Source organism: Leucoraja erinacea, chromosome 27, assembly GCF_028641065.1.
Source record: "Leucoraja erinacea ecotype New England chromosome 27, Leri_hhj_1, whole genome shotgun sequence".
In the NCBI taxonomy this organism is placed as follows: Eukaryota; Metazoa; Chordata; class Chondrichthyes; order Rajiformes; family Rajidae; genus Leucoraja; species Leucoraja erinaceus.
The window spans coordinates 6,138,962-6,419,984 of record NC_073403.1 but is presented as its reverse complement, the minus strand read 5'-3'; the positions used below and the strand labels follow the sequence as shown (position 1 = coordinate 6,419,984).

Genomic DNA, 281,023 nt, shown 5'->3' with positions numbered 1-281,023 from the left:
AACGCTGTGGACAGCTTGGTTGTAAGGGTCTGAAGAAGGGTCTCGACCCAAAACATCACCTATTCCTTTCTCCAGAGATGCTGCCTGACCCGCTGAGGTACTCCAGCATTTTGTGTCTGTCTTTGAATGTATACATGCACAGTCTTTCCGCTGACTGGCCATCGCGCTACATAAAGGCTTTTCGCTGTACCTCAGTACACGTGACAATAAACTAAACTAAACTAAACCTTACCTACACACTCGTGGACAGGGTCCATGGGAGACGTGTGTCTATTTGCCTCAATGAGGATTGAACTGCTAGGAACAATATGTGGGTTACACAAAAAAGCTGGAGATAACTCAGCGGATGGGTTCTCACACAGAAAAAGCTGCAGCAGAATGGAGCGAAGGAAATAGGCAACGTTTCGGGTGCCGAAACCCGAACACAACGTTGCCTATTTCCTTCGCTCCAGATTCTCCAGCTGAGTTTTCTCCCAGCTTTTTTGTGTAACCTTCGATTCTCCAGCATCTGCAGTTCCTTCTTAAACACTAGGAACAATATGTGTCTGTTTGTGAGCAAAGTCACCTAGTGGCCATACCCAAGAATGTCAATTGTAATGAAATCTTAGGGATTGCAACATCCAGTCCTCAATCTGAGATCTATATCAGCTGTTCGGCTAAAGCTATTTTTAAACAAACCAAACACACAAAATGAGGGAGGGAGGGGGGGGGAATAAAACCCGGAAATAAAATTAAAACGATTCGGTTCCAGAGCGGAGCACCCGCTGCACTGTCCCAGCTCACACCTCCTGGACAGGGCAGCGTGAGTTAGATACAGAGCAAACCTCTTGTAAAGCCCCTTCATACACTCTGCCCGACCAGACACTGGGTGGAGGAAGGAACTGCAGATACTGGTTTACACCGAAGACAGGCACAAAATGCTGGTGGTGGAAGTCAGCGGGACAGGCAGCGTCTGTGGAGAGAAGGAGGGGGCGACGTTTCGGGTCGAGACCCTTCTTCTGCCTTCTACCTGCCTGAGCTTAAGCTGGATTAATAGTGGAGCCTAAAATATGGTTTACTGTTGTCAAGATATATTAGCAAGACTTGACACAAATGTAGGCCAATGCTGTTCTATCGAGCTCTCTGAGGCTATGGACAGGTGGGTTAGATGCCGAGTTATATAATATTTTATACCCCTGTCCCACTTAGGAAACCTGAACGGAAACCTCTGGAGACTTTGCGCCCCGCCCAAGGTTTCCGTGCGGTTCATGGAGGTTGCAGGTGGTTGCCAGAGGTTGCAGGTTGCAGGTGGTTGCCGGAGGTTGCAGGTAGTGGAAGCAGGTGGGGAGACTGACAAAAACCTCCGGGAACCGCCTCGAAACCTTGGGTGGGGCGCAAAGTCTCCAGAGGTTTCCGTTCAGGTTTCCTAAGTGGGACAGGGGCATTAGCCCACTCTCCCCCCCCGGGCAAGCCCCCCCTCTCCAGTGACCGCGGCAGTAGACAGGGTCAGCGGTACGCACTGTGACACGTCGGGATCCTTTTTCCATTGTGGGCAAACCGGGTTAAGGTCATATCGAAATCCGTCACGATCTGGAACAGAGAAAGTATTCAGTCAGCACAGAACACATATACCAGTCTGTGGAATTCTCTGCCACAGAGGGCGGCGTAGGCCGGTTCTCTGGATACTTTCCAGAGAGAGCTAGATAGGGGCTCTTAAAGATAGCGCAGTCAAGAGATATGGGGAGACGGCAGGAACGGGGTACTGATTGGGGGTGATCAGCCATGATCAAATTGAATTGCGGTGCTCGCTCGAGGGGCCGAATGGCCTACTCCTGCACTTATTGTCTGATGTCTATTGTCTATTACAGTGTGTGTACAGCACGGTGACGCACCGGTATTGTTACACAGTACCAGAGACCCGGGTTCGATCGTGACTATGGGTGCTGTCTAGACAGAGTTTGCACGTTCTCTCTGTGACTGCGTGGGTTTTCTCCGGGTTCAGTAATTGGCTTTACTTCCCGAGTGTGTGTAGTATAGTGCTTTAGTGTGCGGGGTGATCGCTGGTTGGCGCAGACTCAGTGGGCCGAAGGGCCTATTTCACGCTGTATCGTCAGTCTAAAGAGTTGCCTCGGGATTTTAACTCCAGCTGCAAGGTCACAGGCATCTGATGAAAGAATGGGTCGACTGGGCTTGTATTCACTCGAATTTAGAAAGATGAGAGGGGAATCTTATAGAAACATATAAAAGTCTTAAAGGATTGAACGGGGTAGATGCAACAAAAAAATGTTCCCCATGTTGGGGGAGTCCAGTTTAAGAATAAGGGGTCGGCCATTTAGGACTGAGATGAGGGAAAACTTTTTCATCCAGAGAGTTGTGAATCTACCACAGAAGGCAGTGGAGGCCAACTCACTGGATGTTTTCAAGAGAGATTTCGCTCCTAGGGCTAAAGGACTCAAGGGATATGGGGAAAAGCAGGAACGGGGTACTGATTGGGGATGATCAGCCATGATCATATTGAATGGCGGTGCTGGCTCGAAGGGCCGAATGGCCTACTCCTGCACCTATTTTTTCTATGTTTTATGTTTCTACCTCAAGTTCTTATGACATGCGGTGGCGAGACCCATCACTTTGTGTGTGTGTGTGTGTGTGGGGGTGGGGGGGTGTGTGTGTGTGTGGGGGGGGGGGGGGGGGGGGGGGGGGTTAACAGAGGACTGGCCCCACCTCGACACACACCTGCAGTTTCGAGGCTCCCCCATCACGGAGGGAGGAGATGATTTGTTGGACGCGCTCTGGATGTCGAATGCGCACTGTGCTTTTCTCCAGCTCCGGTATCTGCAAGGAAAAGGGGACGTTTGTCTGGAGATGTTGCATCAAACCCGCTAATAAAGCGACTGACTGACGGAATTACCGTCAACCCGGGGAATGTCCCGTTCCAATGGTCTAATCGTCTCGTGGTCTCATGATCCAATGGTCCAATGGTGCTTTGACAGTCACATGTGCAAAGTGCAAACGCACAGTGTAATTATTTTCTTACAAACAGTCCAGAGTGTAGTGCCCCATCTAAGCACATCTCCAATTAGCAAATTGTACAGAAATTGTCAACTGAGCCGCATGCAAGATGTCCCATGTTTTGGCGCCATTTTCAGTGCAACACCTCATGCAGGTGAGCCCCAGGTTGCCCCGGGCCTCCAACCATCGCTCTCCTTGGATGTGCAGGGAATGGAGGGGAATGGATGAGGTGCAGGCAGATGCTCTGGGCATCATGTTCCGAACAGGTGGGTCAAAGGGCCTGCTCCTGTGCGGTGGTGTTCGATGTTCTATGTTTGATGTTCTATGTTCCATGTTGTATGTTGTATGTTCAATGTTGTATGTTGTATGTGGCATAGATCGGGTAAACACTCAGAACCTTTCCCCCAGGGTGGATATGTGAGACGAGAAGGGATCGCACCAGGTCATAGGGTATGAGTAGAATTAGGCCATTCGGCCCATCAAGTCTACTCCACCATTCAATCATGGCTGATCTATCCGTCCCTCCTAACCCCATTCCCCTGCCTTCTCCCCATCACCCCTGACACCCCGCCCGCACTAATGAAGAATCTTTAAGGTTGGAGGGGGCACCTTTGAAGCAGATGTGTGGGGAGGGGGGGGGGGGGGGGGGCATCTGCTGGGGAGGGGGGGGGTGGAGGCAGATATGACAGTGGGGTTTAAGGGGCTGTTAGTTGGGCACGTGGATATGCAGGGACATGGATCACGTGCAGGCAAATGGGGTTAGTATATTTTGGCATCATGGTCAGAACGGACTATGTGGGCCGAAGGGCCTGTTACTGTTCTGCATTGTTCCAATGATTTATGACTTGTGGAATAGAGAAGTTGCACTAAAAAGGAAAGAGCAAAAGCTAAAGATTGAAGCTGAGAGTGAGGGGGACACAGACTCTGACAACTACACGTCTCCTCCCCCCCTCCCCCACCCCTCACCTCCCTCCCCACCAATCCCTACCCCTCCCCTCCCCTCCCCACCCCTCCCCTCCCCTCGCCCTTCCCCTCCCCTCCCCTCTCCCCCCCCCTCCCCTCCCCCCCCCCCCCCCCCCTCCCCATCAAAACTCTCTCCACTTCCCTCCCCCTCCCCCCCCCCTACCCTCCCCCCCCATCCCACCCCACCCCTCCCCCTCCCTTCCCCTCCCCTCCCCCCGCCCCTCCACACCCCCCCCTCCTCCCCCTCCCCCCCCCCTCCCCCCATCCCCCCACCCCTTCCCTCCCCCCCCCCCCCCCCCCCCCCCTCCTCCTATCCTCCCCCATCCCCCCCCCCCCCTTCCTCTCCTCCCCATCCCATCCCCACCCCTTCCCCCTCCCGCTCCCCCCCCCCTCCTCCCCTTCCCCTCCCTCCCTCTTCCCCCAACACCCCCCCTCTCCTTCTCCCCTTCTCCCCCCCCCCCCCTCCCCTACCACCCTCCCACCCTCCCCTCCCCACCCCCGCCCCCTCCCCTCCCCACTGAATCCTTTACCCCTCTACCCCCCTCCCGCCCCGTCCCCATGCCCTCCCCTCCCCTCCCCTCATTGGTCCCCTCCCCTTCCCACCCTCCTCATCCTCCCTCTCCCCAGCACCCCCCTCATGGCCTCCCCACCCCATCCCCATGGAGCCGCCCCCTTTCTCGTCTCGCCCACCCTCCCCCATCCCCCCTCCCTCCCGCACTCCTCCCCTTTCCCCCTGACAGGCGATGCCCTTGCCACCCCGCACGCCCGCTTGCTCTGACTCATTGGTGAATGATAGCTGCAAGGTCCATGGCCTTGTTTATGACCACGCTTCACCCGCACCGGCGACAGTGCACGTCGCCCCATCCCCACTGCACTCCCGCCCCGCAAACTCCCCCGCACCCCCCCCCCCCCCCCCCCTCGATGCACTCACCCCCCGCACCCCACACCCCCCTCCGCCCCCCGCACCCCCCTCACGCTCCCTCCACCGGAGTTTGACAGAGGACATGACGCATTAGATCGGCTAGATGCACAGCTTGATGTTGTCAAGCTTGAGAGGGTACAGAGAAGATTGACGAGGATGTCGCCAGGACTAGAGGGTGTGAGCTACAGGGAGAGGTTGAGTAGGCTGGGTATCTATTCCTTGGAGCGCAGGAGGATGAGGGGTGATCTTATAGAGGTGTATAAAATCATGAGAGGAATAGATCTGGTAGACACTCTTGCCCAGAGTAGGGGAATCGAGGACCAGAGGACATAGGGTCAAGGTGAAGGGGAAACGATTTAATAGGAATCTGAGGAGTAACTTTTTCACATAAAGGTGGTGGGTGTATGGAACGAGCTGCTAGAGGAGGCAGTTGAGGCTGGGACTATCCCAGTGTTTATGAAACAGTTAGACAGGTACATGGACAGGACAGGTTTGGAGGGATATGGGCCAAATGCAGGCAGGTGGGACTAGTGTAGCTGGGACATTGTTGGCCGGTGTGGGCGAGTTGGGCCGAAGGGCCTGTTTCCACTCTACGACTCTGCGACCGCGGGGACAGCGCCCGGGATCTCACGAACTCATCCCAGAGATGAGAGGCTCTCCCCTGACACCACCTCCACCCCAACACCACGGCGCTCCCACTGTTGTTGGTCCCCCCCCCCCCCCCCCCCCCCCCCCCGGTCCGTGCGGCGCTCCCTGCGGTCATTTGCGGGGTTTCAGTGCGGGCTGCGGTCGGAGCGGGCAGATCCCAGTCCGCATCGCCAATGCGGCACCAGGAGCGAGCGCTGACCTTGAGAAACGGCGCCTTGACCGTGTCCGCAGGTCCCGGCGCCCGGGGACCAGAGACCGGGGATTGGAGCGGCCGGGGCGGGTGAGAGGCCGGGGCCGGGTGGTGCAGACCAGCGCTCCCCGCCGCGTCTTCGGTTCCCCGGGGCCGGGACTCGGCGCTCCCCGCCGATCACTCACCATCCTGCCGCCGCCGCCACCACCACCGACCGCTCCCGTCCCCGCTCCAAACCGACTGCGCGACGCAGAGCAAGAGGGGGAGGAGCGGAGACGTTCTGCCCTCAATCCTCTGCTGACCCCCCTCCCTCGCCCCCTCCTCACCCCTACTGTCCCCTCCCGTTCCCTCTCCCTCCCCAGCTCCCCTCTCGGTCTCTTCTCTCCCCTCTACCCTTTCCCCACCTATACCCCCCTTTCCCCCTCTCCTCCTCTCCCTCCTCTCCTCTCCTCTCCTCTCCTCTCCTCCTCTCTCCTCTCCTCTCCTCTCCCTTTCTCCCTCCCCTCTCCCCCCCCCCCCTCCTCCTCCTTGTCCCTCCCCTCTACCCCTTCCCTCTTTGGGGTTGAGAGTGAGAGATAGATGAGCCACGATTGAATGAATGAATGGACGCGATGGGTCGCTTGGTCTAATTCTGCACCTGGAACGTCTAAACTTATGACTCCATCTACACTTCACTGCCTCGGCAAGTCCAGCAGCATGAAGGACAAGTGTCCCCCCCCCCCCTCATCCCCCCCCCCCCCCCCCCCCCCCCCCCCATCATTTACCTCATTGGAGACCCTTGGACTATCTTTAAATGGACATTACTAGACTTTATCTTGAACTATACATTATTCCCATTATCCTGCATCTGTGGCTGGCTCGATTGTAATCATGTATTGTCTTTCCGCTGACTCGTCAGCAGGCAACAACAGCTTTTCACTGTGCCTCAGTACACGTGACAATAAACTAAACACTCCTCTATTGCCCACTGCTTCCTACTATTCATTTTGCCCATCCCAGCTTTGTTCCCAAAACACATCACAACCTAGAAGCGCAACGTCTTTTGCCCAGAGTTGGGGAATCGAGAACCAAAGGGCATAAGTTTAAAGGGAAGGGGAAAGATTTAAATAGGAACCTGAAAGGTAACTTTACCATGCAAAGGGTGGTGGGTGTACGGAACGAGCTGCCGGAGGAGGTAGGTTCTATCGCAATGTTTAAGAAAGATTTCGACAGGTACATGGATAGAATAGGTTTGGAGGGATATGGGCTAAATGCGGGCAGGTGGGACTAGTATAGATGGGGCATGTTGGCCGGTGTTGGAAAGTTGGGCCGAAGGGCCTGTTTCCACACTGTATCACTCTGTGGCTCTTCAGCCTTGATCTCCATCCACCAATGCCCTGGCACCATTCATCACTATCACCCTGCAGCTTCAGACTACCCTCCTCATTATCAACCACACACAGCGACATCCATGGATGCTTCCACCCACTACATCACATCTACATTGGTAATATGGACACTGGGGATTCCAACACCAATCCCCGCCATCCTCCACCGACCAGAGGCTTCACATCACAACAACCCTCCAACATCACCCTCCGCCTCCTTTACCCAACCCTGTTCCAGGGCCATGAGTCAAGAGTGCTTTATTCTCAAAGCTCCTGCAACAGAGCAAAGAAACTCTAACTTGCAGTAGCTCAGCAGATATGTAAACACAGTACTTTGTAAAACCCATAATAGACACCAAAAACATGTTCAGTGTGTATAAAAGTTGATCAAGTTGCCCTGGGTCCCAGAGTTCTAACAGTTTGTATCAATACTCCATGTGGCACTCTGCTGAAGGCCTCACTATGTCCATGTTAGTTACATCATGGATTGACACAAAATGCTGGAGCAACTCAGCGGGTCAGGCAGCATAGAAACATAGAAACATGGAAATAGGTGCAGGAGTAGGCCATTCGGCCCTTCGAGCCTGCACCGCCATTCAATATGATCATGGCTGATCATCCAACTCAGTATCCCGTACCTGCCCTTCTCTCCATACCCCCTGATCCCCTTAGCCACAAGGGCCACATCTAACTCCCTCTTAAATATAGCCAATGAACTGGCCTCAACTACCCTCTGTGGCAGAGAGTTCCAGAGATTCACCACTCTCTGTGTGAAAAAAAAGTTCTTCTCATCTCGGTTTTTAAAGGATTTCCCCCTTATCCTTAAGCTGTGACCCCTTGTCCTGGACTTCCCTAACATCGGGAACAATCTTCCTGCATCTAGCCTGTCCAACCCCTTAAGAATTTTGTAAGTTTCTATAAGAATCTCTGGAGAAAAGGAATAGGTGACGTTTCGGGTCGAGACCCTTCTTCAGACCACACTACATCCACTACACGGATGCAGTTGACACAGTTACTGCTTCAAAAAATCCAATCAAATTAGTCAGACTGATTTGGCTGCACTCTGCTCGATTAATCCCAGGGTGCGGAATAATCTTACACCTCAGAATTATTTCCAATCATTTCCCTGGCACTGGTTCAGACTCTGGCTGGTCATTGCCTGGTGCTTCCCGCCTGCTCTTTTGTATAAAGTGACCACGTTTCCTGTCCTCCAGTTTACCTGACAGCCTAAAAGATCCAAAAATGCCAGTCAGAGTCCCCTCGTCACTTCTCACAGTAGGCTGGTGAGCATCTCGTTCACTTCAAAGTCATGTAGAAATGATGCTGGTATAGACCAAAAATAGGCACAAAAGTGCTGGAGTAACTCAGCGGGTCAGGCAGCATCTCTGGAGAAAAAGAATGTGTGACTGACCCAAAACACCACCCATTATTTTTCTCCAGAGATGCTGCCTGACCCGTTGAGTTACTCCAGCACTTTGTGTCTATCTTCAAGATATGTAGTAACTTATCTTTCTCAATGGGGAACTGGCACAGAAAAAATGAGGCCTTGGGCGGATCTGCTATTGAATGGTGGGGTAGGCTAGATGGGCTGAGGGGCCACTCCTGATCCTGAATCCTCAACCACTGATTGCCCCTTTCCTGCCTAATGAGTTATCTCTTTTCCTGCTTACACTTAACTTGCTTATACATAGATACATAGACAATAGGTGCAGGAGTAGGCCATTCAGCCCTTCGAGCCAGCACCACCATTCAATATGACCATGGCTGATCATCCACAATCAGTATCCCGTTCCTGCCTTCTCCCCATATCCCTTGATCCCACTAGCCCTAAGGGCTCTATCTAACTCTCTTTTGAGTGAATCCAGTGAATTGGCCTCCACTGCCTTCTGAGGCAGTCCACAAATTCACAGCTCTCTATGTGAAAAGGTTTTTCCTCATCTCAGTTCTAAATGGCCTACCCCTTATTCTTACACTGTGGCCCCTGGGTCTGGACTCCCCCAACATCAGGAACATGTTTCTTGCATCTTGCGTGTCCAATCCCTTAATAATTTTATATGTTTCTATAAGATTCCCTCTCATCCTTCTAAATTCCAGTGTATACAAGCCCAGCCGCTCCATTCTTTCATCATATGACAGTCCCGCCACTTCTGGAAAAACCTTGTGAACGTACGCTGCACTACCTCAATAGCAAGAAAGTTCTTCCTCAAATTACGAGACCAAAACTGCACACAATGCTCCAGGTGTGGTCTCACCAGGGCCCTGTACAACTGTAGAAGGACCTCGTTGCTCTTATACTCAACTCTTTTCGTTATGAAGGCCAACATGCCATTCACTTTCTTGTTGTACCTCCCCTTTTCCTAAAATGCATTTGGATATTCCTAAGTCTCCCACCTACCTACCTACCACGTGTAGGAAGGAACTGCAGATGCTGGTTTAAACTGAAGATAGACACAAAAAGCTGGAGTAACTCAGCGAGACAGGCAGCATCTCTGGAGAAAGGAAATAGGTGATGTTTCAACCCAAAACGTCACCTACTCCTTTTCACCAGAGATGCTGCCTGATCCGCTGAGTTACTCCAGCTTTTTGTGACTATCTCCCACCTTCAATGTCCCTTTCCCTATCCCATCTCATCACCCCCTTCGTCTACCCTCCCATCCACTCACCCACTCACCTCAACCCCCTCCTCTTGTATCCAACTCATCCAGCCCTCCTTCACTCTCTCACCCATCTCGTCTGACCCTCCTGTCTCCTGCTCTACAGGAGAAACAACAACATTGATAGTTAGATCTGGAGTCAAAGAATATGCAAGGAAGGAACTGCAGATGCTGGTTTACACTGAAGATAGACACAAAATGCTGGAGTAACTCAGCGACATCTTCAAACTTTCAAAATTCTTAAGGGGTTGGACAGGTTAGATGCAGGAAGATTGTTCCCGATGTTGGGGAAGTCCAGGACAAGGGGTCACAGTTTAAGGATAAAGGGGAAATCCTTTAGGACCAAGATGAGAAAAACATTTTTCACACAGAGAGTGGTGAATCTCTGGAACTCTCTGTCACAGAATGTAGTTGAGGCCAGTCCATTGGCTATATTTAAGAGGGAGTTAGATGTGGCCCTTGTGGCTAACGGGATCAGGGGGTATGGAGAGAAGGCAGGTACGGGATACTGAGTTGGATGATCAGCCATGATCATATTGAATGGTGGTGCAGGCTCGAAGGGCCGAATGGCCTACTCCTGCACCTATTTTCTATGTTTCTATGTTTCTATGTCTGGAGAAGGGCCTCGACCCCAAACGTCGCCTATTCCTTTTCTCCAGAGATGCTGCCTGACCCGCTGAGTTACTCCAGCTTTTTGCGACTATCTTCTGCAGTCCAAAACGTTGGCAGTTTTTTTCTAGATGCATTCAATTCAAATGGATCCGGCTGTGGTGCGGAGTCTGGGTCCATTTGTGGGTAGAGTGACCAATGCTGTACATCCCTGTACTGTACAACACTGTACATGCCCGACACAAACCGCACCCACAGATACACACTGTGAACTAAACTCAATATATTACAGACTAATCTTCGCACCTGACTGTTGTGTACTTCCTCTGTGGGTTAACATTGGGTTATCAAAGGCCAAGATTTTTGAATTTTAATTGCTCTTTAAGAAGACCGTTCGCCCTGTGGACAATCATGGTCAGGGCCCCAGAAAATATCCCGATCGCTGGAATTTTTGGTGGAATGTTTCTAACGGGAGAGCTCTGTATCTCTTGTTGATACTCATAATCCAATTCCTTTTTCCTTCCTGTCTCTTTCACGGCTGAGAGTTACTGGGCGCCTTGCAAATTACACATGTGGCCTTTTGTTGTGTCATTTTAAAACGTACACGCTCATTTTTTACGTTGTGAGAAGTTTACTTGCAAGCCAAAGGAGCCATTTTTCAGCGATGTGAGTTTGACTGAGTTGGGAGTTGGGCGGCGGGGTGTCTGGTGGACGATGTGAACCGGCAACTGCGTTGACTCGGGGCCCGGTAAATGTTGAGCGGATCAGTCATTCAGCTGAGGCCGGGGCGTTTGATTGTCCATGTCACCAGATATGCTGGAGACCTTCGCCTTAGTGATGTTACAATTGCTTGTGTTCTGGAACTCTGAGCAGTGGCTCTGAAAACACCAATCGTGACAACCAACTCACGCACTGAGCTGCCACCACATCTGCCCAATCTCACCGCGGAAAGCCCTTTGGTCTCAACGCTTCACTATGGAGGAACCTTCAACCTCGACCCGACAACTAAGACAGAGCACCATGGAGAGGAAGATGAGCGCAATGGCTTGTACCATCTTTAATGAGCTTCGCCTTGAAGGGAAACTATGCGACGTGGTGATCAGGGTGAATGGCATCGACTTCAACGCCCATAAGAACATCTTATGCAGCTGTAGCTCCTACTTTCGGTCAGTAACTGCTGCAAAGAGGCTTTCTCTTCAACCCTTCTCAACCAGCGGGCTTTTGGTCCAGAACCAGACACTATTATGAGAGGTGTTGGCAGATGATTCCACTCAGAACCATCCAGTGTTCAACCATTCAAATTGTAAAGTGAACAGCAGCACTCACCCGCATTTCATCAGCTTAATATGTTGCATGCTTTAATGGTAGAGCGCTAGACTGCAACTAAACTGGTTTTAATCTGAATAAATAGTCCGATAACTCTTCCCGGAATACCATATTCTATTTAACAAATTGCAAGTGACAGATGGAGGTAGACAATCTCACGTGGTTACAACTTCTCCACGGACACACGACGTGCAATAGAAACATAGAAAAATTGGTGCCGGTGTAGGACATTCGGCCCTTCGAGCCAGCACCGCCATTCAATATGATCATGGCCGATCATCTAAAATCAGTACCCCGTTCCTGCCCCCCCCCCCCCATATCACTTCATTCCTTTAGCCCTAAGAGCTAAATCTAACTCTCTCTTGAAAACATCCAGTGAATTGGCCTCCACTGCCTTTTGTGGCAGAGAATTCCACGTATCACTTTGAATGGCGGTGCTGGCTCGAAGGGCCAAATGGCCTCCTTATGCACCTATTGTCTATTGTCTATTGTATCCATGCCCGTCCTAACTCGCACACTGCCAACCCTCTCTGTTAACCAGTTAACCTCCTCCCTGGGGCCGGACATACAGCTTGGCCAGCGTTCAGCATTGGGTCGCTAGAGTGTTGCAATGAAACTTTTTCGAAGACTGCACTCCAATCTTCACCGCAGAGCACCGAGGGCTCCCTTTCCCAGAGACTGAATCAAACGGGATCGTTATGTCCCTCAGTAGATTTTACCCCCCCCCCCCCCCCCCTTTCCATTAGCAACACCACCCGCTCACACCCCTATAATATTACCCATGCCCCAACTCTGAGCCCATTGGAATCTCGCCCATCTTCTGAATCAACCCGCCCACTTTTCTCCAAGCGATGTCCACTGCTATAAAAAGATGACCCGAAACCTTCGGCCCAAAAATAACTCGCAGCGAATCACGTGGCTGGCGATCCTGTAGTCTTGAAACTGTATCAAAATGCTCAACTTTCTTTACCTCTACAAAATTTCAGCTCATCGAACCTCCGGGGTTTTGCTGATTAAGCCACCGGCTCTGGAATTTCCTACCAGACACCCCTCTCCCCATTCAGTCCCCCTTAAAGTTTATCTCCTGGACTGCGATTCGAGACGCTGGGCCGTTCAACATTTCATTGTGGATTTCAAAGCCAAATTTAATTTGTAATAAGCGATGCTTTTGGTTGGCGGTGCAGTAATAATTAATGGGATCTTAATATAATAGTGTTGAACAATGGGCCAACCGGCCTCGGCGATACAACAGCGAACTGCTGATAGAACCGATTGGCGACACGAATAAAAAAAAGTACATAAGAATGTCGGCAAACTGTTCCCCGCGGGGATTGAAGTTGACAGGTTGTAGAAATGAGGAACGTTGAGAATTTAGACACAGTTTCAAAACTGAAGGACTGCCGGGCCCGGCGATTCACTGCCAGTTAATTTTGGGCAGTAGGTTTCGGATGATGTTTGAATGGAAAACAAACCAGTTTGAAGAACAGTGGGCTGGTTGGGGGTTGGAAATGACTAAATCAAAGGTGAGGTTTCAGCAGCAGTTGAGTTGACTCCGAGCCAGAGGTGAACAGAGGTGAACGTCAGTAGATGCAGTACACACTTCGTTATAAAGCAGTTTCACCCACACTGGAAACGCAATAGTGTCAGGGCACTCACTGTAGACCGTGAGAGGACGATGTAGCATGCTTAGAAACGTCCAGATATTTGATTACTACGGGTGCCCGGGGTTATAGAGGGAGTACAGAGAAGGTTCACCAGACCGATTCCTGGGATGTCAGGACTTTCATACGAAGAAAGATTGGATAGACTCGGTTTGTACTCGCTAGAATTTAGAAGATTGAGGGGGGATCTTATAGAAAGTTACAAAATTCTTAAGGGGTTGGGCAGGCTAGATGCAGGAAGATTGTTCCCGATGTTGGGGAAGTCCAGAACAAGGGGTCATAGTTTAAGGATAAGGGGGAAATCTTTTAGGACCGAGATTAGGAAAATCCAGAGTGGTGAATCTCTGGAATCTCTGGAATTCTCTGCCGCAGAAGGTAGTTCAGGCCAGTTCATTGGCTATATTTAAGAGGGAGTTAGATGTGGCCCTTGTGGCTAAAGGGATCAGGGGGTATGGAGAGAAGGCAGGAACAGGATACTGAGTTGGATGATCAGCCATGATCTCATATTGAATGGCGGTGCAGGCTCGAAGGGCCGAATGGCCTACTCCTGCACCTATTTTCTATGTTTCTATGTTTCTATGTTATGGGGAGAAGGCAGGAGAATGGGTTTGCGAGGGAATAAACGATAGGAAGACTGAATGACGGGATAGACTTGATGGACCGAATGGTCTAATTATGCTCCAAAGACTTATGACCTTATGATAGAAATATACTCTATCTAAGATAGACACGAAATGCTGGAGTAACTCAGCGGGTCCGGCAGCGTCTGTGGAGCAAAGAAACAGGTGACATTCGGGTCGAGACCCTTCTTCAGAACGAGATGTTGCCTGCCTGGCTGAGTTGCTCCAGCATTTTGTATCTATCCTCGGTGTAAACCAACATAAAAACATGGAGAACATGGACATGGTGCAGGAGTAGGCCATTCGGTCCTTCGAGCCAACACCGCCATTCAATTTGATCATGGCTGATCAGCTAAAATCAATACCCCGTTCCTGCTTTCACCCCCATATCCCCTGACTCCGCTATCTTTAAGAGCTCTATCTAACTCTCTCTTGAAAGTATCCAGTGAATTGGCCTCCACAGCCTTCTGTGGCAGAGAATTCCACAGATTCACAACTCTCTGGGTGGAAAAAGTTGATGGTCTCCACTTCATATTCTTAAACTGTGTGTGACCCCTGGTTCTGGACTTCCCCCAACATGGGGAACATTGTTCCTGCATCTGGCCTGTCCAATCCTTTAAGAATGTTATGTTTCTATCATTCCTTCCCTGCACAGTTTGTGCCCTCTTATCTAATGTCTCTTTCCTGTCCCTGTTCTCCACAGCGCCCTGTTTACAAGTGGCTGGAACAGTATAGAGAAGAAAGTGTACAACATTCCCGGCGTGTCCCCAGATATGATGAAGTTGATTATAGAGTACGCATACACTCGGACAGTGCCGGTGACGGTGGAGAATGTGGAGAGGCTCCTCGCCGCGGCCGACCAGTTCAACGTGCTGGGCATTGTCAGGGCGTGTTGTGAATTCCTTGAATCCCAGCTGTGCCTGGAAAACTGCATTGGGATCTGCAAATTCGCGGACTATTACTTCTGCCCAGAGTTGCGACACAAAGCCTACATGTACATCCTGCACCACTTTGAGGAGATTGTGAAGGTGAGTGAGGAATTCCTTGAGCTTTCCGCCTTTGAGCTCAGAGACATCATTGAGAAGGACGAGTTGAATGTGAAACAAGAAGATGTGGTGTTTGATGCCATTCTCAAGTGGATTGCCCAAGACCCAGACATCAGGAAAAAGTCCATTGTCATACTGCTGCCCAAGGTACATTCTCAACGCCGTGTATTTTCATTCGTATCATTAGATCAGCGTTATTGTAACGGAGGTTGTGGGGGGCCTCACCTTTCACATTGGAGCCTGCTCCAAGGATAGACACAAAGTGCTGGAGTCACCCAGCGGCTCCGGCAGCATCGCTGGAGATCAAGAATAGACCCTTCTCCTCGACCCCGAAACTTCACCCATTCCTTCGCTCCAGAGATCCTGCCGGTCCCGCTGAGTTACTCCAGCACGTTGTACATTTTCTTCGGTGTAAACCAGCATCTGCAGTTCCTCCCTGCACGTGTCGGTGCTGACAATGGGGAGGTCTCAGAGGAATAAAACTAAACTCGTGATTTGGTTGGTGCTCGGGTTTAAACTCGTCAGAGTAAAGTAAACTCACGGACGCGCACACACACACAGGACACACACACACACGCACACATTTGACACACGCACACATTTGACACACACGCACACAGACACACGACGCACACGCACACGACACACGCACACGCACACGACACACGCACACATTTGACACACGACACACGTACACACACGCACACACACACGACACACGCACACATTCGACACACGCATACATTTGACACACACGACACACGCACACGCACATACACAGGCAACACACATGTTTAGTTTAGAGATACAGCGTTGAAACAGGCCCTTCGGCCCACCGGGTCCGCGCCGTCCGCACACTAACGCTATCTCACACACACAAGGGGCAATTTACAATTCATACCAAGCCAATTAACCTACAAACCTGTACGTCTTTGGGGTGTGGGAGGAAACCGGAGATCTCGGAGAAAACCCACACAGGTCACGGGGGGAACGTACAAACTCCGTACAGACAGCACTTGTAGTCAGGATCGAACCCGGGTCTCTGGCGCTGTGTACCGCTGCGCCACCGTGCCGTATATACACACACACACACACACACGACACACGCATACACACAGGCAACAGACATTGATACAAACGCACACATGCAACATGTATGCATATGTATGCACAACGCACATGTATACACACGCACGCACACACACATGCAACAAACGTACATGCACACAAGCACGTAGGTGCACACACGCATGCATACACCCTGCACGCACGCATGTACACACTCACACACGTGTACGCGCACACAGCGCCACTCGGGGAGGCGCGCGCGCACACGCCGCTGGAAGCCTCTGGCAGTGAGAGGGTCCCGGCGTTAGTTGAGGGTCTGTGCGTCTGAGAGCGAGGGGTTGGGGGGGGGGGGGGATAGGGGGGGGCTGGCGAGGGGCTGGGAACCCCCCCCCCCCCCCCCGAGGGCGGGGCAATATCACAGCTCGACCCCTTGATAACACAATCCCACACTGTTCCTCCAGTCGCTGCAGGTCCATGCTAAACATAGACAATAGGTGCAGGAGTAGGCCATTCGGCCCTTCAAGCCAGCACCGCTATTCAATGTGATCATAGCTGACCATCCAAAATCAGTACCCCGTTCCTACTTTCTCCCCATATCTCTTGATTCCGTTAACCCTAAGAGCTAAATCTAATTCTCTCTTGAAAACATCCAGTCAACTGGCCTCCACTGCCTTCTGTGGCAGAGAATCCCACAGATTCACAACTCTATGGGTGAAAAAAACAATTCAGAGACTCTCTCCACCTCTGTTCCAGTATTTAATCTCTGGCACAATCACATTTCCTGCCCAGTGCTACCTACAGGGGCGACGCTGATGTATCTCACACCGTTAATGCCACAGGCGGCCGGGGTTGTGTTCGCAGGTTCGAGACTGCCTGGCGCTTGTTTGTTGTTGTAATTTAAATATTGTTATAGTCCCAGCCTCAACTACCTCCTCCGCCTGCTGGTTCCATGCGCCCACCACCCTCTGTGTGTAAAACAAACACTTGAACCGCACATCTCCTTTAAACGTTACCGCTTTAAGCTTTGACATTTCAACCCTGACTAATAGCCATTAGTGCCTCTCATCATGTTATAATGGCGATAAGATCCCCAGTGGTTAGATTATAGCAACGAACAGTTCACACCCGTGGCCCAGTGACCATAGAGACAGAGAACTTCACACTCCCCCCTCCGCCCCCTCCCTCCCCTTCAACCTCCCCCCCCCCCCCCCCCCACCTCTTAGTTTTAATATGGATTATTAATGTCACGTGTACCGAGGTACAGTGAAAAGCTTTCATGTGGCACGCTGACCAGTCAGTATACGAGCAAAGAGGTCCTTCTGCAGTTGACCAGAGCCCCGGTGAGACCACACCTGGAGTATTGTGTGCAGTTTTGGTCCCCTCATTTGAGGAACGGCATTCTTGCTATTGAGGGAGTGCAGCGTAGGTTTACAAGGTTAATTCCCGGGATGGCGGGACTGTCATATGCTGAGAGAATGTAGCGGCTGGGCTTGTACACTCTGGAGTTTAGAAGGATGAGAGGTTATCTTTTTGAAACATATAAGATTATTAAGGGTTTGGACACACTAGAGGCAGGAAACATGTTCCCGATGTTGGGAGAGTCCATAACCAGGGGTCATACACAGTTTAAGAATAAGGAGTATGCCATTTAGAATGGAGATGATGAAATACTTTTTCACACAGAGAGTTGTGAGTCTGTGGAATTCTCTGCCTCAGAGGGCGATGGAGACCAGTTCTCTGGATGCTTTCAAGAGAGAGTTAGATAGAGCTCTTAAAGATGGGATATGGGGAGAAGGCAGGAACGGGGTACTGATTGGGGATGATCAGCCATGATTACATTGAATGGCGGTGCTGGCTCGAAGGGCCAACTTGCCTACTCCTGCACCTATTGTCTATTGTCTACTGAAAGACAATACATGATTACAATCGAGCCGTTTACAGTGTACTGTAGATAATGGACAGCGGGTATCACATTTGGTGCAAGGTAAAGGCAGGTCAGGGCCGCTCTCTGGTCGGTGAGAGGATGTTTCAGTTGCCTGATAACAGTTGGGAAGAAACTGTCCATGAATCTGGGGGTGTGCGTTTTCACTCTCCTGTACCTCTTGCCCGACGAGAGAGGAGAGAAGAGGGAGTGGCCGGGGTGAGACTGGCCCTTGGATATGCTGCTGGCCTTACCGGCACATCCAGGTGACCCTCCCCGCTCCTGTTGACCAGTCACCTGATCTGTGCTTCTACAACCCAATTTCTTTGGTAATTGGGTAATATTGGGTTGCATTTATATGGCGCCTGGGGATGTGCTGTACCAAACAGCATCCCCCAGCATTGTCCAGAGACAATGGCCAATGTCCGCAATGGGGTAGCGGTGAATCGGTCAGTACCCTAGCTTATGGAAGGGCCGTTCAGAAGCCCGATTGCAGATGGGAAGAAGCTATTCCTGAATCTGGTGGTGCGCGCTTTCAAGCTTCTGCCGGGCGGGAGCGGGGAGAAGAAGGAATGGCCGGGGGTGGGACAAGTCTTTGATTATGTTTAAGAAGGAACTGCGGCTGCTGCTTTAAACCGATGATAGATTTTTTAAAAGATGCTAGGTTAACTCAGCGGGACAAGCAGCATCTGTGGAGAGAAGGAATGGTCGAGACCCTTGATCAGATTTTCGAGTCTCGACCTGAAACGTCACCCATTTCTTCTCTCCATAGATGCTGCCTGTCCCGCTGAGTTACTCCAGAATGTTGTGTCTATCTTCTTTGAATATGTCGACTGGTTTCCCGAGGCAGGGTAGATTGAGTCAAGGGTGGGGAGTCTGGTCTGTGTGATGGACGGGGGGGGGGGGGGGGGGGGGGGGGGGGGGGGGGGGGGGGGGGGGGGGGGGGGTGTCGGTGTGACGATTACCGTACACGGAGCAGTGTTCACTTCTTTATAAGTCTTTTTCGCTCCTGGACGTTCAAGTTACCGAACCAGGCCACGATGAAACTGAGAAGATTACGGAGAGTCGGTAAGTCAAAGAGGATTCTCTTGAACTTCTACAGAGGCACAGTAGCGAGCATACTGATCGGCTGCAGTGTGGCCTGGTTCGGCAACTGGAACGTCCGGCAAGCGGAAAAGACTGCAAAAAGCTGTGACCACTGCCCAGTCCGTCACCGGATTTGACCTCCCCACCATCGAAGGGATTTATCGCAGTCGCTGCCTCAAAAAGGCACCCAGCATCACCAGAGACCCGCACCATCCTGGCCACGCTCTCGTCTCACCACTGCCATCAGGAAGAAGGTACAGGAGCCTGAAATCTGTAACATCCAGGATCAGGAACAGCTACTTCCCCACAGCCACCAGGCTATTAAACACTACAACCTCATATAAACTCTGAACTACAATAGACTTATTATTATTATTATTGCACTGTTATTGTTTGTTTTTTTTGAGTATGTGTGTATATGTATATATAAATATGTGTGTGTGTGTGTGTGTGTGTGTGTGTACTTGTGAGTATGTGTGTATATATACACACTGAATTTGTTTTTAATCTCTCTCGTTTATCATATTGTTCACCGTGTACTATGTTTACATAGATAGACTACAAGTGCTGGAGAAACTCAGCGGGTGCAGCAGCATCTATGGAGCGAAGGAAACAGGCCACGTTGCCCATTTCCTTCGCTCCACGCAAAGAGTTGAACAATCTCCACTATAGGAAATAGGCAACGTTTCGGGCCGAAACCCGGAAGGGTTTCGGCCCGAAACGTTGCCTATTTCCTTCGCTCCATAGACGCTGCTGCACCCGCTGAGTTTCTCCAGCACTTTTGTCTACCTTCGATTTTCCAGCATCTGCAGTTCCTTCTCAAAACACTCTGTTGACATGGTGTGTTGTGCTGCAGTGCAAGTGAGAATTTCATTGTTCTCCCTGGGACATGACAATAGAACAAACCAGGATGCAAAGGACATTTGTTACAGTGAAACTTGACTTGCCAATGCAGCACACGACTAAAGAGAAAGACACAACATGAAATAATTTAACAATTCAACAGTTTTTCTTATAGAAACTTACAAAATTCTGAAGGGGTTGGACAGGCTAGATGCAGGAAGATTGTTCCCGATTGTTGGGGAAGTCCAGGACAAGGGGTCACAGCTTAAGGATAGGAGGGGGAATCCTTTAGGACCGATGAGAAAAACTTTTCTTCACACGGAGAGTGGTGAATCTCTGGAATTCTCTGCCACAGAAGGTAGTTGAGGCCACAGTTCATTGGCTCCATTTAAGAGGGAGTTAGATGTGGCCCTTGTGGCCAAAGGGATCAGGGGGTATGGAGAGAAGGCAGGTACAGGATACTGAGTTGGATGATCAGCCATGATCATATTGAATGGCGGTGCAGGCTCGAAGGGCCGAATGGCCTACTCCTGCACCTATTTTCTATGTTTCTATGTCTAACGATGAACATAAAAACACTTTTGACCTGACATTGCAGGTGCGACTGGCGCTGATGAACGCCGAGTATTTCATGAACAACGTGAAGAACAACGACTACGTGAAGGACAACGACGACTGCAAGCCGATCATCATCAACGCGCTCAAGGCCATGTACGACCTCAACATGAACGGCCCGTCCAACTCGGACTTCCGCAACCCGCTCACCAGACCGCGCCTGCCCTTCTCCATCCTGTTCGCCATCGGCGGCTGGAGCGGCGGCAGCCCCACCAACGCCATCGAGGCTTACGACGCCCGGGCCGACCGCTGGGTCAACGTGACATGCGAGGAGGAGAGTCCCCGGGCTTACCACGGCGCCGCCTACCTCAACGGCTTCGTCTACATCATCGGCGGCTTCGACAGCGTGGATTACTTCAACAGCGTCAAGCGCTTCGACCCGGTGAAGAAGTCGTGGCAGCAAGTCGCCCCCATGCACTCCCGCCGCTGCTATGTCAGCGTCACGGTGCTGGACTGCTTCATCTACGCCATGGGCGGCTTCGACGGCTACGTCCGGCTCAACACCGCCGAGCGCTACGAACCCGAGACCAACCAGTGGACGCTCATTGCCCCAATGCACGAACAGCGCAGCGATGCCAGCGCCACCACCCTGCACGGCAAGGTAGCCCCCCCCCTCCCGCCCCCCCCCACAACCCCAACCACCCACCCCCCTCCAACCACCACCACCCTGCACGGCAAGGTAGCCCCCCCCCCCCTCCCCCTCCCCCCCCCCCTCCCCCTCACAACCCCAATCCCCCCCCCCCCCTCCCAACCTTAACCCCCCCTCCCTCTCCCACCCCACAACCCCACCACCACCACCCTGCACGGCAAGGTAGGCCGCACCCCACCACCGCCCCATCCACCTACCCCCCCCCCCACACTCATCCCTCTCTAACCCCCCCCCCCTCCCAACCCCAACCACCCCCCCCCCCCCCGCCACCACCACCCTGCACGGCAAGATAGCCCCCCCTCCCTCTTCCACTCCTCACAACCCCAACCACACCCTCCCCCCACCACCACCCATCCACTCTACCCCCCTTCCCCCACACTCATCCCTCTCCACCTCACTCTACCCCCCCCCATCCCCCACCCCCCACCACGGGGGGGGGGGGGGGGGGGGCGTGGGGAGGGTCAGGGGCCGGCCGCACCCCCCCTCCCTCTTCCACCCCTCACAACCCCAACCCCCCTCCCCCTCCCACCCATCACAACCCCAACCCCCCCCCCCCCCCCCTCCCACCCCTCACAACCCCAACCACCCCCCCCCACCATCCCATTCACTCTGCCCCCCCCCTCCCCCCCACACACTCATCCCTCTCCACCTCACAACCCTCACTCTACCCCCCTCCACCCACCTCCTCCCCAGCCCTCCCTCCCTCCATCCATCCCACCCTGCCTCCAGCTCCACCCCAACACCCCACCCTGCACAATGGTACATTGACCTTCATCAATCAGGGTATATTGAGTATAGAGGTTGGGAGGTCACCCTGATAGAGACCTTGTGTGGAAACTCCGGCCAAACCCAACTGTCAGCTCCACAGAGAATTAAATGCAGGATCATAAACGTTGTGGAGATGAGGCCGGGCATGTTGGTGATCAAGGGTGACCTTGGCCGGCGTGGATAAGTTGAGTCCACAGGTAGACACACAATGCTGGAGTAGCTCAGTGGGACAAGCAGGATGTCTAAAGAGAAGAAATGGGTGTTGTTCGGGGTTGAGACTCCCATGCTCCACGACTCTATAATCCATCTAATCGCACATGCAGCTTAATGGCTGCAAGGAGTGCCACAGTCACCCAGTGTAGGTCATAAGTGATAGGAATAGATTTAGGCCATTCGGCCCATCAAGTCTACTCTGCCATTCAATCATGGCTGATCTATCTCTCCCTCCTAACCCCATTCTCCTGCCTTCTCCCCATAACCCCTGTCACCTGTATTAATCAATAATCTATCTATCTCTGCTGTAAAAATATCTACATCCTTCTGTGGCAATGAATTCCACAAATTCACCATCCTCTAACTGAAGAAATTCCTCCTCATCTCCTTCCTAAAGGAACATCCTTTAATTCTGAGGCTCTGACTTCTGGTCTTAATTCCCACTAGTGGAAACATCCTCTCCACATCCACTCTATCCAGGCCTTTTACTATTCGGTAAGTTTCAATGAGGTCCCCCCCTCATCCTTCTCAACTCCACGAGTACAGGCCCAGTGCCGTCAAACACTCATCATATGTTAAGGAATGAGGAGGAAGCTGATGGGAACGTGGGGAAAATGAAATGAGATTAATGTAGGATTGGTATTAATGGCTATTTGATGGTCAATAGACATAAAAATCTGGAGTAACTCAGCGGGACAGGCAGCATCTCTGGGTGACGTTTCGGGTCGAGACTCTTCTTCAGACTGGAAGTCTTGGGAAAGGGAAACGAGAGATATAGTCGGTGATGTAGAGATATGGAACAAATGAATGAAAGATGTGCAAAAAGTAACAATGATAAAGGAAATAGGCCATTGTTAGCCATTTGCTAGGTGAGAATGTAAAGCTGGTGTGACTAGTGGCAATTTGTGTCAATCGATATTCATGCCCCTGGGGTGTCAGCTGCCCAAGCGAAATGGGAGATGCTTTTGTTCGAATTTGCGTTTAGTCTCACGCTGACAATGGAGGAGGCCTAGGCAGAGATGCTGCCTGTCCCGCTGAGTTACTCCAGTTTTATGTGTCTATCTATGGTTTAAACCCACATCTGCAGTTCCTTCCGACATTTTTAATTGTTTCCACGCTGTATCTACTATCACCACAAGTGTAGCCACGAGGCACCGCTCCCTCAGCCAAACACATCGCGGAGGCTTGTGGCCGGTATTTGCCTGCACCACCACCCAGAATGCTGGCGTCACGGTGAGGTACTCAAGGTCTTACAGCATTGCCTTAAATCACGGCCATACTCTAAAACCTCCACCGTCTGAACCGCAAGACGATATCCAGCCATTCACCAAGGCTGTGACCACCAGGGAGGGTTTCAGCACGCTATTGATGGTCAGAAAACTAAGTGATGGAGGAACTCAGTGGGTCAGACAGCAAGGGTCCTGACCCAAAACGAGCTCTGTTTATTCCTGGCCCACCGAGTTCCTCCAGCACATTATAGTTTTACTCCATATCTGTGGAGAAACAATTTTTAATTAACTTGAAACTGAACTTCATCCTGTCTTCAGATACTATTTGATTTGCAGAGTTCCCCTTTTTCACATTTCCATTGTCTGCCGTATTTCACTTTAGGCCTTAGAATTTCTCCAGCACTTTTACAGAGTCATACAGCATGGAAACAGGCCATTCAGCCCAACTTGCCAATGCTGAGCAAGATGTCCCATCTACACTAGTCCCACGTGCCCGCCTTTGACCCATATCCTTCAGCTTTTCCTGCCTAAGTACCTGTCCAAATGGCTTTTGTTATATTATTTATCGAACGGACCAAGGCTATTTTTAGTCTTTTTTTATTTTTTAAATAATTTTAAACATTGTCAATGGAGACTTTTGGAGATTATCTTTAATCGGACTTTACCTTGCACTATGCATTATTCCCTTCATTCGGTATTAGTACACTGTGGATGGCCTGATTGTAATCATGTATAGTCTTGCAGCTGACTGGTTAGCACGCAACAACAAGCTTTTCATTGTATCTCGGTACACGTGACAATAAACTAAACTAAATATAGAAACATAAACATAGAACATAGGTGCAGGAGTAGGCCATTCGGCCCTTCGAGCCTGCACCGCCATTCAATATGATCATGGCTGAACATCCAACTCAGTATCCTGTACCTGCCTTCTCTCCATACCCCCTGATCCCTTTAGCCACAAGGGCCACATCGAACTCCCTCTTAAATATAGCCAATGAACTGGCCTCAACTACCTTCTGTGGCAGAGAGTTCCAGAGATTCACCACTCTCTGTGTAAAGATATGGAGGTCTTACAATCTTGCACACGACTCTCTTCTGCCTAGATTTATGAGGTGTTGGTAGTTCTAAAATCTCTTGATGATTACTCTTAGCAAAATTATTAACGGTGAGTCTAAATGTTATCTCTAAACTCTTTACTTAACCAGAAATGAATCACTTTTCCCATTGAGGTTTTATTTGTCAAAGGAATACACATTTGTTCAACGATTACATTTATTTTGAAATATTACTGGCATTCGTCAAATCTTTAAATACTTTCCAAATTTAGACAAGCCAATTCCTCCCTCTGTGTGAAGGGTGAAGAGAGTCTTTCGCATAGTCCTGAGTCGCCAACTACTTCTTTTACCAACTTTTAAGAAAGAACTGCAGATGCTGCAGAACTGCACCAGACTGATTCCTGGGATGTCAGGACTTTCATATGAAGAAAGACTGGATAGACTCGGCTTGTACTCGCTAGAATTTAGAAGATTGAGGGGGGATCTTATAGAAACTTACAAAATTCTTAAGTGGTTGGACAGGCTAGATGCATTGTTCCCGACGTTAGGGAAGTCCAGGACAAGGGATCACAGTTTAAGGATAAAGGGGAAATCCTTTAGGACCGAGATGAGAAAAACATTTTTCACACAGTGGTGAATCTGTGGAATTCTCTGCCACAGAAGGTAGTTGAGGCCAGTTCATTGGCTATATTTAAGAGGGAGTTAGATGTGGCACTTGTGGCTAAAGGCATCAGAGGGTATGTAGAGAAGGCAGGTACAGGATACTGAGTTGGATGATCAGCCATGATCATATTGAATGATGGTGCAGGCTCGAAGGGTCGAATGGCCTACTCCTGCACCTATTTTCTATGTTTCTATGCTGGAAGAATCAAAGGTAGATAAAAATGCTGGAGAAACTCAGCGGGTGAGGCAGCATCTATGGGGCAAAGGAATAGGTGACGGAAATAGGTAAACTTCACTCCAACTTTCTTAGACAACCTAGTTCAATTTCGAATTCCACCAAAGCTATTATTCATACCATAAAATAAGTTTAGTCTTTTTCTTAAGCAGAATTTGAAAATATTACATTTCTGTTTCTTAGTAGCACACAGCTGATAGTTAGTGCCAAGTGTAGAGTAAAAAGATGCGTTTTAAATACTAAATAGTAATTTTAAAGAACAAACAAACTGCACCTTCTTCTTCCAGTAAAAGCAGGTAATTTCTCCGGAAAGAACCAAAGTGAGTTAAGGAAATTTCAATCTTAGCGACACAGCAATCAGAATTAAATTTAGCAGAGAATTACTCAATTTTTAAAAAAAAAAGGTTTTTATTCACTTTCTGAGTCTGAAGAAGGGCCTCGACCCTAAACGTCACCCATTCCTTCTCTCCAGAGATGCTGCCTGTCCCGCGGAGTTATTCCAGCTTTTTGTGTCGATCTTCACTTTGTGCTTGTGGATCTACAGTCAGTTTGCATATAAGGAGCCAAGCTTTGCTCTTGTGTTCAAGAAGGAACTGCAGATGCTGGAAGATCGAAGGTATACAAAATTGCTGGAGAAACTCAGCGGGTGCAGCAGCATCTATGGAGCGAAGGAAATAGGTGACGTTTCGGCCCGAAACGTTGCTATTTCTTTCGCTCCATAGATGCTGCTGCACCCGCTGAGTTTCTCCAGCAATTTTGTGTACCTTCAAGCTTTGCTCTTGTCCTTTGGCGGATTGGAGTTAAGAGGATGGCAACAGTTTTGGCTCCTATTTTAAAATGACACAGGCTCAGGAGTTGTGGGCGAGGCGACTCTACTTTGATAACATTACTACTGACAATGATACTGTGCAATAATATTTCATTATAACTGCAAACAGCGGAATTAACAGGAAATGAAATGGTGAGCTATTTTTGCTGTGTTCAATGAAAGAAGTGAATGTGGATATTTCAACATCTCTTTAACCTTATAATTTTATCCCAATTTCCCAGGCTGGTTAATTTTCCCAATGATGTAAAGTTAGCCTCTTTAGAGCCATGACTATGTGCACAGGTAACTGACAATGGCAGGTAATGGACAATGAGGTCAAAGCAGTGTGTCAACAGAAAATCAAAGCATGATCTGACTGGGATATTTAAGAATGTTAGACACAAAATGCTGGAGTAACTCAGCGGGCAGGCAACATCTCTTGAGAAAAAGGACTTCTTCAGAAGGGTCTCAACCTGAAGCGTCACCCATTCCTTCTCTCCAGAGATGCTGCCTGTCCCACGGAGTTACTCCAGCATTTTGTGTCTATCTTCGGTTAAAGCCATCATCTGCAGTTCCTCCCTACATATTTAAGAATGCTAATGGGTTTGTTTGAGGCAAACTATGTCTTCAGTTGCATAATCTATAATAGAGAACCAATTTTAGAATTAGTGGCTGTGCATTCAAGGAATGTGGAAGGGAACATTTCTGCAGGTGTGCAAATCTGGAACCCTCTCCTCTACTGCGCTATCATAGAAACATAGAAACATAGACAATAGGTGCAGGAGTAGAGGCCATTCGGCCCTTCGAGCCTGCACCGCCATGCATTCAATATGATCATGGCTGATCATCCAACTCAGTATCCCGTACCTGCCTTCTCTCCATACCCCCCTGATCCCCTTAGCCACAAGGGCCACATCTAACTCCCTCTTAAATATAGCCAATGAACTGGCCTCAACTACCCTCTGTGGCAGAGAGTTCCAGAGATTCACCACTCTCTGTGTGAAAAAAGTTCTTCTCATCTCGGTTTTAAAGGATTTCCCCCTTATCCTTAAGCTGTGACCCCTATCGAGACTCACAGTGTCATACAGCATGGAAACAGGCCCTTGGAGGGTGACCAAGCATGCGTTTGTACTAATCCTATTATTCTTCCCACATTCCCATCAATCCTCCCCACATTCTATCACTCATCTACAGACCGGGACAATAAGCTACCAGCTCGCACATCTTTGGGAAACCAGAGCACCCAGTAGAAACCCAGATGATGACGTGCAGACTGCAACTATGACATTGACCCAGAATGCTGGAGCTGTGAAGCCAAAGCCCTTCCAATTCTGTCGTTGTGCTGCCAGATCCATGTGCGCGTGTGTGTAGGGCGTAGGGGTAAATGGGACTAAGGTCCACATCAACCATCATCTAAATGAACAGAAGGATGGGCTGGAGGTTCCCATTGCCCAATTCCTATGTTCCTAATATCCACCAGAGAAAGTGAGGGTCTTGGCTGCTTATTTCCTCTTCTAAGTCTAGGATGTGAATTTAGTGAACTGCTGTCCTGGAAGGAAACATAGAAAACTAGTCTGAGACCATCATCTAGAGGATTGTTCAGACTCGAACGGGTTAGCACAATAGCAGGTTACATATTTCATTTGTTAATTCACAGCTCAGCTATTAACTAAAGCATTTAAGAAGGAACTGCAGATGCTGGAAAATCAAAGGTAGACAAAAGTGCTGGAGAAACTCAGCGGGTGCAGCAGCATCTATGGAGCGAAGGAAATATTTCCTTCGCTCCATAGATGCTGTTGCACCCGCTGAGTTTCTCCAGCACTTTATTAACTAAAGCAATTTGGATTCTTCCTCTGCTATCAAACTAGAATGTCAATTGTCCATTGGCGTTCCATCCCCAATAACTAAATGCCTTATTGAGAGGACGTAAACACAGCTTGATCCATGGGTAAGAGTTCTCAGTACAATGTATGCTCTCCATATATCTGGACGACAGGCAGATCAATGCACACAGCTCCACCAAACGGGTAATTCTGCAGCCTGAGCTCACCTTGTGTCGTCAATGGAATTTAATACAGAGAAATGTTGCATTTTAGGAGCACTAACATGGGCAGGACCTGTACAGTGATGGTAGGACTCTGGGGAGTGTTGTAGAGCAGAGGGATCAGGTACATAGTTCATTGAAAGTGGCATCACATGTAGATAGGGTGGTCAAAAAGGCCTTCATCACCCCGAGCATTGAGTATAGAAGTTGGGAGGTCTTATAGCAGTTGCTCGAGACGTTGGTGAAAACGCATTTAGAATATTTTGTTCAGTTTCAGGCACCATCTTATAGGAAAGATGTTGTCAAGCTGGAAAGGGTGCAGAGATAGATGTAGGATGAGGATGTTGCCAGGACTTGAGGGTGAGGTTGAGCAGGCTGGGACTCTATTCCTTGGAGCGCAGGATGATGAAGGGTGATCATATAGAGTACAAAATCATGAGAGGAATAGATCAGGTAGACGCACAGTCTCTTGCCCAGAGTAGGGGAATCGAGGACCCGAGGACGGGTTTAAGGTGAGGGGGGAAAGGTTTAATAGGAACCTGAGGGGTAACCTTTTCAGAAAAAGAGTGCTGGGTGTATGGAACGAGGAGATAGTTGAGGCAAGTACAATCACAATGTTTTAAAAACATTTACATGTATAGGACAGGTTTAGAGGGATATGGGCCAAATGCAATTAAGTAGGTGGGACTAGTGTTAATGGGACATGTTGGCCGGCGTGGGCAAGTTGGGCCGAAGGGCCTGTTTCTACTCTGTAAGACTTTATGACAAGATAAGCTAAACATTGCTGTCTAGTAACAAACACAGGAAGGAAGGAATGAGAAATGCTGATTTTCAATCATATTTACAACTCCCTGTTGCATTTTCATTGTTACCCTGCAGTGAAACCTAAAATAATCTAAGGTCTGGTTCCTAACTGCAGAAAATATCTACGTAATTGTTTAACAGATGCTAGGGGTGAGAGGGAATCAGGATTGTTCTATTCACTATGACTGGCACATAACCATGTTTAAGTCACAGAATTACTAACGTGAAAATGAATGCATTAGTTAATGCAAATGCTCCCTTAAGCACGTTGCAACATTTCCCCACTCTTGTGTTTGGCTCCAGTTCCTCTGACTATCTATCTAACAACAAACATTGAATTCCATTTGTTCCAAAGGTTTGCACTTTGCGCTGAATCTTCAGTCGTTACTAATTGAATATTTGGGGTGCCAATATGCAACAACTTGTGTATAAACAATACCTTTACAGTCAATGAATCTCTGCCACTCATGGCCAGCTAGCTGTTCTTTCCTCTTGTCCTCAGGTCTACATCTGTGGAGGATTCAACGGTAATGAGTGCTTGTTTACAGCTGAGTTCTATACCCCAGAAACCAACCAGTGGACAACCATAGCACCGATGAGGAGCAGGCGTAGTGGTGTCGGTGTCATAGCTTATGGTGAATGTGTGTATGCAGTAAGTAACAACATCTTGCAATCATTGACACTTAATGCAACTGAACATCCCCTCTCGAGTTCGGATGAGAATGGAAAATCAAATTGAAGAGACACACAAGAGACTGCAGATGCTAGAATCTTGACACACAAAGTGCTGGAGTAACTCAGCGGGTCAGGCAGCACCTCTGGAGGGAACAGATAAGACAACGTTTTGGGTCAGGGTCCCTCTTCAGACTGATAATCGGAGAGATTTGGGGGAATGGAATGTTCTAGAATAATAATAGTTGAGGGGAGTGTCAGAGGAGTGGAATGTCCTTTAAATCAATGATCGAAAAGCACGGGGAAGCAAAGATAGGGAATGTTGAGGAGCAAGTGAGGGCAGTGGAGGCCAAGTCACTGGGTGGATTTAAGAGAGAGTTAGATGGAGCTCTAGGGGCTGGTGGAATCAAGGTGTATGGGGAGAAGGCAGGCACGGGTTATTGATAGGGGACGATCAGCCATGATCACAATGAATGGCGGTGCTGGCTCGAAGGGCCGAATGGCCTCCTCCTGCACTTATTTTCTCTGTTTCCAATGTCACGGGTTGGAGTGAGCAGGTGGAACCAAGAAAGAAATGGATCTCTCTCTGAACATTTCTCATGCGCTTTCTCAGAAGTTATTGTAATCTCAAGGGCAGAATTCTCTTATCTGGACCAGAGATGTGCGGATACAAGCACGGTTAACAGCGCTTTTAGGCTGACAACTCAGTGTAATACTGAGGGATTGTTACAGTGCACAGTTGGTGCCTTTCACATTGCACACTCCTGTATGTCCTTGATGTAGTTAAAAAAAACTCCATGGAGGGACAAATTCTCCACTGGAGTTTTCTTTGGTGTCTTTAAAAAATATATTTTCAAAGTCTGCTCTGGATCATCGTGAAAGACATCAACTCTACACTGTAACAATCTCTCAGTTCTATTCCTAAAGTAGATTATTTGATCATTTGCCTCAATGCCAGTTGTGGGAGATGGCTGTGCCTATGTCGGTTATCATGCCTCCAACATTTGAGCAGCGACTACAACGTCTTGTTGGTGATCTTGCTGAAGTCATTAAATAAACTTTAGAAATGCATTCTTGCTTTTGTTGCCCTCAACACAATCACCATTCCCAATAAGGAAACTGAGCCCTGTAGGAAAAAGGTTAGACCAGTCCCGGAAATTTTTGGAGTATTCCCATTTGTGAAAATTGTTCTCAGACTTTCTAGCTGTAAACAATCTCTGTGGGTGGGTTTTGTTAATCTTATTCATTATCTTGGAAATGACATTAGCTTATCGAAACCCCCACACTCAAGGAGAACTTGTCCTTTTCATTCCCAGAGTGAACTTCATTTTGCTGTTCTCAAAGAACTCTCCACTCTGTAATACATAATACTGCCAGTGACATATATCTGACTGACACATTGCCACAAAACCACAGGACATTAATGGTTATATTAAGACAGACATTCCACACTACTTACTTTGTTGAGGTAAAAAAATTAAGGTCATTGTCTTTGATTTAATCTAAAAGACAAAGTGATGGAAGAACTCATCGAGTCAGGAATGAAAAGATGACTTTTTGGGTTGGGACCCTTCTTCAGACTGATGGAGTGGGGGGAAGGGGTGGGGGGCTGGTAGAGAGAGGTGGGAGGAAGAGATGTCTGGCTCACCTCTACCCCATTGCGCACATTGGACTTTGTCCATGGATCGGATGCAGTACATTGCTGAGAACTATATTCTGCATTATGTATCTGTCCATTTGCTCTACCCATTGTACTTGAGTTTGACGTGATTGTATTTGTCTACAGTAAATCTGAGGTACAGTGAAAAGCTTTGTGAAAAGTGGGCAAGGCTTCTCAATGTTCCTCGGTACACATGACAATTATAAAGCTGAACGTACGAGGTGGAGATCGATAAGATCTTCATGAGCACCGATGTCAGGGGTTATGGGGAGAAGGCTGGACAATGGGGCTGAGAGGGAGAGATAGATCAGCCATGATTGAATGGCGGAGTAGACTTGATGGGCCGAATGGCCTAATTCTGCTTCTGCAACTTATGAACTCCATCAGTCTGAACGAGGATCCCAGCCCAAAACTCTGCACGTCTAGAGTTCCTCCGGCACTTTGTGTTTTTGCTGACGATTCCAGCATCTGCAGTTCCTTGTACCTCCGTTTTGACTGCGTGTGTTTTTTGACCGGCAGGTTGGAGGGTTTGACGGTGCGAACCGCCTGCGGAGCGCCGAGGCTTACAGCCCCCTCACCAATACCTGGCGCACCCTGCCCACCATGTTCAACCCCCGCAGCAACTTTGGCATCGAAGTGGTGGACGACCTCCTCTTTGTGGTGGGCGGCTTCAACGGCTTCACGACGACGTTCAACGTGGAGTGCTACGACGAGAAGACGGATGAGTGGTACGATGCCCACGACATGAGCATCTACCGCAGTGCCCTGAGCTGCTGTGTGGTGCCAGGACTCCCCAATGTGCGGGAATATGCAGCCCCCAGGGACAGTCTGCTGGGTTTACTGTCCCGCGAGGAACAAATAAAATACTCTGCCTCCACCAGTCTTTTAGCGGTATGATCTCTGCATGACAACTCAGTTACTCTTTTACTGTTACCAATAAAATATTTTCCTGAAGAATCAACAGTGTAATAACCATAAATAAAACTTATTTTTAAATAAAAATTTTAGCATGGTGTGAAGATTGGTCTGCATATATTCACTGGTAAACGTGATGAAGAAGCCCAAAGGATGCTTGCACAGAGCAAGGAGAACATCGGCAGTTTGGAAATGCAAGTCTTTTGTCTTGGAGTTAAATTTTCTTTTTAAATCGTGTTTCTCTGGGTGTCTAAATATCTAGCTAATTAAGTTATTACATCAGATGGAAGCTGCATACAAAATCTCGTTGTACCTCTGTGCAATGACAATAAAATATATTATTATTATTATTATTATATTAACAGCACATAGATTAGCTCTAATGCTGCTTGTATTTCTTCACAAATGAGAAGAGCCAAGAGAACTGATTCTTCACGTTCCAAGGAAGGACTCAAACTGCCAGGAATCTGCTACCTACAAAGATTTTACAGAAGTGAAGATAAGAAGAAATGCAATGCTGATTTGCAAAAAAAAAAAACCTACAAAATGCTGGAGTAACTTAGTAGGTTTGGAGTTTCCAGAGATGCTGCCTGTGCTGTTGAGTTACTCCAGGACTTTGTGTCTTTGCCTGTTGCAGAAGTGATGTCCTTTGAAATGTATACAATGGGTAAGGCAATATAAAAAGGTAGGTGTGGAATGTTACTTCATATCCCAGTAGGTATTATAAGCGGATTAAATCTGATACTGAAAAATGATCAAAACTTGCTATGGGGTAGGAGGATTTTATTTTTTAAATCACAGGATATCTGACAATTGCTCCCACTTTATTGTTGATGATTGTTGATAAATAAAACTGTGGTGATAAATTATGAAAACACTGCTCACCCCCTCCGTGACACACTGATCAACCTGAGGAGCACCTTCAGCAACAGACTGGTTCCACCAAGATGCAGCACAGAACGCCACAGGAGATCCTTCTTCCCTGTAGCCATCAAACTGTACAACTCCTCCCCCCCTTCTGTCGTGGGGTAGACTTGTGACTGACTCCCCTCCCCAATCTTTGCACATCCCCAATCCTTTCCACTTGTCACTTTAATTTCATGTTCCATATATTTTGTATTTTGACTGTTGGCAGATCAATTTCCCTCCTGGGATCAATAAAGTTCTGTCGTATCAAATGATAATAGTTCATTTTCCTAATACTACATATATCAGACAATAGACAATAGGTGCAGGAGGAGGCCATTCGGCCCTTCGAGCCAGCACCGCCATTCAATGTGATCATGGCTGATCATCCCCAATCAGTACCCCGTTCCTGCCTTCTCCCTATATCCCCTGACTCCGCTATCTTTAAGAGCCCTATAGAAACATGGAAAATATGTGCAGTAGGCCATTCGGCCCTTCGAGCCTGCACCACCATTCAATATGATCATGGCTGATCATCCAACTGAGTATCCTGTACCTGCCTTCTCTCCATAACCCCTGATCCCTTTAGCCACAAGGGCCACATCTAACTCTCTCTTAAATATAGCCAATAAACTGGCCTCAACTACCTTCTGTGGCAGAGAATTCCACAGATTCACCAGTGAACCAGTTAAAACATTTCTGGAGCACAAAGCAACATGGTGTAGCTGTTTGAGCTGCTGCGTCACAGCCCCAGAGACTCAGGTTCGATCCTGACTTTGGGTGTCGTCTGTCTGGAGTTTGTACGTTCTCCCTGTGACCGCGTGGGATTCCTCAAGGTGCTCAGGTTTCCTCCCTCATTCCCAAAATAATGCCGGTTTGTAGATTAAATTGACCTCTGTAAATCAAATTGCCCCATAGTATGCAGGGAGTGGATGAGACATCGAACTAGTGTGAACGAGTGTGGACTCGGTGGGCTGAAGGGCCTGTTGCCTTGTTGCATCTGTAAACTAACCTAGATTGTAAAGTGGATTTATTACAGGAGCACATTGCACAAATACCTACTTGTAAGCCTAAAATCATCTAGTCTGGTCCAGCAAAGAGATAGATATCTTTAACCATAGTTTCCTTCCATAGTTTGTTCCAGTTGAAGAATCTGGAGCCGTAAATATACCACAGGAAGAACCATGTCCGAAGAAGAGTCCTGGCCCGAAACATTGCCTATCCATTCTCTTCACAGATATTGCCTGTCCCGCTAGGTTAATCCAGAGATTCAGGAACATTTTCTTCCTGGCTGTTATCAGGCAATACAACCAGAGAGCAGTCCTGAATTATAAATCTACCTCATTGCAAACCCTCAGACTATCCTTGATCGGACTTTACTGGCTTTACTTTGCACTAACCGTCACTCCCTTATCATATATCACGTTATGGGAGTAGAATTCGGCCACTCGGCCCATCGAGTCTACTCTGCCATTCAATCATGTCTGATCTCTGTCACCTAATCCCATTAACCTGCCTTCTCCCCATAACCCTTGGCACCCGTCCTAATCAAGAATTGTCTATCTCTGCCTTACAAATATCCACTGACTTGGCCTCCACAGCCCTCTGTGGCAATGAGTTCCACAGATTAGGTTGGGCGGCCATGGTGGCGCAGCTTTACAGCGCTTACAGCGCCAGAGTCCCGGGTTCGATCCCGACTCTAGGTGCAGTCTGTACGGAGTTTGTACGTTCCCCCCGTGACCTGCGTGGGTTTTCGCCGGGATCTCTGTTTTCCCCACTCCAAAGATGTACAGGTATGTTGGTTAATTTGCTTGGTGTAAATTGTCCCTAGTATGTGTAGGATAGTGTAAATGTGCCGGGATCGCTGGTCGGCGAGGACTCCGAGGGCCTGTTTCCGTGCCGTATCTCTAAACTAAACTAAAATTAACTACCCTCTATTGAAAGAAGTTCCTCCTCACCTCCTTTCTAAAAGGGCGCCCTTTTATTCTGAGGCTGTGTCCTCTGGTCCTAGACTATCCCACCAGTGGAAACATCCTCTCCACATCCACCCTATCCATGACTTTCATTATTCTGTAAGTTTCAATGAGATCCCCCATCAACCTTCTAAACTCCAGCGAGTATCTATACACTGTAAATGGCTCGATTGTAATTGTGTAGTGACTTTCCGCTGACTGGATAGCATGCAACAAAAGCTTTTTCACTGTATCTTGGTACTAGTAAATTAAAAAACACTTTGTGTTTTGCTGGAAAGACCTGGCAAGTCAAGAAGCATCTGAGGAGGTAAAAGGATAGTCAATGTTTGAGTCGAGATCATGCATCAGGACAGAGTGTAGAGGGAGAATAGCCAGTCAACATATGTGAGAGAGGGGTAAGTGATAGGTATGAGTGGAGGGGGTAGTGAGCAGATGGGGCTAGATGGGGAAGGGGGAATTCAAGGTATCAGCCTAATTTTAATATTGCTATTCTTGCTGATTGATAACATCAACGTTGTCATTTTGGAAAGTTAAAAATGGAGAAAGTCTAGATGTTACAAAAAACAAATCTTTCTCATTCTGCTGGCTCACCACTTTTTCTTTTACAAAATTTGAAAACCTCTCTCGCTATTGAAATCCCAAAGTCTGACCCTTGGCTGATAGATTTTGAACATTCAGGCAAAGAGAGAAGTCAAAGAGCTGCAGTATCTCTGTCTACTCCGCAATAATTTAGTATTAAGGACGGCACGGTAGTTGCTCCCTCACAGCTCCAGAGACCCGGGTTCGATCCTGACTACGGGTGCTGTCTGTGCGGAGTTTGTACGTCCTCCCCGTGACTTTGTGGGTTTTCTCCGTGATCTTCTGTTTCCTGCCACACTCCAAAGATGTACAGGTCTGTAGGTTAATTGGCTTGGTATAAATGTAAATTGTTCCTAGTGTGTGTAGGATAGTGTTAGTGTGCGGGGATCGCTGGTCGGTGTGGACTCGGTGGGCCGTAGGGCCTGTTTCCGCGCTGTATCTCTAAACTAAATTAAGCATTAGTGTCGGAAGATTTGTCTTCAATCACTGACAAAATTCTGAAATGCCTCAACAAAGGAGAAGTAACTTGTTTTATGCAAATTGCACCCATATTACTCAAATTTGCATCAGGCTTATAAGAATGACATTATGATGCAGGTAGTACAGCTGTGTTGAGATACAGTGATCCAGGTACCACGTTGACCCCGTACTGTATGGCTGGATCATGCACTGTCTCCGTCACTATCATTGTTAGATGAACGATGCACAGAGTCTCTTGCCCAGAGTAGGCGAATCGAGGACCAGAGGACATAGGTTCAAGGTGAAGGGGAAAAGATTAAATAGGAATCTGAGGGGTAACTTTTTCACACAAAGGATAGTGGGTGTATGGAACAAGCTGCCAGAGGAGGTAGTTGAGGCTGGGAATATCCCAACGTTTAAGAAACAGTTAGATAGGTACATGGATAGGACATGGATTTGGAGGGATATATGGACCAAGCGCAGGCAGGTGGGACTATTGTAGCTGGGACAAGTTGGCTGGTGTGGACAAGTTGGGCCGAAGGGCCTGTTTCCATGCTGTATCACTCTTTGACTAGTGTAGCTGGGACAAGTTGGCTGGTGTGGACAAGTTGGGCCGAAGGGCCTGTTTCCATGCTGTATCACTCTATGACTAGTGTAGCTGGGACAAGTTGGCTGATGTGGGCATGTTGGGCCGAAGGGCCTGTTTCCATGCTGTATCGCTCTATGACTAGTGTAGCTGGACAAGTTGGCCGGTGTGGACAAGTTGGGCCGAAGGGCCTGTTTCCATGCTGTATCACTCTATGAACGGGCTACTTTATATTGCCCCGGGGCAGGATAATGCGTGTAAGAATAATTCTCTGGATTGGTTTTTAATATTGTGAGGAATTAGTTAAATAAACATGGAAAGGTAAACATATAGAGAATTTCCAGCTTGCAGAAAGCGCTGGGGACACTCGTAATTACAATAAAGGAGATTTGATTATTGCGGGTGTCAGGGGTTACGGGGAGAAGGCAGGAACATGGGTTAAGAAGGAAAGATAGATCAGCCATGATTGAATGGCGGAGTAGGCTTGATGGGCCGAATGGCCTAATTCTGCTCCTACAGTTTATGAACTTTAGTTCCTAAGACTATTAAAGCTATATTATACGTTTAGCATAAGCTTAAAGCTAAAAGATAATGTATACTTTTGAGGATTAAAATGTCAATAAGCACAACACCATAAGGGGTCACGGTGGCGCAGCAGTAGATTTGCTGCCTCACAACGAATGCAGCGCCGGAGACCCGGGTTCGATCCCGACTACGGTTGCTGTCTATTCGAAGTTTGTACGTTCTCCCCGAGACCTGCGTGGGTTTTCTCCGAGATCTTCGGTTTCCTCTGTAAAAATTGTCTCTAATGGGTGTAGGATAGTGTTAATGTGCAGGGATCACTGGTCGGCGCGGACCCGGTGGGCCGAAGGGCCTGTTTCCGCGTTGCATCTCTAAACTAAACATTTGAGAATAAGAGCCTCAAATGATGATTGTATCTGTTCACACGCTTCATATGCAGACCATTTTTCCAGGATGGCCATATAAAACTAAACACTTGTAGCTGAAATGTAATCAACTGCGCGTACGTCCTCAGCTGCAATACATTCAGTGTAGAAGATAGACACACGTCCACAATAAATGTAACTTTTATTGAGAAGCTATTTATTTTATAAAAATGAGTGGATGAGTAACACATTGCAGAGCATGCACATGCATTGTAGACAGGATCTGCGAAGTCCCGACAACCTGGATGTCAATGTTTCAAATGGTGGACTCAGAATGACAACACACACCATTCTGATCATCGATACTCTCTCACAATTCAACATGATCACACCGCTCTCAGCCATCTGCACATATCCATCTCAGAGTGAGCGGAAAAGCTCACTTCATTTTAAACAAAGCTTTTGACAAAAGAGACAAAATAAAATCTCCCATGATGTTGCAGATAAATTTAACGAATTATTTGTCCAAATAAATAGCTCAGGATTTACAGTGGAATTTATCTATTTTCCTCTCACTTGACTGCAAGGGAGAAAAAAGTCTCTGTTGTCTTGGCCAAAGAGAGAAAAATATAAATCAGCAGAGGTGTTCGTGTGTGCGTGCATGTACACAGATCACACACGCAGCCACCAACAACGCGTTCGTTTAGACATGTAACTCTGCTTGCTCCGAGAGATTCATTATCAATTCTCAAGGTATTTCGGAAAAAACAAACGCAAGAGCGAGAAATAACCCTGGATGATTTTGGGGATTAAAACATACATATCAGAATCATAAATCCAAAGAAACAAAACATGATGAAAATTGACACCAGTCTGAGGACAGGACCAGTGAAACAGTTGGGACCACATCCCCACCATATTGTTGGTCCTTGCAATCAGGCTCTGGGTTTAGTCTGGTAACTGTACACACTTCAGAACAACAGAATGGCAAATGGCAGAAGTACATTGACAAATAGGTTACAGCTCACCCATCAATTTAAAGGCCAGTAAAACGGTCCAAACACAAAAACTAATCCAATGACCTATGCTAAATGGAGGCACAAGGCAAGCCAAACAGAGGTACGTAATCTATCATTACTACGTGCATGTTAATAGACATATTAACCAGGACACTGAAGCTCCCCTCAATAGTCCAGGACAAGATTGGTAGATCTAACGCCCCAGAGGCAAGGAATGGAGAGGGGAGTAACATGAAAAGGGGAGGGAGAAGATGAAAAGAATGAAATTCTTTAGACATTCAAATTGATTCTTAATGTAATGATGGTTCATCATAAGAGCTGATGTAACACCCGCAGGATTCTGGCAATACAGGTGAGAGCCTGTCAAAGAAGATTGTGTAGGAAGGAACTGCAGATGCTGGTTTAAACTGAAAACAGACACTAAATGCTGAAGTAACTCAGCGGGACAGGCAGCATCTCTGGAGAGAAGGAATGGGTGATATTTTGGGTCGGGACCCTTCTTTAGACCTGTTAGCAGGCAGCAAGGAGTCATTGTGAAGGAAAGACCACCTGATTGCCACTGGAGTACCGGGGGGAGCTACAGCAGAACATTTCACACTGTGTTTAGTGATCTACATCAAACAAGCAGTGATCATAACTCATGTGAAACCATGCTGCTGCTTCACTTACCACCAATTCCAACGCTGCACGCGACAAGTCTAAAAATAAAATGTTTCATCAGCAGAGTATTACAGACGTAAAAAGACTCCATTTTAAACTGCACAAAGTGATGATCATTTCAGAAGGTGGATGGATGTAGGGGGAGGAGACACAGAACTTACAGCATGAGCTGAACAAGTCTTACAGCATGAGCTGAACAAGTAGATAACCATGTTAATGTCTCCAGTTCACAAGTACTCAATCACAGGCTACCTCAATGAACAAAACACTTTGAACACATCTTCTTGGCTTGGTGCGCTGATCCATTTGATGTCACAAGTACAAGTTTTTACATGGAGAATTCAACTTATAGCAAGGACAGATAATGAAAGCTGCAGTAGAGAGTGTCACAAGTCAAAGTATAATGAAGACATATAGTTTCAGCCATTACCCAGGAACCGATGGGACCATCATTCTAACCTGGGCTGTGTAATACCAAGTGGCTAAAGGCAAGTTAATGATGATGATGGCTATTGTGCAATCCTACTTGATACAGGGCACATACTCTAACCAGGTCCAGTGAATAAATGTACGCAAGGTTCCTGTTTGATTTTAAATGTTAACAGGAACAGGAAAGGTAGTAATATGGAACCTGGATGCTTGGTGTATTTGTGAGTCAACTGAGCCCACTAAGTGGGAGGTTGCATTATACTTAGGCTACAGACAATAAGATAACGAAAAGTCAAATACTCCAGCAAAAAAGCCGACTATTCAGTTTTGGAAAGCACGTCTGAGCAAACAATAGGGTAGTTAAAACAAAGACAAATTAATGAGAGTTTATAACTGATGCATTAGTGATAAAATGCAAGTATACAGACATTACGGCAATCTGCAGTGCATGTGTTCCTCACGAAAATAAAATAGCCTGGTGAGGCAGGGTGGTGAAGGCAGGGTGGGAACTGACCCAAATAGCAACAGCACAACCATATCCTCTTGCACATTAAACCCTCTCTACCAAGGCATCTTACAAATTATTTTAAACCTCAAATTTTATTCTAAATACAAGGCAACTTCTGATACAGAAATTAGGACGCCCTATTTAAAATGACGTCCTTACCTCCTCTGGGCATAGTTTCTTAGAGAAATCCATCTATACTTGGAAAATACATCTTAGAACTCAGTGTTCAACAAGTTAATACATACATATATATATTTCAGCTTAAAGGGACAGTATGGCAGGCATTACTACAATGCACATTGTGATGTAACTGAGTTATTTGATGCTTTTGTGCTTCACTGTTTCCTGGATTTTCAATTACAATAATAAATTAATGTGGATGCAGTATTGAAGTGGCCTGCACAAAGTGCACTTGATCCACATATAAAGGAAAAGGTACAGGTTTTCACTAGTAAAACTCATGAGCTCAGAGATGTGCACAGAATCAAGGAGATGATATGATATTCAATAAAATAACAACAAAGCTCACAAGGGCTATGCATCAAACTTAGCTCACCTTGAGGCTGGGACTGTGGGGAATGGGGAGAAGAGAAACAGAAAAGGTGGGCAACACCAGCTCCAGAGAGTAACAACCCACCCAGAAATGTTAACTTGCAACTGCACCATCACATACTATGTGTGTACGAAAGAACTGCAGATGCTGGTTTAAATCGAAGGTAGACACAAAGTGCTAGAGTAACTCAGCGGGACAGGCACCATGTCTGGAGAAAAGGCATGGGTGATGTTTCGGGTCGAGACCCTTCTTCAGACTGAAGAACGTCACCTATTCGTTCTCTCCAGAGATGTTGCCTGTCCCGCTGAGTTACTCCAGCATTTTGTGTCTACCTTCATCAAATACTCTGCTGAAACTGTTGAACCTTTCTCCACCCAGACCACATAGACCAAGTGTTGCCCATCTGATCTGCAAAGCACTGGATTTTTTTGATTGGTGATTGATACTTCAATCGATTGATATGATAGAATGGGATTTGACTTTAAACAACGCGGGAAATGCAACCAGTGCTGGAATGTTAAGTATGCGGTTGACCATGTTAGTCACCATGTGCTCTGACCCTCTTAAAGTGCTTATTATAGTAACCAAAGTGAATGGTCACAGCTGGAAAACCCAGACCAAACTGTCTCTGAGATCAGTTGTGCCACTTTAATCGGGTATAAAGCCAACAATATGACTCCTGATGTTCATCCTGTGTTCTGGATCACTGCATGCCTTGGCTCCGGGTGTGCATATACGCACCCTTGAGAATGCCGTAACAAACCTTCCACCACTTCTGTTTGAGCATTCAAGCAAAGCTGCCGCACATCCACATGAAGTAGAACAAATAGGTGCGGCCATGACCACAATATTGCACAACAGAAGGAATTTTCAAGACTCAATAGGATAGCCGCCCCCATCTTCTGTCACCTTAAAGAATGCCGCTTAAAAATTACAAAACATATTTGCATGTTTAAATAAAATGGGTATTTTGTGATGTAAAAATGTGTACAAATGCTGGTAGAAGCAGGGTTGGAGTGAGTAAATTAACATGAATGAGTTGAAGGCAAAGCTTTTTTTTTAGAAATAGCATACTGCCAAAATAGTTTGACTCTATTCTACCAACATATAGTCCCCACATTCAGCTGCATTTAACATGAGTACGGGCAGAGTTTACGCTGCGACAGGGCGGGAATTATTGGTTACCTATGATTTTCATTAAATTCCACGTCCTTTACACGTGGCAGTGGCGCCAGACTTTGTTGGGAATTTTTTAGTATCTGCACCCACCACCCAGTAACAGCTCCAGCCGCCAGATGTGATTCACATCAGCATTCGACTTGCGGCTGCAGCTGTCGCCTCAGAAACAGCGAGCGCCGATGCAGCCGCTGCATCTGCTGCAGCCTCTCCTGCTGCCTGGCCAGGTTCTGTGGCATTGGGTACCTCTGGGCGCCGTACAGGTACCTGTAAGGGATCCTGACGTGGCAGGCGGTTGCCCGGCACCGTGGCTGAGGCATGGGGGGCAGCAGCATCCAGCGTTTCCGCTCGGCGCAGTAGCGGTACGCCTCCTTGCGGTACTGCTTGTCCATGTCGTCGCTGTTCTTCCAGCCGCCGATGATGAAGACGTCGTCGCGGAAGTAACAGATGGCTGCGCCTTCGATACTCAGCACCTCCGGCGGCAAGCTCTCCAGGATCTCATCGGCCGCCATGCTGGAGATTTTATTCTTCGCCTCGTTGTCTGTCACAGCGTAGCACTTGGGGCAGCACGAAGCCGTGTGGTAAAAGTTTGTGGTAGCAACGGCCATCTGGAAGGCACAGTAATTATCAAGCAAGGGTAGAGACTCCACATCCTGCCACTGCCTCGTGTCCGTGTCATACTTTGCATTCACCGTCTCCAGCCCGTCCTCATTGTCCGTGTCCACAGGAGTGCGAGCAGTAACGTACACAAAACGGTCTTCCACACTGATGGCTTTAACGTCCCGCAGTATTTTGGGGGCCGACTCCAAGTGGTGCCATCTGTCTTGTTCAGGATCATATACATCAACGTCCTTGAATCCCGGGCTGAAGTTCCCGTGGCCCCCAATGCTGTACAGGTTTTCCTTCACTGCTGTCAAGCCAAAGGAATGCTTCCTGGTGATCAGATTGCTGACCTGCTCCCAGCTGTTTCTGTTCGGACTGTACCTCTCCACAGTCTTGGCAAACCCAGGCTCCATGGAGCCAGCCACATAGACATGTGACTCTGTGATGGCTGTGGCGTGACCATCTAGGTGGTTGTGAATGTGAGGAAGATTCACCCATCGATCTTCGTTGACGAAATATCCCACACATTCGCTCAGGTAATCTCCACCCTCTGACACGCCACCTATTACCATGATGATGTCCATGTTCTGCCCAAAGCGGGGCTGGAATGAGACGATGTGCGATGCCCAGTGGTCCAGGTTGGCAGGCTGCAGGTTCTCTGATCTCAGTGCGTGACCTTCCACCGCTTCTGAAACCAGTCGCAGACAGTTGGCGTTATCAGCCACCAGTCGCTCAGTTTTAATGATGCGGGTGAGGAAAGTGGGCTTCATCTGGGGCAGTCGCAAGAGTTGAAACAACTCCTCAAAGTGCTTCTCCCTTTCCTCTGGGTTTCGGTGCACCCACTTCAACACCGCTTCAAACAGAACTTCCTCCGAATCCACTGTGATTTCAGGGTCCGACAGCCAGTCCCTGACCAGATGGAAAGGCAGAGTGTAGAACTCATCGTCCTGCACCACATTTGAGAAGTCCCTGCGAATCATGTCAGCTGCTTTCAATGCCAGTTGGTCCAGGGAGTACATGTGCGCCAAGCTGTGAACTGCCACACAGTTGGTAAGATTCAGCTTCTTCTTCAGAAACTCCCCACAGAATTCTTTCAACTGAAGCAAGAGGAACCTGCAACAAAGAATTACCACTTTTGGGAAATCATGTAAATGTCAAGAATGGATACACACCTGAAGGCAAATGGATTATGTGCTATCTAGATTTCAATTACCAGGGTAAACTGAAAGGTTATAACTTTTCACAAGACACTTCAGACAATTTCCACTCTATGATGACATGCAAAAGGGCGGCACGGTGGAACAGCAGTAGAGCTGCTGCCTTACAGCGCTTGCAGCGCCAGAAACTCGGGTTTGATCCCGTCTATTGGTGCTGTCTGTACGGAGTTTGTACGTTCTCCCCGTGGGTTTTCTACGAGATCTTCGGTTTCTTCCCATACTCCTAAGACGTACAGGTAGGTAGGTTAATCGGCTTGGTGTATGTGTAAATTGTCCCTAGTGTGTGTAGGACAGTGTTAATGTGCGGGGATCGCTGGTCGGTGTGAATTCGGTGGGCCAAAGGGCCTGTTTCTGCGTTGTATTTCTAAACTAAACAAAAAATCAAATGTTACTGGAGGTTTCTGTGGAGTTACATATGGTGGCCCATCGGTATGCTTAATGGTTTGGCTTTGAATGGATAAGGCAGTCATGGTTTGGACTAATATTTAATTCTGACAATGAGTTTATAAGTTGGGAGTAGAATTTATTGTTATACAGATATGCAAAAATGTCACATATACTTAAATTTAAGTTTGAAAGTTTATTATTGTCATGTGTAGGGAGATACGGTGAAAAATGTCCGATCAGGTCAAATCATGCCATACGTTACCATCCAACTGTGCACAGGGGAGCGGATGATAGTTTATCTTGCTTCTATCAAGTCTCAAAACATATTGAATAGGTAAGGTCCCCCGATTAAATAACCCCCCCCCCCACATCCAATGGGGAAAGAATCCCTCCATTCCCCCTCTCCATGCACTACACTGCTGGGAGCTATATAGTGCACTCTGCATCTTCCCCATTGCTCTGTCTATTGCACTCGAGTTTGAAATACACATCTTTCAGCTTAAGACTATATGTTTAAGAACTTTTAAATTTGAAGGCTGGTGCCGGAAACGTGGCGACGTTTGTGGACTGCCTCGGTGTAATCTACCATTCTTACATTCTTGAACAGGGACATGACGTGCTGTTGTACAGTAAAATTTTACTGAATTGCAAGCAGAAAACAAATTTTACTGTGCCAATGCAAGTAAGAATAAAGTCTGAATAGGGTCCCGACCAGAAACGTCACCTATTCCTGCTCTCCAGAGATGTTGCCTGTCCCGATGAGTTACTCCAGCATGTTGTGTCTATCTTAAGAACTATTGTAGATACAAAATGCTGGAGTAACTCAGCGGGTCAGGCAGCATTTCTGGAGAGAAGGAATGGGTGACGTTTCTGGTCGAGACCCTTTTTCAGACTTAATTGTATATATGTCTTGAGTGACATATTCATTTCACTTGCACTTTATGTGCAATGTGACGAATAAACCCGTATTGTATTGTATTGTATTGTACTGTACTGTGTGTATATGCATGGTGTTGGTGTGATCTATTTGGACAGTATAAAATAACAAAGCATTAGTCTGTATCTTGGTACTTGACAATAATAAACCTAAACCATCTTAAGGGGTTGGACAGGCTAGATGCAGGAATATTATTCCCGATGTTGGGGAAGTCCAGAACAAGGGGTCACAGTTTAAGGATATGGGGAAATCTTTTAAGACCGAGATGAGAAAAACATTTTTCACACAGAGAGTGGTGAATCTGTGGAATTCTCTGCCACAGAAGGTAGTTGAAGCCACAGTTCATTGGCTATATTTAAGAGGGAGTTAGATGTGGCCCTTGTGGCTAAAGGGATCAGGGGGTATGGAGAGAAGGCAGGGATGGGATACTGAGTTGGATGATCAGCCATGATCATATTGAATGGCGGTGCAGGCTCGAAGGGCCGAATGGCCTACTCCTGCACCTAATTTCTATGTTTCTATAGTGGGGAAAATGCCTCAATTCCTCCTGTTCAAGGGGTAGAGTCGCGTCTCCACGGGAGATGGTGGAGGCCCTCACCTGTCCCACGGGCCCCCGACCCACCGCCCGGACCCACCGCTGCCTCTCGGGCCTTGACCGCCGGCCCAGGCAGGGATGGGCCTAGTCGGGCCTAGCCGCCGCCCCACGCTCACCTGTCGGCCAGCTCGAGTACCTCATGCACGGTGCCGGTGCAGACGCGGATGGCGCCGGTGTACATGTACTGCAGCACGGCCTCCACCGTGTCGGCCTCGGGCCCGGGCTCCGTGCTCCACTTGCGCATCTCCACCCGCTCCGAGCGCGACTCCTCGAAGTTGCCGCCGAGCAGCGGCTCGAAGTAGTCGGTGGCGGCGGCCAGCACCGAGCGGTGGGCGCGGAACTCGCGGCCTCCCACCGCCAGCGTCAGGTCGCAGAACAGGCCGCGCTTCCTCTGCTCGTTCTGGCGGCGGGACAGCTCCGAGCAGTGGCTCTTGCAGTCGAAGTGCTCGGACTCGCCGTCTCCCCCGTCCCCGTCGCCGGCATCGCCGCCGTCCGAGCCCGAGCCCGCCGCCGCCATGGCCGCCTCGCCCTCCCGCGTCTGTTTCCCTCCCTCCCCCCCCTAGAGCCTTCTTCACACACAACACACACAGACGGCTATGGGTGTTGGAAGGAACTGCAGATGCTGGTTTGGTTTACACCGAAGATAAGACACAAAGTGCTGGAGTAACTCAGCGGGTCGGGCAGCATCTTTCCCCAAGGGGGAAGTCTTTTAGGACCGAGATGAGGAAAACATTTTTCACACACAGAGTGGTGAATCTCTGGCATTCTTTGCCACAGAAGGTAGTTGAGGCCACAGTTCATTGGCTATATTTAAGAGGGAGTTAGATGTGGCCCTTGTGGCCAAAGGGATCAGGGGGTATGGAGAGAAGGCAGGTACAGGATACTGAGTTGGATGATCAGCCATGGTCATATTGAATGGCGGTGCAGGCTCGAAGGGCCGAATGGCCTACTCCTGCACCTATTTTCTATGCATCCCTGGAGAGAGAGAGAAGAGGGTGACCTTTCGGGTCGAGACCCTTCCTCACTGAGAAGATAGGGTGGTCAAACATCGAAGCAGGATCTTGAGCGGTTGGGCAGACGGACTGAGGAATGGTTGATGGAATTTAATACTAAAAATTGCTGGGGGTTTTTTACTGCCTCTCAGCACAGGACAGTAATAAACCAATATTGATACTCGAGGATTAATTTATCCCAACTGCTAAAAGGAATATTTTATTTCTCCATGTGATATAGACAATAGGTGCAGGAGTAGGCCATTTGGCCCTTCGAGCCAGCGCCGCCATTCAATGTGATCATGGCTGATCATCCCCAATCAGTACCCCGTTCCTGCCTTCTCCCCATATCCCCTGACTCCGCTATTTTTAAGAACCCTATCTAGCTCTCTCTTGAAAGCATCCAGAGAACCTGCCTCCACTGCCCTCTGAGGTAGAGAATTCCACAGACTCACCACTCTCTGAGAAAAAGTGTTTCCTCGTCTCCGTTCTAAATGGCTTACTCCTTATTCTTAAACTGTGGCCCCTGGTTCTGGACTCCCCCAACATCGGGAACATGTTTCCTGCCTCTACTGTGTCCAAGGCCTTAACAATCTTTCCACATATCTTGCCACATGCAAAGTGCCTGTTGCATTTTTGATATTACAACTCACTGTATCGTGTATACATCAAACTATAGCTGGGAAATTCCTTTAATATGTTCAAGGTAAATATTAGATAAGTGGGTAAGAAAGGAGGCCAAGGAGGAACATGAGAATAATGAAAATAAATTAGAACTAAGATAGACACAAAATGTTGGAGTAACTCAGAGGGGCAGGGAGCAAGTCTGAATCTGAAGAAGGGTCTCAACCCGAAAGGAAACGTCACCTATTCCTTCTCTCCAGAGATGCTGCCTGCCCCGCTGACATAGAACAATGTAACATACCAACTCAGTCCACTATCTGTGCGAACCATAATGCCAATCTAATCTGCCTGCACATGCTCGATAATCTCGTCATTCCGTGCTTGTTCACATGCATGGCTAAACGCCCACTGAATGTTAATATCATATCTGTTTATACCACCTCCCCATGCAGCTCATTGCAGGCACCAACCACTCATGGTATAAAAAACATGTCCCGCACATGTCCTTTATGCCTTACCCTCACAACATAAACATGCCTTGTATTTGATCTTTTCAACCAGGGTGGGGAAAAAGTCTCAATCTTTTCAGGCATGATATCATTAATTCTGTAATCTTCTAACAAATCACCCAAATCACCAATGACACCCGAGATAAAAATTATGTTTTCAATAACTGCACAGTAGGTCAGCTGGTAGAGCTGCTGCCTCACAGTGCCAGATATCTTGATTTGATCCTGACCTTGGGTGCTCCGTGCACAGTTTGCACCTTCTCTCTTGGTGCTTCAGTTTCCTCTTGCATCATGAAGACATGCATGTGTAAGAAGGAACTGCAGATGCTGGTTTAAACCGAAGATTTGTTAAACCGAAGACATGCAGCTTGGTAAGTTTATTGCCTTTGTGAATTGCCTGGTGTGCAAGAAATGGATGAGAAACTGGGATGACAGTGTTAATATGAATGGGCGGTTAGTCAGTGTTGACTCCGTGGGCCAATGGGCCCGTTTTTATACTGTACCTTTCAATAAATCAAATGATCAAAGTCAATTATTTTCAAAATTAGGCCAATAGGTTACTATTGCTGTAGTATAAGGAGTCAGGGACCAAGATTGACAATTTTCAAAAAGGTTTCCACGTAGTATTCAAGGAACAATTAACCTCAGCTCTTGAGCACTTGGACTCTGATAATGTTTAATTATGACACTTATATTAACAAGTTCACATGCAGATATTTTTAACATGACAAATTTCTAAAGGCCATCCATATGGTTGAGATGATGAACAATGTATTTGAAGCAACAGTCCAATAGCCCAAGACTGGCAAAGCCAGATAAATAAACCACACGCACACACAAGGGAAAACCCAATAAGTTACACAGTTTAATTTATACTAAGATACAGATACACTTTGGGGTTATATGTTGAGGCATGGTATCCTTGGGGTTGCAGAAAACAGTCAGACAGTGCTTGACAACAGTATAGGTTTACCTTTGAAGACAGACACCTTTAATTGATTAAGGACCATTCCTTCCCTGCTGTTCTTTAACAGGAATCATTTCATTCCCAATCTCCCAATTTTAAAATTACAAGTCTGGCAATTCATAAATCACAGAGCAGACAGGTTCAATACATCTGGTTCCTTAAATGATCTCACATTAGCACAGTTACTACAGTATGTGGAATTTTACGTGCAGCAAAGTTTTCGGATGAAATGACATTGAAGTTGTACAGCAGACCCCAGAGAGAAGTGGTCGTCACTCTGGCTGAACTCATTACATTGGCCCAGCGAGCACTACAACTGGTCTTTGGTGGCCACTCGAGCTACATGCAAAACCACGGGCAGCATTATCAGCAGACAAACACGCACAACATTGCACTGTCCACTACTTCAATGGAGACATTGGAGTTGCACAAAAATTAAATGTTTTCACACCAGCATCAAAACAACAAAAGGGATTATCCTGTAAACATGTCAAATATTCATTGGTTACGAGCAACCAACGTGTGTAGGTTATTCAATTTAAATTCTAGTAACATGTAAACATGAAGTTGCTGACACCAACATCTCATGAAGCAATTTAGCCAAGGTGAAGTAACATCAAGGAATGCCCTCTTAATCTATGGGTTAGCAAATAAAATACACAAAAAGGTACCAATGCCCAATTACACTCCCAGTTACAGTAGATGTCCAGGGTATGCAAGTTACATATGGCTCAAGTTACAGTTTGGTCACTCCTACTTCTGGCAACTTGTACAGTTAGCTCAGTTGGGCAATCCACACCCTGTTCATCCCCAGTTAATAGCCTGTGAAAACCATCCCATTTGGTCCGAAGAGGTTCGGCCTAGTACCGTTAAATATTGATATCAATATGACAAATCCTTCAGGATACTTTCATGAAAATAAGTTAAAGAACAATTCTATTTGGGTTCTGCTGTGGTATACAATGGCATTGTAGATGAGGACTCTTGGCGACACTGATTCTTTGCTTAGTTTATACACTACATTAGATTCCCAAATGTTGTGCACTTCGCATACACTCACACCCAGTCTGACACCAGGTCCACTTGTTTCTTAATGGATGCAACAGCAGCATGTGTACACAGTTTTTAAAAAGAGCTGCACCAACCGTTTGTGAAGCGTACCTTTTGTACAATTTATCGAGATGCAAAAGACCCCCTTCCCCTCCTTTCTGCTCCTCTCCTATTCCCCTCCCCAACTAAGAATATCAGTGCAAAGAAAAGCAATGTAAAATACACTTTTTGGGGGCGGTCTGAGTGGGACTGGGGTGATGTTTATGCATCAAGACCCCTTCCTGGATATCCCAATGTTCACATGGTCATGTGCTCCGGTAAAACATACGAGATATCATCCCATGGGTGTCGGTAGAGTCCTTGCTTCAAACGCTTCTGATCCAGATAGTGTCCTGCAAAAATGAAAGTCAGTAACTGAAAGGATTGCGAGAGGGCAGGAGGCTGTGATGAATGTTCAAAGAGGCAGGCATTCTGAGCAACCCAACCCTCAACCTGTTGACATCTCCTTTTATCTATGTCTTCAATTGCATGAATGCCATGAGCCCCAAACCACTAACTATGGCAAAGATAGACCCAAAATACTGGAGTAACTCAGTGGGTCAGGCAGTATCTCTGGATAAAAGGAATACATGTCGTTTCATGTCAGAACCCTTCTTCACCCTTCTTCAAAGGACCCTCCTTTGGGTTCTGACCCAAAACGTCACAGATCCCTTTTTTCGCTGTCTGACCCACTGAGTTACTCTAGCATTTTGTGTCTATATTTGGTATAACCCAGCATCTGCAGTTCTGTGCTACACCTACTATGGCAGCAGGTTTCGCCCCTTGCACCCCTTGGTTATTTCCCCAAACCACCAGGCAACTCGTCCTCTCTCATGTGCCCATCAATTTTCCTCTGATTCTTGCGCCATTTGTTTCTCACTCAGGAGTAATTTAGTCGCCAATTAACCCACCAGCACATCTTTGGGATGTGGGAAGAGGCTGTGGTACGTCGCAAAAACCTACATGGTTAGGGGAGAACATGCAGACATGGGGACAACAGGCAAGCGGTGAAAGGGAGAAAATAATAGTTGAAATATGATGCTTGTGGGCTAAATGAGTAGTTACAATAGTAACAGGTGGATAAAGGAAAACAAAATCTGAATAATTGTCTTAAATAGGAAGAGCATAGGTGTTGTCGAAAAGATAAGATTTACAAGTGAACAGATATAAAAAAAGTTTCTGCACGGTTCACTGCAGTCACTTTAGCCATTCAAATTAACTTACCAATAAAGCCCATACTACGTCCTAGAACAAAGATTCCATTCAGAGCACCGATCTCCACATACTCATCTGCTTCTTCCCTGCAAAGAACAGTCAGTTTAGCACTTGGTAAAAGCCAAATATCTCAATGGGGTGCAGGGGCCAGAGGAGGGCAGGGGTAGGGAGGGGTACAGGGTTGGATGAGGTTATGGAGAGAGAAGCAGAAACCCTTTAAGGGATGTCATAATTGAAGTATCATTATTTGAGGCAAAAACTTCATTTTGCATCAATGGTCCGATAAATATCTCAATCAAAACCCCTTTCACCTTACTGTTGATAATAAAGCTAGCCTGCTTCCTGGTACTGAAGTCCCATGAACAATTTTAAAATGACACTAATTCCAGGCACTAAAACTGTATTCAAGAGAGCTTTTCTTAAGTCTCCGGATGCTGAAGCTTGTGTGTATTCAGTTAGTCTCTATGAAGATCACTGTTCACTGCTGGTCACAACTGACATGGTTTGGATGGTGGGGGGGACTGCTTTTGTATGATATTCTTGTCAACCAGTCTACCAGCAGCATCCCACATGTCACATATGGGTAAGGCCTTGGGAACATTGGTTGAATGAGCAACATTGTTCAAAGATACAAATTGAACTCAAATTCAAGGGATATGAGGGAAAAGCAGGAACGGGATACTGATTTTAGATGATCTACCATGATCATATTGAATGGCGGTGCTGGATCAAAGGGCTGAATGGCCTTCTCCTGCACCTATTTTTCTATGTTTCTAAATTGAATACAGGATGTGTTTGCCAAAGGAATCTTTTGTGCCCCCAGCCCCGAAGGAGCTCACCTGCAGCACTTTACCATCTACATCAGTACTGCATCAGATTTCAGCACATTAATGCATCAAATTTCATAGTGAACAACATCAATCCACAACCATTTGGTTTTGTAGATATTGGAAACGACTGATCCAAGCAGTGGAAAAATAAAATCACAAAGTGCAGCTCCATTTACTTCAAATTTCACACTTAAGGAATGAGGCCATGAAATGGAAATGGAGGATGCATTAAAATGAGCAGGATTTGGCCATTTGGTCTCCCAAGTCTGTTCTCCAATGAATAAGATCATGGCTGATTGACTGTGACCCCAACTCTGTATTTCCTTCTCCCCAAACTAACCCATCGCCTGTCCTATATATTCTCTGAATGAATCCCAGTACATACATTGCACTTCACCAAAACAACTATAGGATGGATGCTTTCAGCAGCTTGACATATGGGGTAAGATATCTTTGTGCAATTTACAAATCACAAACCAATTTACAAGAGTACAATAAAATGACCTTTAATCTCATTAACAGCCCAGAATCGAGCAACGTCAGCCCGGAACACAATAGCTTCACCACCAGAAGCAGCAGCAATGGTCACACAGTCCCTCAAACCTGCTAAAACCATGCTAATGTGATGCCGCTAGCTTTCCCACCACCTCTATCTCAATCAATCACTCTCAAATACATAACAACTGAGCACCCACAACCTATGTGCGGTAGAGAATTCCAAACATTTAAAAGACCCAAGAAGAAATGTATTCTCACCTCAGTCCGAACTAGGCTAGCCACTTATCCTGAAACACCACCTTCCGGTCTAGATTCTTCAGTCAGAAAAAGACTCCTGCCGTTTTAGTTTAGTTTAGTTTAGAGATACAGCGCAGAAGCAGGCCCTTCAGCCCATCTAGTCCATGCCAACCAACGATCATAGAAACATAGAAAATAGGTGCAGATGTAGGCCATTTGGCCCTTCGAGCCTGCACTGCCATTTAATATGATCATGGCTGATCATCCAACTCAGTATCCTGTACCTGCCTTCTCTCTATACCCCCTGATCCCTTTAGCCACAAGGGCCACATCTAACTCCCTCTTAAATATAGCCAATGAACTGGCCTCAACTACCTTCTATGGCAGAGAGTTCCAGAGATTCACCACTCTCTGTGTGAAAAATGTTTTTCTCATCACACCCCCACGCATTAGTATTACACACACACACACACGGGGCAATTTACATTTATAACAAACCAATTAACCTACAAACCTGTACATCTTTGGAATGTGGGAGGAAACTGATGATCTTGGAGAAAGCCCATGCAGGTCATGGGGAGAACGTACAAAATCCCTTAGTCAGGATCGATCCCGGGCCTGCGTCACCGTGCCACCCATGTTAATTTCTGTCTAAACTTATACCCATCAGAAAACGGTGTTCTTGACTTTCCAGCCCAAATTAAACAGGGTTACAAAATGGAATAAAAACCCAAGCACAGTTCCAAGCCAACACTTAGCACAGAGGAAGTGCCACAATGTAAATCAATAGGCATAATAGTCCCATGATATACGGCCTCTCAATAAGGCACTTAGTTATTGGGGGTGGAGCGCCAATGGACAATTGACATTCTAGTTTGATAGCAGAGGAAGAATCCAAATTGCTTTAGTTAATAAAGTGCTGGAGAAACTCAGCGGGTGCAGCAGCATCTATGGAGCGAAGGAAATAGGCAACCTTTCGGCCCGAAACGTTGCCCATTTCCTTCGCTCCATAGATGCTGCTGCACCCGCTGAGTTTCTCCAGCACTTTTGGCTGCAATGCCTATGACATAATGGAGAGAAGTGGTATAAAAATGCAAGCCTTTTTTTACCCAGTGTCAACCCATATCTAAACTTGTACTTTACAAAATTACATAAGACCCACCTGGTAAATGCACCACAGTTCCTTAATAAATCCACCATAGCAACACCAATAAAACCATCAACGTTCAGGATAAGATTTGGTTTCTGAAACAAAAAAAGTATCATCAGTTTAATTTATTATTGCCACATGTGCCAAGGTACGGTGAACAGATTTTTGCAGTGTGCCAACAGACTGGATAGTCTGTGCCTATTCAGTCATAGACTATAACATGAAGCCATTTACAGTGTACAGACAAAGGATAATGTCTACAACGTTTAGTAAAATAAAGGTTTAAAAGAGAGGAGGGATAGTAAGAATGAAAGCAGAACCTCTTGTGGGACGAGCACGTAGAGAATCGCAACGCTCTAACATCTTACCAAGAGAGGATTCAACTTAAATTCATAATTCTAAATACACTGGATTAGCTTGTAATCATTTTTTATCCTGACTCCACTAAAGTAAAGCATGCAGATATGCAGGGAATGAATCATATGCAGGCAGACGAGATTAGTTTATTTTGGCACCATATTCACAGGCATTGTGGGCTGAAGGGCCTGTTCCTGTGCTGTACTTTTCTGCGCTCTAAATGAAAATCTTCAAACGAGAACAATCCTAAATGAGGATCCTTGACTATTCCACCTCTGCCATTCTCTGGCACGAACCCCCCCCCCCCCCCCCCCCCATCCCTTGATTCCAAAATCTGCCGAACTCTTTTATGAGTGAACTTAATGACTCAGCCTCCACAGCCTACCACAGTAGAGAACTAGCCAACCACTGTGCGAAGAAATTCCTCCTCAGCTCACTCTTAAATATCCTACCCCTTATTCTGAACTGTGTTGCCCTGCTCATCCTCCCTGGAACTTGTCTGCCTTGTGCAACATTCAACAAAACCACCTCACATTCTTTTAAACTCTGGAGAATACACGTCAAGCCTGCTGTTTTTAACACATTTTCTATTTCAGTGAAAGCATGCCAAGATTTTACATTTAACTACCTCTAGAGCCCTGTTTACACAATCCCATTTGGGATTGCAGCAGTTTCTGCAATATATCAACGTATGCAACTCAAAACCACAGAATGAATGCAAAATGAACTTCTAAACCAGAGTTAAAATTAATTCTGCAAGAGGAAACGGAATAATCACTGGAAGGAAAACTGTTCTGGAGAAGTTTAAATGAATGGCATGTTTCAAAACTGGAGCTCACATTTCACTTTTCTAAATGCAAATTGATTGAGTTTATAGTATTGAGTTTTAAATTTGTAATCCATTTAACGTAACACTAAATCATCAATAGAAGAAATTAAACAAAGGAATATGTGAAATATGAGAAGGAGTTGGGCATTTGGTGGTTTGAACATGCTTCATGAGGATCATGACTTCTCTACCTCTGCCGTTTTCTTGTACGAGTCCCCTGTCCCTTGAATCAGAAATCTATCCATCTCTTTCACGAGCGAACACGGCGACTCAAATTGTTTTTAGGACTTGTGCACCTAAAGTGGATAACATCATATGTTCCACCCTGTATTATATTTAGCATGCTCTTACCCACTCGCTATGCTCCCCTTTATCCCTTTAAAACTTTATCACATTCCTCTCCCTCACCCCACAGTTTTTCTGAAATCAACAACAAATTTGTCAAAATGACATTTGGTCCCGTTGACCAAATAGTTGCTAACAGTCTAAGCACTAATCACAACTTGCCAACTGCCAAGGATCTATTTTTCCCCCACTTTTGGGTCCCAGTTGTTACTTGCCCAGTTTCTTTGGACTGCGCAGAAGTGCAGCGGTAGAGCTACTGCCTTCCAGCACCAGAGACTCGGGTTCAATCCTGATTATGGGTGTTATCTGTACAGAGTTTGTACGTTCTTCCCGTGACCTGCATGGGTTTTCTCCGAGATCTTCAGCTTCCTCCCACACTCCAAAGATGTACAGGTTTGTAGGTTAATTGGCTTGGTACAAGTGTAATATTGTCCTTGGTGTGTATAAGATAGCGTTAGTGTGCGGGGATCGCTGGTCAGTGGGACGAAGGTCCTGTTTCCGCACGGTATCTCTAAACTACACATATAGTTCCATACCTTGGAGGTAGTAATCTTCTCCACTTCCAGTGCGTAGTCGAGGAGAGGAGTAGCTGGGAAATTCTGCTTCACAAAATCCTTCAGTATTTCCACTCTCATGTCTGGATTATTAATCTGTGACAAGGAGAGTTTAATTAATCAAATACCACAGCCCACAACAATATAAATATATAAACTTAACAGAATAAATAAGACGCAATGGACCAATCAGCTTTGGTCTATAATATGATTGATTCTTGTCTCTGTATTAGTTTCCTGTGCAAACCACATATCCCTGGATTACTTTAAATTAGATATTTGACTAGAACTCTTTCTTTTAAATTACAGAACCTCCATATCTGCCTTGACCACAGAATTCCAAAGATCCCCTGCCTTCGTTTTCACCTCAGTCCTGATTGGCAAACCACTTATTTTGCACTGAAATCTGGGTCCATAGCACATAACCAAGGGGAACATTAACCGTGCAGCAATCCAGTCAAGTCTTGAAAGAATTCGGAATGTTTATGATAAATCATCCCCTCTAGTCAGGAATGTAGATCCTGTCCAAATTATTTGGTCGCATTCAGGCAACCATGCCATTCCAGAACTCAACGTGGAAGGACTTTGCTGTACTCCTTTCTAGTGCAAGACCATCTTGCCATAAACAAGATCTCCACAGGTTATTCCAGACACCATCATATCAGGACCCCACGTAATTAGGGCATATCTATTGCACTCAAATCTTCTTGCAATAAAGAACATATACTTCTGTCTAGGAGTGTGCAGGAAGGAACTGCAGATGCTGCTTTAAACTGGAGATAGTCACAAAATGCTGGAATAACTCAGCAGGACAGGCAGCATGTCTGGAGAGAAGGAATGGGTGACGTTTCAGGTTGACCCGTCTGAAGAAGGGTCTCGACCCGAAATGTCTCCCATACCTTCTCTCCAGACATGCTGCCTGTCCTGCTGAGTTACTCCACCTCTTTGTATCTATATACTTTTGTCTTTCTTGTTGCCTGCTCCACCTGCATGTTAATTTTCAGTAATAGAAACATGGAAAAATAGGTGCAAGAGTAGGCCATTCAGCTTCTTCGAGTCAGCACCACCATTCAATATGATCCTGAGATCATCTAAAATCAGTACCCCGTTCCTGCTTTTTCCCCTATATCCCTTGATTACTTTAACCCCAAGAGCTAAATCTACCTCTCTCTCTTGAATACATCCAATGAATTGGCCTCCACTGCCTTCTGTGGCAGAGAATTCCACAGATTCACAACGCTCTGGGTAAACATGTTTTTCCTCATCTCAGTCCTAAATGGTCGACCCCTTATTCTTAAACTGTGATCCCTGGTTCTGGACTCCTCCAACATCGGGAACATTTTTCCTGCATCTAGTCTGTCCAATCCTTTAATAATTTTATGTTTCTGCTATAAGATCCCCTCTCTTCTTTCTAAATTCCAGTGAATACAAGCCCAGTCACTCCATTCTTTCATCATATATCAGTCCCGCCATCCCGTGAATTAACCTTATGAACCTATGCAATCTCAATAGCAATAATGTCCTCAAATTAGGAGAACAAAATTTTACACAATACTCCAGGTGTGGTCTCACCAGGGCCCTGTACAACTGCAGAAGGACCTCCTTGCTCCTACATTCAAATCCTCTCGCAATGAAGGCCAACATTAGCTTTCTTCACTGCCTGTTGCACTTGCATGCTTACTTTCAGTGAATGATGTATAAGCACACCTCTTTGCATCTCCCCTTTTCCTAATCTGACACCATTCAGATAATAATCTGCCTTCCTGTTCTTGCCACCAAAGTGGATAATCTCGCATTTTCCCCATATCATACTACATCTGCATGCATCTGCCCACTCGCCCAACCTACCCAAGTCACCCTGCAGCCTCATAGCGTCCTCCTCGCAGCTCACACTGCCACTCAGTTTTGTGTCATCCACAAACTTGGAGATGTTACATTTAGTTCCCTTGTCTAAATCGTTAATATATAATTGTAAATAACTGGGGTCCCAGCACCGAGCCTTGTGGCACCCCACTAGTCACTGCCTACCATGCTGAAAAGGACCCGTTAATTCCTACTCTTTGCTTCCCATCTTTCAATTGCTTTTTTTTTTTTAAAACCATCCAGTGTTGAAAGCTACTGCACGAGAACCGTTTGGGCGATGCAAATGTCACATTTGTTTGTTTCCCACATTCAAGTAGGCATCTCTGGAGCTCAAAAAAAACCGAGACGGTTATCTAGAAAAACCTTAGTTCGGGTGATAGATTTTATTTCTTCTGAATCTAATGCTTGGCTAAACTTTGAGCATGAGTTTTTTTTTCAAGCAGCACTCAACACACCAACACAGTGACCTTCTCCTATTCCATCACAACTATGCCAATTCTATTAACTACTCATGCTAGTCACTTGCACATTCTGGTGATTGTAATGAGATATTCCTGGACACCCAACCAGCCGCACAGGATTTTCCCATCATAATTCCACGGCGGAAAGGTCAATCACAGCATTCCTAACTCGTTAATTTGTCACTCAGCAGTGGTTGCTCCCCAGATAGTTTGTGCCAACTGAGCCTCACTGGGTGATACTCTTGTCAGAGCCAGAAGGCTGTGAACTGAAGTCTCATCGGAGTCCCGATCTTCCTAAAACTGCTTGTTCAGATTAAAGCGAGGCACCCCCTGCACATAAATAAGTAAGTTTATTGGCCAAGTATTCACATACAAGGGATTTGCCTTGGTGCTCCGCCCACAAGTAACAACATGGCATACAGTGACAGTTACGAATGACTCAGAAAACACTAAACATTAATAATAATAATAAAACATGAATACATAAAGGCAGACCCACCATTTGTATGAGCTATATTCAAGAGCTATATTGAAAATAAGTGGAAGGCTGAGAGCAATTTTATTGATCAACACAAATCTTTCTCTACACAATGTTTTCCAAAATGTGCTTAGTTTGGACTTGAGGTTCTGAAAGTTATGATAGTATTTGTATACAAATTAAGGACTTGGTAGCAACAAGCAGTGATAGGGTCTGAACCACAGCGACAAGTCTCTCAGAAAACTCACCGACTTCACCCGGTGCCCAATCCCCATGATCAGCTTTCCTTCTTTTTTCATCTTATTGACAAAGTCCATCGCGATGAGACTGCTGTCGAAGGCTTTGCTGAACTGCTTGGCGGCTGCATCCAGCGCTCCTCCAAACCGGTCACCCTGCAGGGATAGTCAGCTCAGGTCACAGACATCTAATCAGCAATTCACCCACTAATCATCGTGATCTGCGGGCAAAAACTACCGAAATATCCACACACACACACAGCAAAAACACAAAGCACATTGTCCACTAGGAAGCAAAACAGAATGATTTTAATCAATGAGCATGTGTGGAGAGAAGCGAAAGGTAACTTTCAGTTCAGTAATCTTGAATCAGAACAGTCAAAAAGTCTTTCATCAATTCCAAGGCAGGGTTAAGAAGGTCAGACACAAAAAGCTGGAGCAATTCAGCAGGTTAGGCGAAGCATCGCCGAAGAAAAGGAATAGCTGACATTTGGGTCGAGAGCCTTCTTCAAGGGTGAAGAATGTTAGCTTTGCCTTGTTTGCTGGAGATGCTGCCAACCTCTTGAGGATCTGCTGTATTTCCATTTTTAGTTCAGCTTCCTAATGGCAATGTTCCAAACGAAAATGAAGGAGCAACTCCATTGACCCAGTGTGTGGTTGGGCTCAGAGTGAGCAAAGGGAACCAAAGACACAACCTGCTTTCCAGTTACGCAAAAATGCTGGAGAAACTCAGCGGGTGCAGCAGCATCTATGGGGCGAAGGAAATAGGCAACGTTTCGGCCCGAAACCCTTTGGGTTTCGACCCGAAACGTTGCCTATTTCCTTTGGGTTTCAGCTCCATAGATGCTGCTGCACCCGCTGAATTTCTTCAGCATTTTTGTGTACCTTCGACTTTACAGCATCTGCAGTTCCTTCTTAAACAACCGCTTTCCAGTTAGTCCAGGTGTGAGCAGGGATAGATACAGTACTCGGCAGGCCTGAATGCTGCACTCTGCACGTGGCTCTCAATTCAAGGATGGATGGCTAGTGACTTAAGCCTCGGGTTTAATGGCTCTCTCGTGAGTAACTGTATCCTTTACAAAAAGTCACAATTTCTCTTCGCTCTCCCTGTTAATGCAAATCATTCCTTGGATTCTCTTTCCTCTTGATTGATTGAAAAGATACAGCACGGAAACAGGCCCTTTGGCTCATAGGCTCCAAGCTGACCATGGATCACCTGTTCACACGTGTTATCCCGCTTTCCCCATCCACTCCCTGCATGGTATGGGGCAATTTTCAATTAACCCACAAGTCTTAGGGATGTGAGAGGAAACCAGAGCACCCAGAGGAAACCCATACAGCAACAAGGGGAATGAGCAAACTCTATACAGATAGCACCCAAGGTCAAGAACGAACACTGGCCTCTGGTGACGTGAGGCAGCAGCTCTACCAGCTGTGCAGCTATTATTGGAGAAATGAAGAGAATAAATTAAATACTACCCGTGCAAAACAGGACTTCCACTTCCCTGCAAGAGATTTCTGGTTAACAAATGAAATACAATCCATGTTGGTAGCATCAGCACGACACTCCATGTTAATGTTTACCTTAGCATTGTCACATGTACCGAGGTACAGTTAAAAGCTTTCGCTTGCGTGCTATCCAGTCCAGATGACTATACGTTAATATAATCAAGCCATCCACAACCATAGATATAGGATAAAGGGTACAACACTTGGCACAAGATATAACATTGAAGTCCAATTAATGATAGCTCAAAAGTCTCCAATGACATAGATGGGAGGTCAAGACCACACTCCAGCTGACGAGGACTGTTCAGTTGTCTGATAAGAGCTGTGATGAAACTGTTCCTGAATCTGCAGGTGTGCGTTTTCAAAGTTCTGTACCTCTCGCCTGATGGGAAGGGGGGAAGGGAGTGACCGTGTGTGTCACTGGTCCTTACTAAGGCAGTGTGGCGTGTAGATGGAGTCAAATGACGGGAGGTTGGTTTGAGAGGTGGTCTGGGCTACATCCACAACTCTGCAATTTCTTGCTGTCCTGGATGGAGCTGTTCGTGATGCATCCTGATAAGATGCTTTCTACAGCACCTCTGTAGGAGTTGGTGAGGTTTGCTGGGGACGTGCCCAACCTCCGAAGCTTTTACGCAGGGTCTTGACCCGAAACGTCACCCATTCCTTCTCTCCAGAGATGCTGCATGTCCCGCTGAGTTACTCCAGCGTTTTGTGTCTATCTAAGGAAGTAGAGGCATTGGTGTGCTCCCTTGGCCATAGCTTTTATGTGGCTTGTCAGGACAAATTGCGAGTGATCTTTATTCCTTAGGAAGTGACACCCTACAGCAGAGTTTGCAGACACAGCCCTGTCATTTACATGCCAGGGCTGCCTATTTTGGTCGCTGAGAGATATTACTCAAGCATGACATGCCCACTGGTCGGCAGTATAACATCTCCAACTCACTGCAGTCCCAGAACAGGACTGTCAACAGTTACAGCACTGCCCACTTGTGGTCACCAGAAGGTGTGCAGAAAGGTTGTGAGGAAGGAAATGAGGGAGGGAGGTGAACACATTCCACATTCTGGGCAAGGTGAGGGGGAACAACACACAGCTATTACACAGCATTGGAGCAACATTGCTAATCCTCTCAGAGGATTAATCCTAAAACTAATCCTCTTTAGTTAGTATTTTCCAATTTATATTCATTTTAAATCGCAAAACTGTCAGCCGGGGAGACAGCTTTTGGCAGCATGAAGGCAGTGATGCTGATTGGTAATCTGATAGATACTTGCACACCGAGGGCAAATGGGTTTAGAGTTACGGGGAATCTAATGAAGAGCAGTTGGAATCATCTCTCACGCAGCTCTTCAGATCCATGCTGACACCAAGCTTAGTATATCATTTTTTTTTTTAATTTGAATCCTGTCTTAGTGCAGTACCACCTAATTTAAAATAGAAAACAGAGGCGCGCAGATTAAAATCTCTGCATTTGCTGAGAACCTACTGATTAGCACCAATGTGATTGTAAATGTGCAGTGACTCACAATAGTAAGGAGACCAGACGTGAGGCTGGAGATCAGGTCTTTCCCTGCTCGGGCACACACTATAGCATTGTGGGCTCCAGAGACGGCAGGTCCATGGTCAGCAGTCACCATCAGGCACATCTCAATGAAGTGACAGGCTGGTTTAGGCAACCTTGAAGCAAAGGCAAGATTAAAACCACACACATACAAGGAGGCAAAAATACATCAACTATTACATTGAATAAATAAATAAATAGTATCTCATGTATCTTAAACAAATGCATCTTATATTTATAACATAGAAGTGGTCCATTAACCCATTAGATCGATGCTGGCTTCCAGAATTCCAAATCCATTAGTTCCAACTCCACCCCCCCAGATTATTTCCCACGAACCCATATAATTTCTTCCCTCTCACATGCCCACCAACTGCCCTTGGTGCCATTAATCTATACCAAAGGATAATCTACAGGAGCCTAATTAACCTATCTCTGCATCTTTGGGTCATGAGATGAAACTAAAGCACCCGCTTGGAGTTCCCCAAGAAACCCTGCAAATACTCAGCGTGAGGTTAGCACGAGTTCAGAATCCAACTTCGGGTCCGTGAAGCTGTAAGGCAGCAGTAGTAACCGCTGCACTCCCCACCACCTTTCATAGTCTCTGAACTTAAACCATTTGCTCACAAAATCTTGCAATCTAGTAATATCTGGTCCTTTGCTGTTAGTTCTCCTTTAAAACCAGCTACTGTGTTATCACAGGGAGAGTTCTGTTTTTCCCAAAACATACTGCTCCAAGGACAAGATTCCATACACTGAGGCAGCTGTTTAATATTGAAATGTTCAGCAAACCATCTCAACTGTACAGTGGATTATTGCTCCTTGCAACTGTACAATACCCACGTTTCATACAACCACCAAACCCCATCCTACACAAAATTGTCCTCAGGCTGGAAGATGAGGGATAAATTGCATGTCATTTTATGGAAGATTGCTGGGGTTCCAGTATAGCTTTGTTAATTTGTACTAAAACAGCTCAATTTCTTTAGTCCAGCAAAATACAGCTGCTATAATGTTACATATGCTACATGTTCAAAGGGTGGCATTAAACATTTACCAATTTTACGCAGTCAGTGCTCATGAAGCAGTGTTCTAGACTCTACATGGTTACCAAAGATCCTATAGCAAGATAGACCACTCCTACTAAATGCAATGGGCTGACGTGTAGTACGCAACGGAACGTGGGCTTTTTTTCATCCATTTCTGTAACCCGACCCGACTCACAGTGTAATCGACGTTGCGGGGGAACAGTTTGTGTTAATAAATTAAAATTCTGAAAATGAGAAGATTTTCACCAAATAACTTTTATTTTTACGAGGGCGTTTCCGTAACCAGCTTCCGTCTCCGCGCTATTATCCTATGGGATCTTTGCTGCGGAGACGGAAGCCGGTCACGGAAATGGGGCCTTAAATTACCCATGAATTTGCCCATGACTGTACTACGTCTTTTTCGTCGAGTGGACTATCTTGCTCGCTATAGGATCTTTGATGGTTACTGCTTGGCCTCTGCCCTCCAGCTGCTAACAGTTCCTTCCCACAATACCTCTAAATGCCAATCGACAAAAAAATAGGATTTACAATAACTTGTATTTACACAGCATCTTTAAAATTCCCAAAGGATTTCTTGCAGCCAAACAACATTTGGTAGCTAGAGGTTTTGGTAGTTCTCAAAATCTTGGTCAAAGAGGCAAGTTTAAGAGATAGAATCAAGAGAACAATGGCAGATTATAACATGTACACACGTTTATAAACCCCATCACTGTTTGAGTAGAGCACCTATATAACTTGTTTCAATGAGATGCTGCATAGAGGCTGCAGAACAGGGTCAGAGTTATCCCTATCCTGCTCACATCACTAGCACAGATTACCTCATCAACACTACAGCAACAACTAAACCGTAAAACTACCCAATGTGATGTAAAACACTTGGGGACAGAGGTTCTGAGCAAATCCTAGCCTTTTAAAAAAAACTAACTGCTTCATTTCAATAGAAGGGGTGAAGGAAAGAGCGTTCACGTCGCGGCCCTGTTTCCACCACCACGCACAAGAAGCACAAGACACCATTGTGTGCAGATGCCGACAAGTGTGTTCAGCTCTGGATGACAGCTTCTAATCTTGTGTGTGGACTCGATAAAAAGATATCAATAGAAGTGTTACAAACAGAACAACTATTTAGAACGATAAGCAATCTTATCAGTGACACCAAGTAGCCTGGCCTTTCCTGTGTAGAAATGCATAGCTGCTTCTTAATTGTTACCAATTAAAATCATCTCCTCACTCAGCTTAAACTGTCTTTAGTTTTTTAATCTTCTCTGCAACCATCTTTGGATAATTAGGAATAGACAATAAAAGCAGTCTGATCAGCATCCCCAGCAAACATATTGGCTGGCCACCACGTGGGAGTTACAGGATCACAGATACAAGCGGCACATGTCGTACAGCTCACCTTCTTTGGAACCAGAGCAAACCCAGGACACCTCCGAGGCCCATGTCCTCCTTGAAGATTTCAGTGATGGGCATTCCTGCATAGATCAGTTCCTGGCCTCTCTCATCGCAAATGCTGGTCATGAAGGAAGCTGGTTTACGAATCAAACCCAACTCCTGAAGACAGACTCAAAGTTACAACAAGGCCAGATGTGTTTCATTTACTAAACCAGTTATAGCAATTAAACTCTCTCTCATGAGAGGAATAGATCGGGTAGATGCACAGAGTTTCTTGCCCAGAGCAGGGGAATCGAGGACCAGAGGACATAGGTTCAAGGTGAAGGGGAAAAGATTTAATAGGAATCTGAGGGGTAACTTTTTCACACAAAGTGTGGTGGGTGTATGGAACAAGCTGCCAGAGGATGTGGTTGAGGCTGGGACTATCCCATTGTTTAAGAAAGTTAGACAGGTACATGGATAGGACAGGTTTGGAGGGTTATGGACCAAGCACAGGCAAGTGGGACTAGTGTAGCGGGGACATTGTTGGCCAGTTTGGGCGAGTTGGGCTGAAGGGCCAGTTTCTATACTGTATCACTCTATGACTCTAAGCTGTACTTAATTATCTGGGAGACTATGATGCTTGTTGCAAGATGGGCCTCGGGGGACATTGGAATGAATCATTTTAAATAGATCACTTGCTTGAGTAGACTTTCCAAAGTCCATCACAGTGTAGCCCAAGATGAAGCAAGTCCATCTGGAATTAGGCACATATTGTGACATTTATCAACAGCAAGTGGCAACACACATCCCGCAGAGAGTTTCCCCATTGTTAGCAAAGGTTGGGGCAGGTGCTCTGCCCCATCGAATAATCATTGCATTAAAATAATACAAACAACATGCAGCCATTATACATAATTCAGATCATCAATGAAAATAACTGAGTGAAGGGAGATTCTCAACACAGTCACTGGCTGTGTGAACCACTTACCCTTGCCCAGGAGTAATCCATGGGTACAGTAGGAGGAGGAACCTCTTGTGCAGGTACGATCACACCCTTAACAACAAGGTCATCATAAACAGCCCTGTCAAATTAAAGAAAGATTCCTCAAACAGCAGCATGCTTGACTACTACTCAGTCCACAGCTCCACAATGTGTGATTCAACAACATCATTCCATCCCCTCCTTTCCCTTGAATACCACTGGTCCTATCCTGGTCCAGTTACTGTATCAGTAACTCCAGCCTCTGAGTCTCACCCTCGTTTGTCGGTCCCAGTGCATAGACTCGATGCTAAACCTGCCTGTTATATCCCTCATTATTGCCCTTTGAGTTGCTGCCTCTAGACGAGAGCACCCAAAATCAAAGCACTTACTTGATGACCTCACCCAGTTCATCGAAGTTATTTGGTACAATGGCGCCAACCTCACTCAGAGCCTGGTTCTTTGCCACTGCTGTTTCAGAGTTCTCATTAGCGCAGGCACCAGCGTGACCAAATTGTACCTGTGTGGATGCACGAAAGATTGGTACGTGGACAAGTAGCAAGAAGTTACTCCAATTGCTACAAATTATAAACCCAGACTAGAACATCAACAGCATTCATCGGATTTATTTGGTACACTACACCACGTGCTTTAGCAAGCTTCTTTACCAGCTAAATGTACCTCAACAAGAGATTATTGTAAGAAATGGAAGTGGCAGTAGGGCCATTCAGCCCGTTTGTCTCTTAACTGTGTTACCAAACTTCTGAATTCACTGGGGTGGAACCCTCTCCAAGACAGACGTGAAGCTCACCGTTTGACCTGTTTTTACAAAATGTTAAATGGCCAGCTCGACATAGATTACAAAACCTACACCAAACCCAAACCAATTAGGAGCAGACGAGGGCATGCGATCCAATTTGAGATACCAGCTACCAAGACAGATGTGTACAGCAATTCATTCTTCCCCCGCACAATTAAAGCATGGAATAGTCTTCACCCTACCATAGTTCCCCAACCAGACGCAACTAAATTTAAGGTAGCTCGTTCTTCCCAAAAACCCTTTCTGGCTTAAGTCCTCCCTCCACCACCTCCAGTTTCAATTCCATTTGGAATATTTTGGAGGACCAAGAAACCAAGAAGAAACTAACTCAGTCCGTTTACTTCAATCCCAAACAGCTTTTGTTTAGAATTAATTCATTTGTGATCCTAAACTTCTGAAGCATTGCCAATCCACATGCTCACTGCAATTTCTTTCAACATTTAGAACACTTTTCCTTAGATTTAATGTTACTAATAATTCTTCTCCCTACTTTCCCATTTATTGAAATCCTACTTTCAGCTCTTTCTTAAATTAAAGACGGCTCAACTGGGGGAAGAGAAAGTGAGTTTATGTTGCGGGTGAAAGACTGCTCGTCAGAACTTGGGGTTCAGTTGATTCTCATGGGCTGCCGATTAAAGTTTAGCAATCAGCTTATCTTTCAGCAGAAGCTGCCTAATTCGGCCGAGTATTTCTCGATTTCTGTTTCAATTATTTCACTCCACACCAATCAAACCGCCTGCAACCGTTCCTACCTACAAGTGAGGTGCAAATTGGACAGGTGTGGTGATGTATGTAAATAAACACTTCCCTGCCTTCATCCCTAAACTCGTTTAACACCTTTACAGCAGGTTATCAGAAGATCTGTGATAACACTTACCTCGGAGGAAAACATCGTAGCACATGTGCCAATGCACCAAACAACAACAGGTTTTGTAATCTGCCCTTCTTTAATTCCTGTACAGATCTTGTACTCTTCACATCCACCAATCTATAGAGAGATTTTGGTTAGAATGTTTTTGTTTTTTTTCCCAATCTTCAAACTATGATATATATCTGTAGAATTCCAGTATCTTGGTTTTAACATTTATAGGAGCACACCGGGTTACTGAAATCAGGTCAAAGATAGAACCAAAGTCTACGGCACAATATCACGCCCTTCAACTCATTATATACCATCAATATAACTTAACGGAATATAACGTAATCAAGGGATATGGGGAGAAAGCAGGAACGGGGTACTGATTTTGGATGATCAGCCATGATCATATTGAATGGTGGTGCTGGCTCGAAGGGCCGAATGGCCTACTCCTGCATCTATTTTCTATGTTTCGAATACCAATCCAATTTACCAGAACTTGGCCTGTGGACTTGGTGATTCAGGTGCTTGTCGAAATAATTGTTTTTTGCCTCCACCAACAGATTGTCTCTGGGTGAAACAAATATTCCTCAGATCCTATTTTCTATGTTTCTATATCCCAGCTGAACCTCTTAGTCCTTCCTTAAACCCTTTGGTTTTGGACCTCTTCATTCCCAGGTCAGGATCTCTGGCACGGCTAAGACAGTAGCTCTACCTGTTGTGCCACTGTGCTATACTGCACTTAAGGTGTACAGGTGTCAGGGGTTATGGGGAGAAGGGGTTGGGAGGGAGAGATAGATCAGCCATGTTTGAATGGCGGAATAGACTTGATGGGCCGAATGGCCTAATTCTGCTCCTATCACCTATGATCTTATGAAGGAGCAAAACATTCCCCTTAATACTCAGCATATAACCTATAACTCAAACACCCACCTCTGCCAGCAGTGCAATGCCAAGATGCAACCAGTAATATCTTAATCCTTACTGTGTAAGGCTGATTGATCATGGCTTTCCCCCCACTACCCACCCGAATACCACACTGCATTCTCCTGGGTAAACTTACCTCACCAAGAACAACAATCATTTTGACTCCAGGTGTGTCTTGGTAACGCAAGACGTGGTCCATGAATGTGGATCCTGGGTACCTGTTGAGGCGAGACAAACAACATCCATTAATAACCAGATCAAAACTAATTTGAGAAAATACTGTTCATCAGTAATCAGGTTCATAAGGGGATGGACACAAAAGGCTGGAGTAACTCAGGGGGACAGGCAGCATCTTCAGACTGAAGAAGGGTCTCGACCCCATACGTCACCAATTCCTTCTCTCGACGCCCTGTGTCTCCCCAGAGATGCTGCCTGTCCCGCTGAGTTACTCCAGCTTTTTGTGTCTATCTTTGGTTTAAACCAGCATCTGCAGTTCCTTCTTACACAGGGAAGGCTACAGACCAAGTGCTGGTAAATGGGTTTAAAATAAATGACCGTATGGACACAGTGGGCCGAAGGGAGCGTTTCCGTGCAGAAACTTTCATTCCACGGGTTCTCCAGTGTTGCAGCACACTGTTCTACAGCACCACCAGGTGACAAAAGTTTGCTTCACACTAATCGCTGCTTTCATTACATGAACCGAATAACAGCAGAGTCGTGTTGCCACCCAAGGGCATTTAGTAAGCAGTAAACAAGCTGGAACTAAATCAGTTCTTCAGCTGGGATTAGTTAGTAGCAGGCCTTCGTGAAGGGTCACAAGAGAAACTCCCACAGGTCCTTACCGATCACCGCCAATGGCAACTCCTTCATAGACACCGTCGGTGGTTCTGGTGATGATGTTGTTCAGCTCATTTGACATTCCACCCGAGCGAGACACATATGCCACACTGCCGGGACGGTACAGCTTGGAGGCCAGGATATTATCCAGCATTCCCCCGGTGTTGCCAATCTTATAGCAGCCTGGCTTAATGCCACCCACCTGAAATGCCAACATGAAATTAGCTGTGAGAGGCATGTTAGTCATAGGAATAGAATTAGGCCATTCGACCCATCAAGTCTACTCTGCCATTCATTCATGGCTGATCTATCTCTCCCTCCCATTCTCCTGCCTTCTCCCCATCACCTTCGACACCTGTATTAATCAAAAATCTATCTATCTCTACCTTAAAAATATCCACTGACTTGGACTCCACAGCCTTGTGTGGCAAATAATTCCACAGATTCACCACCCTCTGACTAAAGACATTTCTCCTTCCTAAAAGAATGTCCTTTAATTCTGAGTCTAGTCCTAGACTCTCCCACTAATGGGAACATCCTCTCCACATCTATTCTATCCAAGCCTTTCACTTTTCTGTATGTTTCAATGAGGTCCCAATGTTTGGGTCTGTTACATGAACATGGTACGTTTCCATTTTGTTTCTCTCCTGTCACAAAGGGACTGGATCGTCTTGTGTGGGCCCACGGGCGTTCTCCAGCACCTCGCTTCCAAAAGCATGCTTAGACAGAGAGATGCTGGCAAGCTATTCAACCATCATTTCAGTAGATTTGCCCATTTCCTCTTTATCTCGAGACACTGAGTATCTTGGATTCCTGCCTCATCTGGAATCTGCTGGCTTGTAAAGGCATGAGATTAGCAGCATTACATGGACACATTAAACACCCAAGAGAGCATCATTCTCCAGTGATGTGTCAAAGGAAAGACAACTGAACACATTGCTGAAAATCTAACTCGATGTAAAACACTAGGTGGTGATTGAAGTCATGGAACAAGGATGTGAATAAGAAACCAGCTGAAATGCTGGGAGACAGGATTAAAGTTGACATATGATCCTCAGAAATAATGTATCCTAATCTAGCTCAAATCTGAACTCTACATTTGACAATAGACCATAGACAATAGGTGCACGAGTTGGCCATTTGGCCCTTCGAGCCAGCACCGTCATTCAATGTGATCATGGCTGATCATCCCCAATCAGTACCCCGTTCCTGCCTTCTCCCCATATCCCCTGACTCTACTATTTTTAAGAGCCCTATCTAGCTCTCTCTTGAAAGCATCCAGAGAACCTGCCTCCACTGCCCTCTGAGGCAGAGAATTCCACAGACAGTTTGAACAGTAACCTTTAGTTTTAAATTGTGCCACAAAAAGAACCATCCTTTACACATCCACCCTGCAAAGGCTCTGCCAGACCTTGAGTGAAAACATTGCTGGAGGAACTCAGCGGGTCAGGTAGCATCTGTTGAGGGAATGGGATTCGCTAGAATTTAGAAGATTGAGGGGGGGGTATCTTATAGAAACTTACAAAATTCTTAAGGGGTTGGACAGGCTAGATGCAGGAATATTGTTCCCGATGTTGGGGAAGTTCAGAACGAGGGGGTCACAGTTTAAGGATAAGGGGGAAATCTTTTAGGACCAAGATGAGGAAAACATTTTTCACACAGAGATTGGTGAATCTCTGGAATTCTCTGCCACAGAAGGTAGTTGAGGCCAGTTCATTGGCTATATTTAAGAGGGAGTTAGATGTGACCCTTGTGGCTAAAGGGATCAGGGGTTATGGAGAGAAGGCAGGTACAGGATACTGAGTTGGATGATCAGCCATGATCATATTGAATGGCGGTCGGTGCAGGCTCGAAGGGCCTACTCCTGCACCTATTTTCTATGTTTCTATGATTGACGGTTTGGGTTGGGACCCTTCTTCACACTCAAGATTCCAGCATCAGCTATTTTTTATGCTTCCTCTGTATCTTACTTGTTTAATTCAAGTACCTTTCACTCGAAACTCCAGCAGATACACGTTTAGTCCTTCCATTTTGCCCTCAATCGATAACCTGCCTATTCAAGATGTTAATCTACTTCAAATGTAGTAACATCCGTCTTTAAATAAGGAGCCCTGTACGACACGCAGTAATCCAGATGTAATAAGTGAAGCATAATCTCACCAGCTTTTGTACTCAGTTGCCCTCGGGATAAACAATAACATTGCAAGCTTTTCCAAATATTTTGCTGCACCTGTATATTAGCCGTTGGCAAATCTTGGATACACAAAACCATCCACACTTCTGAGTTCTAATCTCTCACCATTTATGATATTTTTCCAAATTTTTTCTGTTTAAAAGAACCCTTGATCCCAATAATATCATCATCTCCACGAAGACCCAGATACCCCAGAAGAATTGCTAATTTATTACCGTAGCTGGTCCAATGATGGTGACACCTCCCTCATCTGCCATCTTGATTAATCGCCTTGTCAATGCTTCAGGGATACCCTCGGCGATGATGGCAATTGTCCGGATCTACAGCACACAGAAGAGCACGTACGTGTCAGTATACCATCACAACTACAACCTCAAGCTCCTGGGGAGGTGTTGGGTGGAGCAATGGTGGCGTTCTAAACTACAATGGTTTCCATTTGGAATGGTCTTAACCCGACTTTAACCCGAAAAATGTCAAGGAGCCAGAGACAATAGACACAAGAGTAGGCCATTCGGCCCCTCGAGCCATCGTTCCTAATGACGCCAATCAATGGTGACTTGAAGACGTGGTACGGAGTGAGCGTTCCACCACCTCCTATAGTCCTCAGCTACAACACCATCCTGAACCTCTGGTCCCCACTCACTATCCGAGCTCTTCGATGTGTGCAGAACTATGTTGGCAGCAAACTGGGGAGAGGAGAGAAACCCAACAACTGGCAGCCCCAAATACATTCTGCCTTTTACTAGATAATTAACAATGGATTCAGCAAAAATGAAAAATGTTGAATTGAAATTCATCTCGGGGTGGGAGGAAGGGGGTAACTTTTAAATCTCTCCCTGCACTGGAGACCCGACCTTTTCTTGTCGGGTCTTCATTGTCGTTGGGGCTGCAATGAGGAGCGGCCTCCAACAGAAGAAGCCGGGGACTCTGGTGCCCACTCACCTCACCTCACCGTCGCGGAGCTGGCCAAGTCCGGAGCGGGTGGAGTGGTGGTGGAGCGCTGCTGCTGCTGCTGATTCGGAGGCTGCAACTGCGGATCTGCGGACGGCGGCACCGGGAGCCCGCGATCCCTGGAGGGAGACCGCTTTTCGGGGCTCCTGCAACGGCGACTTCTCCCGCCCGAGTTGCGGGGTCGAAGAGCTCCTGGAGTGGGGCCTAACATCACTGCCCCGCGAGGCTTGGAATGGCCTGGGGACTCTGCGAGTGCCCGCCGGGAGCTCCAACACCAAGCCCCGGTGTGCGACCTTGCACCACCCGGCGTGGCTTTAATGGCCGCGGGACAATCGCCATCGCCAGCCGGGGGCTTTGACTTTGACTCTGTCAAAAGAGTGCAGTGGAGAGATAAGTTTTTTTTGGCCCATCACAGCGATGTGATGGATGTTTATGTAAAATGTAAATCATGTTGTGTCTGGGGTCTAGTTGTTGTAATGTATGGCTGCAGAAACGGCATTTCGTTTGGACCTCAAGGGGTCCAAATGACAATTAAATTGACTCTTGACTCTTGATCTCACTGTCTAGTTCAGCATACAAGATCCTACTGAGAAAAGATTCTCAAAAAAATGAATAAAACCAAACGCAAGTTATTTACAAGATTGTGTCTGCAATACCAACTCTTAGATTAGATTATTACTTTATTAATCCCCTTATTCAGGGGAAATTCCGATGTCCTTGCAGCACACTAATAAAAATACAACATAGCATTCAAGAAGTTTAACATTAAAACATAAAACATCCTCCCACAGAGGTATGTACAAAAACTGTTGGGCAATAGCAATGAAAGGGAAAAAAACCTGCTCTACTCAGATGATGCAGGTGGAGTGAAGGTTTGCAAGTGTCATTAGGGTCTTGTTCTCAGTGGAAAGATTTAAAGAATTTGTGGAGGTCAAGTGCACCTTAATTATAAAAGAACAAATGGGAATGCTAAAAAATCTAGAGCAGCTTTTGTGTTCACATTTTAGTTAGAGCACTCGAAAGTGAATGATAGGAAAACCAACCTGGGGGAAGCTCATGGTTTCCACGGTGCTGTCATATGCTGAACGCAAGGAGGCAAAGTTAATGAGAACATCCACTTCTGGGTGCTTCTTCAGGGCATCCGCCATGTTCTTGTACACAGGGATGAGGATTTCCTTGTGACCCCAATAGAACTTCTGCTTGTGGTCACCCCTGTGGAGAGAGGCGAGGCAGGGAGCAGTGAACACAAGACTCCAACTTCAAATGCTAAATATATCTCAGTTAACACTATGATTTAGAAGTACAGGCACAGTTTTGTTTGAGATTGTGACCTGAAGTAAGATCCCAATTTTACCCCCAAGCTGGTAGGATCCTTCAGATCACAAGTCATGGTGTGCAAGTATAGGAATAGAATCCAGATTTGGATTCCTGCTCAGCCAGCAGCTGACCTCTGCCAGGAGATCATGGTGGCAGAACAGTCATTTAGCCAGGGAATCAGTCATTTAGCAGGGGAAGCATTGATGATGAAGCAATTTCTAATCAATTGGTGACTCCTGGGCACATTGAGGAGCCAAGACTTTCAATTGATGCCTTTCGGTTTGGTTTCCATGCTGTATCGAAAGCAGGCCTTTCGGCCCAGAGTCCACACCAACATCGATCACCCGCTCATATAGTTCTACGTTACTCACTTTCACATCCACATTTGAGGCAATTTACAGCAGTCAATTGACCTATCAACCCACACATCTTTGGAATGTGGGTGGAAACCACAGAACCCGTGCAGACTCCACATAGATAGCACCGAAGGTCAGGATCAAATCCAGGTCTCTGGCGCTGTGAGGCAGAAGCTTGAACAGCTCCACCACTGTACTGCCCTTGGATAACGTCAATGTCCAGAATGCACCAGATTGAAGGCTACAGACAGGGGTTGAAACAGCACTTACGTGAATGGGTAAACCATGGCGGAAATGGATGGTTCATCCCGTGAACAGACATAGTCGAAGTCCAGCATTCCTTGCACAGCTCTGGTCTGCATTCCCCAAATAATGGACTTGGTGTGGCGACTGAACAGAGTGGTGGCTTTACCTGCAAGCCAATAGGATGGTAAATGACTTCTGAGCATCACAACCAAATGTATGAGAGGGAAACCGAACAAAAAGGCAAGGTGCAAACCCACAACAAGAAAAGCAGGAAAAGTAACCAGCATGTAGAGCACACAGGAGGAGCTTTCAACACGTCACTAATAGGAATCAGATGAGAGAGCTGAATATCATAAGAGCGTAAATAGCAACAACTGACCACCTCAGGATTTTCAAAATCAAACAATAGCCATTTGTCCCCAAGCCTTATATGACTGATTAGCTGCTACAAGTAATTGTAGGATACCGATCAATTTTTCAGGGAATTTTCAAAAGAAACAAGGCATAATCTCACAATTTAGTGTCAAAGGAAATATTATTTGGAAATAAAAACGGCATGAATGTTTTGCCAGTTTTAAATGATGTGCCTGAACATTTCATTCAGCACAGATATATGCTGACTGGCATCAAGGGTACTCAAGCAGAATTGAGAGAACAGTAATCTTCACAATGAAATTTCTAATCAGGTGGGGCTGCTGGCTAGGTTGGTTTGAACCGTCAGAGTGGAGGGTAGAGGAGAAGGAAGAGCAAGAGAAGAGACAAGGGGCAAACATTTTTGAACAACACACCACATTGGCCCAACTTCACTCGTTAACAAGGGACAAGGGTGTCCAATCCTTTGTTGTGATTCACTTAGATTTATAGCTCTTGCAAAGTGTAATTGATCCACCCATGAACAAGGTTTAGACTCAGCTCTTTCCTAATCAGTTTCTAGACAGGACACCAGAGATACAGATGAATGGAAACAGACAGAAATTCTTTGGGTGTTCAGCACTGGATTACTCGGCCTCAATATGAAAGTGATCAACAGACTACGGGTTGGACACCACTGCAGAAGAATAGCTATTGCTAAAAAGCACATTCAGGCTTCCACTATCATCTACCTCTTCATGCTACTCAAACTAATGTGGAATGACTGAGTGATATTCGCCACCTCAGCATTCCAGAGAGAAAAAAAACGCACTCATCCTGTGCCATACAGAACCAGGACATGGAACCACAAGGTAAAAGGGATGTTCTGCCATTTTAGAAACTTGTAAAGGTGAGTAGAAATTATTTTGCTGCATGTTGCTGGGTATTCATAAGTTCTAGGAGCAGATTTAGGCCATTCAGCCCATCACTTTTACTCCACCATCCAATCTATCTTTCTCTCTCAACTTCATTCTCTTGCCTTCGTCCCATAACCCCTGACACCGATACTAATCAAATCTTAAGTGGCAGCGAGACGTACATCATCCCAGTTATCAAACAAGGTAAACAACTTGTCGGCTTTTGTAGGTAGTTTAACATTGGCATTAGATTCAGGAAAGACTGACTGGCCTGGTCTCACCCTCACTTGTTTACACAAGGTCCCAATCAGTGCCGGCAATCTTGGCAGCAGCTTCAAGCACTGCGAAAATACCGACATACTGCTGTGGTACAGGCTAGTCTCAATCCATCAGATGACCGCAAACTAAAAGCCTGGCCAATGACTCTTGAAAGGAGAAGAAAGCCATTATGTGCAAGAGCTTGGCAGAGGCCTTCTGGAAATAGAATTTCCCAAACTACTGTGGAAGGCATATATGGTGATTCTTGATAGATATTAGAATGACAGAGATATTACAGAGAAATTCTCAGATAAAAACCAATGGATCCTCAGAGAGATAGAGTGCCGGAGAGCTTGTGCCTTCAGTTATGGCCTTCTATCAGCCTATGTCTCTACCTCCATGAAAAAAAAACACAAAGATGGTCTAATTAACAGTGAATAAAATGGAAAACAGAGAAAGGGAGACAACTGTTCTGTCCTCTAACTGAGCTCACGTATCTTTCAGACTGATAGTGGGCAAACTTCCAAAACATTCTGCCCTTTACTACAGGTGCCAAGTGAGCTTGTGCGTTCCTCATAGCTTCCATTTACTTGGCTCTCGCCCTTTCCTGACTGCCTGCCATTTACCAATGTTCCTGAGGAGGAGAGTTGAAGAAATGAGGAGCAGCAGAGGGATAATGCTTGAACACCCAGGAGCAGACAGATGTGTGAGAATCTCTACAGAGATGATGACTCTGCCCATCTCAGGAAAGCAAAGACCAGCAGGGGAAAGCACAGAAGTATTTTATCATCCAACCCTTTTACAATCATGTGATCTGTTCCTTCTACCCATGGGAAGATCTGAACGGGCAGAAAGACTACTGGTTAAATTAGGTCTCACAAAATGGATACAAATCGTTTATAACTGAAGAATTGCAACACAGCCGTTTCAGTGACACAAGAGGTAGTCAAGTAGGACAGTGCCTGTATACAGTGCTGAGAAAGCTAATTTCATTTAGAAGACCAGGCATTTTCAGCAAGGCTGTTTGAAAACTTGCAGTTGTGGTTGGGGCCGAGGTTAATGTGGAAATGTGGATATAAAAGGCAGTCAAGACTTAGCCAGCTATAGGTGCAGAATGGCCAAACTTACACACAAGCTGTTTCAACTTTACTTTGGATCCCAGCTAACATCTGGTGAATGCAACACCAGCAAAGCCCAGACTGAAAGTGTGAGCAAGGCTGGAGGCATCTCATGCAGAACTCTGCTGATACCACCATGCTGACAGTTAGCTACAATGAGTTAATGCTTCATTACAGTGCAATCCCAGAAACTAAGGATCTGCCGCATTCTCTAATTGGTTCAATAGACTAAAAAAAAAAAATGGGGTGGAAGTGTTTGAGTCCTTTGATTCCCAGTTTCCTTGGATAAATAAAGTCTTCATGGCTTTCCCTGGGACTTCCCCACCAGGTTATTTTTTTGTAGAATGAGATCAAATGAAGCAGAACCACTGAAGCTCTCTGCTGGGAAGCAAGATGGCAAATAGCAACCAAACGACCTTGATGAACGTACAGACATCTGCTATAACCCTCCTACCTCTTTTCTTTTCTTGCTTTGTCTTTCCTTCTGTCAAAGAGAGATGACCAAGAAATACATCATATACAGTTGGACTTGTAACATAATCACTACTTAATATAAAATGTTATAACCTCTCCCTTCTGACAATTGGCCTTATTGATTCCCGCTTCCCCCAGGGCAGCACAGCTGGCCCAGTTACATTAAGGGAATGGAACAAAGAATGTACACTAAGGGGCCTGTCCCACTTACGCGACACGTGACGCCTGTATGGTGGTGAGTAGTCGCCCAAAGAGTCGTACCTTTTTCTGGTCGCCGCTGGATTTTTAACATGTTGTAAGTTTCCGTCCACCTGCTGCGGCTATGACGGGTGCCGGATAGGCCCTTTAAAGGAGGTGCAGCTAACTAGTCCTGACCATCCAGACTTTGAAAAATAAATCCATTCACCTTTACACAGATTACATTTGGAGATCTTTCCTTTGAAATGGCAATCTTTCATATTCCAGAAATGATTGGCCTCACCTGAACATTGAAGCTGTGGTGTTTAAGGTGCGGTTGGATTATTTATTTTTAGGTCGAACCTGCATCGTCACCAGGCAACTCGCCAACCCCCACAAATGGATTGAAATTAGAGGGAACTGAACATCGTTGAACCAATACAGATCTATTTTCGTCAGGCAAGGGGTTTAAAGTGAACACTAAATCAAAGGAAATATGCACCTCAGCCATCGTTTAATTCAATAGCGAGTCGACTCCAGGGAGAAATGGGTTCAAAAGTTTCTCAAATTAAGAAATGGAAATGTAGCAACATTGCTTCTTGAATCTTCATTTATCTTAAATGAACAGCTAATAAAGAAATAATTAATTTGGGTTATGAGTGATGAATGTCAAACAGACCAGAGTGCCATTTCCTGTATTTACATGTACAGAGGCTCTGCTCATTGTTTTCTAAGACAGGCTGGAATAGTCCATTTAGTAACCAGAGACACTGCACAAAAGTACTTCAAATTTAAACAAAATGAAAGCTGCTTGAAATCCCCTTGGGCCTTAATTAGAGCAGGCACAGAGGAGTACTGAAGCAGCAAATTTAGATGCTGGAAATCTGAAATAACAAGAAAGTTTTGGAAATACTCTGGAAGCCAGGCCTGAAGACAAGGGCACTATTGTTGTGGTTTTGACCTCAGCCTCAGAATTTGAACACAAGCTCTCAGTAATGGCACTGCACATCAGACCATTGTCTCCAACATTTCCTCAAGTCTTCCCTCACTGGCCTCTAGTGTTATTTTATTCAACTTTACACGGCCCACTTTATCTCCTCCCCGAGGTCTACAAACAGGACTCGCCACAGCTTCAGCCTGCTCTCATCCAGCAAAGCTCACTTCTGACCGTGATACTAATCTACCCTGTCCTGTTCTGTCCCTTCCCACTTGCATCTCTAACATCCTCCTCAGTTTCCTGGTCCCAACTGGCTCATCTTCACCATGGACGTTTAATCTCACTGCATCTGCATCCCACAGCAAGCTGGTCAAAAGGACACTTCACTTCTTCCTTGAAGGCATCAAAGTAAAAATTTAAGTGTAGGAAGGAACTGCAGATGCTGGTTTAAACCAAAGATAGACACAAAAATACTGATGCAATTATAAATAAAGCACATCAATGCCTCTACTTCCTGAGAAGATTACGGAGAGTCGGTAAGTCAAAGAGAATTCTCTTGAACTTCTACAGGGGCACAGTAGAGAGCATACTGACTGGTTGCATCGTGGCCTGGTTCGGCAACTTGAACGTCCAGGAGCGGAAAAGACTGCAAAAAGTTGTGACCACTGCCCAGCCCGTCACCGGCTCTGACCTCCCCACCATCGAAGGGATTTATCGGAGTTGCTGTCTCAAAGAGGCAGCCAGCATCATCAGAGACCCGCACCATCCTGGCCACACACTCATTTCACCTCTGCCATCGGGAAGAAGGTACAGGACTGTAAACTAAACTAAACTTAAACCGAGTAGATCATCCACCCTCCCTACCTTGTGCCATTTGCAACTGGACTCTGCCATACGTATCATCTTCTCCACTCACTTTCCAGCCGTTTGAAAGGATCCTTCCCATTTTGATTCTCTAGTTCCCTCGCCTTTTGCACCTCGTCACGGCACCTTCCCACGCAACCTCGGAAAACAGTTGCCCTGTCCCCTCATCCTGTCCCACTATCCAGAAACCCAAACTGTCCGTACAGGAGAGTTATATGCACTTTTTGCAACCTAGTGCATTGCACGCAGGGCTCACAATGTGTCCCGTCCCCCCTACACTGGAGAAACCTAACATAGAGAGAGGGGCTACTTTGAAGCAGACCGCTAGTCAGTGTGCAGGGTGACCCTAAGCTTGCAATCCCATCTCAATTTAATTCTTCATGTCACAGAACTCTCCACACTGTTCCAATAGAGCACAATGCAAACGAGGAAGCATCTAATATTTCTATTTAAACAAGACTCTCGAGTGAGAGACACAAGATAACAAACACTTGTACCCTTGATAGCAATCTTTCCCTTGAGGCTGAGCACACACAACAGCTTTTAAATGCTGGGTTTTGTCAGTTAACGCTATTGTTTCATAAAAATAAGCTACATTTTATCTGTGAAATGCAACGATTTGGAGCCGAGCATCCTCTCTAGCAGAAACCGTCTTTACTGTGGAGACCACAGACGTCAAACCTTTGAATACATTAAATGAATTACCACATGGGACGTTACACTTCATAGGCATCGATGTTCTACATGCATCCTCGGGTTTTGATTCCGAGAAAGAAGCAGTTCTGCTCGTGGCTGGAGTCTGGAAGGAAGCAAAAAAGCGATGTTAATTTATGAGGCAGCATGACTTGGTTATGCAAAGGCCACACTGCAAGAGAACGACCACACACAATACAACCCTGCCCAACCATAACTTCCCAGGTCCAATGTCAACAAGCCAACATCAGCGCACTCTCACAAACTAACATACCCCACATAGTCTCCTTTTACATAGAACAGTATAGCACAGGACCTCAAATATCCAAACGTCACTTAACTGCTACTATTGTATCCGCCAGCACCCCTGGCAGCGCTTTCCAGACATTCACCACCCTCCGTGCCATGCACATCATCTTTAATCCTTGCCCCCTCTCACTGTAAACCTATGTCCTCCAGTCTTTGACATCTGAAAACAGCAGCACAGATGGATAGGATGATGGAGGCAGATTCCTTGCTTGCCTTCACAGGCCAGGGGTATTGAGAAGAGGTTGGGGCATGACTGAGAAGGGGAGTTGGGACGTGACTGATTAGTATGGATGTCAGGGGTTATGGGAAGAAGGCAGGAGAATGGAGTTAGGAGGGAGAGATAGATCAGCCATGATTTGAATGGCAGAGCAGACTTGATGGGCTGAATGGCCTAATGCATTTCACTTATGCAGCATAAGACATTGGGCACACTTGGAATATTCTGTGCAGTTCTGGTTATCACATGATAGTAAGGATTTTGTTTAGTGGTAGAAAGAGCGCAGAAGATTCACTAGGATGTTGTCAGGAATGGAGTGCCTTAGGACAGTAAAGGCTGGAATTGTGCTCACTGGAGCTTAATTAATGGGCGACTTCATAGATATGTAATAAAATGATGAGGGGCATAGATAGGGTAGATAGTCTTTTTCCAAGGGTGGGGAGGTCTAAAACTAGAGGACGTAGGTTTACGGGTAAGAGGGAAAGTATTTAGTATTTAGATGGGAGGGGCAAGTTTTTCTGCACAGAGGATGGTGGTTATCTGGATCAAGGTTCCCACAGAAGCAAAATAATTGAGCATTTACGCAGCACTGGCACAGGCACATGGATAGTACAGGAATATAGGGATTATGGTCCAGAGGCAGGAAAATGGGATTAATGTAGATAGGCATCTTGCCCAGACCATGGCACGCCGAAGGGCCTGCTCCAGCACGGTACGGCTCGTTGCCATTCATCGTACATCCATATTTGGGGGGAAAACAACCCTACCCGCTGTTACAGCACGCAAGCAGATAGCACAGATTCAAAGTACTCTGCCATTATTCAACACTAACTCTAAACTTGTACAACTAACTGATAAGATGACCACCAGCCAGCCAGTCAAAACCCTTCTGAAGAAGGGTCTCAACCCGAACCGTCACCCATTCCTTCTCTCCAGAGATACTACCTGTCTCCCTGAGTTGCTCCTGTATTTTGACACTATCTTCATTGTAAACTACAGCATGGTGACGCAGCGGTAGAGTTGCTGCCTTACAGCGCTTTCAGCACCAGAGACCCAGGCTCAAGCCCGGGTGCTGTCTATACGGAGTTTGTACGTTCTCCCCGTGACCGTGTGGGTATTCTCCGAGATCTTTGGTTTCCTCCCAAACTCGAAAGATATACAGGTTTGTAAATTAATTGGCTTTGTATAAATGTAAATTAAATTATCCCTAAAGTATAGGATAGTGTTAATACAATCGCTGGTCGGTGGGCCGAAGGGCCTGTTTCCACGCTGTGTCTCTAAACTAAACCAGCATCTGCAGGTCCTTCCTGCACAAAACACTTCCCCATATCGTAGTAATCTCCGGGTTTTAAGCTGAGTTTACTTACCGAGGGACTGCCACTGGCGTTTAGCAGGAAATTGGCCGTGTGGGCAGCCATAGGGGGCTGGTCAGGTATGCTCCGCTGGCCAAGTGCCATTCCCACAATCGCAGTCATGTGCGTTTCAGTGCCAAATACATAGATTGGAATTCCAGTTGTCTTTCCTGCAAATAGACGTGACCAAAATATATATGTATATATATATATATAATGAGGAACTAGATAACAAAAACAATGTTGGAGTTGGTGTTATAGAAACAGGTCCTTTGGCCCAACTCGTCTATGACAAACAAGGCACCCTCCTGAACCAGCCCCATTTGCCTGCATTTGGGCCCAAATCCCTTTAAACATTTCCTATCCACGCCCTTTTAAACACACATACCTCCAGATTCAGGGACAGTTTCTTCGCAGCTGTTATCAGACAACTGAATCATCCTACCACAATCTGAGAGCCGTTCTGAACTACCATCTTCCACTTTGGTGACCCTCAGACTATCCCTGATCGCACTTTGCTGGCTTTACCTTGCTGTAGCTTAATCACATCCGTCCCAGAGTACAGCGAGCAGAATCTTGTCTCAATCAATTGTCTCAAGGTGGCTAGGATCAATTTGACGGGGGTGAAAAGAAGGACTGGGAACGCAGAGGCGAGAAGTTGTGAGGGACAAGAAAATACTTGATGGGAAAACATTTCATGTTTGAAGAGAGAGCACCAAGTTAGACAAGGCCAATTTGCTCTCATTCATCCTCAAATAAGATGGTCACACAACAATAATGACTGAATGAAAACAGACATAAATCGTGGGTGAATTTGATGGATGTATTTGTCTATTCTATATTTCATGCAGTTAAAGCCTGTGTGCCAAGGAGATTGGAGAAGTGACTCGATACCAAGACAAGCTTGCTAACTTTTTTTCACCACATCCTTATCATAAGTTTGTTCTTCTCACCATCTTTAGAGTTGATGGGTAAATTATTCCAAAATGCCAAGATCCAAATGTAGTTGGCAGGCCACGTTCTTGCAAAGTCAGCTAGATTTATGATCAATCCATGATGAATGGTTAGATACTAATATGCTGACATCCTAATGCAAGGCACCCATGCCTTAGCCTGCTAATATCTCATTTTACCCAAGATACGTGATTGAGAGCATCTGCACCATTTCATGGATAAAAAGAAAGTATAAATCTGCGGACAATGTTACTCACCAACTTCACCCATGACGCGGAGTCCTTCTTGGTAATTGGGCCCACCTCTTCTGACAAAAATCGAGACGTTATGATTCTGCAGAGGGGTCTGGTAATCGTTGATTGCACGAACAATGCCCTAGGAAAGAAAGGAACGATAATCAGACAGGAGCTCCAGGTATTTACATCTTCAGATAAAACTTGCTACAATTAAAGCCTTTTGTTAGTTTTGATGGGGATTGTTAGTTTAGGTCGATAGCTGCACTCTCCTGAGCAAAACACAGAAACTTCCCCCCCCCCCCCCTAACTGTTTCTCTAAACTAAACAGTCAAATTGTCTCTTACTGTATTTATACAAAGAACGAATGATTAATCAAACTTTCCCTCAGAGTTATCTTTCCATCAAAAATATTACCAATTGAAATAACCTGGAGATTGAGAAATCATATTACCTTAAATGTTGCTGCTACATTTGTGAAGTTAGCAATGCTGCCTCCAATTATGAGGATCTTTCCTGAATATAGTGGAAAACATGTACAAAATATAGCAGTCAAATAGAAATAAAATTAACAACCGTACAACTTTACAGAGCAGCAACATGTACAGAAATATATTCAAATGTCTCAAATTCTTGAAGATAAGGATGGTTCCTGCTACAGGGGCAGAAATGGTGTGAGATGATCAGGGAAGGTCTTTACTTGCATTTGTTGTGTGATAAGGGAGAAAACACATTGGGGTCAGAGAGAAAAGGGAGAGAGCGTGAGCGAGCAAGAGACATTTTAAAAGTGGAATTCTCTGCCTCAGAGGGCGGTGGAGGCAGGTTCTCTGGATACTTTCAAGAGAGCTAGATAGGGCTCTTAAAAATAGCGGAGCCAGGGGATATGGGGAGAAGGCAGGAACAGGGTACTGATTGGGGATGATCAGACATGATCACATTGAATGGCGGTGCTGGCTTGAAGGGCCGAATGGCCTACTCCTGCACCTATTGTCTATTAAAAATTCTGCAAATTTTGGAACAACAGTAGCCAATACCATATTGGTTGGTTTTTAGAGAAATGTTTGTTTTGCCCTAATTTAGTTATCGACAATGTCAAAGCACAGGAGACACATGGTGATTGTCATGGAATAAATCCAGAGTGTGGCTGCCATCAACACACATAAAGAGATAGTTTAAATGCACCAAGAATAAAGATTCTTCAAAAAGATGTTTATGGCAATCAGGAGGGAATATAGAGGAAACATTGGATATTGCAGAAATTGAATATTTAATTGCTGCAAAGTGGCCGTAAGCCACTGCATTGGACTAAGTTACAGAAATATGCTTCCTTTAGACAAGTTAACTTTCTATATCAGAAGTTGCTCATCCCCAACAGACGCACCTTCTGGATGCTGCTGTCTAGTCATTAGAGAGAGAATGGTCTTGGCGTAGTCATAGGTCTGTTGTTCACTCGGGGCACCAGAGTATTCACCATAATTAGCCAGTTCATTCACCCCACCAAGGTCACAGATTGTGTCACTGCAATGAGAGATATAGGAAACACCTCAGAACTGCCTCTGTGATAACACAGATAATGGATCAAAAATTATCATGGTACAAACATTCCTTCTTTCTTCCTGGTCCACATCAATTATAACTCTGTACAAGGTGTCCTGTTAGCAGGACCTTTTAGATCAACATTCACTATTATTGAGTGCTGCACAGTATTCTGGCCCAGTCTCACTGTTACCATTGGGAAGGTGGCCTCAGTCCCAGAACCATAGCTTCCAGGCTGAGGCCAGCTTCTTCCCACCAACCGTCAGGCTCTTGAACTGCCCTGCACCACCATAACACAGCACAGAATGACTATGGGCTTTGCACCACTCAGATTGCACTGTGTACTTTGGCCTGCCCCTTCATGGTCTGCTTTACTGAGAGCAATTGATCATTTATTGTATATATGGACATGCCTGTCAAGCCGCAGCAAGTAAGAATTTCATTGTTCCGGTCAATATGCTAATTAAACTCTCGACACTGATTCTTCACTCGTATTGGCCATTCTGACCAAAAAACCTTCAAAGCAAACAAGAACAGATGATTCCCTTCGGTTTTAGGTTTTTGTCCCTCTAGAATGATTAATTGACGACCAGATTCAGCTATTAAACCTTAATCAAAGATAAGAATGGCCTTACCAGCTTCTCACGCAGAGGAAGAGGAGATAAACTGCAAGGTTTAATCATGTTTCTAACAGCAGGAGCTAATGGACTGAAGACTGAATGTTTCTTCTCCGGGTGTAGAATAATATTAAGTACACCGTACCTGTAGACAACTGAAGCACCTCCTCCAGCCACCATTGTCCAGATCCTGCCCTTGGGGTTGAGGATGGTCAACTTCAAACTGGCTCCACTCTTTGCATCAAGATCAGCAATATAAGCTTCCTGTAACAGTGACATCATCGAAACGGTTACCTTCAAATAACTCAACTACCTGCTCCCAAAATCAGGAACAGATTCCCCGTAAAACCAGTGCAATGCTCACTCAACAGTAACAGACGGACAGTTTGTTGACAAAGTCAACTAAACTCGGACAACCAAGCATTTTGTTAAAAGAAAATCGTCCAACGAACAACTCAAGTTGGCCAGCAGCTTTAAAAAGGAGAAACAAAACCGCAAGTTACATAATGGTCACATGGCGCAGGGCCCGTCCGACTTTCCACGTCTCCGTGTTTGCTTAAAACTAGTTCCACACCTTTCTCTCGTTACCTAGCTAAAAGGTTAACTGTTAAAATGTTTCTCCCACCCGAGACGCTGGTTAAACAACCGTAAAACTTGGAAATAAGAGTGTAACAGAATGCGGCATGCCCAAAGGATTAAGAACAGATATGACAGTGTTAATACTCAAGCTGTTAAAAGTGTTCATATTCCACTTAAGCTCAGTTTGCTGTTGTGAAGGTGAAACTCATAATTGACAGCATTTCTGCCATTATATTCCAAGTTCACTCCATTCATACTCCTGGGCAGTTTAGTAAAACAAGTAAACATGTCCCATTAAGAAGGGAAAGCCCATTCCATTCTCTCACCACTTGGGCATGGAAACTTTAAGCTTGGACAGAAGGTGCATGAAGGCTACAAGGATTCCATCAAGGAGACAAGGAAACTGAAACTGAAAAGCATTGAATGGGTGAGGGGACAGAGTGCATGCACAAGAGATCGACATCATGCACTTTTTCAATCCACATCGTTGCTGACCCCTCATTGTAGACCATGATTACACAGAGAAAGTAGTTTTACTACCTATCACTTGGCAGGCATTGTCAAGCCCCCAGCACTCTTACAGCTTTCACCTCCTACTACAATCAGTCTGAAGAAGTGTCCCAATCCAAAACATGCTCTCCAGAGATGCCACCCTTCTGAGTTACTCCAGCACATTGTGTCAGTTTTGTTAAATATCCTGTTGATCAACTAGAAATCAACAAAGCCGGTCCCAAAATGGCGATTAGCATATCCGATCCGAGAGTTCTATCATGTGTAGACAGGAGCTGCAGAAGCTGGTTTACACCGAAGATAGACACAAAATGCTGAACTCAACGGGACAAGCAGTATCTCTGGATAGAAGAGGTGACATTTTGCGCAGAGTCCTTCTTCAGACTGAGAATCTCGACCCAAAACATCACCCATTCCTTCTATCCAGAGGTGCTGCCTGTCCCACTGAGTTGCGCCAGCATTTTGTGTCTACCTTGAGGTGGTATAATCCATAATACTCTCACCATTACTCTGTTCTCATATCCTACACTTTTGCATCCACTGCCATAAATTAAACTGTTTATTGAACTAGATTCACAGAGTGGGGGAAAAACAGTGAACATGCAGAGCAAATGGAAAACATTGGCAATTGAGTACAATTAGGGAAAACTCCGAGTCAAACTGTGCAATCAATTGAGTCTCTCATCACTGGGGCAATGAAAAAATGTAGGTTTGACAACAAGGTACATAATAGCCGTAAAGATTCCTTGACCCATGAGAACCAGTGCTGGCTCGAAGGGCCAAATGGCGGAAGCTTGGAATACTGTGCTTTGAAAAGCAGTGACTGAGTGCAGGGAGAGTGTTTGGAAAGTTGTGAATAAGTGGGAAGGTGATTATCAAAGTCTAGGTAATTTATATGAATTACAGACCTCAAGTCCACAGGATTTTGTTTCGTGCCTGTGTACTACTTCAATGTTTCAGAACAATGACACTTATTATTTGTGAATCAGAATGAGCTGTTCATGCTGGGTTATTAAATTTCAGATGGAAAGACCTCCCAAGAACCATTAATCCAAATAAGAATGTCCGGCTTCAAATATTAAAAAATTGAAGAGCCACAATTCACTGCACATTGTAGTAAAAGATGAGAAAGCAAAATTAGAGGTTTCCCGTTTTCACTTTGAGTACAATAAATTCCACAATTTGAAAAAAGTGAAATAAGCGAAGTTACTTGCCTCAGGATAAGCTTCTCTGCCAAATGGTGGTGGGAAATCCACATCGCCCCATTTACCTTTGCAGATGTAGTCAGCTGTGGAGTCTATCTTTGCTGCCATATCCAAAACAAACACTCCAGCATCTGTTACAACTGCAGAAGGTGAACAAGAGGGAATAGAAATCCAAAAATGAGTAACAAGCCACATCCAGACAGCACACATCTTTCAGCATAACTAACGCAGAAAATCTAGATTCCACACAAGCTTGGGAGAAGCCTTTTCAGTTTTCACTCATCTTCTTCCCATCCTCCACCAAAATAATTTGGGATTTCAGTAAGTGAAAAATAAAAATAAAAAAGCAGAAATGAAATTTACAATTCTATAAAAAGATTCACGGTGGAAAATGAGCAGTATTATTAACAATGAAAAGCTTCGGACGTGACAGGAACTAGAATCCGGCAGACACAAAACCAAACCAAATAGTATTTTTAATTGAAAATATTATCCATATTTTGTTTATCCCCACCGACCTCACCGTGACAATAAAGGTTGTTGGCTGGGATATAAAGCCATCATTAGTTGCACTGAACTCATTACTAAAGTCCTCTAAATTTCAAGCAGGTTTACAGTGAGCAATCCTACAGGCCAGAGACCAAGTCATGTTCTACTTCACTACAGAAAGGAACCGGAATTTTAAGTTGTGATAATAATAAATGAAAACCATTTGACATTTTATAAAACTAGGGAAGAATTCCCAGCATCTTGTCAATGCACCAGCACGTGAAAGATCAACTATTTATCTAGCAATTTTCAGAGCTTTGAAGATATTCAAAGACAACTTGGTTTGTATCCATTTATCTTAACAAGGTTTCAGACACTGCAATTGCAAGGCTTGCCGAGTTCTTTGTAACATGAAAATCAAAAGTCTAAATTTATTGGATTACTTCTTATTCTACCTAATTAAATTACTATTAACTGGAATAGGAAGTAAACTCATTTTACTACATCCATCATCTTAGTTTGTCAGCCAGCAGAATAAAAATATATGATTTAAAATACTTTGTTTACCCAAGGGATTAATCTCCAGGTAGGTAAAGAAGAGATCCTCGAACAGTCTGAACAGTCCAACAATAAAAGATGCCAGAACACTGCATAGATAAAAACAAGTGTTAAAGTTACACAAAATAAAAGTAACAAACCAATGCATGACGTCAAAGAGGGTGTCAGCGAAGGGGGACAGAGACTGAGAACTGAGCGCACAGAATAAGGGACAGGAGTCAGGGCGCAGAGGGACAAGAGAGAGTGCACGTAGGAAGGGGATAGAAGGGAAGAATGAAGGGCGCAAAGAGGGATGCGACGTCGTGGGTGCACGCGTAAGGGGCAACAGGATGCCAGTGGTCATGTGGGAGGGCAAAAGCACCCAAGGCCGGGGGGGCAGATGCAGCACATAGTGCAGCAAGATTGTGTATGTGGGGTGCGGATAATGTATTGAGAAATATTTCAATACTCTGCATCTAAACTCATCCTTTACATTTTACAGGTGTTATGCAGAGCTGCCAAGATTTGTCAGAGCATTTCAGTATTCTAGTACATGAAAATCAGTATATTGCTGAGGAAATCAGTATTTTTACGTGGCGCCATTTTGCTGGAATTTTTTTTTTATTTTTTGTGTGCGGTCATACCCCATGTAAGAGTACAAGAATGCATAATTTTGCATTATTAAACAGCAGTATACAAAGAAATGGCAATGAATGCCCTGTCAAGTAAGGTGTGTAGAAGCACCTTACTTGACATAGTGCATTCATTGCCATCTCTTTGTATACTGCTGTTTTCAATGGTTGCTTCCTGCTTTTAGCACCAGATTATGATGTAGAAGCCATTTTGGAAGCCTCCCTCGCTCTCATTCCCTCCTTCCTCTTTTCCCTCCCTCCCCCTCCCTCTCTCCTTCCTTTTTTTTTCTCCCTCCCTCTCTTATTCCCTCCCTCCCTCTTTCCTTCTCCCTCTCTCCCTCCATCCCACCCCGAACAGTCTGTGACCCATAGCACTGTGGCCATAGCGCTATGTGTAATGCCCATAGCGCTCCAGCTGGTAGAGCTATTTTTTAGAACCCAGACAACTCTTCCTTTAAATTCCCACGCGCTCAACTGACAGCGCTGTTTAAACCTGGAGCGGGGCAGGCAGTTCAAAGCTCACAAAAATAATCATCCAGATCTTGACATTTAAAATAGAAACAGATATAATCTGCTATAATTTTTAGAGGTACAGTATGACTTTTTATAACCTTGCATTTTTTAAGCAGCAAGATGAAACAGGAAGTCGGGACGATTTAAAAAAAAAAATCCGTATTTTACAAAGCAAATCCGTACATCCGTATTCTTATGGCATTTCCGTACAAAATACGGAAAGTCCTTACCACTTGGCAGCTCTGCTTATGGAAGAGCAATACTGAGGGAAGAGCAAATAAACAAACACAAAGATGTACGATTCTGCCCAAGTTTAAAAAAAAATACTTTTGACCTCTTGGCAATTCTTCAGAATAACACAGAATTGAGGATCATGTGAAAACAAAAGCAATCTAATCTTCTCCATATTTTCCCTTTAACATGTGCTCAGTAAACACATGAAATAGGAATTAACAATTTTCAAGTAAATACAAAATTCAGTCGGAAGGACTCTCCTACCTAAAATCTGTGGCTACCCAAGATTAAGATCAAAATATTTACACCAAAAGAGATCAAAGGATATCGATAGTTAAATTAAAGATTACCCACTGTTGAACTGAATGACAAGACTTGCTTGGTCTGATAGAACTCTAGGTCCAATATACTGTCACTTTCATCTGATATTGCTACAACTAGCATTTGCAGATCCATTGTAGAAATATTTATGTTTAAGAAGGAACTGCAGATGCTGGAAAAATCTAAAGTAGACAAAAAATGCTGGAGAAACTCAGCGGGTCATGGGGAGAAGGAATAGGCGGCGTTTCGGGTCTGAAGAAGGGTCTCGACCGAAAACGTCGCCTATTCCTTCTCTCCGTAGAAATTTTTATTCCAACTTTGAGCTAGATCTGAAATCTTCAGTTCACTATTATATATATGTTCAGACTATATGAATGTAACTTGAACCCCAGCCACAATGTCTGGCCTCCAATGTATTGTTGTCCATTTAGCTGGGTTCAGTTTGGCATTCTGCACTATTGGGTGCAATGGATTGTAAACAGATTGCAAATATTGAGTTTGCAATAACCAACCCGATCTCCCGGTGGCTCAGCACTTCAACTCCCCCTCCCATTCCGAATCAGACCTTTCTGTCCTGGGCCTCTTCCATGTCCAGAGTGAGTCCCACCGCAAATTGGAGGAGCAGCACCTCATATTTCGCTTGGGTAGTCTACACCCCAGCGGTATGAACATTGACTTCTCCAATTTCAGGTAGTCCTTGCTTTCTCCCTCCTTCCCCTCTTTTCCCAGCTCTCCCACAGCCCACTGTCTCCGCCTCTTCCTTTCTTCTTCTGCCCCCCACCCCCACATCAGTCTGAAGAAGGGTCTCGACCCGAAATGTCACCTATTCCTTCGCTCCAAAGATGCTACCTCCCCGCTAAGTTTCTCCAGCATTTTTATCTACCTGCAAATATTGAGAAGTTGAACAAACATCTACTCTTAGCCCTTATCTACCTTTGCTTTTTCTCCAGAGGTGCTGCCTGACCCAGTGACTCCAGAATTGTGTGTCTATCTTCGGTAACCTATTCTTTTTCTCCAGAGTCTGCTTGACCTGCCGGTTACTCCAGCATTTTGTCTATCTTCGGTATGTCTGAAGGGCTCCGACCAAAAGCTTCACTTATTCCTTCTCTCCAGAGATGTTGCCTGACCCGCTCAGTTACTCCAGCATTTTGTGCCTATCTTTGGTATAAACCAGCATCGGCAGTTCCTTCCTACACCCCTTGTCAGCCCACACCACTCCCCCAAGATGATCAAGTGACGTGATTTGTTTTTACTGTTTCGATGCCAATTATCACCCAGGAGATAAAGCAACCGACACAGGCCAGTGGTACCTTTACCGGCTTCAGTTTAATGTGTTAGCCAAGAGAGAGCTCCTCAATCGATGACTACGTTATTGTAACTGGAGTGCCAGCCCAGATTGAGAGCTCAGTTCTCTGGAGGACGAACCCTGGAATTGAACCCACCTCCAACTGACTCAGCAGTGCTGCTACTCATCATCATGGGAGATGGGAGCACAAGATTCAGTTGCTACACCAGTAGCCAGGGTCCTGGATCACTGATCCAGACAGACAAATTTGAATCCCACGTGGCACCCAGAGAATTAAAATCCTAGTAATTACTTACATACACCTGAATTTTTTTTTTTTAATTAGTTGGTCTTGATAAAATTAATCATGAAACTACTGGTTTGTTGCGAGAACACACGATTCACTGATGTATTTCTGGGAGATATCCATTCCTGCCTATATTCCACTTCAGACCCACCAATGTGAGTGACTGTTAAATGCGTTCTTGGTTCAAGGGTTATAGAAGCTGGTACTCTAAAGTGATGTCCACATCCCATGTATGAATGACAACAAAAATCCAAAATGAAATCAGAGCAGACCTGCAAGATCCCGAAACAAAGCTCCTAAAGCAGTTTTTATCCACGAGTAGTTGCTCTACGCAACAGCCAAAAATCTGTAGCCTCCCTCTGATCTGGTATTTTGTTGGTTCACATGCTTGACCAATGGTGTTTTATCATTAATGTTTTATTGTTATTAATGTTTAGTGTTTTCGGAGTCATTCGTAACTGTCACTGTATGTCATGTTGTTACTTGTGGGCGGAGCACCAAGGCAAATTCCTTTTATGTGAATACTTGGCCGATAAACTTACTTATGCACTTAAATGGAGAAGTTTAATAACTCTGGTGCTACATGGATGAAAGAAAGGAGATTTTTTTTTTTTTTTTTTTAAACTCACCTTTTTCTGTTTGCAGGCACATGGAGCAACAAGTGGTCACAGACATCCTGCTCACTCAATTTTCCATCAACTTCTACGAGCAGCTTGCAGGCTTTAGAATCAACGTCACCCAACATCTACTCCACCCTCATGATGGAAAAGCACAAAGTCACCTTCCCGTGCTGCATAGATGCACACGTAGAATTCGTCCTCCTAAGTAAGAACCACAAATATAACTGACTGCCTTAACTGAATGCTAATAAGCTATAAGATCTTAGGTACACAAAAAAGCTGGAGAAACTCAGCGGGTGCAGCAGCATCTATGGAGCGAAGGAAATAGGCAACGTTTCGGCCCGAAACCCTTCCGGGTTTCGTCCCGAAACGTTGCCTATTTCCTTCAGGGTTTCACCCCGAAACGTTGCCTTTTTCCTTCCCTCCATAGATGCTGCTGCACCCGCTGAGTTTCTCCAGCTTTTTTGTGTACCTTTGATTCTCCAGCATCTGCAGTTCCTTCTTAAACACAGCTATAAGATCTTGATGTGTTTCCTGGTGTTGAGGAAATGGAGGGGTGATAATTTCAATGTGCTCGAAAAGTCAACAGCTTTCAGTACAGTCAGGGTAGACACTCATGTCCTCTGATGGATGAAAATACAATGCAAGAAAACGTATGGTTTCACTAACCTGCTTGTGAGGTACAAATGGCTCAATCAGAAAGTTTTTGAGGTTGCCCTTTGCACGTCCAACCTAGTGAAATAAAATATTAAATTAGCAGCAAAATACTGCGAACCCTGATGACCAAAGTAATGATATCACATCTTGTGTAGCTCAGAAATGTTTCATGTATAACATTATTTTAATTGCAGTCACAACTAAGAGCAAAGTGTGAATATTTCTTGTAGGATCTTAATAGGAAGAGTTACTATGTTGATGGGAAATATTGGCCAGGATGTTCCCATCAAAGCACACCAACAGTATTACATTTAATCATGGAACTATCTACAATCATTTCATTGCATTTCGTTGTCTCTGTACTGTACACTGACAATGACAATTAAATTGAATCTGAATCTGAATCTGAATCAAATTCCCCTCTGATGAATTGTCTCTCTTATATCAAGGGGTTGCCTTTTAGAGTTGTTGCTTCAGACTATCAATCTTACAGCCATGTGGTAGTGATATTAACATCCAAGGCTATGCTGCTCCAGCTGCTAAGAATTTAGGTTTAACTCGAACAATGCAGTGGATTGCACTAAAGATTGTTTGGTTGGCTTATAATTGTCACGTGTTCTAACATAGTGAAAAACATTTGCCTTGGATGTTGGACAGTTAAACCATACCACACACAAGTGCAATATAGACACAGTACAACAGTTGGTGCAAAGAGAAAAATAACCAGAGTGCAGAATATAGCCACAGAGGAAGTGCAGGTTTTAACAAAGTGCAAGGTTTACAATCAGGTAGGTTGGAAGATCAAGATTGAGGAAAAACATTGAAGTCTATTAACAGCAGGGAGGAAGCTGTTCCTGAATCTGGCCGAACACACTTTCAAGCTTTTGGATCTGCTGCCCGATAGGGGAGTGGAGATGGAGATAATCGGGTGCGAGCTGCCCCCCGATTATGCTGGCTGCTTTCCCCGAGGAGACGTGAAGCGTAGATGGAGTTGACGGTGGTGTGGGTGGGGATGGACTGGGCTGCTTCAACAACCGTTTGCAACTTTTTGCAGTCATGGGAAGAGCAGTTGCCAAACAAAGTTGCGAAGCATCCCAATAGGATGCGGTCTGTGATGTATTTGTAGAAATTGATAAAGAGTCATTATGAACATGCTGAACTTCCCTGGTCTCTTCCAAGGAAGAAGGTGCATTGGTTCACCTTCTTGGCCGTAGCATGAATGTGGTGGCACGTTGTGAAATACCCAATTGAGAATCTCCAGCAGCTTTGTACAGTAGATCTTTGTAAATGGTGAACTCATTTTGATTCAAGATATAAAAATCATCCTTTTAAAAATTCCCACATTTCCTGAACTTTAATCCAGAATTCATGATTTTGTTTGTAATCTGTGCAGATCGGGTGGAATAACAATAAATGGACTTTCTTATGGAGAGGTGGGGGAAAATCAAAAATAAATGGCTCAATGACAACAATGTTCAAAAGGCCATGAACTGGATAAGTGGCCACACAAGAACAGACAGGCATAAACTCCTTCCTCAATAACTCCTTTACCATCTTCAACCTTATCAAGCACGGGAACAAACAAAAAAGTCGTTGCTCGGTTATGCCCTTCACAATACCAAGCCTGTAACCCTTCAGACCAACATGATATACAAGTCTGCTTTGAGCATAAATGTATATAGGACGGGACATGTTATGAGCTGTGCTATACCCAGTTGTCTTAGACAGCATGGTGCCATATGATGTGGTCCGAGAGGGACTTGGAATGGCGAGTTTGCATCTCTCATTGTGCTGGCACCACATTGCTGCTTCTATTTGGTTTTTTTCTACAAAGCATGAGCAATGGAAGCTGCGGACTATATTTAGATCTCAGCAAAACAAATTAGCATCTATGTAAGATGCTGTGGTAGCTGGCATTTAGTAAATTACATTTCACTTGTCAAGTCCATCAAAGAAAATGAAAGATGGCAACATCATTACGTCTGAAAGTCTGGATGCATGAATTTTGTTACATTCCCTAATGGACTGTCCTGTGGCTGGCATTTAACAGACAGTCAAGATCGTATTTATGAGGGAGGGTAGATCACCCAGTGACAGGCGGTCTCCATCTTACATGCTGTAAAGTTCAATTTAGAGCTGCTTTCAAATTCCAGCTCAGACAACACAGCCCTGCCGTGACAGAATACGCTTAAAAACTCGATTTGAAATTCAATGAAGGTTTCAGTCAAGGTTTTGAGTACCTTACCGAGTAAATATTTGAATACAATTAAAAGCAAACACATTAAGTTTAAATTACCAGATCTGCACAAATCTGACATTCTTTGCCTTTAAAATGTTTTGCGGCAGTTTCAAGTGATAATGAACAGTATTCAAAGGCTGTCCGCTGCTGTAGATGTCAGCTGATCTACATCGGTGAGACTAAGGGAAGGCTGGGCGATCGTTTCGCCGAACACCTCCGCTCGGTCCGCAAGAACCTACCCGACCTCCCAGTGGCTCAGCACTTCAACTCCCCATCCCATTCCCCGTCCGACCTCTCAGTCCTGGGTCTCCTCCATGGCCAGAGTGAGCAACACTGGAAATTGAAGGAACAGCACCTCATATTCCGCTTGGGAAGTCTGCATCCTGCGGGCATGGACATTGAATTCTCCCAATTTTGTTAGCCTTTGCTGTCTCCTCCCATCCCTCAGCCCTCGGGCTCCTCCTCCTCCTTTTTCCTTCCTTCTCCACACCACCCCCTATCAGTCTGAAGAAGGGTTTCCTTCGCTCCATAGATGCTGCTGCACCCGCTGAGTTTCTCCAGCATTTTTGTGTACCTTCGATTTTCCAGCGTCTGCAGTTCCTTCTTAAACAGTATTCAAAGGTTAGAAACATAGAAATTAGGTGCAGGAGTTTCCCCTTCGAGCCTCCCGCCATTCAGATGATCATGGCTGCATCCAACTCAGTATTCCGTACCTGCCTTCTCTCCATACCCTCTGATCCCCTTAGCCACAAGGGCCACATCTAACTCCCTCTTAAATATAGCCAATGAACTGGCCTCGACTACCCTCTGCGGCAGAGTTCTGGAGATTCACCACTCTCTGCAAAAAAGTTCTTCTCATCTCGGTTTTAAGGACAATATTTAAGCTGGACTTGTCCCTTTTCGGGAGCAATCTTCCTGTTCTAGCCTTCCAACCCCTATAATTTTGAATTTCTATAAGATCCCCTCTCAATCTCCTAAATTCTAGAGAGTATAAACCAAGTCTATCCAGTCTTTCTTTCATAAGACAGTCCTGAAAAAGAATCAGTTGGTGAACCTTCTCTGCACTCCCTCTAATGTTGGGGGGGGGGGGAGACCAAAACTGTACGCAATACTCCAGGTGTGGTCTCACCAAGACCCTGTACAGCTGCAGTAGAACCTCCCTGCTCCTATACTCAAATCCTTTTGCTATGAAAGCTTGATATAAGGAATTGAAATGAAAATTGTTGAATGTTGGGGGGGGAAACTGCAGTTAGGAAGAACTTTCAATTGAAACTATTCTAGGAAGCGCTTCTGTTGTAGATAAAAAGATGCCAGTATGCCAGTACGCAAGATTAATAAACATACTAGTCATAAAAAATGTTGCTTAAAATTGTAATGCGGCCATTTCAGATTCAGATTCAACTTTAATTGTCATTGTCAGTGTACAGTACAGAGACAACAAAATGCAGTTAGCATCTCCCTGGAAGAGCGACATAGAATATGATTGCAATAAAAAAATCTATTTACATGCATACAGTCATAGTGTTTTTCCTGTGGGAGGAGTGTCCGGGGGGGGGGGGGGTCCGGGGGGGGGGGGTGATTGGCAGTCACCGAGGTACATTGTTGAGTAGTGTGACAACCGCAGGGAAGTAGCTGTTCCTGGACAGCTCCATCTTCAAGCTTTCTTATCATTGAAAAATGTGTTTCAAGGACAAGATAACATCACCTTGCGGGTTCCTTGGCTGCAAGCCTGTCGCAACAATTCAGTTAACAAACAGGATAATCATTGAATGACTCACTGCCATCACTGTAAGAGGAAAATTAAAATATATCGCAAGACCATTTGAGCACTAGGTTTTTCCACAGCAGTCACATTGTCCTTGCATACTACCACCCTCTTCCCCCGGGTTCGAGCCCTTACCATCGTCTCTTGTTCCATCCGTGGCTTTAACCATTCCTTCACTTCAGCCAAATTGAGATTAACCCCAATCAGGCCCAATTTACCACGACGCTTGATCAGCTGGTCTGGCTTCACCACTAGACGCTAAAAATAAAGAGTTAAAAAACGTTGAAGTTAAATTGCAACAAGATTTCTGATTAAACGGAATCCAAACAAACCAAGGAACTCAACATCTCAGAATTTCAAGAACGTTTCAGGAATTTAGGGAGATGATTTTCCTCGAAAAGTACTTGCATTTATGTAGCCCCTTTCATTTCCTTTGGACATTTAAATGTTTCATTATTGATTATTTACTTTTCAGGTGGACTGAAGATCCCACGAAGAGCAGGAAGATCTCCACTCCACTCAGACTTGCATTTTCTCTCTCTCAACAAAAAAAATCTACATAGATTTATCTGCTCATCAAAAGTTTACATTTGTGGGACCTTGCTGTTAATAAAATTGACTGCTGCATTTCTTAGACTATACTCGTAACTAGGCTTCAAAACTATTACACCAGCTGTTTGGGCAACATGAAAGTATTTTTAACTTTCACCAACTTGCCTTGGTTTGGAGGAAGGTTAGCTGGATCTATTCAGAGATATCTCAACTGGAAAGGTACTTGAAGGCAGGGTTTGCCGCTACATATCGTAACTGCAGAGGATTTTGAACTTTTAAAAAAGTGGTTTGAAGGAATATGGATCAAACAAGGGCAAATAGAGCGAACTTAGGGTATCTTGATAACGGCATGCAGGAGTTGGGCTGGAGGTCCCGTCTGTGCTATACGACTATGACTATGGTTCAGTTGCTTTAACTCATGATATTTTGAGCTAAATTAATTAACAGCATAATTTTGCATCCCTCTAGACCCCTCCCAAAAAGAACAGCAGTATCCAAGTATCAACAGGGCTCTCAACCTCTCAGCTTCCCCACCCTCTTGTGTAAAAGTTGAATTATTCTTGTCTGAATCTAGACAATCTTAATGTTTGGTTGTTTAGAAGGCTGCCCACATCGCCTAGATTGCAACTGGAAGGAAAAAGTGCTGAAAAAAAATAAAACCTTGAGAAGGTCAGAGCTGAGAAAGTCGTGCCAATAAAACTGAATTATGCTTTTAGATAAAGACAAGCAGTACAATGTTTCTGCCAAATTTGTTGAGCTCCAAATCTACTTAATTGTGAAAGCACATTTCATTTGGCAGATGAATGTAAAATTACATTAGTCACTGGTAAATTTAATTAGCCCTAACACAGTTTTCCCAAATACTTGGATTACTACCACACAATACAAGACAGTTAACCTTCAGAATAATTTCAATATCACCACTGACTTTGGCACTCAATTAAGCATGCATTGATAAATTGAAATGCAGCCAAGATGGTCATGAAATAGACACAGGTAACTGTATATCCTGTTAAGCATACATTCTAGAATTTAACACAGGGACTGATCATGGCTTGGCCATGCACACGCAAACACCAACACACAGAGCTACTGACATCAGCCCTGCCATCACTGGTGGGAAGGGTGGTGAATGGGAGCAGTGGTAAACCTTAAAAAATGAACAGCTTGACACCAATTGCAAAAAAAAAAAACTTACATGGGCACGCACACAGGACTAGCTTAGATGGGGGCATCTCGATCAGCATGGATGAGATGAACTGAGGGGTTTGTTTTGTACTGTATGACTGTGACTATGACCTGATCTAAGGTAGGCAAAAATGCTGAAGAAACTCAGCGGATCAGTCTGAAGAAGGGTCTCGACCCAAAACGTCACCTATTCCTTCGCTCCATAGATGCTGCCTCACCCGCTGAGTTTCTCCAGCATTTTTGTCTACCTTAGATACCTCCACCATCTACCTTCCATTTTTCCAGCATCTGCAGTTCTTTCTTAAACATGACCTGATCTATCTATTTATCAGCATAAATTCATCTCTGATCCAACAAGTAAATATTACAATAATCAGGAATGGAAGACAGAGGTAGAAAGCACACTAAAAAACATTTCTTTTTAACTTGATTCTAAGGGTCGCCATTTTAAATGTGGCAACCTCAGTCACAATTTACATAACAGCTGGAAGCATATGGGCGCTGAAACAATTTTTTTCCTCCCATTTGTCTGTAAAAGATAAACAATTAATCCTGGCACTGTGCATATTATTTAAATTAATTTAAAAAAAGACTTCATAAACTGTCCTTACTCTTGAACAACTTAAGAAAAACGAGGGTAAAAACAAATAATTGCATGCCAAAACTGAAAATAAGTTGCAGACAGTAAATATGGATCCAGGTTAGAATCTACATGCACAGTCGTGGAGTATTCTAACAATTTCCACCAGTTTAGGAATGTGAGCAAAACAGGGCACGATGCCAATCACTAATCTCTTACTTCAAAGAAATGACTTACAACCTGATAAGATTAATCCACCTTCTGATAACTGACTACAGGAATTTATTAAAGTATCTGCAGCTTTAATGTAGCAGGGACATGTCTGCATCATGAAAAACTCTTTAAAATAGCACCAATCGGCAAAGCTACTCAAAGGTATTTATGACAGCTGTGTGCTTTCAAATTATAGGACTACTCTCTGTGGAGAGACACTGTCAGGTGGAATAGCCGAAGCTTTGTACTGCCACCAGGCAGGACAGTGACGTATTCCTTCCCTCGAATCTCAAGATGACACTGGGTGCCAGAGACAGAAATGCCTTTAACCCAGCACCAACTGCAGCACTATTCAAAGTTCGATAATATTGTACCAGGTGAGAAAAACAATCGCTCATCTTTCATAAGCAGTATATTTTTCAACATCCTCAATTAATATAATTGTTTCCATGACTTATGGTACATAATAATGTCAGAGTTACAAATGTGGATTGAATTTGAGATCCAATTGAAACTTACCGACATACAGAGCCACATAATTGTTGCATATTTACAAGATACACCACTGGACTTGTGTGCCATCAACATAACTAAGATCACCACTGCATCGTTCAGCCCTGGGACCACCCCGTGCAAGCTACTCACCTCAGTCTGGAGCCAAGGATGCTGTTGGACGAGGAGCCCCCAGTCAGTCTCAGGTCGCACTGTAGCATTTTTGAACTTGTTCTGGACCGTCGCTTTTGTGGAAATGAACTTGTAAAGGAATTCTTTACCGGTCAACTCAGATATGGCCTTAGCTGACATGACTGCTTAATTAGCTACAGGGGGAGGGGGGGAGGAGAAAGAGAAAAATGTCAGAAGAAAGATGTCAGTCGTAAACAAAAATAACATGCAAGGGTTCAGTTGTCTTGCAAAGTTAACGCAGCCCCCCTCTCCGCAGATGCTGCCTGGACTGCCGAACACCTCCACCATTTTGCATTTTCATTTCCAATTTCACAAACCTGCCGTTTGGCCCACCAAGTCCGCATCGACCAGTGATCACCCATACAATAGTGCTATCCTACACACCAAGGACAATTTACAGAAGCCAATTAACCTGCAACCCGGAACGTACAGGAGCCTGAAATTTGCAACATCCAGGTTCAGGAACAGCTGCTTCCCCACTGCCATCAGACTATTAAACACAACTTCAAACAAACTCTGAACTATAACAGCCTATTGCACTTTTATCTGTTTATGATGTGTGTATATATATATATATATATTCTGTGGTATATGAACACACTGATCCGATCTGTATTTATGACAATATCCTGTTGTGGTGCAGCAATGTCCTGTTGTGGTGCAGAATTTCATTGTCCTATCTGGGATACATGACAATAAACTCCCTTGACTTCTTGAATCTTGACCTGCACGTCTTTGCAATGTGGGAGGAAATCAGAGCACCCGGAGGAAACTCACAGTCACAGGGGGAACGTGCAAACTCCACACAGACAGCACCCGAGGTCAGGATCGAACCCGTGTTCCTGGCACTGATGGGCAGTGGGCAGCACTACCGCTGCGCCTCTGTGCCGCTCCAAATTCAACTGTTGTTCAATTGAATGCCAACTTCAAATCCCACGTTTGAAGAAAGCCGGGTGGGGGGGGGGGGGAGATAAAACAGATCTTAAAAGCCTTGGACGCTGAAGGCATGGCCACCATCAGTGAAGTAATTTAATCCAAGGACGAGTCAGAGGCCATAACTGAAGAAGGGCATACAACTGTCATGATTGCAGGCCTAGAGGAGAATTCAAAGATAGAGCGAGGCAAGGTCATGAAAGAAGGGTCTCAACCCGATACGTCACCCATTCCTTCTCTCCAGATTTGCTGTCTGTCCCGCTGAGTTACTCCAGCAATATGTGTCTATCCGAGTCATGAAAAGCATTTACAAATTAGAATTCAAAAATTAAAATGAATAAACAAGGGAACCATGATGATGGGGAAGAGCAGAGCTTATAATGTTTTGTTTTTTTCCTCAGGAATGTAGGCACCATTGCCAAAGGCAGTAATTGTTGTCCTATCAGAATTATTGCTGAAATAAATGAGTGAGAAAGGCGAACACATTGCTCTACATCGAGAGATCAAATGTGAACAAATAATGAGTAAAAAGAGCACTTTATTTGCTTCTGATATTGATTAGTAGTTCCAGAGACTCACTTCATGTTTCCAAGTTAATTTAACTACTTGTATTTAAATTCCTCAGCTACAGCAGTAGGATTCAACCTCATCTCTTGATCAGTGGTCAGAACTCTAGCTGTTAGTCCAGTGACTTCACTCAACCCACAATACAATGAAGATAGACACATAAAGCAGGAGTAACTCAGCGGGCCTGGCAGCAGGTAGATTTAGAATGCATTGGAACTGCCGTATCATAGACTCACACAGTACTGAAGTAGGCTATATCGCCCACCATATACATGCCAACTACCAAACACAATTCTACACCAAGAAGGCATAAGAAACTGTAGGTGCTGGTTTACAAATAAATACACAACGTGCTGCTATAATCAGGCAGCATCTTTGGAGAACCTGGTAGGCGATGTTTCAGGTTGAGACCCTTCTTCAAACTGTTTGCAGTGAGGGGGAGAAAGCTGGAAGAGAAGAGGGGGAGGACAATGGTTATCAAGTGATAGATCGATACAGGTGGGGAGGGGAGAAGAGGATGGTGAGGAAAAGATAAAACATTTCTAAGCCAGATGAAGGTATATAGGGAGGAGAGCATGGGGGAATTCTATACTAATCGCATTTAACAACACTTGGCCCACAGCCTTTTCTATTTGTGGTGAATCCTAAATAAAGTGCGAGTCCCTGCCTCCGCCACCCACTCGATGTGTTGTGGAGGTAACAAAGTTATGGATGAACAAAAGCTTCCACTGGGGTCGCCAGGTGGGCATTCTGGAATATTCCATGTAAGCTGAAAAAGAGAAAAAAATCGATCAATATCGATCAATTTGTTTTCGGATTTCTTTGTCCAGATTTCTGCAGAATTTGTGTTTGCATGTGAATTTGGACACTAGTCAGAACAGAAAGAGCACTTGCAAAACAAATCTTCTTTGGTCTCCAAATGTTCAGGCAAATCCATCTCATCTCGATCAAGCAGAAGCTAAACAATTTGATAGTTTAACTTGGCAGGGTAACTGATGACATGTCTGAAGAAGGGTTTCGGCCCGAAACGTAGCCTATTTCCTTCGCTCCATAGATGCTGCTGCACCCGATGAGTTTCTCCAGCTTTTTTTGTGTACCTAACTGATGACATGTGTGTGTTGGGGGGGGAGGGGGAAGGATGGGGAATGTAGACATACCTTGCTATTTCACCACAGGCTGAAGAATTAAGTATTTACTGTATTCAAAAGAACATGAATGTGACAAAGCCAGAAAAACCACTCTGCACCTCTGCACGACACTACGTCAGTGAGAAGCCCAAAGGCCAGTAATTCACATTATACCCGACTTGCCAGAAATATCTCAACAAACCTCATCTCTTGTGCAAAAGTCCTTCATTGTTTTATCGGTTATGACTCATTCTTGCATATAAACAGATCCAAAAAAAAGTTCCAGCTCAAAAGGAATGATACGAACAGGAAGCAATGAAATTATTAGATGCAAATGACCTTAATGCAAAGATCGGGAGGAAAAATTGCTCCAAATAATAGATTGATGCGTGCGACAGGCCGAGATCAATAACCTGAATACTAATGGAAAAATTGTTAGTTATTGCTCTCAGGTCAGGAGCTCACGAATTCAAACGTGTTAACATAAAAACCTAATTATGGAAAAGAAGCAGGGACAGATTATTCACCCCTTCGCCTGCTATGTTATCCAACAAGGCCATGGCTGGTCTGATCAGCTACCTCACTACCATTATCCTGCATGTTATAGCAGAACTACCTGTACCTGGGCAATTGGAAGCAATGGTCACCATTGAAATCCATAAACTGCCGTAGCACACGGAAGATAGACGAAACAAGACATTCTGTGTCAGTGACACAGTACCAACACAAAATGTCAGTGGCAAAGTAGCAGTATAATGGGACCCAAGAAAAGTCCTAAAAGGAAAACTACACTGATCCAGGCAAAAAGAGAGCTGCTCGAGGAATTCGGCCAGTTAGGCAACAAGTGTCCATCACCCTCCACAAACGCTGCCCGATCCACTGAGTTTCTCCAACAGTTCTCCTTTGGTGCAACAGATGACTTCATCTGCAGTCTATTGAGCCTCTAGTCTTAAGGGGGTGGCCATCTTCTGTGGGAGTAGGTTTTTGTTTATTTATAGCACTCTCCCCAACACAGATGGCGAAAGATTAATGCCCAACTTCCGTAAATGGAACATAAAATACAGGGCCAATTGATGCACTATTCAATGTGCCACCTTTGAGATGAAATAACAGACCACAGCCATACTCGCTTGGATAAAATAGATCACGTATCACTACCGGTATTTGAAATGTTCTAGGAATAGGTTTTTCTCGTTCAATATCATTAAAATCAGATACATCTTTTATTAATGTGTTTGCCAGAGCATGCACAGGTAAACTATCTGCATTTCCCACACAGTAATTTCGCTTCAAATGACTTTAAATGAGTGTGAGGTAGACAAAAATGTTGGTGAAACTCAGCGGGTGAGGCAGCATCTATGGAGCGAAGGAATAGGTGACGTTTCGGATTGTGACCCTTCTTCAGACTGTGAAATGCTTTTGGATGTGCTGAAAAAGGCTTGAACTGCTCAAATTACAGTTTTTCTTAAACTAAGGCCAGCAGAGGTGATGGTGGGCCTGCAGTAACCCATTGATCAATATATGAAATGCTCCCACATTTTTTAATTTAGCTTAGTTTAGAGATACAGCGTCGAAACAGGCCCTTCTGCCCACCGACCAGCGATCCCCATACATTAACACTACACACACTAGGGACAATTTACATTTACACCAAGCCAATTCACCTACAAACCTGTATGTCTTGGGAGTGTGGGAGGAAACTGAAGATCGTGCAGAAAATCCACGCAGGTCACAGGGAGAACGTACAAACTCCGTACAGTCAGCACTATAGTCAGGATCACATCTGGGTCTCTAGCACTGTCAGGCAGAAGCTCTACCATTACGCTACTAAAGTTTCATAACTTTAACCCCAACGATAAACGAACAAACCTGTACAATCTGAGCCAGGATGATTTGCTGCTAGTGTGCGGGAGAATTTTTTTTTAATGCAGAATGGTGGATACCTGGTACAAGATGCCGGGGTAGTGGTGGAGGCAGATATGATAATGGCATTTAAGAGGGTTTTACATAGGCACATGAATATGTAAGGGATGGAGGGATATGGATCATGTGCAGGCAGATGAGATTAGCTTCCGTTGCCATCATGTTCGGCACAGATATTATATTCTTGTGCTGTACTGTTCTACCTTCAATAATGCTCTCATGCACCTAGTGATTTTGTCCTTCTAGGTAGTCAAAATTAATTGTGGAAGAACTTAGTCTCAAACATACATCATATAGACACTTAAGAAGCAGCACCTCACCATTTGACACATCACACCATTATGTTTCATTATAACTTTTCCCAGTTCTGATTAAAAAAAAGGTTGTTGTTCTGAAATGTTAACTTTTTTCTTCTTCTACAGACAATGCCTGACCTGCTTAAAATATAGCCTACACAATGGAAAAATTAATGTCAAATAGGTGACAACAACACTCCAGTCTTAATAATTGCCCACTATGTTTGTTTTTTATTACAATGCAACAGGTATCTTTCAAAGGCAAAATTCTGCTGGACTTCAAATTTGTACTGCTTTTTACAAAATTACTCTCAATGTAATCAGGAGTATGCCACTGAAAAAAAATCAGGCGATGCAGGTGTATTTTATTTTGAGAGATGCACGCATGCAGAAATAATAATTGCTTGTGATGGAACATAGTTAATGGCTACCCGTTTTATCACACTGCTGTTCACAGAACTCCTTAGACGGCTACTGAGTGAATTATGATCAATTTCATGCAAGAAGTGAATCTTTGCACAACAGCAGCCTAATTTAGTGTTTAAGAGGGAACTGCAGATGCGGGAGAATCGAAGGTTACACAAAAAAGCTGGAGAAACTCAGCGGGTGCAGCAGCATCTATGGAGCGAAGGATTTATGATTTTGTGGTTGGAGACCGGAAACCTGCAGCTGATGTGTTTCCTGGTTGCTCCAAGACACATCTCCCCCTGCAATGAGTCACCATATTCTTTCCTTGACAAAAAATGCAGCTGTTACTAAGCGAGGCATCGCGGACCCTGTGGGGAATCAGCGACCTGGTTTTGTTTTCAATTGTTTTTTTCTGCCTGAAGGCTGCTGTTTGCTTTGTTCATTCTGTGAGATTCAGTAGCTTTTCTTATTTTTATTGTGTAAAGCTCCTCCACAATGTTGATGGAATGAAATGAGCCCTGGTATGGTTCTAATTTTATCTGACTGCAAGCTACTAAGTGACTTTTATTCCATGTTCCAGCCATCCATTAAGCAGAGGATATTATGAATGACTGTTTTTGTTTCAATAGAAAATCCTCCTCTCTCATTCCAACATTAAAAAGGGGGCTGTCCGAGTTTGCAAATAATCTAATTTATTACAATCTGTCAGTCATACTGTTGTTTACATCACTAAATTACATTTGTTTAAATTATTCAAATAACTGTGAAATTTCATCCCCTTTATTGTGCATGTTCTTCCCGTGTAACATAAAAGGCAAATAAAAACAGCAGCAATACGAGGTGGATTTGTAACTCTGTTCATCAACAGCTGATTTTTGACTGACTGGAAGGCAATGGGTGGATGGGAGGAGAGACAAGGAACTGCAGAAGGACAAGATGATGTGGGAACTCAACAGGTCAGGCAGCATTTTTGGAGAACAGGGATACATGCTCTATATATGACCCCAGGGCTACAGCAATGTGGTCGATATCTTAACAGCTCTCTGAAACAGCCCCACAGAGCAAACAAAACCCAGCATCAAACTAGTGACCAAATTCAGACATAGCTTTACCTCCCCCCTCGACTCCATTCAAGGAACCAAGCAGTCGTTCCAGGTGCGACAGAGGTTCACCTGCATCTCCTCCAACCTCATCTATTGCATCCGCTGCTCTAGATGTCAGCTGATCTACATCGGTGAAACCAAGCGTAGGCTTGGCGATCGATTTGCCGAACACCTCCGCTCGGTCTGCATTAACCGACCTAATCTCCCGATGGCTCAGAACTTCACCTCCCGCTCCCATTCCGAATCCGATCTCTCTGTCCTGGGCCTCCTCCATGGTCAGAGTGAGCACCACCGGAAATTGGAGGAGCAGCACCTCATATTCCGCTTGGGCAGTCTGCACCCTAGCGGCATAAACTTCTCCAATTTCCGGTAGCCCTTGCTGTCTCCTCCCCTTCTCAGCTCTCCCTCAGCCCTTGGGTTCCTCCTCTTCCTTTCTCATTTCTTCTCCCCACCCCCCCGCCCTACATCAGTCTGAAGAAGGGTTTTGGCACGAAACGTTGCCTATTTCCTTCGCTCCATAGATGCTGCTCCACCCGCTGAGTTTCTCCAGCACTTTTGTCTACCTCAGATGTGGCAAAGTCAGTTCATGCCCAGAACTAATCAAATGAGAATGTGAAAGTGATGGAAACTTAACACTTTAGAACCATTTCCTCACAGCACCCAGTGAATGCTGTCCAACAGACCACTCGAGTAACTACCTGACATAGTCTCATACCTGGTCAACCTGAAACGTCACATATTCCTTTAATCCAGAGATGATGCCTGACCCGCTGAGTTACTCCAGCATTTTGTGTCTATCCGTAGTCTCATATCATACAAATAACATCAGATTCTTTCATCAGACGCTCCATTAGAAATCCACCAAACTGCTAACAGTACAAGTAAATTAAAAGTTTTGCCAAGGAAGTGTGTTTGTGTCCTGGATAATGCAAAGGGGAAAAAAGGTTAAAACGTGAGTGTTGCTTCTCCTGAGTTTGCATGGGAGGATTTCCTGAGAGGAAATGGGCAAGGCCAGATATGGATGAGTGGTTGCATCACAAAGGAGATAGACTCTGGAAAGTGGTGGAGACGTATCTCCTGGTGGGATCACAGAGTAGTTGAACTTTCATCATTATCGCAAACTAAAGCTTGTGCCATGTCAAATATATTTAGGTGATGCATTTATTTATCCTATATCCTGTGCTAAAAACAGGCATATTGATCTGTGGATATGACAAACTGCAGATGCTGGCTTACAGAAAGAGCGCTGGAGGAACTCAGTGGGTGAATCAGTCTGAAGAGGGATCCCGACCTGAAACATCACCAATCCATGTCCTTCAGGATTGCTGCCTGACTACCAAGTTCCTCTAGCAGTGTTTTTTTTTCCATATTGATCTGCATTTGGTTTTCAATGATTTTGTGGTGCGTAGGTCTCGAAAGAGAGGAGTCAGGTATTTTGAGAGGCACCTTTATTTGTGTTCCTCCCGGGCCGCCTCCGGACTGAACCACTCCCGTGCCGGGGGGTTTGACAGTTAGGATAGGACTTAAAATTGATCAGATATTTCACTGCACACGTTTAAATAAACAAGATTAGCTGGCAGGACAGAATCCAGACAAAGATCATTCTACATTTTTTTTGATAGACAATTAATCAAATTATTGCTTGAATGCCACTTTAAAGCTTTGTACGGACAAAATGATAGAATCGCAATTATGTTCCATCACTTACTGGCCCAAGACACCCCAAAGGAGCTTACATATATACACCTTTACTGTTCTCACACTAGCTGCAATCAAGTGACACGGCAGAAAATCCTTCTCAAATTCAGCTGCCCTCAGAAATCCATCAGCATTCTACCTCCGCTAAATGGTGACATGCAAGTTGCGATTCTAATCAATAAACCCAATCCCATTGCAGAATGGGTCAAGCAAGGTTGAATCTAAACTCTTAGTAAACTCTTCAGTTTTCCGCACCTCCAACAAGCTCCCCATTTGAATAGAATTAATCGAATGAGGATGTGCTCAGTTTCTGCCACTTTAGAATCAAGATGTAGCCTTGAGCATCAGGCTGCAGGACGCAGGTAGCAGTTACACTTGTGCACTCTCAGAAGCTGAGATTCAAGCCGTCTCTTGAGATATTGAGCTTCACACATTAGTAAGGCAGATACCTTCTGCTAATTCTAACCCTGCTGCACAACACCTCTCTTCAGCAATGATTATCCATAAAGAAACCCTGGAAAATGAGAATGGGTTTCCATATCTCAGGAGCCATCTCTCAGTAAATAGACATCAATGAAGAAATAAGCCACCTCCCCCAAACCAGCTCACAGCTATCCGCAGCGACGCGTGTTTGACCATCAAGTCCTCTAACTCACCCTTAGGTCTACCAGGCAACAGTGATCTTCACCTGCTCTACGTTTTGGAACTGCCTACAATGGATGCATAAAAACAGATGTTATCAACACAGTCTCAAAAAAAAATTCAAAATCCATTGACAGGATAAAAAGTCAGTATCAGCTCTTTCTACTCGGCAAACAGCATCGAGGTTTTAATTTCATTCGGCTAGATCCGGTGGGCGAGGCACATAATTTAAATGCGTGACTGCAGACAACTGCACAAGCATTCTACTCAAGCCCCAACACAGTAATTATAGCACAGAGATTTATACCCAAATAGTTATAACACTACAGGAGATTCTCAAAGACTCCTTTAAAACATTCTTCATCAACTCATGAGAATCCCCAGCCAGTGACTTTTCAAAAGGAGGGAAGCTACACCTGGGAAGCCACTGAGGACCTTGTCAAGCGGGGGATAGCATCTAAACAAGAGCAGCAACCTTGCAAAGGCAGAGTGGAAGGAAGTGATTCTCAACTCCAAGGGCCTGTCTTAAGACCTCAACCAGAAAAGTTTTCTAATTCTAGTCACAGTGATCAATGATGGAAGGACATTTTCCGAAACTCAAATACACATCTGATATTATAGCAGAGTTACTGTAGCTGAACCTTTCATCTGCGGTTCTAACACAGCAGTGAGTACATATCAAAGTGACAGCGCTCAAGATTTGACAGCATTACCATATAACAATTACAGCACGGAAACAGGCCAACTCGGCCCTTCTAGTCCGTGCCGAACACTTGTTCTCCCCTAGTCCCATCTGCCTGCACTCAGACCATAACCCTCCCTTCCTTTCCCGTCCATATACCTATCCAATTTATTTTGTAAATGATAAAATCGAACCTGCCTCCACCACTTCTACTGGAAGCTCATTCCACACAGCTACCACTCTCCGAATAAAGAAGTTCCCCCTCATGTTACCCCTAAACTTCTGTCCCTTAATTCTCAAGTCATGTCCTCTTGTTTGAATCTTCCCTACTCTCAATGGGGAAAAGCGTATCCACGTCTACTCTGTCTATCCCTCTCATCATTTTAACTACTTCTCACTAGATAATATTTTGAAAGGAAATCACACCAGGTTTTTCAACACCAGGTTTTTCAACACCAAGTTTTTCGCCGAGTTCCTCCAGCATTTTTGTCTACCTTCGATTTTCCAGCATCTGCAGTTCCTTCTTAAAGTTTTTCAACCAGTGCCTGACACCTGTAACAGGTATTCTACTCCAGCCTCATCACAGCAAGAGATTTACAACCATTTATAACGCTACAGTGTATTCTCAAAGACTCCTTAAAAACAAACTCGTGAGAACCCCCAACCATTGATCCATTTTGCAAGTTATGTCAAAAGAAATAAATTGAAAGATACAAAAAAATAGTGACTTGAAAACATTATTATGATGCCGATTCAACCAGAGTGGATTATATAATTCTACAAGCGAAGATACTAAACTATAAAGCGATAAAAGTGAGAAATCAGTGAAAAATCACGATACAATTTTACTGCACTGTGACTGTTGATCCATTGAAAGGTGCCTCCGAATACACCCTTGTTGCCCCACGGCCCCGTTCAATATCTAACCAACCCCCTTTTGAATTTGCTCCCACCGCCTCCAGATCACAAGGCCCGGTGGTCGTGGAGTCTGTGGCTCCCTCGGCCCACACTGACCCCAGTGGGAGATGATCCAGGCCCGGGAGCTGCAGCCCAGCTCGGCCCGGCATCCCCACTCACCCCCGGGCTGTTGCCACGGCAGCCCCAGGCCCCAGGCCTCGCCTCACACTCGGCTCCCGACGGCTGAAGTGAGCTCTGCTCCCCCGCTGCAACTCTCACCTGCGTGCGCCGAGGCCGAGGTCGAGGCCGATGCCGGCCCCGAGGAGACGGGCGTGTGGTCGCCGCCGGAGCGGGAGCGGGGGTGAGGATGTGAGGCGGCGGCGCCCGGCGCGGTGAGGAGACAAGACGGCGCTGTGTCGTGTGTGAGGTGATGGCGAGACTGTGTGAAGGAGGCCGCGCCCGGCTCTGTGGGGCCGCTGTATGAGGCGGAGGAGGAGGCGGAGACCACCGTGAGGTGATTGTGGGGCGACTGTGTGAAGCAAAGATAGGATATTCGGTGTGAAGGAGGCGGGCCGGCGCTGAGGTGACTGTAGGGAGGCGGGGACAGTGTGAGGAGACTGTGGTTGGAGGCGGGGAGACCGGCGGGAGGAGCCTTGCCTGTGTGTGTGTGTGTGTGTGTGTGTGTGTGTGTGTGTGTGTGTGTGTGTGTGTGTGTGTGTGTGTGTGTGTGTGTGTGTGTGTGTGTGGGAGTGTGGGTGGGGGGGGGTGTGTGAGCTTGCCCTGTGTGTGTGTGTGTGTGTGGGGGGAGGGGGGACCTTGCCCTGTGTGTGTGTGTGTGGGGGGGGGGGGGGGGGGGGGGAGGGGGGACCTTGCCCTGTGTGTGTGTGTGTGTGTGGGGGGAGGGGGGGGGGGAGGGGGGGACCTTGCCCTGTGTGTGTGGGGGTGGGGGGGGACCTTGCCATGTGTGTGTGTGTGAGCTTTGCCTTGTGTGTGTGTGTGGGGGGGGATGCCCTCTGTGTGGGGGGGGGGGGAACCTTGACCTGTGTGTGAGGGGAGCCTTGCCCTGTGTGTGTGTGTGGTGGTGGGGGGGGGGGGGGGACCTTGCCCTGTGTGTGTGGTGTGTGTGTGGGGGGGGGGGGAGAAGGGGGTGTGTGGGGGGGGGGGGGACCTTGCCCTGTGTGTGTGGGGGGGGGGGGGGGGGGGGGGGGGGACCTTGCTCTGTGTGTGTGTGGGGGGGGGGGGGGGGGGGGACCTTGCCCTGTGTGTGTGTGGGGACCTGGCCTGTGGTGGGGGGGGGGAGGGGGGACCTTGCCCTGTGTGTGTGTGTGGGTGGGGGGGGGGGGGGAGGCCCTGTGGGGTGTGGGGGGGGGGGGGGGGGAGGGGGGGGACCTTGCCCTGTGTGTGTGTGGGGGGGGGGGGGGGGGGGGGACCTTGCCCTGTGTGTGTGTGTGTGGGGGGGGGGGGGGGGGAGGGGGGGACCTTGCCCTGTGTGTGTGTGGGGGGGGAGGGGGGGACCTTGCCCTGTGTGTGTGGGGGGGGAGGGGGGGGGACCTTGCCCTGTGTGTGTGGGGGGGGGGGGGGGGGACCTTGCCCTGTGTGTGTGTGTGTGTGGGGGGGGGGGGGGGGGGGACCTTGCCCTGTGTGTGTGTGTGAGGGGGGGGGAGGGGGGACCTTGCCCTGTGTGTGTGGGGGGGGGAGGGGGGACCTTGCCCTGTGTGTGTGGGGGGGGGAGGGGGGACCTTGCCCTGTGTGTGTGGGTGGGGGGGGGGGGGGGGGGGGGGGACCTTGCCCTGTGTGTGTGGGGGGGGGGAGGGGGGACCTTGCCCTGTGTGTGTGTGGGGGGGAGGGGGGACCTTGCCCTGTGTGTGGGGGGGGGGGGGGAGGGGGGACCTTGCCCTGTGTGTGTGGGGGGGGGAGGGGGGACCTTGCCCTGTGTGTGTGGGGGGGGGGGGGGGGGGGGGGACCTTGCCCTGTGTGTGTGGGGGGGGGACCTTGCCCTGTGTGTGTGTGTGGGGGGGGGGGGGGAGGGGGGACCTTGCCATGTGTGTGTGTGAGGGAAGCCTGTGTGTGTGTGTGGTGGGGGGGGGGGGGGGGGGGGGGACCTTGCCCTGTGTGTGTGGAGGGGGGAGGGGGGACCTTGCCCTGTGTGTGGGGGGGGAGGGGGGACCTTGCCCTGTGTGTGGGGGGGGAGGGGGGACCTTGCCCTGTGTGTGTGTGTGGGGGGGGGGGGGGGGGGCGAAGGGAGCTTGTGCGAGGAGGCCGCGGCCCACCTCCCCATATGCTGATCACTCCCATTGGCCCAGCCGCGCCCCACCGCCGCGGCGTGCAAGCTGGGAGATGTAGTCTTCGTCCTCCCTCCTCTTGCAGGTCCAAGAGACAAGGTGTGCAGGAAGCAACTGCAGATGCTGCTTTATACTGAAGATACACACAAAATTGCTGGAGTAACTCAGCCGGTCCGACAGCATCTCTGGAGGAAAGCAATACGTGGCCTTTCGGGTCGAGACCCTTCTTCAGACTGAAAGTCAAAGGGGAAACGAGAGATATAGACAGTGATGTGGAGAGATGGCGAACAAATTAATCTCAGCAACACTGTCTTTATCTCTAGTTTCACTCTCCCCTTACTCTCAGTCTGAAGAAAAGTCTCGACCCAAACGTCACCTATTCCTTTTCTCCAGAAATGCAGTCTGACCTGCTGAGTTACTCCAGCATTTTGCGTCTATCCAAGAGTCAATGTGTGTAGGAATGAACTGCACTTGTTGGTTTATACTGAAGAAACTAAAAGCTGGAGTAACTTAGCGGGTCAGGCAGCATCTTTGAAGAACATGGATAGGTGGTCGAGACTCTTTGTTCTCAAACCAGAACGTCACCTATGCAGTCTGTCAGTCTGAAGAAGGGTTTCGGCCCGAAACGTTGCCTATTTCGTTCGCTCCATAAATGCTGCTGCACCCGCTGAGTTTTTCCAGCATTTTTGTGTACCGTCACCTATCCATGTTCTCCACAGATGCTGCCTGATCCGCTGAGTTACTCCAGCACTCTGTGAAATGTCACCTATCCATGTTCTCCAGAGATGCTGCCTAACCCGCTGAGTTACTCCAGCACTTTTGTCTACCTCAGACGTGGCAAAGTCAGTTCATGCCCAGTTCCTTCTTAAACAACATGCTGCCTAGCCTGCTGAGTTACTACAGCACTCTTTGAAACGTCACCTATCCATGTTCTCCAGAGATGCTGCCTAACCTGCTGACCAACTCCAGCATGTCGTGTCCTTTTGTGTATTAACCAGCATATGCAGTTCTTTATTTCTACACAAGTTTAACTGTCATATATTAGCGAGAACGGAACAATTAAATTCTTACTTGCAGCGGCATTACAACCTATAAAGCACAATACATGTAGATAATTTCTAATAAACAAAATTCAATAAATTAATAACCCCAATCCTGGTGCAAAAAATGCCCCAAATCCTTCGTGTTAGGACTGCATTGTAGAATATGCCATCTCAGTGTACTATTTATATACGCTTGTACTGTATCTAAGATGTGCTTATGTATGTAATATTTGCATTGAACACTATACAAAAATTAATTTCACTGTATCTTGGTAATAAAGTACCGTCGGACCATTGAACAAGCGGCAGATGGGATAAGGTCCCGGGGCCAAATGGCCTACTCCTGCACCTATTGTCTATTGTCTATAGTGTTTGCACCTTATTCCGGAGCGACGGCAGAGACTGCAGCAGGTAGGACTAGCAGCGGGGTTAGTGAGAAGGCGCAGCCTCTCTCCCCTCCCCTCCCCTCCCCTCTCCTCTCCTCCCTTTTCCTCCCCTCTCCTCTCCTCTCCTTCCTTCCTTCCTCCCTCCCTCCCTCCGCTCCGCTGGAACTGCCCCCCGCGTCCTGTGGTTAAGGGGTTGCTAGGCGACACCCTGGTTACACTGCAAACATCCTGTGTCCACGGGAGGAGCGGGGAGAGCGGTGCCGGGATCATGGCTGACGATGAAGAAGAGATTCTGGCCGGCCCTGTGTGCTCTTACCTGACCTACAAGTCGGAGGGAGACCGGCTTTACATGCGGGGCGAGTACGAGAAAGCCATCCAGAGCTATACCCATGTAAGTGTGCACCTCCCCGCCCGGAATGCAGGCAGGCATTCACCCCGTGCTAGTACATCTCACCCGTGTGGCCCCGACCAGCCGCTTCTCATCGTCCAGATCAGTCCCAGAGGTTTACACCGAAGATAGATACGAAAAGCGGGAGTAACGCAGCGGGACAGGCAGCATCTCTAGAGAGAAGGAATGGGTGACATAGAAAAATAGGTGCAGGAGTGGGCCATTCAGCCCTTCAAGCCAGCACCGCCATTCAATACGATCATGGCTGATCATCTAAAATCAGTGACCAGTTCCTGCTTTCTCTCCATATTCCTTGATTCCGTTAGCACTGAGAGCTAAATCTAACTCTCCCTTGAAAACATCCAGTGAATTGGCCTCCACTGCCTTTTGTGTCAACTCTCTGGGTGGAGATGTTTTTTCTCATCTCAGTCTAAATCAAAGATCTTATAGCGGAGCTATAGGATCTTTGGTCTAAATGGCCTACCCCTTATTCTTAAACTGTGACTCCCCCAACATCGGGAACATTTTTCCTGCATCTAGCCTGTCCAATAACCTCTCATCCTTCTAAATTCCAGTGAATACAATTCGAGCGGTGCTGGCTCGAAGGGGCGAATGGCCTACTCCTGCACCTATTTTTGTATGATCTATGTTTTCTATGTCTCGAACCGAAACATCACCTATTCCTTTTGTCCAGAAATGCTGCCTGACCCACTGAGTTACTCCAGCTTTTTGTGTCTATCTTCCCCATAATTTCTTCCCCGGCCAGCAGAGGCTGGGGAAATCCAATGTGTGAAGGGACAGTCAGTCGAGGAATATACTCTCATTCAGCAACTATGGTCTTCCAGCTTGAGTTTGTAATCATCATTGTAATTATTACTGTTATTAGATGGCAGGACAACAGAAACAGGTTCAGTACAAGACACTTGGACGCGTACACAGAGAGGAAGGGTTGAGAGGCGCATGGGCCAAATATGAGCAAATGGGACTAGAGTTGATGGGGCATCTTAGTCGGAATGGATCAGTTGGGCTGAAGGACTTGTTTCCCTGCTTTATGATTTTAATGAAGATGTACATCAACATCAACATCAAGAGGAATCATTGACAGATACTTAAAGAAGAAACAGTTCTTCGCTCCCTTTCTATCTGTCTCTCAAATCCCTTCATAGAAACATAGAAAATAGGTGCAGGAGTAGGCCATTCGGCCCTTCGAGCCTGCACCACCATTCAATATGATCATGGCTGATCATCCAACTCAGTATCCCATCCCTGCCTTCTCTCCATACCCCCTGATCCCTTTAGCCACAAGGGCCACATCTAACTCAAACTTCCATTTCGTTGTCTAAATGCATTTCGTTGTCTCTGTACTGTACACTGACAATGACAATTAAAATTGAATCTGAGATAAATATAGCCAATGAACTGGCCTCAACTACCTTCTGTGGCAGAGAATTCCACAGATTCACCACTCTCTGTGTAAAAAAATGATTTTCTCATCTCGGTCCTAAAAGACTTCCCTCTTATCCTGTGACCCCTAGTTCTGGACTTCCCCAACATCGGGAATAATCTTCCTGCATCTAGCCTGTCCAACCCCTTAAGAATTTTGTAAGTTTCTAATAAGTTCCTTGAAGAAGGGTCTGAACCATCTCAAGAAAGGTCCAGACCGGAAAGGTCCCCTATCTTTTTTCTCCAGAGATGCTGCCTGACCCGCTGAGTTACTCCAACACTTTGGGCTATCTCCTACATCTGTACATGGGGTGTGTACTGGGCTAATGTAGAGGGAGCTGTACCGGACCCGTGTTTGGCATGAAAATTATCCCCTTCTCTGAAGGGTCTCGACCCGAAACGTCACCTATTCCTTCGCTCCATAGATGTCGCCTCACCCACTGAGTTTCTCCAGCATTTTTGTCTACCTTCGATTTTTCCAGCATCTGCAGTTCTTTCTTAAACCTTTCTCCAAAACAGTTATCCCTCATTCAGACTCGTCCATTGTTGAGCCTGAAAAAGGGTCCCGACTCGAAACGTCACCATTCCTTCTCTCCAGAGATGCTGCCTGTCCCGCTGAGTTACTTCAGCATTTTGTGTTTATCTTCATTCATCCCTCGTCCTATTTAAAGAAAAACAAATCTCATTATGCAGTGGGCCGGGTGAAATGTGTTGACATTTTCATTGCAGGCTCTTCAGCAAGAATCCAGGAACAAGAACTGTCTAGTTGCTCGCTCACGATGTCACCTGATAATGGGGAACACCACCGCTGCTCTCCAAGATGCTGAGGCCTCCCAGATGGGGCGTAAGGACTTCTACAGGGTAACTGTGGTCGGACCACTCAATCACTGGATGTATTCTATCTTTACGTTTCCCTCTGGGCGACAAAGCAGTAGAGTTGCTGCTTTACAGCGCCAGAGTCCAGGGTTCAATCCTGACTATGGGTGCTGTCTGTACGGAGTTTGTACCTTCTTCCTGTGACAGCGTGGGTTTTTTTCCAGCTGCTCCGGTTTCCTCCCACACTCCAAAGACGTGCAGGTTTGTAGGTTAATTGGCTTCGGTAAAAATCATAAATTGTCCCTAGTCTTCTTTTGTGTGGCGTGCACAGCCTAAAGTTGTAGGATAACTTGTTCTATTTGATCTTCCGTTTGTGCATGTCGAATTGATTGCATTAGTCGAAACAGGGCGGACCACGTGAAGGTTGCAATCTTCCACCCATTGTCCCTAGTGTATAGGATAGAACTATTGTATGGGGTGATCGCTATTTGGCGCGGACTTGATGGGACGATGGGTCTGTTCTGCGCTGTATCTCTAAGGTCTAAATTCTCAGTTCTGTTTAGTTTATTGTCACCTGTAACGAGGTATAGTGAAAAGCTTTTGTTGCATGCTAACCAGTCAGCGGAAAGACAATACATGATTACAACCGGGCCATTTACAGTGTATAGATACAGGATAAGGGAATAACATTTAGTGCAAGGTAAAGCCAGCAAAGTCTGATCAGAGATAGTCCGAGGGTCTCCAATGAGGTAGATAGATGGTAGTCACTGTGCAGAAGATCCAGGCCAGGTGATTGTTGATGGTCGGTATCATTGACTGGTCAAAGTCCAATTCACTGAATGATCTCAAGAGAGAGTTAGATTTAGCTCTTAGGGCTCACGTAATCAAGCTAACATTCTCCCCGTGGGGAGAAGGCAGGAATGGGGTACTGATTATGGATGATCAGCCATGATCATATTGAATGTTGGTGCTGGCTTGAAGGGAAGCAGCACATTTGAAAAGTGGTGAAATCATTGGACAAAGTCAGCATGGATTTATGAAAGGTAAATCATGTCTGAGGAATCTTATAGAATTTTTCGATGTAACTAGTAGAGTGGATAAGGGAGAACCAGTGGATGTGTTATATCTGGACTTTCAGAAGGCTTTCGACAAGGTCCCACATAAGAGATTAGTATACAAACTTAAAGCACATGGTATTGGGAGTTCAGTATTGATGTGGATAGAGAACTGGCTGGCAGACAGGAAGCAAAGAGTAGGAGTAAAACGGGTCCTTTTCACAATCGCAGGCAGTGACTAGTGGGGTACCGCAAGGCTCAGTGCTGGGACCCCAGCTATTTAAAATATATATTAATGATATGGACGAGGGAATTGAATGCAACATCTCCAAGTTAGCGGATGACACCAAGCTGGGGGGGCAGTGTTAGCTGTGAGGAAACACAGGATGCTAGGAGGCTGCAAGGTGACTTGGATAGGCTGGGTAAGTGGGAAAATGCATGGCAGATGCAGTATAATGTGGGTAAAGGTGAGGTTATCCACTTTGGTGGCAAAAACAGGAAAGTAGACTGTTACCTGAATGGTGGCCGATTAGGAAAAGGGGGGATGCAACGAGACCTGGGTGTCATGGTACACCAGTCATTAAAAGTAGGCATGCAGGTGCAGCAGGCAGTGAAGAAAGTGAATGGTATGTTAGCATTCATAGCAAAATGATTTGAGTATAGGAGCAGGGAGGTTCTACTGCAGTTGTACAGGGTCTTGGTGAGACCACACATGGAGAATTGCGTACAGTTTTGGTATCCTAATCTGAGGAAAGACATTCTTGCCATAGAGGGAGTACAGAGAAGGTTCACCAGACTGATTCTTGGGATGTCAGGACTTTCATATGAAGAAAGACTGGATAGACTTGGCTTGTACTCGCTAGAATTTAGAAGATTGAGGGGAGATCTTATAGAAAGTTACAAAATTTTTAAGGGGTTGGACAGGCTAGATGCAGGAAGATTGTTCCCGATGTTGGGGAAGTCCAGAACAAGGGATCACAGTTTAAGGATAAGGGGGAAATCTTTTAGGACCGAGATGAGGAAAACATTTTTCACACAGAGAGTGGTGAATCTCTGGAATTCTCTGCCACAGAAGGTAATTGAGGTCAGTTCATTGGCTATATTTAAGAGGGTTAGATGTGGCCCTTGTGGCTAAAGGGTTCAGGGGGCATGGAGAGAAGGCAGGTACAGGTACTGAGTTGGATGATCAGCCATGATCATATTGAATGGCAGTGCAGGCTCGAAGGGCTGAATGGCCTACTCCTGCACCTATTTTCTAATTCTATGTTTCCTTACATAACCTTAGCTCATTACTCTCCAAATCTCCAACATACATTCAGTCTGAGAATCCTGAGACACACAAACTGTTACTCTGGCAAGACCAAATATCTCACCTCAAACTGTAATCCTTTCTCAGCCACACTTTAATACAAAGTCCATTAGGGAGTTTTGGTCCAGTTTACAATCTGATTTGGCTATTCAACAGCTTACTCCAACAATTAGCCCAAGGGAAGGCAAATTGGCCAGTCCTCTCATCCATTCGGGATTTAAATCATTCTCTAGACACAAGACTCAAGAGTCAAGAGAGTTTTATTGTCATGTGTCCCAGATAGGACAATTAAATTCTTGCTTGCTGCAGCACAACAGAATATGTAAACATAATACAGAACAGGAGATAAAAGTTCAGTGTGTCTATAGGCCAGAGACCATATATATACACAATAAATAAACAGATAAAGAGCAATAGTAAGAGTTTGTTTGATGTTGTGTTTAATAGCCTGATGGCTGTGGGGAAGAAACTGGTCCTGAACCTGGATGTTACAGTTTTCACTCCTGTACCTTCTTCCCACTGGCAGTGGGGAAATGAGTGTGTGGCCAGGATGGTGTGGGTCTCTGATGATGCTGGCTGCCATTTTGAGGCAAAGGCAAAGCGACTTCAATAAATCCCTTCGGATGGTGTGGGCCAACTCCACCCGAAAGAACCACAATTAACCTCCTAACCTGACAGGTTTTTACTTTCAATCACTGAAGCCCGGGCTTCCCTACTCCCGAAAGCCTTGTTTTTTTAATTTTTGTGTAGTTAGTTTAGAGAGTAGACTGAGTCCAGCGCCAATCCAGCGATGCCTGCACACTGGGAGCGTTGTCCTACCACACACTGGGGACCTCCAATTTTGCAATTGCACGTTATACCCAAGCCATTAACCCACAACCTTTGGAGTGTAGGAGGAAATTAGGGATTCCGTAGAAAACCCACACGGTCACAGGGAGAGCGTACAAACTCCATACAGACAGCAACCATAGTCAGGGTGGAACCCGGGCCTCTGGCGCTGTGAGGCAGCACCTCTACAACTGCGTCACTGTGCCGGTCATGTTGGCGTAATGACTGTGATCTATTGTGAACCGCCCTCTAAGGCAGTGCAACGCAGAATCTAACCACTCACGTAGACTGGGCGATCGTTTCACTGAACGCCTTCGCTCTGTCCACTTGGACCAACCTGATCTCCCGGTTACTAAACACTTTAATTCCCCGTCCTGTTCCCACACTGGCGATTCTGCCCTTGGCCCCCTCTATTGTCAGACCGAGTGGCTGGCTAAATCCATGGAAATTGGGCAAACAGCACCGCATATTTCGCTTTAGCCACCGCCTTCAGCCCGTGGTCTAACGGCAAAGACCCACCACTGATGAATCCCCCTGATTGAACCTCACCGCCCAAGTAACCCTCCCCCACCCCTGCCCCCCCGCTCCTCCCCCCCCCTCCCCCACCCCCCCCCCCCCCCCCCCCCCCCCCCCCCCCCCCCCCCCCCCCCCCCCCCCCCCTGTCGCTCCCCCCCCTGGCTCCCACCCCCCCCCCCCCCCCCCCCCCCCCCCACACCCCCCCCCCCCCCCCCCCCCCCCCCCCCCCCACCCCCCCCCCCCCCCCCCCCCCCCCCCCCCCCCCCCCCCCCCCCCCCCCCCCCCCCCCCCCCCCCCCCCCCCCCCCCCCCCCCCCCCCCCCCACCACCCCCCCCCCCCCCCACCCCCCCCCCCCCACTCCCCCCCCCCCCCACACACCCCCCCCCACCCCCCCCCCCCCCACCCCCACCACCCCCCCCCCCACACCCCCCCCACCCCCCCCCCCCCCAAACACTCACCCCCCCCCTCACCCCCCCCCCCCCCCCACACCACCCCCCACCCACCCCCCCCCCCCCCCACCCCCCACCCCCAAACAGCACAACTCCCATAGACACAAACGGACTTACCGAGTCAAAACATAATACAGAACAGGAAATAACAGTTCAGTGTGTCAAGTCACACCAGCTTCTCGTTCTCACCCAGCAAACAGTTAACAACGGCCTCTTTCCGTTATCATCCTTACATTTTTTGCATATCTTTCATTCATTTGTTCTATATCTCTCATTTCCCTTTCCCCTGACTCTCAGATTGAAGAAGGGTCTCCACCCGAAACATCACCCATTCCTTTCACCCAATGCGTCCCCGCTGCGTTTTCTCCAGAAGATGCTGGCAGCTTCTTCGCACTAGCCATCACCCATTCCTTTCTCCAGACCCCCCGTTACTCCCAAGACCCCCCTTTCAGTTATCTCCATCTTCGCCTGCGTTTTAAACCCCAGGCATCTGCTCCCACCCCCAACCTCCTATCTGACAATGTCTCGTGTTTGCTTCCATCATGACCCACATCAAAGCGGTCCCCTCTGTTATCGTTCAACGCCAGAAATCGTTTAAATAACACAAAATTCCCCACGGATTGTCACAAATGTTCTGCAAATCCTGTCTTTATATTAAAATCTATATAAATCTATTGCAATAAATATTTATATATTTACAGTTCTATTATTGCAAATCCTATGCTCAATGCCTACTAAAACTATGGGCAAATTTTAAAAGAAAAAGTATGACTTTTCAATCTTTCGGCGTCTGATTTTACACAAAATTCCCTACGGATTGTCACAAATGTTCTGCAAATCCCGTCTTTATAGGGTGTTTTACCGAAAGCTGAAGTTACCTGTATGCGAAATCCTGGTGAGTTTGAACCTTGCGTTGACCTTTTCTATTCATCTTCTGAGGCCAGAAGCGAAGCTCCGTCCGGATGATCAATGCGAGGAATGACCTTCCGGCTGGTTCCGCCACTGGAATCCAGAAGGCCCGGGAGGCCATCGACAACTCCGTGGGGAGTGAGTACATGTGTTGATACAAGAGTACACTCTCCCTCTCTCCCTCTCTCCCTCTCCCTCTCCCTCCCCCCCCCTCTCCCTCTCCCTCTCCCTCTCTATTGTCTATTGGAAGGTTGATCAAAGTTTGGTGGATGAAATGAGAATCTGGGCAGCTGAAGATCAAAGTGTTTCTTCTAAAGTCATAGTCGTGCATCTCTCGCAGAGAACTAAACTGGCCCTTCAGCCCACCTTGCCCATGCTAACCAATTTAGCATACTGGACAAGTTCCATTCGCTTGCATTTGGCCCATAGTCCTCTAAACCACTCCTGTCCGTACACCTGTCCCTATGTCCAAAGCATGACTGTGACTGCAAAAGCTTCACTGTACCTCGGTACACGTGACAATAAACTCAACTCAACTAGCCAGACAGACAGCAGGAGTAAACTCATGGCGGTATAATGAACAATGGGTTGCATTTATGTTTACTCTGTTTGCCTGGGTGTAGGAGATTAAAATCAACAAACCAGACGGGATCTGCTTAGCATCGTTTCCTGACTTCCTGTTGGTGAATCTGTGGAATTCTTTGCCACGCAAGGCTGTGGAGGCCAAGGCAGTGGATATATTTAAGGCAGAGATAGATAGATTCTTGATTAGTACGGGGTGTCAGGGGTTATGGGGAGAAGGCAGGAGAATGGGATTAGGAGGGGGAGATACCTGTAGATCAGCCATGATTGAATGGCGAAGTAGACGATGGGCTGAATGGCCTAATTCGACTCCTATCACTTACGATAGACAATAGACAATAGCTGCAGGAGTAGGCCATTTGGCCCTTCGAGCCAGCACCACCATTCAATGTGATCATGGCTGATCATCCCCAATCAGTACCCCGTTCCTGCCTTCTCCCCATATCCCCTGACTCCGCTATTTTTAAGAGCCCTATCTAGCTCTCTCTTGAAAGCCTCTCTTGAATGATCCTATGGTAGACACAAAATGCTGGAGTAACTCAGCGGGACAGGCAGCATCTCTGGAGAGAAGGAATGGGTGACGTTTCGGGTCAAGACCCTTCTTCTGTCCCGCTGAGTTACTCCAGCATTTTGTGTCTACCTTCGATTTAAACCAGCATCTTCAGTTCTTTCCTACACACTTATGATCTTATGACTTGTGTAGTTGCTCACAAGGTGAGGACACTAACTCATTTAATGATTGTTCACACAGGCCCTTCCTCAGTCAGGCTGGAAACTAAAGGTGACCTGTCCTTCTTTTACAGACGGGAGGAGGTGAGTTGCTGAATCAAAGCTTCACAGAGTTGAACACGTTATAGACAATAGGTGCAGGTGTAGGCCATTCGGCCCTTCGAGCCAGCACCGCCATTCACAGTGATCATGGCTGATCATCCCCAATCAGTACCCCGTTCCTGCCTTCTCCCCATATCCCCCGACTCCGTTATCTTATTAAAGCCATTTAGAACGGAGATGAGGAAACTCTTTTTCACACAGAGAGTTGTGAGTCTGTGGAATCCTCTGCCTCAGAGGTGGCGTTGGAGGCTGGTTCTCTGGATACTTTCTCAAGAGAGAGCTAGATAGGGCTCTTACAGATAACGGAGTCGGGATATGGGGAGAAGGCGGGAACGGGGTACTGATTGGGGATGATTACATTGTATGGCGATGCTGGCTCAAAGGGCCGAATGGCCTGCACCTATTGTCCATTGTCTTTAAGAGCTCTATCTAACTCTCTCTTGAAAGCATCCAGCGAATTGGCCTCCACATGCCTTCTGAGGCAGAGAATTGCACAGATTCACAACCCTCGGTATGAAAAAGTGTTTCCTCATCACCGTTCTAAATGGCTTACCCATTATTCTTAAACTGTGGCCCCTGGTTCAGGAAGGGTGGCCAAGTCCTTCTCTCCATAGAGGCTGCCTCACCCGCTGAGTTACTCCAGCATTTAGTGTCTACCTTGAATCAAGAGTTGTATCTACCAAGAATCAAGAGTGTTTTATTGTCATATGTCTCCGATAGAACAATGATGCAGCACGTACGGTGAGGTGTAAGGTGGAGATGAGGGGGTAGGGGAGGGAAGTGGAGAGTATTTGTCTCATGTGCAAGGCCATGCTCAGTCTCTCTTATCCCTGCAACTGATCTGACCGACAAAAGCTTCTCACTGTACTTCGATGCACCTGACATTAAATTGAACTGAACTAAACTCTTAAAGGCAATAGACAATAGGTGCAGGAGTAGGCCATTCGGCCCTTCGAGCCAGCACCGCCATTCAATGTGATCATGGCTGATCATCCCCAACCAGTACCCCGTTCCTGCCTTCTCCCCATATCCCCTGACTCCGCTATCTTTAAGAGCCCTATCTAGCTCTCTCTTGAAAGCATCCAGAGAACCTGCCCCCACCGCCCTCTGATGCAGAGAATTCCACAGACTCACCACTCTCTGTGAGAAAAAGTGTTTCCTCGTCTGCGTTCCAAATGGCGTACTCCTTATTCTTCTCTCCCTTTCTATTTCTCACAAAGAAACCGGTCCCAAAAACCAAATCTCAACTGCGGCGCCAGAAACTAAACCTGAAGCAGCAGCAGCAAAAGAAGCAGGAGCAGGAGGAACCCAAGACCAACAAGACGGTGAAAGTGCTGCTGGGGGAGCTGTACGGAGACAAGGAATACCTGGAGAAACTGCTGCAGGACAAGGGTAGGCTGCGGCCCCTCACAGTCGCAGAGCTGGGGTGGGCAACCTTGTTCCGCACTGGGGCACGGGACACACGTGTGTGAGCGAATGGCAGGCCACATCTATCCCGCCCCCGTCCCGCCCCAGATGGCAGGCATCAAATCACGTGTTCACAGAAGGTAGACAAAAATGCTGGAGGAGCTCTGTGGGTGAGGCAGCATCACACAATCCTTGTATGTCTCACCCGCAGAGTTTCTCTACCTTTGATTTTTCCAGCATCTTCAGTTCTTTATTGAACGTGTTGACAGAAGGTGCGGGGCCGTGCCGGCGGCTTTGCGCAGGATGCGGTACGGACAGAGCTCGCCGCTCGGCGGGCCAGAGGATTACAGGGGGAGAATTCCACCCGCAGGCCGGATGATTTCAGATTACGGGCCGCATTCGGCCCGGGGGCCGTAGGTTGCCGACCCCTGCCATAGAGCCGCATGGTCATATAGAACGAAAACAGGCCCTTCGGCCCAACTTGCCCATGCCGCCCAACATGCCCCATCTACACTAGTCCCACCTGCCTGTGTTTGGCCTATATTACTCTAAACATTTACTATCCATGTAACTATCCAAATGTTTTTTAAGGAACTACTTTCTGGCAGCTCGTTCTACTATATACCATATGGCCATATAACAGTTACAGCTCGTGCCTGCATCGTACATACACCTATTCCCTTCCATCCATTGGCCTATCCAAGATACCAATGAACCTGCCTTTCCACTGAGGTTCCCACCACTCTCTGAGTGAAGTCCCCCTTTTACCCCCCCTCCCTTAATTTGAAGTCATGTCCTCTACACCCTTGTATAAGAACAATTTCCCTGTTGTTAAATCTTTCCCCTACTTAAACACAGTTGTTGTTGATTGATCACTTGGTAAACTCTGTGTGTAGCCGGGGCAGGGCAGGTAGGGACACTGCAGAACGAGAGAACCCCACAGCAGTCACCTCTCCATACAATTCAGGAAGGTAGCAGGTAAAGGCATCCTCAAAGTACGAGGGAGAGTCACAATCGTCTTGTTTCTCTCCACCATTAAAATCCCCCAAGCACTAACAAGGTGGTGTTGGAAGGTCTGGAGTAACTCAGTGTGCAGGCAGCATCTCTGGAAAACATAGATAGGACACGTTTCGGAAGGGTCCCGTCCCGAAACATCGCCCATCCGTGTTCTCCGGAGATGCTGCCTGACCTGCTCACTGTACCTCGGTACACGTGACAATAAACTAAACTGAACCCGTTGAGTTACTCCAGCACTTTGTGTCCTCTTTTGTAAGTCAGCATCTGCAGTTCCTTCTTTCTGCTGGTGTTAGAAGGTGCTGATTTTCTGCCCCAACATTCACAATACAGTTGATTCTCAGGGTTCCCACAAGTGCCGAGCTAAATTTAATCCTCCCCCCCCCACCCCCCCACCTACTCCCCCCCCACTCCTTCCCATCTGTGTCACAGTATTGTGCTGTGTAACACTGGCTCACTCCTTACACACGCTCATAAGTTCCAGGAGCAGAATTAGGCCATTCGGCCCATCAAGTCTACTCCACCATTCAATCGTGTCCGATCTATCTCTCCCTCCTAACCCCATTCTCCGGCATTCTCCCCATATACCCTGACACCCGCACTAATCAAGAATCTGTCAACCTCCAGTTTAAAAATACCCATTGACGACCTCCACAGCCGTCTGTGGCAATGAATTCCACAGATTCACCACCCCTCTGACTAAAACAATTCCCCCTCATCTCCATTCTAAAGGTACGTCCTTTTATTCTGTGGCTACGGCCTCTGGTCCTAGACTCTCCCACCAGTGGACACGTCCTCTCCACGTCCACTCTGTCCAGGCATGTTCTTGTGCAGTTGTGGGGCCTTGTGGGGCTTTTTAATGGCACCTTGTTGGATGGAGCAGGTTGCAAGTTGCGAGCTCTCTCCCATTTTTCCCATTTGTGTGCCGAATCCAGAGCTGGTGAGGACAAACACGGATTCCGGAGGAACGATCCAGGACATGATAATGAGCGGGATCTCCTTCCTCGACACGCGCACCGAGTTCTGGAGGCAGCAGAAGCCCATCTTCGCCAGAGAGCGCGAGCAGAGGCTGAAGGAACACAGCTGGAAAAGCAACCGGGAGACCGAGGAAACAGTCTTCATCCTCAAGCGAATGCTGGATATCGATGTCTGTACGTGAGGCCGAGTGGGATGACCCGGTCAAGGGTGGGTTAGGGTCAACGGCACCATCCCCAAACTGAAGCACCCTGGACTATACTACATCTGACCAGTCATCCAGGGCCAACACCCCTTTGGTCACCATAACATCTCAATAGACAATAGACAATAGGTGCAGGAGTAGGCCATTTGGCCCTTCGAGCCAGCACCGCTATTCAATGTAATTATGGCTGATCATCCACAATCAGTACCCCGTTCCTGCCTTCTCCCCATATCCCCTGACTCCGCTATTTTTAAGAGTCCTATATAGATCTCTCTTGAAAGCATCCAGAGAACCTGCCTCCACCGCCCTCTGAGACAGAATTCCACAGACTCATCACTCTCTGTGAGAAAAAGTTTTTCCTCGTCTCCGTTTTAAATAGAAACATAGAAACATAGAAATTAGGTGCAGGAGTAGGCCATTCGGCCCTTCGAGCCTGCACCGCCATTCAATATGAACATGGCTGATCATCCAACTCAGTATCCCGTACCTGCTCTGTCCAGAAACAAGTGTTAACTCCCTCGCCAATCTCCGTTCTAAATGGCTTAAAAATGGCTTACTCCTTATTCTTAAACTGTGGCCCTTGGTTCTGGACTCCCCCAACATCGGGAACATGTTTCCTGCGTCTAGCGTGTCCAAGCTCTTAACAATCTTATATGTTTCAATGAGATGCCCTCTCATCCTTCTACACTCCAGAGCGTACAAGCCCATTCTTACTTGCAGCAGCATAACAGGCCTGTAAACACAGTCCCACACAGATAATATGTTATTTTTTAAAAAATCAATAAATTAATAACCCTGATACTAGTGCAAACCCCAAACTCATTAGAGCAGCCAAAGACAATCTATTGTTCACTATTGATAACATTCACCCTACCATAGTTACTCAACCAGATGCAACTAAATTCAAGGTAGCTCTATCTTCCCAAAAACCCTTTCTGGCTTAAGTCCCTCCCTCCACCACCTCCAGTTTAAATTCCATTTGGAATATTTTGGAGGACCAAGAAACCAAGAAACCAAGAAATTGAGGTTGGTGTTGTGTTGTGTTGTGTTCAAGAGCCTGATGGTTGTTGGGAAGAAGCTGTTCGTGAACCAGTTGGTCACGGCTTTCCACAGTATTTTATTGTTGCGTGTACCGAGGTCCAGTGAAATGTATTTTTGTGCACAGCTCAATACAAGTGTCACTGTCCATAAGCACGTCATAGATACAGTATACGTGCATGGGAATAGTATCTGTGGCCGTATATAGAACCAGCTTTGGCATCAGTTGTTTTAGGTGTAGAGTTCTTGACCTGACCGTGAAGGCCCGTTGTCATGGCGATGTTGCAGGGTCGGCCTGGTCAAGCTAGCCGTGGTGTCGTCCACCGCTGTAGGCCACGTCCGGTCCACGTGCTCGGCCTGTTGGAGCGGTGCCCGGTCCAGCCCAGCCCCAGGCTGCTGCAGGGCATCCAGCAGGCCACTCCACCATCGAGGTCGTGCACTCCCTCCTGCAGCCGGTCTGCTCACCGGCCCTCCGGCCCTCCCCCTCCTCACCAGACAAGCAGGGTCCGGGCCCGGCGACTTCCCTCTCCCGTTGGGTTCCCGGTGCCATTTGGGGGGGGGCCACGTCTCACAGGGACTCCTGTACCTCCTTCCCGATAGTCAGAGTGAGATGAGAGCGTGGCCAGGGGTGGTGTGGGTCTCTGATGATGCTGGCTGCTTCTATGATGGAAGGCTACATCAGGCAAGGACGGGGGTTGAGAATGAGCAGCTACCACGAGCCGGGACTCACCGCATGTTCCCATCCCACGCTCAGTGTTTGCTGACGGGCTGGCGGAGGAGTGCAAGACGATGGCGCTGGAGCTGGTGACCACGTTGAGAGGGTGGTCGGAGAGAGAGGTCCCCAACAAGATGGAGTTCCTCGCCCACCTCTACAGCACCATCGGCAATGCCCATGTGGAGCTGGACGACGTGGAAGGGGCCCTGAAGAGCTACGAGAAGGACCTGCACATCTCCAGGAAGTAGTGAGTGACCCGCGGTAGTGGCTGGGGCCGGGCTGTGGGCAAAGAGGGGGCCGACGTGATGGTGGGGGGCAGAGCCGAGGACAAGCTTGGGGTTCCACTGAGAACATAAAGAGAGCCAGTGTGGGGAGAGGGAGCATCCGGACTGTTTTGAATTCGGGACTGTTCACTGGAGTTTAGAAGGATGAGGGGGGGGGATCTTATAGAAACATAAAAATTATAAAAGGACTGGACAAGCTAGATGCAGGAAAAATGTTCCCAATGTTTGGGCGAGTCCAGAACCAGGGGCCACAGTCTTAGAATAAAGGGGAGGTCATTTAAGACTTTGGTGAGAAAAAACGTTTTCATCCAGAGAGTTGTGAATTTATGGAATTCCCTGCCACAGAGGGCAGTGGAGGCCAAGTCACTGGATGGATTTAAGAGAGAGTTAGATAGAGCTCTAGGGGCTAGTGTAGTCAAGGGACACAAAATTGCTGGAGAAACTCAGCGGGTGCAGCAGCATCTATGGAGCGACGAAAATAGGCGACGTTTCGGGCCGAAACCTTTCTTCAGACCCTTCTTCAGCCAAGGGATATGGGGAGAAGGCAGGCACGGGTTATTGATTGGGGACGATCAGCCATGATCACAATGAATGGCGGTGCTGGCTTGAAGTGCCGAATGGCCTCCTCCTGCACCTATTTTCTATGAATGCTTCTGCCCCATTACGTGGCGACTCTTTGAATATATGCAAAACATGTAAAACAAAGAATATCGCTGTACCAAGGCAATTTGACCCCGGCATCTCACGAGTCACCAACCTCATGACCATGCAGTGCGAGCTGCAAGCCCTGGAGCCCCGGCCTCATGGTCAGTGTTGTCTGACTGACCACCAGTGGGGTGAGTGGGAACCTTCTATTGCCGTGCTGTGCGACGTCAAGGCAAGATAGTTGTTGCCGCTGCCCAGGGACACTGTGGCTACAGCGAGCAGGTGAGCGGAGTGCAGGGACCCTGCCCCAATGCCCCTCGCGGTCTCGTGGCAGGGCGACAGCTCGAAGGTGGGGGGACCCCCCACCCATGCAACCAACGTGCGCAGAGAACTAACTGTAGAATGATATCGACAACCTCGCCTCACAATCTCTTTTAAACTGCAAACAGTGATAGCAAACTCGGAAAATCACGAGCCCTGGACAACATTGGCAGGATCTACGCCAGGACTGGCCAGTTTGAAAAGGCCGCAGAGGTGTAAGTATAAGGCATGGCTGTTGAAACTTTCCCCCCCCCTCCCCCTCCCCCTTTGACTACACAGTGTCGACAGTTTACAAATGGATAGAGTGGATGTGGAGAGGAAGTATCCACTAGTGGGAGAGTCCAGGACCAGAGGTCACAGCCTCAGAATTATTGGACGTTCCTTTAGGAAGGAGATGAGGAATGTCTTCAGTCAGAGGGCGGTGAATCTGTGGAATTCACTGCCACAGACAGCTGTGGAGGCCAAGTAGTTGTTGCATTTTTAAGGCAGAGATAGATAGATTCGGGCATCAGGGGTTATGGGGAGAAGGCAGGCGAATGGGGTTAGGAGGGAGAGATAGATCAGCCAGGATTGAAAGGCGGAGTAGACTTGATGGGCCGAATGGCCTAATTCTACTCCTATCCATTATGACCAGCCATACAGGGTTGAGGTAAAGAGAGATTTGTCTGGTCAGAGGAGACTGAATCTCTGGTCACTGGATGTCAGAAGGCCATGAGTGCCTTTGTCACTTTCCAGACTGAGGTCAATAGATTTGTGAACGCTGAAGAAATCCCATTAGGTCCAAGGTCCCACTGGGCATGTCACAGGTCGGGTTACCCATTCCATCAAATGCTAATTTTCACATGACAACCAAAATACTGCAGATGCTGGAAATCTGACAAAAATGTTGGAAACACTCAGCAGGTCAGGCAGGATCTGTGGAAAGAGGAAATGATACAGGTGGTACACTTCTAATTTGGAACTAGTCCCCTCTCGTTTCCAACCTGCTGAAGGGTCTTCAGCCTCAAACATTGACTCCTGTTTCTCTTTCCACAGATGCTGCCGGGCCTGTCGAGTGCTTTCAGCATTTTCTGTTTATTTTTCACATTATTTTAATGGTGACTTTTAAGAATTCCCTTTTCCTCGGCAGTTTCAATTTACATTTGGTTGTCTTGGTGAAAAAGTTACTTTCATAACAACTAAACAGGTTTGCTTCTTAATAAACAGACAACACACAAACTGTTTGGTAGACCAGTTAAAAACTTTACTTGTTATCGGCCGATGGAAGGGAGAGAGAACTCCAGTCAAGTGACCAATGTAGACACTTCACTGTCCTCAGTCCACTTCTCTGAACAACAGAATTACAGCTCATTATATAGTGTTTCTTTGTCACCTTAGCACATTCTAGACATGGTTAGAGGTACAGAAAAATATAAGTTTATACAGAATGCATCACATCAAAGGCATTTTGTCACAATCCCTTAGATCTGTCTAGCTTCTCCTCTCTTGTCACCTCCTCCCTCATAAACATAGGACACTTGGCTTACGACATCTTACATCAAAGAGATCACTCTAGCTCCTTCTCTGCTTGTCACTTGGGAGAAAATGTTATAGTATTTATTATCTCAACACACCGCAACCTGAGGCAAGCCTAATTTGAGACTAAATATAAGCTGTAAGCTAGCCCAGAAGCCAATTTAATATATTTTTAACCAAAATTCGACTTTATCATTGGTTTTACACAGTTGGATAGAGAAGGAGCCTCTCGCCAAATCCAACTTGGAGCGCACTTGGCTGTTTCATGAGATTGGACGCAGTTACCTGGAGCTCGACAACAACGAAGGGGCTCGGGACTATGGGCTCAAGTCCCTGGCATCAGCGGAGAAAGCCGGGGATGAAGAGTGGAAAATGAATGCCAATGTGCTGGTGGCACAGGCTGAATGTGAGTAGGCAGCGCGCGGACGTGCTCCAAAGTTCTTCCCAAGTTACAACCCGTTCCGTGGGGTGGGAGATTGCAACCTTAACATGGTCCGCCCTGTTTCGACTGATGCAATCAACCCGACGTGCATAATAAAACATCAAATAGAACAAGTTGACCAACAACTTTAGTCTGTGCACGCCATACGCAAGAAGAAGAACCCATTCCGTATACAAGTTCCAGACTCAGGTTCGATCCCGACTATGGGCGCTGTCTGTACGGAGTTTGTACGTTCTCCCCGTGACCTGCGTGGGTTTTCTCTGAGATCTTCGGCTTCCTCCCACACTCCAAAGACGTGCAGGTTTGCAGGTGAATTAGCTTGGTATAAATGTAAAATTGTCCCCAGTGTGTGTAGGATAGTGTTAATGTGCGGGGATCGCTGGTCACAGCTACTGACTAAGCTCACACACAGGAAGGATGAATGTTAGGACGGCACAATCTTGCAGATGGTAGTGCTGCTGCCTCACAGCACCAGAGACCCAGGTTTGATTCTGACCTTGGGTGCTGTGTGTGTGGAGTTTGCATGTTCTTCCTGTGACTGGATTTCCTCCGGGTGCTCCGGTTTCTTCCCACACTCCAAAGACATTCATGTTTGTAGGTTAATTGGCTTTGGTAAAATTGTAAATTGTCCCTGGTGTGTAGGGTAATGCTGGTGTACTCTAGCCGGAAGGGAGAAGGGAGAAGAGGGAGAGGCAAGGGTGCGACTCGTCCTTGATTATGCTGCAATGGGGATCATTTACAATCTCTTACCTAAGCCTCTGACATTCACTATTCCAGTTAAACTCAGCAATCTTCAGACTGCAGTGACATTCTTTGAAAAGGCCTTGGACAAAGCCACTCTACTGAATGACGAGGCAGCTCGAGACGCCATCACTAACGTGAGTGTTCATCTACAGCCTTCTGGTGCGTCATTGTTCCTCCATGTCACACTGGGCAAAGTGTCGGCGCTGGGCCTGTACTCGCTGGAGTTTAGCAGGATGAGGGGTGCCCTTGTTGAAACTTACTGAATAGTGAAAGGCCTGGATAGAGTAGATGTGGAGAGGATGTTTCCACTGGTGGGAGAGTCTAGGACTAGAGGTCACAGCCTCAGAATAAAAGGATATGCCTTTAGGAAGAAGATAAGGAGGAATTTCTCTCGTCAGAGGGTGGTGAATCTGTGGAATTCATTGCCACAGATGGCTGATCATTGGGTATTTTTAAGGCAGAGATTAATAGATTTTTGATTAGTACGGGTGTCAGGGGTTATGGGGAGAAGGCAGGTGGGACCCACACTCCAAATATGTACAGGTTTGTTGGTTAATTGGCTTGGGTAAAATTGTAAATTGTCCCTAACGTGTGTAGGATTGTGTGAGTGTACATCTTGCCTGATGGGAGAAGAGGGAGTGAGCGGGGTGAGGCTGGTGGCACTGTAAGCCTCGTTAACACTGCTTCCACCATAGGCTCTGCGCAACATCCATCTGGAGATGGAGATGGAGAAGAGGGCCAAGGAGGAGGAGTTGGAACTGCTGCGTGAGAAGCAGAGGGCCGGCATGAGGGATGGTAGGACCCCAGGCCTGGCTGGCCACACTCTCACACACACACACACACACACAAACACACACACACACACACACAAACACACACACACACACACACACACACACACACGCACGCACACACACACACCCCCTCATCCATACACACACTCACACACTCACACACACACTCTCACTCACACACACACAGACACACACACACACACACACACGCACTGACACACACACTGACACACACACACACTGACACACACACACACACACACTCATTCACTCACTCACACATCTCCGTCCCCCAACATCAGGCAGCAGCAAGCTACAGTTGTTGACATGATGCACAGGGTTTTACAGAGGCTGTGATAATATCTGCCATCTATCCTCTGCTCTGGGGGTCTGAAGTTTCCACAATCACACCCCTACTGCCGCTGACTGATCATTGATACAAATTGTACAGGACTGTGGCGTGATCACAAAGTATAACAAGATTACGCTCGTTCCTGTTTCTATCTGTTGTCTTCCTTATTTCTGTTGCTTGCCTGGTCATTGGTGTCTGGGATGTATCTCACATGGACAGGCAGGGAATAGTGTCGAGGTGATCAAGTGCAAGCATGGTCGGTGCAGGCTTCATGGATGGAAGGGACTGTTCCTATACTGTACTGTTCTATGTCCTGGGAGGTGTTACTTACAATGTTTTGGTTTACATATTGTGATGTGTGGAGTGTGGTGTGGAGATCTCAACACTTTCGCTCCATGGGCTAGAGGCGGCGCCGTGCATTCTCACTCACAATGGCCTGCTGTCTGTATGGAGTTTGCAAGGTCACAGAGCACAGGGCACACTCCAATCTGCACATTGAATCCAACATCGGGGCAGCACCCCCCTCTGTGGGACCTAATGGGACTGCATGATTCAACTGGACAGCAGTGGAGGTAATGTGGACAAGGTGAAGACAGGGGTCTTCCTGGACTCAAAGGCTTTGATAATTGGTGAAGAGATGAGGTGACATGGACTGACACCATGGTCACACTTGAAGAAGGTCAACTCTGCTCATTGATGCTCATGGCATTTGAGTTGATGGATGGGATGTGGGCCAAATGCAGGCAACTGGGACTGGCCCAATAGGCCCACTTGGTCGGCATGGGGAAGGTGGGCCGAAGGGTCTGTTTCCGTGCTCGATGAATCTATGGATGATCCTCATGAAGGTTCTGGTCCGTCTTTATTGTCTACATGAATCAGTGGGTAGATTTACCAGTGCGGACATCTGTCTCTCTCCTGGAGGCAGGGACTGCGCATCATGTTCTGCCCATGCAGAAGTCCCTTGAATCTTTATAAAACATTCTTTGGCCAAACCGGGATATTGTGCCCAGTTCTTAAACAAAACTTGATGAGGTTTGGAGAGGATGCAGATGAGATTTACCAGAATGACTCCAGGGATGGATAGATTGGAGAGTTGTGTCTCTCCTTGGAACCTTCTCCTTGGAAGTTGAGAGGAAACCTAATGGAGGTATTTAAGTTCATGGAAGATGTGGATGGAGTCGATAGAGAGGGGTGAAGGGTAAAATTAAACGAAGGTGAAGGGCAAACGAACCTGAAGGAGCCAAGAGGAAATATTTCATCTCACGTCGAGAGGTTGGGGTGCAAAATGCCCACAGGAGACTGACTCACTGTAGCATTCAAACTCCAGCTGGCAGTATCTACATTGTCATGAAGAACAGGACTAGTTGGAACACATGGGTGGCAGAGTGGTGCAGTGTTAGATTTGCTGCCTCGCAATGCCTGAGACTCAGGTTCGATCCTGACTATGGGTGCTGTCTGTACGGAGTTTGCACGTTCTCACCGGGAGCTCCGGTTTACTCCCACACTCCAAAGACGTACAGGTATGTAGGTTAATTGGCTTCCGTAAATTGTAAATTGTACCTGGTGTGTGGGATAGTGCTGGTGTACGGGTGCTTGCTGGTCGGCGCGGACTCGGTGGGGCCGAAGGGCCTGTTTCTGCGCTGGATCTCTAAATTCTGAAGCATCAGTGTGGACTCGATGGGCTGAATGGCCTCCTTCTCTGCGGCAACCAAGCTGTGGTTAACTCAAGATGGACTCAGTTCTCGGGACGTTGTCTAACTGGGAGTGGACGTAAAGGGCAGAGGTGATCGATGCCATGTCAGGGGTGCGGGAGGGGGAGTGGGGTGGGTGGCGGAGGGGGTCAGCTGGTGACTGTGGTCAACTTGCACCCAAGGTGGTCACTGTGAGACTCGGGTCAGGATGGCTGATGGCACGATGGAAGGCTTGCCAGATCTGCAAGGCCAGCACAAGGCCAAGCAAGACCAGAACTTTACTTCCGTAGTGAAAGTGTTGAAAAGCAAGTTCTGATCAACACAGAACAGTACCTGTCGATGCCAACACACCCGACAGGTTAAACGTCATCATTTAGTTTTCTAGCCAGGCGACAAGCGGAGGATCCCTCTCCCCCCACAGAGGGAGAGGCAAGCGAGGGGGGAGCTGAGAGTCCAGAGTATTTTATTGTCATACCTCCCGAGGCGGAACTGAAATTCTTACTTGCAGCAGCACAACACATACGTAAACACAGTACTCTGTAAAACCCATATTGAAACAAGCAATGTATATATAAAACAAGCAAACAAGCAAATAAATACAGAACAATAATATTGCAAAGTCAAAAAAAATCTCCCTAAGTCGATGGAGTTCAAAGGTTGAATGTTTAATAGCCTGATGGCTGCAGGGAAGAAGCTGTTCCTGAACCTGGATGTTACAGTTTTCAGGCTCCTTCTGTACCTTCTACCCGATGGCAGTGGTGAGATGAGAACGTGGCCATGGTGGTGTGGGTCTCTGAGGCAGCGACTCCTGTAGATCCCTGCGATGGTGGGGAGGTCAGAACCGGTGACCAGAACTGGCAGTGTCCACCAATATTTTGCAATCTTCTTCTTTCCTGGGCGTTGGAGCGGGCCATGATGCAACCGGGTCAGTTCAGTGTAGTTTATTGTGCACCGAGGTACAGTGAAAAGCTTATGTTGCGTGCTAACCAGTCAGCGGAAAGATTACAATTGATCCATTATACAGTGTACTGATACATGAAAATGGAATAACGTTTAGTGCAAGGTAAAGCCAGCAAAGTCCAATCAAGGATAGTCTGAGGGTCACCAAAGAGGTGGATGATAGTTCAGTACTGCTCTCTGGTTGTGGTTAATAATTTAGATGATGGGATTACAAGTAACATTAGCAAATTTGCAAATGACACAAAGCTGGGTGGCAGTGTGAACTATGAGGAGGATGCTCGGAGGTTGCAGGGTGACTTGGGCAGGTTGAGTGAGTGGGCAGATGCGTGGCAGATGCAGTATAATGTAGATAAATGTGAGGTTATCCACTTTGGCGGCAAGAACAAGGAGGCAGATTATTATCTCACTGGTGTCAGATTAGGAAAAAGGGAAGTGCAACGAGACCTGGGTGTCCTTGTACACCAGTCACTGAAAGTAAACATGCAGGTACAGCAGGCAGTGAAGAAAGCTAATGGCATGTTGGCCTTCATAACAAGAGGATTTGAGTATAGGAGCAAGGAGGTCCTTCTACATTTGTACAGGGCCCTGGTGAGACCACATCTGGAGTATTGTGTGCAGTTTTGGTCTCCTAATTTGAGGAAGGACATTCTTGCTATTGAGGTAGTGCAACGTAGGTTCATGAGGTTAATCCCTGGGATGGCGGGAGTGTCATATGAGGAAAGATTGGAAAGAGTGGGCTTGTATTCACGGGAATTTAGAAGGATGGCAGGGTATCTTATAGAAACGTATAAAATTATAAAAGGATGGGACACGCTAGATGTTGGGGGAGTCCAGAACCAGGGGCCACAGTCTAAGAATAAAGGGGAGGACTCATTTAAAACTGAGATGAGGAAAAACGTTTTCACCCAGAGAGTTGTGAATCTGTGGAATTCTCTGCCACAGAAGGCAATGGAGGCCAATTCACTGGATGAATGAAATAAAAGAGTGAGATAGAACTCAAGGGGTAGCTGAATCAAGGGATATGGGGAGAAGGTGGGTTACTGATTGTGGACGATCAGCCATGATCACAGTCAATGGCGGTGCTGGCTCGAAGGGCCTAATGGCCTCCTCCTGCACCTATGTTGTATGTTTCTATGAAACAGGCCATTGTTAACTGTTTGTTGGGTGAAAACGAGAAGTTGGTGCGACTTGGGGGGGGGGGGGGGGGGGAGGGATCAATATTGACGTGATGTTTAAGAGAGCATTCATTGTGATGAAGGGCAGGGTTGGGTACATTCCGGGCAGCGTCTGTGTAAACATAATGTGTAAGGGCAGCGTAGAGATTTGTTTAACCTCTCCATCTTACCACAATAGTTTCTCCGGTGTACATTGAGCGAGTCAAGACAGAGAAAACCGATGGTGACACGAAGCGAGGTGTTGGTTTTAGCGGTGGGTTACTATAGCAACCACAGCCCGACCCCCTCTCCCCGCTCCCTCCTGCAGCCGTCCCCCTTGTCCGACCCTGCCGCAGCGGGTAGAGCTGCTGCCTCACCTCGCCAGACAGCCGGCTTCCATCCCGACCGCGGGTGCTGCCTGTCTGTGTGGAGTTCTCCCCGTGACCCTGCTCCCGTTTCCTCCCACATCCCAAAGACGTGCGGGTTTGTAGGTTCATCGGCCCTCGGTGAATCGCCCCTAGTGTGTAGGGGTGGGATGAGAAAGTGGGATAGCATGGGATGCTGTCTGTTCCCAACAACACTGGGTCCCTCAGCTGATGCCAGGCTCCCTTGGGTGCTGTCTGGCTCCCTTGGGTGCTGTCTGGTAGTTTCCCCAGGGTGCTGTCAGCCTCTGACAATGCTGGATCCCTCAGTAGATGCCTGGCTCCCTTGGGTGCTAGCTGACTTTCCCGGGTGCTGACTGGCTCACTGGGTGCTATCTGTTTCCCCAGGGTGCTGTCAGTCCCCGACAATGCTGGATCCCTCAGTGGATGCCTGGCTCCCTTGGGTGCTGAGTGACACCCTTGGGTGCCGTCTGGATCCCCAGGGTGTTGTCTGCTTCCCCTTGGTTGTTGTCTGCCTTCCTCGGGTGTTGTCGAACTCCCTCGGGGGGGGCGGTCTGGCTCCCCTTGGGTGCTGCCGTGCTCCCCAGGTTACTGACTAGCACCCTTGGGTGCTGCCGTGCTCCACACCGTGTGTCTCGGGGGGGTGTGGTGGGGGGGGGGGGGGGGGGGTACACAGGTTGCCGGCCTGCCGTGGGTTTGGTGTAACCGGTGTTTTCCTGCCACAGAACCCGAGTCGTCTCCTGAGACGCCTTCTGAGAAGGCGGGAGAGGTCCTTGAATCTCCGGGTAGGTGGTCCGGAGAAGATGCCCGTATCCAGATACCCTTGCTGATGCCCCCCCCGGTCCAGACCCGAACACCCGGCCTCACACCATCCCCCACACCCACATGGGAGGGCATCATCCATGGTGTGGTGGTATCACCCACCATCAGCTCACCCAGCCACACACAACCTCAGTGATCATTGTGTTGCAGGCTTGCCAGCCTTATGTCCATGGAGAGTGACATCTGTACTCCACCCCCTCCCCATCATCAATGACCCCCCCCCCCCCACCATCATTGCCCCATTGACCTTGGTCCACAGCAATTGCCCCAGCGGTAGTGACTTGACCCAACGGCAAGTGCAGGGTCGGAGTGCAGGGTCGGGGTGCAGGGTCGGAGTGCAGGGTCGGGGTGCAGGGTCGGGGTGCGGGGTCGGAGTGCGGGGTCGGAGTGCAGGGGGTGCGGGGGGTCGGGGTGCAGGGTCGGAGTGCAGGGTGCGGGGTCGGGGTGCAGGGTCGGAGTGCGGGGTCGGGTGCAGGGTCGGAGTGCAGGGTCGGGGTGCAGGTGCAGGGTGGGGGGTGCGGGGTCGGGTGCCGGGTCGGAGTGCGGGGTCGGGGTGCGGGGGTCGGAGTGCGGGGTCGGGGTGCGGGGTCGGGGTGCGGGGTCGGGGGTGCGGGGTCGGGGTGCGGGGTCGGGGTGCGGGGTCGGAGTGCGGGGTGCGGGTGCGGGGTCGGGGTGGCGGGTTCGGGGTGCGGGGTCGGGGTGCGGTGCGGGGTCGGGGTGCAGGGGTCGGGGGTGCGGGGTCGGGGTGCAGGGTCGGGGGGTCGGAGGTGCGGGGTCGGAGTGCGGGGTCGGGGTGCGGGGTCGGGGTGCGGGGTCGGGGTCGGGGGTCGGGGTGCGGGGTCGGGGTCGGGGCGGGGTCGGGGTCGGGGTGCGGGTCGGGGTGCGGGGTCGGGGTCGGGGTGCGGGGTCGGGGTCGGGGTCGGGGTGCGGGGTGTCGGGGTCGCGGGGTGCGGGGGTCGCGGGGTGCAGGGGGTCAGGGTGCGGGGTCGTGTGCAGGGTGCGGGGGGGTCGGGGTGCAGGGTCGGAGTGCAGGGTGCGGGGGTCGGGGTGCAGGGTCGGAGTGCGGGGTCGGGGTGCGGGGTCGGGGTGCGGGGTCGGGTGCAGGGTCGGAGTGCGGGGGGTCGGGGTGCGGGGTCGGTCGGGGGTGCGGGGTCGGGGTGCGGGGTCGGAGTGCGGGGTCGGGGTGCGGGGTCGGGGTGCGGGGTCGGGGTGCGGGGTCGGGGTGCGGGGTGTGCGGGGTCGGGGTGCGGGGTCGGGGTGCGGGGGGGGGGTAGGGTGCGGGGGTCGGGGTGCGGGGTCGGGGTGCGGGGTCGGGGTCGGAGTGCGGGGTCGGAGGCGTGCGGGGTCGGGGTCGGGGTGCGGGGTCGGGGTGCGGGGGTCGGGGTGCGGGGTCGGGGTGCAGGGTCAGGGTCAGGGTGCGGGGTCGGGGTGCAGGGTCGGAGTGCAGGGTCGGGGTGCAGGGTCGGGGTGCAGGGTCGGGGTCGGGGTGCGGGGTCGGGGTGCAGGGTCGGGGTGCAGGGTCGGGGTGCGGGGGGTCGGAGTGCGGGGTCGGGGTGGAGGGTCGGAGTGTGGGGGGTCGGGGTGCAGGGTCGGGGGGGCGGGGGGTCGGGGTGCGGGGTCGGAGTGCGGGGGTCGGAGTGCGGGGTCGGGGTGCAGGGTCGGAGTGCGGGGTCGGGGGTGCGGGGTCGGGGTGCGGGGGTCGGGGTGCGGGGTCGGAGTGCGGGGTCGGGGGGGTGGAGGGTCGGAGTGTGTGGGGTCGGGGTGCAGGGTCGGGGTGCGGGGTCGGGGTGCAGGGTCGGAGTGCGGGGTCGGAGTGCGGGGGGGTCGGGGTGCAGGGTCGGAGTGCGGGGTCGGGGTGCAGGGTCGGAGTGTGGGGTCGGGGTGCAGGGTCGGAGTGCGGGGTCGGAGTGCGGGGTCGGGGTGCAGGGTCAGGGTGCAGGGTCGGAGTGTGGGGTCGGGGGTGCAGGGTCAGGGTGCAGGGTCGGAGTGAGTGCGGGGTCGGAGTGCGGGGTCGGGGTGCAGGGTCGGAGTGCAGGGTCGGAGTGCATTGCAGGGTCGGATTGCGGGGGTCGGAGTGCGGGGGTCGGGGTGCGGGGGGTCGGAGTGTGGGGTCGGGGGGTGCGGGGTCAGGGTGCGGGGGGGGGTCGGGGTGCAGGGTCGGAGTGCGGGGTCGGATTGCGGGGTCGGAGGTCGGAGGGGGGGTAGGGTGGGGGGTGGGGTCGGGGTGCAGGGTCAGGGTGCAGGGTCGGGGTGCAGGGTCGGAGTGCAGGGTCGGGGTCGGGGTGCAGGGTCAGGGTGCAGGGTCGCGGTGCGGGGTCGGAGTGCAGGGGCGGAGTGCGGGGTCGGGGTGGGGGGTCGGGGTCGGGGTGTCATATTGCGAGCCCGTCGCATGTCCCCAGTGACCGCCCGCCGACCACTGTGACCACAGCCCCACGGCTTCTCATCCCATCACCCCCCACCGCCCCGTGCGACACTGCAGAGACGGCTGGTATACGCTGAGTCATGTTGATTAACCTGCTGTTTTCCTGCATAGGCACTGAGGCTGCTGAGTCATCGTGTTCTGAGGGTAGGTCTCAATGTGCAGACTAGACGCAGTGATAACTTTAGTGTCCCACCCCAACTCCCCACACAAAATGCAGGCGTAACTGCGCGGGACAGGCAGTATCTGAATCGGTCTGAAGAAGGGTTGACCAGAAACGTCACCCATTCCTTCTCTCCAGAGATGCTGCCTGACCCGCAGAGTTATGCCTGCATTTTGTGTCTATCTTCGGTTTAAACCAGCATCTACAGTTCCTTCCTGCAATCTACTCCCCGACTCCCAGCACTCATTTGCCATCCTTCCCAGTTTACAAGTCCATAGGTTCATGTGATAGGAGCTAAATTAGGCCATTCGACCCATCAAGTCTACTCCACTATTCAATTATGGCCGACCTATCCCTGTAACCCCTGCTATCCGCACTAATCACAAATCTATCTATCTCTACCATTAACATTTCTATTGATTTGGCCTCCACAGTCTTCTCTAGCAATGAATTTCACATCCACAACCACTATTGACCTCCCCCCCTCCCCACTCCCCCTCCCCCACTCTCTACTCTCCCCCCCACCCCTCCCCCCTCCCCACTCTCCCCTCTTCCCTCGCCACTCTCCCCCCTCCCCCTCGCCACTCTCCCCCCGCCCCCTCCCCACTCTCCCCTCCCCCTCTCCCCTCCCCCCCCCCATCCTCTCCCCCCCTTTCCCCACTACCATTATTCCAATGCCTGAAGGTCTTTCCCACTATAACCCACCCCTGGAATCCCCTGAGACCACGTGTGGAGCAGAGACTGAACAAAACATGCTCAGTGACACCGCCACACGTGTGCTCCCTCATGTCGGAGCTTTTGCGCCTGATTTACGAGGCTGCAGAAACGGGAAGAGATAAATGTCTGTAAAGGGACTGCTGTAATGAGGTATTGTGTGTAATCTCTGACTTTCATACGCTAGGCACCAGTTCGTCTGACTCTGTGTGTCGGCTTTATTCATCTGAGAGTGTTCTCGTTCCTGCTCCTGGTAGGTGCTCTAGCTAGTCAGTGCAGTGGAGTTTAGTTACAGCCACACTGCAGTTATAATGTGGATCGGTGCAAAGTGCTGGAGTTACTCAGCCAGCATCCGTGGTGGCGTTTTGGGTCAGGACTCTTCTTCAGGCTGATGGTAGATGAGTCGGAGGGGAGGGGGGGGGGGGGGGGGGGGGGGGGGGGAGTCTGGAAACAAGAGAAAAGCAAGTCCAAATCCAGCCTCCCCCCACACTACAATCAGCCCTGCTCCAAAACGTCACCACAGATGCTGCCTGACCCGCTGAGTTACTCCAGTGTTATCTTTAGTATGAGCCAGTTATATCATGCCACAGTCTCATCTATACTTTGGTCTGATCTCTACACAAGGGCTGACTCGAGGTAAAACACCACAAAGTGCTGGATTAACTCAGCGGGTCAGGCAACATCTGTGGAGGGAATGGACAGGCGATGTTTCAGGCTGGGGCCCTTCTTCAGTTGGGGGCAGCCTCAACACTCAGTGGGGGGGGGGGGGGGGGGGGGGGGGGGGGGGGGGGGGGATAGCTGGAAAAGGGAGATGGGGACAGGACCTCCAGCACGTGATTTACTCAGGTTTCCAGCATCTGCCCTTCCTTGTTTATACAACGTTTCGTTACGTGTACTGAGGTGCAGTGAAAAGCGTTTGTTTGCATGCTATAGAGTCAAAGGAAGGCTGTACATGAACAAACTCAAGCTGTCCACAGTGGACAGATAAAGGTTAAACGTTACAACTTTCAGTGTGATATGTAATATTGAAACCTTGTGTCTCCATCCTGGCTTGGAGCTGTTTCTAATGTGAACACTATCCACACTTTTCCACACTTATTCTTGGAGGTGTGACTGGTAACCGGGTATGTGGTGGCACGGTGGCGCAGCGGTAGAGTTGCTACCTCACAGCGCCAGACACCTGGGTTTGGTCCCGGCTACACGTGCTGTCTGTACGGAGTTTGTACCTTCTCCCCGTGACCTGCGTGGGTTTTCTCCAGGTGCTCCGGTTTCCTCCCACACTCCAAAGACGTGGGGGTTTGTAGGTTAATTGCCTTTTATAATAGCAAATTGTCCCCAGTGTGCAGGATAGCGTTAGTGTACGGGATGATCGCTGGTCGGCGCGGACTCGGTGGGCCGTTGGGCCTGTTTCCGCGCTGTATCTCTAAAGACTGAAGTCCAAAGACTGAACTCCTGGCCCAGCCACAGAGCCCTTTTCCGATCATCTCCAATGTTCTAACAAGTGAATTACCCGCAGCAGTGTCCAGGAGCTGTGAGTCCTGATGTAAGGTCTCAACCCAAAGTGTGGGCTTCCACCTACTGCCTCCACAGATGTTGCTCGACTCCCTCCCTCCAACACTCTCTATGCCGGCTCCAGCATCCGCTGCCTCCTGTCTCCCCAGGGTTTAATCTTGAACACCCGTGGCCCACAGATAGGGTCGCCAACTTTCTCACGCTCCCAAATAAGAGACAAAAGGTCAAACTAAGGGACAAATTCCCCACGGCAGTTCGTTGACCGACTCTGCCGTGGCTGGGTGAATGATGAGTTGGCCCGGGTGCTGGACTGCACACAAAGCCCAGCCGGCGGGCCAGCTGAGGAGTTCGGGCCCAGGCCGCGCGACGTTGCACGCGAAGTCCGGCGCCCCGTACAACTCATCCACCGATGATCGGCCCATGAGGAGGAGGAGGTGGTGGTGGGGTCGGGGGTAGGCGAAGGTCCGAAGGTTGGACAGCTGCCGACCGACCGACGGGGCCACGGGCGAGGTGCTGCTGCTGCACTCCATGGGCTGCACTACGTCGGGACGGGTGAGGCGGGGTCCAACCCAACAGTCCCCTCGACCCGAGTAGTAGCAGTCAAATACGGGACAAGGGCGATCCCGTACGGGACAAACCAATTTAGCCCAAGAAACGGGATGTCCCGGCTAATACGGGACAATTGGCAACCCTACGCACGGGGCAATCCTTGAAGCCCTACGGTAGGCCTGGGCTGGAGGAGGTGGGATACTGTCTATAGGTTGCAGGTGCCTGCTTCCATGCTGAAGCTTTCAACTCAGGGTCCCCCGGTCAATGAATTGATCGGAAAGAAATAGTGGACTCGAGCGGTAGAGAGTGTTGGATCTGGAGTGGATTTGTGTCAATGTGCACAGATTCACCATATCTGTGCAATAGAATTTTTAATTATTATACAGATACTGTAAGTTAGTAGATTTCAGTGGAAAGAATGAAGAGGTCTCTTACTCTCTGGGAATTGGCTGCGGAGCAAGATGACAGAGGGATACTGATTCACAGTAGATTGACATAACACAGGGTTTTATATATCATATGAAAGCAGGCTGTTACTAATGCAACCATTAAAGGCTGTGCAAATGTAGACAAAAAAAAGCTGGAGAAACTCAGCGGGTGAGGCAGCATCTATGGAGCGAAGAAATAGGCAACGTTTCGGGTCGAGACCCTTCTTCAGACTGATGTCATGGGAGGGGGGGGGGGGGGGGTGGCGTATAATACAACATAATTAAATGTGACATCTCCAAGTCCAAGTGATGAAAGAATGGATCAACTGGGCTTGTATTCACTGGAATTTAGAAGGATGAGAGGAAGATCTTATAGAAACATATAACATTCTTAAAGGATTGGACAGGCTAGGTGCAGGAAACATGTTCCCGATTTTGGGGGAGTCCAGAACCAGGAGTCACAGTTTAAGAATAAGGGGCAAGCAATTTAGGACTGAGATGAGGAAAAAACTCTTCACGCAGAGAGTTGTGAATTTGTGCAATTCTCTGCCACATTTATGCTTGGTAATAATGTAAATTGTCCCTAGTGTGTGTCGGATAGTGTTAGTGTGCGGGGATCGCTGGTCGTCCCGGACTCGGTGGCACGAAGTTCCTTTTTCTGCGCTGCATCTCGAAACTAAAGTAAACTAATCTAAACTGAGTGGCTTAGATAAATCACTTTGATGCATTTAATGAATGCAAGACAATTATTGGATTGAAATTTTGAAAATGGGGAAAGGCTTTGTGAAGATCAGAGTTATACAGGACATGTGGATTCTAACAGTGAAGATTGAAGACCGTCTGTGCCGAGACGGGTTCCTGAAGCCAGGTCAAGCGAGGGATCTGATCTGAGGATCTACATGTTCAAGGACTAAAGCCACTGGCAGGTTTTTTTGCCAGGAGCTGAATGATATGACTAGTTAGCTGAAATAATGGGTTGCAGTAACTGAGGTGAAATTGTTAACCTTCTACTTTAAACCACAATAGGCACGACAGCCGGTGAGATCAGCAAGTCTGAAGAAACCGTTGAATGTGAGGGTAGGTTCCTAGCGTAGCCAGCACAGTGAGTCATCAACAGTCTTCGACGAGTCTACCCCTCACTCACTTCCCCGCCCTTGAGAAAATTCAACCACTTCCTGCGCACGGTCGGTGCTCATAACTGAGAGGGGCAGAATGAGGCCATTCGGCCCATCAAGCCTACTCCGTCATTCAATCGTGGCTGATCTATCTCTCCCTCCTCACCCCATTCTCCTGCCTTCTCCCCATAACCCTTGACACCCGTACTAATCTAGAATCTATTGATCTCCGCCTTAAAGATATCCATTGACTTGACCTCTACAGCTGTTCCCCCATCCCACTCACTATGGGAATGTCCTGCAAGGAAACGGTGGCACAATGGTAAAGTTGCTGCCTCACAGCACCAGAGTCCCGGGTTTGATCCTGACTACGGGTGCTGTCTGTGCTGAGTTTGCACGTTCCACCCCGTGACCTGTGTGGGCTTTCTCCAGCTGCTCCGGTTTCCTTCCGCACTCCAAATACATGTGGGTTTGTAGGTTAATTGGCATTGTAAAAATTGTAAATGGTCCCTAGCATGTAGGATAGTGTTAGTGTGAGGGGATCGCTGGTCGGTGCGGACTCAGTGAGCTGAAGGTCCTGTTTCCGCGCTGTATCTCTACACGATACTAAGTCATAAGTGCGGGAAGAGGGTGGTGGTGGTGGTGGGGTGGGGGGGGGAGAGAGGTGGAATCGCAACAGCCCAGTCCCAAGGAAGATGAATCAGAGGGTCAGTGCCTGGGGTGAGGTGGTCCATGGCTTCACGTACAGGTGGGCTGCTGGTTGTTCAGCTCAGCAGGATTGTGTCTGATCTTCCACTTAGATTCGCTAACCTCCACCTCGTCTGATTCTGTGTGTCTGCTTCCATCTCCTACAAGTGGACGTCCCTCTGGAGCTCCTTCCGGTAGGTTCTCTCCTCGCCAATGTGTTGCCTGCTGTTCAACTGCTCCCTCACAGCCTTGCTATTGTTACACACAGCTTGTACATGTTACCTGACCCTGACTCTGACCTTGACCCCGACCTTGACCCTGACCTTGACTTTGACCCTGACTGACCTTGACCCTCACCCGTATTGCCTTTGTTAGTTCATAAGTTATTGAAGCAGAATTAGGCCATTCAGCCCATCAAGTCTGCTCCGCCATTCAGTCATGACTGATCTATCTCTCCCTCTCAACCCCATTCTCCTGCCTTCTCCCCATAACCCCTGACACCCGCACTGATCAAGAATGGGTCAATCTCCGCCTTAAAAATATCCATTGACTTGGCCTCCACACCCTTCTGGGTGGCAATTAATTCCGCAGATTCACCACCCTCTGGCTAAAGAGATTCCCCCTCGCCCCCAGTACTCGTGTCAGCAGCAGTAATCCCACCTACTCTCAGCGCGGTGAAACTGCGAGTTCCTCCACTGGCCAGGTTGCCAAGGTCACAGGATGTTCCATTTCAACATGCAACCATAAACTAGCTCAAGTTGCCCAAAATATTCATGGAAATGCCTGTCATCATTCTCCGTAATTGGTATCAGCTGTAAGCGGTGAGATTAATCTCTGATATCTGAACAATTCTGTCTGACCCAGGAAGTCTCCACCTTATCCATGCTCCTCGTCATTCTCTATCCCTCTGTAAGGTTAACCCCGCAAACCCTACACTCCAGGGATAAACGTCCCAGCCTGGCCACGTCTTTGTAGCTCATAACTATCTGTCTGTCTGTCTGTCTGTCTGTCTGTCTGTCTGTCTGTCTGTCTGTCTGTCTGTCTGTCTGTCTCTCTATCTACCTCGCAATCCATCTATGTATCTATCTATCTATCTATCTATCTATCTATCTATCTATCTATCTATCTATCTATCTATCTATCTATCTATCTATCTATCTATCTATCTATCTATCTGTCCATCTATCTATCTATCTATTCTATCTATCTATCTATCTATCTCTATCTATCTATCTATCTATCTATCTATCTATCTATCTATTTATCTATCTATCTATCTATCTATATCTCAATCAATCAATCAATGATCCAAGGGGGTAACTAACTGTCTCTCGTCCTACAACCAAACGCAAACACAAACATCATAGATGATATCAAAGATCAGGTGATGCAAGTTCCCTGCAGGTCTATCCCAGTGTGGATTGGAGAAGCAGGTTCACACTAAGGTGGCCAACTTCAGCACGACTTTCAATTAGCATGTCCTCACTCGCCTCAGTTATCCTGTATTTTCTTCTTATAAATGGACCCTGGGATTCGCAGACTCTCCCATGCCATGGGTGTTGGTGTCTTGTAGACATTTGCTCCCCAGATTATCATCTGTAACTAGGGGCGGCACAGTGGTGGCGCAGCGGGTAGAGCTGCTGCCTCACAGCGCCAGAGACCCGGGTTTGATCCTGACATCTGGTGCTGTCTGTGTGGAGTTTGTATGTTCTCTCCGTGACCGTGTGGGTTTTCTCCGGACACTTCTGTTTCCTCCAATACTCCAATGATGTGCAGGCTTGTAGGTTAATTGGCTTCAGTAAATTGTAAATTGTCCCTAGAGTGTGTCGGATAGTGCTGGTGTACGAGGTGATCGCTGGTCGGCGTGGATTCGGTGTTTCCGCGCTGTATCCTGGAAGTATAAAGTTTAACTCGAGGCTGAGGGGAGCTGAGAGAATGTGTCACCAAAGTGTCAGTCGCGCTCGATATCTCCGTCTTTGAGGCAACGATGTTTATTCTGACTGACATCCTTATTCTCCAGTTCCATCTTCCTGCCTTTCCTTCCTGAAATATGGACAGGTTTTACAGAAAAATAAGTGGCAGAAAATGTGAACTAAGATGTGTGGATGCCATCAAACTGTAACTATGGAGCCGCAGGTACAGGTAACGCCACTGGCTCAATGCTCTATGTAGCATCTTCCTAGAAAAATCTCAAAAACAGCAATGGAACAGTAATGGAATCCCTCGCCCATGTGAGGGTGAGGAGTTCTCCCACTACAATAACACAAAGAGCTGGAGGAACTCAGCAGGTCAGGCAGCATCTGTGGATGGAATGGACTGACGATGTTTTAGGTCAGGACCCTTCTTTCAAGAAGTCTGAAGAAGGGGTCCAAATGTGAAATGTCATCTGTCCATTCCCTCCACAGATGCTGCCTGATCCATTGAGTTCCTCCAGCATTTGAGCATTTCCCCCCCAAATTACAGCACTTGCCATCTCTGGTGTCTCGACGACAGTGGCTTAAGACCGTTACGAAGGGTGTGGGAGGCGATTGTACTGAACTATTAACCCTCTCGTGTGGCAGGAGGCTGGGTTGGAGTTAGTTAATTAGTTGGTTAGTTAGTTAGTTATTTAATTAGCTAGTTAGTTTAGTCAGGTGTACCGAGGTACAGTGAAAAGCAACCTTACAGATTCAAGGTTTCATTTCTCTTGAGAACAAGGAGGTGAAGGGGTTAACAGGACAGCCCGTGAACCATTGTGTAACGCGCTGTTTATCCACTTCACCCTCCAGAACAGAGCGTGCATCATGCACCCCGCAATAGCCGAGCAGACGGGGAATGGAGTCACAAACAGGGTAGGTTTGTTGATTCCTCGTGTTGGCATTCCTTTGAGATCCCGGACGAGCCCCCAAATGTTGATTCCAGTTCTTCTACCCTCCCTAGTCTGGGTCAGTAAAACACTGAATCGAACACTGGAGTCCAAACCCTTCTTTACTGGTATTCACCGCGGGGCCGGTTTAGGATCCACTAACTCGAGCCCTCAGCAGCTTCGTGCAAACAGAATAGAAGGAAAGACAACTGACCCACCCCAACAGAACGATCACCCTTTTATACCCCTATACAGTGGCTGGAAACTATAACGGCACGAAGGTACAGGGGGAGGCAACCCCGACAAACCAATCACAAATACTGGCGGTAAGATACAATGGGAGGCAACTCCTTTACCCAATCACTGATTCAGTGCTCAGAAACAAAGTAGAAACATCTTCAGAAGGCCAGGCTCGGTGGGTCACATGGGCAGGAGCTACCTGAAACTCTCTCAGAGGTCCAGACTCGGTGGCAACAGGTGAGTCACGTGATTACCAAGAACTGGGCCTCCACCCTACGATGTCACCACCAGTGAAGCCTAATCTTTCACAGACACTCTCCGCTTCCCAAAGCAGCCCAATCCCTGCATATCCACAGCTTCACAAGCAGCAGTCCCTTGCGTTTGTTTCATCACCTTCCACCAGTGTAGAAACATAGACAATAGGTGCAGGAGTCGGCCACTCGGCCCTTCGAGCCAGCACCGCCATTCAATATGATCATGGCTGATCATCCAAAATGAGTACCCTGTTCCTGCTTTCTCCCCATATCCCTTGATTCTGTTAGCCCAAAGAGCTGCATAATCCTCCATAATTCTTCAATTGTGACTCCCCCAACACGGGGAACATTTTTCCTGCATCCAGCCCGTCCAATCCTGTACGATTGTTATATCTTTCTGTAAGATCCCGTCTTATAGTGTAATTCGTGACTCTTCCACGCCAGGCATCACCCCTTCTGGAACCCCTGCTGCGACCCCAAAGACGGATGTAATCATCGATGACACAGGTAACCAGCGGGGCGTGAAGGTGCTTCCCTGTGGCACGTGTGGAGCAGGAGCGGGTGTGGCACGAGGCAGCGTTGGAGTTAGTCCCACTTTCACAACATAATTCACGACCTCTGCCGAGTTTGCCCTTGACTCATACTCACAGCATGGTCGTCATGAGGTCGTAGGTAGGTCGTAGCAGTCCATGATGCTAGTCGTAGGTACTCGTGGCATCAAGTAGGTCGGGGCGTTTTTTTTCTAGCATGATGAAAAATGCCCACGAGTAAAAAAGGTCGTGAATTAGGTCGTGAAAGTGGGACAGGCCCTTTAGTTGGTTAGTTAGTTCTTTGGGGTTAGGGTTGGGGTTAAATAGCCTTTAATAAAATCTGACCATGTGCACTTTAACCACATGTGATTTTTTTTTTCTATTACAAATATCAAATTGTGGTGTACAGAGGCAAATAAATAAATGATGGGTCTTTGGCCCCCATGATTATGGAGGGCACTGTATCTCAGCCCCATCCACTCCACACACAACCCTGCACAGGTGCATTTATTGTCAGGTATACTGAGGTACAGGGAAAAGCAACCTTGTAGATTCTCAGTAAACGTCTGGCTCTTGAGAACAAGGAGGTGAAGGGGTTAACAGGACAGCCAGTGAAACTTTGTGTAACGTGCTGTTTATCCACTTCAACCTCCAGAAAGCGACATTCACCTTTTACCTAACACACCCCGTACCAGCCGAGCAGACGGGAATTGGGGTACGAATTCGGGTAGGTTCACAGTGGCAGTGCCCACCATGAGAGTGTCTCACACCAGTAGCCAGTGTGTGCATGAATGTTTTACACCAATGATGAGTATGTATGTTAGTGTCTTACACCAGTAGGTTGAACCAGATCCATATTCAATCGCATCCCTCTCTGCATTTGGCCTGTGCCTGCAATTGGGACGGCACAGTGGTACAGCGGGCAGGTGCGTGTGTGGGGCATGTGTGTGGGGGGGGGGGGGGGGGGGGGGGGGGTGGAGTTCAAACACAACCCTGGGTCTGGAATCCTCTGGGGGGGTGAGCGAGTGGCTTTGTTCACTGGCCCAGGTGCCTGGTGTCAGCACAGCGCCCCAGTCTCAGTGGGAGGCAGCAGCTCCTTGCGTTTGTTTAATCGCTTCCACCAGTGTAGAGACATAGGTGCAGGAGTCCGCCATTCGGCCCTTCGAGACAGCACCGCCATTCAATATGATCATGGCTGATCATCCACAATCAGTACCCCGTTCCTGCTTTCTCCCATATCCCTTGATTCCTTTAGGCCAAACAGCTAAATCTAACTCCCTCTTGAAAACATCCAGTGAATTGGCCTCCACAGCCTTATGTGGCAGAGAATTCCACAGATTCACAATAGACAATAGACAATAGGTGCAGGAGTAGGTCATTTGGCCCTTCGATCCAGCACCACCATTCAATGTGATCATGGCTGATCATCCCCAATCAGTACCCCGTTCCTGCCTTCTCCCCATATCCCCTGACTCTGTTATCTTTAAGAGCCCTATCTAGCTCTCTCTTGAAAGCATCCAGAGAATCTGCCTCCACTGCCCTCTGAGGCAGAGAATTCCACATACTCACCACTTTCTGTGAGAAAAAGTGTTTCCTCATCTCCGTTTTAAATGGCTTACTCCTTAGTCTTAAACTGTGGCCCCTGGTTCGGGACTCCCCCAACATCGGGAATATGTTTCCTGCCTCTAGCCTGTCCAAACCCTTAACAATCTTATATGTTTCAAAAAGATCCCCTCTCATCCCTCTAAACTCCAGAGTGTACAAGCCCAGCCGCTCCATTCTCTCAGCATATGACAGTCCCGCCATCCCGGGAATTAACCTTGTAAACCTACGCTGTACTCCCTCAATCCTTAAAAATAAATTGGATAGGTATATGGACGGGAAAGGAATGGAGGGTTATGGTCTGAGTGCAGGTAGATGGGACTAGGGGAGAATAAGTGTTCGGCACGGACTAGAAGGGCCGAGTTGGCCTGTTTCCGTGCTGTAATTGTTATATGGTTATATGGTTAATAGCAAGAATGTCCTTCCTCAAATTAGGGGACCAAAACTGCACACAATACTCCAGGTGCGGTCTCACTGGGGCTCTGTACAACTGCAGAAGGACCTCTTTCCTCCTATACTCAATTCCTCTTGTTATAAAGGCGAACATGCCATTCGCTTTCTTCACTGCCTACTGTACCTGCATGCTTACTTTCATAGACTGATGAACAAGGAACCCCAGATCCCGTTGTACTTCCCCTTTTACCAACTTGACGGCATTTAGATAGTAATCTGCCTTCCTGTTTTTTATACCAAAGTGGAAAACCTCACATTTATCTGCATTAAACTTCATCTGCCATGCATCTGCCCACTCCTCCAACCTGTCCAAGTCACCCTGCATTCTCATAGCATCCTCCTCACAGTTCACACTGCCACCAAGTTTTGTGTCATCTGCAAATGTGCTAATGTTACTTTGAATCCCTTCATCCAAATCATTGATCTATATTGTAAATAGCTGCGGTCCTAGCACCGAGCCTTGCGGTACCTCACTAGTCACTGCCTACCATTCTGAACGGGACCCGTTAATCCCTACGCTTTGTTTCCTGTTTGCCAACCACTTCTCTATCTGCCCTAATTTTGCCCACTAATCTCCTGTGTGGGACCTTATCAAATGCTTTCTGAGTCCAGGTACACTACATCCACGGGCTCTCCCTTGTCCATTTTCCTCGTTACATCTTCAAACAATTCCAGAAGATTAGTCAAGCATGATTTCCCCTTCGTAAATCCATGCTGACTCGAACCGATCCTGTTATTGCTATCCAAATGTGCGGCTATCTCATCTTTTATAATTGACTCCAGCATCTTCCCCACCACCGATGTCAGGCTAACTGGTCTATAATTCCCTGTTTTCTCTCTCCCACCTTTCTTAAAAAGTGGGATAACATTAGCTACCCTCCAATCCACAGGAACTGATCCCGAGTCTATAGAACTTTGGAAAATTATCACCAATGCATCCACGATTTCTAGAGCCACTTCCTTAGGTACCCTGGGATGCAGACCATCGGGCCCTGAGGATTTATCAGCCTTCAGTCCAATCAGTCTACCCAACACCATTTCCTGCCTAACATGGATTTCCTTCAGTTCCTCCGTCACCCCAGATCCTCTGGCCACTACTATATCAGGAAGATTGTTTGTGTCCTCCTTAGTGAAGACAGATCCAAAGTACCTGTTCAACTCATCTGCCATTGCCTTGTTCCCCATAATAAATTCATCTTTTTCGGTCTTCAAGGGTCCAACTTTGGTCTTAACTAATTTTTTCCTCCTCACATGCCTAAAGAAGCTTTTACTATCCTGCTTTATATTCTTGTCTAGTTTACCTTCGTACCTCATCTTTTCTCCCCGTATTGTCTTTTTAGTTATCTTCTGTTGTTCTTTAAACATTACCCAATCCTCTTGCTTTCCAACTCTCTGGGAGAAAACGTTTTTCCTCATCTCAGTCCTAAATGGCCGACCCCTTATTCTTAAACTGTGACCCCTGGTTCTGGAGCCCCTCAAATTCGGGAACATTTTTCCTGCATCCTTTAAGGATTGCCTGTCCAATCCTTTAAGAATTGTATATGTTTTTGTAAGATTCCCTTTCATGCTTCTAAATTCCAGTGATTCCAAGCCCAGTCGACCTATTCTTTCATCATACGTCAGTCCCGCCATCCCGGGAATTGACCTGGTGCACCTACGCTGCACTCCCTCAATAGCAATAATGTCCTTCCTCAAATTAGGAGACCAAAATTGCACACAATACTCCAGGTGTGGTCTCACCAGGGCCCGGTACAATGCATTTTTCCTGCATCTAGCCTGTCCAATCCCTTAAGAATGTTATATGTTTCTATAAGATCCCGTCTTATAGTGTAATCCGTGACTCTTCCACGCCAGGCATCACCGCTTCTGAAACCCATGCGGCGATCCAAAAGCTGGAGGTATTCAACGAGGACAAAGGTAACCAGTGAAGGTGCTTCCGTGAGGCACGTGTGGAGCAGGAGCGGGTGAAGCATGGCCTGTGGGAACTGTGTAGGAAGGAACCGCAGATGCTGGTTTAAACCGAAGGTAGACACAAAAAGCTGGAGTAACTCAGCGGGTCAGGCAGCATCTCTGGAGGAAAGGAATAGGTGACAATTCAGGTGGAGTCTGAAGAAGGGTGTCGACCCGAAACATCGCCTATTCCTTTTCTCCAGAGATGCTGTCTGACCCGCTGAGTTACTCCAGCATTTTGTGTCCATCTTGTGAGAACCTTTAGTGGGGAGCCTATTATCGTCTGAAGAGGAGGGAGAAACAGGGCTGGGGATGAAAGTGACTCCATTGGATAACCTTTGGATTTTTACATCGAACTTAAGTGACAGGAGCAGAATTAGGCCATTTGGCCCATCAAGTCTACTCCGCCATTTAATCATGGCTGTTCTATCTCTCCAGTTCCACCCCATGCTCCTGCCTTCTCCCCATAACCCCTGACACCCGCACTAATCAAGAATCATAGAAACATAGAAATTAGGTGCAGGAGTAGGCCATTCGGCCCTTCGAGCCTGCACCGCCATTCAATATGATCATGGCTGATCATCCAACTCAGTATCCCGTACCTGCCTTCTCTCCATACCCCCTGATCCCCTTAGCCACAAGGGCCACATCTAACTCCCTCTTAAATATAGCCAATGAAGTGGCCTCAACTACCCTCTGTGGCAGAGAGTTCCAGAGATTCACCACTCTCTGCGTGAAAAAAGTTCTTTCTGTCAATCTGTCAATCTCCTGTCTTAAAGAGCTGAATGGATCAACATATACGAGAATCTTGGACTTACCTTTAGAAAGGAGATGAGGAGGAATTTAACAGCCCCACAGCAGAAAACTGGGGCAGGAAACTGGAAGTATCCTGAGCTAATTCTGCTACCACCATCATCTATTGCAACAAGTGATGGCTCCCACTGATTGTCAGCAGAAGCTTGTGTCCTTTTCAGGACGGACGATGACAACCAGGTCAACATTTGAAACTTGGAAGATGGACATGAAAGAAGAATCTAGCAAGAGGAATGTGGAATGTGGAGGCCAACTCATTCAGTATTTTTAAAGCAGAAATTGACGGGTTCTTGATTGGTAAGGGTTTCAAAGGTTATGGGGAGAAGGCAGGAGAATGGGGTTGAGTAGGAAGGATGACTGGGATGAGACTGGTCTTTGATGATGCTGCTGGCCTTGCCCAGGCAGCGTGAGGTGTAGATGGAGTCAACATCACTGATGTTTAGTGTTGCATGAATCTCATAAATAGTTGGTATAAATGTTGAACATAGCCCATGCAGGTCACGGGGGGAGCATACAAACTCCATACAGACAAGCTCCCGTAGTCAGGATGATGCGGTCTAATTTCACGTCACAGTGTTAAAGTTGCTGAGTCACAGCGCCAGAGATCCGGGTTCGATCCTGACTACGGGTGCTGTCTGTATGGAGTTTGTGCGTTCTCCCCGTGACCATCTGAGTTTATAGCATTGCAGGATTCTGTATCCTGGCATATTAACCGGCATCTGCAGTTCCTTGTTTCTATACTTTATATTTTGTATTATTTCATTCGCAGGCAGCACTAAAGATCTTTCACCTAAAGCAGAATTACACTTTTGTTGTTTTGACGAGGTGCAGTTTTCTCCACACGGATGGTTCCTGAGGCAGGAGGCTGTGGGCTCCAATCCCACTCCTTGAGTACAAAGAGGGTGATTTCCCCCTTGTTGAAACGCCGTCCTGTATTGCTGCAAACATCCCCCCCAAAGAAGCACTGAAGAGACCACACAGAGGGTGGTGGGTGCAGGGAACGAGCTGCCAATAGACAGTAGACAATAGGTGCAGGAGTAGGCCATTTGGCCCTACGAGCCAACACCGCCATTCAATGTGATCATGGCTGATCATCACCAATCATCCCCATCCCCGTTCCTGCCTTCTCCCCATATCCCCTGACTCCGCTATTTCTAAGAGCCCTATCTAGCTCTCTCTTGAAAGCATCCAGAGAACGTGCCTCCACCGCCCTCTGAGGCAGAGAATTCCACAGACTCACCACTCTCTGTGAGAGGAGGTGGTTGAGGCAAGCGACTATCCCAACGTTTAAGGTGCAGGCAGGTGCATGGATAGGACAGGTTTAGAGGGATATAGACCAAACGCAGGCAGGTGGGACTGGTGTAGCTGAGACATGTTGGCCAGTGTGGGCAAGTTGGGCCGAAGGGCCTGTTTCCACAGTGTATCACTCTATGACTATAACTCCAAATGGCGGCTGGCTGCACTCCAGTCAGAGGTGATGAGGACAATTGAAGCCTCATCTGGAGGCGTTAGGACTGGGTCACAAACACCAGCTCAAGATGGCCGTGGTCTCAAAGGTGCACCTGTAACATCAGCTCTGTTTGTGGGATCTTGCTGTGTGAAATTCAGCTACCCAGTTAGCATGGTAGACACAAAATGCTGGAGTAACTCAGCGGGTGAGGCAGCATCTATGGAGAGAAGGAATAGGTGACCTTTACGTCACCAATTCATTCGCTCCAGAGATGCTGCCTCACCCGCTGAGTTACTCCAGCATTTTGTCTACCTTCGATTTTACCAGCTTCTGCAGTTCTTTCTTAATCGTTATCAAGTTAGCAGCTTGGCAAATTAGGGGGCAACGTGGTAGAGTTGCTGCCTTACAGCGCCAGAAACCTGGGTTCAATCCTGACCACGGCTGCTGTCTGTACGGCGTTTGCACGTTCTTCCTGTGACCGCGTGGGCTTTCTCCGGGTGCTCCGGTTTCCACCCATACTCCAAAGGCAATAAACAGTAGACAATAGGTGCAGGAGTAGGCCATTCGGCCCTTCGAGCCAGCACCGCCATTCAATGTGATCATGGCTGATCATCCCCAACCAGTACCCCGTTCCTGCCTTCTCCCCATATCCCCTGACTACGCTATCTTTAAGAGCCCTATCTAGCTCTCTTGAAAATATCCAGAGAACCGGCCTCCACCGCCCTCTGAGACAGAGAATTCCTCAGACTCACAACTCTCTGTGTGAACATGACAGGTTTGTAGATTAATTGGCTTCGGCAAAAAATGTAAATTCTCCCAGGTGTGTAGGATAGTGCAAGTGTCCAAGGTTGCTGGTCGGCGCGGACTTGGTGGGCCGAAGGGCCTCTTTCCACGCTGCATCACTGAAACTAAACAAAGATGATCACCATTGACAGTAATTTACCGCGTGTGAAATGGGAATTAATGTTTCTGAACAGAATAAAGGCCATCACGGGATGCGGGTCTCTGTCTTAGTGATGAAGCTGCAGATATATAATCTTGTATTTTCCTGCAATAGATGCCAGTACAGCTGAGGAACAAACTGAGAAGAAGAGTGTGAATGAAAAAAGCGTTTCTGAGGGTAGGTTGTGTAGGCAGTAACCAATGTGTACACGCCCCATAGTCGGGCCCTGGCAGGCAACAGGTACTCATGGCTTTACCTTACTAATTAATGAGAATGGAAAATAGGGGAAACACTCAGCCGGTTTGGCAGAACGTGTGGAAAGAGAACCAGAGGCAATATTTTGGGTTGTGGGAACAGAGAAGGGGTGAAGGTGAGTATCAAGCGACAGGGCCTGGGAGGAGTTGAGGGTGAGGCCTGTTCACAAATCTGCATTCACAATGGTTTCCCTGTTGACCCTGGACATTTCTCTGGTTCTCTAATTTGTTGGCAACGTAGCAATTGTTTACGTGTACCGAGGTACAGTGAAAAGCTTTGTTTTTGCATTCTATCTGATCAGATCAGATAATACTACGCATAAATGCAATCGAGCTGAACTCAAGTACAACATGTAGAGCAAAGGGGGAGATACAGACTGCAGAATATAGTTCTCAGCATTGTAGCGCATCAGTTCCAGGTGATCAGTTAGTAGATTAAAATATTGTCAACTTTATCTCCAATACACTTGACCCCCCCCCCCCCGCACTGACGGAAGGCCTCCAGAGTCCCCATGGACACCCCGTGCTCCCTTTCCAGGGACAGTACCCCAGCTTATGGAAGAACCGTTCAGAAGCCTGATAACAGAGGGGAGGAAGCTGTGCCCGAGTCTGGTGTGGCGCGCTTTCAAGCTTCTGTACCTTCTGCTGCAATGATCACGTGTCGAGTGACTTGGGGGCATTTTTCAGCAGGCGGGCAGGTAAACTGGACTCACGGATATCAGTAGAAAGGAAATCTCTGAGTTACCTGGGGCCAGCCTGTATAAGAGAGGCTGGGATATTGGGGTCAGCAGATTGTGTCTAAGAATATAATAAATAATGAAATGTTATATTGGTTGAATAACGACACGGTGGTGCAGCGGTAGAGTTGCTGCCTTTCAGCGCCGGAGACCCAGGTTCAATTGCGACTACGGGTGATGCCTGTACGGAGTTTGTACGTTCTCCCCATCACCGCGTGGGTTTTCTCAGAGAACTTCGATTTTTTCCCACACTCCAAAGACGTACAGGTTTGCAGGTATATTTAAAAAAAAGTCCCCTGTGTGTGTTGGATAGTGTTAATATGCAGGGATCGCTGGTCGGCATGGACCCGGTGGGCCGAAGGGCCTGTTTCCACGCTGTATAACTAAAACTGAAGAGAAATTTTAATTAGGCACATGAAACATTCTGATACTGTAGATCGAATTCCCTAATAGTACAGGCATTGGCAACGTTATTCTGGGTGGCCAGAGGAACATAATCTGTGGGTTAAACAGATGGATTATTTATCTATCTATCTGTCTACCTATCGATCTATCTATTTATTTCCAGGATCGAGGCTCCTGTGGTTGGGGCAGTACATATTGCCCACGGCTAATTGCTAAATGAACCGCTCTGAACTCTGAACTGCTGCTGCCCTGACGATCAAGCTGATGAGAGTTCCAGGAGCAGCAGCGGGTAGAGCCATTGCCTCACAGCGCCAGAGACCCAGGTTCAATCCTGACCTCGGGTGCTGTCTGTGTGGAGTTTACACGGTTTGACTGTGTGGGTTTCCTCCCACATCGCAAAGGTGTGCGGGTTTGTAGGTTAATTGTCCCCAGTGTGTAGAGAGTGGATGAGAAGGTGGAATAGCGTGCAACTAATGTGAACAGTTGGGTGATGGATTGTTGGCGTGGACTCGATGGGCCGAAGGGCCTGTTTCCATGCCGGGTCTCCACAGACCCATAACAATGAAAGACCAGAATCTATTTCCAAGGCAAGATGGTGTGTGACTTTGTAGGGGAACCAGCAGGTAATGGTGATCCAAGACATCCACTGCCCTTGTCCTACTTCATGTTGGATCTCATCAGTTTCTGGAGGTGCTGTTGAAGTTGTCTGGGTGAGTAATTGCAGTGCATTTAGTAGATTGTGGTGGAGGGAATGGATGGTTAAGGTGGTTGCGAGGGTGCTTTGTCCTCAATGGCATCCAGTGTTGTCGGAGCTGTACATCTACACAAGTGGAGAGCATTTCAACACACATCCGACTTACCACAGAATACATGGTCTCTGACCTGCTCCAGTCACCATGGTATTCATGTGGCTGGTCCAGGTAAGTTCATGGTCAATGGAACTGCCAGGATTTGGTGATAGCTGTGCTACTGAATGACCAGGTGGGTGGGTTGGACATCTCCAGGTAGAGATGTCCATTGTTTAGCATGACAGGAATGTCACTCGCCACTTACTATGATATTCATGATATTTATTTTAGTTGTTTATCTTTTAATATTTTATCTTGTATGTATCGTTAGCTTTTAGAAATGTTTGAATGGTGCACTGACTGGCTGACATTTTTAAATTTTGTTGTACATGGTTCATGTTACAATGACAATAAAGAAACTATTCTATTCTATATTCTATTCTATTCTACTAGCCCATGCATGGATGTTGTCTGGGTCATGCCCAGTGTAGGCATATCCTGGTTCACTTGCTGTTGTGAATGAAATGGAACACTGTGCGATTAGTTTAGTTTACTATTGTCACATGTACCAAGATCCAGTGAGAAGCTTTTTGTTGAGTGTTATCCAATCACTAAAATGACAATGTGATTGCAATCAAGCCGTCCACAGTATACAGATTCAGGATAAAGGGATTATTAGTGAATATCTTGACACTTTACTTTGCATATCCACGGTAACTCCATTCTGACCTTCTGATGGAAGGAAGGAGATTGATGAGTGACTGATCTGGCCGTGGGCAGGACACTACCATGAGGACCTCCTGCCTTAGTGAGGTTCTGGGCCGCAGTGGTTGTCTCCAACCACAACCATTCTCCTTCATCCACTGGGCCCATTGGCTCGAGTTCACCAGGTATTCCTGTGGCCACTGGACAAAACACTGCGTTGACATGAAAGCCCGGCACTTTTGGGACATTTTCAAAAGTCCCATCTATTCTTACAGCACATCATTAACAGTTTGTGGAGGGAATGGCCTGCTTTAGATGAGATCATATTTCAGGCATTTTCACCTCGCTGTGTAGGAAGGAGCTATAAATGTGGGTTTAAACCAAAGATAGACACAACGCTAGAGTAACTCAGCATCTCTGAAGAAAAAGGATGGGTGACGTTTCGGGTGTGGACCCTTCTTCATACCCAAAACGTCATCCATCCTTATTCTCCGGAGATGCTGCGTGACCTGCTGAGTTACTCCAGCACTTTGTGCCTATCTTTGGTATAAACCAGCATCTGCAGTTCTTTATGCTACAGATTGATAATGGATATCTGATGTAGCAGTGGTCAGTGGTAAAGAATTAGGGCGATTACTTGTAAAAATAATGTTTGAAATGAAATGGCGGCATGCTGGCGCAGCGGTAGAGCTGCTACCTCACAGCGCCAGAGACCCGGGTTCGATCCCGTCTACGGGCGCTGTCTGTATGGAGTTTGGACGTTCTCCACGTGACTGCGTGGGTTTTCTCCGAGATCTTCGGTTTCATCCCACACTCCAAAGACGTACAGATTTGTAGGTTAATTGACTTGGTATAAGTGCAAATTCTCCCCTAGTGTGTGTAGGCTTGTGTTGGGGTCACTGGTTGGTGTGGACTCGGTGAGCCGACGTGCCTGTTTCCGCGCTGTACTGAATCGAGGGAGAAAAAAACCGAGGGAAGCAGTTGAATAAGTCTTCCTGTCATTACAGCCCCTGCAAACTTTTGTTTTTTTCTTCCACAGTGCCAAAGGTGCGAAATGATGATACAGATGCTGCTGAATTGAAAAAGACATCGCCAGAGGAAGAGACTGCAGCAGAAGTGGCGGGAAAAGACCAGGCGGAGGCTGAGGAAGCAGAGGCAGTGGAAGAAGAGGTAGTGGAGGAAGAGACGGAAAAAGCAGCAGAGGAAGAGGAGGAGGAGGAGGAAGCAGAAGATGCTGAGAAGGATGAAGATAAGGAAGAAGATGCTGAGGAAGATGCTGAAGATACTGAAGAAGAAGTGGGTCAAGGAGCGAGAACGGACGCCACTGAGGGGCTAAAGGAGGTGTTAAACGTCTAGAATAACCCTACCTCTAATCTGATAAAAGTCAACAAACCCAACCCCCATCAGCTCCATTTTGCTTTGATTTAATTATTCTCTTGTTAATTGCTCAAGTCTGGTCTAGTAAACAGAGAGTAGATTTTATGGATATAAATAAACTTGTTTCTTCTACTTAATTGCATTCCCATTGGGCTCTGATCAGACCACTGGTCAACTATTTGTTGCTGCATCTCATTCAAATCACTGGAAAGAGCTGGGAGAAGGCCATTCGGTCTTCAAACCTGTACTACTATTCAACAAGGCCTCTGCTGACATCTATTCTTTGGAGCGCAGGAGGATGAAGGGCGATGTTATAGCGGTGTATAAAATCATGAGAGGAATAGATCATTCACACGCCCAGAATCTCTTGCCCAGAGTAGCGGAATCGACATAGATTTAAGGTAAGGGAGGAAAGATTTAATGGGAATCTGAGGGGTAACTTTTCCACACAGAGGTGGGTGCATGGAATTAGCTGCCGGAAGAGGTAGTTGAGGCAGGGACGTATTGCAACAATTAAGAATGTTTAACTTTTTAGTGCCTGTAGAGAAATTTGACTCCTGAGTTTTGATGGTGCATTTAGTTTTGCTATTTTCCAGCATAAAACCTCCCTGAATAATGTCAACCTGCAAACACCATCTCCAGTGGGAATTTCACCCGGCCCGCTGGGAGAAACGCTTCTTATTTACTCACACCCCAGTTTCACTCACCCTCTTTCTCCTGGATCCATGCTCTTAAAAAGACCCTAAAGCGCCAGAGACCTGGGTTTGATCCTGGCCACGGGTGCTATCATTCTCCGTGACCGCGTGGGGTTTCTCCAGATGCTCCGGTTTCCTCCCACATTCCGATAATGTGCAGATTTGTAGGTTAATTGGCATCTGTAAATTGCCCCTAGTGTGTAAGGCCACTGCTGGTGTATGGGTGATCGCTGGTCGGCAGGGACTCCGTGGGCCGAAGGGCCTGTTTCCACGCTGTATCTTTAAAACAAAAAGCTCAAAGTCTTTCAGGTCTTCAGTGAGATCTTTGACTTAGTGTGGTCTTAAATAAAACCTCATATTCCTGGCCCAGGAGCTCAGGGCTCCGATCTCATCCTCTGCACCTCTGGTCCCTTGCAGGATGCTGTTGATCTCTTCACAGCTCATAGTTGGTCGTTCACTGCCACACCTTGCCATTGCTTCAATGACCAAATTGTTTCACATTCAGAGATAAACCGATGCAGTGCACAAGAGTGGAAGGTGCTGCAATAGGGCGGGAGGCTCTCAGGGGCCAGCATGGACCAGTTGGGCAGAGTGGCCTGTTCCTTTGTTGTAAGCAGTCGCTCCTGCATCTTCCACTTCCAATCAGAGGACACATCAGCTCAGCTCACCTCATGACCACCAGATTAAACACCAGCAAAAGCCTCCGCTGCCAATCTTTATTTTTCTATATAATATACCAAAGAACATTTACAACACCTCATAAATCAAAGCAGTATTCATCATACAAAGGCTATTTGCTAAGACAGCACTTATAAGAAACAAACAGCGGCAGACTGCGCAGTGTTCCCAGGATCCCAGCCACCCCCTCCCCTCCCCTCCGCAGCTGTCCTGCCACTGCACAGTGCTGCCAGCTGTAACAATATCAGACCCCCAGCACTTGGAGGTAGGAGATGCCAGACTCAACCATCGAGCCCAAAGGGAGTTGGGGTGAGGGAGGGGCAAGGAAGGGGTGGTGAGGAGGAGCTGTGAGAAAAGGGCAAGGATCAAAGACACTGCACCGATAGTTCTAGTTTGCGCCAGACTGAAGCTCAGATATCGGCCAACTTTCCAAAGGTGCAGCCTGAAGCACAAACCACCTGCTCAGTGCCCACTTTTTAATATCCATTTACGCCGCTCCTCTGAAAGACCAGTCGCCATCAGGAGAAGGCTCTGCACAGCGCTGCAACTCACTGTGAGGCCTGGGGCACAACTTGACCCTTCACTTTGCCTCCATCGTGGTTACTCTACAGCTGACTGGACTCTGGCTCCACCGCTACTCCCAGTCCTGCAAACCCTTCCGACACAACTCACCACTGTAATTGGCCAGGTGGCAATGAAGAGCAGAGACTAGAAACATTCACCACATTGCCCACTGTTGGCCTAGATAGAGTGGATGTGGAGAGGATGCCTCCGCTAGATGGAGTGTCCAGGGCCAGAGGACACAGCCTCAGAATAAAGGGACATACCTTTACAAAGGAGGCGAGTCAAATAATTTCTTTAGTCAGAGGATGGTGAATCTGTGGAGGCCAAGACAATGGATATTTTTAAGGCGGAGATTGACAGATTCTTGATTAGTGCGGGTTGTCAGGGGTTATGGGGAGAAGGCAGGAGAATGGGGTTGAGAGGGAAAGATAGATTAGCCATGATTGAATGGTGGAGTAGACTTGATGGGCCGAATGGCCTAATTCTACTGCTAGAATTATGAATTTATGATTGCATTAAAAAAAAAACGCGTGCACCCAGTGCAAAAGAGGTAAATTGGCTGAGTTTTCCCCAAATTAATCCAAGTTTCAGGACCTTCAGTCAATGTGGACTAGCTGGGGAATAATTAGGGTCCTCCCATGGAGTGCAGAGGAGGATTGAAGAGGAGAGCTAACAGGTGGTCAAAGACATGGAGGGCTTTGATAAGGACCAGAGGACACGGATTGAAGGCAACTAGTAGAATAACCAGCGAGGTGAAGATGGAATAATTCTGCTTCTCCAGTGAGGATGTTGTGATCTAGCGGACAGTAGTAGCAACTTTCCAAGGAGAAGTGGATAAATGATTGCAGAGTACTGGGTCGAATTCCAAATGCTGGCAAAGATGCAATGGGTCAAGTGGTTTCCTTCTGTGCTCATTCATTCTATGATGCCACAAGGCAATCTGGAGATGATTAGTTTGTCCATGAGACCTCACCAAAGCTCAGGCCCAGAACTAGGTAATTAGCGCCTCTATAAAGATCACGGTTTTGGGTGAATGGGAGTTTCAGTGGAGAAATCTTAGTAGAGACAAACTATTTCTTGCACCTCATCCCACATGAAGCAAAGCTAAGCAATTCCTTATTATTTTCAAAGAAAAATAAAATTTGACATCAGTCAGGAAAGAATGCATGATCCACCAAGGAACCAACTCTAGGATTGCCTTCCTTACAACAGCCTAGATGATTCAATGGGCTTGTGTTTCACACCAGGATAAAGACCAACCCTTTCCCAAATTGTCACACTGGGCAAATGTCCTAAATCTCATGAACAGTAATTGAACAGACACTTCCACGTTTCCTGCAGTTACTTGTGGGACCTTCTGGAAATGGACCTTGTTTCTACCCTGGCAAAAATTGCCCGTGATCAGCCATTATGGATCAAAGATTTATCTTGGTCTCCCCATATCTTGACTAACTCCAATGGAGTTGTGTGGCGTTTGCAGGGCATCTGACTGCTGCCACACCCCCCCCGGCCCTCATGCCCATGGTTAGTGTTCATGCTCAGCGTTCAATGGCACACTCGTGTTGGCTCATGTGGACGGGAACGACACCTGCCTAGGCTTGTGGTCAAACCACCAGTTTGGGCGACTTAGTGACAGCTGTAAGTCACCAACTCTGGGGCTGGTGGGATTCGAGAGGGTGGAGGAAGCAGACTCGAGAAACTTTGCCAGGCTTGTGATCATCCGGACCAGCACACTCATTCGGTCCGAGATCCCATGTGGTAACTGCAGAAGGTTTCCTGGCAGCTGCTGACTGTGCTACTGTCAGCCAAGCAGCAGTGGAAACAATCCTGTTTGATTTGACCCATGATATAGAGAATTTGGGGGGAATGGAGTAGGGTTCACCCTCCACTCACTGCTCATTAGTGAAGATCCACACCGTTATATAGGATGAAGGGGCCTGCCCAGAGCCTCACATTCACCCCCATACCTACCCATCCTGTTTATCTCCAATTTTGAAATTTATTACCAGTAATCTTATAACATCCAAAACATATACTAAAATAAAATCCGATTTCCTTCCAATCAGAGCTCAAAAATACAACTGATATTTCTCTGGAACGACTGTAAACACGATGGCCATCACTCTAATAAACATTGCGGGGACTACAATCCCACAATTCATTAAAAAATTCAATACTTCTTTAAAAAACAAATTAGTTACTTTTTCCTCGTTTATGAGTCCAAAGATGAATCGTACGATCAAAAATCATTTCATGATCCTGAGGGCAGAATCACATTTGGGGAAAAAAAAAAATTGCTTTGTGAAATTATTTTAAAAAAAGCAAAGTGACTCTTTGAAAGGCTCTGCTCAATCGAAGTATAATGCTCTCATTATTGGGTCTGACAAAATCTAAGGCATCTTATCATTAGAAAACAAGACATCAGCAAAGCTGCGACTGTGTTATACAGGGAGGAATGGACAGAACGACCAAGACTGAGACGAGGCGTTCTGACCTTTACTGCACCAGTACTTGGCGCTCGTTCTCACCCACAACCAATTGTGCTCTTCATACCGGCCGGCGCCTCCTGCTGCCGACCCGCGTTACTGCAGTAACATCGTGCCTCTGCTTGGGTAGCACAGGGAGCTGAGGGAGAGTCCAGGCCTCCCTCCATCCGGCAAAACGTTTTTTGTCTCTTTCTTTCTTTAAAAATGCAAAAAACGAAAATGAAAATGAAAATGTTTTGACTTCTGTTGTTCTGGAGACCAAGTCTCCCCAGTGTCCCACACGACTTTAGACCAAGTTCTTTGTGTTCAAGTGCGTTTTGTAGTGTTTGGTCAGGTGGTCACTCCTCATGAAGCGCTTGTGACACTGACCACACTCGAAGCGCTTGTCACCTGCAACACACAAGCAGCACACAGCAACGTTACTCGGGCTGCAACACCCTGCCCCACATGTACACTTTACACTTTAGCCCTTCTGCCCACCGAGTCCGCTCCAACCAGTCATCACCCCGTACACTAGCACTATCCCACATACTGGGGACAATTTACAATTTCACCAAAGTCATTAACCTGCAAACCTGTATGTCTTTTTTTTAATTTTTTAATTTTTTTAAATTTTATCAAAAAAATTATTCAATTATTTAAAAATATTTACACTACAATAAAACAAGCCAGAACCCACCACCATAATACAATACAAACATATATCCATAATATGACTACAACTATGATACAATCCTTATTGAGGATACATTCAACACCCTGCGGAGCCCAGCGGTCCCGGAACTCCTGCAGGGTCCCCTTGAACAGGGCGTATATCCTTTCTAACCTCACCCGGGCACGGACGTAACCCCGGAAAAGGGGCAGGCAGCCAGCTCGGGTAGAGCCCTCCACCGTCTGACATCTTGACTCGCGAATGGCCAGCTTGCCAACATGCAAACTCCGTACAGACAGCGCCCGTAGCTCAGGGTCTCTGGCGCTCTAAGGCAGCAACTCTACCGCTACGCCTCGGAACCACTCTTTTTTCCCACTATAATAATTATCGTCCTGAAGAAGTTAAGCAGTAAACACATCCCAGTCTACATTGAAGACACCTGATAATCAACGTCCATCTTAAGACAAGGTTCTGATGAAAGTTTATTAATTGGAATATTAACCCACATTCGCTCTCCGCAGATGCTGCCTGAGCTGCTGAAGTAGTTCCACCCATATCTACCCTTGCTTTACATTGCATTCCTCCTCTCCACCATTTTGTCTCCTTTCCACTTCCAGCCTCCATCACTTTCTGCCATGATCACCCATCATCTGTATCCACCTATCACTTACCAGGCTTTGCCTGTCCCCCAGAAAATTGCCACACAAGCATTTGACTTTATCTGCCAAACAAATTCAGTAAATAGATGCTTGCACAAACCTTAAAGGCCAGTTTTAGCAGCAATCTATTATGCCTTTAATTTACTGAAATTCACCTGGCGATAAGAATATTGGCAGACGCGACTTCAGGTAATAACATGCCACCTGTTTATTGTATAAAAATCAGGAAGTCATGATGCTACTTTATCGGACTTAGGGTGGGGATTACTCCGATTGGAGTATTGCATGCAATTCTGGTTAGCCCATTACAGGAAGGATTTGGAGGCTTTGGAATAGGTGCAGAGGGTGTTTACCAGCACGATGCCTGAGTTATAGGGCATTAGCTGCAAGGTGAGGTTGCACGGATTGTTTTGTCTGGAATGTTGGAGGCTGGGGGGGGGGGGGGACGGACCTGTTAGAGGTATATAATATCCCTAGTAGTAGGATAGTGCGGGGATCGCTGGTCGGTGCGGATCCGGTCGGCCGAAGGGCCTGTTTCCGCGCTGCATCTCAGAACTAACATTATGAGAAGCATAGACAAGGTAGACAGTTCCAAAACCTTTTTTTCCCCCAGGGTGGAAATATCAAAGATTAGAGGGAAGGACACAGAGTGCTGGAGTAACTCAGTAGGCCAAGCAGCATTTCTGGAGAACTGGAGGTGACGTTTTGGGTCGGGACCTTTCTTCAGAGGGCATTGCTTTAAGGTGAGCGAGGGATAGGATTTGCGGGGATAGGATTTTTATACAGAGGGTGGTGGGGACCTGGAACGTGCCGCCTTGGGTGTGGTGGAGGCAGATACAATAGTGGTGTTTAAGAGTCGTTTAAATCAACACATAGATGTAAGGGGAATGGAGGGATATGGATCATGTGCAAGCAGATGAGATCAGTTTAACTTGGCCTAGGGCGATCAGAACTGACAATAGACAATCGGTGCAGGAGTAGGCCATTTGGCCCTTCGAGCCAGCACCGTCATTCAATGTGATCATGGCTGATCATCCCCAATCAGTACCCTGTTCCTGCCTTCTCCACATACCCCCTGACTCCGCTATTTTTAAGAGCCCTATCTAGCTCATCTAACTGCACACGCATGGATTATGCGCAGACAGATGGTCTTGGCATCATGTTCAGCACAGACATTAAGTTATAGGAGCAGAATTAAGTCATTCAGCTCATCAAGTCTACTCCACCATTCAATCATGGCTGATCTATCTCTCCCTCTCAACCCCATTCTCCTGCCTTCTCCCCATAACATCTGACACCCATACTAATCAAGAATCTAGAAATCTCCACCTTAAAGATACTCAATGACTTGGCCTCCACAGCCGTCTCTGGCAATGAATTCCATAGATTCACCACTCTCTGACTAAAGAAATTCCTCATCTCCTTTCTAAAGGTTACAATGTCTCCCCTCATTGTGGGCCGAATGACCTGCTCCTGCGATGTACTCTTCAAGGTTCTACGTGAGACATTTAGAGTCATATACAGTGACACAGTGGAAACAAGCCCTTCGGCCCAACTTGTCCCAGCTACACTAGTCCCACCTGCCTGCACTTGGTCCATATCCCTCCAAACCTGTCCTATCCATGTACCTGTCTAACTATTTCTTAAAGTCCCAGCCTCACCTACCTACTCAAGCAGCTTGTTCCATACACCCACCACCCTTTGCGTGAAAAAGTTATCCATCAGATTCCTATCAAATCTTTCCCGCTTCACCTTAAACGTATGTCCTCTGGTCCTTGATTCCCCTACTGTGGGCAAGAGACTCAGTGCGTCTATCCAATCTATTCCTCTCTTTGCAAAGGGAATCAGCTCCACTGAGGCATTCTCAGCGTGCATCACTAACTGAGGGGTCCCCTGCATTCCGCTTGCTAGAATTTAGAAGATTGAGGGGGGATCTTATAGAAGCTTACAAAATTCTTACGGGGTTGGACAGGCTAGATGCAGGAAGATTGTTCCCGATGTTGGGGAAGTCCAGCACAAGGGGTCACAGTTTGAGAAAAGGGGGAAGTCTTTTAGGACTGAGATGAGAATTTTTTTTTTTCACACAGAGAGGTGAATCTGTGGAATTCTCTGCCACAGAGGGTGGTTGAGGCCACAGTTCATTGGCTATATTTAAGAGGGAGTCAGATGTGGCCATTGTGGCCAAAGGGATCAGGGGATATGGAGAGAAGGCAGGTACAGGATACCGAGTTGGATGATCAGCCATGATCATATTGAATGGTGGTGCAGGCTCGAAGGGCCGAATGGCCTACTCCTGCACCTATTTTCTATGTTTCTATCCCCCAGGCTGCAGCCTGACCTGTGTGAGTGCGGGCGTGCCTCTGTAGCTCGTCGCTGCGAGTGAACCTCTTCCCACAGAAGACCCAACTGCAGACAAACGGCCTCTCCCCCGTGTGCAGACGGACGTGGGCTCGCAGCAAAGACGTCTTCCGGAAAACCTTCTCACAACCTGGAATGTGGCAAATGTGCTTCTTCTTCCCAACGTCTCCACTTCTGCAATTAAACCAAAGGCACTCTGTTAACACTGGCGTTTCACCGTCAATGCTTTAGTGAGGATCTCCAGTCACTTGGGCGGCACGGTGGCGCAGCAATAGAGTTGCTGCCTCACAGCGTCCGAGACCTGATAACGGGTGCTGTCTGTACGGAGTTTGTACGTTCTCCCCGTCACCTCTTGGGTTTTCTCCGGGTGCTCCGGTTTCCTCCCAGACTGCAGGTTTGTAGGTTAATTGGCTTCTGTAAATTGTCCCTAGTGTGTGCAGGATAGCGCTGGTGTATGGGATAATCGCACCCGAAGAAAATCCACGTGGTCACAGGGAGAACGTACAAAGTCCGTACAGACGGTACCCGTAGTCAGGATCAAACCCGGGTCTCTGGTGCTGTGAGGCAGCAACTCTACCGCTGCACCACTGAATACATGTATGATATAATTTGCCTCCATAGCAAAACAGTTTCTCCATTGTATCTTGGTCCCATCTCAATAATAATGATAGGTTGAGGGCAGAGTTGCCATGGTGACAGGCTATTGATGAAGCTATCTGGATGATAGGTTAATGGGGACAATTAGAAAGAGAGATTGCAGAACAAAGGCGTTGGTGAAAGCTGTGACAGGGTCTGAGAAACAGGGTGAGGGAGAGATGATTATACGTTTACAACAGCAAGTAGCTGCGATCATCAATGCACTGCTTGAAAGGGAAATGGATTCAGTGAGAATTGTTGAAAGAGATCAGATAGCTACTTGATATGGATAAACAAAGAGCAAAGACTCGGGGAAACAGACCGTAAAATCTTGCTCCCTCATGCCTCCCAGGACTGTGTGCGTGTGTGTGTGTGTGTGTGCGTTTATGTGCGTGCGTGCGTGTGTGTGTGATGCGCGCGCGTTTATGTGTTTGTGCATGCGCGTGTGTGTGTGTATATATGTGTGCGTGTGAGCATATGTGCATGTGCACATGTGTATGTGCACGGGTCTCGTGCATGTGTCTGCCCGTGCGTGTGTGTGTGTGTGCGCGCACGGGTCTCTGTGCATGTGTCTGTCTGTGTGCGCTTGTGTGCCTGTGTGTGTGCGCGCATGCGTGCGCATGTATGCGAGTATCTGCATTTATGGGTATCCGCCACCTTTGATTTTTTTCTCCAAAAATAAACTTTACTCAGAATGAAAAGCAGGGCGTACCTTTTGTCGCCGTCCTTGCAGTTGGGACAGGTGCAGGCCATTCGCTTCATCTTCTTGGTCTGCTGCCCCTGCTGCCCGCTGATGTCGTCTGCTGGCAGGGCGGGCTCCACCTGTAGCTGGCTCAGCTGGCTGGGACTCAGCCCCGTGATGGTGATGTTGTTGGCAGAGACTGGCGACACCACCCCTGCCTGAACACTCAGCTGCTGCTGCCCTGCAAAATCAAAGAGTCTCCAGTGAGGTGCCGTATGCAGTAGAGGCCATTCAGCACATCTCCCTGTGCTGCCCATCTGAAGGGTCTGCTGGTCTCCACCCGAAACGTCATCTATTCCTTTTCTCCAGAGAAGCTGCCCGACCCTCTGAGTTCCTCCTGTATTTTGTGTTTGAGTATGAAGAAGGGTCTCGACCCAAAAAGTAATTTATTCCTTTTCTCTGGAGAAGCTGCCTGACTCTCTGAGTTACTCCAGCATCTTCAGTGCCTACATTGACTTTTCTCCTTGCGATCTTAATTACACTAATTCATAGATATATCCCGTATCGCATTAAAAGATTACTCTCTAAGATGGTGCCCAACCTAGGTGACTATTTGTGTGCTGGCCACAGAAGCAGATCTACAGTTGCATATTATAATCGCTCCACACTCTTAAATCTCCACTCCTACAACATTTCTACCTTAAATTGGCTCAAATACAATCATATATTGTCTTTCCGCTGACTGGTTAGCACTCAACACCCACGCAATCTGTACCTCGGTGTGACAAGTGACAAACTGAACTGAACAGAAACTAAACTGAAAAGATACTGCTTTAGGTCCCGAATCACTACAAATATGTTCATCTTAAATCAAAGTGCTGGAGCAAGTGAGCGGGTCAGGCAGCACCCTCGGAGGGAATGGACAGGCCATCTTTCAGGTGGAGTCCGAGGAAGTGTCCCAAACCCAAAACGTCATCTGTCCATTCACTCCACAGATGCTGCCTGACCCGCTGGGTTGCTATCTTGCGCTTCACGCTGCATCTGCAGATCCTTGCGTCTTCCAGAATTCTTATTGCCCATTTCACATTCTTACGTCAGCAACACCATCCTTCAGACTTGAGATACAGCGCAGAACCAGGCCCTTCGACCCATCGAGTCCGTGCCAACCAGCAATCACCTGTACACTGATAGAACACAGTACAGCACAGGAACAGGCCCTTGGGTCCACAATGTCTGTGCTAAACACAATGCCAAGACCGACTCTTATCTGCCTGCACATAATTCATATTCCTCCATTCCCTGCATATCCATGTGCCTAGCCAGTCTCTTAAATGCTACTATTGTATCTGCCTCCACCACTACGCCTGGCAACGGGCTCCAGGAACTCAACGCCCTCTGTGTAAAATACTTGCCCTGCATAGATTTTATCAACAATGCCCTTCTCACCAGAACCTATGTCCACTCGTCTTTGACGTTTCCATTATGGGGAGAAGGTTCTGACTGTCGCCCCTATCTATGTTCATGTTAATAAGTTATAGGAGCAGAATTGCCTTCCTCACTACCAATTCAACTTGCAAATTAACCTTTTGGGAATCTTGCACCAGCACTCCTAAGTTCCTTTCCACCTCCAATGTCTACATTCTCTCTCCATTTAGAAAATAGTCTACGCCTTTATTCCTTCCACCAAAACATACGACTCCACACTTTGCTACGCTGTTTTCCATCTGCCACTTCTCAGCCCAATCTCCCTAACCTGTCCAAATCCTGCAGACTCCCTGCTTTCTTCGCACTACCTGCTCCATGTGTGGATGATGACGGTGAGTGTGGATGGTGGTGGTGGGTGTGTGGATGGTGGTGGTGGGTGTGTGGATGTTGGTGGGTGTGTGGATGTTGGTGGGTGTGTGGATGTTGGTGGGTGTGTGGATGTTGGTGGGTGTGTGGATGTTGGTGGGTGTGTGGATGTTGGTGGGTGTGTGGATGTTGGTGGGTGTGTTGGATGTTTGTGGGTGTGTGGATGATGGTGGGTGTGGAGGTTGGTGGGTGTGTGGATGTTGGTGGGTGTGTGGATGTTGGTGAGTGTGTGGATGTTGTTGAGTGTGTGGATGTTGTTGAGTGTGTGGATGTGTGGATGTTGTTGAGTGTGTGGATGTTGTTGAGTGTGTGGATGTGGTGAGTGTGGATGTGTGTGTGTGGGGATGTTGTGAGTGTGTGGATGGACGTGTGGGTGGTGTGGATGTTGGTGTGTGTGTGTGTGATGGTGGTGGTGTGGGTGGATGTGATGGTGTGTGTGGATGTTGGTGGGTGTGTGGATGTTGGTGGTGTGTGTGTGTGGATGTGTGTGGTGTGTGGTGTGGTGTGATGAATGTGTGTGTGTGTGGATGTTGTGGTGGTGTGTGGATGTGTGTGGTGAGTGTGAGGATGATGTGATGTGTGTGTGTGGATGTGGGTGAGTGTGTGGATGTTGGTGAGTGTGTGGATGTTGGTGAGTGTGTGGATGGTGGTGGTGGGTGTGTGTGGATGTGGTGTGTGTGTGTGGATGTTGTGGGGTGTGTGGATGATGGTGGTGGTGTGTGTGGATGTGATGATGTGTGTGTGTGTGGATGATGATGTGTGGTGTGTGTGTGGATGATGTGTGTGTGTGTGGATGGATGATGTGTGTGTGTGGATGGTGGTGAGTGTGTGGATGGTGGTGATGTGTGTGGATGGTGGTGAGTGTGTGGATGATGGTGGTGAGTGTGTGTGTGATGGTGGTGAGTGTGTGGGATGGAGTGTGTGGATGTTGGTGGTGTGTGTGTGGGTGTTGGTGAGTGTGTGGATGTTGGTGATGTGGATGATGGTGGTGGTGTGTGTGGATGTTGGTGCGTGTGTGTGGATGTTGGTGGGTGTGTGGATGTTGGTGTGTGTGTGTGGTTGGTGGCGAGTGTGTGGATGATGATGTGTGTGTGTGGATGTTGGTGTGTGTGTGTGTGGATGTTGGTGGGTGTGTGGATGATGGTGTGTGTGTGTGGATGGTGGTGAGTGTGTGGATGATGATGTGTGTGTGTGGATGGTGGTGGATGTGTGGATGGTGGTGGTGAGTGTGTGGATGTTGGTGAGTGTGTGGATGTTGGTGGCCGTGTGGATGATGTTGGTGAGTGTGTGGATGATGATGTGTGTGTGTGGATGATGATGGTGAGTGTGCAGATGGTGGACAGGGCTCTGGTCTAAGTATCCCTCACCTGCAGCATTGGTGACCGTGACTGGAACGCCGGGCACCTGCAGGCCGTTGATGCTGATGGTCTGTATGGACTGGCCGGAGGTGAACTGCGCGGTGTTCAGGTTGATGGCCCCACCGGCCGGCGCGATCCTCGGCAAGGCGTTCCCTTTGCGGATCATGGAGCCTGAGGTGGACCTCTTCCCGCCCCCGACTGGGGCGATCCGGGACAATGTGCTGCCCCCCGGGGGACTGGAGGTGGGCGAGGAGGTGGTCTTCACGGGCACAGCCTGCCAGTTCAGATGTGGGGTGTTGAGGGACTGGGCGCGGATGATGACAGGGCCGGAGCTCTGCTCACTGCTCTGGATCTGGAAGGTCTGTTGGGATTTCTGGGGGACGGTGGGCAGGGTGTGGCCACTCATGGAAGCCGCTTGCACCACGCGGATGGCCTGCTGCGGGATGTTCTGCACGGCTTGCTCCTGCCTCTGCTGCACCACCTGCACTTGCTGCAACACATTGGAGCCAGGGCTCTGCAGCAGTACCATGTTGGTGCCCGGCTGTAACACGCTGCCCGAAGTCGCCTCCACCAGAGTCACCGTTTCTGCCATGACCGGGGGAGGGTTGGCCGATTTCCTCCGCGACCGTTTGCCCGGTTTGGCCAAGCCACCGCCGCACAGCGCCTCACTCGTAACCTGCACCGGCACTCCGTCCCCCGCCCCCATCAGGTTGCTCACGGGCATGGAGAGCGCCACGTTTCCGCCCCCCGCCAGCTTGATCACGTTGCCCTGGGACTGCACCCGCAGCGGGGAGGGGCTAGACTTCACCTGCACCGTCTGGGAGCAGGACTTGGGCGTGGTGGCAGTGACGAAGGCTTGGTTGGAGCCTTGGATGATCTGGATCTGACCCGCCATGTTCTGCTGGACATTGGCGATCTGTAGCTGCTGACCGCCCAGCGTCTGGAGCTGCGGCACCACCTGGTACTGAAGCCCTGGCCGCATGCTCTTGCCAGCCGCCGCCTGGTTAGGGACGGCCAGGAACAACTGGCCGGAGTTGGACGAGCTGACAACCTGCGACCCCTGGAGCTGGAAGACCTTCCCGTTGGCCGTGATGAAGCTGAGGTTGCCGCCGTTCTGCCCGTTGGGTGCCGGAGCCGGCTTCAGGAGCGGCAGCTTCTTGGTGACCACCTGCACCGCCACGGGGGAGGGCGAGGAGCCGGACTCTGCCGCCGGGGGGCCGATCTTGCTGCAGGTGGCTGCCAGCAGAGCCAAAGGGGAGGGCTGCGAATCCTGCAGCAGAGAAAGAGAACACAAAACCTTAGACACCTGTACACCGCCTTTTATGACGTAGAAACATAGAAAATAGGTGCAGGAGTAGGCCCTTCAAATCAGCATCAGCCATTCGGCCCTTTGAGCCAGCACCACCATTCAATGTAACCATGGCTGATCATTCAAAATCTGTACCCCGTTCCTGCTTTCTCCCCATATCCCTTGATTCTGTTAGCCCTAAGAGCTATATCTAACGCTCTCTTAAAAACTTGCTTGACATCCAGAAGCAGGTTAAATCTCACGCAGTATCGAGAACAGTGATGGCACGGTAGCGCAGCGGGTAGAGTTGTTGCCTCACAGCACCAGTTACACGGGTTCTATCCTGACTATCCGTACGGTGCTGTCTGTACGGAGTTTGTATGTTCTCTCCGTGACCTGCTTGAGTTTCCTCCAGATGCTCTACTTTCCTCCCACACTCCAAAGTTGTACAGTTTTGTTGCAGTAAAGTTAATTGGCTTCGGTAAAATTGTATATTGTCCCTAATGTTGATGGGATCGCTGTTCGGCACGGACTCGGTGGGCCGATGGGCCTGTTTCCACGCTGTATCTCTAAACTAAACTAAACCATGCTTTCTGTTGTAATGGAAGAAACACACTGGCCAAATATACACACCGCATGCTCCCAAAACCAGCAATGACTGGGCAACCTATTTTTAGTTTCAATGACTACTGTTTCCAGTTTGCACGTGACTGTGTGGGTTTCCTCCAGGAGCTCCGGTTTCCTCTCACATCCCAAAGACGTGCGGGTTTGCAGGTTAATCGGCCCTCTGTAAATTGCCCCTAGTGTGCAGGGAGTGGATGAGAAAGTGGGATAACGTAGAACTGTTGTGAACGGGTGAACAATGGTCGGTGGCGGTGGGTTGAAAGGCCCGTTTGATCTCCATATCTCAAAACTGACTTCTTCAAATATTGCTATGGGATTGCTTCCATCTGCCCGACTGCTTATCAGGTTAGTGGGAGGCCGTTTGGCCCAGCAGGTCCATGCTGGCTCCCGGCAGGGCCGGCCCATCAGGAGGACGCGCCGCAGAGTTGCTCCAGCAGCATTCCTCTTTGTGTGGGCAAGTGGGCATGTGTGCCAGTCACACATCAGAGTCCTTGCCAGGCTGGCATCTGCTGCTAGTTACACCTATTGTGCAAGCTGACACCAGACTAGATCATAGAACAGTACAGCACAGGAACAGGCCCTTCGGCCCACAATGTCTGTGTCCATATCGCACCATTCTGTGCATATACAAAAGTCTCTGAAATGCCACGTAAATGCCACCATCGTATTTGCCTCCACCACACTCCCTGGCAGTATGATCCTGGAGCCCACCACCCTCTGTGTAAAAAAAACATGCCCCGCACATCTCACAGAAATAGACTTTAAACTTTGCTCCTCTCATCTCAAAGCAATGCTCTCTAATCTTGGACATTGCCATTATCAGGTGCGGCAGCATCTATGGAGCGAGGGAAATAGGCAACGTTTCAGGCCGAAACGTTGCCTATTTCCTTCGCTTCATAGATGCTGCCGCACCCGCTGAGTTTCACCAGCCTTTTTGTCTACCTTCGATTTTCCAGCATCTGCAGTTCCTTCTTGAACACATTGCCATTATCATATATGCCTCTGCCACCACCCATGGCAGCACGTTCCAGCCCCCCACCGCCCCATGTGTAACAAAAACCTGCCCTGCACAACTCCTTTAAACTTTTCCCCCTCACACTTTAAAGCTATGCTGTCTAGTCTTTGACATTTCCACTCGGGCAACGAACATAAAGAAAGGACACGGTACAGGTGGGTGTCTGCCTAGTCACTAGTGACTGGTGCGAGGGTGTCATGAAAACTTGGGATGGATTATATTGGCAGAAAGGGGGAGGCAATGTACAAGAATAGGTTGGTTTCCCACAGTCAAAGTGGATGCTGCACCCACTTGTTTTTCCCCATGACTCAAGAAGCAGCAGACCGCCCAACAGCTGAAGGATGCACACACCTCCATTCTCTGCATACCCATTTAGAGTCATCGAGTCTTACAGAGCGGAAACAGGCCCTTCTTGCCCATGCCGATCAACATGTTCCATCTACACCAGTCCCACCTACCTGCGTTTGGTCCATATCCCTCTAAACCTGTCCTATCCATGTACCTGTCCAAATGTTTCTTAAACGTTACGATAGTCCCTGCCTCAACTGCTTCCTCCGGCAGCTCGTTCCATACACGTGCAAAAGTTACCCCTCAGATTCTTATTGAATCTTCCCCCTCTCACCATAAACCTATGTTCTCTGGTTCTTGATTCCCTTACTCTGAGCATCTACCCAATCTATTCCTCTTGATTTTATACACTTCTATAAGGTAATCCCTCATCCTCCTGCGCTCCAAGGAATAGAGTCCCAGCCTGCTCAGCCTCTCCCCATAACTTTAGCCTTCGAGTCCTGGCAACATCCTCGTAAAATCCTCTTAAAAATCCTCTGAAATGTTGTTCTTGAATCTGCCTCCACCGCCACTCCACAATGGGGAGAAGATGCTCCTGGGGGGGGGGAATAGCTGACTCCAGGAGCCAGGGCTTTGTGAGATGGCAGGTATTACAGCAGAGAAAAGGTTGCCGTACCTCTGTCACTGATGAAGCTGTTGGCTGGAGGTACTCGCTGGAATTAATAGTGGTGGTGGTAGCCATACTGTCCTGCTGGTCTGAAAGACAAGACGTATTGATTAATCACAACCAGTTCCTTGACAGCAATCACCTTCATTGGCAGCCTGATCAATTCAGCCCTGAGTTCCCTTGGCCGCTCCTGCCGTATCTTTACAGATGCCAGTTCCCAGACACATTTAAACATGGAACATTTGAATATTGCAACTGGTTTAGGCTTGTTATTGTCATGTGCAGTGAAAAGCTTTGTTTCAGCCAATCAGATCAAATATTATAAGAATATTATAGCATGTATAACACTATACATAGATAGGAAGATACAGAGTGCAGAATATAGTTCAGAGTGTAGAATATAATTCTCAGCATTGTAGCGCACCAGTTCCAGTGATAAAGTCTAAAGTCCGCAATGGGGTAGAGGTGAATCAGACAAGGACTGTTCAGACACATTAATCCAGTTGCAATGAGGACAAAGGAGATACAAGGATCTGCAGATGATGGAATCTTGAGCAAAACGCAAAGTGCTGGAGGAACTCAGTGAGCCAGGCAGCAACTGTGGAGGGAGTGGGTAGGCGGCGTTTTGGGCTGGGACTCTTCTTTAGACTGATGGAGTAAGAGGGAGATAATTGTAAAGTAGAGGTGGGGATAGGACAGAAGCGGCCAAGGGATAGGTGGGTACAAGTGAGGGGTGATTGACTGATGGGTGGGCTAAGTGACAAAGATTTGAGGTGAAAAGGAGACAAAAAAGTGTCAGATAAGGTCACAAGGAATAGGAGTACCTTGTCATAAGACATAGGAGCAGAATTAGGCCATTCGGCCCATCAAGTCTACTCTGCCATTCAATCATGGCTGATCTATCTCTCCCTCCGAACCCCATTCTCCTGCCTTCTCCCCATAACCATGACCAAGCTGCCACGGGATGCGAGAGAATGTCATGATAAACATTTATAAGACATTGGAGAAACAAGGAACTGCAGATGCTGGTTACCAAAACAAAAGTACACAGATTGCTGGAGTAACTCAGCGGGTCAGGCAGCATCTCTGGAGAACATGGATAGGTGACGTTTCACAGACTACTGGAGTAACTTAGCGGGTCAGGCAGCATCTGTGGAGAACATGGATAGCTGACGTTTCACAGAGTGCTTGAGTAACTCAGCGGGTCAGGCAGCATCCCTGGAGAACATGGATAAGTAACGTTTCAGGCTGGGACTCTTCTTCACTCATTGTTTGGTCACAACTGGAGAACTGTGCCTGGTTTGGGTGCCACACTTTAGTAACATAGTGAAGGCTTTGGGAGGGGTGCAGGAGGGATTTAATGGGCTTATTTTAAAAAACGAGGGTATTTAGTTGCGTGGATAGACACTGGATGTGGGGTTATTCACCTGAGAGCGGAGGTTGTGAGGGGATTTGATGAAGGTGTTTAGTTTTAGATTTTAGAATACAGCCTGGAAACAGGTCCATCGGCCCACAACGACCAGCGACTACCCACACACTAACACTATCCTACTCACGAGGGGAAATCTATAATTTTTTTACCAAAGTTAATGAACCTACAAACCTGTACGCCTTTCGAGTGTGGGAGGAAACCAGAACACCCGGAGAAAACCTACGTAGTCACAGGGAGACTGTACCAACAGCACCCGTAGTCAGGATAGATCCCGGGTCTCTGGTGCTGTGGGGTAGCAACTCTCCCACTATGCTGCCCCATCGGTTTAGAATCACGATAGGTCTCGGTGGGGCAAAGCTATTGCTAGAGAGAATTTGTTCCCATGGGGAGAGCGAACAGGAACAAGAGGGCACAGAATGGACAAGTCTGGAAACTTGCTGCAAGTGCTGAAAGTTGTTGGGGTGGCGTTGTCAGGGAAGATTCATCCACAGAGTTTAACTGAACAGGGTAAAGAGTTTTAAGAAAAATATTTGCAGGTTAAGAGGGAGAGGGGATGATAATTTGCAGGTGAAGCTGCCCTTGCACAGAGCTGGCACGACACCAATGGCCCTGTTTGCCTGCTGGAGCCTTTCAAGGACAGTGACTATTTGAGTAGAATGGAACTGCAGATGTTGGTATATGCCAAAGATAGACACAAAGTGCTGGAGTAACTCAATGGGTCAGGCAGCATCTACGGAGGATATTTGACTATTTGAATAATGTTCTGAGGGTTTAGTAATAATTAGGATATGTGGCTAAACTCACCCACCTTTTTCAAAATAGGAGCAGGGAGTCTTTTACATCAGCACAGGCAGCAAAGGCCTGGGTATGTTGTGTAAACCCAAGCAGAACACCTCAGGAACATAACACAACGTGCTGGAGGAACTCAGCGGGTCAGGCAGCATCTGTGGAGGGAATGGACAGGCGAGGTTTTGGGTCAAGACCCTTCTTCAGACCGGGGGTGACGAATGAGGAGAGAAAGCCAGAAAAGAGTTGTGGAGAGGCGGGGGAAATAAACCTGGCAGCAAAGTGATAGGTGGAGGAAGGAACTGCAGATGCTGCTTTAAATCAAAGATAGACACAAAATGCTGGAGTAACCCAGGACAGGCAGCATCTCGCCAGAGAAGGGATGGGTGACGTTTATCAGCCTGAAGAAGGTTCTCGACCCGAAACATTACCTTTTCCTTCTCTCCGGAGATGCTGCCTGTCCCACTGAGTTACTCCAGCATTTTATGTCTATAAGTAATAGGTGGATACTGGTGAGGGGGAGGGGGGTGGATTGAATGGCAGATGGGTGGACAAAGACAAGAGATGAAAAGGAGACAAAACGTGTCAGATGAGGAGAGGTGTGAAATGTAAAGCAAGAGGAAGGGATATCGGTGGAAGGGCCCATGGGAGAGAAAAATGGAGGATAAAGGAAACATGGGTCTCAGGGATAGAAGATGAGTGCCCTTACAATTCACTCCTCCTCTTGTTTCCTTACCGTTTGTCCCCTTTACATGACAAACTTGTGTAATTATCTCAACTTCACCCATAAACAGGGCTAATCAGCCTTCATTTCTGTGCCTACGGCTCTGATGGGACTTGAATCCATAACCTTTTAACATGAAAGAGCACTACCCACTGAGCCAGTGCCGACAGTGACCATGCCACCCTAACACGGAATAAATAGGCGCCACCCTTCCTTGGTCATCTGTTACGGGTCCTGTTTTGTTCTGGCCTTTTCTAACTTCCAGTTCCTTCCCCTCTACTTTCAGTCTGAAGAAGGGTCTTGACCCGAAATGTCACTCAACTTTTTTCTCCAGAGGTGCTGCCAGACCTGTTGAGTTACTCCAGCACTTTGTATCAATCTTCGGTGTAAACCAGCATCTGCGGTTACTTTCACTACAGAATAAATAGCAATGGGCAAGCACACAAAAATACTTTGAATAAAAGTGAGCAAGCAGTTATGCTCCCTCCCATAGCTGAGGTCTATTCTCCAGAATACAGTATTACTGTATCACAGAATACAGTAGTGAGCTTCATCAGAAATCCTAGATAGATCGGACGTGGAAAGAATATTTCCAGAAGCGGGAGAGTCTAGGACCAGAGCACAGCCTCAGAATAAAAGGACGTACCTTTAAAATACAGATGAGGAGGACTTTCTTCAGCCAGAAAGGGGGGGGGGGGGGGGGGGGGGGGGAATCTGTGGAATTCATTGACACAGACGGCAGTGGAGGCCAAGATGTTGGGTATTTTTAAAGCAGCGATAGATTATTGATTAATAAGAGTGTCAAAGGTTACACTGAGAAGGCAGAATGGGGTTGAGAGGGAAACATAGATGAGTCATGATCTGGCTCTGGAGAGGATCAAGAGGAGGTTTACAAGAACGATCCCAGCAATGAGTGGGTTACCATATGATGGCGCTGGGCCTGTACTCGTTGGAGTTTAGAAGAATGAGGGTGATTCCTCATTGAAACTAGAGAATAGTGAAAGGCCTGGATAGAGTGAATGTGGAGAGGGTGTTTCCACTAATGGGAGAGTCTAGAACTAGTGGTCACAGACTCAAAAATTAAAGGACGTTCATTTAGGAAGGGGATGAGAAGGAAATTTTTGTCAGAGGGTGGTGAATCTGTGGAATTCTTTGTCACAGAAGGCTGTGGAGTCAATGGTTATTTTTAAGGCAGAGATAGATTCTTGATTTGTAGGGGTGTCAGGGGTTATGGGGAGAAGGCAGGAGAATGGGGTTAGGAGGGAGAGATAGATCAGCCATGATTTAATGGTGGAGTAGACTTGATGGGCCGAGTGCCCTAATTCTGCTCCTATGTCTTATGATCAAGGTAAAGCACAACACTGACTGCAACACACCACTCAGTGAACTGAAACATGTGACAGCAGTGCACTGAAAGCTGCCAAATAATGCACCCATCGCATAATAAAACACTTTGCCACTGAATAAAAGAAGTTGCAACAGCATTAATAGAAAATTATTTCAGTTAAAGGAATCAGAGGCTAAAGCAAAGTCAACAGAATAGAGAGAGTACAGAGGAGATTTACTAGAATGTTGCCTGGGTTTCAGCAACTAAGTTACAGAGAAAGGTTGAACAAGTTAGGTCTTTATTCTTTGGAGCGCAGAAGGTTAAGGGGGGGACTTGATAGAGGTCTTTAAAATGATGAGAGGGATAGACAGAGTTGACGTGGATAAGCTTTTCCCACTGAGAGTAGGGAAGATTCCAACAAGAGGTCACGACTTGAGAATTAAGGGACAGAAGTTTAGGGGTAACATGAGGGCGAACATCTTTACTCAGAGAGTAACTGTGTGGAATGAGCTTCCAGTAAAGGTGGTGGAGGCAGGTTCGATTTTATCATTTAAAAATAAATTGGATAGTTATATGGACGGAAAAGGAATGGAGGGTTATGGTCTGAGTGCAGGTAGATGGGACTAGGGGAGAATACGTGTTCGACACGGACTAGAAGGGCCGAGATGGCCTGTTTCCGTGCTGTAATTGTTATATGGTTATATATAAGCAGGTGTTTGCGTTTCAGAATGGAGGGAAGTGTGCAGAGCAACTCCCCAGGGGCTGGGTGCGAGCGTTATAGCTTTTCATATTCATGCCTTGACCTTGAGTTTAATCGCCAACTTTGCAACTAACAAAAAAACTTGGAATTGCAGTGAACTATGAGGGCTATAGGCCCAGATTTCAAGATGTAGATCAGCTGGTGGAACGGTAGATGGGTGGCAGATGAAATGCAATGTCAAGAAATTCAAAGTGTTACATTTTAGAGGTAACAATATAAACGAAGGAGCACAATTCGAATTTAATAAAAAGGAATTGCAGGTTGGTTTCGATCAAAGGCACAAAATGTTGGAGTATCTCAGCGAGTCAGGCGGTATCTCTGGAGAAAATTGATTGGTGACATTTCGGGTCGGGTCTGAAGAAGAGTCCCGACAAGAAATGTCATCTATCTATTTCCTCCAGAGATGCTGCCTGACCCACAGTTACTCAAGCATTTTGTTTTTTCTTGAGCATAATTCTAATGGGGCAGAACTAAATGTAGTAGAACAGAGGGATCTAGGAATAACTGTGCATAGTTCCCTGAAGGTGGAACCTCATGTAGATAGGGTGGTAAAGAAAGCTTTTGGTGTGCTGGCCTTTATAAATCAGAGCATTGAGTATAGAAGTTGGGATGTAATGTTAAAATTGAACAAGGCATTGGTGAGGCCAATTCTGGAGTATGGTGTACAATTTTGGTCGCCAAATTATAGGAAAGATGTCAACAAAATAGAGAGAGTACAGAGGAGATTTACTAGAATGTTGCCTGGGTTTCAGCAACTAAGTTACAGAGAAACGTTGAACAAGTTAGGTCTTTATTCTTTGGAGCATAGAAGGTTATGGGGGACTTGGTAGGCCTTTAAAATGATGAGAGGAATAGACAGAATTGACATGGATAAGCTTTTTCCAATGAGAGTAGGGAAGATTCAAACAAGAGGACATGATTTGAGAATTAAGGGACAGAAGTTTAGGGGTAACATGAGGGGGAACTTCTTTACTCAGAGAGTGGTAGCTGTGTGGATTGAGCTTCCAGTGGAAGTGGTGGAAGCAGGTTCGATTTCATCATTTAAAAATAAATTGGGTAGGTATATGGACGGGAAAGGAATGGAGGGTTATGGTCTGAGTGCAGGTAGATGGGACTAGGTGAGAGTAAGTGTTCGGCACGGACTAGAAGGGCCGAGATGGCCTGTTTCCGTGCTGTAATTGTTATATGGTAACTGCATGGATACACAGGCAGATAGGTGCGTATTTTGTTGAAAATAGCAGGGAAGGTTGAGAAAGTTTGGCTTGGGAACAGCTCCATCCAAGGCCGCAAGAAATTGCTGGGATTTGTGGACTCAGCCCAGACCACCACACAAACCAATCTCCCTGCCATTGACACCATTTATACCTCACGCTGCCTCGGCAAGGCCAGCAGCAAAATCAAGGACGAGTCGCACCCCGGTCACTCCCTCTTCTTCCTTCTCCAGCTGTTATCAGGCTACTGAATCATCCTACCACATCCAGAGAGCAGTCCTGAACTACTATCTACCTCATTGGTGACCCTCAGACTATCCTTTATTGGACTTTGCTGGCTTTGCCTTGCATTAAACGTTATTCTCTTGTCATGTACCTATACACAGTAAATGGTTCGATTGTAATCATGTATGTTTCTGCTAACTGGATAGCACACAACAAAAGCTTTTAACTATACCTCGATACATGCAACAATAAACTAAACTGAACTAAAAGCGGTTTAAAAACCAAAGTGATCCTGGGCTTCAGAAGCAGAGACACTGAGCACAAGAAGTCTTCACAATCCTTTATAGAACTCTGTTTGGCCTAAGTCACATAATGCATCCAGCGCTGGGTTCCACACTTTAACTTCTAACTAGAATGCAGAAGAGATTTATCTGCTGGGAACTATATTCCGCACTCTGTATCTCTCTCTTTGCTTGACTGTATTCATGTACAATATTGTTTGATTTGATTGGATCGCACCCAAACAAAACTTTTACACGCTGCCTCGGTACACGTGACAATAATAAACCTAAAAAAAGAATTAAATTGCAGCGTTCGAAATGGAGCTGAATAAGTTTCAGAAGGGAACAAATTTGCAGGGAGAGAACAGGGGACTAGAATGGACAATGCACTGAATGGCCTCCCCCATTCTGAGATTCTGTCAACAATGTATCAAAAATATTACCCTTCTCTATAGCAAACGTCTGAGCGTCAGGACAGAATACATCGCGTGACTGTGAACCGTGCAGTTTCTGTATAGTTAGTTTGCATGCATAAACTGAACGACAGCATTCTGTGATACGGTTAAAAACAAGACTGAACTCGATTTTTGTACAGCTTCCTCACAGTGAAGACAAAACATTGAATGCACACACCTCAGATGTCATTTGAAGCTATCAGTCCACTGGTATTTTTGCCTCACTCATCGTTCCAGTGTTACTCACTCACCCTTTTCTCTCTCCCATCTGTGTTTATCCATCTTTAAACCGTTGTTCACCTCAACTCCTCCCCATGGGAGCTAATCAGTTTCCCTACTCTCTATAGAAGGTTTCCTTCAAATTCTCTCTGGGATTTATTGGGGGGACAGTCTTACTCCAATGGTTTTTTGGTTCTGCTTTTACCCACAAGACAATAATGCACTGTGATGTAGTATATAATATAAATGAACATCATTTAACAGTAAAGTTAGATACAAAATGCTGGAGTAACTCAGCGGGACAGGCAGCATCTCTGGAGAGAAGGAATGGGTGATTCTCAACCAGGGTCTGGACCAGAAACACCACCCATCCCTTTTCTCTAGAGATGCTGCCTGACCCGCTAAGTTACTCCAACATTTTGTCTATATTCAGTGTAAACCAACATCTGCAGATCCTTCCTGCACATAATCTAACAGCACCTTACAGCAATAAGTGATTAATGCTTCGGCTAGTAGGGAAATTATTAATAATCCACTATAGAGATTGGTTTAACAGTGACTAATGCTAAGGGAGTGAAATGGCTCGCACAGTGGTCAAAAATCACTCCACAATATAGGTCAGTGTTGGATCAAGAGTCACCGCATCTGGCAGACCTACCCACAGCTGGCAGACAGCTGTCACTGCTGTGCTCAGGCTACCTGTTGCACCCTTGAGCCACTGACCTGTGGAAGGGTAGAATGTTTGGCTTTTAATCCAAAGCTTCTCGGGAAACATTGACTTGACTTTGGTATTAAACATTTGTCGAGTGGAGAGGTGAAAAGTAATTAACATTAGATTAACTGCTGTAACATCTATTTTTTCACCACAAATTCTGGAGTAGGTCCCTCTGACCCCAGTCTGGGTCACGCCCCTCGCAGGTCCCGTTTCCCCCTCCCCCCTAGGTCTGGGTTCATAGGCTCTAGAAGCAGAATTAGGACATTTGGCCCATCGAATCTACTCTGCCATTCAATCATGGCTGACCTTTCTTTCCATCTCAACCCCATTCTCCTACATTAGTTAGTTAGTTTCACCCCACAGTCCCTGAAACCCTTACCCTGGTACCCTCTACCCCCAAATCTAGGTCAGGTTTCTTGGTCCCTTACCCCCATATGGGTCGGGTATCTCTAATAGGGGTTAGAGTCTAGGTTAGGGTCTCTGACCCCACTATCCCCTGTCTGGGTCAAATCCCTCTACTACCCAAGTCTATGTCAAGTCTCTCTGAACCCTTTACTCTATCTGGTTCAAATCCCCAAGCCCTCAGGCCCAGGTCAGGCTTTCTGACCCCTCTACCCCCAACTCTAGGTCGGGTATCTCCGACCTCTCTACCCCAAGTTGGCTGAGGACCTTCTAAACTCACACCCTCGTCCCCTCAACAGGAGGGCAGCAAGGCGGGGCGGCCGGAACCGCCTCCTGGCAATGGTTGGGCACCTTGCCATCTCCATGTTGGCACGACGGGGAACCCCGGCAGCTTCGAGAAAAAAATAAAACAATAATAAATGTCGATTTCGGCTGGCAAATTAAACAAATACATTTTGTTTGGAGGAGGAGGAGGAGGAGGAGGAAGGAAAAAAAAAACTTTGCAATGTGCAGGAGTTTGCATTGGAGGGCGTGAGATAGGTTTGGCGCTGCATCGGGCTGCGGGAGCGATGCACGGAGCGGGAGCGATGCACGGAGCGGGAGCGGGAGCCGCCGGCCCGGCCGGCCCGCCCGCCGTCACTCCCCTCCCCCCCCCCCCCCCCCTCGCCAGCCCGCGCCCGCCAGCCCGCGCCCGCCCCGCTCACTCGGCCCGCCCGCCCGCCCGCCCGCCCGCAGGCCCGACGCCCCGGCTCCAGTCCCAGTCCCGCCGACCGACACACACCAGGCCCCACATTTACTTCAGAACCGACGACATATATTTGACAAAACCACGACCTACCGCTCATGATGTTTTATTCACTTTAAGAGGGTCAAAGTGGAGCGTCGCCGCCGCCGCCGCCGCCGGCCAATCGCCATCGGGTCCCGCCCACCGCCGGCCTGACTGGCAGCGGCTCCGGCCAATCACCGGCACGTCCCGCCCACTCCCCGTCCGACGGACACCGGGTCGATCCAATCACCGGCACGTCCCGCCCATCGCCGGCGGGTCCCGCCCACTCCCCGTCTGACGGACACCGGGTCGATCCAATCACCGGCACGTCCCGCCCATCGCCGGCGGGTCCCGCCCACTTCCCGCCTGACGGGCATCGGGTCGGTCCAATCGCCTTCGGGTCCCGCCCACACCAAGGGCCTGACTGGCAGCGGCTCCGGCCAATCGGACGCGGCGTACGGCCACGGGCGGCTGACGTCACGACGTGGAAGGCGGGACCTGGCGGAGTCGACCCGACCGCTGATTGGTCGGCGGCTGACGGCCCGCCGTCCGACTGACGTCATCCCGCAGAGGAAGTGGGGAGGAGCCGGGCTTTCTATTGGTCAGCGTCGGGAGTGACGGTCCGGGCGACCAATGGGAGCGAGGGGGCGGTGATTGACGGCCGTGCCTCCCGGGGACGGGAAGCGCGCGCTGCATGGGGTGGACGCGCACGCATCAAACTCACTCCAATCACCACATAACATGCATTTTATAAACTTTGCAAAGCAATTGCATCCGGAAAAAGAATGCAAATTGCAAATACCACATCCTGTGAGCAGGTAACTGTGGAAAGCTTTCAAGATTGCAAATTCTTGGCTTGAAATAGAACTTTTTGTTTCCTCCTGTGGTTCTCTTACACTTTGCAAAATAAACGCACCGGCTCCAGACTTAATAAAAGAATCACAAAGGTAAATGTTAAGGACTTATTATTAAACTCCCTGCAAGTATCAATTACTGTTGATTTGAACGCAGCAAGGCTTTGCAAACTATAGTGCAACAAATGTCACTTTACCTCCGCCCTCGATTCCATCCAAGGACCCAAACAGTCTTTCCAGGTGAGGCAGAGGTTCACTCTCCTCCAACCTCATCTACTGCATCCGCTGTTCCAGGTGTCAACTTGAATGAATGAATATGTTTATTGGCCAAGTATTCACATACAAGGAATTTGCCTTGGTGCTCCGCCCGTAAGGACAACAACATACAGTTAGGAACTTCTCTCCATCGGCGAGACCAAGCGCAGGCTCGGCGATCGTTTCACTGAAAACCTCCGCTCAGTCTGTCTTAACCTACCTGATCTCCCAGTGGCTCAGCACTTCAACTCCCCCTCCCATTCCCAATCTGACCTTTCTGTCCTGGGCCTCCTCCAATGTTAGAATGAGGCCCAGCGCAAATTGGAGGAACAGCACCTCATATTTTGCTTGGGTAGTTTACACCCCAGCGATATGAACATTGACTTCTCTAATTTCAGATAGCCCTTGCTTTCTCTCTCCATCCCTTTCCCCTTCTCAGCTCTCCCACTAGTCTTACTGTCTCCGACTACATTCTATCTTTGTCCATCCCCCGGCAGCTGTCTGAAGAAGGGTCTCGACCCGAAACGTCGTCCATTCCTTCTCTCTAGAGATGCTGCCTCACCAGCTGAGTTACTCCATCATTTGTGTCTACCTTCGCAACAAATAAGTTGTTTGTCCACTTTGCGACGGTTTTGGTTTAGGGTTCAGTGTTGGCCGGGACCCCTGAGGGCAGTGTTGATGCAGGGTTTTATCCTGAAACGTTGACGGTTCCATCCTCTCCTCATGCCCACACTCACAGATGCTGCTCGACCTGCTGAGTTACTCCAGCAGATTGTCTGTCGGACTTGGGGGCCTTAACTTCACATTGCTAGTGAAACTGGCAGTTCAACACCCAGTCTGAAGAAGGGTCTCGGCCCGAAACACCACCCATTCCTTCTCTCCAGAGATGATGCCTGTCCCGCTGAGTTACTCCAGCTTTTTGTGACAACGTTCACACTGTTCCATAGTGGGAGTGGACACAAGGAGCTGCAGATACTGCCTTACAAAATAATGCGCAGAATGCTTGAGTAACTTGGGAAATTCGGCCGATTCGGAAACTCCAAGTCGCTGAGCGTGTTCGTCCGTTCCGATGTCGGTGTTCCGAGGGCCTGAATATCGGGCCGCCATAGCAGCGACTACGGGGGGCTCAAAAGGCCCCGAACACGGGTGAACAAAGAGGAAGTTGACCAAACTTAATTGCCTTTCTTCACAGTGGGAACTGTTGATTCCGCTGTGTGTAGATGTTTATGTTAAACTCTATCGTGTGTTGTGTTCTTTTTTTATTCGTATGGCTGCATGGTAACTCAAATTTCACTGGACCAATTGGGGCATGTGACAATAAATGTAACGAACTTGAACTTAACTCAGCGGGTCGGGCAGCATCTCTGGAGGACGTGGATAGGGAGTGTTACTAATAATAATAATAATAATAATAATGATAATAATAATAATAATAACCTTTAATAATCCTTTACAGGAAATTACAGTGCCACAACAGCTTCAAGACAGACATAACACCACACATTTCCACAGATATCTTCAATACTTAATAAGTTAAAATTTTTGTGCATTATAAAACCTTATAGCAGCTGGTATACAAGACTTCCTATGTCTCTCCGTTTTGCACATTGGTGTAATCAGTCTCTGACTGAAGATGCTGCACTTGATCACCTTCAGGGCGTGGAGTGGGTGAGTGGGGTTGGTCATTATTGAGCCTAGTTTTTTTAGAGTTCTGGCCTCCGCCACCTGCTGGACCGTTAGTTGCTCAGCCCCAACCACTGAGCCGGCCTTCCTGACCAGCTTGTCCAGTCTGTTTTTGTCCGCTATGCGGGCGCCTTCTCCCCAACAGGCCACAGCAAAAAACAGAGCACTGGCCACCACTGAATGGTAGACACTGCACAGTAGGGGTTGGCAGATATTAAATGACTTTAGCCTCCTTAAAAAATACAGTCTACTTTGTCCCTTCCTGTACACCGCCTCCATATGACTCTTCCAGTCCAGCTCACTGTCAAGCTGCACACCAAGGTACCTGTGGTTGGCGACCACCTCCACCTCAGTGCCCCTGATGGTGATTGGTGTTGGTTGAGTCCTCCTCCTCCCCCTCCTGAAATCCACAACTATCTCCTTCGTTTTTTTGGTGTTGAGATGGAGGTCATTGTGTGCACTCCACTCCACAAAGTTGTTAATTGTGTCAGGACTCAGGACTTTGTTGGGTACGTCAAAGATGGGGGACTGGAATATATCGTTTCTGGCTTTGCAGTGAAGACGCTCTCTGGACCCAGGCTGAATAAACTGCTGGCTGGACTATAGAGGTGAACAGGATACAATGGCCATGCATTGAGTGCCATGTTGATTTACCTCTGCACGCCTGTATCGTTTTTAGTGTGGAAACGAGCCCTTTGGCCCACTGAGTCCAGGCCGACCATTGATCACTAATTACCATCCGTGCACTGGCTCCATGTTATCCCACATTCCCATGCACTCCCTACACACTTAGGGTGAATATACGAAAGCCCATTAATTTACAGACCGCTGCGCCTTTGGAGTTAAGGAGGAAACCGGACCGTCCGGTGGAAACTCACAAAGAGAACGTGCAAACTCCATTCAGACAGCACCAGAAGTCAGGAATGAACCCGGGTCTCTGGTGCCTGTGAGGCAGCAACTCGACCACTGGGCCACCAGTGCTAACACTCCGACAAAAGATTCAAAATATAGCAGAAAATCCCCCCCCCAAAACTCAGCAGGTCAGGCAGCATCTGCGGAAAGGGAAACAGTCAACACTGTGGTAGACCTAAGTGCTGGAGAAACTCAGTGGGTGCAGCAGCATCTATGGAGTGAAGGAAATAGGCGACGTTTCGGGCCGTTTTGGCTCCATCTATGGAGCTTCCCTGGAGAACACGGACAGGCAATGTTTCCGGCCGGAGGTCTTCTTCAGTCTGAAGAAAGTTCTCAACCCGAGACGTCGCATATCCATGTTCTTCATGGTGCTCCCTGACCCACTGAGATACTCCAGCATTTTGCGTTTTACTTCGACAAGTTTAGTCAAGCTCTGTTCATTTTGGATGCATCTGAATGTAGCCCTTGTGGCTAAAGGGATCAGAGGGTATGGAGAGAAGGCAGGTACAGGATACTGAGTTGGATGATCAGCCATGATCATATTGAATGGCGATGCAGGCTCGAAGGGCCGAATGGCCTACTCCTGCACCTGTTTTCTATGTTTCTAAGACCACTCTTGCATTTCGGCAGCATCTTTCACGATTGCAGCACCACCCAAAATGGTTTCCAGCCAGCTGTTACTGTGAAATAACCGCTCAAGTGTAATGTGGAGAGTGTCGCACCAAAGCTGGGTGTCGAGACAAAACAAAGACCAGAAACCTGTTTTAGATGACGTCAGTTGAGAGATAATTATAGGTTGCAGGGCACCCAGAGGAACGCATGTAAAACAGAGCAGGCAAACCATTTGCATTTGCAACAGATAGGAGTTACAACCCAATGTTTAATTTAGTTTAGTTTAGAGATACAGCGCGGAAACAGGCCCTTCGGCCCACCGTGTCCGCATCGACCAGCGATCCCCGCACACTAACACTATCTACAATTTACATTTATAACAAGTCAATTAACCTACAAACTTGTACATCGTTAGACTCATCTACCAATCTTCCCCTACCCTTCACCTGAATCCACCTATCCCTTGCTAGGCTTTGTCCTGTCCCCATCTCTTTTTCCAGCTTTTTCCCTGCTAATCCATCAGCCTGAAGAAGGGTCCTGACTGGAAACGTCGTCTGTCCATTCCCTCCACAAATGCTGCCTGACCCGCTAGGTTCTTCCAGGACTTTGTGTTTTGCTGATGGCAGCAAAGATATTATATTAATTTCTCATCCAAACAGCAACACCTCCAATGGTGCAGCGACACCAAGGTGGCCGGCCTCAGTTCTGTAATCAATTATTGATTATTAATATGATTATTGATTGATTCATTATTGGTTATTCATTGTTAGTTATTATTTATTGAATGCTTTTGCTTCAGTATATTTTGGTTTAAAGATTCAGTGTGGAAACAGACCCTTCAGCCCAGCAAGTCTGTGCCGACCAGTGATCACAGATACACTGCATTATCCTACACATGCTGGGGACAATTAAAAAACATTTTTAAATGACCCAAATTAACCTACACACAGCAAGCAAGAATTTCATTGTCCTATCTGGGACACATGACAATAAACCCTCTGGACTTGACTTGATACATAAAATGTGGGAGGAACCCGAAGCACCCGGAGAAAACTCATGCGGTCATGATGAGAACGTACTAACTCCGTACAGACAGCACCCATAGTCAGGATCGAACCTGGGACTGGCGCTGTGAGGCAGCAACTATACCGTTGCACCACCCTATCACAATTATTACCTGTGTATGTTATCTATGTATATTGTGTTATGACCTGTTATGCTGCTGCAAGTAAGAATTTTGTTGTTCTGTGGTCAGTACCAATGACAGTTAAACTCTTTTGAACCTCTTGAAGTATCTGTTTGTGCTTCTTTGGTGTATAATTGTTATTATGTATAAAGGTTTATTTTGGGTTGGATAGTTTCCGGTTCAGTGGTTAGAGTTGTAGTGACCGAGACAGCCCTGAGCAAATGGCAGTAATGGTTGTAGATGATTTACCAATTGTTTCATCCAACACAGGCAAACAGCAGTGAGTAACCTCTGCAGGCATATTTTGGTTGCATCACCCATGGTCAGGCCTGGTTCGGTAGCACGAACACACTGGAAGGAAAAAGTGGTGGACACTGGCCTGTCCATCACAGGTACTGACCTCCCCAACATCAAAAGGATCTACAGGAGTTGTTGCCTCAAAAAGGCAGCCAACATCATCAGAGACCCACACCACCCTGACCACGCTCTCATCTCACCCCTGCCATCAGGAAGAAGGTACAGGAGCCTGAAAACCGTGACATCCGGAAGAAAAGCTATCTGAAGAAGGATGCTGACCTAAAGAATGAATGAATGAATAAGTTTATTGGCCAAGTATTCACATACAAGGAATTTGCCTTGGTGCTCCGCCTGCAAGTGACAACATGACATACAGTGACAGTTAGGAATGACACATAAAACATTAAACATTAATGATAGAATAGAATAGAATAGAATAGTTTCTTTATTGTCATTGTAACATGAACCATGTACAACGAAATTTAAAATATCAGCCAGTCAGTGCAGCATTCAAACATTTCTAAAAGCTAACGATACATACAAGATAAAATATTAAAAGATAAACAACTAAATAAATATCACGAACAAAGCACGCATACACACCCAACCCTCCATCCTTCTGTCGATTTCACAGTGTACCAGTCCCTTAGTCTGTATCGCCCCTGCGTTCCTTGGCGGCTACATTTAGTGCTTTTATAGCAGTGGGGTAAAAACTGTTTTTTAGTCTATTTGTCCTTGTAGATCTGTACCGTCTGCCTGACGGCAACAGTTCAAACGGGGAGTGTCCGGGGTGGGAAATGTCCTTTATGATATTCTGGGATTTTTTGGTGCAGCGGGAACTGTGTAAGTCCTCCAAGGTAAGGAGAGGGCAGCCGACAATCCTCTGGGCGTTGTCAATGGCCCTCTGGAGCCCTTTCCTCTGAGCCGCTGTGCAGCTGGTGTACCACACGCATACACAGTATGTTAGTATGCTCTCAATGGAGCACCGATAAAAGGACAGCAGCAGTCTCTGATTGATGTTATTCTTCCTGAGCACCCTCAGGAAGTGCAGTCTCTGCTGGACCTTTTTCAGCAGCGCAGTGGTGTTCACGCTCCATGTCAGGTCCTCCTCAATATGGATTCCCAGGAAGCGGAATAACATTATTGCTTAAACATGTGAATTAAATAAAATACCAGAGCAAAAGGAGGCTACAGATTTTTGGTTATTGAGTAGAGCTACTACTCGTGGAAAAAAGCTGCCTCAGTTTAGTTTAGTTTATTGATACGGCTCGGAAACAGGACCTTCGGCCCACCGAGTCCGTGCCAACCAGTGATCCCCGCACACTAACACTATCCTATACACACTAGGGACAATGAACCTACACTTCTATGTGTCTTTGGAGTGTGGGAGAAAACCAGAGCTCCCAGAGAAAACCCACGCGGTCACGGGGAGAACGTACAAACTCTATCCAATGTAACAATGTAACAATGCAGGGCCACCCGGGGCGGCGACTGCGGGTGCTCGGAAGGCCCCGACCACGGATGAACACGGAGGGGAGGCTGGCTGGACTATGGTGCCATCCTCACCTTGGTGCCATTTATGTTATGTTGTGTCGTGGACTTTCTGTGTTTGTGCTTTTTTTTTAAATTCAATTTCAATTTTATTTTTAATATGTTTTATTATTTATTTATTATTATTATTTTTTTTTTGTGATTTTTTTTATGATACTGCCTGTAAGGGAAATTCATTTTGTTGTCTCAAATTGAGACAATGACAATAAATTTGAATACAATACAGTACAATACAAGTAACATGCCACCTTTAATATTTTAGCTTGCAGTAACAAAAACACACATTGCTGTTGAAGGGATTTTTATTTTTTGAAAATCCTGTATGAAAAATAACATTGTTATTAGAGCTTCCCCCCTATCCTCTAGCCGCTAACCCTCTTTGTCCTGTTGGCACAATTGTTCTTGCAATGCGATTTTTCTTCACAACGTAACTATCGCCTTATGATAGAACTACCTGTTCGTAGTATACCTGTACGTAACTACCTGTACGTTACAATTATAAAAGCTGCAGTACCAGCCCTGGACAAAAGAGGGAAGCACCGAACACCCGGCTCAGCAGAGCTCTCTGCTGGCGAGGTCCAGTATTACAGGTTTGGGGTATTCCTGGTAAGTCATTGTGTTCAGTTATTCTGCCCTGACTTTGTTCCCCATTTGGTGATTGTGGCAGGGCCTGAATACTGTCACAGGCAACAAGCTGAAATTGAGAATCCATTCAGTTTGGTTTTAGTTTAGAGATACAGAGCAGAAACACAGGCACTTCGACCCACTGACTCCGCGCCAAACAGCGATCCACACACACTAACACTATCCTACACACACTAGGGGCAATTTACAATTTTACCGAATCCAATTAACCTACAAACCTGGAGTGTGGCACTTTGGAGTGTGGGAGGATCCCGGAGAAAACCCACGCAGGTCACGGAGAGAACGTACAGACTCCGTACAGACAGAACCCGTAGCCAGGGTTGAACCCGGGTCTCTGGCGCTGTGAGGCAGCAACTCCACCCCTGCGCCACCTTTTGGATTTTGGACAGGTAAATGGATAGGACAGGTTTAGAGGGATATATGGGCCAAACGAAGGCAGGTGGGACTAGTGTAGATGGGACATGTTGGTCAGTGTGGGCCAGTTGGGCCGAAGGGCCTGTCTCCAGACTCTAGGATTCTGACTTCAATGTATTTTACGCCTGCCTTGAACAGGTAAACAAAGTTTCATCTAAGTTCCCACCACCCTGTGGTGCAGCTGACCAATATATCTTGATGGCAGAAGTCAGGTCTGCTCTAAAATGGGTGAACTCTTGGACATCAGTGGCCCAAATGGAATCATCACACTTCCTCCACCCTGACCCTCAGCACTGCCCCCCACACCCCATGGATAGTAACTGCAGGTGCTGGTTTACAAAAAAAAAGATACAAAGTGCTGAAGTAACTCAGCGGGTCAAGCAGCATTTCCTTTTCCCCCCAGAGATGCTGCCTGACCCAGGTCAGAATTAAAGGGCACTCTTTTAGAAAGGAGATGAGGATGACTACTTTAGTCAGAGGGTAGTTAATCTGTGGAACTCATTGCCACAGAGGGCTGTGGAGGCCAAGTCAGTGGATATTTTTGAGGCAGAGATAGACAGATTCTTGATTAGAACGGGTGTCAAGGGTTATGGGGAGAAGGCAGGAAAATGGGATTCGGAGGCAGAGATCAGCCATGATTGAATGACGGAGTAGACTGGATGGGCCGAATGGCCTAATACTGCTCTTATAACCCGCTGAGTTACTCCAGCATTTTTGTGCAAATGGCTGGATGGGTGACGTTTGGGGCCGGGAAAACGTCAATGATTGTGGCCGGGGCGGGGAGGCAGAGAGGAGGACAGAACAAAATGTGACAGGTGTACACAGGTGTGTGGGGTGATTCTGAATATGTTCACTGACTGTTCTCCCTGTTTGGCCCTTCACGCTGCCTTGTAGTGGGGCCATGGCAGCTAAACTCAGCACCTCCTGACCCGGCCCCTTCACCAAAGGCCATCCCCGTTCCCCTTGCAAATGGCGACCCGTGCTGACGTGGGACGTTGCCACCACTCCTCCATCTACGGTAACATAGAAACATAGAAATCAGGTGCAGGAGTAGGCCATTCGGCCCTTCGAGCCTGCACCGCCATTCGATATGATCATGGCTGATCATCCAACTCAGTATCCCATCCCTGCCTTCTCTCCATACCCTCTGATCCCCCTAGCCACAAGGGCCACATCTAACTCCCTCTTAAATATAGCCAATGAACTGGCCTCGACTACCCTCTGTGGCCGAGAGTTCCAGAGATTCACCACTCTCTGTGTGAAAAAAGTTCTTCTCATCTCGGTTTTAAAGGATTTCCCCCTTATCCTTAAGCTGTGACCCCTTGTCCTGGACTTCCCCAACATCGGGAGCAATCTTCCTGCATCTAGTCTGTCCAACCCCTTAAGAATTTTGTAAGTTTCTATAAGATCCCCTCTCAATCTCCTAAATTCTAGAGAGTATAAACTAAGTCTATCCAGTCTTTCTTCATAAGACAGTCCTGACATCCCAGGAATCAGTCTGGTGAACCGTCTCTGCACTCCCTCTATGGCAATAATGTCCATCCTAAGTTCCTAAGTTGTCGCTCGTGACCCCCCCACCCTCAGCCCACCCACCCGACCAGACCCCCACCCGCAGCCCCCCGACCCCCACCCACTCGACCAGATCCCCCCACCCCACCCACGTGGCGGTACCTTCCCAACAGGGAGTGCAGCGACTCTCTCGGGGAGAGACAGGGATGGGCAGGAAATACCGGTCACACACATACCCGGACATGCGTTTAAACCCCCCTCATCGTGTAATAAATACGTTTTACAATTGATGATTAACCAAATCTGGGGCAGAAGGAAAGGTGACCTGCAACACAGGCTTGGCAGTGTGTGAGGATTAGATCAGAGCGCTGTGACCCTCGGACCCAGGGAGGGAGGGAGGGAGACAGAGGGAGAGAGAGAGAGAGACAGACAGAGGAGGGAGGGATGTGGCGGCGGGTAACTGACACCAGCATCAGTGTCGCGGTTACTGTCAGCAGACGCGCCGCGCACTCGCTGCTCGGCGACAGGAGAGCCGGCCCGGCTGCCAGACCCGCCGGCATGTCCTCCACACCCGGCCCCTCGCTGGACGTGGCCGCCATGAGGACGAGCTACAAATGTGACCAGGACGTGAGTAGCCAAATGTAGCAACTCGGTGTAACAACCGCCATGTATCCATTCAGTGATACATCGCCATCGGCGCCGCTTAGTCCCCCCCTCCCCCCATATAAGAGGACTTAATGTACACAATCTCTAAAGAGACAGCAAAATAATTAGTTTAACTTCCAGTAAACGATCTTCTCCAACAGTAACACAAATCTAGATGAGAAATATGACATTTGGCAGAGAATGTGATGTTTATCTCAGGCCTAGTTATGGTGGGTACGGTTGAGTGTGAAGGACCATGTGTATATAGTCTACAGCATGGAAACTGCATCGGCCCATCACCAAACAGAAGGTCAGCTTCACGAGTAATAGGGATAAAATGAGGCCATTCGGCCCATCAACTCCACTCCACCATTCAATCATGGCTGATTCCCATAACCCTTCACACCCATTCTAATCAAGAATTTGTCTATCTCTGCCTTAAAAATATCCACAGCCCTCTGTGGCAATGAGTCCCAAAAATTAACCACCCTCTGGCTAAAGAAGTTCCTCCTCGCCTCCTTTCTAAAAGAGCGCCCTTTAATTCTGAGGCTGTGACCTCTGGTCCTAGACTCTCCCACCAGTGGAAACATCCTCTCCACATCCACTCTATCTATGCCTTTCAATATTCTGTAAGTTTCAATGAGGTCCCCCCCCTCAATCTTCTAAACTCCAGCGAGTACAGGCCCAGTGCAGCCAAACGCTCATCATATGCTAATCCACTCATTCCTGGGATCATTCTTGTAAACCCCCTCTAGAGCCAGCACATCCTTCCTCAGATATGGTGCCCAAATTTGCTCACAGTACTCCAAATGCAGTCTGTCCAGTGCCTTAGAGAGCAAGGGTTCCCAAACCTGGGTAGACAAAAGTGCTGGAGAAACTCAGCGGGGGCAGCAGCATCTATGGAGCGAAGGAAATAGGCAACGTTTCGTGCCGAAACCCTTCTTCAGACTGATGGACAGTGGGGGGGGGGGGGGGGCAGATGGGGAGAAGAAAGGAAAAAGGAAGAGGAGGAGCCCGACGGCTGAGGGGGAGCTGAGAATGGGAGGAGACAGCAAGGGCTACCGGAAATTGGAGAATTCAATGTTTATGCCGCTTGGGTGCAGACTGCCCAAGCGGAATATGAGGTGCTGCTCCTCCAATTTCCGGTGGTGCTCACACTTGCCATGGAGGAGGCCCAGGACGGATTCAGAATGGGAGGGGGAGTTGAAGTGCTGAGCCACAGGGAGGTCAGGTTGGTTAATGCGGACCGAGCGGAGGTGTTCGGCGAAACGATCGCCAAGCCTACGCTTGGGTAAACTTACCCCCAGTGGGTAAATTTTGCCAACCCAGGGGGTAAATGTGTTGATTCTGGATTTGTACATATGTTTTCTCATTGACTGACTGTGTTTGGTTCTGGTATACTGGTATTAAAGTTGCCAGGGGTAAACGGCACAAAAAAGGTTGGGAACCCCTGTTATAGAGCCTCAGCATTACACCTCTGTTCTTGTATACAAGCCCTCTTGATATAAATGCTAGCGTTACCTCTCTCTCTGACCAGGCTTTCGAAGAAAATCATCTGGTTTCATTGGACCCCATGAAGCAGTTTGGTGACTGGTTTGAAGATGCCACCAAGTGCCCGTCTATCCTAGAAGCCAATGCCATGTGCCTTGCAACCTGTACCAGGTAACTAACTTTACCACTTACTTTGCTGAACCCAAAGGACGTCTCTAAACCTTCATAAAACTCAATGCTTCGTTTTTTTTCAGCTGAGAGATACAGCGCGGAAACAGAAGGGAAACGGGCCCTTCGGCCCACCGAGTCCGTGCCGACCAGTGATCACCCCGTACACTAGCACGATCCCACACACTAGGGACAATTTACAATTTACAGAAGCCAATTAACCTACAAACCTGCACGTCTTTGGAGTGTGGGAGGAAACTGGCGATAACCCACGCGGTCACAGAGACAAACGTACAAACTCCGCACAGGCAGCACCCGTGGTCAGGATTGAACCGGGCTCACTGCCGCTGTGAGGCAGCAACTCTACCGCTGCGCCACCGTGCCCCCAGTCTGCTCGCCCCCCCCAACCCCAGGGCTCCATGTTACAGTTGTCACCGGTTTAATTCATCCAATTAATTAATTATTGCACTCCTTGCAATATGTTTTAGTTCATTTTTATTTTAGTTTATTGTCGCGTGCTGAGGTACTGTGAAAAGCTTTGTTGTGGTTGCGTGCTATCCAGTCAGTAGAAAGATTATACATGATTAACATAGAGCCATCCACAGTGTACAGATACAGGATAAAGGGAATAACTGGAAGTTATAAAGGGAAATAGTAGAAGCATCGGATGTAGATGTATTACAAGTTATAGGAGTAGAATTAGGCCATTCGGCCCATTGCATTTACTCTGCAATTCAATCATGGCTGATCTCTGCCTAATCCCATTTTCTTGCCTTCTCCCCAGAACCCTTGACACCCGTTCTAATCAAGAATGTGCCTTAAAAATATCCACTGATGGCCTCCACAGCCCTCTGTGGCAATGAGTTCCACAGATTAACTACCCTCTGACTAAAGAAGTTCCTCCTCACCTCCTTACTAAAAGAACACATTTTAATTCTGAGGCTATGACATCTGGCCCTGGACTCTCCCACCAGTGGAAACATCCTCCCCACATCCACTCTATCCAGGCCTTTCATTATTCTACAAGTTTCAATGAGGTTCCCCCTCAATCTTCTAAACTCCAGCGAGTACAGGCCCAGTGCCGTCAAACGCTCATCGTATGCTAACCCAACTCATTCCTGGAATCATTCTTGATTAGAGTTCCTGCTTCTGTTCCAGGGATGGAAGACCCTCTGCTCGAATGCTGCTTCTCAAAGGGTTTGGAGCCGATGGGTTCAGATTCTTCACCAACCACGAGAGCCGGAAGGGCCGTGAACTGGTGAGTGGATGATGGCTTGACCTAGTGACACCCACCATGGATCATAACCCACACAAACCCATCACACTGCACACCCGTTGTACAGGATCGCAAGACACAGCGTGGAAACGGGCTCCTCGGCCCACCGAGTCCACACCGACCATCGATCACCCGTTCACACTAGTTCCACGTTATTCCACTTTCTCATTCACTCCCTGTGCACTAGGGGGCAATTTACAGAGGGCCGATTAACCTACAAAACAGCACGGCTTAAATGAGGCAAGAGTGTTTCATTGTCATGTGTCCCAGATAGAACAATGAAATTCTTACTTGCTGAAGCACAACAGAATATGTAAACATGGTACACTGTAAACAATATGATAAACGAGACAAAAAACGTTCAGTGTGTGTATATACACATATTCACACACACACACACACACACACACACACACACAATGTAACAATAGTTGTGCAATAATAATAATTACTATTATAATAATAGTCTATTGTATTCAGAGCTTATTTGAGGTTGCCGTGTTTAATAGCCTGATGGCTGTGGGGAAGCAGCTGTTCCTGAACCTGGAAGATACAGTTTTCAGGCTCCTGTACCTTCTTCCTGATGGCAGTGGAGAGATGAGTGGTGTGGGTCTCTGATGATGCTGGCTACCTTTTTGAGGCGGCGACTCCATCTTTGGGATGTGGGAGGAAACTAGAGCGCCCAGCGGGAACCCACACGGCCACAGGGAGAACGTGCAAACTCCACGTAGACAGCACCCAAGGTCAGGATTGAACCCGGGTCTCTGGCGCTGGGAGGCAGCAGTTCTACCTGCTGCGCCGCTCTGTTCTATTATACACTGCATGGCCATCTGCCGGTCGCTGATCTTGTTCCTGTTTTCTTCCTCCTTCAGGAGACCAATCCATTTGCAGCAATTGTGTTTTATTGGGAGCCCTTGAATAGGCAAGTACGTTCTCATTTAAATTATGGACTCACTTACTAAATGCACGTTACTTTTTCCTCCCACGCTGAACAAACTGACGATATTTGTAAAACTAACATACGTAACAGTGTTCGTGGTGATGGGGCATGACCTCTCCAGTTTACAGCACAGCAACTCAACACCAAACAGACTATTTACTCTATTAGTTTTTAAATATTTATGGGAAAAAGATAGAAACATAGAAAATAGGTGCAGGAGTAGGCCATTCGGCCCTTTTAGCCTGCACCGCCATTCAATGTGATCATGGCTGATCATCCAACTCAGTATCCCATCCCTGCCTTCTCTCCATACCCCCTGATCCCTTTAGCCACAAAGGCCACATCTAACTCCCTCTTAAATATAGCCAATGAACTGGCCTCAACTACCTTCTGTGGCAGAGAATTCCACAGATTCAACACTCTCTGTGTGAAAAATGTTTTTCTCATCTCGGTCCTAAAAGACTTCCCTCTTATCCTTAAACTGTGACCCCTTGTTCTGGACTTCCCCAACATCGGGAATAATCTTCCTGCATCTAGCCTGTCCAACCACTTAAGGATTTTGTAAGTTTCTATAAGATCCCCCCTCAATCTTCTAAATTCTAGCGAGTACAAGCCGAGTCTATCCAGTCTTTCTTCATAGGAAAGTCCTGCCATCCCAGGAATCAGTCTGGTGAACTTCTCTGTATTCCCTCAATGGCAAGAATGTCTATGGCAAGATAGTACATTATAGTTGTAAATTGGAGCATTGCAAAATTGCGGTGCAGGTCCAGTGAAAAACTTTTGTTGCATGCAGCCTCCTTGTCGACCCGGCAGTCCATCAATATGCCTCTACCATTCACCTGGCCCCATGGCAATGAGTCCGTGATCTCCTCCCTCTCTGCCGATAGAATTTCCCCCAGTATTCCGGACCAGATGCTTTGGATGTAGTATTGGAAGCCATCCTAGAATCGTTGACCACTGTCTGAACTACTGCAGTCCTGAACTACTATCCAGCTCATTGGTGGCCCTCGGACTATCTTTGATCGGACATTAGACACAAAAAGCTGGAGTAACTCAGCGGGAAAGGCAGCATTTCTGGAGAGAAGGAATGGGTGACGTTTTGGGTCAAGACCCTTCTACAGAGTGACAAGAAACGTCACCCATTCCTTCTCTCCAGAGATGCGGCCTGTCCCGCAGAGTTACTCCAGCTTTTTTGTCTCTATCTTCGGTTTAAACCAGCATCTGCAGTTCCTTCCTGCACATTTGATCAGACTTGACTGGATTTACCTTGCACTAAACGTTATTCCCTTTATCTTGTATCACTACACTGTAACAATTGGCTCGATTGTAATCATGTATTTATTGTCTCTCCGCTGACTGGTTCAGCACGCAACAAAAAGCTTTTCACTGTACCTCGGTACACTTGACGTGACAATAAACTAAACTAAACTTTCTTGCCTCCAGGTACGCATCGAAGGGCGGGTGGCAAAGTTGCCGAGGAAGGATTCTGAGGAGTATTTCCATTCCAGGCCCAGGAGCAGCCAGATTGGGGCACTGGTCAGTCACCAGAGCTCGGTGATCCCAAACAGAGAGGTGGGTCGAAACAAGGGCTCAGGAACCAGTAAACATTGTATGACCAATCTCCATCACAACACCCGGACTGCAGTCGCCGTCACCGACTCGAGCCACTATGCATTTACATTAGACTTTAGATAGACAACGCAGAAACAGGCCCTTCAGCCCACCGGGTCCGCCCCATACATTAACACTATCCTACTCACACTAGGGGCAATTTACAATTTTACGGGAAGCCAATGAACCCACAAACCTGTATGTCTTTCTTGGTTTCTTGGTCCTCCAATCAATAAGGTAGAAGTTTGAACTTTAAGCATCGTGGTAACTTACAAAAGATGGCATCTTCCGCGCATACACCGAGTAACCGTTCGGAAAACGGTACGATCTCCTTGCAAAATGTACGGATCGTTTATTCCAAGCGTGCCATTCTCAAACACCCCAGCGCCACTAAGAAGGCTCAGGAAGTTTGGCATGTCCCCTATAACTCTCAGCAACTTCTACAGATGCGCCGTGGAAAGCATTTCATTCAGATGCACCACGGTTTGGGAACAGCTCCATCCAAGACCGCAAGAAATTGCAGAGAATTGTGGATGCAACCCAGACCAGCACACAAACCAATCTCCCTTCCATTGACTCCATTTATACCTCACTCTGCCTTGGCAAGGCCAGTAACATAATCAAGGACGAGTCGCACCCAGGCCACTCCCCCTTCTCCCCTCTCTCATCAGGCAAAAAGTATCGAAGTGTGAAAACACACACCTTCAGATTCAGGTACAGTTTCTTCCCAGCTGTTATCAGGCAACTGAACCATCCTACCCCAACCAGAGAGCAGTGCTGAACTACTATCTACTTCATTGAGTACAGTTTTGGTCTCCTGAATCTGAGGAAGGACATTATTGCCATAGAGGGAGTACAGAGAAGGTTCACCAGACTGATTCCTGGGATGTCAGGACTGTCTTATGAAGAAAGACTGGATAGACTTGGTTTACCTCTGAATTTAGGAGATTGAGAGGGGATCTTATAGAAACTTACAAAATTCTTAAGGGGTTGGACAGGCTAGATGCAGGAAGATTGTTCCCGATGTTGGGGAAGCCCAGGACAAGGGGTCACAGCTTAAGGATAAGGGGGAAATCCTTTAAAACCGAGATGAGAAGAACTTTTTTCACACAGAGAGTGGTGAATCTCTGGAACTCTCTGCCGCAGAGGGTAGTCGAGGCCAGTTCATTGGCTATATTTAAGAGGGAGTTAGATGTGGCCCTTGGTGGCTAAGGGGATCAGAGGGTATGGAGAGAAGGCAGATCCGGGATACTGAGTTGGATGATCAGCCATGATCATATTGAATGGCGGTGCAGGCTCGAAGGGCCGAATGGCCTACTCCTCCACCTAATTTCTATGTTTCTATGTTTCATTGATGACCCTCAGACTATCCTTGATCGGACTTTGCTGGCTTTACCTTGCACTAAATGTATTTTCCTTATCATGTATCTATACAATGTGAATGGCTCGATGGTAATCATGTATTGTCCTTCTGCTGACTGGTTAGCACGCAACAAAAGCTTTTCACTTGGTACACGTGACAATAAACTAAACTGAACTGTCAAAGGGAGGATGTAACCAAGCTCTACTGACCTCCCAGTCTTGTTGTTTCTGCTTCAGTTTCTGAGGAAGAAGAATGCAGAGATGGAGGAAGTCTACAAAGGTCAGGATGTGCCGATACCTGATTACTGGTGAGTGATGCTGATAGGTGACTGAGCAAGCCTTTCCTATCTGACGTGCAAGGAGATTGAGACAGCCGGGGCAAGTCAGACTAGAGAATAACCAACCTGGGAACGCCAACAAAACTCTTAAATCAAATCTGGAGCAAGAAAGCCAGGAACATGTGATGGTCAATCCATCATAGTAAATAGGTGGAGAAGTGGGCCATTCAGCCCTTCGAGCCAGCACCGCCATTCAATATCATCCTTGCTGAGCATCCAGAATCAGTAGCATGTTCCTGCTTTTTCTCCATATCCCTTGATTCCTTTAGGCCTGAGAGCTAAATTTAACTCTCTGTTGAAAACATCCAGTGAATTGGCCTCCACTGCCTTCTTTGAGAGTTGAGTGTTAAAATCTAGAGTCAGGAGACGCTCTCTTAATTCAAGAGAGAATCTGTCAAGAGGTAAGATAGACACAAAATGCTGGAGTAACTCGACAAATTAATAAATGTCATGTAATGAAGTGGATCATTTGCTGGATTCGGGGGGGTATTAGCTACAGGGAGAGGTTAGACAGGCTTGGATTGTTTTCTCTGAAACACGGGACGTTGTGGCAGACCTGATATAAGTATCGAAAATGATGAGAGGCGTAGACAAGGTAGACAGTCAGAACGTTTTCTCCAGGATGGAAAAATCAAATACGGGAGGTCATAGCTTTAATTTGAGAGGGGCAAAATTTAAAGGAGATGTGCAGTTTACACAGAGGGTGCCTGGAACGCGCTGCCAGGGGTGGTGGTGGGGACAGATACGATAGCCGTGTGTAAAAGGTTTTTGGACAGGCACATGGATACGCAGGGAATGGAGGGAAATGGATCACATGTAGGCAGAGGATGTGCAGGTTTGTAGGTGAATTGGCTTCTGTAAATTGTCCCTCGTGACATAGAACTAGTGGACGGGTGATGGATGGTCAGTGTAGACTCAGTGGGCCGAACGGCCTGTTTCCAAGCAGTATCACTAAGATCAGACTAACATTAAAACTAATACTAGCAGAGCCACTTCCTCGGGGGTGATGTGGGCGTGTTGGGGGAAGGGGAACAGTTGGGGTGGGGTGGGAACGGTGGGGGTGGGGTGGGAACGAGGTGGGTCGGGGTGGGGTGGTAACGGGGTGGGGTGGTAACGAGGTGGGTCGGGGTGAGGTGGGTCGGGGTGGGGTGGGCGAGGGGGGTGGGTCAGTAACGAGGTGGGGTGGTAACGAGGTGGGGTGGGTTGTGGGGTGGGGTGGTAACGGAGTGGGGGGGTCGGGGTGGGGTGGTAACGAGGTGGGGTGGGGTGGTAACGGTGGGGGTGGTAATGAGGTGGGGTAACGAGGTGGGGGATGGGCCAGGGACAGCGCAAGTGAATGTGCAGAGGGTTTGTTGGCCAGGTGCCCTGGTTCTCTGTGGTGACTGGATGTGACTCTGTGCTTTGAAGGGGTGGCTACGTGCTGGAGCCGGAGACCATGGAGTTCTGGCAGGGTCAGACCAACCGACTGCATGACAGGATCGTGTTCCAACGCCAGGGCCAGACTCAGGTCCCAGACTCCACCCTGGTCCACCGGGCCCAGGGCACCTGGGTGTATAAACGCCTGTCTCCGTGACGGAACTCCACCTGCAAACCCCCCCCCCCCCCCCCCCCCCCCTGCCCCCCCCACCCTCCCTCCCCCCGCGCCCCCAAGCCAAGCTCGTCACTGCCACGACCTCGCCAGATTCTTCAAGACTCTTCGACATTTCACACTGTTGGAACTGTGATGGGAACAGCCCTTCAAGGTGCCCTCGACTGCTCCGTACAGCGGCTCGTCTCATTCCGCCCATGGTCACCCATCTCCCATGCGTTTGGTTTTAGGGTTATAGAGTCCTACAGGCTCTCTGGAGAATAGGAGCAGGTGACGTTTCGGGTCGAGAACCTTCATCAGTTCTCCAGAGATGTTAACTGGCATCTGCAGCTTCTTCGTACACACTCCCAATCTACACTAGCCTAGGAGTGGGACAATGATTCACGGGACGATGGGAATGGAGGTGATTGCTGCCACAGGCCTTTGTGCTGCCAAATCCCAGTGACATTTGCAGACAGACTCAGTGGGCAGTTCTGTACATTCTGGTCTAACAGGAGCTCATGCATAGTGATAGTCTTGGTGAGCTGCATGCAAAAACAAAATGTCACTGAACTTTGGTACATGCATAATAAAAAAACCCATTGAGGTCTTGAACAGATACCAAGTCCCTAAGCCACTCAGCGCCCAAGTTGTAAGGTTGGATGTACGGTAGTCTAGGGACCATGCCCTGGGGAGTCCCATCGCTGGGGAAGGAGTCCCTCTGCTCACCCTGTGACTGCGTCACCATCCAGATCTATTCCAACTAATCGCATTACCGTAGCCTTCTCTATTCAATTCAATAAGGTTGATTAATGTCCCATGTTGTAAACATGTGCAATTGGTCGAGAGAGTCAAGGGAGTTTCATTCTCATATGTAGCGAAAGGGTGAAACTCTTGGAAAACTCGAAAAGCTGGAGTAACTCAGCGGGACAGACAGCATCTCTAGAGAGAAGGAACGGGTAACGTTTCAGGCCGAGACCCTTCCTCAGACTCTTCAAAACTCTTACTCCCTCTTGCCAGTGGACGCTGTCTGATCATTGCCCTCTCCGCTTGATCTGGCTTTTCATGGTTGAGTTCTCCATTCACGTACAGTATCTGTACACTGTGGACAGCTCGATTGTAATAATGTATAGTCCCTCTGCTGACTGGTTAGCACGCAACAAAAGCTTTTCACTTCACCTCAGTACAGGTGACATTAAACCATCCACAAACTAAACTAAATTGCAATGACCATTCCGACTAGTGCACCAATTATGATGCTGCTTTTATAATCCTGATGAGCAGACAGATTAATCTCATTGGAATGCAAAGTGACATTCCCCATGGCAAAGTCTGGTAATAAACAGCTCACGAGTTGTCATTGAATGCCAACAGCTTCCCTGTGATCTCAGGGAGGGAAACCTACTGTGTACTCTGGTAGCACCATCCCATCTTGATTCCAGTTCCACAACAACAACAATGACCCACATTCTTCTATCCTGGTCTATCTCTGGTCCTTATTCCAGCCATCTGCTTATTCACCCCCTTCCCGCTCACTTGCATTCTCCTATCACCTACCACGCACGCTTTGTCCTGCCCCTCTCCCCTCTTCTAGCTTTCTGTTCCAATAGACAATAGGTGCAGGAGTAGGCCATTCGGCCCTTCGAGCCAGCACCGCCATTCAACGTGAGCATGGCTGATCATACCCAATCAGCACCCCGTTCCTGTTCCCCCCCTGTAATCAGTCTGAAGAAGGGTCTCAACCCGAAATATCATCTATCCATGTTCTCCAGAGATGCTGCCTGACGTGGTGAGTTACATACAAACATAGACCTTCAAGAAGGAACTGCAGATGCTGGAAAATCGAAGGTAGACAAAAGTGCTGGATTTTCGGAGGGAGGAGGAGAACTTCTTCAAAGTAGGCATACCTTGAGGACATATCGCAGTGGAGTAGACAAAATGTTCAAGAAGGAACTGCCCCCCACCCTACATCAGTCTGAAGAAGGGTTTTGGCCCGAAACGTTGCCTTTTTCCTTCGCTCCATAGATGCTGCCTCACCCGCTGAGTTTCTCCAACACTTTTGTCTACCATAGAAACATAGACAATGGAGCAGGCCATTCGGCCCTTCGAGCCAGCACAGCCATTCAATCTGATCATGGCTAATCATCCAAAATCAGTAGCCTATCCTGCTTTCTCCCCATATCCTTTGATTCCATTAGTCCTAAGAGCTAAATCTAACTCTCTCTCTGGAGGTTTCTCCAGCATTTTGTGTACTTTTGTCTTCTAACTCTATATTGAAGGGGTCCAAGGAGATGGGGAAATATATCATGAACTTTATTTTGGACTCAAGGTTCAGACATGGGACAACATTACATAAAAATACATTGCATATAAAAATACCTTAAAATACATATGAAATCTTAGTATAAAACTTATAAAAGCATCATAAATTATATATAAAAAACACAATGCATGATTTAAAATCCAGGATAAAAAATAAAGATCAGTGTTCTACAACGAGACACCGATACCAGTGTCTCCACAGCTGAGATTCGTAGCGTGTTGTACTAAACCTTATGTTTGACAAGGCCACAATAGTTACATTTTCAGAGTCATTTATCCCGCATATGATTTCTTAGGATAGCTTCTAAAGTACTGACTCCTGCAGTCACAAACATGTTACCAGCACTACACCATCTAGGTTTCCTTAGCAATGTTCTCATGGCATCATTACAGGTCACCTTTAGTCTCCGCAATATCGTCTTTCCATAGTTCGACCACAGGGCGCAGTATAGAGTGGTGTGCAATATGCTCTAAACAGCGACATCTTCACCACATCTGTACACGCACAAAAATGACCCCACACCCCCTCCAAAAACACAACAAGCCATGAAACACATAAACACACCGTAGAGAAACGTGAGGAAAGGTCATTAACCTGAGAGGTGAACGGTTTCCCACTGTCCAGAGGCTGCCTGACCAGCTGAGTATTCCCACCATTATGGGTTCCCAAACATCCACTGTACACTGCTCTCATTCTGCTGGTTGAGGTTTAAATGTCAATGTTCGTAATGAATGGGTAAGGTTGTCATTTTCTGCTTGCATTTGCAATCTTTCAGAAACGTAGTCTTTTACGTCTAGTCAAAGGTGTTGTGCAGTTACTGTGATACCTGTGATTATTGTGGTAAATAAACTGTGGTCTCATTCACAGCGAGTCGTGTTTTCTTACACTATGGGAACAGCAGACCCTCCTTATTGTAAATCTCCCCCCCCCTCCCCCCCCCCCTCCATCCTCACCCGTACATGTGTAGGAAATGATCCACAAACAACCTACCGCGCGGAGAGCACTAATTGTGACTGAGAACATCACTAATACCATGAAGCCCTCAACAATTCCCAAATACCCCAAACCCCAAAATCTGAGGGATTCCCTTCTCCTGAAACCTCTCGTTGAAGTGGATGTGGAGAGGATGTTTCCACCAGTGGGAGAGGCTAGGACCAGAGGACACAGCTTCAGAATAAAAGGGTGTACCTTTAAAAAGGGGATGAGGAGGAATTTCTTTAGTCAGAGGGTGGCGAATCTATGGAGGCCAAGTCATTTGATATTTTTAAGGCGAGGATAGATGGATTCTTGATTAAGATGTCAGGGGTTATGGGGCGAAGGCAGGAGAATGGGGTTGGGAGGGAATGATAAATCCCCGAGGTGGGACTTGGCCCTTGGACTTCAGACCCCAGCGGGAGATAACGGCAGACTACTTGTGTAGGAAGGAACTGCAGATGCTGCTTTAAACAGAAGATAGACACAAAATGCTGGAGTAACTCAGCGGGTCAGGCAACATCTCTGGAGAAAAGGAATATGTGACTTTTTGGGTCGAGACCCTTCTTCAGACTGAGTGGGGAGAGGGAAACGAGAGATATAGAAGGTACATCGGACAAATGAATGAAATATATGCAAAAAGCAGCGACAATCAAGGAAAGGTGGAGCCCACAATACTCCATTGTTGGCTGTGGGCTGGGTGATAATGAGTTATACAGACTAAAACTCAACAGGACAACAGTGAAACTAGTACAACAACTAGGGTGGGGGAGGGGTGGAGAGGGAGGGGACGCAAGGGTTACTTGAAGTTAGAGAAATCAATATTCTAATAGAGAAATCATACCACTGGGGTGTAAGCTGCCCAAGCAAAACATGAGGTGCTGTTTTTGTCATTTGCATTGGGCCTCGCTCTAACAGTGGAGGAGGCCCAGGACTGAAAGGTCAGTGTGGGAATGGGAGGGGGAGATAAAGTGTTTGGCAACTGGGAGATCAGGTTGGCTGAGGCAGACTGAGCGGAGGTGTCCAATCAGAGGTGTAGTCTACGTGATACGCAGGTATACGCCGTATACCCACTAAGAAAGCTCCAGCATTTCCGCATGCCCACTTAGAAATGCGCAACGACACGCATCAACTTCGATAGTGACAGAAGTTCTGCTTATTTTATGAATGAAAGTATGACAGCTCTGTCACAGAACTGTCATACTTTCATTCATAAATTCAACCTGTGCGCTGTGTCTCTGTCAGAGTCGCACTTTTCCTTGTCGGAAGTCGGAAAGTCCCGGGTTCCGAGTACAATGGAACGCAGCGTTATAATAGCCATACAGAGGCTTCCGTCCATGGCCCGTGCCCGCCCGTGACCTAGACCTGACGTCACGTCACCTAGACGACAGCGATATCAACTCGGTCGGCGCCGAGGTGATCTCCAGCGGCTCAACAGTAAATATGAAGCGGAAGCAACAAACTACCCTTAGCCATTTAAAAAAACAAACAAGCCTGCTGCTGCCTCGGACGACACTCCAGCAGTCACTAGGACGTTAGATGAAGAAGAGGGAAGTACAGCGGAGCCTGATGCCAGCAGTGTATCGGGTAAGTGAAGGCCTCTTTAGATGGACCTACTCCTGAATTTGTTTTCTTGGAGCTGGAAAGCCAGAGGGCAGAGTCTATAGAGGAAGCTCTATTAAACTGTTTGGACACCGCAGGCTTTAGTGAAGAGTGGCTTCAAAACAACTGGATCTCATTTGTTTCTGATGGAGCCAGTGTTATGTTAGGCAAAAACTCTGGTGTGGCAACCAGGCTGACTGCAAGGTACCCTAACCTCTTCACATGACACTGTCTGGACCACCGTCTAGAACTGGCTGTAAATGATGCTGTGGATGAGGTTCAGGCAGTCAACCACTTCAAAGTTTTCATGGACAAACTCCACAATCTCTACAGTCAGCCCAATAAAAATTCACGGGAACTTATGGAAGCAGCACAAGAAGTGGGCTCACAAGTCCTGAAGATTGGCAGACTTTTAAACACCCGATGGGTTGCCAGCAGTTTCCGTTCTGTAAAGGCTGTGTGGAGGTCATACGAAGCACTTAACAGACACTTTGAGAATGCCACAGGAGACAAGAAGCAAGAAACGGCAAAGAGAGGCAAACCTACAGAGGCCTGGCACGTCGTATGCAAAGCAAGGAATTTCTTTGTGACCTTGGACTCGTGCATGAGGCACTATCTGAACTTTCAAACCTTTTTTTACAATGAAGGGATTGTGATGTTTGTTTTATTTTGCATGGGTCATGCGCCCTCCGCTGGTCGGATGTACTGTTTTTCTTCCCTGTTAAACACTGAACAGATGTTATTTGCATTGGACTTACTGTGATTGAAAACGTGTATTTTGTGATGCTGTGTGATTGCTGTATTAAGTACGAGTGTGAGACGTCTTAGAACAGTTGCTGATATGTTTTATTTATTTTAATTTATTATTTAAGTATTTTTGTATGGGAAACATAATTCTAAAGAACATGTTTTTATGTTGTATTTTTGCATTTATTGTTTCTTATATAGGGTATTTTATTTTATTGAGTTGTAATTGTTTCTGACAAATGACTAACTCCGGTTTTTCTTCTCAAAACTCTAAACAGAGCATGCAGCAGCAGCAGCAGCATGCAGCAGTCCTGTGCAAAAGACTCAAGTATGTGGATAAATGTGAGGTTATCCATTTTGGTGGCAAAAACGGGAAAGCAGACTATTATCTAAATGGTGGCCGATTGGGAAAGGGGGAGATGCAGCGAGACCTGGGTGTCATGGTACACCAGTCATTGAAGGTAGGCATGCAGGTACAGCAGGCAGTAAAGAAAGCGAATGGCATGTTGGCTTTCATAGCAAAAGGATTTGAGTATAGGAGCAGGGAGGTTCTACTGCAGTTGTACAGGGTCTTGGTGAGACCACACCTGGAGTATTGCGTACAGTTTTGGTCTCCAAATCTGAGGAAGGACATTATTGCCATAGAGGGAGTGCAGAGACGGTTCACCAGACTGATTCCTGGGATGTCAGGACTGCCTTATGAAGAAAGACTGAATAAACTTGGTTTATACTCTCTAGAATTTAGGAGATTGAGAGGGGATCTTATAGAAACTTACAAAATTCTTAAGGGGTTGGACAGGTTAGATGCAGGAAGATTGTTCCCGATGTTGGGGAAGTCCAGGACAAGGGGTCACAGCTTAAGGATAAGGGGGAAATCCTTTAAAACCGAGATGAGAAGAACTTTTTTCACACAGAGAGTGGTGAATCTGTGGAACTCTCTGCCACAGAGGGTAGTTGAGGCCAGTTCATTGGCTATATTTAAGAGGGAGTTAGATGTGGCCGGCTCTGATCGGCAGTCGGAGACACACGGCGACATCTGTATTGCTTCGAAACCTGGTAAAGAATCCACAAGACCGAAACCAAATAGACACCAGGTGCCTCAGTTTCCCCAATCAGAGACGGCATGAAAGGGACAGTGAGAGCTGCATCTTGTAGAACGGGTCTATCTCGATTTTTTGGTTGTGTCCACAGTTTACTGCAAAGATCCGCTATAAGATATTTGGTTTACTGTAAAGGGATTCTGAGCAGCAACATCTCAACTCATCTCGGACTCCGCAACCAACAGCAGTCTCACGTGTAGGAAAGAACTGCAGATGCTGGTTTAAATCGAACGTGGCCACAAAATGCTGGAGCAACTCAGCGGGACAGGCAGCATCTCTGGAGAGAAGGGATGGGTGACATAGAAACATAGAAAATAGGTGCAGGAGTAGGCCATTCGGCCCTTCGAGCCTGCACCGCCATTCAATATAATCATGGCTGATCATCCAACTCAGTATCCTGTACCTGCCTTCTCTCCATACCCCCTGATCCCCTTAGCCACAAGGGCCACATCTAACTCCCTCTTAAATATAGCCAATGAACTGGCCTCAACTACATTCTGTGGCAGAGAATTCCAGAGATTCACCACTCTCTGTGTAAAAAATGTTTTTCTCATCTCAGTCCTACAAGATTTCTCCTTTATCCTTAAACTGTGACCCCTTGTCCTGGACTTCCCCAACATCGGGAACAATCTTCCTACATCTAGCCGCTCCAACCCCTTAAGAATTTTGTACGTTTCTATAAAATTCCCCCCCTCAATCTTCTAAATTCTAGCGAGTTCTAGCGAGTCGAGACCCTTCTTCAGACTCGGCTGAGTTACTGCAGCATTTTGTGTCTACCAAGCAGCAGTCTCACCAGGACTCTGTGCTGAAGACCAGCATTCATCCCTCATCAGAGGCCCAGCCAACATCATCAGAGGCCCACACCACCCTCTCATTTCACCACTGCCATCGGGAAGATACAGGAGCCTGAAAACTGTAACATCCAGGCTCAGGAACAGCTTCTTCCCTACAACTATCAGGCTATTAAACACTGCAACCTCCAAATAAGCTCTAAACTACATAGACTTGGGGCATTATTTTTGATTTTGCACTAATATTTTCTATTCATTTGTCTGTTTTTTTTATATACTTTTTAATTTTTTACTTTGAACTTTTGTTGATGTTTTCATGCATTACAGAATAATATGTTTACATACCTGTTGTGGTGCGACAAGTAAGAATGTTGTTGTTCTATCCGGGACAAATAACAATAAAACACTCTTGACTCTCGAATAGACGATGTTTTGTGTCGAGACTCTTTTTCATACTGAAGATGGGTCTCAGCCTGAAACATCACCAACCCGTGTCCTCCAGAGATGTTGCCTGGCCCACTGAGTTGTATCGTTTGTTATAAACCAGCATCTGCAGTTCCTTGTGCACTTTAATTACCTTGTTGTTGCAATGACAAGCGGCACGGTGAGGCAGCGGGTAGAGTTGCTGCCTTTTACAGCGCCGGAGACCCGGGTTCCATCCCGACTACGGGTGCTGTCTGTACGGAGTTTGTACGTTCTCCCCGTGACCTACATGGGTTTTCTCCGAGATCTTCGGTTTTCTCCCACACTCCAAGACAAGTTTAAGTTCACATTTATGGTCACATGCACCACTTGGTCCAGTGAAATTAGTTACCATACAGCCATACGAATAAAAAGAACACAATACACAATTAAATTTAACATAAACATCCATCAAAGTGGAATCAACATTTCTCAATGTGATGGAAGGCAATAAAGTCCTCTTTGTTAACCCGTGGTTGGGGCCTAGAACCCTCTGCAGTCGCCGCTACAGATGGCCCGATGTAGAGGTTGGGAGGGTAATAATAATAATAATAATAATAATAATAATATATTTTATTGCCATTGCACAAAGTGCAACGGGATTTGGGTATGCAGCTTCCATCCGATGTCATACTTAAATAACTTTTACAAAACTTTTCAAGTCAAGAATAGAACCTAAAACGGAACGGATTATATTTGGAATAATAGTAGAAGATATCAATTTAAATAAAGACCAAAACATTTTTTTTTTAAATTATGGGTTAATAATTGGAAAGAAATTGATACTTAAATTTTGGAAAAGTACAACCACACCAACTGTTAAAATGTGGATTAGGAATATGATGGACATAGCACGCCTTGAAGAAATGAGACTCCGACTAATAGATAAATATGACCAATTCTTAAGGAGTTGGTCTCCTCTCATCGACTTTTTGGAATCATGTGATGCAGCGGTACAGTAAGGATTGCTGATTTCAGTTCATGCCGCGGATAGATCTACATCTCCAAATACAGATTTGAAAATTTCTCTTTTAAGGGACCTTCTCAACTATTTCTACTTCCCACTTTTTCTTTCTTTTTCGTTTTTCTACTCTCTACCATCTATTTTTCCTCTTTTTCTCCTTTCTATTGTTTTCTTTTTCTTGTCTTGCTTACCTCCTTCTCAAAACATAAAACTAGAGGTTGTACATAGAATGGATTACGGTATGACATAGTTGGCACCTAAAATTAGGTTCCACAGTACTGTTTTGTACTGTATTAACTTCTAATAAAATAAACAAAAAAAAAACTTAAATGACTAATAAAATTTAGATTTAGATACCCCGAGAAACATAGTTTGTAAAAATAATATTCCAACAGTAAAACAGTTCAAACAGACTAAAGTGCAGATGTGTCTGTGCGACGTGACCATCCGAGGGAGACAGTCCATGGGGGGGTGGGGGGCACTCAGCAGGGCTGGTTCAGAGCCGCTATAGCTCTGTGAATTGGCTTGGTGTATGTGTAGATTGTCCCTAGTGTGTGTAGGATAGTGTTAATGTGCAGGGATCGCTGGTCGGCGTGGCCTCGGTGGGCCGAAGCTTGATCACTAAACTACAAACTAAACTTGGACCCTGTCTGCCCGTTGCATGAGTAGCTTGTATCAATTTACTCACTTACCCGACAATCTAGAGTTACACTCAGGTATATTAGGAAGCTCACATAACCAGGGTTAATTTTTTATAACACTGTAGTGCTGGAGAAACATTATCCTCCCATGTGATTTACCAAAAACAAAGTTAAAGATCTTTTTTGGAGATGAGACAGCACAGCGATACTAGGAAGCTGTGTAGGAAGAAACTGCAGGTGCTGATTTCAAGCAAAGATACTGTAGACACAAAATGCTGGAGTAACTCAGCGGGACAGGAAGCATCTCTGGAGAGAAGGAATAGCTTTTCCCACTGAGAGTAGGGAAGATTCAAACAAGGGGACATGACATGAGAATTAAGGGACTGAAGTTTAGGGGTAACATGAGGGGGAACTTCTTTACTCAGAGAGTGGTAGCTGTGTGGAATGAGTTTCCAGTGAAGGTGGTGGAGGCAGGTTCGTTTTTATCATTTAAAAATAAATTGGATAGTTATATGGATGGGAAGGGAATGGAGGGTTATGGTCTGAGCGCAGGTATATGGGACTAGGGGAGATTATGTGTTCGGCACGGACTAGAAGGGTCGAGATGGCCTGTTTCCGTGCTGTAATTGTTATATGGTTATATGGTAACGTTTTGGGTGGAAACCTTCTTGAGGTTGAGAAAAACTTTTTTCACACAGAGAGTGGTGGATCTCTGGAACTCTCTGCCACAGAGGGTAGTTGAGGCCAGTTCATTGGCTATATTTAAGAAGGAGTTAGATGTGGCCCTTGTGGCTAAGGGGATCAGGGGGTATGGAGAGAAGGCAGGTACGGGATACTGAGTTGGATGATCAGCCATGATCATATTGAATGGCGGTGCAGGTTCGAAGGGCCGAATGGCCTACTCCTGCACCTAATTTCTATGTTTCTATGTTTCTATGTTTCTTCAGTCTGAAGAAGGGTCTCAACCCAAAACATCACCCATTCCTTCTCTCCAGAGATGCCGTCTGTCCCACTGAGTTACTCCAGCTTTTAGTGTCTATCTTTGCTTGAAACCAGCACCTGCAGTTCCTTCCTACACGATTTTCAAAGACAGGCGGAGCACAACCTTTACTAGATACCAGGAAGCTGCCATGGACCAGGTTACCTGGAGGACGTAGTAAACAGATTAGACAACAACTGCACCCTTCCTTCCATTCACACACTGTCAGCTACATCAGTGGTTGACGTCAACTTTTCTTTCGATGCAAAGCTGGAAAGGTCAGGTATGAACCGGACGAAACTCTTCACACTTACATTCCTGGCTGGTGAGAGGGAATTCCATTGGCCCTGGGGTCTGCAGCTTGTCTGTTCTCAGGCTGAGCAGTGCAATTGAAACATCAATTGCACTCAGTCCGTCAAGGTCTATATATTGGCAAATCACCAAATATGGGACTGAGACTCATGACTGGTGCAGAACTATTGCAGGGAGAGATAGATCAGCCTTGATTGAATGGCGGAGTAGACTTGATGGGCCGAATGGCCTAAATCTGCTCCTAACACTTATGACCTTATGAACTAAAGCACCTCAAGGAAGAGCATCGCATGGACAAAGCTTTGCTGTACATTTGTTTTTGTGGCTTATTGACTTTTCTAACCTCAGATACTAGAGAGGTGTAGTGGGTAGAGCTGCTGCTCACAGTGCCAGAGAACCAGGTTCAATCCTGACCTTATGTGCTGTCTGTGTAGAGTTGGCATGATCTCCTTGTGACCACACGGGTTTTCTCCGGGTGCTCTGGTTTCCCTCCACATCCCAAAGCACCTCACTTTCCATTTGGACCTGATGCGAACATTTAATATTGGACTGAACAGAACTGGCCTGGTCTGTTGTGGTCAATCCCTCTGCATTAAAATACAGTTGTTCCCTCGCTCTGAACACTGCCCGATCTGCTGGTCATTTCCTACTACTCTGACCTACATGTCAAACGTTCCTTTGCACATTCTTTCTCTAAATCCCTCTCAAAAACCTACTAAGCCGATGGTTTTCCCAAGAGCTCATCACTGTTATCAATCATCAAGAAAGCTCATCAGCGCCTCTACTTCCTGAGAAGATTACGGAGAGTCGGTTTGTCAAGGAGGACTCTCTCTAACTTCTATAGGTGCACAGTAGAGAGCATGCTGACCGGTTGCATCATGGCTTGGTTCGGCAACTTGAGCGCCCTGGAGAGGAAGAGACTACAAAAGTAGTAAACGCCCAGTCCATCATCGGCTCTGACCTTCCTTCCATCGAGGGGATTTATCGAAGTCGCTGCCTCAAAAAGGCTGGCAGTATCATCAACGACCCACACCATCCTGGTCACACACTCATCTCCCTGCCTTCAGGTAGAAGGTACAGGAGCCTGAAGACTGCAACGACCAGGTTCAGGAATAGCTACTTCCCCACAGCCATCAGGCTATTAAACCTGGCTCGGACAAAACTCTGAACATTAATAACCCGTTATCTGTTATTTGCACTTTATTAGTTTATTTATTCATGTGTTTTGTAGTCTAATGTCTAATATGTTCTTTGCTGAAGCAAAGCAAGAATTTCATTGTCCTATCAAGGACACATGACAATAAACTCACTTGAACTTGAACTGTTGTAATGTTTGCATCACCTGATCAGAGATAATTCCTTTGTCCAACTTTTCCTACCCAAATCTACCCAAGGTGGCACAGAGGTAGCGTTACTGTCTCACAGCGCCCGAGACCCGGGTTCAACCCCGACTACAGCTGGTTGCCCGTACAGAGTTTGAACGTTCTCCCCGTGGCCACGTGGGTTTTCTCCGAGTGCTCAGGTTTCCTCCCACACTCCGAAGACGTACAAGTTTGTTGGTTAGTTGGCTTGGTATAAATGTGGGATTCCCAGGAAGTGGTACAAGGATTGCATTAAGGACCACCTCCACCATTGTGGTCTTGGACCCTGGCGACTGGAAGCCTGCGGCAGCAACAGAACGCGATGGCATGCAGCCAGCAGAAGCTTCGAGGAGCGCCGCATAGAGTGACAGGGTGGCGTCCAGAACCCGCCAGCGATGACCTTCATCTGCCCCCACTGCCCTCAAGTGTGCGGTTCACCAATTGGATATGTGAGCCATGTCAGAACTCACCAGAATTGAGACTGCACAACCCCCCCCCATCATCGTTAACAACGGGCCACCATAATAAGTGTAACATTGTCCCCAGTGTGTGTGTGTGTGTGTAGGATAGTGTTAATGTGTGGCGGTCCCTGGTCTCAGTGGGCCAAAGCCATTTCTGCGTTATCTCTTCACTAAATGAAACTCCCCACAAACTTTAACTCCCTTTCCCTGTTCTGATAAGGAGCCCACCAACACAGCCTAATGTGGGATGTTTCTCTTTTCTCAGATTCCAGCAGCTTTTCTTTATGCGTTTGCTTTTTTGAGAGTTGCACATGGCACAGCTGCCTCTCAGTGCCAGAGACCCAGGTTCATAGAAACATAGAAAATAGGTGCAGGAGTAGGCTATTTGGCCCTTCGAGCCTGCACCGCCATTCAATACGATCATGGCTGATCATCCAACTCAGTATCCCATACCTGCCTTCTCTCCATACCCCCTGATCCCCTTAGCCACAAGGGCCACATCTAACTCCCTCTTAAATATAGCCAATGAACTGGCCTCAACTACCTTCTGTGGCAGAGAATTCCAGAGATTCACCACTCTGTGTGAAAAATGTTTTTCACATCTCAGTCCTAAAGGATTTCCCCCTCATCCTTAAACTGTGACCCCTTGTCCTAGACTTCCCCAACATCGGGAACAATCTTCCTGCATCTAGCCTGTCCAACCATTTAAGAATTTTGTAAGTTTCTATAAGATCCCCCCTCAATCTTCCAAATTCTAGCGAGTACAAGCCGAGTCCATCCAGTCTTTCTTCGTATGAAAGTCCTGACATCCCAGGAATCAGTCTGGGATGTCAGGACTTCGATCCTGACCTCGGGTGCTGTCAGAGTGGAGTTTGCACGTTCTCCCTGCGACCTGTGTGGGTTTTCTCCAAAACCGCAGACGGGTCGGTTTGCAGATTAATTGGTTTCTCTAAATTGCTCCTAGTGCACAGACAGTGGGTAAACATAGGACTGGTGTGAGTGGGCGATCGATGGTTGGCATGGACTCGGTGGGCCGAAGGGCCTGTTTCCATGCTGCAGATATGGACTAAAGAGCCAGCTTGTGTTTTAGATTTAGAAACTTGAAACTTGCATTTAGGGTACACAAAATTGCTGGAGAAACTCAGCATGTGCAGCAGCATCTATGGAGCGAAGGAAATAGGCGACGTTTCGGGCCGAAACCCTTCTTCAGACTGACGGGGGGTGGGGGGGGTAGAAGGAAGGAAAAGGGGAGCCCGAGGGCGGGCGGATGGGAGGGTGGGAGGAGACAGCTAGAGGGTTAAGGAAGGGGAGGAGACAGCAAGGGCTAGCAAAATTGGGAGAATTCAATGTTAATACCATCCGGACGCAAGGTCCCCAGGCGGAATACGAGGTGCTGTTCCTCCTTGCATTTAGGACTTAATAATAATAATAATAACTTTATTTATAAAGCGCTTTTAGACAACATCAGTTACCACAAAGTGCTGTACATGGGAAATCAACAAAAAGTTATTACAAACTACTAAAACCATTAAGACGACAGGACTATAAAAACAGTAAAACATTAAAAGACATTAAAAGCACTAAAACAGGAACAATGTCTCAGCCAGTGTCGAAAGCCAGTGAATAAAAGTGAGTTTTTAGGGAGGATTTAAAGATGGACAGTGAAGGGGCCTGTCTGATCTGCAGCGGCAAGGTGTTCCAGAGTGCCGGGGCAGCAACAGAAAAGGCTCTATCCCCTCTGAGCTTCCGCTTAGACCTTGGTACCTCAAGGAGCAGCTGATCCGCTGACCTGAGGCACCGGGTAGGAGCATATAGGTGGAGCAGCTCAGAGAGGTAAGGCGGGGCGAGGCCATTCAATGATTTAAAAACAAATAAAAGACTTGATTTACTTCATAAAATAAATGCCTCAGAATTAGAAAGAGAAACTTTGTGAACAATGGGTGGATATACCTGGTTACCATGGGGACAGAGCCCTGACATAAATCAGGGTGCGGGCCTGATCTTCCATTCTTCCTCATTGTACATTTGGACTTTTCTCCGGAACTGTTGACACTGCAAGGCTGTAAAAATATATATTCTTCACTCTGGTATTTCCCTCGTTGCACTACCTGATGTACTTTGAGCGTGTCTTGATGGTCCTCAAGCATGGTACATTGTGACCGGGCTAGCAGGCAAACAATAGGTTTTCATCGCGCCTCGGTACACACAACAATAACAAATGTTGCCTAGTGGAACTTGCTGACGGGACTTGGGTGTGGCTGCAGGATGCTGTTAGTCATGGGCAGAAAATGAGATGAACTAAGCCTACATATAATACAGGTAAATATACACTACATGGATATTTCGCCAGAGGGTGGCAACTCTGGAATTTATTGTCACAGACAGCAGTCGAGGCCAAGTCAATGGGTATTTTTAAACCAGAGATTGACAGGTTATGATTAGTGTGCAAGATGAAACTGCAAATGCTGGTTTAAATCGAAGATAGACACAAAATGCTGGAATAACTCAATGTGACAGGCAGCATCTCTGGAGAGAAGGAATGGGTGACTTTTCGGGTCGAGACCCTTCTTCATTCAGACTGATGGTCAAATAGTCAAATCCCTCGAGTCTGCTCTGCTATTGTTATTTCCTTGCAGAATACAGAGCAGCCATTCAGCCCATCGATTCTATGCTAACTCACACCAATTCCATCTGTTTCCTTCATTGACTTCTTTCCCAAATGCTCATCTAACTCACCGCCCCCTTCATTTTTCTAACCACCAACTGAACTAGGATTACTTTAACAATAGGCATATAATTAACCTACTAGAATATGATGGGAATGTGGAAGGAATCCAGATCACCCGGGGAACACCCATACAGTCAAAGAGAGAACTTGCAAACTCCACATGATCAACACCTAGGATCAGGATCGAACCTGAGACACTGGAGCGAGAGACAGCAGGGCTCGCAGCTGTACTACTGTGCTGCCCAATACAGGGACATCTAATCATCTATCTTAATATTCCTGATCTCTTTCCGTATCCTTAATACCCTATGTACCCAGAATACTGGATGCAAGGAACTGCAGATCCTGGCCCATGAAGAAAAAGACACAAAGTGCTGGAGTAACTCCACAGGTCAGGCAGCATCTTTGGAGAACATGGGTAGGTGATAGAAACGTAGAAAATAGGGTGCAGGAGTAGGACATTCGGCCCTTCGAGCCTGCACCGCCATTCAATATGATCATGGCTGATCATCCAACTCAGTATCCTGTACCTGCCTTCTCTCCATACCCCCTGATCCCTTTAGCCACAAGGGCCACATCTAACTCCCTCTTAAATATAGCCAATGAACTGGCCTCAACTACCTTCTGTGGCAGAGAGTTCCAGAGATTCACCACTCTCTGTGTGAAAAATGTTTTTTCTCATCTCGGTCCTAAAGGATTTCCCCCTTATCCTCAAACTGTGACCCCTTGTCCTGGACTTCCCCAACATCGGGAACAATCTTCCTGCATCTAGCCTGTCCAACCCCTTAAGAATTTCAGGTCGGGACACTTCATCAGACTCAGATGCTGCCTGACCCACTGAGTTACTCCAGCGCTTTGTATCTGGAGATCCCTCTCCTTAAACAGATCATGTCCCCATGAGTCAGCACTATCAGTGAAGAAATGACTCGTCACTCTCAGAATGTTTCCCCGTATCCTGAGATCACCCAGTCATATTTTTATCATTATAGAACTGCAGTCAATATGCCAGGGATGTTCTCACAAAGGTCCTTCCATCTGTGAAGGACATAAATCACTGGAGTAATTCAGCAGGTCATAGAAATATAGAAAATAGGTGCAGGAGTACGCCATTCGGCCCTTCGAGTCTGCACTGCCATTCAATATGATCATGGCTGATCATCCAACTCAGTATCCTGCCTTCTCTCCATACCCCCTGATCCCTTTAGCCACAAGGGCCACATCCAACTCCCTCTTAAATAGAGCCAATGAACTGGCCTCAACTACCTTCTGTGGCAGAGAGTTCCAGAGATTCACCACTCTCTGTGTGAAGGTCATGCAGCAACTCTGGAGAACATAGATGGGTGATGTCTTGGGTTGAGACCCTTCTTCAGACCTCCATGTTCTCCAGAGATGCTGCCTGACCTGCCGAGTTACTCCAGCACTTTGTGTCCTTTTGTGTATTAATCAGCATCTGCAGTTTCTTGATTCTACTCCTCATAATTGTGCTAAGACATCCATGTTCCTGTATTCTCCATTGCTGCAATGAAGCCATCATAGCGTTTAGTTTTGTAACCGTTTGGTACACCTGCAGAAGGGTCTGAAGAAGGGTCTCGAGCCAAAACGTCTCCAGAGATGCTGCCTGTCGAGTTACTCCAGTATTTTGTGTCTATCTTCGGTACATCTCTGCACATCTGTGTGCAGTGACTGGTGGACATGTCTGACCAAGTCCCACAGTACATCCACATTTTCCAGCTTACACACTGTCTAAATCAGTGGTTCCCAACCTTCTTTAGCTCATGGCCCCCTTGGGATCTTTTAATTTTTCTGTGCCCCACCTGACATTATTAGCGGGAAAAAAGTACTTCAATATTATAACACCTTCTATAAAAATATCAGTGTCTATTAAATGCACATCTATTCTCTTTTATTCTATTCCACAAACATCAAACATATTTCAACTACATAGATTTAAATGTATTAGAACCGAAATTTAGGAGGCAACAGGGTGGTCTTCATTGAACCTGTGGCCCCCTAAATCCCAATTTTTTTCTGTGGCCCCCTGAAATTTGCCATGGCCCCAGGTTGGGAATCACTGGTCTAAATAATCCTCTGCCTTTAATGTTGTAAGCAGAGTAAATAAACCAGACTAAGCAGCAGATAAAACGTGGTAAATATTCAGCTGCACACTCAAAGTCTAAGTCACCTTCAAATGTCTTTGCATCATTGATCAGAATTCCACTCAGTTACAAGCTGATTGGTAACGTCACATCAGGTTCCCTCGTTCAGATCTTTGTTTTGTTTAGTTTTAGAGATAGTTTGGAAAGAGACCCTTCGGTCCATCGAGTCCGCGCTGACCATCGATCATCCCATGCACTAGTCCCACCCTACACACTAGGGACAATCTACAGAAGCCAATTAACCTGCAATCTGACGAAGGGTCTCGACCCAAAACGTCACCCATTCCTTCTCTCCAGAGATGATGTCTGTCCCACTGAGTTACCCCAGCTTTTTTGTGTCTAAAAAGCGGACACACGCTCTGGTCGGGACCCTTCTTCAGATTCCACGTGTACCAGAAATTATTCTGTTGACACATACATTTTACCGAACAAAGCAGACACAAAAAGCTGGAGTAACCCAGCGGGTCAAGCAGGATCTCTGGAGAGAAGGGAGAGGTGACGTGTCTGGTGAAGACCCTTCTCAGACTTCCTACACAGCAAAGAATGTTATCGGTGCTGAAAAGGAACGGTGAATACACAAGGGAATACACATCGTAACACGATATCAAGATGACGCCTTGCTGTTTTTAAAGTCACTGTACTAACTTACCCAGGAACCTTTTTAAAAATTAATATTACAAGCTCTCACAGTAGTTTCAGTTACAAGCGGTGGCCTCGCTTCCTTACCCACCCAGACCAGTTCACTGGGATTCTTGTCACCAGGTCCACCTGTTTATGATTATGTGTTTAAACCAAAGATAAACACAAAAAGCTGGAGTAACTTGTTATGGTTACAATGAACAACTGTGCACCTTCATTCAAACTATCGCAGTCAAAAGAAGAACTTTTTTCACACAGAGAGTGGTGAATCTCTGGAACTCTCTGCCACAGAGGGTAGTTGAGGCCAGTTCATTGGCTATATTTAAGAGGGAGTTAGATGTGGCCCTTGTGGCTAAGGGGATCAGGGGGTATGGAGAGAAGGCAGGTACGGGATACTGAGTTGGATGATCAGCCATGATCATATTGAATGGCGATGCAGGCTCGAAGGGCCGAATGGCCTACTCCTGCACCTAATTTCTATGTTTCTATGTTTCTATGAAGTGCCAGAACAGCTAGACATAAAAAAGCTGGATTAACTCAGCGGGGCAGGCAGCATCCCTGGAGAAAAGGAATAGGTGACGTTGAGCCTTCTCGCCACAGATGCTGCCTGTCCCACTGAGTTACTCCTGCATTTTTGTGTTTATGATGACAACAGAAGGGGAGCGGTGTGTGGCTGGGACACCTTTAACTCGCCCAAGGCGCCTGACAAGGAGCGTTAGCAAAAAACATTTCGACACCAAGATGTAGATCTGCAAATTCTGGTTTTAATTAAATATTTGTCAAGGGATCTCAAGAACCATTTGTCAATCAAACACCACAATTATCGACATCTCCCGCGATAGCAGCCTCAAACATTTGGCACGCCGCCAAAATTCAGTTCCCGTGACACTATTTTTTTCCAAGCCGTGGTTGTTGTCTAAACATAATCCAATATTTTTATTTTTACTTGAAACAAAATCTTGTTCTCACTCCCCCCCCCCCCCTCCCCCCCCCCCCCCCCCCCCCCGCAAAAAGAAAAAAAATCACACTTTGCTAATTACAAGCATCGAGTCACTTACATGCAGAACTTGTGAGATTTATAGACGGATAAAAACTCTCTCTCTCTCTCTCTCACACACACACACACACATATATATATACACACACACAGTGTCCGTTAAGAGACAAAATGCTGGAGTAACTCAGCGGGACAGGCAGCATCTCTGGAGAGAAGGAATGGGTGACGTTTCGGGTCGAGATCCTTCTTCAGACTGAGAGCCAGGGGAGAGGAAGACATAGAGATAAGGAAGTGTAAGGTGCGATAACGGGACATCAAAGCGGATGGGGATGGGGGGGGGGGGTGTCAAGGAAAGCTGGGAGAAGGTGAAAACAAATCGGGGACAGTCAGACTGGCGAGTGAACAGTTCTTTCCCATCCCCTCCCTCCCCGGTTTTCTCCCCCACCCCGGACAGCACCGTGCAGTGTTCATTTCGCGCCAGTCCCTAAAAATCACACTCTAGAAAATCCATATGTTTTCCAAAGTTCAATTACTTTGTGAAAAGAGACTTTTGAGAAGTGAGTCTTGGCGCTGTTTGTTTTTGAAATAGTCTGTCCACTTCGGGCAGTGAAGTTTCTTCCGATCTTTACATGTTGGTCTCGGGAAATGAACTCCGAGAGCAGCGGCGAGTTAACCCCTTGATTCCATTCCGGGTGACTCCATCAAGTGGGACTGCAGATGCAGGTTTACCAAAACAGTGCTGGAGTCAACGTTAACCCTTTGCGCGCGTTGTTGTCGAATCAGCCCAAGTGCTGGTGATGTTGCGAGTTCTCTGCCAGGCCTGCCCGGTGCCCGGAGCCCTGGTGCTGGGAGCCCCGCACAGTCCAGTGTCGGAGTCGGTCGCCGCGACAGTCGGTGGGTGGGTGGGTGGATGGAAGGCGGGCAGGCAGGCAGGCGGGCGGCTCACGGCTCGGCGCTGCTCGCGGTCTCCGTCTGACTGTAGAAGCCGGGATTTTCCGACAGACTCGAGCGAACCTTCTTCTTCTCCTTGAAGCGTCCGGAGTGCGAGACCCTGACGTGCCGGCCCTTGGTGCTTTTGTCCACAATCTTCTCCAACCTGGCCTCCAGCTGCGGGTCGCCCCTGGCCTCTCGGTCGGAGCTGTCAGTGTTGCTCGGCTCCACTGCCAACTCGCTCAGCACCTTCGAGCCGCCCTTCTTGCGCATGAAGGCGAACTTCCACCACGCCTGCGGAGCCCCGTCGCCCATGGTAGCGCTGGCGCTCAGAGTGTCTGCGATTTGCACCTGTCCGGCCCCCGGCTTGTACCCGGTCCGCTTGCCTCCCCGGACTCCGCGCCGCTACAGGTGCTCCGCTCACCTGCCCAGGTGTGAATGAACCGCCGGCGCTGCCCTTCACCTGGGAGGCGCCACGGGGCGGTCCCGCCCCCACCCCAGCTCGATCTCCAATAAACTCCGCAAATCTCTGTGTACACAAGGAACTGCAGGTGCTGGATAACATGCAACAAGACGCAAAGTGCTGGAGTAACTCAGCGGAACAGGCAGCGTCTCTGGAGAGATGGAATGGGCGAGGTGTCGGCTCGGGACCCTTCTTCAGACTGAAGTTCAGGGGAGACTCTCAGTCTGAAGAAGGGTCTCGACCAGAAACGTCACCCATTCCTTCTCTCCAGAGATGCTGCCTGTCCCGCTGAGTTACTCCAGCATTTTGTCTCTTAACGGACACTATGCACACTCGACCAGAAACGTCACCCATTCATGTTCTGCCTCTGGTCCCGGAGCCGAGACGGGGAGACTCGCTGCAGCTGTACCAGCAGATAGACACAAAAAGCTGGAGTAACTCAGCGGGACAGGCAGCATCCCTGGAGAGACGGAACAAGCCAGCAGTATAAATATTGATTTCTCTAACTTTAAGTAATTCTTGCACCCCCTCTCCCCCACCCTAGTTGCTATTTCACTGTCAACCAGGTGAGTTTCATTGTCTGAAACTCTTCTCCTTTGCCACAGCCAACAACTGACCATTGTGGGCTCCAACAATAGCCCATTCCCTTTATCACCGATTACTTTTTTGCATATATCTTTCATTCATTTGTTCTATATCACCTACATCACCGTCTCCACATCACCGTCTATATATCATGTTTCCATCTACCCTGACTCTCCGTCTGAAGAAGTGTCTCGTCACGAAACGTCACCTATTCCTTCTCTCCTGAGATGCTGCCAATCAACCTTGATTGAACCATAACTGATTCCAACAGCATTGATTAGTAAAAAAACAATGAGATTTGCAATCATTCCCGGGGGATAGAACCTACCACGTATGTTTAGAAAGGAACTGCAGATGCTGGAAAATCGAAGGTAGACAAAAGTGCTGGAGAAACTCAGCGGGTGAGGCAGCATCTATGGAGCGAATGAGATAGGCAACCCTTCTTCAGACCTACCATGTATATGTACGTGGACAAGAGGGACGCAGTGGGAGGGATAGTACTGCGGCATGGCCTGAATGGCCATACGTTAGGTTTCAGCTTGGTGAGAAATGCCGGTAACATCCAACCAAAACCACTCTCTTTCCTGTGACAGAAACTCAGAGACTCGGGGTAGGGCATTCTGTTGCTTAGCAACACAGCAAAAGTTTTGAAAACTAGAAGAAACGCACTTTTGTTGTAAAAAGCCGTAAGTGGTTTCAGTTAACTGAGAGGGGATGATTCCATGCAAGGGTGGAACCTGCCCACGGTGGGTTCATTGGGTGGAAAATCCCCATGTCTACGAGAAAACGTTTCACTCGTTTTCCTGATGTCACTTCAGAAATGTGAAAAGTTGGAAACATTTACATTTTGTTTTAACGTTGCCTGGGTAACACAAACGCACCTTGCTTGTGCATAAACACTACTGGTTCAGGTGGAGAAACAAGGAACTGCAGACGCTGGTTTACAAAAAAATACACAAAGTGCTGGAGTAACTAAGTGGGTCAGGCAGCATCTGTGGAGAACATGGATAGGTGACGTTTCACAGAGTGCTGGAGTAACTCAGCGGGTCAGGCAGCATCTGTGGAGAACATGGATAGGTGACGTTTCACATAGTGCTGGAGTAACTCAGCGGGTCAGGCAGCATCTGTGGAGAACATGGATCGGTGACGTTTCACAGAGTGCTGGAGTAACTCAGCGGGTCAGGCAGCATCTGTGGAGAACATGGATAGGTGGTGACGTTTCACAGAGTGCTGGAGTAACTCAGCGGGTCAGGCAGCATCTGAGGGATAGAACCGAACTGAGCTGCTGTCTAGTTTAGTTTAGTTGAGAGATACAGCGCGGAAACAGGCCCTTCGGCCCACCGAGTCCACCTGTGCGTATTTGGAGTGTGGGAGGAAACAGAAGATCTCATAGAAAACCCACGCAGGTCATGGGGAGAACGTACAAACTCTGCACAGACAGCACCCGCAGTCGGAATTGAACCCGGGTCTCCGGCGCTGTAAGGCAGCTGCTTTACACTGCGCCACCGTGAACTGTCATACAGATAACCAAAGATCTTTGCAGATAACCGACACGCAGGGGTTACGGTGAGCAGGACAGTGTTGCACACTAGGACTTATGATTCAAAATCATCACAGGGCTTAAATCGTGGCTCAGATGAGTAAAGAGAAATGGGAAGGTCTGGGAGGGAATTCCAGAGATAGGAATCTATGAATAAGAAGTGGACGGTGTCAAAGGTTCAGAGCGAATGATAAGGACGGAGATTTGAAACAAACAGAAGTGAAAGGGTTCTGAAGAAGGGTTTCGGCCCGAAACGTTGCCTATTTCCTTCGCTCCATAGATGCTGCTGCACCCGCTGAGTTTCTCCAGCATTTTTGTGTACGTTCGATTTTCCAGCATCTGCAGTTCCTTCTTAAACAGAATAGTGAAAGGCTTGGATAGAGTGGATGTGGAGAGGATGTTTCCACTGGTGGGAGAGTCTAGGCCTAGAGGTCACAGCCTCAGAAATAAGGATGTTCTTTTATGAAGATGAGGAGAAATTTCTTCAGCCAGAGGTTGGGGAATCTGTGGAACTCATTCCCACAGAAGGCTGTGGAGGCCAAGTCAGTGGATATTTTTAAGACAGAGATAGATAATTCCAAATTAGTGCGGGTGTCAGAGGTTATGGGGAGCAGGTAGGAAAATGGGGTTAGGAGGGAGAGGTAGATCAGCCATGATTGAATGGCGAAGTAGGCTTGATGGGCCGAATGGCCTAATTCTGCTCCTATTCCTTATGTCATTTGCCTTTTGTGGCTTTGGTGAATGGCTGGGACAATATCTGGTGAACATCTACCCGAGCTGTCCCGGGACCAAGCAAGTTAGCCTTCAATAACCTCAACTAATATTGGTACGGCAACTGACAGGAAAATATGTCACGGACATATGGGGTTAGGAGGGAGAGAGTACAGTAGAGAGCATGCTGACTTGTTGCATCGTGGCTTGGTTCGGCAACCTGTGTGTCCAGGAGCGGAAAAGGATGCAGAAAGTTGTAACCACTGCCCAGTCCATCATCGGCTCTGACCTCTCCACCATCGAAGGGATCTATCACAGTCACTGCCTCAAAAAGGCTGCCAGCATCATCAAGGACCCACACTATCCTGGCCATGTACTCATCTCTCTGCTACCATCGGGCAGAAGGTACAGGAGCCTGAAATCTGTTACATCCAGGTTCAGCAACAGCTACTTCCCCACAGCCATCAGACCATTAAACTCACCGACAAACAGACTCTGAACTGTAACAGCCTATTACACTTTATCTGCTTATTTATGTGTATATTGAACTGAACTGTTCTATATTTTTGTTACAATATTCTGTTGTGCTGCAGCAAGCAAGAATTTAATTGTCCGATCTGGGACACATAGTAAGTAAGTAAGTAAGTAAGTAAGTAAGTACATTTTATTTATATAGCACGTTTAAATCAACTCGCGTTGAAACCAAAGTGCTTTACATAGAAGAAATAATTTAAAATTTTAACATGACAATAAACTCCTTTGACTTGACTTGAGATAGATCAGCCATGATAAAATAGCAGAGTAGACTTGATGGGCCAAATGGCCTACCTCTCTTCCTATCACGTATGAACTTATGAGCTACGACATGGAGTTGTGGAAAAATTAAATAATATAGGAGATAAAATGTTCAAGGACTTCTGGGAGGAAGTGGAGGTTGTAGATAGAGGCAATAGTTGGCGTCCAAAAAGGACACAGAGTGCTGGAGTAACCCTGCGGGTCAGGCAGCATCTGTGGAGAACATGGATAGGTGACGTTTCACAGAGTGCTGGAGTAACTCTGCGGGTCAGGCATCATCCCTGGAGAACATGGATAAACAATGTTTCAGGTTGAGAGAGAACATGGATAGGTGATGTTTCCAGTCAATAACCTTGTGAAGAAGGGTCCTGACCTGAAACATCACCTATCCATGTGTTAGATGTGGCCCTTGTGGCTAAAGGGATCAGGGGGTATGGAGAGAAGGCAGGTACGGGATACTGAGTTGGATGATCAGCCATGATCATATTAAATGGTGGTGCAGGCTCGAAGGGCCGAATGGCCTACTCCTGCACCTATTGTCTATGTTTCTATGTCTGTTTCTATCCATGTTCTCCAGAGATGCTGCCTGACCTGCTGAGTTACTCCAGCACTGTGCTATTGTTTTGAAAGCCAGCCTCTATAGTTCCTTGTTTATCTAAAATCATTGCTCATTTCAGGGTTAGTCCATCACACCCATATTTATAGAGGCAGCTACTGTTACCTTTGGAAGCAGAGTTTCACTGCAGTATAACTGAGTTTCACCGGGTAGCTCCGCAATGGCAGCCTTGCCAAGTCCGTCTGTCCTTTCGTCTTTTTTTTGTTATTTTTAACGTGTTTTAAACATTTGTATTAAAGTTCTCTTCTTTGTATTATGTGGGGGGTAGGAGGGGGGGGGGGGGGGGGGGGGGGAGGGGGGGAAACTTTATTTCAATCTCTTACTTTGCCGGGGATGCGATTGTTTTCCGGGTCGTATCTCCGGTCGCTCTGCGGCCTAACATGATGGAGCTGGAGGCCTTGCACAGGACTGACTTTGAGCCCCCACCGCGGAGCGTGGACTTACCATCGGAGCTGATCCCTTGCCTGGGATCGACGCTCCAAATGCGGCCTGCGGACATTAACATCAAAGAGCTCGCAGTCTCGTGAGAGACCGAGTCGGGGACAAAAACTAGCCCCGACCTGTGGTCCGATCGCCCGGCGCGGGGGAGCTGACATCGCTCCCGATGCAGGAGCTTGATCACCCCAACGAGGAGGCCAGCCTCCGGCCACGGGAATCAAGATCGTCTCGTCAACGGAAGGCTCGAGGCCCCCAACCGCGGGAGAACAAAGAAGGGAAGAAATTAAACTTTTTTTTTCGCCTTCCATCAGTGCGGAATGTGGGGGAGTTACTGTGGTGGATGTTTATGTTAAAAAGTATTTTGTTTGTTCTGTTGCTATTGATTAGTACGACTGGACGGCAAATGAAATTCCTCGTATGTTGCAAAACATACTTGGCTAATAAAGTATGATTATGATTATATGCATTATTAGTTGGTTTCTTTTGGCACGAGGCGTCATTATATATGAAAGGACGAGTCTAACCTGTCCCAGAGAGCAGGTTTCACTTTAACTGCTGGAATTAGCCCAGGACCGGGTCCAACTCAACAAAGACCAGTGTTACGGAAGTCCTTTTCCCTTTCGGCACAGGTTGTGTGTTGTGTTTATTTAACTTACTGAAAGTTTCCTGGCACAGTTTCTAGTATTTATGCTTCAATAAACAGCAACACAGATTGTGTTGCTGTTTATTTGTTGCTGTTTGGGGAATTTCTGGAGAGCAAACTAGTGGCTGAGTGAATCCACTTCAGATGTTCAAGATTCAAGATTCAAGAGAGTTTATTGTCATGTGTGCCAGATGGGACAATGCAATTCTTGCTTTGCTTCAGCACAACAGAATATGGTAGGCATGTAATACTTAACTCGAAAATGCCCTGGCATGGAAAATGGTCTGAAGAAGGACCTCGACCCGAAACGTCACCTATTCCTTTTCTCCTGTCCTGCAGAGTTACTCCAGCTTTTTGTGTCCAGCTCAGGCACTTCCTTGGACTGCGATAGTTTTAATGAAGATGCAAACTTGTTCATTGTTTTTTTTTTTTGAAAATATTTTTTATTGGAGATAGGTACATAATCTATTCCATCATTACTGTCTTACATTTTTTAATTGATAATATTGTCAGTTATTATTACATTGTCTCCAATACTTTTTGCCTTTTTCTTCATTTTTTTAAACTAGATAGAACTAAAGAGATAGATGAAGTAAAGGAGGAAAAGAAAGGAAAGAAAAACAAAAACAAAAAAAAAACAAAAAAAAAAAAGGGGGAAAGAGATAGTTAAAAAAGAATGGAAAAATTTATTAAAATAAAAAACATCGTTCGAGATATGTTCGTACATTTCAGAGTGTAGCATTTCATCCAATCTTTAGCCCGAGTGCTAGTCAGGTTCCTGTGCTGAACTTGTTCATTGTAACCATAACAAATCCAGGTTGACGACTTCTGCACGAGTGAGGTTTGATTCGATAACACAGAATGACGGGACATTTATAAGTTCAGAAATCATAGGAGCAGAATTAGGCCATTCAGCCCATCGGATCTACTCCACCATTCATTCATGGCTGATCGATATTTCCCTCTCAACTCCATTCTCCTGCCTTCTCCCTACAACTCTTGACACGCGTGCTAATCAGGTATCTGTCAATCTCTGCCTTACAAATACCCAATGACTTGGTCTTTCTCCTCATCATCATCATCATCATCACTAGCGATCCAGCAACGTTGAATCTGGTTGTTCTAGAGTGTCCAGTCTTTGCTATGTCCATGCAGGTAGTCCAGTCCATCACACAGACCTGACTCCCCACCATTGACTCCATCTACACTTTAATAGGCAATAGGTTCAGGAGTAGGCCATTTGGCCCTTCGAGCCAGCACCGCCATTCACTGTGATCATGGCTGATCATCCACAATCGTTATTTAAGAAGGAACTGCAAATGCTGGAAAATCGAAGATAGACTTGGAGGAGCAGCACCTCAGCACCATAACGGCATAAACATTGAATTCTCCAATTACACCCTACATCAGTCTGAAGAAGGGTTTCGGCCCGAAACGTTGCCTATTTCCTTCACTCCATAGATGATGCTGCACCCGCTGAGTTTCTCCAGCACTTTTGTCTACCATCCGCAATCAGTACCCTGTTCCTGCCTTCTCCCCATATCCCTTGACTCCGCTATCTTTAAGAGCTCTATCTAACTCTCTCTTGAAAGCATCCAGGGAATTGGCCTCCACTGCTTTCTGAGGCAGTGAATTCCACGGATTCACAACTCTCTGGGTGAAAAAGTGTTTCACTCTGCCAATGTAAAGAAAAGCAGCCAACACAATCAAAGACTTGCCCCACCCCGGTCATTCCTTCTTCTCCCCGCTCCTATCCAGCAGAAGGTACAGAAGCTTGAAAGCGCGCACCACCAGACTCAGGAATAGCTTCTTCCCCACTGTTATCAGGCTTCTGAACGGTCCTTCCATAAACTAGGGCACTGTCCGATTCACCTCTACCCCATTGTGGACATTGGACTTTGTCTCTGGAACCGATGCGCTACAATGCTGAGAAGAACTATATCCTGCACCCTGTATCTTCCCCTTTTGCTCTACCTATTGTACTTGAGTTTCACTTGATTGTATTTATGTGTGATATTATCTGATCTGATTAGATATCAGGCAAAACAAAGCATTTCACTTGCTACACGAGGCATTAACAAACTTAAATGTAAAGTTTTATGGAAGGCAAAGAGTGATGTGCTCAGTGACAGTCAGATACTTGGAACAATCTAATCTTTCTCGTACCTGGCTGATCTTGAGAACAAAAGACATAAAGAAGATTAAAGCAGGAGTCGCCACCCACGCCGCCCTTGCCTGTTCTCTTCATGTTAGTTTCATCTGGCAGGGGAGGCCAGGAATGAGCAAGTCAGCAATCGATACTGACTGAGAATGGTTCAGAATTTGGCCACAAGCAAACAAACAGCAATAATCACGGGCATCTCTCCTCCTTGCCACTCCTGAATGTGGGGGACGCATGGCACGCACGGTGGCGCAACGGGTAGAGCTACTGCCTCACAGTAGCTCTACCAGAGACCCAGGTTCAATCCTGACTACAGGCGCTGTCTGTGTGTTGTTTGCATGTTCTCCCTGTGATTGCCTGTGTCTTCTCCGGTCCCCTCCCACACTTCAAAGATGTCCAGGTTTGTAGGTTCATTGGCTTCTGTAAATTGTAAATTGTCCCAAGTGTGTGTCAGGTGATGTACGGGGTAATCGCTGGTTGGCGTGGACACGGTGGGCCGAAGGGCCTGTTTCTGCGCTGTATCTGTATTCGGTTTTTTTTCCAGCATCTGCAGTTTTTTCTTAAACATCTCTGCTCTTAAATCTCTTTTCCACTTGTAAATCTACTTTTCTCTTTGCTCCACCTGTTGTACTTGTGTACGGTTTGATTGTGCTCATGATTTGACTGGATAGCACGTGAACAGAAGCTATTCACTGTACCTCGGTACACGTGGCATTAATAAACCAATGCCAGTTTTGACACAGTCCTTACATATGGGCAAGGGTGAGATATAGAGTGAAGGGCCTGTCCCACTTGGCGATTTTTTTGGCGACTGCCGGCGTCATATCAGTGTTGCCAAAAGATTTTGAACATTTCAAAATCCAGCTGCGACAAATAACATGTTGCAACACTTCAAAAAAGATAGAAACATAGAAAATAGGTGCAGGAGTAGGCCATTCGACCCTTCGAGCCTACACCACCATTCAATATGATCATGGCTGATCATCCAACTCAGTATCCCGTACCTGCCTTCTCTCCATACCCCCTGATCCCTTTAGCCACAAGGGCCACATCTAACTTAAATATAGCCAATGAACTGGCCTCAACTACCTTCTGCGGCAGAGAATTCCACAGATTCGCCACTCTCTGTGTGAAAACACCGCGCGTCAATACGTCACGCCGCGTCGTCACGCCGCGAATATTTCGGTGACCTGATAATCCAGTCAATGAAGCCAGCAGTGGGACAAGCCCTTAAAGCTCTCTCTGCCAGAATCAGGTACTGAGCAAACTTCCCTGTACCTTGTCCCAGGCAGGTAAAAGTTTGAAACATTGAAACATAGAAAATAGGTGTAGAAATAGGCCATTCGGTCCTTCGAACCAGCACCGTTATTCAATATGATCACGGCTGATCATCCAGAATCAGTACCCCATTACTGATTTCTCCCCATATCCCTTGATTCTGTTAGCCCTAAGAGCTAAATCTAACAAGATGCTGAGATTGTGAACTCAGATGTCACTGCTGTGATTTAATAGTTCAAGTGTTTCATAGTATATAATGCATAGAATCAGCCCACGGGGTCCCTATATAAGAGTCCCCAAGTCACTAGGAGTCACAGCTGGCCATAAAGGCCCGTTGCAGACATTGCCTCCGTCAGGTCATCCCGCGAACTGCCGTCCCACTTCTCGCCCGGCCGCCTTCAACCTTCGTGCCATCTTCCACCTTCAACCTAAGTGGGATTTATCTCCTGTCTGTTGCTTATTTCTCAATGAAGATGGACGCAAAATGCTGGCGTAACCCAGCGGGACAGGCAGCATCTCTGGAGAGAAGGAATGGGTGACGTTTCGGGTCGAGAAAAGTTATTCCAGCATTTTTGTGTCCATCTTCAGTGTAAACCAGCATCTGCAGTTCCTTCCTACACATTTTTCAATGTGAGGTTCCCAGGTTCACAAAGATTGATTATCAAACCTTTCTCACCATGACTCATCCCAGCACTGTTGGTTTTATTGGGGAGTGCTGGCCACGGCAGCAAAATGCCTTTTTGTTGATTCACCTGGAAATTTGAAGCTTGTTGTGAAGGTCAGTACTTGGACAACATGGACTAAGTTATGTCCAGTGCACCCTCCCTCCCCTAACACAACTCCCCTCACAGGCAAGGTATAGGATCTTTGAAAGCTTCTTGAGTATTGAGTCATTGGGGATGAACATGTGGATGTCAATAGATATGAAGAGGCAAGGAACTGCAGATACATGTTAACACACAAAAGGACATAAAGTGCTGGAGTAACTCAGCGGGTCAGGCAGCATCTGTGGAGAACATGGATAGGTGACGTTTCACTGAGTGCTGGAGTAACTCAGCGGGTCAGGCAGCATCTCTGGAGAACATGGATAGGTGACGTTTCACAGAGTGCTGGAATAACTCAGTGGGTCGGGACCTTTCTTTAAACTCCCGTGTAAATATACGGGCACGTGTCTGAAGGGTCCCGACCCAAATCGTTAATTATCCACCTTCTCCAGGATGTTGCCTGACCTGCTGAGTTACTCCAGCACTTGTGGCCTTTTGTGTATTTACCGGACCCTATCCACTCAGAATGAGCTAGTAAGACATTTATTTGAGGTGTGAGATTTATACAATTCTAAAATTCTAAAATATCCAGACAAAAGAATCCATTTTCCTCGGCAAAATAAAGTGGATTGATGGATATGAAGTAATAGGTAACAGGATGTGGGTGGCATGGTGTCGCAGCAGGTAGAGCTGCTGCCTCACAGCGCCAGAGACACGGCTCGATCCTGACCACGGCTGCTGTCTGTACGGAGTTTGTCCGTTCTCCCCGTGACCTGCGTGGGTTTTCTCCGAGATCTCAGATTTTCTCCCACACTCCAAAGACGTACAGATTCGCAGGTTAATTGGCTTGGTATAAATGTAAATTATCTATTGTGTGTATGTAGGATAGAGTTAATATATGGGGATCGCTGGTCGGTGCAGACTCAGTGGGCCGAAGGGCAGAGGCAGACTGAGTCTAAAAATATTGGTTGCCAGGAGACAAAGGGGGCCCACTTCATCAGGGGCCCACTTGATATAGGCGGCCCACTTCATCAGGGGCCCACTTGCCATCGGGCAAGCTGACACCCTGGCCAGTCCGCCACTGCCGAAGGGCCTGTTTCGTAGATTAGGTCGGCCTCTATTGCAGGGCCTGTTAAACTAAACTAAGAACAAGTGTAGTTATTGCTGCAGTTCAGAGAGAGCACAGCGAATAGATCAGACAGTTACTGAGTGATAAACACTGGTGCTCCACACGGGCGACTCTTACCCTGCTCACGTTCGACATACTGCTGTGGGAAGTGATCCCTGAGCTGGAGAGGGAGGTGTGGTGGGTTATCGAGTCCATGGCCAGCAGGGAGAGGCCAGCCAGTCTGTGGGAAAAACAAACAACCAGATGGGGATTCTCTGAAGTCAAGGTCGATCTGTGTCTGCAGTGAGACTGATCGTGACTCACTTCATACATTCAGCGTTAAAGAGTGTCGGCAATCCAATATCTTCTGATTAATGAATGACACGGCAGTGCAGTAGTAGAGTAGCTGCTTTACTGCGCCGGAGACCCGGGTTCGATCCTGACTACGGGTGCTAGCTGTGCAGAGTTTGTACGTTCTCCCCGTGATCATGTCGGTTTTCTCCGGGTGCTCCGGTTTCCTCCCACACTCCAAAGACGTGCAGGTTTGTAGGTTAATTGGCTTCGGTACAAATTGTAAATTGTCCCTAGAGTACAGGATAGCTAGTGTATGGGGTGATCGTTGTTCAGCATGGACTCAGTGGGCTGAAGGACCTGTTATGAATTGTAAATTGTCCCTTGTGTGTAGTAGGATCGCTGGTCGGCACAGACTCGGTTGGCCGAAGGGCCTGTTTCTGCGCTGTATCTCTAAAGTCTAAATCTCTGTTCATCTGCCAGAGGTCTGCATAGAGGCCGATCATTTCCGCGATTAAACACATCACTAAATAATGAATTCAAACCATTTGATATGCAAACACTTTGATGAGGGTTGGAAGTGAGTGGAACAGCCTTGGCCGTTGTGTGGTGATGAAGTGATGTGAAGGTTAATGTATCAACAACACCTGTACTTTGGAACGACGGCCACATGCACCTGACACTGACTCATTTGTTTACACTCACAGCCACACAGAGTGCAGAAACAGGCCCTTCAGCCCATCAAGTCCATGCCAACCGTCAACCGCACCAATCATCCATTAATGCCATTTTGTCCCCACATTCTCAAGGAACTGAAGCACCACAGGCGGGAGATGTGGACATGCAAATGTGGGAGAATGTGCAAACTCCACACAGACAGGGCGGTTACGGTCAAAGATCTTATAGCTGCTATAGGATCTTTGGTCACGGTGGCGCAGCAGTAGAGTTGCTGCCTTACAGCGCTGGAGACCGGGTTCGATCCCGACTACGGGTGCCGTCTGTACGGAGTTTGTACGTTCTCCCCGTGAACTGCGCGGGTTTTCTCCGAGATCTTCAGTTTCCTCCCACACTCCAAAGACGTACAGGTTTGTAGGTTAATTGGCTTGGTGTATGTGTATACCCGGGGTCTATGGCGCTATGAGGCAGCACTCTACCAACTGCACCACCGTGCCACCCCTGACTCTTGCAGGGCATGAGATGGCGCTGGATACATGGCGACTCTTTGTGTACTGTCTTGGTGAGGTTTACTATCTTTATACTACAATCGATGACTAATTATGATTGTGCTTATGTATAAATAAAGTACCATTGATAGAACTATTGATTACTGAGAGATGCAAGGAATTGCAGATGCCAGAATCCTGAGCTAAACACAAAGTGCTGGAGGGGCTCTGCGGGTCAGGCAGCATCTGTGGTGGGAATGGACAAATTATGTTTCGTGTCAGGACCTTTCATGAGGTCAGAAAGAGAATGAGATTTTCTCAGCTTAAAGGAATTCGGGGAATGAGAATTTGTCTGGGGTTAAATCGCGGCTGCGGTATAATGTGAGCTTGCTGGAGTCTCTCTGAATGTTTAACAGAGAAGGTCAATTATTAACCATGCTAACTATTGATCCACTCCCAATAACAGTTGCCCTGTGATGTGTAAAAAACTTTGCAGCAATTAACTTAGTTTTATACCTCTTATGTAAAGGTAGTGATGAGATCACTATAGCCATAAAAGTAAATGTTCCAACTTTGATAAAGAGAAAACAAAAAGTCTCGCTCAGCGTTGATACAAACATCTGAACAAGGGTCCCAACCCTGAACGTCGCCTCTCCGTTCTCCAATATGCTCCAGCACTTTGAATCTTTTTTGGTAAACCAGCATCTGCAGTTCCCTGTGTCCGTTGGTCATTTGTTTGTTGTTATCCTGAACTTTCTCCACATCAGATCCTCTCCATGTCCCTAATGTATTCGCATCTTACCAATCCAAAATCTAATCCTACTGATGGAGCTGTTGTTGTGGTATATTGGTCATGATCATGGCGTGGAAACAGGCCCTTCGGCCCAACTTGCCCACTCCGGCCAACATGTCCCAGCTGCACTAGTCCCACCTGCCTGCGCTTGGTCCATACCCCACTAAATCTGTCCTATCCATGTACCTGTATAACTGTTTCTTAAACAGTGAGTTGGTCAATTGAATCAATGCAAAGATCAGCTTGTGCTCAATGTTGCCAGCCCACAACCCATTCAATGGTTCCTTTATTATCACTTGTACCAAGATACAGTGAAATCCTGTTTTTGCATACATAGAAACATAGAAAATGTTTCTGGATGCAGAGAAAGCATTTGATCAGGTAGAATGGCAGTATTTATACAAAGTACCCTGTACTCCAAAAATTTAATATGGGAGAGAATTTTATCAGATGGGTGAAATTACTATATGATAAACCAATGGCAAGAATACTAACTAATAATATATTATCTTCAAAATTTCAATTATCGAGGGGCAATAGGCAGGGCTGTGTCTTATCTCCCCTGCTATTTGCACTTATGATAGAGCCGCTTGCTGAAAGGATAAGAAGGCATCCAGATATTCAGGGATATAATACTAAGGATACTATTAATAAAATATCACTATATGCAGATGATATACTTTTATATATTACAAACTCCCAAACGAGCATCCCGAATTTATTAAATCTAATAGAGGAATTTGGCTCTTTCTCCGGTTATAGAATAAATTGGAATAAAAGTGAAATTATGTCATTAAAACCCCAGAAAGCGAATCACCTATTAAAATTTCCATTTAAAATCGCAACGGAAAAATTTAAGTATTTGGGTATTTAAGTTACTAGAAGAAATAAATCATTAATTTTATACCATTATTAAATACATTTGACACTGATTAAATTTTGGAGAACGCTCCCACTATCACTAATCGGCAGAATAAACGCTATAAAAATGATAGCGCTACCACAAATAATATATTTATTCCAATCTATACCGATATATATACCAAAACACTTTTTTTTAAAATTAGATTCGAATATTTTTAATTTTATTTGGGATTATAAAGCACATAGAATTAAAATAAATCATTTGTGCAAACCCAAAGAGGTGGGGGGGTTTGCATTACCTAATTTTCTATACTATTATTGGGCAGTACATATTAAAAATATAATTTATTGTTTGGACAGTTCTGTTCAACAGTTGGAATGGATAAGAATGGAGAAAGAGGATTGTGCACCCTACGATCTAGGAGCGATGATTTTTTCTCCAATAAAGCTGAAGAATATGTTATATAAGAAGAACCCAATTATACAAAATACAATACAAATCTGGAAACAAATAAAATTAACTTTAAAATTAAGAAATTTATCAGCGTTAACACCAATAGTGAATAACCCAGTATTTAAACCATCTGGTATGGATAAAACATATAAACAATGGGAAAAAGTGGGAATTAAAAAGGTAGGTGATTTGTATGAATTGGGAAATCTATTATCATTTCAACAACTAAAATCAAAATTTAAACTGAATAATCAATATTTTAAATACCTACAGGTATGTGACTTTATGAAGAAATATATACCAAGATTCCAAAGTATAATTTTAGACCCACTGGAAGAAGTAATGAATATCAATGCGTAGTCAACAAAATTAATATCATACTTGTATAACAATATTTTAAATATAGAATCACCATCAACAGAGGCAATTAGAGAAGACTGGGAAAAATAATTAATGATAAAAATCTCAAAAGAAACATGGGAAAAATATTTGATACATATACATAAATGTTCGATCAATGCTAGACATAACTTAATTCAATTTAAAATATTACATAGATTATATTATTCCAAAACTAGGTTGAATAAATTTTATCCAAATATTTCTCCCATTTGTGATAAATGTCTTTCTCAAAATGCCAATATTACGCACTCATTTGTCTCTTGTTCAAAACTTTATAAATTTTGGTGTGATATATTTGATATATTCTCAAAGCTATTTAAGACAAAAATGGAACCTAACACTGAAATGATTATATTTGGAGTAAGTGGAGATGGGAACAAATTAAATACACACCAAAACTCATTTTTCAATTATGGGTTAATAACAGGAAAAAAACATACTTAAATTTTGGAAAAATGCTAATATACCAACATTTAAAATGTGGATCAGTAATATGCTGGACACAGCACATTTGGAAGAAATGAGACTCCTCCTAATAGACAAACAAGACCTATTCTTAAGGAGTTGGTCCCCATTTATTGATTTCTTGGATTCATGTGGTGACATAGTATCATGAAAACCAACAGTTTCAGGTATGGGTGAAAGAAGACTTAGAATATTTAAAAAAACCCATCTCACTGTGGTAATGGAATAATCTCCCTCCTGCTTTCATTCGTCACTTATTCCTTTCCTTCACTTTTTCCTTATTGGTTTTTCACCCATGCTCATTAATCTACTCCTCACTTCTCACAACCTTTTTCCTCTCTCCTTTCTTCTCTCTTTAAAAAAAGGGAAGTTGAACAGAGAATGTATTATGTTAACATCGTTTTTGTACCAATGCATTGTACTCACTTCTAATAAATAAAATTAAATAAAAAAAGAAACATAGAAAATAGTTGCAGGAGTAGGCCATTCGACCCTTCGAGCCTGCACCGCCATTCAATGTGATCATGGCTGATCATCCAACTCAGTATCCTGTACCTGCCTTCTCTCCATACCCACTGATATCTTTAGCCACAAGGCCACATCTAACCCTCTTAAATATAGCCAATGAACTGGCCTCAACTACCTTCTGTGGCAGAGAATTCCAGATATTCACCACTCTCTGTGTGAAAAATTTTTTTTCTCAATTAGATTAGATTTGATTACAGATTAAATTACCATACATATGTATAATAAGTACATCATACATAGAAACAGCCCTCTGAGTCTATATACAATAGTCTATATCCACATACTGATCTTAATCCTACATTACCAGAGCTTGACCCATACCCCATGGTTTGTCCAAAGAGAGCCACACACCACCTTGTTTCTAATCAACCTCAACTTCCATCACTCCACCAGTGGCACTTGTGCCTTCAGCTGTCTGGGATCTAAGTCCGTAATTCCCTCCCTAACCCTCTCAGCCTCTCCTATAGGATCTTCCTTTGACCAAACTCTTGGTCATCTATCAGCCTCATTATCTCTGATGCACATTAGTGATAATTCTTTACTGGCTGGTGCACATGAGCGGCACTTTGGAGAGTTTATGGACTAAGCGTCATTTAAATCCGTTAATTGCAAATCTTCTTGCAACTCCATATCTGCATTGGACCATTTTTCCTTTTGTCCCCCAGACCTCCTTCAGTACCATGTGCCCAGCAGTGCCTCACTGACCCAGTGCTTGTGCATGCAAAGACCCACTGTCTAATGTGGTCGCTCAGAATAACCGCGATAAACAAACACCAAAGGTAGAGAGACATGACTGTTTGCAGGCCTGGGGATATCATCCGTTAAAACCTACTTAATAACTCACCCATTTAATTGCAGACAGCAAGGCCGGAGTTTCAATGAGTTTCTGTATCCATGTCAATCATTTCAATAAATCTAAGAAGGGAAATTCTGTCACCAAATGTCCGACCGTGCACAAAATCCCAAGTGAGAAGAGGCCAGGCACCTGGTCTTGGATATCTCCGAGCACCTACCTCTTGCCTATGCTTTCACAGATGTACACCAGGCCGTCATCTCTCAGACTGTATCATTACCTCAGCAATCTCCCTTCCACTGCCTTCAAGCTTATCGATCCCCAACCCTGCACTGCCCACTTCTATATTCTTCCTAACATGCAGAAACAGGACTGTCCTGGCAGGCCCATTGTTCCTGCCTGTTGCTGCCCTACTGAAACTCATCTCCAAGTACGTCGCTAAGCGCTGGAGTAACTCACCGGGTCAGGCAACGTCTCTGGAGAACATGGATAGATGAGGTTTCGGGTCGGAGCCCTTCTTCAGACTGATTGTATAGAGGGGATGTGGGCAAACTGTGGCCTGACCCACAGTTATTGCAGCACTTTGTGTTCCTTCCTCAGACTGATGGGAGTATACTCACATGGATGTGCAGGAAGGAACTGCAGATGCTGGTATATAACGAAGATAGACACAAATGGTGGAGTAACCCAGGGGGTCAGGCAGCATCTCTTGTATGAAGAAGGGTTTTGACCCTATCCTTTCTCTCCAGAGATGCTGCCTGACCAGCTGAGATACTCCAGCATGTTGTGTCACCTCGCCAACAATCTTTTCTTCTTTATTGTTTTATAGTGTGTGTTAAATGTATGTGTTAGTGTTCTTCAGCTTTGCCTTATATGTGGGGGGGGGGGGGGGGGGGGGGGGGGGTGGGGTTGGAGGAAACTTTTTAAAATCTCTCACCTCGATGGAGATGCGATTTATTTCCATATCGTATCTCCGGCCGCACTGCGGCCTAACATCGAGGAGCTGGCGGCCTCTTGTTGGAGAGTTAAGGCTCCGTCCCACTTTCCCGAGTTACTCACGAACTCTCCCGAGTTTTCACCTTGATTCGAACAGGGAGAATTACGGTAATAGCCATTCGTAGGTACTCGGGGCTATTTTTTTTTAACTCGTGGACATTTTTCAACATGTTAAAAATGACTTAAAGCCCTGTCCCACTGGGCCTTTAGGGACCGACTTCGGGGGCTCCAAGCCGCGGGAGCTGCGACTGCGGGTTGTTCGACTGCCATCACAGTGAGGAACCGGCGGTGGTGGATGTTTAGGTTACACAAAAAAGCTGGACAAACTCAGCGGGTGCAGCAGCATCTATGGAGTGAAGGAAATAGGCAACGTTTCGGGCCGAAACCCTTCTTCAGACTGATCAGGGGCGGGGGTGGGCGGGGGGACAAGAAAAGGAAAAGGAGGAGGAGCCCGAAGGCTGGGGGATGGGAGGAGACAGGGGGCTGAGGAGGGGGAGGAGACAGCAAGGACTAACAAAATTGGGAGAATTCGATGTTCATGCCCCCGGGGTGCAGACTCCCCAAACGGAATATGAGGTGCTGTTCCTCCAATTTCCGGTGCTGCTCGCTGTGGCCATGGAGGAGACCCAGGACAGAGAGGTCGGAGACGGAGTGGGAGGGGGAGTTGAAGTGCTGAGCCACCGGGAGGTCAGCTAGGTTATTGCGGACCGAGCGGAGGTGTTCGGTGAAACGATCGCCCAACCTCCGCTTGGTCTCACCGATATAGATCTGCTGACATCTAGAGCAGCGGACGCAATAGATGAGGTTGGAAGAGATGCAGGTAAACCTCTGTCGCACCTGGAACGATTGCTTGGGACCTCGAACGGAGTCGAGGGGGGAGGTAAAGGGTGGTGGATGTTTATGTTGATTTTTCCTGCCACGTGGTGTGTGGTCATTCTGGCTTTAAATTGGTGCACGTGACAATAAACTGCCTGAACGGACGTCGGCGTGGGACGTCCATGCCAATTGGCTGAGGGAAGCCCCGCCCAGCATCGAGCCGTCCTATAACAGAGTCGCTTACATCCAACCGCTCGGGCCGTAGATGAGAACGCAGTGCTGATTGGTTAAAGCTAAGGTTCGGTTGCCAGTCGCTGATTGGGCAACGCTGCGGGAGCTCACGTGTCCGCGGGGGCGGAGTCAAGGCGCTCGGGAGCGATGGAGGTGAGTCCGCGGCCTCGACCCTTTGGCCTCGACCCTGGGCCCGCGCCTGCACCCTGCACCCCGCCCCGGGACCCGACCCCCGACCCCCCCCCCCCGCCCCGGGACCCGGCCCCCCCGCCTGCACCCCCCGACCCCCCCGCCCCAGCCCTGCCTGCACCACCTCGCCCCGGGACCTGACCCCCCCCCCCCCTGCACCCCGGCCCTGCCTGCACCCCGCCCCCCCCCCCCGCCCCGGGCACCCCCCTGCCCCGGGCACCCCGCCCCCCGGCCCCTGCCTGCACCCCCCTCCCCCCCCTCGCCCCGGGACCCCCCCTCCCTCTCCCGCCTGCACCCCGCCCCGGGACCCCTCCCCCCGCCCCGGAACCCGGCCCCCCGCCTGCACCCCGCCCCCCCGCCCCCCCCCCCGGGACCGGCCCCCTGCCTGCACCCTGCACCCCGCCCCGGGGACCCGGCCCCCTGCCTGCACCCACCCCGTCCCGGGACCCCGACCCCCCCCCGGGGACCCGGCCCCCTGCCTGCACACTGCACCCTGCACCCCGACCCAGGACCCGGCCCTGCCCCGCCTGCACCTCGCCCCCCCCCCCCCCCCCGCCCCGCCCCCTGCCCCGCCCCCGGGACCTGGCCCCCTGCCTGCACACTGCACCCTGCACCCCCCCGGGACCCGGGACCCCCCCCCCCCCCCCCCCCCCCCCCGGGAGGAGGCCCCTGTCCATCCTCATTGCCACTCCCCGGCCGGGGGTTCGATTCCCTCCCCTTCCCCCCCCCCCCCACCTAACTGAGGTTAGCAATGTAACAAAATTTCGAAGTTTTAAAATTCAAGTCTGCAATTTATCCCATCAGAAAAATCATAAAAAAGTTTAATTTGTCACCTAATTGACTTTCATATCTTCAGTATTTAAAAAAGTTATGGCCATTTTCGTACTCGGAAATTAGCATCTTGTTCCCTATGAGAGGAGAACAGGGAGAGTTTGAGACATAGAAACGTAGACAATAGTTGCAGGAGTAGGCTATTCGGCCCGTCGATCCAGCACCGCCATTCAATATGATCATGGCTGATCGTCCAGAATCAGTACCCCGTTCCTGCTTTCTCCCCATATCCCTTGATTCCGTTAGCCCTAAGAGCTAAATCTAATTCTCTCTTGAAAACATCCAGTCAATTGGCCTCCACTGCCTTCTGTGGCAGAGAATTCCACAGATTCACAACTCTATGGGTGAAAATGTACAGATACACAATAAAGGGAAGAGCATGAATAACGTTTAGTGCAAGTTAAAGTCCAGTAAGGTCCGATGAATGATAGTCTGAGGGTTTCTAATGAGGTAAATAATAGCTCAGGAATGCTCTCTAGTTGGTAGGATGGTACAGTTGCCTGATAACGGCTGCAAAAAAACTGTCCCTGAATCTGAAGGTTTGCGTATTCATACTTGCCTGATAGGAGAGGGGAAAAGAGGGAGTGACCAGGGTGAGACTGGTCCAGAATATGCTGGTGGCCTTGCCGAGGCAGCGTGAGGCTCAAATGGAGTCAATGGAATGGAGGTTGGTTTGCGTGATGGTCTGTGTCCACAATTCACTGCAATTTCTTCCGGCCTTGGATGGAGCTGTTCCCAAATGCTATGAGACTTCCAGCATTTTCAGTTTCCACCATTTTCTGTGTAATTTTGCTACCTGTCGCCTTCAGCTTCCTCTCCCTGAGTGTTGTCTGTCCTCTCTCGGAACCTAAGCGCCATTTTAAAGCTCAGTGTTGTTCTTTCTGTTTTCACCCCCTAGCTCTGAGAGGGAGGTTGTTCTCGTAGTTTATATTGATCTTCTGTTTATTTTCCCTGCAGGAACAAAGGAAATTGCCAATCGACATACAGACCAGCAAGCTATTGGGTAAATCTCTACACTGATGTATGGAACAAAGTACAGTATAGATGGACACAGAGTGTTGGAGTAATCAGTGGGTCAGGCAGCATCTTTGGAGAAAAGGAATAGGTGATGTTTCAGGCCGAGGGCCATCAGACTCTGTTGCAGAACTCTGAGAGAGAGAAGAACTTCTTCAAAATTGGTCTTGACCCAAAACATTACCTATTCCTTTTCTCCAGAGATGCTGCCTCACCCGCTGAGTTGCTCCAGTATTTTGTGTCTATCTTCGATGTAAACAAGCATTTCCTTAAATAAATCAAGGGATATGGGGGTAAAAAGCAGGAACGGGGTACTGATATTAGATGATCAGCCATGATCATATTGAATGGCGGTGCTGGCTCGCAGGGCCGAATGGCCTACTCCTGCAACTATTTTTGTATGTTTTTATCTGTAGTTTCTTCCTGCACAAAGCACAGTATAGCACATCAGCCCACAATCTCAATGCCAACCATATATAATGAACAAAAATGTTTATTTCCAAAATGGATAATGTTGAATGTGAGTAAATAAGTCTATTCGGCCCATTGTGCCTTTGACAAAACTACCATAAAACCCTCATCTGCCAACTGTTTCTGCATTTCAACAGAGAGAACATCAAGAGTGTTTAATTGTCATGTGTGCTGACAATGCAACAGCTCAACATCCTGTAAATGCAATAACACACCATATAAAATGATAATAAAGATTCAATAAATCAATTTATCCACATCCCTTTCATACATTATTCTCAAATCTCAATCCATTGTCATTTAAATGAGTGCATTCCTGTTCGTAAAAAAAAAACATTTTGTTTCTCTTCTCCCCAGTAACATTTTTGTAATTGATCTCCAAGTGTTTGAAGGAAATAAAAATGAAAAAAGTCCAGATGCTGGAAATCTGAAATAAGAACAAAATGGAGCAAGTTCTCAGCAGCTCAGGCGACACCAACTGTTTCTCTTTCAACAAACATTGCCTGACCTGCTGAGTGTTTCTCATATTTTCTGCATGAGGAACATATTTAACTACAATTCAATAACGTTCATTTCCAAAGTTGATGTGCATCTAACACAGGAGTCGCAACAGTTCCTAAAGTGCAAAGGTTTTTTTTTATTATTGGTGGCAGTAAGTACCACAATCGCTGCTGAAACCTGTTCATAAGTTTTAAGTGATAGGAGCAGAATTAGGCCATTCGGCCCATCAAGTCTACTCTGCCATTCAATCAAGGCTGATCTATCTTTTCCTCTTTACCCCATTCTCCTGCCTTCTCCCCACAACCCCTGACACCAGTACTAATCAAGAATCTATCTCGCCTTAAAAATATCCATTGACTCGGCATCCACAGCCTTTTGTGGCACTGAATTCCACAGATTCACCACCCCCTGACTAAAGAAATTCCTCCTCATCTTCTTCCTAAAGGAATGTCCTTTAATTCTGAGGCAATGACCTCAGGTCCTAGACTCTTCCACTAGTGGAAACATCTTCTCCACATCCACTCTATCCAGGCCTTTCGGTAAGTTTCAATGAGATCCCCCATCATAATTCTAAACTCCAACGAGTACAGGCCCAGTGCCGTCAAACGCTCATGATATGTTAACCCACTCATTCCTGGAATCATTCTCGTAAACCTCTGGACCCTCTCCAACGTCAGCACATCCTTCCTCAGATACCGGGCCCAAAACTGTTCCCCAGTAGCACCAACAAAACAGAACAACAAAAGTTAAGGGCAGCATCTACCTGCCTCTGTCGGCCAACTCTGCTCCTCCCTTACCTAGCTCCATCTGTCCAGCACGCTTGACCCCTCCCCGGTCCAACTATCACCTCTGCTGTCTCACCACTCCCCATTATACCAGCTATCTCCCCACTCCATTCTCAGTCTTAACGCAGGGTTTTGACCCCAAACATCCTTTCCATCCACAGATGCTGCTCGACTCTTTGGGGAGGCACGGTGACGCAGCGGTAGAGTTGCTGCCTCACAGCACCTGAGTCTTGGGTTCAATCCTGATCTTAGGTGTTGTCTGTGTGGAGTTTATACAATTTCCCTGTGATCGTGTGGGTTTCCTCCAGGACTCCGGTTTCTTCCCAAATCTGTACTGGGATCTTGATCAGATGATCTATATTTTTGTGATTGGATGGGTAGTGAATACAGAGTCCACACTTCAAAGCGATTCACACCCACTCTTTAAAGTAGTGGTCTGTGTACTTTCATATCCACTTCCTGAGGTGGATCAACAACTTAGGGCGACATGGTGGAGCAGCGGGTGGAGCTGCTGCCTCACAATGCCAGGGACCCGGGTTCGATCCTGACCTCGGGTGCTGTCTGCATGGAGTTTGTACATTTCCCCTGTGACTGCTCGGGTTTCCTCCACGGCTCCGATTTCCTCACACATCCCAAAGATGAATTGGCCCTAGTGTGTAGGGAGTGGATGAAAATGTGGGATAACATAGAAATAGTGTGTAAACAGGTGATCGCTGGTCGGTGTGGACTCAGTGGTTGAAGGATCTGTCTCCATGTTGTAAAGTAAAGTTTAACTGAAGGGCACCACCTTCTACAGTGCAGCAGTCGCTGAGCCCAGCACTGGTAGTGTCAGCATGCATGATGTCGCAGTGCTCCTTGTCAGTCACGGTTACCACGCAACAATGTACGTCGATACACGTGACAATAAACTAAACTGAAACTCATCACTGAGTAGCACAGTGTAGAAAAATAGTGGGGAGTATTTTAAAGGCAGAGATAGACAGATTCTTAATTAGTATGGGTGTCAGAGGTAATGGGGAGATGGCAGGAGAATGGGTTATGAGAGAGAGATAGATCAGCCATGGTTGCATGTCGGAGTAGACTTGATGGGCCGAATGGACTAATTCTGCTCTTATGACCTTACAAAAGACAAATGGAAGCATCTAATTTTTTACCTGTTGGCTGAATTTTCCAGGTGATGTGAGATTCTCAGGAACGTTTTGTTTCCTCAGATTGGCTGGTGGATCGGAGACACTGCAAACTGAAGTGGCAGAATTCGGGGCTGGAGATCCGGGAGAAAATAAACAATGCAATCCAGGATATGCCGGAGAATGAGGAAATCAAACAGCTCCTCTCAGGATCATGTCAGTACATCGCTAAACCCTCACTTCGCTGGGTAGTACGACTTTGCAGATTTCATCCATCCTTTCAGTGAAATAATTCATCCTCAGATCCTGTCTTTTCTACTTATTTCATACTCTAAATATCTTTCCAGCTCCTTATTCCTGCTTAAAACAGGTTGAGTTCTTTTGATAACCGAAATGCATAGATTTCTACATATTAAGGGAATTAAGAAATATTGGTACTGTATTGAGAAATGGACACTAAATGCTGGGGAAATTTGGTTGTTTCAGCAGCATCTCCGGAGAACATGGATAGGTGATGTTTCGGGTCGGGATCTTTCTGCAGACTGAAGAAAAATCAAAGTCAATTTTATTCGTCCCATGCACCCGAAGGTGCAGTGAAATGAATTTGCCAGCAGCGATACACTTAAAAAAAACTCGCAATACACAATAAGATTTAACACAAACATCTACCACAGCATTCTTCACTGTGGTGGAAGGCAACAAAGTTCAGCCAGTCCTCCTCCTTTGATGATCCCACTCCAAAACGTCACCTATCCATGTTCTTCAGAAAGGCTGCCTGACCCGCCGAGTTATTCCAGCACTTTGTGTTCTTTTCTTGTAAACCAGCATCTATTGTGCCTTGTTTCTTCAATATTTTCTCAAGATACAGTAAAAATCTTTCCACGTGTTATCCAGGTTAATAAATATCCATACATGATCACAGTCAAAATCACACACAAGTTCAACAGTTAGTGCAAAGAGAAAGGAAACTGCAGAATATAGTGTTACAGCTGTGAAGAAAGTGCAGATGACAAAAAGTGCAAGGTGGGCAGCAAGGAAGAAGGGGCTTGTAAGATGCCCATTCAAGTGTCCAATTAGAGTAGGGAAGAATCAATTTCTGAATCTGGTGGTACATGCTCTCAAGCTTTTGTACCTTCTGCCTGGTGGGAGAGGGGAGAGGGGATTGTGAGTGGAAATAGGCGACATTTTGGGTCGTGACCCTTCTTCAGACTGATGTGGGGGGGGGGGGGGGGGGGGGGGGCGGGAAGAAGAAAGGAAGAGGCGGAGACAGTGGGCTGAGGGAGAGCTGGGAAGGGGAGGGGAAAGAAGGAGAAAGCAGGGACTACCTGAAATTGGAGAAGTCAATGTTCATACCGCTGGGTGTAAACGACCCAAAATATGAGATGCTGCTCTATCTAAAGCATATTGTCTATCTAAAGAACTGAAGTCCCTTCTGTGTTAACTGATAATTCTATTTCTCTCCTGCAGACATTCATTATTTTCATTGCCTGAGAATCGTAGAGATCCTCAGAAGAACAGAAGCTTCAACAAAGAATATTTTTGGTGGCTATTCTTCTCAACGGATGAAGGTGACTTTATCCTGAATTTGGCTTGTAGATGCATCTGTAAAAAAAAAACAAGCCCCAAAGTTATCCCTTTGTCTTTTTGTTGCTATAGGATTGGCAGGAAATAACGTCTTTGTATGAAAAAGACAACGTCTACCTAGGTATGTGAACCAGTTTGAGATGTACAATGCACTCATTGAATCTGGGACAGTTGGGTTGCTGTGCTCTGACAGATAGCTGCGGTGCGTCAGTCAGGAGGCTATAGGTCCGCCCTCACTCTGGAGATTTGTGTTCATTGTCTTGGCGGATGTCACAGTTCGCCAAGATAATACCGCGTCATGTTTCAGGTGAAAAATTAAACTAATGCCCCACCTATTCCCCGATGTGGATGAAATAGATCTACACTTTAGGTATATTATTGTCAGTGAAAAGCTTTCTCTTGCATGTTATCCTATCAGATCAGATAATACTCGACATAAGGGTGGCATACATGAGTGTGGCACGGTGGTGCAGCAGTAGAGTTGCTGCCTTACGGCTCCAGAGACCCAGGTTCCATCCTGACTACGGGTGCTGTCTGTACGTAGTTTGTACGTTCTCCCCATGGCCTGTGTGCGTTTTCTCCGGGATCTCCGGTTTCCTCCCACACTCCAAAGACGTACAGGTTTGTAGGTTAATTGGCTTGGTATGATTGTAAATTGTCCCTAGTGTGTGTAGGATAGTGTTATGTGTGGGGATCGCTAGTCGATCCGGACCTGGTGGGCAGAAGGATCTGTTTCCGCGCTGTATCTCTAAACTAAACACAATCAAGTCAAGTTCAAGTGCAATTGGTAGTGCAAAGGGGAAGATACAGAGTACAGAATATAGTTCTCTGCATTGTCGTGCACCAGTTCCAGAGACAAAGCCTACTGTCTGCAGCCGAGTAGAGGCGAATCAGACAGTACCCTGGTTTATGGAGGGACCGTTGAGAAGCCTCATAACACGGGAAGAAGCTGTTCCCGAGTCTGGTGGTGTAGATTGCCCCTCGTGTGTAGGGAGTGGATGAGAAAGTGGGATAACATAAAACTAGTGTAAATGGGTGATCGTTGGTCGGCATGGACTAGCTGGGCCGAAGGGCCTGTTCCCGTGGTGTATTTCTAAACAAAATTCAGCTGTCAGCTCATCCACCCTTCTCTCAGCTTCATATGCAACGGGACTGTGGCAGATGGGAATGTGGGAGTGGGAGGTGGGAATGCGGAAGGCGGGGATATGGGAGTGGGACTGCGGGAGATGGGACTGCGGGAGTGGGAATGTGGGAGGTGGGACTGAGGGAGGGGGGGACTGCGGGAGGTGGGGATGTAGGAGGTGGGAATGTGGGAGTGGGAATGTGGGAGTGGGAATGTGGGAGTGGGAATGTGGGAGTGGGGAGTGGGAATGCGGGAGGGGGGGACTGGGGGAGGGGGGGGGACTGCGGGAGGGGGATGTGGGAGGTGGGGATGTAGGAGGTGGGGATGTGGGAGTGGGTCCATACTCGTGCGTTCTGCCTCCCCCAGCCTCACGGGCCCACCTTGTGTTTTTGCGGCAGTTGAGCTGGCCAGTTGGCTGGTGCGGAACGTGACGTACGAGCTCCCCTCGTTGAGGAAGCAGATCAGCAAGTGCCAGCAACTACAGCAAGAATACAGCCGCAAGGAGCAGGATCACATCAACAATGCCGCCTCTCTGCGCGACAAGTTCTTCGCCTCCTGCAGGCAGTTTGGAATAAGGGTACGTGGGCCCGCAGTGCGTCAGTGTAGCCATACTGTGAACAGTGGGGTAGTACCGGGACAGGCATGTGGGTCTGTGACCGCTGGTTCATATCTTTAGAGATACAGCATGGAAACAGCACCGACCAGTGATCACCCTGTACATCAGCACTATCCTGCGCTCTAGGGATGATTTACAGAAGCCAATTAACCTAACAACCTGTACGTTTTTGGGATGTGGGAGGAAACCGAAGCCGAAACCAGAAAAAAACAGGGAGAACATATAAACTCCGTACAGACAGCACTCATAGTCAGGATCAAACCCGGGTCTCTGGTGCAGTGAGACAGCAACTCTGCCGCTGCGCTACCGTGCTGCCCCACAATCGTAAGTTATCAACCATGTTCATAAGTTATAGGAGCAGAATTAGGCTATTCGGCCCGTCAAGTCTACTCCGCCATTCAATCATGGCTGATCCGTCTCTTCCACCGTTGCCGTCCAACCCGCTGAGTTCTTCCAGTAGTTTGTTTTTTTGCGGATAAGAATGTTAAACATATGTCAGCCTGAAAAAGGGTCCTGACCCGAAACATCGTCTGTCCATTCCCACCACAGATGCTGTCAGACCCGCTGAGTTCCTCCAGCGCGTTTTGTTTTTTTGCTCAAGATTCCAGCATCTGCAGTTCTCCCAGGTTTATCTGTTCGCGTATTCTCTTTAAAGGAGAAAGCAACGTAATATCAAAACTAATGTCCAGTGCTTGGAGTCTCTCACCCTGATGATGTCCTCTTGTTTGTATCTAAACAGGGTAAAGATGTCCATCAGGAGGTGCTCTCCCTGTGTAAGGACCTCCCTGCTGACCTCAATAACATCGCCGAAGAGGCCAGAAACCTCACCGACATAATTCAGCTGTACGAAGCTTGCGTGGAGTTTGTCTGTGGCCGGTAAGAATGTGGCAGAAACTCGGCTCACTCTCACGCTGGGAGGCTCCCGACTCCACTCCATTCTAGTGGCAACAGTGCTGAGTGCAGTGAAATGTAGTTTGTGGTCACGGGCACCCCTGGATTCATAATCAATAGACAATAGGAGCAGGAGGAGGCCATTTGGCCCTTCGAGCCAGCACCGCCATTCAATGTGATCATGGCTGATCATCCCCAATCAGTACCCCGTTCCTGCCTTCTCCCCATATCCCATGACTCCGCTATCTTTAAGAGCCCTATCTAGCTCTCTCGTGAAAGCATCCAGAGAACCTGCCTCCACCGCCCTCTGAGGCAGATTTGGCAGGGTTTGGAGTAATTCGAGATACAGTGCGGAAACAGGCCCCGCACACTAACACTATCCTACACACACTAGGGGTAATTAACCTACAAATCTGTACGCCTTTGGGAGGGAACCAAAGATCTGTGAGTAAACCCACGCGGTGACGAGGAGAAGGTCCAGGCAAGCACCGGTGGTCAGGATGGAAGCGGGGTCCCTGCAATGCTGTAATTGTGCTGTGTTGTGGTTACAGTGTCTCTGAGCCCATCGTTCCGCTGCTGAAATTCATTCAGACCAGAGGAAACACCACCGTCTACGAGTGGAGAACGGGACAGGCACCAACATCCGTGGAGCAACCGGTCAGCAAGGAGTGCGGGGAGACTCCGCCGACACAGGACACGGACACTGTGAGTGTTGACCAGACTCCCACCCTGACCCCTGCCATCTTTGACCTCCCCACCAGCAGTAATAGTCTTCAACAGTTGATATGAGGATGCCTGGAATGACCTGGGGAAGTCTGCACACAAGCTAGTTATTGTCTTGCCTTCTGACTGCACTTCACACCCACCATCCTCATCTTTGGACACCCTGTGCATAGGGGAGAGGGCAGAGCTGAAGATAGAAACATAGAAAAATGAGCTACATAGAAACAAAAAAAATAGGTGCAGGAGTAGGCCTTTCGGCCCTTCGAGCCAGCATCGCCATTCAATATGATCACGGCTGAAATCCGTACCCCGTTCTTGCTTTTTCCCCATATCCCTTGATGTTCTGGTTGGGTTGCTCCTAGGCCGGGGCAAACTGGCCATCGGCCAGTCACAGCGCCAGGCAGAAGAGGGCTCTGCCTGAGCCGGCTGCCTGCCCCTTTTCCGGGATTACATCCACGCCTTTGTCCAACCATCCAGTAATCAGATGCCTCCTCACCTGGGCCCACCTATCACTTTCCTGCCTTTGTTCAGCCCCCTCTCTCTTCCTGCTCTCTCCCCCAACTACAATGAGACTGAAAAAGGGTCTCGTCCAAATCAGCACCTATTCATGTCGTCAAAACAATACAATACAATATACAACACAAAGATGTGACCATTCCATTCCTGGAGCAACTCAGCGGGACAGGCAGCATCTCTGGCTAAAAGGAATGGGTGAGACCTTACTCCAGGCTGAATTCCAGCACGTGCTGTCTATTTTAGTAAATCAGCATCTTGTTTCAGTCCCTTGTTTCAACCGTGTTTAAGTTGCGATATATTAATGCAAGGAGCGATGCGTTGCATGGAGGAGCAGCATGGGCTGCCTACACTGATGTTTGTTTGCTAACTGCTGCATTCTAATGTGTTCCAGATCGACTGGGGAGATGGTGGCATGGTTGGGACTGAGCAGGCGGACGAGATTGACTGGGGTATATCAGTAGAGGGGAATACTGAGGTAAGTCACCACTGGGTGAAAGTATCTCCCTCCCACTGCTCACTCAATAGGGCATTCGACCCATCAAGTCTACTCCGCCATTCAATCATGGCTGAGCTATCTCTCCCTCTCAACCCCATTCTCCTGCCTTATCACCATAACCCCTGACACCTACACTAAGCAAGAATCTATCTCTGCCTTAAATATGTGGCAAAGAATTCCACTAATTCACCACCCACTGGTTAAAGAAATTCCTCATCATCTCCTTAAAGGAATGTCCTTTAATTATGAGGCTCTGCCCTCTAGTCCTAGACTTCCACTAGTGGAAACATCCTCTCCTCATCCACTCTATCCACTTCGATAACTTTCAATGAGATCCCCCCGCCCTCATCCTTCTAAAATCCAGCGAGTACAGGCCCAGTGCCTCGGGGAACCTCTTTAGGAATCTGGAGACTCATAGAAACATTGAAAATAGGTGCAGGAGTAGGCCATTCGCCCCTTCAAGCCAGCACCACCATTCAATGTGATCATGGCTGATCATCCAAAATCAGTACCCTGTTCCGGCTTTCTCCCCATATCCCTTGATTCCGTTAGCCCTAAGCTAAATCCAACTCTCTCTTGAATATAACCTGTGAATTGGCCTCCACTGCCTTCTGCGGCAGAGAATTCCACAGATTCACAACTCTCTGGGGGGGATAAGTTTTTCCACATCTCAGTCCTAAATGGCCCACCTCTTATTCTTAAACTGTGGCCCCTGGTTCTGGACTCCCCCAACATGTGGAATATTTTTTCCTGCATCAAGCCTGACCAAGCCCTTAAGAGTTTTCTATGTTTCTGTAAGACTCCTGAGCCTGTGTGAGTTTTCATTGTATATTTCCTTGTGCTTTATTGTTGGATGTCCAGAGACCTGGTGCGGACCTCAGTGACTGGGGAGATGACACGAGTGCTGCTGTTGAAATCAAAGTAGTGGATTGTGCTGATGAAGGTGTGTTTCATAAACTCCTGTTACTGATCCATGAACAGTAATACAAGCAGGTCACCTACCTCATCCTGTCATGGCCAGATATGTGAGTGGGGTTATCTCAACCCCTCTTGCACTAAATGTTGTTCCCTTTAACCTTTACTTGTACATGACGGCATGAAGGCATGATTGTATTCGCATTTAGTTTAATTTAGTTAAGAGACACAGTGTGGACACAGGTTCTTTCACCCACCTTGTCCGCACCGACCAGCGACCACCTGTACACTAGTTCTTTCCTACACACTAGGGACGATTCACAGAAGCCAATTGACCTAAAAAAAGCATCTCCCTGGAAGAGCGACATAGCAAACGATTTGAATAAATAATAATAAGTGTCCGGGGGGGGGGGTGGTGCACGTCTTACGTTGGAAGTAGTGGGAGGAAACCTGTTCCTCGACCTGCTGGCACGGAGAGACTGTATGGTAGGAGGGTAAACAAAAGTCCTTGGTGATGCTGAGCCCAGACACGGTCACAGGAAGCGAATGTGGGCAATTTTCACCTGGAGAAAACCCACACGGTCACAGGAAGAATGTGCAAACTCCGTACAGACAGCACCCGAGCTCAGTATCAGAACCCGGGTCTGTCGCGCTGCAAGAGAGCAACGCTACTGCTGCGCCCCCATGCCGCTCTATCTAGTCTTTTTTTAATAGATAGCACGCAAACATAAGCTTTTCACTGGACCTCAGTACACATGACAATAATTAACTAAACTAAACCCATTGAGGTTCCGACTTGTTACTCTCTCACATGTGTCTTTTGATGTGTTACGGTTAAATACTCTGCCTTGTGGCTGGATAAAGTGAGAGGCGGTGTTATCTGGCTCAGGAGCCTGGCGCTGGAGGATTTGTTCTCAGGTTAAGGTCACATTTAAGTCTGAGATGGGAGAGTTCTGCACTCAGGAGGTTGTGAATCCATGGCTTTCTCCTCCCCAACTAAACCAAAGCCTTCCAATCCCAGTGAATCTTTTCCTCATGCAGGGGTATCAGCACCGTGGTTGGCACAGACATTGTGGGCCAAAGGGCCTGTGCCATGTACTAACTCCACAAACCACAAAGACACGATTGGATCAGGGTCGAAGATAGACACGAGGAGCTGCAGTAACTCAGCAGCTCAGGCAGCATCTCTGGAGAGAAGGAATGGCTGACGTTTCGGATGGAGACACTTCTTCAGACTGAAGAAGGGTCTCCACCCAAAACGTCACCCATTCCTTTTCGCCAGAGATGCTGCCAGTCCCGCATATGCAGTGTGTCTACTGTGTAAACCAGCATCTGCAGTTCCTTCCTACACATTGGAGTTAGGGTCGTTGGTGTTGGGAGGCAGCAGCTCTGTTAGTTACTCCACTGTGCCAGGATTGATAGATTTTCTAATAAAAGGTGTTAAGGGACATGGGGAAAAGATAATAGGATTTAGGTCACAGATTGGCCACAGTCTCATTCATATGTTGGGGCCTTCTGATTAAGTCTCTTTGAAGGTAGGCAATTGTTCTTTGGCCACCAGGTGGCAGTACTGACTAGAGAATGTTATCTAGACTTGTAATGTGTATGACTGAGGGAGACTTTCACATTCTTGGTTTAGATTGGAGTATTAGTTGAGAGATACAGCAAGGAAACTGGCCCTAGTTCCACCCACCAAGCCCACGCCGATCATCGATCACAATAGTTCTATGTTGGCTCATTTTCTCATCCATTCCCTCCACACTAGGTGCAATGGTGGGCACGGTTATGTGATGCTTCAGGTAGGGAGCCTTCTTCATGTAAATTGACTATCTGAAGAAGGATCCTGACCAGAAATCCCACATTCACATCCACTCCCTACACACTAGGGTCAATTTACAGAGGGCCGATTAACCGACAAACCTTCACGTCTTTGGGATGTGGGAGGAAACCGGAGCACCCGGAGGAAACCCACGCGGTCACAGGGAAAACATGCAAACTCCACACAGACTGCACCGAGGTCAGGATCGAACCAGGTTCTCTGGAGCTGTGAGGCAGTGACTCTACCAGCTGTGCCACTGTGATGTCCTATTTCCTTCGCTCCTTAGATGCTGCCGCACCCGCTGAGTTTCTCTAGCATTTTTGTCTACCACTGTGGTGCCCTTATGAACTTTAAAATTACTTGAGAATTAATGCCTGTCAGTAATGGTATTATTCACTTCTGAGTCCCAATACCAAAATATCAAATGTATGAATGAAGCAGTAATAATTCCACTTGGACTAATTGTGAGTAATATTTCAATGTTATCTGAGCATTTTAAAATTGCAATCTGACTGTTTCTGCCAGTTGAAGTTGTCCTTAATGTTTCTAGGTGATGGTGTGGCGAGGGGGAAAGATGCAGTCAGCATCCTGGAGCAGACAGAGACCCGGAACCAGTTCATCAATGAGCTGATGGAGGTAACCAGCTCACATATATACTCACAGCCTCTGTGTGGAGTGTGGCCCCTCAGGTTCCTATTAAATCTTTCCCCTCTCTCCTTAAACCAATGTCCTCTGGGATCCTGATTTCCCCCACCCTGAGGTAAAAGGCTCCGTGCATTCGCCCTATGTATCCCCTCATGATCTGTAGATACCTCCATAAGATCACGCCTCATCCTCTTGCACTGCAAAGAATCCTGGAATATGCAGGACGTTTGTTTCACACAGTGGGTGGTGAGTGCCTGGAACATGCTGCCTGGGGTAATGGTGGAGGCAGATACGATAGTACATTAGTTTACATTCAAAATACAGCGCGGAAACAGGCCCTTTGGCCCAGCGAATCCACGCCAACCAACGATCCCCGCACACTCACACCATCCTACACACACTAGGGACAATTATATCAAGCCTACAAACCTGTACGTCTTTGGAGTGTTGGAGGAAACCGGTGATTCTGGTGAAAACCCACGTGGTTGAGGGGAGAACATGCAAACTCCGTACAGACAGCACCCGCGTAGTCAGGATCAAATCCGGGTCTCTGGCGCTGTGAGGCAGCAACTCTACCGCTGAGCCACAGTGCTGCTGTCTTTAAGAAGCATTTGGATATGTAGGGAATGGAGGGATATGGATCATGAGCAGGCAGAAGAGATTAGTTAAAATTGGCATTGTGCTTAGCAGGGGCATTGTGGACTGAACAACCTGTTCCTGTGCAGTTCTGTCTCGACCCACAATTGCACCTACAAGCGAGCTTGTCATCTCGCGCGTGCAATGAACCAACGGTGATTCAAGATGAACAAAGAATGTATTGGATTCATACAAGCGATCAACCACCGAAAGCAAGCCAGGAATATCACTGACTGCGTTAATACCTGTAGCACAAATAGCGAGCTTTTCCCCAATATAGCAGTAGGCAGACCCACCTCCATGTCACCCACTACCTTTCACCAAATCCAACCCTTATTGTTAATGCAATCATAATGTGAACTGTGGGCTCAGGGTCCATTCAGACTGAATAGTTCACTCTGGAGGCTGGACCGCCTCCATCAAGTCTCAGACAGCGGAGGCGTGAGGGCAAGTTTCTCCGCTGACTTGAGTAGCCCTAAGCTAATTGTAGCAAGGTCTGAATATTCAACATTGGTAGCATGCCCTACAATGAAGTGGACCTGATCACTCACTCGCTCACTCACCAGAAGCTGCTGCGGTTGTTGTCCCCATCGGTCTGGTCTGGTCTCAAGACGATGGCTGGCCCAGGTGAAGGGAATCGGGTCAAGTCTGGCGTCACCTGCCAAATCGCCGCCGAGTAACCACCTGGCTGCCTGGCTCCAGTAGCAACTCTCCCCACCATAGCCAAAGTCAGGCAGCAACTATCCCCAGCGGAAAGGCTGCGGACACCACCCCCGCAAACGTGAACAGCTCTCTGTGGGGCCAAGGGTGGGATGCAGCACCTTATCTATCTCCGCACGCAGGTCACTAGGTCCAAAGTCAACGAGGCAAAGTGGGGAGTCCTGTGACTTGGGCGAAACAGCAGCTGTGCAGGACATTTTGATGCCCCACTAAAGTGAGTTCCACACAGTACAAATCCTGCCAACATGCCAATGCTGAAATATACTCTTTTATGTTGGGATAACTATTTTACGTTTAGTCTAAGTGGCTCCCATGAGAGTGGAAAAGCGGAAGAAAATAGTAAGTTTATGTAGCAGTTAAGTGTCTGGGAGCTGAGCTCATTCTCCACCTCTGTAAGCTCCTACTGATTCATGGTGAAATATTTACTCTGCTGCACCAGCCACCAGCCAGCAGGTGTTAATCACAGGTCCTGTGTGATTAGCCCAACTAAATTTCTTCCACGACTTGACAAGCCCTAAGCTAATTGCAGCAAATCAACTGATTAGTCAGGAGACCCGTGAGTACGTTTTGTACGACACAACTTTACTTACACATGTACCCGCAGAACTCATTCAGAAGTCAACAAACGTGGACGCAGCCCGTGGCCATGGACCAGTATAGTGAGAGGTGAAAACCCCACAAATATTTTTCATATTATCTATTGATAGTTATAGAAATCATACATTTCATTTCATTACCCCCCCCCCCAAACAAAAACAACACAAAATGGGTGATGTTTGTCGCCACGATCTCGCTCATTCACCGAAGCGGGCCAAGGAAAAGCCAATAAAACCACCAAAATCATCGTAGTTTTATACAAATCAACCATAAATACACCTAGTTAATAGTTTTGAAAGCAGTATTCTTCTTACCTCAAAGAAGCCAAACTGGAAAATCCGTATGAAACGCAGGTCAAAACAAGTATGGATCGTAATGTATACACACAGTAGCTCCGCTGGCGAGAATGTTTATCCTGAATGACCCATGACCTGAGCAAACTCACGCATGTGCAGTTGTAATAACAAACTTGCTTATTCCTTCTCTCCAGAGTTGCTGTCTGACCAGCTGAGTTACTCCAGCTTTTTGTGTCTATCTTCTGTATTGTTCGTCGTTCTGTGGCTGCTGGTTTCCTTATTGCTTGTCGATCTTGTCCCCACCAGCTCCAGGTGTTCTTGACCCAGCGAATCGCGGAGATGAGGGAGGAGGCTGACATCCTCTCCATAAACCAGTTTCAGACAGCACCCGCTGCCGTACAGTGCCAGGACGTTGCCGGCTCCACAGCCATGCTGACGCTGGTGGGCGACATTGTCCAGAGACTGACTGAGGTGAAGATGCGTCACCTGCTCCTGATCCACGCTTCCCCCAGGTCAGTGACTACAGCTCTCGTATCCTTCTTCCTCAAAGTTTACGTTCTGCAAAGGACACATTTACGTACTGACTGGTGCTCTTCTGATACCACAGGTATGTTGACCGTGTGACTGAACTCCTCCAGCAGAAGCTCAAACAGGCAGAGGCGGTGGGTGAAAAGCAGCACCTGATGGTCCAGAAGAGGCAAGAGTCTCTGGAGGAACAGGCAAACCTGGAGCCCAAACTAGATCTCCTAATCCAGAGAACGAAAGAGCTGAAGAAGCTGGTAAGTAACAAGTGTCGGAGCAGTAGTGATTGGGCCTAAACCCCCATCACATTTAAAGAGAGACGTAGACACAAGGAAGTGCAGAGGCTGGTTTACAAAAATAAGACAAAAAGTGCTGGAGTAACTCAGCGGGTCAGGCAGCATCTCTGGAGAACGTGGATAGATGTCATTTCTGGTCGGGACCTTTCTTCAGACTGATTGTAGTGGGGGGGGGGGGGGGGATAAATAGTAGGAAGGGAGATGGGCGCAGGGCAAAGCCTGGCAAGTGATAGGTGTATACAGGCAAGGAAGGTTTTGAATTGGCTGATGGGTGGACGAAGGCTAGAGATAAAAAGACATAAAGTGTGAGATAAGGGATTGAATGTGAAGCCAGAGGATGGAATGGAAGTGGAAGGGGACAGAGGAGAGGGGGAGAAAAGGGTGTACCTCCAGATGTGGCACAGGGAGGGAAGGGGGGGTGTGCTGGGTGTTTGCTAGCTGGTGACCTAACATTGGAGAATTCAGTGTACATATCGGTGGGTTGTAAGCTGCGCAAGCAGAAGATGAGGTGCTGTTCCTGCAGTTTGCATCTGGCCTCCGCCTGGCAATGGGGGAAGCCCAGGACGGAAAGGTCAGTGTGGCAGAAGGCAGAGCATGCTGGACCAGCTCATCGTGTCAGGGGGAATGGAAGAACATCTTTGATGAAGGTTCCCATCACAAACCAAAACGTTGCCCATCAACGTTGCCCAGAGATGCTGCCTGACCCGCTGAGTTACTCCAGCACTCTGTGTCTTCTTTTGGAAACCAGCACCTGTAGTTCCTTGTTTCTACATCTCTAACGCCAGTAGAGATACAGCGCGGAAACAGGCCCTTCAGGCCACCGAGTCTGCACGGACCAGCGATCCCTCCCCACCCCACACCCCCACATACACTAGCACCATTCTACACATTCACCAGGATTTTGCCGCCAGGACTTAAGGGACAATTTGCAGAAGCCAAATAACCAATAAAACCGAATGTCTTTGGAACGTGGGAGAAAAATCCGGAGAAAATACACGTGAGAGCACGTTTAAACTCCGCACAGACAGCAACCAAGGTCAGGATCGAACCTGCGCCTCTAGCTCAGGCAGCAACTCTACCGCTGCGACACTGTGCCGCCCCCAATCAATTCCAGCATGAGGACAAAATGCTGGAGTAACTCAGCGGGTCAGGCAGCATCTCTGGAGAAAAGGAATAGGTGACCTTTCTGGCCAGGACCCTTCTTCAGACCCGAAACGCCACCTATTCCTTTTCTCCAGAGATATTGCCAGACCCGCTGGGTTACTCCAGCTTTCTGTGTCCATCTTCGGTGTACACCAGCATCCGCAGTTACCTTCCTGCACAATTCCAGTGTGGGGATGGATTTAAGGAGAGAATGTTTCGGCAGTTCCAGCCCCCACCACCGGGTGTCATCAAGACCTATGTTTCCACCCACCCTCCACATCTCTGGAGAAACACAAGTCTTTCCGACTTTCTTTCAAAATATTCAAGCTTCGGCATGCCGCTGTTTTAGGAGTTTTGATTAGTACGGGAGTCAGGGGTTATGGGGAGAAGGCAGCAGAATAGAAACATAGAAAATAGGTGCAGGAGTAGACAATTCGGCCCTTCGAGCCTGCACCGCCATTCAATATGATCAAGGCAGAACATCCAAAATCAGTACCCCGTTCCTGCCTTCTCCCCATATCCCATGATTCTTTTAGCCCTAAGAGCGATATCTAGCTCCTTCTTGAAAACATCAAGTGAATTGGCCTCCATTGCCTTCTGTGGCAGAGAATTCCACAGATTCACAACTCTCTGGGTGAAAAGGTATTTCCTCATCCGAGTCCCAAATGGCCTCCTCCTTATTCCTAATCTGTGACCCCTGGTTCTGGACTCCCCCAACATGGGGAACATTTTTCCTGCATCTAGCCTGTCAAATCCCTTAAGAATTTTAAATGTTTTATGAGGTTAGGAGGGAGAGATAGGTCAACCTTGATTGAATGGCAGAGTAGACGTTGGGCCTATTTCTGCTTATATCACTTGTGAACTTATGACGGTGTCAATGCACTTTGGTGAAATCCTTCTGCTCCACTTACTCTTTCAGATCGAGGCCGATATCTCCAAACGGTATCAGAACCGGCATGTGAACCTGATGGGGGTCTTTGTCTAATCCCTGCCATGCTCTGGGAACGTTTATTTATTTGTTATACGCTTGTGGAGTTAATGTTCACACCGATGTGGATGGAAGAGTGGACCAAATGTTTCATGCACACAGAATATTCTGGAACCTGTTGTTGCAGGCGGACCTAAGGTTTTGGAGTTTAGTTCGCCATCTTTTCCTCACAAATAGTTGGGAAAAGCTTAGAAACCCTTCTGAATAAACAAAGTATAACAGATTTAATGTGTGTTGCTGATACTTTAACTGTGTGACTAAAGACAGACAAACTGCTGGAGTAACTCAGTGGGACAGGCAGCATCTCTGGAGAGAAGGAATGGGTGACGTTTCGGGTCGAGACACTTCCTCAGTGTGAAGAAGGGTCTCGACCCGAAACGTCACCTACTCCTTTTCTTCAGAGGTGCTGCCTGACGAAGGGATCTGACCCCATGTTGATTAATGGCGGTGCCCGCATGTGTAATGGCATTTATTTATTAAGATATGCCATAAATGGCATATCTTAATAAATGTAGAAGGAATCTCGCTGTGCAGTTGGAGACTTGACTAATAAAACACCTTGTCTACTGACCCGAAATGTCACCTATTCCTTTTCTTCAGAGATGCTGTTTGACCCGCTGAGTTACTCCAGCACTTTGTGTCTATCTTTGGTGTAAAACAGCATCTGCAGTTCCATCCTACACGGTTCATCTTGATTGAAAGATGCAGCATGGAAACGGGCCATTCGGCCCATCGAGGCCACGCCGACCATCGATGATCCGTTCACACCAGTTCTATCTTATCCACTCTCCACACGCTCAGGGTAGTGTACAGAGGGTCAGTTAATCTACAAGCCCACATGTCTTTGGGATGTGGGAGGAAACCGGAGCATCCGGAGGACCCAGGGAGAACGTACAAACTCCACACAGATAGCACCCAAGGTCAGGATGGAACCTGGGTCTCTGGTGCTGTGAGGCAGCAACTCTAACCCTCTGTGTCACAGTGCCCACAGATACAAACCCCACCCAGCATCTCTGGCTAACTGTAACGCAGACTGTGAAATCGGAGTTCCAGGAATGAAACGGAATGAACCCCCACCCTAGTTCCTGATTTGAAGGGAGTGCAGCGTAGGTTCACCAGGTTATTTCCCGGGATGGCGGGACTGACATATGTTGAAAGAATAGGTTGATTGGGCTTGTATTTACTGGAATTTCGAAGGATGAGAGGGTATCTGATAGAAACATATAAATTCTTAAAGGATTGGACGGGCTAGATGCAGGAAAAAATATTCCGACGATGTCGGGGGGGAAAGAGACCAGATCCAGGGGTCACAGTTTAGGAATAAGGGGTGGGCCATTTAGGACAGAGAGGAAAAACTTATCCCCCCAGAGAGTTGTGAATTGTGGAATTCTCTGCCACAGAAGGCAGTGGGGGCCGATTCATTGGATGTATACCAGAGAGTCTTAGATTTTGCTCTTAGGGCTAAAGGAATCAAGGGATATGGGGAAAAAGCAGGAACGGGGTACTGATTTTGGATGATCAGCCATGATCACATTGCATGGCAGTGCTGGCTCAAAGGGCCGAATGGCCTACTCCACCTATTTTTCTATGTCGTACCAGTTCCACTGTTCACATATTTGTATCGCTCTTGTTAACACATCTTCCCCACCCAACAATGGGCCATTGTGGGCTCCACCCTTCCTTGGGCAAGTGTTGCAGGCCCTGCTTTGTTCTGGCCTTCACTCGCTTCCACTTTCTCTCTCCCCCCACCCCCCTCCCAACTCTCTATCTGTCAGTCTGAAGAAGTGTCTCGACCCGAAATGTCACCTATTTCTTTTCTCCAGAAATACTGCCTGACCCACTGAGTTACACCAGCATTTTGTGTGTCTGTTTCCCGAAATGAAAGGCGTCCCAAGGCATCTTGAACCCCATGGGATGAGGTTGAGTGGTAAAGGTGGTCACAATAGACAATAGGTACAGGAGTAGGCCATTCGGCCCTTCGAGCCAGCACAGCCATTCAATGTGATCATGGCTGATCATCCCCAATCAGTACCCCGTTCCTGCATTCTCCCATATCCCCTGACTCCGCTATTTTTAAGAGCCCTATCTAGCTCTCTCTTGAAAGCATCCAGAGAACCTGCCTCCAGAGATAGAGAATTCCACAGACTCGCCACTCTCTGTGAGAAAAAGTGTTCCTCGTCTCCGTTCTAAATGGCTTACTCCTTATTCTTGAACTGTGGCCCCTGGTTCTGGACTCCCCCAACATCGGGAACACGTTTCCTGCCTCTAGCGTGTCCAAGCCCTTAACAATCAACAGGCACGGAAATGAACACCATCAGAACTTGATGCATTTTACTCCAGTTTCACAAGCCCACCGTTGTGGCACACAAGCAAACATTTGGCCATGCAGCCCATAGAGTGTAGTCCGCCATTCGATCATGGCTGATCTATTTTTCCCCACTCAACCCCTTTCTGCTGCTTTCTCCCCATAAACTTTGACGTCCATACTAATCAAGTGAAGATGTCAAAGGTCACGGGAAGGTTGCCAGAGTAACTTATTTGGTGATATTTTCTGTTCCCTTTGGTTTCAAGATCAGTTTATTGTCGTGTACCAATTAAGGTGCAGTAATACGCGCTTTACCATCCAGCCATACAACAAACAAAGCAACAAGACACACAACTAGATAAAAGTCAGCATAAACTTCCACCACAGCGGATTCATAGAAACATAGACATTAGGTGCAGGAGTAGGCCATTCGGCCATTCGAGCCTGCACCGCCATTCAACATGATCATGGCTGATCACCGAACTCAATATCCCGTACCTGCCTTCTCTCCATACCCCCTGATCCCTTTAGCCACAAGGGCCATATCTAACGCCCTCTTAAATATAGCCAATGAACTGGCCTCAACTACCTTCTGTGGCAGAGAATTCCACAGATTCACCGCTCTCTGTGATTTTTTTTTTCTCATCTCGGTCCTAAAAGACTTCCCCCTTATCCTTAAACTGTGACCCCTTGTTCTGGACTTCCCCAACATCGGGAACAATCTTCCTGCATCTAGCTTGTCCAACCCCTTAAGAATTTTGTGAGTTTCTTTAAGATTCCCCCCTCAATCTTCTAAATTCCAGCGAGTACAAGCCGAGTCTATCCAGTCTTTCTTCATATGAAAGTCCTGACATCCCAGGAATCAGTCTGGTGAACCTTCTCTGTACTCCCTCTATGGCAAGAATGTCTTTCCTCAAATTAGGAGACCAAAACTGTATACAATACTCCAGGTGTGGTCTCACCAAGGCCCTGTACAACTGCAGTAGAACCTCCCTGTCCCAACACTCAAATCCTTTTGCTATTCCCCACGTTCCTCACTGTGATGGAAGGCAATAAAGGATTTGAGTATAGGAGCAGGGAGGTTCTACTGCAGTTGTACAGGGTCTTGATGAGACCACACCTGGAGTATTGCGTACAGTTTTGGTCTCCAAATCTGAGGAAGGACATTATTGCCATAGAGGGAGTGCAGAGAAGGTTCACCAGACTGATTCCTGGGATGTCAGGACTGTCTTATGAAGAAAGACTGGATAGACTTGGTTTATACTCTCTAGAATTTAGGAGATTGAGAGGGGATCTTATAGAAACTTACAAAATTCTTAAGGGGTTGGACAGGCTAGATGCAGGAAGATTGTTCCCGATGTTGGGGAAGTCCAGGACAAGGGGGCACAGCTTAAGGATAAGGGGGAAATCCTTTAAAACCGAGATGAGAAGAACTTTTTTCACACAGAGAGTGGTGAATCTGTGGAACTCTCTGCCACAGAGGGTAGTCGAGGCCAGTTCATTGGCTATATTTAAGAGGGAGTTAGATGTGGCCCTTGTGGCTAAGGGGATCAGAGGGTATGGAGAGAAGGCAGGTACGGGATACTGAGTTGGATGATCAGCCATGGTCATATTGAATGGCGGTGCAGGCTCGAAGGGCCGAATGGCCTACTCCTGCACCTAATTTCTATGTTTCTAAGCCCAATCTCCTTCCTCTTAATTCCCTCACGGGCGGGGCAGTTGAAGCTCCCGCGTCGGGGCGATGGAAGCTTGGAGTTCCCGAAGTCGGGCTCTAACCAGAGACCTCCAGCTCCACGATGTTAATGTCCGCAAACTCCCACGGTGGAGCTCTTAGCAAAAGCTGCCAACTCCTCGATGTTAGGCCGCAGTGTAGACGGAGATACGATACGGGAAAAAAAAATCACATCTCCGTCGAGGTAAGAGATTTAAAAAAACGTTTCCCCCAACCCCACTCCCCCACGTAAAACAATCTAAAGATCGCCAAAACATTATTTTTTTAAATAAGTTTATTTATTAGAAGTACAGTACATTACAATAGTACAAGCCAAATATATCTTATTACATTTATTGTACCACTTCATTTTTTATTTGAAGCTTTGAAAAGAGAGAGAAATAAAGAAAGTAAAGAAAGTGAGAGAAAGTCGTGATATTGGGAAAGAGTGATCAAAAAGATAGCCCATTGGGCAAAGAGTTAGGGAAAAAAGTTAAGAAATAGGCCATAGAAAAGAAGAAAATGAAAAAGAAACAAAAGCTCTATTATGTAGACCGCGCAAAAAGGGATATACCAACTTCGTGTGTTTCATACTTTTAACACATGCAAACAATCAACAAAATAAGGAAGGGACAGACAGACTGTTGGCGAGGCAGCCATTGCTGGCGCCACCCGGTGGATCACCAATAATTATCAAGCCAAAGAATAAAATGAAAATTAAATGGTTGCTAACACTTTTCTCAGCTTAGATACACGTTGGCCCAAACTCTGCTGAATGGGTTTATTCCACAAATAGCAACTTGTCCTCCATGACCTTGGTGTCAAATTTGCAGTGAAATGAGAACTCTGCTTTGGAATAAGGTTCTGCCCCAGCCAGCACACAGCTGAACGGCACTGTGTGTTTACCAGAGGCAGCCGAGGACATTGTCCCCATCCTAGTGTGAGAGTGTGATGCTGCTGCTGCTGCTGCTGCTGCTGCCTTCTGTACAGCTGCCAGTGCTCCCCTGGGTTCCCCATGAGTTGTGACAGTAAAGATGTGATACCATCCACCAAGTCTCATCTGCCGACTGTGACAAGGCCAGCAGATGTGTGCGGAGCTAGAGTTGTGAGTTTCACACCCGGGGACACTTCACTATTGACACAATCTGTCGGGGGGGGGGGGGGGGGGGGGGGGGGGGGGAGATGGGAGGGGTACTCTGGGGGGGGGGCAGCAATTTGAAGGGATGATTTAATAGCCGCATGCCATCCTTCAGTACCATAGTACAGACATATTACAGCAAGGTCTGACAAAAAGATTCTTCAATAATGGTGATGCCATCATGTGTAATATATGCAAAAAGAATCAGTGGAATTCTTTGCCTTCAGATCTTCTGAAACCAATCTGTTAGTGATTCCCAGAGTAAATACAAAACATTGGAAAGCAGGATTTAGTTACTATGCAACAAATAGCTGGAATAAACTTCCTGAAGATTTAAGACTTGCCTCAACTTTGACCACTTTTAAAACAAGACTGAAAACTTTTATTTTTACTTTAGCTTTCAGCTAAATCTTAACTACATTGCACTTTTAACTTTTGCACTTTTTATAATGCATTTTTAATTTTGCTTTTCTTTTCTTTTAGTTCTATTTTATTTCATTTTATTATTTCATTTTATTGTATGAAATGTTTTTATGTGAAGCAATTTGAGTCTGCCTCGTGTATGAAATGTGCTATATAAATAAAGTTGCCTTGCCTTGCCTTGCCTTGCCTTGCCACAGAAGGCTGTGGAGGCCAAGTCAGTGGATATTTTAAAGGCAGAGATAGATAAGATTCTTGATTAGTACGGGTGTCAGAGGTTATGGGGAGAAGGCAGGAGAATGGGGTTAGGAAGAAGAGATAGATCAGCCATGATTGAATGGTGGGATAAACTTGATGGGCCGAATGGCCTAATTCTACTCCTATCACTTATGAATATTGCATTGTGCAGTTCCCTACGTGACAAATAAAACACCTTTTATATTGACACGAAACATCACCTATTCCTTTTTCCAGAGATATTGCCTGACCCACTGAGTTACTCCATCATTTTGTGTCTATCTTCGGTGTAAACCAGTATCTGCAGTTCTTTCCGACACATATTACAGCACATTGGATCTGGGATGTTTTTTACAAACCAACCTCCCAACCATCGACTTCATCTACACTGCACGCTGCCTCGGCAAGGCCAGCAGCGTAACCAAGGACCAGTCTCACCCTGGTCACTCCCTCTTCTCCCCTCTCCCATAGAAACATAGAAAATAGGTGCAGGAGTAGGCCATTCGACCCTTCGAGCCTGCACTGCCATTCAATATGATCATGGCTGATCACCCAACTCAGTATCCTGAGCCTTCTCTCCATACTCCCTGATCCCTTTAGCCACAAGGGCCACATCTAACTCCCTCTTAAATATAGCCAATGAACTGGCCTCCCATTGGGCAAGAGTTATTGAAGTGTGAAAACGCACACCTCCAGATTCAGGGACAGTTTCGTCCCAGATGTTACGAGTCAAATGAACCATCTAACCAACAACAATAGAGTGGTCACAAACTACCATCTACCTCATTGGAGACCCTCGGACTATCTTTAACCAGACATTACCGGACTTTACATTGCACTTTACTTAATTCTCTTTATTATGTATCTGTACAGTGGACATCTCGATTGTAATCATGTATTGTCTTTCCGCTGACTGGTTTAGCACGCAACAAAAGCTTTTTCCTATCCATGTACCTGCCCAAATGTATTTTAAATGTGGTGATGGGACCTGTCTCTACCTCCTCTGGCAGCTCATTCCTTGCACCCAACACCCTTTGTGTGAATAACGTGCCCCTCGGGTTCCTATTGAGTTTTTCCCCTCTTACCTTAAACCTGTGTCCTCTGGCCTTGATTCCCCGACTATGGATAAACGAGTCACCATTTACCATATATATTCCACTCATGATTTTGTACACCTCTATAAGATCATTCCTCATCCTCTTGCGCTCCAAGGAATAAAGTCCTAGCCTGCCCAACCTCCCCCCTGGGGATCAGGCCCTGGCTCCAGGGAACATCCTCGTCAACCTTTCCAACTTTCCAACAGTGATAGACAAATTCTTGATTAGAACGGGTGTCAAGGGTTATGGGGAGAAGGCAGGAAAATGGGATTAGGAGGCAGAGATCAGCCATGATTGAATGGCAGAGTGGACTCGATGGGCCGAAGGGCCGAACTATAGCTTGTGAACTTGACATCTTTTCTATAACATAGAAACATAGAAAATAGGTGCAGGAGTAGGCCATTCGGCCCTTCGAGTCTGCACCGCCATTCAATATGATCATGGCTGATCATCCAACTCAGTATCCTGTACCTGCCTTCTCTCCATACCCCTTGATCCCTTTAGCCACAAGGGCCACATCTAACTCTCTCTTAAATATAGCCAATGAACTGGCCTCAACAACCTTCTGTGGCAAGGTGATCAACACAATACCATAAACGTCTCACCAATAGAACATTCTTGCCTCTTTCCTCCCACACTCCAAAGACGTACGAGTTTGTAGGTTAATTGGCTTCGGTGAAATTGTAAATTGTCCCTAGTGTGTGTGTGTGGGATAGTGTAAGTGTGCGGGGATCGCTGGTCGGCACGGACTCGGTGGGCCAGAGGGCCTCTTTCCGCTCGTATCTTTAAACTGAACTAAAAACAGGTTTTAGTTGTAGGGTTACAGCATGGAAACAGGCCCTTCGGCCCAGCGAATCCATCCTAATCTGAGGAAGGACATTCTAGCCATAGAGAGAGTACAGAGAAGGTTCACCAGACTGATTCCTGGGATGTCAGGACTTTCATATGAAGAAAGACTGGCTTGTACTCGCTAGAATTTAGAAGATTGAGGGAGGATCTTATAGAAACTTACAAAATTCTTAAGGGGTTGTACAGGCTAGATGCAGGAAGATTGTTCCCGATGTTAGTCCAGAACAAGGGGTCACAGTTTAAGGATAAAGGGGATATCTTTTAGGATTGAGATGAGAAAAACATTTTTTACACAGAGAATGGTGAATCTGTGGAATTCTCTGCCACAGAATGTAGTTGAGGCCAGTTCATTGGCTATATTTAAGAGGGAGTTAGATGTGGCCCTTGTGGCTAAAGGGATCAGGGGGTATGGAGAGAAGGCAGGTACAGGATACCGAAGGTACACAAAAATGCTGGAGAAACTCAGCGAGTGCAGCAGCATCTGTGGAGCGAAGGAAATAGGTGACGTTTCGGGCTTGTAGGTTAATTGGCTTGCTATAAATGTAAATTGTAGGATAGTGTTAGTGTGCGGGGGGTCGCTGGTCGGGCTGAAGGGCCTGTTTCCACGCTGCGTCTCCAGACCAAACTAAACATGACATTAACGCACCATTGAACGCATTGGACATGGTTAAATTGCAACTGCATAATTCCCGTTTCCTACCCCACCCCCCCAGTTTCAGAGTGAGCACTGCTGCTTGGAATAACTTTTGACAATCCGAAAATAAAATGATCCAACTAGGAATCATAATTAATAAAAATAAATTCACAGCCCTCCCGAGTTCAATGTAGTAAAACTCACTCTGACATCCCCGATGGTTAACATTCCCCAGCTGTGTTACACGGCCACAGAGCAACTCTAAATTAAAAAAGTTACCAAGGTAACGTGCACTACCCGCCGCACAACTGCACGGGGCTGCGTGGTATTCAGTATCATACCTGGAGAATGCACGGATTTGCATAAATCCAATCACCATGTCCTCAAGTCAGTAATCACCCTTAATAACCTCCCCCTGACAATCAATTTTCAATTAAATTAAACGACTTGCTCCCCTGAATATAAAGAACCCTGTTTCTGACCTTTCCAGCAGTCTGTCACGGCTGGTTATTAAGCTAACAGATACCACGGATGGTAATTGCAGAAGTCTATTATGGAAGGCAATATGTAGAGTGGGTGGTTAGATGTACCTTGGAGGATTATCCACAATTCTGCTGCTGAGCTCTGATTCACTCAGTCCCTTCATCCACTCTCCCCAGAGCTGCATAACATGCACTGGCTGCTGGTCTGGTAATGCCTTCATATTACAATTCTCCTTGCTTTGATCGTTAGGAGGTTCCTCCTCTAATGCTGAGGAGGCATTACTCTGCTTGAAAGGGGTCTCACAGGTGGATTGGGTGGTCAAAAAGCCTTTTGGCACATTGGCCTTCATCGGTCAAAGAGTAACATAGAAACATAGAAAATAGGTGCAGGAGTAGGCCATTCGGCCCTTCGAGCCTGCACCGCCATTCAATATGATCATGGCTGATCAAACAACTCAGTATCCTGTATGTTCAAGAAAGAACTGCAGATGCTGGAAAATCCAACTCAGTATCCTGTACCTGCCTTCTCTCCATCCACGCCCCCCCCCGATCCCTTTAGCCACAAGGGCCACATCTAACACCCTCTTAAATATAGCCAATGAACTGGCCTCAACTACCTTCTGTGGCAGAGAATTCCAGAGATTCACCACTCTCTGTGTGAAAAATGTTTTCCTCATCTCAGTCCTACAAGATTTCTCCTTTATCCTTAAACTGTGAGCCCTTGTCCTGGACTTCCCCAACATCGGGAACAATCTTCCTGCATCTAGCTTGTCCAACCCCTTAAGAATTTTGTAAGTTTCTATAAGATCCCCCCCCCCCCCCCTCTCGGTACACGTGACAATAAACTAAACTGATGAACTGATTGAGTCTCTGGGAAAGGATTTGTGAGGAATGTGTTCTCTGCAGCCCAGGGCCATGAACTGGAGAGGGATTAAAATAAACCAGGGGCAGCTTGTGAGGGGCAGATCGAATTGCCAGTGGACAGGGTGGGTGACAGGCGTCTCTTACACATGCCCGTTTGATGGCCTTTGATGGCAATGGACAGGAGGGGAAGAGTTCCCTTGCAGGGATCACACATGCAACACACCAGGGCCACAATTCCACAACTGCATGGGCTCGAATCTTTCCCTGGTTGCCCCGCCAACCTGCAGGGTGTCGAGCAGCGAGTGAGTTAAAGAGCCCGGTGAACCAGAAACGCAACAGCCTAACCCAGCGAGGAGTAGACCTGCAACCAGTGACCCACCAGTCAATCAACGCTGAATGGGAAACAGCACCTCCATTATACGACTTCTGACGCCGATTTCACCCAACACACACTGGTCACTGACGGGACTCAATGAAAAGTCAACTGGGCCAAAGATCATTGTTTCACCATCACAATGGCAATGTCATTCACTAGACGGGAATTATGTCCATTTACACAGAGCCGTTGATGAGCGAGGGATAGTAGTCTTTAAAGCGGCACTTTCTGCGGCATTGCTGGGCATAGAAACGTGATAGAAACATAGAAAATAGGTGCAGGAGTAGGCCATTCGGCCCTTCAAGCCTGCACCGCCATTCAATATGATCATGGCTGATCATCCAACTCAGTATCCTGTACCTGCCTTCTCTCCATCTCCCCTGATCCCTTTAGCCACAAGGGCCACATCTATCACAAGTATCCTTAAACTGTGACCCCTTGTTCTGGACTTCCCCAACATCGTGAACAATTTTCCTGCATCTAACCTGTCCAACCCCTTAAGAATTTTTTTAAGTTTCTATAAGGTCCCCCCTCAATCTTCTGAGTACTGAGCACAGAGTGTGTAGGAAGGAACTGCAGATGCTGGTTTAAACTGTAGATAGACACAAAAAGCTGGAGTATCTCAGTGGGTCAGGCAGCATCTCTGGAGAAAAGGGAATCATGAGAGGAATAGATCGGGTAGATGCACAGAGTCTTTTACCCAGAGTAGGGGAATCGAGGACCAGAAGACATAGGTTCAAGGTGAGGGGGAAAAGATTTAATAGGAATCCGAGGGGTAACTTTTTCACACAGAGTGTGGTGGGTGTATGGAACAAGCTACCAGAGGAGGTAGTTGAGGCTGGGACTACCTGTTTAAGAAACAGTTGGACAGGTATGTGGATAGGACAGGTTTGGAGGGATACGGACCTAGTGCGGGCAGGTGGGACAAGGGTAGATGGGACATTGTTGGCCGGTGTGTGTGAGTTGGGCCAAATGTCCTGTTTCCGCACTGTATTACTCTATGACTATGAATAGGTGACATTTCTGGTTGGAGTATTTCTTCAGATTGGAAGGGTCTCGACTCAAAATGTCAACTTTTCTCCAGAGATGCTGCCTGACCCTCTGAGTTAGTCCAACCTGTTTTGTCTATCTGGTGAGTATAGAAGTTGGAAGGTCAAGTTACAGTCTCTAAGACGTTTGTGAGGCCACATTTGGAGTATTGTGTTCAGTTTTGGGCACCGTGTTGTAGGAACGATGTTGTCCAGCTGGAAAGGGTGCAGAGAAGATTCACGAGGATGTAGTCAGGACTCGAGAGTCTGAGCTACAGGGAGAGGTTGAGCAGGCTGGTACTCTAATCCTTAGAGTGCAGGAGGATGAGGGGTGATCTTATGGAGGTGCATAAAATTATGAGAGAAATAGATTGGGTAGATGCACAGAGTCTCCTGACCAGAGTTGGGGAATCGAGGACCAGAGGCTGTATGTTTAAGATGAAGGGGAAAAGATTTAAAAGGAGTCTAAGGGGTAGCTTTTTCACACAAAGGATGGTGGGTGCATGGAACAAGCTGCCAGATGAGGTAGTTGAGGCTGGGACTATCCCATCGTTTAATAAATAGTTAGACAGGTGCATGGATAGGACAGGTTTGGAGGGATATGGACCAAACACAGGCAGGTGGGACTAGTGTAGATGGGACATGATGGATGGTATGGGCCAGTTGGGCCGAAGGGCCTGTTTCCACGCTGTATCTCTATGACTGGGAATAGATGGGGGCAAATCTGGCCACTCGTCCCCACCCCCTCAGCTCTGGGATGTCCTCTCTAAATCTCCGCCTCTCCATCTCTCCCTTACCCTTTAAGTCACTTTTTAAAATCCACCTCATTGATCAATCTTTTGCTCATCTCACATATCTCCTGAGGGGAGAAAAGGCACAAAGTGCTGGAGTAACTTAGCGAGTTGGGCAGCATCTCTGGAGAACATGGACAGGCGACGATTTGGGTCTGGACCCTTCTTCAGACTACTCCGTCAATCAATCGTGGCTGATCTATCTTTCCCTCCAAGCCCCATTCTCCTGCCTCCTCCCTATAACCCCTGACACCCGTACTAATCAAGAATCTGTCAATCTCTGACTTTAAAATATCCGTTGTGACTTGTTCTTATCCTTGTTCTCCAGAGATGCTGCCTGACCCGCTGAGTTACTCCAGCACTTTGTGTCTCTTTTTTTGTAAACTGTCACCTGCAGTTCCTTGTGTCTTCCCACATGGTTTGGTGTCAAGTCTTGCCCGCTCACACGCCAGTGAAACTTCAGTCTTGCCATCGTTAAGGACATCGTATCATTAAAACCAGTTGGTGATTTATCAGATGGTGATTAGTGTATTGGAGCTAGATAAAGGTGCTGGAGAAACTCAGCGGGTGAGGCAGCATCTATTGGGGCGAATGAAATAGACGACGTTTTGGGTCGAGACCCTTCTTCAGACTGATGTGAGGGTGGGGGGCAGAGGAGAAAGGAAGAGGCGGAGACAGTGGGCTGAGGGAGAGCTGGGAAGGGGAGGGGAAAGAAGGAGAAAGCAGGGACTACCTGAAATTAGAGAAGTCAATGTTCATACCGCTGGGGTGTAAACTACCCAAGCAAAATATAAGCTGTTGCTCCTTCAATTTATAGTGGGCCTCACGCTGGCCATGGAGGAGGCCCAGGACAGAAAGGTCGGATTCGGAATGGGAGGGGAAGTTGAAGTGTTGAGCCACCGGGAGATCAGGTTGGTTATTGCGAACCGAGCGGAGGTGTTGGGCGAAGCGATTGCCAAGCCTATGCTTTGTCTCACCGATGTAGAGCAGCTGACACCTAGAGCAGCGGATGCAATAGATGAGGTTGGAGGAGGTGCAGGTGAACCTCTGCCGCACCTGGAAAGATGCTTGGGTCCTTGAATGGAGTCAAGGGGGGAGGGAAAGCGACAAGTGTAGCATTTCCTGCGCTTGCAAGGGAAAGTGCCAGGAGAGGGGGTGCTTTGGGTGGGAAGGGACAAATTGACCAGGGAGTTACGGAGGGAGCGGTCTTTGCGGAAAGCAGACGGGGGAGGAGATGGGAAGATGTGGCCAGTCGTGGGATCCCGTTGGAGGTGGCGAAAATATCGGAGGATTATTTGTTGTACGTGACGGCTGGTGGGGTGGAGGGTGAGGACAAGGGGGACTCTGCCCTTGTTGCAAGTGGGGGGATGGGGAGTGTGAGCAGAGTTATGGGGTATGGAGGAGACCCTGGTGCGAGCTCATCTATGGTGGAGGAAGGGAATCCCCGTTCCCTAAAGAATGAGGACATCTCCGAAGCCCTGGTGTGAAACACCTCATCCTGGGTGCAGATGCGGCGTAGACGGAGGAATTGGGAGTAGGGGGTGGAGTCCTTACAGGAAGCAGGGTGGGAAGAAGTGTAGTCCAGATAGCCATGGGAGTAAGTGGGTTTGTAGTGGATGTCAGTCAGAAGTCTATCACCTGCGATGGAGATAGTGAGGTCTATAAATGGTGGGGAAATGTCAGAAATGGTCCAGGTGTATTTGATTGCCGGATGGAAGTTAGTGGTGAAATGGATGAAGTCAGAGAGTTGTGTATGAGTGCAGGAGGTAGCACCAATGCAGTCATCGATGTAGCGGAGGTAGAGGTCGGGGATAGGGCCATGGTACGCCTCGAACAAAGATTGTTCAACGTACCCTACAAAGGGGCAGGCATAGCTGGGGCCCATGTGTGTGCCCATAGCTACGCCTTGTATATGTAGGAAATGGGAGGAGTCAAACGAAAAGTTGTTAAGGGTAAGGACCAGTGGAGGAGAGTATCAGTGGACGGGGATTGGTTGGTTCTGCGGTCGAGGAATAAGCAGAGGGCTTTAAGACCCTTTAAGGTGGGGGATGGAGGTGTAGAGTGACTGGACATCCATGGTGAAGATGAGGGAATGGGGGCCTGGAAAACAGAAGTCATGGAGGAGACGAAGAGCGTGTGAGGAGTCTTGAACATCGGTAGGGAGGGGATTTAACCAGGATGGAGTCGAGGTATGTGGAAATAAGTTCGGTATTGGAGCAGGTATGTTGTGGAACCTTCCCAGGGACAGCGTAGTTTGGATTTCGTCGAGAAACATAGAAACATAGAAACATAGAAATTAGGTGCAGGAGTAGGCCATTCGGCCCTTCGAGCCTGCACCGCCATTCAATATGATCATGGCTGATCATCCAACTCAGTCTAGTTTGGTCACGAAGAAGGATTCATCAGACTTCTTGTGGTTAAAGAACTGTCATACTGTGGTGACCACAGCACGATAAATTGCAGATGCAGGTTGATAGAGATTGGCACTGGCACTTTCAACTTAAATAAGGAGTTAGGTCTGAAGACCCTTAGATCATGAGAAGTAGGAGCAGATTTAGGCCATTCAGTTCATCAAGTCTACTCCACAATTGAATCGTGGCTGATCTGCTTATCCCTCTCAACCCCATCCTCCTGCCTTCTCCCCATAACAATTGACAACCTTACTATGTGTATGAAGGAACTGCAGATGCTGCTTTAAACCGAAGACAGACACAAAAAGCTGGAGTAACTCAGCGGGACAGGCAGCATCTCTGGAGAGAAGGAATGGGTGACGAAAGAGGGGTCTCGACCCGAAACGTCACCCGTTCCTTCGATCCAAAGATGCTGCCGGTCCCACTGAGTTACTCCAGCTTTTTGTGTCCATCTTACTAATCAAGGACTTACCGAGGTACACAAAAATGCTGAAGAAACTCAGTGGGTACAGCAGCATCTATGGAGCGAAGGAAATAGGCAACGTTTCGACCCGAAACGTTGCCTATTTCCTTTGCTCCATAGATGCTGCTGCACCCGTTGAGTTTCTCCAGCATTTTTGTGTACCTTCGATTTTCCAGCATCTGCAGTTCCTTCTTAAACACAAACCTACCAATCTCTGCTTTAAAAAATACCCATTGACATGGCCTCCACTGCCATCTGTGGCAATGAATTCCATTGACTCACCTCCCTCTGGCTAAAGACATTGTTCCTCACGTCGGGTGCTATCTGTAGAAGGGTCCTGACCTGAAACAACACCTATCCATGTTCTCCAGAGATGCAGTCTGATCCGCTGAGTTACTCCAGCACTCTGTGAAACGTCACCTATCCATGTTCTCCACAGATGCTGCCTGACCCGCTGAGTTACTCCAGCACTCTGTGAAACGTCACCTATCCATGTTCTCCACAGATGCTGCCTGACCCGCTGAGTTACTCCAGCACTCTGTGAAACGTCACCTATCCATGTTCTCCACAGATGCTGCCTGACCCGCTGAGTTACTCCGGCACTTTGAGTTTGATACTAATAAGGAATATATTAAAGTGGTATGACGTTGTCTCAGGTGGACAGGCAAAATAAACCAAGGGACAAATTATTAGATTGGGTGGCACAGTGGCTCACTGGTTCACCTTGACCTCAGGTGCTGTCTGTGTGGAGCTTGCACGTTCTCCCTGTGACCGTGTGGGTTTCCTCCAGGTGCCCTGGTTTCCGCCCACATCCCAAAGACATGCACTCTGCAATTTCTTGCTGTCTTTGGCAGAGCTGTACCCAAACCAAGATGTGCTGCAACGTAACAGTTTGCTTTCTATGATCTGAGTTTGTGAGAGTCATTGGAGACGTGCCTTTATTTCCTCAGTCTCCTCAGGAGGCGGTGATGTACCTTCTTACATAGAAACATAGAAAATAGGTGCAGGAGTAGGCCATTCGGCCCTTCGAGCCTGCACC

General features: G+C 47.2%; 9 protein-coding genes across 13 annotated transcripts in view; 4 read left to right on the top strand and 5 right to left on the bottom strand.

The window, feature by feature from the left end:
• LOC129710154 (cytosolic 5'-nucleotidase 3-like) overlaps positions 1-6,088 on the bottom strand; it is a 15,470-nt gene extending 9,382 nt beyond the window's left edge. Inside the window, exons 1-3 of one of the 2 annotated variants that reach the window (XM_055656923.1) lie at positions 5,897-6,088; positions 2,713-2,811; positions 1,500-1,569 (exon numbers count right to left, since the gene is read on the bottom strand). In XM_055656923.1, the coding sequence (XP_055512898.1) occupies positions 1,500-1,569; positions 2,713-2,811; positions 5,897-5,899 (172 nt within the window). In that variant the 5' untranslated portion in view covers positions 5,900-6,088. Of the gene's footprint in view, positions 1-1,499; positions 1,570-2,712; positions 2,866-5,896 lie in introns of those variants that run through there. The other variant, XM_055656922.1, reaches the window with a different exon arrangement.
• Positions 1-32,347, top strand: part of LOC129710150 (kelch-like protein 10) — a 41,424-nt gene extending 9,077 nt beyond the window's left edge. The window contains exons 1-5 of one of the 2 annotated variants that reach the window (XM_055656918.1): positions 10,946-11,507; positions 14,652-15,141; positions 20,511-21,128; positions 29,501-29,650; positions 31,850-32,347. In XM_055656918.1, coding sequence (XP_055512893.1) covers positions 11,317-11,507; positions 14,652-15,141; positions 20,511-21,128; positions 29,501-29,650; positions 31,850-32,227 — 1,827 coding nt within the window. In that variant the 5' untranslated portion in view covers positions 10,946-11,316 and the 3' untranslated portion in view covers positions 32,228-32,347. Of the gene's footprint in view, positions 1-10,945; positions 11,508-14,651; positions 15,142-20,510; positions 21,129-29,500; positions 29,651-31,849 lie in introns of those variants that run through there. The other variant, XM_055656919.1, reaches the window with a different exon arrangement.
• Positions 32,348-37,818: 5,471 nt separating this feature from the next.
• Positions 37,819-46,260, bottom strand: klhl11 (kelch-like family member 11). The gene is made up of 2 exons (XM_055656915.1): positions 45,836-46,260; positions 37,819-43,696 (listed from the first exon to the last, which is right to left on the bottom strand). Exons 1-2 carry the CDS (start codon positions 46,234-46,236, stop codon positions 42,112-42,114), a joined length of 1,986 nt encoding a protein of 661 aa, XP_055512890.1. The 5' UTR covers positions 46,237-46,260; the 3' UTR covers positions 37,819-42,111.
• A 2,429-nt stretch (positions 46,261-48,689) lies between these two features.
• Positions 48,690-110,871, bottom strand: aclya (ATP citrate lyase a). Its single transcript, XM_055656912.1, is given in 30 exon segments — positions 48,690-50,253; positions 51,125-51,201; positions 53,843-53,925; positions 55,898-56,011; positions 58,966-59,109; positions 61,987-62,137; positions 64,467-64,621; positions 65,433-65,526; positions 65,816-65,943; positions 67,121-67,231; positions 68,163-68,244; positions 68,869-69,065; positions 71,273-71,377; positions 73,052-73,220; positions 73,952-74,093; positions 77,026-77,055; positions 79,729-79,822; positions 81,610-81,764; positions 82,806-82,923; positions 83,236-83,297; positions 84,163-84,299; positions 85,080-85,194; positions 87,234-87,368; positions 88,285-88,364; positions 92,176-92,285; positions 92,287-92,367; positions 92,836-92,898; positions 96,963-97,085; positions 100,006-100,178; positions 110,600-110,871. Coding segments are annotated over 29 exon segments (3,309 nt in total). The 5' UTR covers positions 100,165-100,178; positions 110,600-110,871; the 3' UTR covers positions 48,690-50,158.
• A 3,293-nt stretch (positions 110,872-114,164) lies between these two features.
• odad4 (outer dynein arm docking complex subunit 4) lies at positions 114,165-161,709 on the top strand. Its single transcript, XM_055656928.1, is given in 14 exon segments — positions 114,165-114,422; positions 116,592-116,723; positions 121,688-121,783; positions 121,785-121,804; positions 121,839-121,882; positions 123,078-123,139; positions 124,378-124,549; positions 126,514-126,729; positions 128,551-128,758; positions 129,890-129,976; positions 131,486-131,682; positions 132,496-132,596; positions 133,158-133,257; positions 161,214-161,709. Coding segments are annotated over 14 exon segments (1,875 nt in total). The 5' UTR covers positions 114,165-114,299; the 3' UTR covers positions 161,531-161,709.
• A 1,241-nt stretch (positions 161,710-162,950) lies between these two features.
• On the bottom strand, positions 162,951-187,527 carry sp2 (sp2 transcription factor). Of its 2 annotated transcripts, XM_055656917.1 has the most exons (7): positions 187,428-187,527; positions 180,293-180,428; positions 178,062-178,141; positions 174,180-175,440; positions 170,992-171,202; positions 169,624-169,817; positions 162,951-166,364 (listed from the first exon to the last, which is right to left on the bottom strand). In XM_055656917.1, the coding sequence occupies exons 3-7, from the start codon at positions 178,125-178,127 to the stop codon at positions 166,261-166,263; spliced, it is 1,836 nt and encodes a 611-aa protein (XP_055512892.1). In that variant the 5' UTR covers positions 178,128-178,141; positions 180,293-180,428; positions 187,428-187,527; the 3' UTR covers positions 162,951-166,260. The 2 variants fall into 2 exon arrangements, with proteins under 2 accessions (XP_055512892.1, XP_055512891.1); XM_055656916.1 differs by lacking the exon at positions 180,293-180,428.
• Positions 187,528-197,568: 10,041 nt separating this feature from the next.
• Positions 197,569-209,855, top strand: pnpo (pyridoxamine 5'-phosphate oxidase). 2 transcript variants are annotated; one of them, XM_055656925.1, is made up of 7 exons: positions 197,569-197,900; positions 199,456-199,580; positions 200,736-200,835; positions 201,726-201,779; positions 203,237-203,365; positions 205,004-205,074; positions 208,444-209,855. In XM_055656925.1, coding segments are annotated over exons 1-7 (663 nt in total). In that variant the 5' UTR covers positions 197,569-197,717; the 3' UTR covers positions 208,445-209,855. The 2 variants fall into 2 exon arrangements, with proteins under 2 accessions (XP_055512900.1, XP_055512899.1); XM_055656924.1 differs by lacking the exon at positions 208,444-209,855 and adding an exon at positions 206,512-206,721.
• Positions 209,856-225,651: 15,796 nt separating this feature from the next.
• On the bottom strand, positions 225,652-227,308 carry LOC129710156 (proline-rich protein 15-like protein A). The gene has a single exon (XM_055656927.1). It carries the CDS (start codon positions 227,149-227,151, stop codon positions 226,849-226,851), a length of 303 nt encoding a protein of 100 aa, XP_055512902.1. The 5' UTR covers positions 227,152-227,308; the 3' UTR covers positions 225,652-226,848.
• An 18,535-nt stretch (positions 227,309-245,843) lies between these two features.
• On the top strand, positions 245,844-265,401 carry cdk5rap3 (CDK5 regulatory subunit associated protein 3). Its single transcript, XM_055656921.1, has 14 exons — positions 245,844-245,887; positions 247,712-247,757; positions 250,737-250,868; positions 252,120-252,220; positions 252,309-252,357; positions 253,758-253,936; positions 254,715-254,851; positions 255,418-255,571; positions 256,497-256,580; positions 257,463-257,544; positions 259,886-259,971; positions 262,536-262,741; positions 262,837-263,008; positions 265,110-265,401. The coding sequence occupies exons 1-14, from the start codon at positions 245,882-245,884 to the stop codon at positions 265,173-265,175; spliced, it is 1,500 nt and encodes a 499-aa protein (XP_055512896.1). The 5' UTR covers positions 245,844-245,881; the 3' UTR covers positions 265,176-265,401.
• Positions 265,402-281,023: the final 15,622 nt, after the last annotated feature.

Bases quoted from the DNA above. Each gene is read 5' to 3' on its own strand.
- klhl11 (XM_055656915.1), bottom strand. From the start codon at position 46,236: ATGGCGGCGGCGGGCTCGGGCTCGGACGGCGGCGATGCCGGCGACGGG. The intron at 43,697-45,835 runs GTGAGCGTGGGG...TCTTTGTTGCAG, and splicing joins GTACTCGAGCTGGCCGACAG to GTTCCTCTTGCTTCAGTTGA.
- sp2 (XM_055656916.1), bottom strand. The intron at 175,441-178,061 runs GTACGGCAACCT...TCTCTGCTGCAG, and splicing joins CAGCTTCATCAGTGACAGAG to GATTCGCAGCCCTCCCCTTT. The intron at 169,818-170,991 runs GTACGCCCTGCT...GTTTAATTGCAG, and splicing joins TGCAAGGACGGCGACAAAAG to AAGTGGAGACGTTGGGAAGA.
- pnpo (XM_055656924.1), top strand. From the start codon at position 197,718: ATGTGGCGGCGGGTAACTGACACCAGCATCAGTGTCGCGGTTACTGTC. The intron at 200,836-201,725 runs GTGAGTGGATGA...TTCCTCCTTCAG, and splicing joins GCCGGAAGGGCCGTGAACTG to GAGACCAATCCATTTGCAGC. The intron at 205,075-206,511 runs GTGAGTGATGCT...TGTGCTTTGAAG, and splicing joins GTGCCGATACCTGATTACTG to GGGTGGCTACGTGCTGGAGC.
- LOC129710156 (XM_055656927.1), bottom strand. From the start codon at position 227,151: ATGGGCGACGGGGCTCCGCAGGCGTGGTGGAAGTTCGCCTTCATGCGC.
- cdk5rap3 (XM_055656921.1), top strand. The intron at 247,758-250,736 runs GTAAATCTCTAC...TTGTTTCCTCAG, and splicing joins ACAGACCAGCAAGCTATTGG to ATTGGCTGGTGGATCGGAGA. The intron at 263,009-265,109 runs GTAAGTAACAAG...TTACTCTTTCAG, and splicing joins CGAAAGAGCTGAAGAAGCTG to ATCGAGGCCGATATCTCCAA.